Raw genomic sequence first — 218,527 nt, 5'->3', positions numbered from 1 at the left:
GCATCCCCTATCATTTTGAAAATGTAAACCGAAACAAAACAACATTGACATTATTGCCCAGGATTCGAACTGGGGACCTCCAATTCGAAAGTCAAGAAATCTACCGCTTAACCTATCCGATCCACAGAGACATCTAGGAAAAATCTCATTCATAAATACCCGAATCCCCTATCATTTTGAAAATGTCAACCGAAATAAAACAACATTGATATCAATGCCCAGGTTTCGAACTGGGGAACTCCGATTCTGAAGTCGAGAATTCTACCGCTAGACCAATTCGATCCACAGAAAAACATAGAAAAAACCTCATTGATAAATAGTCGCATCCCGTATCATTTTGAAAATGTCAACCGAAACAAAACAACATTGACATCATTGCCCAGGATTCGAACTGGGGACCTCCGATTCGAAAGTCGAGAAATCTACCGCTTGACCAATCCGATCCACAGAAAAACGTGGGAAAATATTACAGATATGCATTCTCTATCAATATTTAAATTGTCAGATGTAAAACAAAATTTGACATCATGTTCTAGGATTCGAACTGGGGACCTGCGATTCTTAAGTCGAGAAATCTACTACTTGACCAATACGATCCACAGAAAAACCTAGGAAAATTCTCATTCATAAATATCGGCATCCCCTTTCATGTTGAAAATGTCAAATGTAAACAAAACAGCATTGATATCATTGCCCAGGATTCGAACTGGGGACCTCCGATTCTGAAGTCGAGAAATCTACCACTTGACCAATCCGATCCACAGAAAAAGCTAGGAAAAATCTCATTCATAAATACCCGTATCCCCTATCATTTTGAAAATGTCAACCGAAATAAAACAACACTGATATCAATGTCCAGGATTCGAACTGAGGAGCTCCGATTCTGAAGTCGAGAATTCTACCGCTAGACCAATTCGATCCACAGAAAAACCTTGGAAAAATCTCATCGATAAAAAGTCGCATCCCCTATCATTTTGAAAATGTCAACCGAAACAAAACAACATTGACATCATTGCCCAGGATACGAACAGGGGACCTCCGATTCGAAAGTCGAGAAATCTACCGCTTGACAAATCCGATCCACAGAAAAACGTGGGAAAATATTACAGATATGCATTTTCTATCAATATTTAAATTGTCAGATGTATATAACATTTTGACATCATGTTCTAGGATACGATCGGGGGACCTCTGATTCTGAAGTCGAGAAATCTACCGCTTGACCAATCCGATCCACAGAAAACCTTGGAAAAATCTCAGTTATAAATATCCGCATCCCCTATCATTTTGAAAATGTCAAATGTAAAAAAACACAATTGATATCATTGCCCAGGATTCGGACTGGGGACCTCCGATTCTGAAGTCGAGAAATCTATCGCTAGACCAATCCTATCCACAGAAAACCTTGGAAAAATCTCAGTTATAAACATCCGCATCCCCTATCATTTTGAAAATGTCAAATGTAAAAAAAAAAACATTGATATCATTGCCTAGGATTCGGACTGGGGACCTCCGATTCTGAAGTCGAGAAATCTATCGCTAGACCAATCCTATCCACAGAAAACCTTGGAAAAATCTCAGTTATAAATATCCGCATCCCCTATCATTTTATAAATGTCAAATGTAAACAAAACAACATTGAAATCATTGCCCTGGATTCGAACTGGGGACCTCCGATTCTGATGTCATGAAATATAACGTTAGATTAATCCGATCCTTAGAGAAATCTAGGAAAAATCTCAGTCATAAATATCCGAATCCCCTATCATTTTGAAAATGTCAACCGAAATAAAACAACACTGATATCAATGCCCAGGATTCGAACGGGTGAACTCCGATTCTGAAGTCGAGAATTCTACCGCTAGACCAATCCGATCCACAGAAAAACCTGGGAAAAATCTCATTCATAAATAGTCGCATCCCCTATCATTTTGAAAATGTAAACCGAAACAAAACAACATTGACATTATTGCCCAGGATTCGAACTGGGGACCTCCGATTCGAAAGTCGAGAAATCTACCGCTTAACCTATCCGATCCACAGAGACATCTAGGAAAAATCTCATTCATAAATACCCGAATCCCCTATCATTTTGAAAATGTCAACCGAAATAAAACAACATTGATATCAATGCCCAGGTTTCGAACTGGGGAACTCCGATTCTGAAGTCGAGAATTCTACCGCTAGACCAATTCGATCCACAGAAAAACATAGAAAAAACCTCATTGATAAATAGTCGCATCCCGTATCATTTTGAAAATGTCAACCGAAACAAAACAACATTGACATCATTGCCCAGGATTCGAACTGGGGACCTCCGATTCGAAAGTCGAGAAATCTACCGCTTGACCAATCCGATCCACAGAAAAACGTGGGAAAATATTACAGATATGCATTCTCTATCAATATTTAAATTGTCAGATGTAAAACAAAATTTGACATCATGTTCTAGGATTCGAACTGGGGACCTGCGATTCTTAAGTCGAGAAATCTACTACTTGACCAATACGATCCACAGAAAAACCTAGGAAAATTCTCATTCATAAATATCGGCATCCCCTTTCATGTTGAAAATGTCAAATGTAAACAAAACAGCATTGATATCATTGCCCAGGATTCGAACTGGGGACCTCCGATTCTGAAGTCGAGAAATCTACCACTTGACCAATCCGATCCACAGAAAAAGCTAGGAAAAATCTCATTCATAAATACCCGTATCCCCTATCATTTTGAAAATGTCAACCGAAATAAAACAACACTGATATCAATGCCCAGGATTCGAACTGAGGAGCTCCGATTCTGAAGTCGAGAATTCTACCGCTAGACCAATTCGATCCACAGAAAAACCTTGGAAAAATCTCATCGATAAAAAGTCGCATCCCCTATCATTTTGAAAATGTCAACCGAAACAAAACAACATTGACATCATTGCCCAGGATTCGAACAGGGGACCTCCGATTCGAAAGTCGAGAAATCTACCGCTTGACAAATCCGATCCACAGAAAAACGTGGGAAAATATTACAGATATGCATTTTCTATCAATATTTAAATTGTCAGATGTATATAACATTTTGACATCATGTTCTAGGATACGATCGGGGGACCTCTGATTCTGAAGTCGAGAAATCTACCGCTTGACCAATCCGATCCACAGAAAACCTTGGAAAAATCTCAGTTATAAATATCCGCATCCCCTATCATTTTGAAAATGTCAAATGTAAAAAAACACAATTGATATCATTGCCCAGGATTCGGACTGGGGACCTCCGATTCTGAAGTCGAGAAATCTATCGCTAGACCAATCCTATCCACAGAAAACCTTGGAAAAATCTCAGTTATAAACATCCGCATCCCCTATCATTTTGAAAATGTCAAATGTAAAAAAAAAAACATTGATATCATTGCCTAGGATTCGGACTGGGGACCTCCGATTCTGAAGTCGAGAAATCTATCGCTAGACCAATCCTATCCACAGAAAACCTTGGAAAAATCTCAGTTATAAATATCCGCATCCCCTATCATTTTATAAATGTCAAATGTAAACAAAACAACATTGAAATCATTGCCCTGGATTCGAACTGGGGACCTCCGATTCTGATGTCATGAAATATAACGTTAGATTAATCCGATCCTTAGAGAAATCTAGGAAAAATCTCAGTCATAAATATCCGAATCCCCTATCATTTTGAAAATGACAACCGAAACAAAACAACATTGATATCAATGCCCAGGATTCGAACTGGGGACCCCCGATTCTGAATTCGAGAAATCTACCGCTAGACCTCTCCGATCCACAGAAAACCTTGGACAAATCTCAGTTATAAACATCCGCATCCCTTAACATTTTGAAAATGTCAAATGTAAACAAAACAACCTTGATATCATTGCCCAGGATTCGAACTGGGGACCTCCGATTCTGATGTCGAGAAATCTACCGCTTGACCAATCCGATCCACAGGAAAACCTAGGAAAAATCTCATTTATAAATACTCGCATCCCCTACCGTTTTGAAAAACAACATTGATATCATTGCCCAGGATTCGAACTGGGGACCTCCGATTCTGATGTCGAGAAATCTACCGCTTGACCAATCCGATCCACAGGAAAACCTAGGAAAAATCTCATTTATAAATACTCGCATCCCCTACCGTTTTGAAAAACAACATTGACATCATTGCCCAGGATTCGACCTCGGGACCTTCGATTCTGATGTCGAGAAATCTACCGCTAGACCAATCTGATCCACAGAAAAACTCAGGAAAAATCTCATTAATAATATCAAAATCCCCGATCATTTTGAAAATGTCAACAGAAACAAAACAACATTGACATCAGTGCTCAGGATTCGAACTGGGGACCTACGATTCTGAAGTCCATAAATCTACCGCAAGACCTATCCGATCTACAGAAAAACCTTGGAAAAATCTCATTGATAAATATCCGCAACTCCTATCATTTTGAAAATGTCAAATGTAAACAAAACAACATTGACATCAATGCCCAGGATTCGAACTGGGGACCTCCGATTCTGAAGTCGAGAAATCTACCATTTGACCGAATCGATCCACAGGAAAACCTAGGAAAAATTTCGTTAAGAAATATCCGAATCCCCGATCATTTTGAAAATGTCAAATGTAAACAAAACAACATGGACATCACTGCCGAGGATTCGAACTGGGGACCTCCGCTTCTAAAGTCGAGAAATCTACCGCTAGACCAATCCGATCCACAGAAAAATCTCATTTATAAATACCCGAATCCCCTATCATTTTGAAAATGTCAACCGAAATAAAACAACACTGATATCAATGCCCAGGATTCGAACGGGTGAACTCCGATTCTGAAGTCGAGAATTCTACCGCTAGACCAATCCGATCCACAGAAAAACCTGGGAAAAATCTCATTCATAAATAGTCGCATCCCCTATCATTTTGAAAATGTAAACCGAAACAAAACAACATTGACATTATTGCCCAGGATTCGAACTGGGGACCTCCGATTCGAAAGTCAAGAAATCTACCGCTTAACCTATCCGATCCACAGAGACATCTAGGAAAAATCTCATTCATAAATACCCGAATCCCCTATCATTTTGAAAATGTCAACCGAAATAAAACAACATTGATATCAATGCCCAGGTTTCGAACTGGGAAACTCCGATTCTGAAGTCGAGAATTCTACCGCTAGACCAATTCGATCCACAGAAAAACATAGAAAAAACCTCATTGATAAATAGTCGCATCCCGTATCATTTTGAAAATGTCAACCGAAACAAAACAACATTGACATCATTGCCCAGGATTCGAACTGGGGACCTCCGATTCGAAAGTCGAGAAATCTACCGCTTGACCAATCCGATCCACAGAAAAACGTGGGAAAATATTACAGATATGCATTCTCTATCAATATTTAAATTGTCAGATGTAAAACAAAATTTGACATCATGTTCTAGGATTCGAACTGGGGACCTGCGATTCTTAAGTCGAGAAATCTACCACTTGACCAATCCGATCCACAGAAAAACCTAGGAAAATTCTCATTCATAAATATCGGCATCCCCTTTCATGTTGAAAATGTCAAATGTAAACAAAACAACATGGACATCACTGCCGAGGATTCGAACTGGGGACCTCCGATTCTGAAGTCGAGAAATCTACGGCTAGACCAATCCGATCCACAGAAAAACATAGAAAAAATCTCATTCATAAATATCCGCAACTCCTATCATTTTGAAAATGTCAAATGTAAACAAAACAACATTGACATCAATGCCCAGGATTCGAACTGGGGACCTCCGATTCTGAAGTCGAGAAATCTACCACTTGACCGAATCGATCCACAGCAAAACCTAGGAAAAATTTCGTTAATAAATATCCGAATCCCCGATCATTTTGATAAATATCCGCATCTCCTATCACTTTAAAATTGTCAACCGAAACAAAACAACATTGATATCATTGCCCAGCATTCGAACTGGGGACCTCGGATTCTGAAGTCGAGAAATCTACCACTACACCAATCCGATCCACAGAAAAGCTTGGAATGATCTCGGTTATAAATATCTACATCCCCCTATCATTTTGAAAATGCCAAAACAACATTGATATCATTGCCCAGGTTCGAACTTTGGACCTCCGATTCTAAAGTCGAGAAATGTACCGCTAGACCAATCCGATCGACAGAAAAACCTAGGAAAAATCTCAGTTATAAATATCCACATCCCCCTTTCATTTTGAAAGTGTCAATATGTAAACAGACCTCCGATTCTTATGTCGAGAAATCTACCGCTTGACCAATCCGATCAACAAAAAAATCTAGGAAACAACTCATTTATAAATAGTCGCATCCCCTATCAATTTGAAAATGTCAACCGAAACAAAACAACATTGATATCAATGCCCAGGATTCGAACTGGGGACCTCCGATTCCGATGTCGAGAAATCTACCGCTTAACCTATCCGATCCACAGAAAAACCTAGGAAAAAATCTCATTCATAAATACCCGAATCCCCTATCATTTTGAAAATGTCAACCGAAATAAAACAACATTGATATCAATGCCCAGGTTTCGAACTGGGGAACTCCGATTCTGAAGTCGAGCATTCTACCGCTAGACAAATTCGATCCACAGAAAAACCTTAGAAAAATCTCATTAATGAATACTCGCATCCCCTATCGTTTTGAAAATGTCAACTGAAACAAAACAACATTGATATCATTCCTCAGGATTCGAACTGTGGACCTCCGATTCTGATGTCGAGAATTCTACCGCTTGACCAATCCAATCCATAGAAAAAGCTAGGAAAAATCTCATTCATAAATATCCGAATCCCCGATCATTTTGAAAATGTCAAATGTAAACAAAACAACATTGACATCACTGCCCAGGATTCGAACTTGGGACCTCCGATTCTGAAGTGGAGAAATCTACCGCTTGACCAATCCGATCCACAGAAAAACATAGGAAAAATCTTATTCATAAATATCCGCAACTCCTATCATTTTGAAAATGTCAAATGTAAACAAAACAACATTGACATCAATGCCCAGGATTCGAACTGGGGACCTCCGATTCTGAAGTCGAGAAATCTAACACTTGACCGAATCGATCCACAGCAAAACCTAGGAAAAATCTCGTTTATAAATATCCGAATCCCCGATCATTTTGGAAATGTCAAATGTAAACAAAACAACATGGACATCACTGCCGAGGATTCGAACTGGGGACCTCCGATTCTAAAGTCGAGAAATCTACCGCTTGACCAATCCGATCCACAGAAAAACCTAGGAAAAATCTCATTCATAAATATCCGAATCCCCGATCATTTTGAAAATGTCAAATGTAAACAAAACAACATTGACATCACTGCCCAGGATTCGAACTGGGGACCTCCGATTCTGAAGTCGAGAAATCTAACACTTGACCGAATCGATCCACAGCAAAACCTAGGAAAAATCTCGTTTAAATCACTCTCCAAATCGGAACAAGCACAATCTCAATTTGTCCGGTCCAAACCACAAACACAGCCGACACAGCAAAAGAGCTTTTGTCCGACTCCAACCGAGGCCCCACCATCAACTCTTACTTCTCAACAGGTAAAAACCAACACTGACGTCCTCCAAGACCTGGTACTGACTGTCGGGCAACTTGCAGAGAAAGTTGAAAAGATGACGACGAAACCATCACAACCTCTTCGTCAAAGAACAACCTACCCGACTGATGGAGTGCCGTTGGAGCCCGACAAAAAGAAGGCCCTCTAGTATCTTCTTCAAACACTGATTCAGAGAGAGAGCACCAGAAACTCATCGGCCCTAACAACGAGACAGTGGTAGAAGTCAACGGAGAAGGTTTTACTGCTTTAATTGATTCAGGCTCTCAGATAACTGCAATCTCAGAAAGTTTGTGGAAAGAGCATCCACAGCTACAATGCAAACAACTGACTCCAGTTTCTGTCATCATTCAAGGCGCCAGCGGACAGACTTTACCCTACCTAGGTGTCATTCCAATTTCACTGACGATTCTGGGTGTTGTTTACGATGAGGTTCCGGCCTTTGTGGTCCCATCTGACCCTTACAAGAGACGTGTTCCTGTGCTTGTTGGTACCAACGTCATTCGAGCAGCTAGAAGAGACCAGAACTTATCCAGAGGGAACTCGTTCATGGAATCCGTCAAGAAGGAAGACACGGCCTGGCATACTGCTTTCATCAAAACCACAGTTTCAGAACCAGGTAATCATCAGGGTAGCATTGGCTACGCCAAGTATGTTGGTCGTTCTCCAATTGTTGTACCATCAGGGACAGAAGTAGATGTCATTTGTCAAGCACCCGATGGTCCAGATAACTACACTGCCGTTGTTGAAGGTTTTCGTCAGAGTAAGTCCTCTCTTGAAGTCGGAAGTCTCGTTGCTGACGTTGATTCGAACCGCCAAGTGCCAGTTCGACTCTGTAATATTTCTGCAAGGCCGATTACCATCACCAGAAACTCACGACTTGCCAAACTCTCTTCAGTACTCAGAATTGATGAGCCCTCGAACACGCAATTCATGTCCGACAAAGATATAGGCGTAGCGGCACAGCTACAAAAGGTATAAGTAGAGGTTGCCAACAGTTCTCCGTCCATAGATTTGTCTGAAGCAGCCATTGATGACGACCTTCAGAGAAAACAGCTCTATGGTCTTCTTCAGGAGTACTCTGATGTTTTCTCAACGTCTTCACTCGATTTCGGCCGAACCTCTACTATCAAGCACACCATCCCACTAGTTGATAACCAGCCTTTCCGTCTTCCTTATAGACGAATACCACCATCCCAGTATCAGGCGGTCCGAGAACACATACAAGCGATGGAGGAAACAGGAGCAATTCGGCGAAGTTCTAGCCCCTACACATCTCCAATTGTCATCGTACACAAGAAAGATGGTTCACTTAGGATATGTATGGACTACAGGCAACTCAACGCTTAGATGATCCGTGACGCATTCCCTCTCCCTCGAATTGAAGAAGCATTAGATGCTCTCGGGAATGCGACTCTCTTCTCTACACTTGATCTCATTTCAGGAATCTAGGAAAAATCTCAGTCATAAATATCCGAATCCCCTATCATTTTGAAAATGTCAACCGAAACAAAACAACATTGATATCAATGCCCAGCATTCGAACTGGGGACCTCCGATTCTGAAGTCGAGAAATCTACCACTACACCAATCCGATCCACAGAAAACCTTGGTATGATCTCAGTTATAAATATCCACATCCCCCCTATCATTTTGAAAATTTCAAAACAATATTGATATCATTGCCCAGGTTCGAACTTTGGACCTCCGATTCTAAAATCGAGAAATGTACCGCTAGACCAATCCGATCGACAGAAAAACCTAGGAAAAATCTTAGTTATAAATATCCGCATCCCCTATCATTTTGAAATGTCAACCGAAACAAAACCACATTGTCATCATTGCCCAGGATTCGAACTGGGGACCTCCGATTCTGAAGTCGAGAAATCTACCGATAGACCAATCCGATCCACAGAAAAGCCTAAGAAAAATCTCAGTTATTAATATCCGCATCCCCGAAACAAAACAACATTGATATCATTGCCCAGGATTCGAACTGAGGACCTCCGATTCCGATGTCGAGAAATCTACCGCTTGACCAATCCGATCCACAGAAAAACCTAGGAAAAATCTCATTCATAAATAGTCGCACCCACTATTATTTTGAAAATGTCAACCGAAACAAAACAACATTGATATCAATGCCCGGGATTCGAACTGGGGACCTCCGCTTCTGAAGTTGAGAAATCTACCGCTAGACCAATCCGATCCACAGAAAACTTTTGAATAATCTCAGTTATAAATATCCACATCCCCCTTTCATTTTGAAAGTGTCAATATGTAAACAGACCTCCGATTCTTATATCGAGAAATCTACCGCTTGACCAATCCGATCAACAAAAAAATCTAGGAAACAACTCATTTATAAATAGTCGCATCCCCTATCAATTTGAAAATGTCAACCGAAACAAAACAACATTGATATCAATGCCCAGGATTCGAACTGGGGACCTCCGATTCTGAAGTCCAAAAAACTACCGCTAGACCAATCCGATCCACAGAAAACCTTGGAATGATCTCAGTTATAAATATCCACACCCCCTATCATTTTGAAAATGTCAAAACAATATTGACATCATTGCCCAGGATTCGAACTGGAGACCTCCGATTCTGAAGTCGAGAAATCTACCGCTAGACCAATCCGATTCATAAAAAAACCTTGGACAAATCTCATTTATAAATAGACGCATCCCCTATCTTTTTGAAAATGTCAACCGAAACAAAACAACATTGATATCATTGTCCAGGATTCGAACTGAGGACGTCCGATTCTGATGTCGAGAAATCTACAGCTTGACCAATCCGATCCACAGAAAAACCTTGGACAAATCTCAATTATAAATATCCGATCCCATATCATTTTGAAAATGTCAAATGTAAACAAAACAAGATTGATATCATTGCCCAGGATTCGAACTGGGGACCTCCGATTCTGATATCAAGAAATCTACCGCTTGACCCATCCGAACAAAATCTCATTTATAAATAGTCGCATCCCCTATCATTTTAAAAATGTCAACCGAAACAAAACAACATTGATATCAATGCCCAGGATTTGAACTGGGGACCTCCGATTCTGAAGTCGAGAAATATACCGCTAGACCAATCCGATCCACAGAAAACCTTGGAATGATATCAGTTATAAATATCCACATCCCCCTATCATTTTGAAAATGTCAAAACAACATTGACATCACTGCTCAGGATTCGAACTGGGGACCGTTGTCTGTGAGCAATATGTGAGGAATGCCATGAGTAGCGAACACAGGTTTTAGTTCATTGATTAGCGATGTGGAAGTCATATCGGCCAGGGTGCGCACGTCGATGTAGTCTGAGTAGAGGTCTACTAGTACGCAGTAGTTTTGTCCATTTACCTCAAAACAGTCACTCGCGACTAACTGCCAAGGTGTCTTGGATCTGCATCAGTGTTTGCAGGGTTTGGTCAGCGAGCGTTACCTTTTTTATTGTGAGTAGACGCTCATCTGTGACAAAGATGGTTGGGTCGATATTCTCCAACTCAATGTTAAGCTTCTGCTCCTGGGTGATGGAGAAGATCAGATAGTCTGGTATCTGATCTTTGACTTGACGCATTGGTAAGGCTGCTTGACAGTGTATCACTCAAGTACATCCGCGAACCCTGCTTGAACTCTACGTGTAGAGAGCACTTCTGTAGGTGCTGCAAGTTGCACCAGAGTCTAACTGAAAGCTGATAGTCTCGGTCCGATCCCTTGTTAGCGTCTCCACTAATAGCTCTACGAAGTATTGCTGTTTGGGCTTGGAATGTACTGTATAAATGCTTTCGTCGCTACCACTTTCGTCTCCTTCCATTTGATGGAGCTTCTGTGTATATTTCTGTGGTTGATGTTTGGTACTATCTTTACCCGACGACTGACAAGCTTGCGCATAGTGGTTACGCTTTTGGCATTTGGAGCAGGTTACTCCATAGGCAGGACACTTGCCCTTGCTGTGTGATTTGCCACAGTACTTGCAATTGTTATTTGGAGGCCTGTTTGGTTTTCCCGATTTAGACGACAAAAGTAAAACAACTAAAATTCACAAAGATCTGGCCAATGTGATTAGCTTCAAGACTTCACACACACAACAAGAGTTTAAAACTCTTACACTGGGAAATTTGCGCAAACTTCTTTCTGCTAATAAGAATACTCCCTGTCCTAAACCAGAACTTCCTAAATCCTTGTACTCCAATAGACCTAACTTGTCAGGGAAGTACAGAGATCTACATGTACTAAGTCTTTGCAAAGGGTCCTGCCCAGAAGTTGCCCAACAAGATCTTGTAGACTTCTACAAAAACTTGCCCCATGAGGAATGATCAAAATGGTAGACCATTGATCTCTGACTGATGTGTCATTCAACCTATCTCTTGTGGTAACCCAAATGATTTCCTATACAGGTCATCTCGAAGACTAGCAGTCTGTTTCCATCACTTGTCTTCACCGTTCAAGTCTTTGATGCATAAGTGGCTATTGATATGATGAGTACCCTGTCTATTTCCAGTTTGGTTAATGTTTCTATTTGATGAGAATTCCAAACCGTATTCACATTTTGTATCGCTCCCATAGCCAGTACAACCGATTTTTGATGTCGTTTTATTCCTACCAGAAACTGAGATGACTCCCCTAATAAATTGTTCACCTGATCCAGTTGTTTTCCCTTTATGGATACAGAAACTTTTGTTTATACCTTGATTGTGATTAGGACCTCACAGTTTTGCTGATGTTGATTGTTAGCCCAAACTTTCTACTCTCTCCATCAACTTTTAAAACCAAGCACTGAAGATCATTTTCTGAATCATGTTTGGTTTTTTTTCATTATAAAATAACTGTTTTCTTTGTTTTACTGTCAGGGGATTCCCATGTCCATTCCCGACTCTCTTTGCTCTCCTTAAATAGAGTCAGTTCAGTTGGTCTCAAAGATTCCCATTGCTTCCCAGTCAAAGTCTTCTTGACGGAGTGGATGAGGAAAATGAGATTGATCGTCTGTCTGGCTGATGGAGAGTCCGAACATTCCAGGTTCCAATTGCTAAGCTAAATTTAAGTATTATCTAAATATTGTCATTTTAATTTATATTGTGACATCACACCTTGCTTAGCGTTTAAAGGGTCTGTATACGTTTAGTAATAACTCTGAAAATTAATGGCAATACAAAATTACAGATGAAAGTACAGATGAAAGTATTATAATGCATTTTGAGAAACTTTTCACTCAAGGTACTACGGTTATGGAAAACCATATCACTTGTTATCCTCAAACATTTAAATCTGATAAGCGTTATGGTCTTAATGCTTCTCAGACTGTGTATTCCCTCGTGAAAAAATCCCTTCTGAAGTAGAAGTATTCACTCTTGTTTGTCGGTGATATTTCAAAAAACAACTACCTTTTTATTGTATAGGATTAACACAATAAACAAGCTCCAATTACCAAACGTATACACGGCACCTGTAAGAATAAAAGTTACATGCACACAAGTTGGAAGAGATTTTGTTTAGACAGTATTATTCTAAAAATACGTTTAAAAAAAAACATTAACTCATTCTTATGAATTTTGGGTTACACATAATCGAATGCATCAGGAGGTCAGTAACTAAATTAAATCTTAGCATTGTTGCCTAAAGAATGTTCAAACAAAGTTATCAGCTGTTTGATGATAACACCTGAAATGAATGTCTACTTTGGTGTTCAGGTATTACATGTATGTTTCAATGATTTTTTATTTAATGTTAACGATATTCTGTTTTAAAATTGATTGCATGAACAGAATAAGTGTTAACGCTTGTTTACAAAATAAAATAAACTGAATCTTAGTTGCAAGAAGAGAATAATTGAAAATGCTTTATATAAACTGCTCACAAAAAGCAAGGAAACTTTTTTCAATCCAGTATATATGTTATTATTTATTACTCTCTTTGAATATGGTATATATCAATGCAAAGCTGAACTGTTCCTCTTTAAAATTATACCACATTTGCAATAATTACATGTTGCTGAACTTGGCTACACGAATAACAATGAGGCAAAGTCACAAATCAAATGTGCCAAAATTACTGTTGTCTGTGCTAGATGGTCAATAGGTGAAGCTCAATAATCAAACCGATCAAGCTTTTCAGAACCATTAATGGTTTACACAAAGATTTGCACCAGTGAGCTCATCAGACACAATTAACCCTCATCTCTTGAAAAACATCTTGTTTGATGGGTATTTGCAAGACGATATTCTACAGCCGATTGCCGTCCAATACTTGCAGACTCTTGGACCAAAATGCCATCTTTCGAGATGACAACGCTCGCCCCTATCGAGCCCGACTGGTGACTGACTACCTGAACAATTTTGGGGTGCACCGGATGGATTGGCCCGCTAACAGTCCAGACCTGAATCCCATGGAACATCTATGGGACCAGATTGCCCTCGCTGTCCGCGCCAGAACCACCAACACATCAACTGTGGCTGACCTAACCAGGTTCCTTAATGAAGAATGGAACGTCATCCCTCATCATCAGCGCATCACAAGACTTTTGTGCAGCATGAGAAGAAGGTGCCAGGCTGTCATCAACGCCTTCGGATCATCCACTCGTTAATGAACTTCTTGTATCAATAAAGTGTATTAAGATCAGTAAGTTGTCTTGCTCTATACCAAACTTCTTGTCTCAATAAAGTGGATTAAGATCAGTAAGTTGTTTTGCTTGTTTGAATTACAGTGTCAATTGATTGTTCACACGGTAACACAAAATTGCAAATTTTGGCACATTTGATTTGTGACTTTGTCTCATTCTCATTAACGTGGTCAAGTTTTCACAAATCAATCTTATTGGAATGTACTTGTGTTATTTTCTTGTAAATCAAGTTACCCCATGTTGCTTTATATTGTGGTGCCATTTTGTTCCCTTTGCATTCATCAGTCTGTACACAGTGCATCTTCTTATTCTTAGCTTGATACATGTAATCACCCCATTGTACTTAATCAGTCTGCTTGTCCGTCGTCACCAATTTGAATTCATTTCACACAATGAGTGATAACGAAAGCGCAAGTAGTGACGACAGTAGCTCTGAGCCATTGAATGACACTCCTCTTCGTTTCAATGATTGTGGTTTTAACCCGACAATTCTGAATTCAGCGGATCCTAGTCAGCTTTTATTTAACACCTGTGGTGCTCAATACCTGTCAGAAAGACAACTCAGAGATAAAACAAAGGAATTAGAAATTGACTCCTTTTCAATCTTCCACGCCAATATCAGAAGTGTAAACAAAAATTTTGAAGATCTCACCTTTACTCTAAATGAAATACAACATAAGTTCCACATTATCGGTCTTACTGAAACATGGCTCAAAAGCACCCCGCATTCTATGTTATCCATTCCTGGATATAAATGTGAGCACAAAAATAGACCTATGCAAAATGGCGGTGGTGTCATGTTATATGTAAAAGACTCATTGCAATACACCATTCGGCCCGATATTGTTAGTGCTTCAGGATGTTTTGAATCAATTTTTTTAGAAATCGGTACAAATACAAAGAAAACTATTATCATAGGTTTAATTTACAGACCTCCCGGTCTTGCTGTTTCTAACTTTTCCGAAGAAATGGATGAAATTCTTAACAAACTAACGACTGAAAACAAAATCTGCTACATTTTAGGGGATCTCAATATAAACTTACTTAAAAATGATTCCCATAACCCAACTCGCGAGTTTTTGGATATCTTATATTCACACTCCTTTCGCCCCACTGTAGACAAACCAACAAGAATAACGTGCAATTCAGCTACTCTTATTGACAACATTTTCACCAACAGCGTAGACTCTCATCAGGCAGAAATTATTACTTCAGGTCTTAGTGATCATTTGCCAATTGTATTGTTTGGTCCCAGTTTTGTTAAAGTTAAAAACTCAAATATGTTTTATTGGAAACGGGATACCAGAGATCGAAATGTCTCCTTCATGAAACGTGAAATGGACACAATCCAATGGGATGAAATTGTTAATACTGAAGATGTAAATGAATGTTACTCCCGGTTTGTTACAAAATTAAATGAAGTGTTTGATAGATATGTTCCATATAAACGATTCAAATGTAAGAAATCCGTGTGCAATCCCTGGATGACCAAGGGTCTGTTGAAATCAATCAGAAGAAAACACAAGTTGTATAAATGTTATCTCCGAAACCCAAATGAATCTAACAAAAGAAAGTATGATAAATACAGAAACAAGTTAACAACTGTAATTAGAGAAGCGAAAAAGATTTATTTCACTGCTTCCTTTGATAAGGAAAAAGGTAATATTAAACAAACATGGAAAATGATCAATAATGTCTTGAACAAAAGAAGTAAGAAGCCGCCCGGTTCTGATTCATTCCTTGTCAATGGTACGACCGTAGACGACCCAAGACACATTGCTGAGCATTTTAACGATTTCTTTACTAATATTGGTCCTAACCTGGCATCAAAGATTCCGGATTCAAGACTAAACCCCACTGATTTTATCGAAGGCGATTATCCTAATTCTCTTTTTATTACCCCTATAACTAAAAGTGAACTTCTGAAGTGTATTGATGGTTTATCGTCTAACAAAAGTCCTGGCCATGATAAATTAGACAGCTATCTTATTAAAAAGACTGGCACCATTATTGCTGGGCCGTTGCTGAAAATATTTAACCTATCGCTGGAGTCAGGAATTGTGCCACATGATTTTAAGAAGGCTAAGGTTATTCCTTTGTATAAAAATGGTGACCCTAAATTAATATGCAACTACCGACCTATTTCTATATTACCATGTCTCTCCAAATTGCTTGAGCGCTTGGTTGCTAATCGTCTTAATACCTTTATAACTAAGTATAATATTCTGCATAACTCCCAGTATGGTTTCCGTGCTAACTTCTCAACCCAAACGGCACTAATAGACCTTGTTGACAAAATCAGTTCGTCTATTGATAAATGTAACCACACTATAGGGTTGTTCTTGGACCTTTCAAAGGCATTCGACACTATTGATCATGTTATCTTACTTTCAAAGCTTGAGAGGTATGGAATTAGGGGAAAGGCCTTGGACTGGTTCAAAAGCTATCTCTCTGATAGGAAACAATTCGTTCATTGGAAAGATTATGACTCTACATCTAAAACTATTAAATGTGGCGTACCTCAAGGTTCAATTCTAGGTCCAATACTCTTTCTCTTATATATAAACGATATCTGTAATTCTTAGAAATTGTTATCCTTTATTCTTTTTGCCGATGACACCAATGTTTTCTTTAGTCATAGTAACTTAAAGGAGGCAGTTTCAGTAATGAACTCAGAACTGCATAAGGTTTCATTGTGGTTTAAATGTAACAAACTATCAATTAATGAAAAGAAAACTTGCTTTATGTTATTTTCAAATATATGTAAAGATGACAACATCAATATTTATATAAACAACTCTAAAATAAGCCAAGTTAATTCTTTTAGATTTCTAGGTGTTATAATTGACAGCAACCTTACATGGAAGTCTCACTGCCAAAAGATTCACACATCAGTTTCCCAAGTTATGGGTGTTCTACGTAAACTTAAAAATATTCTGCCTAGAAATGTGCTTTTCTCTATTTATAATACGCTGGCGTTGCCCCACTTTCAATACGGGATTCTAGCCTGGGGAAATACTCATGCTTCTTACCTGAACAAGCTATTAATCGTACAGAAGAAATCCTTGAGAGTTATAGCCAATTCTAGCTTTAGAGAGCACACTGCACCCCTTTTCAAGCAATTTAAAACACTCGATATTTTTAAACTGTATAAATATCATCTTGGGGTCCTTATGTTTAAGTTTGAATTTAACTTGTTACCAGGTAACATAAGACTCCTCTTTACACGAAATATTGACATCCATCCACATAACACTAGATCAGCTACTAAAATTCATATTGGAAAGGCTCGGACCACTTTATTTATGAAAACAGTCAGACATCAAGGCCCCCTACTCTGGAATCAGCTCACCCCAATACCTTCATTTAGAACTGTGCACAGCTTCAAAAAATACATGAAAAACCTACTTATAACCAGTATCGTCTAAAATGACACCACCTGTAACTACACGCGTACCATGATTATCCATTCCAAATTATCAAGTTTTTTGTAATTTCCTAAACAATGTTCTGTTAATTTTCCTTTTTGTTATCAATCTCAATATGTATTTATGGCTGCATAGCAAACAAATTTTTTTTAAAACAGTTTAATTACAAACAATCATTGCTTTGTGTTTTTTTTTGCTGTATGCACTATACCTTTCACCGTACCTTAATTTCAATAATCAATATTGTTATTGCTATAAACTATAACCTATTAATTTATATTATAAAGGGTCCAGGCTCTGTACAAGCCTAGGCTTTTTCCTGGTGCCCTCCTCTTATCACTCGTTGTTCTTATTTCTTGTATGTTTCATAATTATTTATAGTGATATTTGGAAATAAAAAAACAAACAAACAAACAAACAAACAAAGTCCAGCAACATGTAATCATTGCAATTGTGGTATCATTTTAAAGAGGAACAGTTCAGCTTTGCAATGATATATACCATATACAAAAAGAGTATTAAATAATAACAAATATACTGGATTGAAAAAAGTTTCCTTACTTTTTGTGAGCAGTTTAGTTTGAAATGAATTTCCACTTTGGTGCTCGGGTATTATGTTTCAATGAATTTTATTTCTTATAATAACGATATTCTGTTAAAAAATTGATTGCATGCACAGAATAAGTGTTCATGATTGTTTACAAAATAAAATTAACTGAATTTTGGTTGCAAGAAGAGAATAATTGTAAATGCTTTATATAGTTTAAAATGAATTTCCACTTTGGTGCTCAGGTAATATATTTCAATGAATTTTAATTTAATGTTAATGATATTCTGTTTAAAAATTGATGGCATGAACAGAATAGGTGTTAATGCTTGTTTACAAAATAAAATAAACTGAATCTTGGATGCAGGAACAGAAACATTTATTGTAAATGCTTTATAACTGACTCTCATTATTCTAAATCTGTTTTAGTTTTTCATTTTGATTGCTATTTTCGTGTAATATGGCAGGGGAATCCATCTAGTATGGGGCAGTTTTGAAAACCAAACATTGATTTTGAGACAACATTTTCTCCAATAACTTTACTAAGTCCATATTCGGTACGCATTTCAAACAATTTTCTTTGTTGTTTAGGTTTATAGGTTTTTCAAATCACCTTTGTGATATTTGGGGACGTCAACAAAGCAGAGCTGCAAATAAAGTTCAACTGATTCATAAAATATTGGGACGAAACTACCGCTTCGTCAGTTCGTGAAACATTACCATGTGAATCATACTTTTCTTTACACTAGTTTTACGAAGTGACAAAATAGTACGTGCGCCAGTTCGTAAAACCTTCACGCAGTACATCAATAAGCGCGTGCACGGTAAACAATGCTTTTATGAACCGAAAAAGTTAATTACTTTGAATTATCTAAATTTAAACTACTGATCAAATATTCACATGTACTGTTGAAGGTAAACCCTCTGCAACTGTCCTAGAAATTTTTGCAAGAAATTGTGAGTACTAACCCCTAAAACTTATCATTTCAATACTCCCGATTCGTAAAACCCGATTTTCTCGTAATCCATATTGCATCTGAAGTGGCTATTTGTCGGTTCGTAAAAACAGCAACGAAATGAGCACCCTTGACCCAAGTTTTTTAGTTTAAATGTTGATGCTAGTGTTTTTTTTATTTTTTTATTTTTCTACTGTACAGTGCTTTGAAACAGTGTTAAGGTGCTTTACTAATGCAATTAAGTTAAGTTAAGTTAAATTAAAGGCAGTGGACACTATCGGTAATTACTCAAATAATTATTAGCCTAAAACCTTACTTGGTGAGTAATGGGGAGAGGTTGATAGTATAAAACATTTTGAGAAACGGCTCCCTCTAAAGTGACATAGTTTTCGAGAAAGAAGTAATTTTCCACGAATTTGATTTTGAGACCTCAGATTTAGAATTTGAGGTCTCGAAATCAGCCATCTAACTTTTTTTCCATTATTATCCCGCAACTTCGCAACAAAATTTTCACAGGTTTGTTATTTTATGCATATGTTGAGATACACCAAGTGAGAAGACTGGTCTTTAACAATTACCAATAGTGTCCACTGCCTACAAATTATTAAATACAACATTTTAAACTATTTTTCTGTATAAATAGAAAATTAGATTTCAGAAAAAATGTTGTGTTGAGATATTTTTTGTCATTTTCGATTTTTGCAAGACCAGGTTAATCTATATTTAATGAAAGTTCAACCATTTTCACAACACACATAAGGGCAATTAAACTGTACAAGAAAATTTGCATCATTTAAAATGCAAATACCTCGGTTTTGAATATGCCCAGTCCCCTCGTGTAAACAAAAATGAATTGCAGTATATTATTCTTTCAGTTTATTTTATAAACTGTTTGACAGGGTCCAAACTGCCCCTCTACCTTTGGCCTTTAACTCAACTTCAAAACCTGGTGTTTAAAGGCAGTGGACACTATTGGTAATTACTCAAAATAATTATTAGCATAAAACCTATCTTGGTGACAAGTAATGGGGAGAGGTTGATGGTATAAAACATTGTGAGAATAGACTCCCTCTGAAGTGCCATAGTTTTCGAGAAAGAAGTAATTTTCCACAATTTGATTTCGAGACCTCAGATTTAGAACTTACATTAAGGTCTCGAAATCAACCATCTAAACGCACACAACTTCGTGTGACAAGGGTGTTTTTTTCTTTCATTATTATCTCGCAACTTCGATGACCGATTGAGCACAAATTTTCACAGGTTAGTTATTTTATGCATATGTTGAGATACACCAACTGTGAAGGCTAGTCTTTGACAATTACCAATAGTGTCCACTGCCTTTAACACTCCATACCATCCCCTGTTTCCCCTTATTGTATATCCTACAATCTAACAGTTTAATGTGACAACGGATGCTGACACAATCTGGCACTCTTCTCAAAGCCATTCCAACAGGAAGTCATACTGTAAGGGAACATCTAGATTTCCAATGCTGAGATTCTGAAAATAAAAATCAATTAAACTTTTATTAGGGGCGAGTAAATGAAACCGTAAACCGGCCAGTATACACAAGAGAGTGTTTTATGTTCATAGGTTTTTATACAAGTAAAATTATATGGTTATTAGGTGTTCGGGCCAACAGCCCAGAACACCTCTTATTAGGTGTTCGAGCCACAGTCCTGAACACCTCTTATTTTTGTTCGTTTAAAAAAAAGTTCATTGACACTTTTCTTCTTCTTCTCTACGTCCCTTGTCTGCTAACAGAAACATCTTTCAAAAGATTGTATGAACTTGAAACTTCACACATAGTTAGATGTTCAAAAGGAGAGGAAAAATGGTAGTTGCGTCATGATGACGTCATCCATCTTGAGTTATGAAAATTCAAAGTTTATTATTTTGGTTGAGGAAATATGAACTTATGAAGTATTTTCGACTGAAGAGAAGACTAACTTACAGAATGGGAAATGTATGTTGAATGCCTCGAAACTACACCACGTGCTTTATGGGGCGCTCAAAGTGTATTATTTTAAAAAATCATTACTTTTGAGAGATTGTTACAATCAATACATCATCAGAAATCACCATTTTGACCTTGTCTTAGAAGTTGAAAACTTTAACATGCCTAAAGAACTATGTAAATTCCCCAGTGGTCGTGCAAAAACATTTAACATGTACACCACGTGTAGTGTAAGCGGTGCAGAGTCACGCTCCAGTGCTGATCCCTAGAGTGTGATCAAGCTTTATGTACAAGTCTTCGTACAAGGCGTTGCAAAATACATTTTCTTTCGATTTAGTTATAGTCTATCTTATACAGTCGTCAATATTTCATAAGTTCATATTTCCTCAACCATATAAGCTATTTTGACAATCTATACATCATAATATGAAAGGGCTTTACATACTTCACAAAAATAGATACATTGGTGAACTTTTCTTGACCTTTTGACCTGTCTATACCGGCAGTGACTGTTAAATACTTTGAAAAGGCGTTATTGAGTTGCTTTTATGTTGATAGTACACCTTATTGATGCTTTACAAAAAACAAATCTTGCAAAGGTCAGGAAAAGGTCTGGTATAAAAAAAATATTCCGATGACATCACCAACTTGCTATCCCACTGTCTTTGGTCAACGCTGGTATTGAGTACTCAGACCTGCAATTGCCCTCGGTTATGAGTGGAGTCCTCCAAAAGTACTTTCTTTCTACTTTTGCAGCCCCTGACCCACATATAGCCGCTACTTTTTGCACTTTGGTTCGTCTTCGGTTAGTTGTATTAAAGTTGTTTTAACTCATCCAAAAATATCATCCAGTTCGTAATCTCCGCTCTAAATCCAGGTCTCTCTTAGGTTGTTCCTCGACTTTTACTAAATTTTATGGGGCCAGAGCTTTTGCAGCAGCAGCAGCAGAATTATGGAATAGTCTTCCGGACACCATAAAACAAGCTCAAACAGTGACAAAGTTAAAAACACATTTATTTTTGCAAAATAAAATATCAACTAAATTTAGTATCAACTAAATTTTGCTTTTGTTTTTACTTCACATCCTTATTAACTTTTGCTTCTCTTTTGTTTTCATCATAGGGACTTCTCTGTGATTGTGATATGCGCTCTACAAAAATGGTTCATTATTATTATTAATGTTGTACTTTTAAGATGTTTATAGGTGTATTTCTTGTGATTGCTTTCCTGTTGTTGTACATATTTATTATGTTGTGCTTATATGTATATTTTGTGTTGTTTTGGTCCAATACATAAAAATAATAATAATATATCGTAACTCTCTCACAACAATAACACAACACAAAAACTACAAGCAGTTCCACGATTTGATAATATCTTATATTGATATTAAATCTCTCAACACAATTTTTGGGAGACGATCGTAGAAAGCTTATCAAAACACGTCCTACCCGACCTGCCGCTAAGACAAAAGAGGAAGATCGCGCGGTATGCCGCGGGGCGGCTAATAGAGGGTGCTAGTTCTTAGCGCTATTACCTGCCGGTATAGGGAAATATGCAAAAATAGTATTGTGCTCTACAGGTACCGTAGGTATGAGTGAAGTAGACTATAAGCTTTCATGGTTTTTGTTTTCAACTATAGTTACGGTGACTGCTCTCTATTCCGACATCTCTATGTTCCGACACCCCTATATTCCGTCACCCCTATGTTCCAACAACTCGACCTATATTCCGACATCCCTATGTTCCGACACCCCTATATTCCGACACTATGTTCCGACACCCTTATATTCCAATGACCCAAACACCCCTATGTTCCGACACCCCTATGTTCCAACAACCTGTACCAATATTTTGTGTTAGCTATTTTTTCTTTTAAGAAAAACGGTGCGACTTAAACTAAAGAAACTACACATGACCGCAAATTAGTCCATGAACGTACCGGTAACCTATCTTTATGTAGTCCCCCAAAGAAGTTTGAGCAACTTTGGTTTCTTTAGCAGAGGACTGAGTAATGGTGGGGGTGGTAGGACTTAATTATTTATTGTTATTAATTGTTAACGAATCATTATTATGATTATATTGTTTTTGTGGTGGGTGGGGGGGGGGGGGCAAAAGAAAGAAATTACACATCGGTGCAATAAACGCAGGAGGGGGTTGGAATTTTTGGTAATTTCAACATGGACACGCACCTAACAATAGCAAAGTACCAAGTATTTTATTGCCAGCTACCTCGGGGAGCCATACTCATGTGTATATAACAAAAAAAAAAAAAAAAATGCATGTGTGATTCCATCACTTTTTAAAACAGTACAATTTCATCTTATGAATGTTCAAACCTAATCCCGGCCGAAATTTACTGGGAAACCTGGCATAATACAAGTTGTGTTTTTGTTATTGATCAACTGAGTAATAATGTGCGGAAACAACTTGTCGGAATATAGGGGTGTCGGAATATAGGGGTGTCAGAACATAGGGGTGTCCTGTCAATGGGCCCTGTCATTCACGGCAGAAGATTTTTTAATCTCGGGGGGAAGGGAATCTTGAGGGATTCAAAAGTGCCTTGTCATGCTTGTGAGAATATATTTTTAATCGTAAGCGTAGCTTGCAAATCTTGAAACGTAAGCCTAGCTTGACTCGGGATTGAAAGCATACCTTTTGATTATAGCGTAACTGAAACTTATCCGTATATTGGATTGTATAAGCGTATGACAGGTTATAAGCCAAAGCCCAAACGGGTTAATGTTAAAAATGAATCTGTGTATGCCAATGATCTTAATGCGTTCTATTGTAGATTTGATCAAACTGACTTCAGCAGTGAACAGACACAGGTGAATGATCTGGCTTGGTCTTTTCCGACAAACGATCTTAACATTTCAGTTGGGGAAGTACGGAAATTGTTTTGCAAATTAAATTCTCACAAAGCAAAGGGTCCGTATGGCGTTAGTTGTAAAGTTTTGAAACTATGTGCTAATCAGTTAGTTTTCCCTTTTCAAGCTTTTCCATGCCTCTATCAGTACCGGGAAAGTCCCAGCCCTGTGGAAATGTTCAACCATTGTTTCTATTCCTAAGCGACTCCATGCCAGAGAGATGAACGATCTTCGACCAGTGGCTTTAACATCTGTGCCAATGAAATGTTTAGATAGGGTAATCATGAATAGGCTCATGCCATCAGTTAACCAATCTTTAGACCAGATGCAATTTGCATATCGTCCCAAAAGAAGCGTAGAAGACGCAGTGCTTACTCTATTAAATACTGCTTGCGAACATTTAGAAAAAGGTGGTACTTATGTTAGAGCCCTCTTTGTTGATTTTTCAAGTGCGTTCAATACAATTCAGCCTCACCTCATGATTAAAAAGCTCCTTGATCTTAGAGTAGATTCTACTATTGTTTTATGGATATAAAGTTTTCTTATAAACCGGACACAACAGGTTAAGCTAAACTCCACTATCTCACCATTTCTTTGTACAAGAATAGTGATATTGGTCATTTCAACTTGGTTTCAGGTGGTTCCTTTGATGTTTAATAACCCAGGGGAGGGGATGTGTCTGCCGGGCCCAATGCAGCAAAACTTTCGTCTGGCAGTTGATACTTCCCCTTGTACCTGTATTAAGAATATTGTTATTGGTCATTTCAACTTGGTTTCAGGTGGTTCCTCTGAAACCCGGGGGAGGGGAGGTGTCTGCCAGGCCCAATGCAGCAAAACTTTCGTCTGGTGATTGACACTGGTATTAAGAATAGTGTTATTGGTCATTTCAACTAGGTTCCAACTTGGTTCCTTTGATGTTAACCCGGGGAGGGTAGGTGTCTGTCGTGCCACGCCCAATGCAGCAAAACATTTGTCCGGCGGCTGATACTGTCTTGTGTTAAGAATAGTGCATTAGGCCTATTGGTAATTTCAACTTGGTTTTATGTGGGGGTGTCTGAAAGGCCCAATGCAGCCAAATTAGGAATCAAGGGCCACAACTTAAATAGCATACACCTTTCAGCCACACAGCTGGTATCCTTAATAAATTACGGGGTCTTAAAGGGACACACCGGCTGAATTGGGCTATTTGGGCTACAAAATAGACTAAAATATGTCTTCAGTGGTCTTCCAGGAATAACGAAGAACAGTCATCAAATTTAGTCATTTTTGAGCATTTTAAGACAAAAACAAAGGTCGCGTGATTGTTCTTACCAAAAAGTGGTACAAACAATCACGTGACCTTCCGGGCTAGTTTTATTTCCAGCCGTCTATAAGTAACTTACCAAACCAAATTTAAATCTTTTTTTTTACAAAATAATTAACGAGTAATTGACAAAAAAGCTGTATTCAAATTATCGCTACAAAATGTAAATAATGGTGAAAAATCTAACGTAAGATTCGCATTAAAAAAGTCTGTGTAACGAAAGCTTGTTATATGGCCCCCCGACGTGGAGCAATCGGAACATAAGCCTTGGGGCATCATGAGTCAAGTTACGCTTACGTTCCATATGCAGCTACGTTTACGTTTTAAGATACCCAGCTATGCTTACGTTCCAAGATATGCTTATGTTCCAAAAGATAAGGTGGCGTTCTAAGCTACACAGCTACTCAGCTACGCTTACATTCCAAGTTTTACTTACGTTCCTTCAAGTTTGCTATAATAACAAAAGGTACGCTTTCAATCCTGAGTCAAGTTACGCTTTCGTTCCATATGCAGCTAAGTTTACATTCCAAGATATGCTTACGTTCCCAAAAAATATGGTTACATTCTGAAAGATATGGTTCCGTTCCAAGCTACGCAGCTACGCTTATACAATCCAATATACGTATAAGTTTCAGTTACGCTATAGTCAAAAGGTACGCTTTCAATCCCGAGTCAAGCTAGGCTTACGTTTCAAGATTTGCAAGCTACGCTTACGATTCAAAATACATTCTCACAACAACGCTTTTGAATCCCTCAAGATTCCCTTCCCCCCGAGATTAAAAAATCTTCTACCGTGAATGACAGGGCCCATTGATCAGTTTCATCTGTTCAGCAGAAAATACTGCTTACAAAAATTTTAGTTGGGCACCAGCCACAAGTTTTCAAATTTAATTAAAATTTGGCTGGTGACGAGTTTCTGCTAAGCAATACTATTTTGTGCTAAGCAAATTGTTGTGCCACATGAAATTGGGCCCTGGCACGTCGGGAGCACGTAAAGCCCTGATCGCATTCCAAACTGCATCATGGCTATGCGGTAGTAGACCTAGTTTTTTGTTGCCAGGAATGCTTTATTTACTTGTCATTGTCCCATCATATTCTGGGTTAGTTTCTTTGTGTTCTTCGTGACGATCTTTGAATGTAGGTTGAAGCATGAAGGTCTACCTCCATTGCGAAGGATTTGCCTGATCCGTACAATTATGCTGGTTGTTTATAATACATGGATGGACTGGGTTCTTATGCTGCGTCGTACTAAAACGTTGCTGTAAACAAAGCACCAGTCTACTTACAACATTGTGCGACAATGTCACGAAGATTTGACAGTTGCAACGGCTGGAAACACGTATACGGTGGCATTTTACCGCTTTGGGGTTTTTAATCAATTTTTCGCTAATTACTTGACATTTTGATGATTTTTTTTTACAGCAACCATCTATTAAAACATTATTTATGAGTATACACCCCTAAATTGCGTAAATGGTGAGCTGGTGTGTCCCTTTAACGTTTGAAAAGAATACCACCACGACACGCGGTGTCTGCTGGGGCGGAGCTCCAAAAGGGGGAGATTTTAGCATATTTTAAGAGGCTGTATCTCGGAAACGATATGGATTTATTTTTTGGTGAATGTTTATTTCAGCCGGAGCGGAACAGTTAGACAAAGTTTCATGTAAATCTGAGCTAATTTGACAACTGGTTAATTTCAACCCATAGGTTTGTACACTAAATATTTGAAAAGGGGGTGTCTGGCAGGCCTAATGCAGCAGAAAATTTGTCTGGCGGTTGATAATTTTAACTTCATGTTTCATGTGGTACCTAGAATGTTTCATTCAGCCCATTATGTTGCCTCTTTGTTGGGGGTCCATGCGCCACACGCAGCGGGGGGTCCCCGGCAGACATCCATATCTGACTAATGTATGTCAGGTTATCCACTAAACGTTCCTGTACTCAAATATTGGTACCTTGTTCCTTTAACCAAAGTGCTCTGGGCTGCCGGTCTATTATTGAAATATCTAGAAGTTCAAAAGATTTAAACTGTGAAATCTCGTTCACAGACACCTTCAGTGCACTTTACGGTAGATGACACAAATTCCTCCGCCGCGGGTTTCTCGAGGCAAGTAAGTGAATCGGTAATCCGGCAAAGTACAGTTAAGGTCAGCAAATATGACGTCATCACGTAAATCACCGCGTAACCATGACTCTGTCACAACCAGGATGTCAAGATGGCCATCTGGATCCATATAATCAGATCACTAATTGACCATGTTTTGTTGTTCATGGAGCATGCATCCCAAACACCAGCTTGCAATTAGGGCGCTATTCTGGGCTGCTTTGGTTGAGGTGCCCAATGGATTGGGCGTAATAGCTCAACTTGTTTAACACTTGGTCTTATGATGCACAGGTATTTGCGCCAGGTTCATGTGATTCACACCATTATCCCGAGTCAATGGAGTCAATGATTGTTGAGTAATACAAACAGGAATCAATAACTTATGGCGTAACTTTCCTCCACGATATCCACACTTAGTTTGTTTAGCAATGTTTAAATCCTTAAGACATTCCCATTCGTTTTGCATGAAAGGGGACGATGATTAGTCTTTGTTACATGTTCTCCAATCTGAATCAAACGTTCCCGCGAGTAAGTGATGAGACACATTGCAAAAACGTAGCATAAGACCTGTACTGTGCACTGATGGTAGCGTAGTAGGCCTATGTAGTAGGTGATTTGCCTGAGCGCCTAACTGCGGCCACTCAAATCAGCTCTGTATTTGTTTGCTAATTTCTTAGTATATTGCTCATTTTGTGTTCTTATTTTTATACAACTGGATTTGTTACTACACCTGGAATCTACAGGACTTTTTCTGTGTATCCTGGAGTCATCTGAATTGTGAAAATAGTGTTTTTCTGTTGGAATTTTTGTTGAAAATTCTGGTGTACAAAAAGCTATCTCACTCTTTGGTGGCTGCCTGTGCAGTCATCCACCTAGTCCATGGACATTTTTCACCCATCTGGGGACAATGGAGGTAAGTATCCTTTTCATTCTCTCCCTGCTTGCTAGACCATTGTACTGTTCTGACTCATCTGTGGTCAGCTTTGTTCCATCATCATCAATTGTGCTTAGTGCTTGCGTTCTACCAGAGACCCAGCTAGGACTCATCCACCATCGAAGATATCTGAAATGCCCCGTTTCTTACTATGACAACTCCCCAGCCCATTTTTCATCTGGAAATTGTGATCTTTGGTGACATTGCTGTAAATCCCGGCCCTGAAGCTGAAAACAACTCAAACTCAGCAGAAGCTAGTCCAAACTCTGAAAATTCCTACTCACGAAACAGGCTTCTCAGTCTCCGTTGTGCTCCATCCACACGTGCTACAACTCTGCTGCCTTCCTGTATGTTCACATTGCAGAACCTTGGCCTTTTTGTAAATCCCAGCACTGTTCATCGACCTACAACATCGTGGTAAAAAAGCTGGTCACCGTAGAACTGTTCATAAACCCCCTATACCAGAAGTTTCACTCTCATCTGTTCCATCACCAGTGACGCCAGCCAAATTTCAACTAAGCCTTTGTGTTCTGAACACACAGTCCATCTGTAACAAGTATGACGATTTTGCTGATTTTGTTCTGGAAAAAGATATTTACCTTGTTGCCGTTTCAGAAACATGGCTGAGACCAGATGACAACTTAGACATGTACCCCTGCTGGCTACTACTTTCATCACATCCCAAGACCTCACAAGATCGGTGGAGGAGTTGCAATACTGTACAGATCTACTTTATCCGTCTCTGTGAAAAGTAATGACGTCCAATACAGAACTTTTGAATCTCTTCATGCTGAGGTTTCCGGAAACTCTAAATCTGTTTGACTTGTCATTGTGTACAGACCTGAAAGAGATTCAAACGGCCAACATGTGACTTTCTGATTTGGAATATCTCCTTCATCCATCAGAAATCATCATAACCGGTGACTTTAACATTCATGTTGATGACATCCACAACAACAATGCAAACCGGTTTAAGCATCTACTTCAGGCTTTCGGTCTTACCCAGCATCGGTCATTGCCTGGACCTTGTTGTAACTCGTGACATCACCCCACCTATTGTCTCAAACTTTGTTATTCTACCTGGATTATCAGACCATTATGCAGTCATGTGTAACTTGAGTCTGTGCAAGCCAAAAGTCCCAACCATTACTGTAAAGAGCCGACAGTGGAAACATTACATGTGAATTCTCCTGAAGTGTTCCGCGACATAGAAACTCATTTGGCAAAGCTAAAAGTCGATCACGACTGCTTGGATTCCTATGTCAGCCAATATGAGAGTACTGTCATTGACATCTTGGATAAGCACGCGCCTTCGAAAACAAGATCAGTCAAGGTCCGAACTGAAGTCTCCTGGTTTAATGATGACATTCGTACAGCAAGAAAGATCTGTCGTCAACTGGAGCGGAAATGGCGGAAAAATGGCAAACTGGAAATACAACGACAAGAATATCGCAACCAATGTAAAGTAGTCAGGAATTTGATCAACCAGGCAAAGATTACCCATTATATTCATCTCAAGTACAAGATTCCTCAGGAGATCAAAAGAAGCTCTTCATGATAATAGGTAAGTTGTTGCTCAAACCCAAAACCCCTGTCCTTTTATCCAGACTTGGCAAATGAATTCCAGAAATTCTTTGTCACCAAGATTTCAGACAACCGCTCATCATTTTCATCAGTCCCTTACAACGTGCCGCAGACATTGCCACAACTTCAACCAGAGTGTAGACTATCTGTGTTTGAGCCTGCCACTGTTGCTGAGATTCAAAGGGTTATTATGAAATCTCCTTCAAAATCCTGTGAGCTGGATCCAGTGTCAACATCCATGATGAAGCAAAACATTGATATATTTTTACCCTACATCACTAATCTTGTAAACGAATCCCTCAGTTCCGGTTGTTTCCCCGATAGCCTCAGTGTTTCCTACATTAGGCTGCTCATCAAAAAACCAAGCCTGGACAAGGAAGTATTCAAAAACTACAGACCAGTTGCAAACTTAAAATATCTTGGAAAAGTCATCGAAGGAGTAGTGTCATCACGTATTTCTGATCATTTCATACTTTCAACCTGTCCGACGTGTTCCAGTCAGCATACAAGCCTTTCCATGGGACAGAAGCTGCACTAGTCCGTGTGAGCAACGATATTCTTTCTGAAATGGACAATGGTAACCTTACAGCACTAGTCCTGCTAGACTTGAGTGCTGCTTTTGACACTGTTGATCACAACATCCTTCTCTCTCGGCTCCAGAATCACCTTGGCATAGAGGAAACGGCCCTAGCATGGTGCAAATTGTATCTCTACAATAGAACTCAGCATGTACGTATTGGCACCGCGATATCCGACCCTGTTGTTTTGAACTACTCTGTGCCACAGGGGTCGGTCCTGGGCCCGCAGTGGTTTACACTGTACACTTTACCGATTCGTGACATCATCCTGAATTTTAATCTGAATAACCATGTATATGCAGCAGACACTCAGCTATACATCACGTTTAAATCTTCTCAAGAAAACGCCAATGCATCTATTGCAAGACGTTGGACACAACAAAACTTCCTGAAGTTGAATGATGGACAGAGTTCCTTCTATTTGGGTCACGTCAACAGTTAACAAAGGTTTCAGTGCCATACATTTCCATCGGTGATGCTCAGATAGCTCCCTCGCTGCAAGCTCGGAACTTAGGGGTTATTTTTGATTCATCAATGACATTTCAACCACACATCAACAACATCGTTCGACTGTCATCATACCACATCAGGAATATTGGTAAGATTCGTAAGTACTTGGACAAAAGTGCCACTGAAAAGGTCATTCATGCATTTGTTACTTCTCGCCTTGACAATGGCAATGCTCTTCTCTACACTCTTCCTAACAACCAGATTTCCAGTCTTCAACCCCTCCAAAATACTGCTGCCCGCATTGTGACAATGTCCAAGAAATCCTGTTCCATCACCCCCATTACCCAACAACTACACTGGCTCCCTATCTCTCAACGAATCATCTTCAAGCTAAGCTCATTGTCCACAAAGCACTTAATGGCAAGGCTCCCCTCTATATTTCTGAACTTCTCCAAGTTTACACTCCATCAAGAAATCTTTGATCAAGTTTCATGCTTCTTCTCATTGAACCCAAGTCTCAACACTCATGGGGAGACAGGTCTTTTTCTTCAGCTGCGCCACGCATCTGGAACTCTCTACCACTTAATCTTAGAACTTGTCTTTGTACCACAACATTCAAATCTCTTCTCAAAACTTATCTTATTTCACAGGTTTTCAAGGACTAATTTTTGTTGTGTCTGTTTTTCTTTGTTTTGTTTTTGTTTTGTTTGTTGCTGGTTTTACTGCGCCTTGAAACCCAAGGTGGATACGTGTGCATTACAAGTCTTATTATTATTAGTAGTAGTAAACAGTTCTGTGTATTGAGCATACCCGATGATCAACGAGTTATAAAAATATACAGAACAACAAGATTTAAACTGTGCGAGTATACTCCAGAGGAAGATGAACAAGGAGTATCATAAAAGGGCATACTAGAATCAGAAAGTACTCACAATCATCCTATACTGTAACATCCATAGTAAAATAATAAGTTCACAAAACAGCGAAAATCTGAAGAATAGTCAGAGCTCAATTTGGTTACGTGCAGCCGTGTGTAGCATCACTTCCCAAACAAAACAACAGTTTTGCCAGACACGGCATACCACAGAAGGTACACGTAGTCACAGACAACGGCTCTCAGTTCATAGCCGCAGACTATGAGGAATTCAGTAAAGAGTGAGAGTTCGAGCACCAAACATCCTCACCATACCACAGTCAGAGCAATGGAAAGGCAGAATCAGCTGTCAAAATTGTTAAAAACATCATCAAGAAGGTGACCGAAGCAAAACAGGGTCTACATCTTGCAATTCTAGACTGGCGTAAAACACACCCGCTGCAAATGGTAGCAGTCCAGATCAGAAACCGATGTCTCAACAAACACGTTTCCTACTGCCGACAACAGAAGATTATCACAGGAGTACCAGAACCCATTAGACACCTGAAACAGAGAGCCAAACAACAGTATGACAAAACCGCTAAACCCCTACCTTAGTTGCAAATTGGACAGCCAATCAGATTGCAGCCAAACAACCACAACAACATCCAGTGGAAACAAGGCAGATGCGTTGACAATGATTGATCACACTCATACCTCATTGAACTAGATAATGGACAAGTCCCAAGACGTAACCGTAAACATCTACGCGCATCTCACTCTTCAGACAGAGGTGACCAACTTGAGTGGAGCAACCGTTTAACCGCCAGGAGTTTCTACTTCAAATGGTCAACAGGATGAACCAGTGAATGCTCAGATGGACGAACCAAAAAGTCCAACTAACCCAGCAGAGATTCCACCGAGCCCTGGCAAGAGTTCGGTGTAATCCATTCGTACTAGATCAAACATCAAACCACTGAATAAATAAAGGATTTTATCATTAAGTAGTTTGTCACATGACATTGGACACTACATACTGTCATGAACTCAAGAAACCATTTGTCAAACAATCCCGCGTCAATTATAAATTTTTACATTAATTCAACTTTTTAATTGAACTTCTGGACATGAACATTTCAACTGAACAATTGACTTAAAAAAGAAAGAAGATGTTGATAGTATACCACTCATCTTATATACCGCCCTCTATTGACAAGTTACAATGTATAATGCAACTCATGTTCTAAGCATTACTTGGACTTAACATGACCCAAAGAGTTCTTAAACAAGTCAAGTTGTCATTGCCTCTTTATTTCCTTTGAGTCTCAATCTAATGAGCCCATAACAGTTCTAACTACGTTCATCACTTTGTATTTTAACCAAGCAAGCTGAATTTATCCAGGAAAGTTTGAGGGTTCTGAAGTTTGGTGAAATTTAGGATAGTGTGTTATGGCTATATTTGAGAAATTTTTCAAACAAATTGTTATTAAAATTTGCTCTTGACAAAAACGATAAAATTACTAATATTAATAATAATAATAAGACTTGTAATGCGCACATATCCACCCTGCTGGGTGTTCAAGGCGCAGTAAAACCAAAAACAAAACAAAAACAAAACACAACACAAAGAAAAACAGACACAACAAATTAGTCATTGAAAACCTGTGACATAAGATAAGTTTTGCGGTACAAACACAAGATCGAAGATTAAGTGGTAGAGAGTTCCAGATGTGTGGCGCGGCTGAAGAAAAAGACCTGTCACCCCATGAGTGTCGAGACTTGGGCTCAATGAGGAGAAGCATGGAACTTGATCGAAGATTCCTTGATGGAGTGTAAACTTGAAGCAGTTCAGAAATATAGTGGGGAGCCTTGCCATTTAGAGCTTTGTGGACAATGAGCATCAGCTTGAAGATGATTCGTTGAGAGATAGGGAGCCAGTGTAGTTGTTTTAGAATGGGGGTGATAGAACAGGGTTTTCTAGACAGTGTCACAATGCGGGCAGCAGTATTTTGGGGCCGTTGAAGTCTGGAAATCTGGTTGTTAGGAAGACTGTAGAGAAGAGCATTGCCGTTGTCAAGACGAGAAGTAACAAATGCGTGAATGACCTTTTCAGTGGCACTTTTGTCCAAATACTTGCGAATCTTACCTATATTCCTGATGTGATATGATGATAAACGAACAATATTGTTGATGTGTGGCTGAAGTGTCATCGATGAATCAAAAATAACCCCCAAGTTCTGAGCTTTCAGCGAGGGAGCTATCCGAGCATCACCGATGGAGATGTATGGCACTGAAACCTTAGTTAACTGTTGACGTGACCCAAATAAAAGGAACTCTGTCTTATCATCATTTAACTTCAGGAAGTTTTGTTGTGTCCAACGTCGAATCTCTTGGATGCATTTCTCAAGTCTTGCAATAGATACATTGGCGTTTTCTTGAGAAGATTTAAACGTGATGTATAGCTGAGTGTCGTCTGCGTACACATGGTAATTCAGATTAAATTTGAGGATGATGTCACGAATCGGTAAAGTGTACAGCGTAAACCACTGCGGGCCGAGTACCGACCCCTGTGGCACAGAGTAGTTCAAAACAACAGGGTCGGATATCGCAGTGCCAATACATACATGCCGAGTTCTATTGTGGAGATACGATTTGCACCATGCTAGGGCTGTGTCCTCTATGCCAAGGTGATCCTGGAGCCGAGAGAGAAGGATGTTGTGATCAACAGTGTCAAAAGCAGCACTCAAGTCTAGCAGGACTAGTGCTGTAAGGTTACCATTGTCCATTTCAGAAAGAATATCGTTGCTCACACGGACTAGTGCAGCCTCGGTCCCATGGAAAGGCTTGTATGCTGACTGGAACACGTCGGACAGGTTGAAAGTATGAAATGATCAGAAATACGTGATGACACTACTCCTCCGATGACTTTTTCAAGATATTTTAAGTTTGCAACCGGTCTGTAATTTTTGAATATCTCCTTGTCCAGGTTTGGTTTCTTGATGAGCGGCCTGATGTAGGAAACTTTGAGGCTATCGGGGAAACAACCGGAACTGAGAGATTCGTTTACAAGCTTAGTGATGTAGGGTACAAATATATCAGTGTTTTGCTTTATCATGGATGTTGATACTGGATCCAGCTCACAGGATTTTGAAGGAGATTTCATAATAACCCTTTGAATCTCAGCAACAGTCGCAGGCTCAAACACAGATAGTCTACACTCTGGTTGAAGTTGTGGCAATGTCTGCGGCACGTTGTAAGGGACTGATGAAAATGATGAGCGGATGTCTGAAATCTTGGTGACAAAGAATTTCTGTAACTCATTTGCTAATCCTGGTTATTGTAGGTGGATGGAAGGACAGGGGTTTTGGGTTTGAGCAACAACTTACCAACTATCTTGAAGGGTTTCTTTTGATCTCCTGAGGATTCTTGTACTTGAGATGAATAATGGATGATCTTTGCCTGGTTGATCAAATTCCTAACTACTTTACATTGGCTGCGATATTCTTGTTGTTGTATTGCCAATTTGCCATTTTTCCGCCACTTCCGCTCCAGTTGACGACAGATCTTTCTCGCTGTACGAATATCATCATTGAACCAGGAGACTTCAGTTCGGACCTTGACTGATCTTGTTTTCCAAGGTGCGTATTTATCCAAGATGTCAATGACAGTACTCTCATATTGGCTGACATAGGAATCCAAGCAGTCATGATCAACTTCTAGATTTGCTAAATGAGTGCCTATGTCGTGGAACACTACGGGAGAATTCACATGTTTCCATTGTCGGCTCTTTATAGTGACGGTTGGGACTTTGGGTTTGCACAGACTCAAGTTACACATGACTGCATAATGGTCAGATAATCCAGGTAGAATAACAAAGTTTGAGACAATTGGTGGGGAGATTTCACGAGTTATGACAAGGTCCAGGCAATGACCGAGACGATGAGTCGGCTCCTTGATATGCTGGGTAAGTAGATGCTTAAACTGGTTTGCATTGGTGTTGTGGACGTCATCAACATGAATGTTAAAGTCGCCGGTGATGATGATTTCCGATGGATGAAGCAGATATTCCAAAATCAAATTCTCAAACTCCCTTAGAAAACTTGAGAAAGTCACATGTTGGCCGTTTGAATCCCTTTCAGGTCTGTATACAATGACAAGTCGAACAGATTTAGAGTTTCCGGAAACTTCAGCATGAAGAGATTCAAAAGTTGTGTACTGGACGTCATTACTTTTCACAGAGACAGATAAAGTAGATCTGTACAGTATTGCAACTCCTCCACCAGTCTTGTGAGGTCTTGGGATGTGATGAAAGTAGTAGCCAGCAGGGGTACACTGACGACATATTAAGTTGTCGTCTGGTCTCAGCCATGTTTCTGAAACGGCAACAAGGTCCAGATCTTTTTGCAGAACAAAATCAGCAAAATCGTCATACTTGTTACAGATGGACTGTGTGTTTAGAACACAAAGGCCGAGTTGAGATTTGGCTGTAGTCACTGGTACTGGAACAGAAGGGAGTGTAACTTTGAGTACAGGGGGTTTATGAACAGTTCTACGGCGACCAGATTTTTTACCACGATATGTAGGTCGGTAAACAGTGCTGGGATTTACAAAAGGGCCAAGGTTCTGTAGTGATAATATACAGGAAGGCAGCAGAGTTGTAGCACGTGTGGATGGGGCATAGCGGAGACTGAGAAGCTTGTTTCGTGAGTAAGAATTTGCAGAGTTTGGACTAGCTTCTGCTGAGTTTGAGTTATTAACACCTTCAGGGCCGGGATTTACAGCAATGTCACCAAAAATCACAATTTCCAAATGAAAAGTGGCTGGGGAGTTGTCATAGTAAGAAATAGGGCATTTCAGATATCTTCGATGGGGGATGAGGCCTAGATGTGTCTTTGGCAGGATGCAAGCACCAGACACAATTGATGCTGATGGAACAAAGCTGACCACAGATGAGTCAGTACAGTACAATGGTCTAGCAAGCAGGGAGAGAATGAAAAGGATACTTACCTCCATTGTCCCCAGATGGGCGAACAATGTCCATGGACTAGGTGGATGACTGCACAAGATGCAGCCAACTAAGTGTGTGTAAGCTTTATACACCAGAATTCTCAGCTGAGACAGTGAAAATTTCCAACAGAAAAACACTATTTTCACAATTCAGATGACTCCAGGATACACAGAAAAAGTCCTGTAGATTCCAGGTGTAGTAACAAATCCAGTTGTATAAGAATAAAAACACAAATTGAGCAATATACTAAGAAATTAGCCAACAAACACAGAGCTGATTTGAGTGGCCGCTGTCAGGCGCTCAGTCAAACATGAAAACTCACAGTGAAAGAGCCCTAAAAGTTTAGCGAATGCACTGAGGGGATAGTCATCTGCGACAGAATCATTATTTATGATGAGAAGCAGAAACAAGATGTTAGTTTCATTTATTAAATTGGCCCATCAACATGGGATAGGAAAAAAAACAAATAAATTGTGTACGATCCGAGTGACGAGCGGCGGAGGGGAAAGCTAGCACTGTAGCAGAATTTCATTACATTTTTTGAAAAACATTATGAAGGTAAAGGTATTTATGAATGGGAGTCAAAGTGTGTTGAATCGGTTTTAAACTAGTGGTTTAAACCCGCCGAGGCCTGATTCTTGATAGTTTACCCCCACTTGTGATTCGTCTCGGTAAAATTATCAAGAACCAGGCCTTGGCGAATTAAACCACTAGTTTAAAACCTCTTCACAACACATTGATTCCCTTATTCATAAATACCCCAGACAGTTTCGTTATTCCTATTGGTGGAGAGCAGGCCACGTGGGGTTGGGAGTGTCGTAACCAAGGGGTTAAGACCACTCTACGGTGTTTATGATCAGCAGAGTGTGTGTTCGAATCCCCAGCCATGACACTTGTGTTCTTAAGCAAGACACATAACCATTGCTTCGTCCTTCGGATCGGACGTAAAGCAGTTGGTCCCATGTGTTGTGTAAAACGCATGTAAAAGAACCCAGTGCACTTATCGAAAAGAGAAGGGGTTCGCCCCCGTGTTCCTGGCTGGATTGGCAGTATATTGTGCCACAGCACCTTGTAAACCATTACATGGTGCTTACGGATTAGGTCTTATATCTCAAAATTCGCCCCACTCCTTGCAGTAATAATACCTGGCGCTTTGTACCCTTTGGCAAAAGGCGCGTTATAAATATGGTTATTATTATTATTATTATTATTATTATTATTATTATTATTAATGGTTGATTATAAGACCATTTGGAGCTGTTTAAGTAGCAGTGCGTAACCTATTTCTAAACGCGCATACACACAACCCAACGCGTACCAAACAGATTTTTCACAAAGTTTTTGAAAAAATATGTACGAACCTTTAATTTTCGCTATGAACCAGATTAACAAAGTGTCTACCGGTAATTGTATTTTTTGTCTGATTTGAAAACAAAATGCCCCTTTTATAAAGGGAAAAAAGAGAAGTGACTAGTTCTTAAAAGTTTGTATTTACTCATTTTGCTCTGCAGATGTGAAAATACACAATTCACTCAATAAACGTCTAATATGCATTTTATGCAACACATTTCCTTCTTAAGATCCTTATTGACTTATCAGAAACATATTGTGGCGAAACAGTTGCATGGGGGCACAACCGATATAGTTTTTGCCAGCGGCGCCAGGCACATGATAGGTGTGTGCACAACGCGTGATCCCCGCGTGGGGATCACATGAACAGCATGTGGCTGACCACAAGCCAAGGCCGAAGGAAATATATAGGCCCTTCTTCTGATCACTCACAGGCCTGAGGGGGGATAGACGTACACTTGTTACCGAATTATGCAAGTCAATATGTGTTTTAAAACACACCTCGGTCTTAAATGTGAAATAAGAACAGAAATCTGGAAAAGAAAGGAAGTTTTGTAGCGTGCTGTTCATGGTTCAAGTCAAGAGAGAGGGCGCTGTAACCGGGCACTATTTTTAAAGACTAGTGCCCGTTCCAAACTATAGTTCCCAAAAAACACGCGCGCGCAATTAGTTCATCCCATGTGACCGTGTCTCAGCCAACCAGAATACAGAACAAGCAAGAGGTGTGTTATAATACTCATTAGCTGCAGCGAGGACTTTAGGCCGCTCAAATGGACGTTACAATACAAGATGTTTTTAAAAGAAAGTATACATTTACAAAAATGTATCCAAAATGGATTTTTTTATAAGTTTACAAAAATCTGGCACTAAGTATTGGTGGACCAAGGTCCTAGCTTTTTAATTTCTACCAAATCAATCCTTAGCTGTCCCACATGAGTGAACACTAGCTAATTACTATTATCCGATTTTAATTGGCCTGCGCACAAAAGTGAAAGGGCAATTTATTGTTAACGTGCCATTTTTTTCACCATTGCTTGTGGATCCCCAATAATATACGACTAGTGGGAGATGAGGCGGATTCTAGTATATACAAATATTGTGAAAGGTAATGTGATGGGGTAAGGGAGGTATTCTTACAGGAAGTAATCGTTTTGTAGGATTGGATTAGAAATTGTATTTATGATCGGTATGCAATGATTGTCGTTTGTTATTGGTGACTTTTGATAATGTTGAGCGTGCACAACATAGTTGTGAAACATCGCTCCCCCCTCCCCCCTCCCCCCCCTTCACCTTCTCTCTTGCGTTCTCCAACTAAATGAATTGGTGTTTGTTTCTGGAATAGAGCTTTAATTTTTGGGAAGGGTATACTTGGCAATGATGGTACTTGGCATGATATATAGGTTTTTTCGTGATATTTTAGTGTTGGTCGAGCGGGCCTACGCATTATCCGTATAAAAATGTTGATTTTTCGCCTCTTTTACTGCTTTTGTCATTGTATTAATTTTATTCACTGCACTGAGTATTTCCCCGATAAAAGATGACAGTAAGGATAATTACTTAGTCGACTAAAACATGTAGCACATACACTTTGCTATAATGACACACTTATTTTATTGTGTTGAGCACATTGAGTCAGGCGGTCTTTGTCAAAGAGCCAATCAGACAATTTACACGATGAATTTGGAATCAGCGGTGGTATTTGGTTCCCTACACAACAAATCCATAGTCACCGATAGCCGCGGATTTACTCGACTGAAGGCTCGCAAGACGGTCTCTGGTCTCCCCCTCAACAATAATCACCGTAGATAATGGGCTACGTGAGGAACAGGCAGGTTTCAGACCGAAACGCTCCAGTGCAGAACAAATCTTTACTCTCCGTCGCATCATTGAGAAGAGCCAGGAGTTTCAGGTGCCTCTTGCAGTCAGTTTTATTGATTTCAGTAAGGCTTTTGACAGTATTCACATGCCTTCCTTGTGGGGAATACTCCTTTCATATGGCATTCCGGAGAGGATAGTCAAATCGATCGGAAACATCTATGACAACTCCCGCTGCCGTGTTCGGACCGAAGACGGTCTCAGTGACTGGTTCCAGGTACTAACTGGTGTGCGCCAAGGCTGTATCCTGTCTCCTATTCTATTCGCTGTGGCCATTGATTGGGTTCTGAAGAAAGCTACGAAGGACCATGGAATCGTTTGGACTGGAGGAGCCAAACTGTTCGACCTTGATTTTGCTGATGATATCGCAGCATTATCCGACAGTACCCAGGGTCTCCAGCCTGTAATGGACCCCATCAGTGATGCCTCAGCTAGACTGGGTCTTATGATCAGCAGAAAGAAAACGAAAATCATGCTGACAGGTGATCACTAGACAACACCTGACATTCTCGTTGGGCAAGATAAAGTTGATGTAGTGGATGACTTTACCTGCCTGGGAAGTTCCATCAACAGCCAGGGATCAATGGATCATGAAATCAGCTGCAGAATAGGTAAAGCCTCCGCAGCCTTCAACCAGCTTAATAAGATCTGGACAAGCAAGAAGTTCTCTCTTCAAACTAAGCTTCGCTTCTACAATTCAAACTTGCTATCTACTTTACTCTATGGCTGCAAAACTTGGTACTTAAAATCAAGTCAAGAGAAGAAACTTGATGCATTCGACTCCAGATGCCTAAGGATCAAGATCTTGGGCATTAAGTGGAGTGACTTCGTCCGCAACGAGGAGGTCAGAGATCGATCACAACAAACTCCAGTGTCCAATACAATCTGTGGGCGGCGCATGAACTGGCTGGGCCATGTTTTGCGGCTCCCCCCTTTGAGACTCGCCAATCAAGTCCTGTGGTGGAACCCGCCGGGAGGGCGGAGGAGAGGCCGACCTAAAAACAAACTCATAATCACAGCAACTAATTAATAGCCGCGGAGTTTATGTGACTGAAAAGAAAGAAGTTCTGGTAAACAGATAACAAATTGAACGCGCCAGTTTGTAGGGCGGCTCAGTACACTTTAACAAAGTCAATTTTCTGCAAAATTTTATTGAAAATAAATACATTTAATGATTGGTTGCTATAACGAACAACACTCGCAAAGTTAATGTATTGCCGCTAGAGGTCGCAGAAAGTTAATAGACTCAATCAAAAGACAAGGGTCTCGACAGCAGCTTCATTTTGTAAGATGATATAGGGTCATTGTTGTTCTCATCATCTCAATATCTTTAAAGCTTCGTGAAAACTGTAAATAAGATTGACAAAACAGTGTTTGAATACAGCGAAATGCAAACCGAAATCTTATCGAATACAGTCAAAACATTAACGATATAACTTGTAATTATAGGGCTAATATACTTCAATCATATAAGTTTAAGTAATATCAAAGAGTAACATAATTATCCTGTAAACATACCTCCTTGCTTCCATAGACTTTCACAGCAGAAAAGAGCTAAAATCAGGACAGATCTTCACGATTGACACATGATTGATCTAGAGCTATAATAAGGCATGCATAAAAGATGGCAGCCACCAGTGGTTAAAACAATGTGCTTGTGTGTTTGAGTGTGTCTCTTTACTCCACTCAGTGGGTCAAGGTACAGTGCTGTGCATAAATCAATAAGTTGAATAGGACTGCACTTACAGTTGCAATAATAGGTTGAATGATTTGTTGCTTTGTTTCCAACAACGTTGACACGATTTTAGAATCTAAGGCCTCATTCATCGTGATTTATTGAGTGTACGTCCAACGACGCATACAAAGTTGTCAGAGCACCAAATAAAGCAAGTTTTTGGAATATGCTGTGCAACAGATATCTAATCTACTGTTTTTACCACTGCTTTTGGGGAGTAACTGAGCGTCGGCCTCATTAATTTTTAGTTTATTCTCATATCAATTAATTGTCATGTAAACTTTCTGGTCAACATCCGCCCAGCGTGACGAAGTTCCCTGATAAAACATCCAATTTTACATGTTATCATATATCTTGAACTCTATACAAACTACATGTAAATAGAAACGGTAATTTTAGTGGTCTTTAATAACTACTCCTACATCCTCTCACTTATTTCACTTTTAGAAAACATTTGCCTAGTTATTTTGAGGGTTTGTATGCCAGCTACCCCTACATCCTCTCACTTATTTCACTTTTAGAAAACATTTGCCTTGTTATTTTGAGGGGTTGAACGTCCAATTTGGTTAATTTTGTAAGGAGAAATTCCTAAAAATAAACCCGATTCAGCCGCACATGAGGGCTCTTTTGTTGACGGCCGATTGCTTTATAGTACAAACAGATTTGGCAAAATGTACATCCTGAGGCCTGACCAAACTGCTTTAAGTTCTAACAATTGTGTTGCTTCAGAACTTTCACCAATGGAATGTTCATTTACAGCAAAACAGCCGTTGATGTTTCACAAAGTTCGCAACTCTGAAAACATACTATGCTTAAATGGTAATTTCATGTGCTCTTTTAAAGGTTTAACTGGCAAAATTATATTCAAAGAATCAGTAATGTATTCACTTTCTTCTTGTGAACAATTTGTTCTAAGATAGTGTCACATAGTTTACAAAATTAGCAAGATACGTTTTGCATCATTGTTGAAAATGTTGCAATTTCTGCGTGTATACATCACATTCTGCAGTGTGTGTGGGGATGACATGTACATGTACTGTACCACCAATGGTACAGGGTTAAATGGAATAAACAACGTTACTAGCAACAGTGGGTTGATGTTTGATGCGTTTAAAAATTGTTGGAAAGTATACATTTGTAGGTAGGCCTACATGTACATGTACATGAGTGGCTGTATAGGTAGACCTACATGTACATGAGTGGCTGTATAGGTAGACCTACATGTACATGAGTGGCTGTATAGGTAGGCCTACATGTACATGTACATGAGTGGCTGTATAGGTAGACCTACATGTACATGAGTGGCTGTATAGGTAGACCTACATGTACATGAGTGGCTGTATAGGTAGACCTACATGTACATGAGTGGCTGTATAGGTAGGCCTACATGTACATGAGTGGCTGTATAGGTAGACCTACATGTACATGTACATGAGTGGCTGTATAGGTAGACCTACATGTACATGAGTGGCTGTATAGGTAGGCCTACATGTACATGAGTGGCTGTATAGGTAGACCTACATGTACATGAGTGGCTGTATAGGTAGACCTACATGTACATGAGTGGCTGTATAGGTAGGCCTACATGTACATGAGTGGCTGTATAGGTAGACCTACATGTACATGAGTGGCTGTATAGGTAGACCTACATGTACATGAGTGGCTGTATAGGTAGGCCTACATGTACATGAGTGGCTGTATAGGTAGGCCTACATGTACATGTACATGAGTGGCTGTATAGGTAGACCTACATGTACATGAGTGGCTGTATAGGTAGACCTACATGTACATGAGTGGCTGTATAGGTAGACCTACATGTACATGAGTGGCTGTATAGGTAGACCTACATGTACATGAGTGGCTGTATAGGTAGGCCTACATGTACATGTACATGAGTGGCTGTATAGGTAGACCTACATGTACATGAGTGGCTGTATAGGTAGGCCTACATGTACATGAGTGGCTGTATAGGTAGACCTACATGTACATGAGTGGCTGTATAGGTAGGCCTACATGTACATGAGTGGCTGTATAGGTAGACCTACATGTACATGAGTGGCTGTATAGGTAGGCCTACATGTACATGAGTGGCTGTATAGGTAGGCCTACATGTACATGTACATGAGTGGCTGTATAGGTAGGCCTACATGTACATGAGTGGCTGTATAGGTAGACCTACATGTACATGAGTGGCTGTATAGGTAGACCTACATGTACATGAGTGGCTGTATAGGTAGACCTACATGTACATGAGTGGCTGTATAGGTAGGCCTACATGTACATGTACATGAGTGGCTGTATAGGTAGACCTACATGTACATGAGTGGCTGTATAGGTAGACCTACATGTACATGAGTGGCTGTATAGGTAGGCCTACATGTACATGAGTGGCTGTATAGGTAGACCTACATGTACATGAGTGGCTGTATAGGTAGGCCTACATGTACATGTATATGAGTGGCTGTATAGGTAGACCTACATGTACATGAGTGGCTGTATAGGTAGGCCTACATGTACATGTACATGAGTGGCTGTATAGGTAGACCTACATGTACATGAGTGGCGGTATAGGTAGACCTACATGTACATGAGTGGCTGTATAGGTAGGCCTACATGTACATGAGTGGCTGTATAGGTAGACCTACATGTACATGAGTGGCTGTATAGGTAGGCCTACATGTACATGTACATGAGTGGCTGTATAGGTAGACCTACATGTACATGAGTGGCTGTATAGGTAGGCCTACATGTACATGTACATGAGTGGCTGTATAGGTAGGCCTACATGTACATGTACATGAGTGGCTGTATAGGTAGACCTACATGTACATGAGTGGCTGTATAGGTAGACCTACATGTACATGAGTGACTGTATAGGTAGACCTACATGTACATGAGTGGCTGTATAGGTAGACCTACATGTACATGAGTGGCTGTATAGGTAGACCTACATGTACATGAGTGGCTGTATAGGTAGGCCTACATGTACATGAGTGGCTTATTTTTTAACAAACACATCTGTCAGAGACGCATGTATTTTTATTTCTCATAAAAAGCCTTATTAATAATATTGTTTTTTGATTTGGGTACTTTTTATAACACAGTCGAACACAATGTCCACAGATTTACATTAAATTTACACCGTTTTGAAGATAATAATAGTTGAAAGCTTCCTTTGAAATATTAGTTGCTGAGGTGCTGTAGTTTTCGAGAAATGAGTAAACCAATGTAATAAAAATACGTTTTTACATGCTAAAATAATTTTCATTACATTTTTTTTTCCAAGCACTACCGTACCTCAGGCTCAGCAAGTAATATTTTCAGGGAAGGTTTCTACTATCATTATCTTCAAACTGTGTAAGTTTAATGTAAATCTGTGGACATTGTGTTTTTTAATGTAATAAGTTTGTGGACATTGTGTTTCTTGTCCTACAAAAAGTACCGTTTAGACCCTTTAACATGCGAAATTAAACCCCCTGTACAAAATGGTATATACACCATCTTATAGAGTAAGGACAGATGACCATCTGTACTATTTCGAGGTGAATGAGTCACTCTCTGGAATGTTAATGGAAATCCGAGGTCGCCACCCCCACTTCAAACCAAAAGAGATGGCTGTGTGTGCAGCCTAAATGGCTTTCCCATTCGACCAACAGGTGGCCCATATCAAAACCAGACAACCCGATATCGCTCGTGACCAGCCAATCAGACGACTAATAAGACGGAGTTCGGATCAGGGTTTTGTAGACTTGCAACCCGACGTCTGAAACGACACAGTCGTGTTGAATTCCACAACGATGCCATACCACTGGACCTTCTAATTTCAATCCAAGATGGCGCGGGTTACGGCTTTAATAGTATAGATTACAGAGAAGAGAAGAGGCTATAGAGAAATTCCAAATGTATACACTAAAAAACCTACCCCCTGAATTTTACATCAAATTCACACTGAAAATCGAACACACAAATTTGAAAGGAAAAAAAAACAAGAATTCTGGTTTAAACTGAATCATTCTCCTGCCTGCAAACTTTCATGGCAATCAGGCCCACTGGATGTTCGATCTTGCGGTGTCTGATCGCCCTTTACATTCCCACTAGACATTGATAGCCCTTTCAGGATCAGAGCCTGCTTTAATTCTACTCCCGAGGAGGATCAAATTGCGGGGTCTAATCCTGATCGCCCTTGCGTTCCACTGACGCTCGACTGCCTTTTCTCAAAATTGCAGGGTCTGATCGCCCTTTTACTCAAATTGCGAGGTCCTGTGGAAACGGGGTCATAGACATCACTTACTTCAGGATTAACCCTGAATGCCCAAGGTCTAACCTCATCAAATCAACGGACCCCAGTACCTATTTACAGATTGACACTAAATATTGCCACTCATTGACATCACATTTACACCAAGAGCCCATATGGTAAACACACTGTTTACAGCAGATACATGTACCGGTGTTGTGATGATTTTTGTGAGCACACTTATTAATAATAACCGTGTTTATAGAGCGCCTTTTCCAAAGGATACAAAGAGCTAGTGATAATGCAACCAAAAACCCAAAAGAGAAATAAGGAATAGTAAGCAAAAATACAAAAAGTGACAGAATCAAAACTACATTAGATGGAGCAATTAAATAGATGTGTTTTTAAAAGTCCTTTTGTACAGAACAAGCGTTCCGGATAATTGTTGTGAGTGAGTTCCAGTTGCGGGGACCAGCATTGGAGAATGCACGGTCTCCAAACTTCTTTGAGGATCGAGGTACCACAAGATTGGATTGAGATCAAAGACTTTCACGTTTGGGTTTGCTGAGATCTAGCGTGTCTGAACTGTAGGATGGGAAAGTATTGGATACAGTTTTGATTATGTTCAGTGCCGTCTTAAATTGATCCGCTGGTCGACTGGAAGCCAATGGAGATCCGTGAGCAAAGGTGTGGCATGGGAATACTTTGGCTTCTTATGGATCAGTCGAGCGGCCTTGTTTTTGAGTTTTTGTAAGCGGCTGAAATCATGTTGCTTCAATCCAGTGAGAAGGGAGTTGCAGTAGTCGAGGCTTGGGGGTACCCTGTGCACGACCAACAGAATGACAGGTGTCGTAGTCCAGGTATTTGCTGATCATTGTGATGTTGCGTTTGTGATAGTTAATGGACCTGCACAAACCAGTGACATGTTGACTCATTGACATTGAGATGTCAAAAGTTACTCCCAGGTTTTGAACAGATGAGACAGGATTTATGGTTGCGTTTCCTATGGTGAGGGTTAGTAGCTCAAGACGTTTGTAGTGATATGGGGACGATGCTATGAAAAACTCTGTTTTGTTTTCATTCAGCATCAGTTTGTTTGCAAGCATCCAGGTTTGGACATCCTGGACACAGTTAGATAGCCTGAACAAGCAGCACTCAGCATCACACGGGATGGCAGGATCAAAATCTAGGTAGCTTTGAATGTCATCAGCACACATGTGGTAGTTGACTGTATGCCGATGAAGGCGGCCTCTGTAGGAGTAACGTACATGGTGAATGCACAGGGACCGATAACAGATCCTCGAGGGACACCGAATTCAAGGTGATGGACATCGGAGTTGGCACCTGCAGCATGGACCCAATGTGTTCTTCTTGTGAAGTAGGACGAGAACCACTGATGAGCATATTTTGTGTATTGACTTTGCCCTGTGCAGATTATACATGTATATCTTTGGCTGATATTCATAATACATGTAGGTCTACATATAATGCAATGACCACAAAAAAGTATTTCAATCTAAATATATTTTTGAGTATCAGTTCAGTTCGGAGTATTTCTAACATTTAAGCTTGGTCCCTCCAACCCAGTCATAACCACACACTGACACCAACAAATTTGTCCTAACTCATGTCTTGAGCACAATATAACAAGTACACATATATGAAATTAATTGAATTAAAACTGTTTAAACAGTTTTAAATCATCAGTTTGTATGTAAAATACCATTTAAATTGATTTCAAATTGTTATTAAATGATTTGTATGTCAATGGGACAAATAAAATGCAATATAATAGTTACCTGTATGTTTGTATCATAATGGAACATGACAGAAGTGTCATTAAGTTTGACGCTTGATGGTTTGTTGAGAACACCCATGAGCAGAATACTACCAATGTTCATCTCATTTGATCCTGGATAATTGTTGTGCAGTATTTTGGAGTTCAATGAGCACTTGGATGATGTAAACACAACAGATAAATACCTTTCACTCTCATAAGTTTCTGTGGCAAAATGCATAGGAATATCAAAAAGAACACTCAACTTTATTCCATTAGCAATTGCTCTGTTAGTGGGCGATTGTGTCTTTGGACAGCAAAAAAAAAACAATGGACAGAAAAACTCATCCTGATTGTAGTTAAGAATTTGCCAATGTGAGTGCAGCTGCTACAGCACCTATCGATGATAAATGTTTTCCTGCCTGTTTTTTCTTTACTCCTGCGTCCCCTCCTACCAACGAACCTTGCAAATACCCAAGTTTGTACGGACTTTAAGCTCATCATGTATAGTACTTCTGTGTATAGATGAAACCGCAATTTTGTTTTTTTGTTCTATGCTCCGTGGTCATAATGGGTTGATGTGGCTGGCAGCCAAAGGCGCCCTTGCATGCCTGCTTCTCAAACACGTTGTAGCCGCATCCTTTCCAATTCAGCTCTTAGCTGCGAGTAAGGATGATTAGCCCCCCAAATTGATTATCCAACAAAAATGTAATCGAAAGACTAAAATTGGGGTCTATATTACACAATGGCCAGCAACACAATGCAACAATTCTATTTTCTGACAGTGAATTGTATCAAGTTTCTTGGTAATCCTGAAAGCTTAAAGGCAGTGGACACTATTAGTAATTACTCAAAATAATTATCAGCATAAAACCTAACTTGATAACAAGTAATGGGGAGAGGTTGTAAATAGATAGTATAAAACATTGTGAGAAATGGCTCCCTCTGAAGTGATGTAGTTTTCGAGAAAGAAGTAATTTTCCACGAATTTGATTTCGGGACCTCAAGTTTAGAATTTGAGGTCTCGAAATCAAGCATGTCAAGCATCTGAAAGCAAACAACTTCATGAAACAAGGGTGTTATTTTCTTTCATAGTTATCTTGCAACTCCAACGACCAATCGAGCTTGAGATACACCAAAGTGAGAAGACTAGTCTTTGACAATTACCAATAGTGTCCGGCGTCTTTAAGCTTGGAGGCTTTTACAAATATTTGAGACAACTTTTACAACCCCTTTGATTGAAATACTGAGGGGTGTCGTGGCCGAGCAGATAAGAGCATCGGACTCAAGTTCTGGTGGTTAAGTCATTGGGATGTGGGTTCAAATCCTGGTCATGACATTTAATGTGTCCTTGAGCAAGACACTTTACCATAAGCTTCTCTCCACCCGGGGGAAAAATGGGTACCTGTGAGGGCAGAGCGTGGTAACTCCCAGTACCGGCTGGGTACTCCCCAGGGAGCTGATATGGTTTAAGGAATGACAAATATGGCCAAGTGACCAGGGGTAGTAATGTCAGAAGCGCCTAAAGCACTATATAAAAATTGATATTATTATTATTATTATTATTATTATTGTGAATAACTTATCCGGCACATCATCAAAAAGTTCACTCCAAAAATTAAACATAAATGTGTGTTCAAATAATGTAATGCCACATACCCAGAGAATCACCATCATCCCAGTAAAGCTCGCCTTTACCATTGCCATCATCACTGACTCCAACAACAATTGTAAAGAGTGACTGGCGAAAAGCTGTAGTAGTTGTTTCTGTGCTGTTATACTGCATGGCTAGGATGAATCCCTCACGTAAGTGAACATTAATCTCACTAGGATCTGCCTTCAGTTCAACTATCTCAGTGTTGTTTACCCTAAAATAATTGCCCTGTTAAAAAATTAAAAAATTGTGAAGTGACTACAGTGCACAATGGATACATAAATTCCTGCTTCTGGTCAGTAACTACACATAACCTCTTTAGAGATGAGTGTCTTTTACAACTCTTGTAATTCAGTCAGAGTTTATTAGCCACTTGGTAGCGCAGCGCAGCGAAAAAGCTTTGTTGTTTTCAGCTGTTTTGTAGCGCAGCGCAGCGAAAAAGCTATTGTTTTTGTAACAGTTTTTTCTTCTTCTATTATTATTTATTTCTATAGGTGTTTTCTAAACCGGAAGTTCCCCGATAATTCAAAAGTGGCCAAAGTTATGAAGTTGGTTTCAAGGATGTAAGTGTCTAGCAAGGGTTGGCAGTTAAAAAAGAACATTGATGACGTCACAAAATGCAACAGCGCCCTCTAGCTGCAGGTTGAAAACTCTTTAAAATGGACTTTTGAAGATGCGTGTGGTGAAGTTTTGTGTAATCACTTCAAATTTACCTACGTTTACTGTCAGGCGGACATTATGTGTGAAGTTTCACATCAATAACGTCATGGGGGGTCACGTCATGACCTGTCACGTGACGTCATCTTAAAGGTAATTAACTGTAAATATTTGAAAATCTATATCAAATCACCCACAAGAGACCGTAGGTTTCTGTTTGTGGGATTGGGTAGGGATAATGACCTCACATGACCTCTATTTCCGGTCGAAACAGGAAGTGCCCTCTTATTCAAAAGTGGCAAAAAGTATGAAGTTGGTTTCAACGATGTTAGTGCCTGGAGTGGGAAGTTAAACAAATATATCGCTGACGTCACAAAACGCAACAGCGCCCTCTAGCGGCAGGTTGAAAATTCTCCCAAAAATGTACACACATGTTGATCGTCAGGCAGCCATTATATGTGTGTGAAGTTTCAGATCAATGACGTCATGGGGGGTCCCGTGACGCGGCTTTAGAGGTGAAGTTATAACGCGATCATGGTAGATCGTTCATCTGCATTTTTTCCCCAGCCATTTTTCAGCTTTCTTCTTCTGTCTCAAATTGAGACAGGTTTCTTTGTTTCAATTTGTCTTATGCATTCTCTAACCTGTATAGCCTGTATAACCCGATGATCAATTTGGCCGTGTACGAGGATGTAGGTGATTAGGGGGTACTATCAATTGGCTACAATAGAATTAGTATACCAGGATTTGGGGGACACGATAAATAATTTAAGCTCATCAGTCACCCAGTTATTTTAAAGCTTAATATTCATGATAGTTTACCTTAATAAATGGGAAAAAGAGCTATCTACATGAAAATCATAAGTACTTTCACGTCTCCATTTGATGAAAATTTGTCAGATTGTGATGGTCCAAGTATTGTTAATTTGGCTGCACCATGATAAAGGTCTGATGGACACTGGCTGAAGTACACCTTGCAAATGGCCAACCTGTGTAACTTTTGTAGGACAAAAAACACAATAACCACAGATTTACACTAAACTTATATATTTTGCGTGCTGAGGTGCTGTAGTTTTGGGGAAACGAGTAAAATAATGTCATGAAAATAATTTTCGTCTCATGAGACGAAAATTATTTTAATCATTTACAAATGTATTTCCATGACATTTTTACTCATTACTCAAAAACTACAGCACCTCAGTAGGTAATACTTGAAGGGAAGCTTTCCACTAATATTATCTTCAAACCCTGTAAGTTTAATGTAAATCTATGGACATTTTGAAAAAGTACCCAAATCCTTTAGGCAATTGTAAGCGTGCAGAAAACAATGTTTTTTTTGCTGGGCAAATTTGTTTTCCATGATCCATTTGTTATCCAGTAAAAGTGCATCTTACAGGTACGGTCATACATTGGTAAACGATGATAATAATGATGACACGAAAAAAAGTGTATTACTAAAACTTTCTATCCAAAATTATTATTGTTGTTTGATAAAATATTTAAAGACACTGGACACTATTGGTAAATGTCAAAGACTAGTCTTCACAGTGGGTGGATCTCAACATATGCATAAAATAAGCAGTTGTCTGTAAGCTGGAACCAGGTGTACCATATTGTGGTCCGAGTCACCAAGAGGAGCTTGCTTTAACGATTTATAAGGGCCTTTAATTTTTGTGTAACAATTGTCTAGAGTTCTATCTTGACGAGTTTTACAGTCCACGTGCTGGTAGTACTTCGGTAACCCCTTCTTTAGGTTACAATGATTGAAATCCCTGATTACAATGAAAACAGCATCTGAGTTCTCGTTATCATGCTTCGTAAAATTGGTGGAAAGTTGGTCAATAGCCGCAGATGCTTTTGCCTCGGGTGGTATGTACACTGCAGCCACTATGAATTCTCTCGGCAAATAAAATGGCCGACATTTCACGATAAGAGTATCCAATTCCTGTGTACATGAGTGTGAAATAATCCTGGCATCAGTGCACCACAAATTGTTCAGTAAGAAACATAAACCACCTCCAGAAGATTTACCCACTTCAGTAAAATTATGATCTGATTGAAAAAGGGTGAATCCCGAGGGTGTACATGGTGTAACTGCCGAGTCAGGGATAGTTTAATCCAACCAGGTTTCAGTGAAACAAAACACTGAACAGTCTTTCCCATTATGAATAGTGCAGAAAAGTTTACATTGACGCAATCTGGTTAACATGGTTAAGAGTCCACCACTCTTACCCTGCTTTCGTCCACTACCAGATTGTGTAGGAGTTGTGCTACACATTCGGGCGAAATTTATTATTGATTTTCGCGAAAAATCTGCAGCTATTGCTTACATGGTCATTAATGGTTCTGAAATGGAAGTAGTGAAATGTTTTTAATTTCTTGGTGTACATTTATCATCTGATTTGAAATGGGGATGTAATGCAGATTCCATTGTTAAGAAAGGTCAGCAAAGATTATTTTTCTTGAGACGACTGAGAAGCTTCCATGTCAGTCAGCCACTTCTGTTGAAGTTCTACCGAGCGGTGATTGAGAGTGTCTTGACACAGTCAATGATCGTTTGGTGGGGCAATGCAACAGCTGATGACCAGAAGCATATCAGACGGATTGTTCACAACACTAGTAAAATCTTAGGTTGCCAACTTCCATCACTTGATGAACTGTATCTTTCGAGTTAAAAAACGAGCCGTCTCTATAGTAGATGACAAGTTTCATCCAGCACATGATCTCTTTCAGCCCATGCAGTCAAAGAATCAAAGAATTAAATCTGGATCTACTCGTACTTTGCAGAGTTTTTACCCCACACTGTTTACCGACCTACACATCGTGGTAAAAAAGCTGGTCGCCGTAGAACTGTTCATAAACCCCCCGTACCCGAAGTTACACTCCCATCTGTTCCAGTACCAGTGACTCCAGCCAAATCTCAACTCAGCCTTTGTGTTCTAAACACACAGTCCATCTGTATCAAGTATGACGATTTTGCTGATTTTGTTCTGCAAAAAGATCTGGACCTTGTTGCCGTTTCAGAAACATGGCTGAGACCAGACGACAACTTAACATGTCGTCAGTGTACCCCTGCAGGCTACTACTTTCATCACATCCCAAGACCTCACAAGACTGGTGGAGGAGTTGCAATACTGTACAGATCTACTTTATCTGTCTCTGTGAAAAGTAATGACGTCCAGTACACAACTTTTGAATCTCTTCATGCTGAAGTTTCCGGAAACTCTAAATCTGTTTGCCTTGTCATTGTATACAGACCTGAAAGAGATTCAAACGGCCAACATGTGACTTTCTCAAGTTTTCTAAGGGAGTTTGAGAATTTGATTTTGGAATATCTGCTTCATCCATCGGAAATCATCATCACAGGCGACTTTAACATTCATGTTGATGACATCCACAACACCAATGCAAACCAGTTTAAGCATCTACTTCAGGCTTTTGGTCTTACCCAGCATACCCTTACCCGCGGAAGTGACGGAAAAATGGCAAATTGGCGATTCAACGACAAGAATATCGCAACCAATGTAAAGTAGTTAGGAATTTGATCAACCAGGCAAAGATCATCCATTATTCATCTCAAGTACAAGAATCTTCAGGAGATCAAAAGAAGCTTTTCAAGATAATTGGTAAGTTGTTGCTCAAACCCAAAACCCCTGTCCTTCCATTCACTTACAATGACCAGGACTTAGCAAATGAGTTCCAGAAATTCTTTGTCACCAAGATTTCAGACATCCGCTCATCATTTTCATCAGTCCCTTACAACGTGTCGCAGACATTGCCACAAATTCAACCAGAGTGTAGACTATCTGTGTTTGAGCCTGCGACTGTTGCTGAGATTCAAAGGGTTAATATGAAATCTCCTTCAAAATCCTGTGAGTTGGATCCAGTGTCAACATCCATGATAAAGCAAAACATCGATATTTTTGTACCCTACATCACTAAGCTTGTAAACGAATCCCTCAGTTCCGGTTGTTTCCCCGATAGCCTCAAAGTTTCCTACATCAGGCCGCTCATCAAGAAACCAAACCTGGACAAGGAGATATTCAAAAACTACAGACCGGTTGCAAACTTAAAATATCTTGGAAAAGTCATCGAACGAGTAGTTTCATCACGTATTTCTGATCACATTCATACTTTCAACCTGTCCGACGTGTTCCAGTCAGCATACAAGCCTTTCCATGGGACCGAGGCTGCACTAGTCCGTGTGAGCAACGATATTCTCTCTGCAATGGACAATGGTATCCTTACAGCACTAGTCCTGCTAGACTTGAGTGCTGCTTTTGACACTGTCGATCACAACATCCTTCTCTCTCGGCTCCAGAATCACCTTGGCATAGAGGACACAGCCCTAGCATGGTGCAAATCGTATCTCTACAATAGAACTCAGCATGTATGTATTGGCACCGCGATATCCGACCCTGTTGTTTTGAACTACTCTGTGCCACAGGGGTCGGTACTCGGCCCGCAGTGGTTTACGCTATACACTTTACCGATTCGTGACATCATCCTGAAATTTAATCTGAATTACCATGTGTACGCAGACGACACTCAGCTATACATCACGTTTAAATCTTCTCAAGAAAACGCCAATGCATCTATTGCAAGACTTGAGAAATGCATCCAAGAGATTCGACGTTGGACACAACAAAACTTCCTGAAGTTAAATGATGATAAGACAGAGTTCTTCTATTTGGGTCACGTCAACAGTTAACTAAGGTTTCAGTGCCATACATCTCCATCGGTGATGCTCGGATAGCTCCCTCGCTGAAAGCTCAGAACTTGGGGGTTATTTTTGATTCATCGATGACACTTCAGCCACACATCAACAATATTGTTCGTTTATCATCATATCACATCAGGAATATAGGTAAGATTCGCAAGTATTTGGACAAAAGTGCCACTGAAAAGGTCATTCACGCATTTGTTACTTCTCGTCTTGACAACGGCAATGCTCTTCTCTACAGTCTTCCTAACAACCAGATTTCCAGACTTCAACGGCTCCAAAATACTGCTGCCCGCATTGTGACACTGTCTAGAAAACCCTGTTCTATCACCCCCATTCTAAAACAACTACACTGGCTCCCTATCTCTCAACGAATCATCTTCAAGCTGATGCTCATTGTCCACAAAGCTCTAAATGGCAAGGCTCCCCACTATATTTCTGAACTGCTTCAAGTTTACACTCCATCAAGGAATCTTCGATCAAGTTCCATGCTTCTCCTCATTGAACCCAAGTCTCGACACTCATGGGGTGACAGGTCTTTTTCTTCAGCCGCGCCACACATCTGGAACTCTCTACCACTTAATCTTCGATCTTGTGTTTGTACCGCAAAATTCAAGTCTCTTCTCAAAACTTATCTTATGTCACAGGTTTTCAATGACTAATTTTGTTGTGTCTGTTTTTCTTTGTGTTGTGTTTTGTTTTTGTTTTGTTTTTGGTTTTACTGCGCCTTGAACACCCAGCAGGGTGGATATGTGCGCATCACAAGTCTTATTATTATTATTATTATTACAGCTGTTTGTGTTCTAAATGACAGATTTTAATCGTTAATGTCTATTTCTGACTTTAATTCAACTGTGCTGATTTTATCTTTTGTATTTCGCCTGTAATACTTTTCATCAATGTTTAGAATATATATTCGATGTATTTTTGTATAAATGGTAAATTTTTAGTGTGTATTTTTATATTTCATATATTGTTTTCTCTTCATATTCTTAAAATAAACACCCATATATATGCAAGGATTTTTTTAGTGGAAGGTCTACAACAGGGACTTAAACTAAAAGATCTTGCAGTGCACACAGCTTATATCAATCACTGCCAATGGCAAAACAATTTTTTTTTAAGCAGTAAAGCCCTGCTTGCATTTGTGTGAATCCATCTGTTCACTAACCAAACTGAATTGTAAATAAGAAAAACAATAGCCAGGAACTTTAACGGAAAAGTAACAAAGCAACCCAAAGTGTGTCAAACTGTAAATATACAGAAGGAAATAAATGACACTGCATGTGTAATTAACTTCTTTATCCAATACAGAACAAAATATTTCATGGCAATAAGTTTGGTTGAAGGACGAAGCTTTGTACCACATCATCTCACAGCGAATGCTAGAGATAAAGAGGAGATTGACTTATGTTCGCTACTATACATGTAGGTTGGGCAATGGACCTGTTGTGGAAATCAGAGTCTAGTATGGAAGCATAGGGCTTAAAGAAATGGAGATTTACATGTAACTGCAAAGAAAGTGCATGACTGCCACATTTGTTATCAGAAAGAAAGTTTTGTTTCAGAATAAACCAACTTACTTGGACAATATTGTACCATCTTCCTTTGGGAAATGTTCCATTCACTGCAGTGGCTCCTTGTTCTAAGACAGGAGTGATAACAACAGCTGGGCCTAGCATGAATTGTCTGTCCACATCATACAGCTTTGAATCATCAGGGAATCTAACATTGCACATACAAAATGAAACATATTGTTTTGGACACAGTGAAAAATATGCCGACTTAATTGTAAGAAATTCTTTTCCCAGTGATATTTGTACATCTGTGTACACTTACAAAAACTCAATGCTTTTATGAATTTTCTAGAACTGTTTGCTGACCATATTAAGTGCACAATATCTCTTACTACTGCTATGACATCAAGAACTATTTTTACACCTTGGTTGTTTTAAAACTGAATTCATAAATTCCTCTGACAGATTCGCTATTCCTATTGGTGGAGAGTGCGTCACGTGTGGGTGTTTAAACCTTTGATTATGACCAGTGTTTATAACCGGTTGTGAGGGAATACTCCGCACAAGTCTTAATGCAAGACACTTCTTGTTACGGGCGATGCCGACGCTGTTGGTGAGTTGGTCGCGCTGTTTTTGAAAGGAAAATGAGAACGTGTTGCACCAAGACTATAAGCGCACAAACGGAACCGGAAACTGTCGGAATTACGGGCCTCAGTCATAACAATGCACGCACGGACATCGTACATGTACACACAGAACTCAAGCACATCGGAAACAGATAAGTTATACAGACTTTCTTACTTTATTACGCATTTTAACAAAAAAATAGCACTTATGAATGGGAATAAAAGAGTAGTGACTCTCTTTAACGGCCGCTTAAAACCTTGCAGGGTCGTTGCTGTGTGATAAAGGCCCTCGCCTTCGGCTCAGGCCTTTATCACACGGCAAAACCATGCCTGTTTTAATCGGCCGTGAAAGAACTTGTCGCTACCCTTTTATTCCCAAACAGAACCAATAACTGACAGACAAACAAATAATTTGATCAACTGATGGTCAAAGGGGTAGGGACATTGACAAGTACGAATTAGTGGGCATTTACGGTTTCATCGGTGTAGCTCATTCAACTGGAACCAGTGATAAATTCTTTGAATATTATCTTTTTATATTATCCACATGTAAGCAGCCATATTTGATTCAAATTTCAAGTCAGTACATCATTGCAATAAGGAGTTATGACTTATAAGGTTTTAATTATTTTAGCTCATTCAACTGGAACCAGTGAAATGAATACAAAACTTTAAGATTTTAGTTCCAGAGGTCAATGTTGGAGCCTGAAAAAAATACTTTGTTTGTATTCCAAAACTTTAACAGTATTGGAAAACAAATTTGAAAATTACAAAAATGTATGCCAATAACATATAACAATTTCACCTGGGCTTGTACATACCAAAAACAACTCAACTCAAACACTGATACTAAAAACAAAAACATTAACATTTGGGCTGGACGGACAGCAGACAGACACCGGACGGAAATTGGTACTTCATAGGCTCACACTGCTCTGCAGCTCGCCAAACACAAAACAAATCCTGATGAGCTTTGTGCGGATTCATAATTGGATCTAGAACCGACACTTTTCCATGCTTTATAAAACTGACCTAAAGAAACTTAAATGTCTTTTTTATTTATTTGAAGGTTTAATTCCCCAGTGGGATATTTTCCATGTTATTATTAATGTTTCTCACCTTATTGTTTGAACTGACTGTTTTTCCTGTAGCATAATATTGTCTCTTTACATGTAGTGCATCATATTGATGTAGTCACTAACCAAATATTGATGAGTGGGGGCGCTCTTTGTTTTTGCTCACTCTTGTGTGAACTCCTGACCTTTTGACCTACTGGTGCCAAGATCACCACTCCTGCAAAATCTTTAGCAGGTAAGCTCCAACCAATTTTTAGTAGGATTTTAATCCCCAAGTATCATTAAAGGAACACGTTGCTTGGATTGGTCGAGTTGGTCTTTGAAAAGTCTTGTAACCGTTTGTTATAAAATGCATATGGGTAGAAAGATGTTATAAAAGTAGAATATAATCCCCCCCACAGTAGTGTGGGTAGGGTCTACGAACGAATACTTACCTGTAGAGCAAATTACTACAAATGCATATTCCCTATGCGCCGCTAGGTAACACTAAGACTTTTTTACAACAAGTGCAACAGCGCCCTCCATCGCCCAGTGCACACCGGCGCGAACGCCATGCGCAATCGCCCTCTTTCTCGGAAACTCATACGTACAAGTATACAAGAACCAAGTATAGTGTGGCAGGCGGGAGGGATGCTCTACAGGTAAGTATTCGTTCGTAGACCCTACCCACACTACTGTGGGGGGGGGGGGGGGGAGTCTACGTCACTCTACTTACCTGTAGAGCAAATTACTACAATTGCATAGACTAGCATCGTTTTGGAAGGCGGTGGGTATACGCAGGACTATTGCACATCTTTATACAATTATTATGGCATCATGGCAACGAGGCGCGACCGGAAGGAGGCACCAGCTGTTGCAAGAAATAAGAAACGCAAAATATGGGGGCCACATTGTCCGCACACGACCCAGGGGGTGTCGTCCCAATAGGACAAGGAAAAAACATTATCAATGTTAAACAGTGGCACAAATATATGGTATACAGACAAGAACTCACTGAGGGTGAAGACTTGATGCGAAGAGGACTAGCGGGAGGATGACCCACGGGTGGCCGACTGCAACACCGCACGGCCTGCCTGGCCATCAGTCTGGAGTACGTCCTTCAGGTAGCACTGTGAGAAGGTTGTAGCACTCTTCCAACAGGCTGCCTTGGTTATATCCTCTATTGGTATACCTTTAAAAAATGCCCAAGAGGACGACACCCCGCGTACGTCGTGGGCGTGAATATTGCCCTCGGCCTCCGGCCACCCGCCCGGAACGGAGCGGATGGCGGTAACAATCCAGCGAGCTATAGTATCGCGTGTTACCGGTTGATGAGGGGTTGTCGAGGCCAAGAATAGTTGGTGATGGCCAGAGCGGATAGGCTTGGTGCGGCTTATGTACCATTTAAGCGCCCGGACAGGGCACAAAAGCCTGTCAGCCGCGACCGCAGAGAAGGATTTTAAGTCCGGAACGAAAATGTCCGGAGGCTGAAAAGAATCAGACTGAACCTCGTCAGAAAACCTGCAGAAGGAACCAGCCGGACACCACCGGGTTCCCAACGAATGTGACCCGGTGCCAATGTCAGGGCGTGGAGCTCGCTACGTCTGCGCGACGTAGCAGCCGCCAGCAGAAAGGAAACCTTTATCGACAACTGCAGCAAAGGAGCGTTGCCGAGGGGTTCGAATGGGGGACCTGCTAGAGTGGATAGAACACTCTGGAGGTCCCAAGACGGGACAAGTTTGCGTGCCGGAGGCCGGGATACAAACATGCCCCTTGCCAGCTGACAGATCGCTCGATTGGTAGAAATCGAGGAGCCATCAGGAAAGCCCTCATGAATGGCTGCAATGGCCGACCGGTAATTTTTAACCGTGGCGGTCACTAGCCCACTCTCGTAAAGGTAAAGAAGAAAATCCCCTATGTCCTTCAGAGAAGCACTGGGGGGACGTATAGATCGCCGTCTACACCATTTAAAGAAATGGCGTAGTCGGTAATCGTAGATCTTACGAGTGGAGGCACGCCTCGACTGGGCGGCAAGCTCTGCAGCCCGGCGTGAAAGGCCTGCTGTGCGGAGCGACTGGGTGATAACACCCAGCACGTCAGGTGGAGTTCTCTCGGGGCCGGATGAATCATCCCGGAACTGGGTTGATAAAGGAGATCCGGACGTTGAGGCAGGACCACCGGGCGGTGGACCAGGAGCCTCACGAGTCGAGGGAACCACGGCTGACGCGGCCAGAACGGGGCTATGATGAGCACCCGGCAGTGGGCTGTCTCTATCTTGGTCAACACCTGGGGGATGAGCGAGAATGGCGGAAAGGCGTAAGCCAGGAGGCCCTCCCACGGAATCGACAGGGCGTCGATCTGCCATGCGTTGGGGGTCTGGAACCCTTGAGCAATACGTTGGCAGCTGATTGTTTGCCCGTGAGGCAAACAAGTCTAAGTGGGGCCGATCGATCAGCCGGAAGAGGGTCTGTGCCACCTGAGGGAGCAAGGACCACTCTCGTCGGGGCAATCCAGCCCATGGAGAGGGCATCGGCTGTCACATTCTCTTCCCCCGGGATGTGGACTGCCGACAGAGCAACGCCCTGGCGGATGCACCAGTGAAGGAGCTCCCAAGTCAGGGCGCACAACTGCGCCGACCGGGTACCTCCCTGGCGGTTGACATAAGCCACGACCGTGGTATTGTCGCACCGCACGAGCACCGCGCGTCCCGACACCGCAGTCTGAAAATGCCGAAGGGCATTGAAGACCGCCATCAACTCTAGGACATTGATGTGGGACGAGCGGTGCTCCGGGCCCCACTGTCCCGCGATCTGGCGCGGGTGGAGGGTCGCCCCCCAGCCCTGCTGTGACGCATCAATGGTCACCGAAGGCTGAGGGGGGGGGGCGGAACACGCGCCCCTGAGTGAGATGGGCCTCGTCCAGCCACCACCGCAAGTGCGGGATCAGCCAGGGCGTAGTGGGTACCGGCAGGTGGATAGGGTGGTGTCGAGGGTGGTAAAAAGACAGCAGATGGAGCTGAATTGGCCGCATCCGGAGTCGACAAAAATCCACCAAGTCCACCATGCTAGCCATAAGGCCAAGGAGCCTGAGCCAAGCCCTTGCCGGTGCCACAGACGCTGGGAGAAAGAGGGACACGCACTGAACAAGATTCAGTACGCGGTCCTCCGTAGGGCGGACTAGTCCCCTCGGTGGGCGGAGATCGAGAGCCGCTCCGAGGAAGGTAGGGGTCTGCGAGGGTATCGGGTGCGACTTTTTGGTGTTCACTAGAAACCCGAGATCAGAAGTGAGGCGCCAGGTGAGCCTGAGCGCCGCATCCGTCGCCGCCCGCGATGGCCCCACTACCAGCCAGTCGTCGAGGTACATGAATATCATGACCCCGCGCCTCCGTAGAGCAGCCCCGATTGTCTTCACTACCCGGGTGAACACTCGGGGCGAAGTGGACAACCCGAAGGGCAGGGTCGCAAACTCGTACATGACGCTGTTGTACATAAAGCGTAGGAATTTGCGATCCTCGGGCCTGATGGGCACGTGGAGGTACGCGTCCCTCAGGTCGAAGCTCACCCCCCAGGCGGGTGTGACGATAGATTCGTGAATGGTCCGCAGCGTCTCCATACGGAAGCGCTGCGGACGTATGAATCTGTTGAGGGGTTTCAGGTTTAAGATGGGCGCCACTCGCCCACCTCCTTCTTGGGAACCAGGAAGAAGGTGGACATGAAACCCGTCCGCGCCCCTTGCATGGGAGCGGCGTAAATTGGTCGTTTCTGGAGGAGGGAGGAAACCTCCCCCTCGAGAGCCAACCGCTTCCCCATGTCGGACGGAATCGGCGTGGGCCGAATTATCATGTCCGACGGGGGGGTCCCCGTGAACTCGAGCGCACAGCCGTACTCGAGTGTCTCGAGGACCCACCGGTCGGAGACAACCTGTCCCCAGGACCCCAGAAATTTTGGAAGGCGGCCCCCCACGGGTCCGTCGGTGGGAGGCCGCCTTGAGGCAAGCGAGTCACTTGCGCCATGCCCCCGGAAATCGGGAGTTTGGCGCGTGAAAACCCCGCCCCGATTGAGGGCGCTGGTGTCCCATCTGGGTCGGCGCGGCTCGGACACTAGATTGAGTGTCGGCCCTGCTGCGAAACCCACCACGGGTGGGCCGCTGAGGTTGACGCCGTGGGATGGTATAGGAGGCTTGCTTCTTCGCCTTGGCCTTGAGCGCAGCCGGTTTCTTTAAATTAATTTTATCTGCCGCCTTGATGCGCTTGGCCTCAGCTTCCATGGATTCTTGGAACTGGCCCGCAAAAAGGTCGGGACCTGTGAGCGGCAAGGCGTCAAGACGCTTGCGCGCTCCCACTGAAGGAAGGAACAGTGCGTCCAACACGTTCGCCCTACGGGAAGACGTAGCCAGGGCGGAAATACGTGAGAACTGGTCCAGGATGGTCCTCAAGCCATCATCAAGGCAGTGCAGGGCAGCGACCACGAGATCGGCGGGAACCGCCGAGTCGCCGTCAGCGCCCAAGGCCAAATACTCGGAAAGGAGTAACAAGAAAAAAGTGGACCGCATCCCAAAACGGGAGGCTGAGTCCAACTTCTTAGCCACTTCCTCCAATTTCCCACGGGCCTTATCGGCGAAGGGACGTTTGGAGGAAGTAGCCCCCCGGTCGGCAGTGAGTTTATCCGATGCCGAATCTGGGAGAACGGGCGTTGCAAAATACTTATCGAAATCCCCTTGGGGAAAACGATAGTAAGCTTCAGTGCGTGAAGCATGCGCCCGCCATTTCCCTGCCTGCATAACTGCATCAATACGATCTGTGCAAACACGATCCAGGGGCAGAGTCGGGAAAGTATTCTGGACCGATGAAGCTGGACCCGACCTCTTCTTGAAAGACTGGCGTTCAGAAGGAGGGGGGTCAGCCACGGCCGGCAGGTTCAGCGCTCGGATCATGTCCCGCTGAAGGAGCCACAACTCAGTCTCACAAATTGACAACCGCTGCATAGCGGACAACTCGTCCTCTTCCGGGGACGAGTCATCCCCAGGGGGGCGACTCGTCCCGGGCGAGTGCCCAGTACTCTTATCATGGCCCATAGATGAACCCGAATCAGAAAATTCTGACGCCGGGTGCAAACTGATCCCCGACAGGGATGTTACAGTCCTGGCGGTCACAGGTGGCTCCACAGGGGCCAGGGATACCGCTGGGACACGAGTCTGCGTCGGCACCGGTACCGAGCGGTGGCACGGCGGAGACGCCGGGGCCCTGCTCACGGTATGAGGGATACCGCTACCCGAGGCCACCCACTGGTGGTCGAACGGGACCGGTGCGTCGACCCGGGCCTGAAATCCCGGCGGGGCTGACACGCCATGAAGGGCCGACAAAACGGGCGGAGCCACTGGGCCATGGCCCTGCTCCAACCTGCCCGCCAGGGTGGCGGTCAACGCTTGAAAGGCCTCCATGAAGTCGGCCCGTGGAGCTCGAAGAGCGCCGTGACCTATTCCCCTGTTGGCCTTTTTCCCTCGACGGGAAGAGAGGGCTGGAGTAACCTCAGATGTCCCTTCGGACACGGGTTGTGTCAGGGGATCCGAGAACAACGGGTAAAACCCGAGGTTGAGGACGGACCCACCGAGCGCGGGATACCGGGGGAACCCCAGTTCGCCGGCTCGGCATGAGCAATCTGCCGACCGACCGCCAGCGCGCCCAGCCCGATGGCATGAGCGGCCGGGTTACGGTCGGCAAACTCAACCCCGTCCCCCACCACGGCCACCGAGGGAGATTCGGTGGGGCTGGATGGGGAATGGCGCACTGAGACACGCGGAGGGGGGACCCCCTCTGTCCGCAGTAGGCCAGTGGGTGGCTTAGCGGCAGGCGTGAAAGACCCCGGAACAGGGTTTCCTTTGCCTGCCTTATTCTTCTTGGTAACGGCCCGGGTAGCAGGATTTTTTCTTGCTTGCACCCGGGCGTTTACCCTTAGACAGGCTGGACCCTTGGACGCTGACCGACGAGGGGGAACGGGAAATGTTCCCCCCGAAGTCAACTGGGTCCACGACCGACGCAGCACGCAGGGGCTGCGAAGGTTGGGAGGACTGCGCCGACGACGGACCGTCAACGGCGTAGCCCCCCGAGGAGTCGAGCTGTCCCGGGGAAAGGGAAGTATCCCCGGTAGCGACAGTGCGACCCCTCCCTGCCTTTCTAGAACTCATTTTATCACTAAGAAAATAACAAAGACGACACACACACTCTACAAACACGTCTTTATCAAGTACAATAATAATAAACACAGCTTATCTCTCAAAAGAGACTCGGTTTACGGAAAAGTAACAATCTTTTAGGGAGCCTAAAAAATTAACGTGTCACCTGTTCGGAGCTAAGAGAGAAAGAGGGCGATTGCGCATGGCGTTCGCGCCGGTGTGCACTGGGCGATGGAGGGCGCTGTTGCACTTGTTGTAAAAAAGTCTTAGTGTTACCTAGCGGCGCATAGGGAATATGCAATTGTAGTAATTTGCTCTACAGGTAAATAGAGTGACGTAGACTTGCACAGTTGTCCTTTTACCGGTCGACTAACACGGTCGGCCATTTATGCCCATAAATGGCCGACCGTGTTGCACCAGGGGTTAGGTATCTCCTAATCTTGGCTATGTTACGCAGATGGAAGATTGTAGCCCGGGAGACTGAGTGATGTATTCCTCCATGGTCATGTGATTGCCAAAATGTACCCCAAGATTGCGGACTTTGGAAGACGGAGTGACTAGTGTATCGCCAATACACAGATTCTCAATCTCGACCTTCCGCAGCTGCTGGGCAGATCCAAAAATATTCACCTCAGTCTTTTCATCGTTTCATCGAAAATTTGAACACATCTAGACTCTGATCTCAGCAATACAGGATTCCATACAGGTAAGAGGTAGATTTGCAAGTCGTCAGCGTAGGAGTGATGACTCAGCCCATGATTGCGATTGATGTTGGAAACTGGAGCCGTGTAGATTGAGAATAGTTGCGGCCCCAGTACAGAGCCCTGTGGAACACCATGAGCCAGAAGACTCTCACCGATGAGCCCTCCTGGATATGGACAGATTGAGTTCTGTTGTGTAAGTATGAAGTGAACCATGCCAGTGCCTGATCTGTGATGCCAATGTCCTGTGACAGCCTTTGGAGAAGCACACCATGGTCTACAGTGTCAAACGCGGCTGAGAGATCTAGCATGACAAGGATGACAAGTTGTTGGTTATCCATCGAGAGCAGTATGTCATTCTGAACCTGCACAAATACTTTCTCAACGAATCCCGTCTCAACACTGTGATGGGCTTTGTATGCAGACTGATGGTAAGTGTTATGAAGGCTATGACTTGACATGTGCTCTGCAATTGCCGCAACAACCCACTCCATGAGCTTGGATAAGTATGACAAGTTCGACACTTGTATTTTTGTAATTCCTACGTGTCAAGGCCTTGCTTCTTCAATAGAGGTCGAACATGTGCTCTCTTCAGCTGAAATGGTACCGCTGCAGCATTGTGCAGAGTCGAGAGAGAGATTGACTATTTTTGCCAACACTGGAGACAACTTCACTGGAGATGATCTAATAAGCCTGTTAATCTCATCATCTGTAGCATGCTAAAATGTTGCTAATTGACAATCAACAGGTACTCTCAGCGTGTGGGTGCGGCTATGTGTAACTTGTTCGCCCAAACTCAAGCGGATCCTTTGAATTTTGTCACCAAAAAAAGTAAGAGAAACGAGTAGCTAGGTCTGAAATGTAGCCACTTGAGGGTAACGATGCGTTTGTGCCGCTAAACAACAATTTATTGACTATTTTGAACAATTTCTTTTGATCACCCGATGCTTCTCTTATTTCAGACGATTGATAATCAAGTTTAGCATTATGAACAGCCGAAGGAACAAGCTGACGTTGTTGCCGGTATGCTCGCCTGTCAGTTTCCAACCTAGTTTTTCGCCATCTCCGCTCGAATTGTCTCCTCCTGCATTTCAAGGCGCGCATCCCATCACTGTACCAAGGAGTCAAAGGTCGAATGGTCACAAGGCGTGTATTGACCAGTGCAAGTCTATCCAGAATGTTCTGCAGCGCAGCGTTGTACATATTGATGGCATCATCTACATCAGCTGGAAGCGATGAAGCAATATCTAACAAATGAAGCTCATCGCATACCACAGATGAGTTTATTTTCTTGAGGTTTCCACTAGAAACAGTTTTTCGAGTTGGTGGTGGTTTCAGAAGCTGTAGTTTAAAATGAATCGCTAAATGATCAGATATAAGAGGAATGTCAACGTGGAGCTGGTAATAACTAAATCAAGGATATGTCCAGCCTCGTGTGTTGGCTCTTGCACATGTTGAAGAAGGTCGGCGGCCCTTAGGAGATTTGAGAAACGCTTGACTTCTGGGTTTTCAGGTACATCCATGTGAAAATTAAAATCAATAACAATGAGCAGATTTGAAGAGTTGAGCAGGGGATGGTGTTAATCATGCTACTAAAATTCCAGGAAAAAATCGGAGGTGGTGAATTGGTGTCTCCAAGGACTCCTGACCATGACAGCAACGGCAACCCGCTCTGTCAACAAGAACTCAGGAATCGGATTTCCAAGGTAATATCCAATGATCCTTCCTTCCTTCAATCAATCATCGATCCTATTGCTTCTCTTTAATCTGACAAGATCATCAATACCAGCTGCAGTCAGATAATTGACAAGTTGGCAGAAAGTCTGTTGAAAAATAAGGCTTTCATAGCATCCGTTGCAGATTCAGTCAAGGGTGCTATTACTCAAGATGTGTATGAGGCCACTGCCATAGACACAGTCAAGCACAGTGAACAACTGTCCCTATTCTCAGATAAATAAAAGGAAACAGTAACGTCACGGACAATCTTGGCGATCTAACATGAAACCACCCAACATGAAACCACGCTTGGTCATCATTAAGTTATCGTTCCAGATCCGAAGTCTTCAAGAACAATTGCCTCCTCAAAGGTTCAGGGCTAGTCATCACAGATAACTTAACCCGCCAGCGAAATAAACTCCTAAAAGCTCCTAAAGTGACAGCACAACCAACCTACGTCCGTGACACAATGGACAAATTGCGCAAACTAGACGGAATAACTTTCCCGCCACAAGTTCTGATAACAAGCATTGATGTTGTCTCCATGTATACAAACGTTCGCCAAACAGAGGCAATCGATAGCGTTTGTAATGCCCTAAACCGAAACCAAAACCCGTGCTCAATCACAGAACCACCCTCCGATTATATCCGTAGACTCTTGGACCTGATTATAGGAAGAAATTGCCTCAAATTCGGTAATAATTACTACCTACAAGAAATCGGTTGTGCCATGGGCTCAACTGCCAGCTCAGAAATTTGTGATATCACACTACACGGTCTGGAAAAACAAATCCTTGAAAAAGCTGACCACATCCTCACTTGGTGGCGCTATAGAGATGACATACTTGTAGCACTCTTGAAAACATCAAGAGCCTTATTCACACTATGAATCAAATACACCCAACCCTCAAATTTACATTTGAGGCAAGGTACGAGATTCAATGAAACTGGTATTTTAGACACAAAGGTCTATACCAAACCCACTGAAACCTACCAATACCTACACAAAACATCATCACACCCCCCACATGTGTTCAAAGCATTGGTATACGGAGAAACACTTTGTTATGCTCCAAACACAAACAACAAAGATGATTTCTTACTCAAAGTCAACAATTTTTCCGAAAAATTAACCACAAGCGGATACAAAGCTTCGGAAATCGCCACAATTACTGGGAAAGTATCACACAATGAACGGTCAAACCTGATTCATAAACGACCAAATAAACAAAAAAGCAAAACCCCACTTGTCCTAAGTAAGACATACAACCCACACATCAACCATGGTGATCTAAACCAAGCAATCAACAAACACTGGTCTATGATACAACGCAACGAAATACTTTCGGGAATCTTTCCGGATCCCCCCTTCATTGCATACAGAAAAGACCAAAACATACAAGAAAAATTGATCAGAGCTAAACTAAACCAGAGTCTAACCGACTCAACTTCCCAACAGCTCAATCATACTTCACATGATTCAGGATTTATTGACGATCCCGATGACACGCTTGACATCCTAGTTTCACTCCTAGAGGAACAATTCACCAATGATCAGGAATTCACTCCCACAAATTCACAACCTTCACCCTGAACCTAACGGCAAACACAACCCACAACCCTCTCTTGAGAATGGAGACCTATAGATTCAATTTGAATCACCCACACCGCAACTGAAGAGTGCACAAAATTGAGGCACGAAAACATGTTATTGCTATAAAGGGGATCTGAAAAAATATCCCCGCGGTCTCACCCCAACGCACACAAACCAATGACGCAACCATCAGAATGGCTTCCTCGGTTACCCCAAATATATCCACCCACCACACACTCTACGGTCAACCCAACTGACAATGATATATTTAAACTGACATGGGCCCCACCCATACACCTTCCAAACATTTATGGTTTGCAAACCTATGGTATCAAGTCAACAGTCTCAAAATGTCACTGAATTGGACAGCGCCATCATTTATTTAGCATTACTTATGCTCTCCTGACCACCGCATTACTTATGCTCTCTTGACCACCGCATGACGTATGCTCCCTTGACCACTGCATTACTTATGCTCTCTTGACCACCGCATTACTTATGCTCTCTTGACCACCGCATTACTTATGCTCTCTTGACCACCGCATTACTTATGCTCTCTTGACCACCGCATTACTTAGGGTACGTTCAGACGTGGGGTTAAACTAGTCCTTAATCCAAAAGTGCTAAACTAACCCTGCGTGTGAACGCAATATTCTGGTCCGCGAGGGTTAATTTGACCCACTGAGCTGGGCTAAACTAAACCAAAAAAATTGGTGGACTAGCCTAACTTAGCCCAGGTTTTACGACCAACCCCCCGCTGTGAGGCCCAGTAAGCCATCGTTGGAACGCAACTGACCTGCTACTTACGGTCTATTTTAGCCCAAATGACCGCGGCAACAAAGGTGACGTCATTCCACATGTATGGATGGATCGGCAGCGAGTATTGGGTGGTGTCTGCATGAATCCATGGAGCTATACTATAATATCTCCTTGCGACTCTCCGCTGCCTTCCCTTTATGTTACCATTAAGTGTTGGGGCCCCGGTATTCCCCTTCGCCGAAAATGTTTGAAATGGACCTCGCACAACTACAAGTTCTCATTTTTAGTAGCACTATTTAGATTTTAAATTCACTTCTTATGTGCGAAACGCTACTTTATGATAACGAACGGGTTTTGCTTTGAAGAAAGTGGCATTTAATCACAGCTAAGCTACACACACGGGATCGACAATTAAGACCAAAGTTTGGGTTTGAAAACTAGGTTGTATCTCTATGCTCCCTTGACCACCGCATTACTTATGCTCTCTTGACCACCGCATTACTTATGCTCTCTTGACCACCGCATTACTTATGCTCTCTTGACCACCGCATTACTTATGCTCTCTTGACCACCGCATTACTTATGCTCTCTTGACCACCGCATTACTTATGCTCTCTTGACCACCGCATTACTTATGCTCTCTTGACCACCGCATTACTTATGCTCTCTTGACCACCGCATTACTTATGCTCTCTTGACCACCGCATTACTTATGCTCTCTTGACCACCGCATTACTTATGCTCTCTTGACCACTGCATTACTTATGCTCTCTTGACCACCGCATTACTTATGCTCTCTTGACCACCGCATTACTTATGCTCTCTTGACCACCGCATTACTTATGCTCTCTTGACCACCGCATTACTTATGCTCTCTTGACCACCGCATTACTTATGCTCTCTTGACCACCGCATTACTTATGCTCTCTTGACCACCGCATTACTTATGCTCTCTTGACCACCGCATTACTTATGCTCTCTTGACCACCGCATTACTTATGCTCTCTTGACCACCGCATTACTTATGCTCTCTTGACCACTGCATTACTTATGCTCTCTTGACCACCGCATTACTTATGCTCTCTTGACCACCGCATTACTTATGCTCTCTTGACCACCGCATTACTTATGCTCTCTTGACCACCGCATTACTTATGCTCTCTTGACCACCGCATTACTTATGCTCTCTTGACCACCGCATTACTTATGCTCTCTTGACCACCGCATTACTTATGCTCTCTTGACCACCGCATTACTTATGCTCTCTTGACCACCGCATTACTTATGCTCTCTTGACCACCGCATTACTTATGCTCTCTTGACCACCGCATTACTTATGCTCTCTTGACCACCGCATTACTTATGCTCTCTTGACCACCGCATTACTTATGCTCTCTTGACCACTGCATTACTTATGCTCTCTTGACCACCGCATTACTTATGCTCTCTTGACCACTGCATTACTTATTTCAAGCACTTCTGACAACTTATTGCCCTGTCACAGTCAGATCCTTGTTTAGAACACACCATGTATTCAGTGGTTTGTGCACTAGATGCACCTTTTGATGTTACGCCTGCCGCCGTGTTGTTTACAGCTGTGGGCTGGACGCCGCCATCTTTGGATTTTCCGCGGGTCCCATGTAACTTTTTTACACTCTCATTTTCAGATACAGACTTCTGTTTGGTATTTGTCTTCATAGTGAATGATAGGTATGGGGTCAAATACAAGCAAGGCCTTAATTACTCCCAACAAACTGTAATAGTTCCTCTTCTTTCAGCAATTTTCAACCAGCAAAATCGGCAGCTCAGAAAAACACCACCACCATCTTGAACAGCGCCCTCAATGACCACCGCATTACTTATGCTCTCTTGACCACCGCTTCTTGGTTTAAAGCTTTACTGAGACATGGTTCAAAGGCACCTCTCCTCCATACATCCACATGGAAAACTATAAACTGGTTCATTCTTCCGTTCCAACAAAATTGGCGGGACGGCAATGTTCATCCACGATACTCTGAAGTTTCGCACTAGATCTGATCTTTGATTATAAGTGTATCTTCATTGAGATTGACGTAGCCAAGCATGTAATGTTTTTGTTGGTAGTGTCTACAGGGCTCATGGGACTTCCTTGGAAACTCTCTCAGCTCTTTGACAGCTGCCTCGTTTTAATAACGGAAGAAAATAAGCTATGTAACATGATGGATGATTTCAACTTTAATCTGCTTGATTCTTCCAATCATCAGCCCATAGAGGATTTTGTTAGTATTGTTTATGCTCATTAATAAAAATAATGAACCATTTGTGTAGAGCGCATATCACAATTACAGAGAAGTCCCCATGCGCTTTGAGATTAAAACAAAAGAGAAGTAAAAGCTAATAGAGATGTGAAGTAAATACAAAAGCAAAATTAGTTGATACAGAAAGAAGTACTGAAGGCTATTGCAAAAATAAATTTGTTTTTACTTTTGTCTTAAAAAACTCTAGCCCCATAAAATTTGGTAAAAGTCGAGGGACAAACTAAGAGAGACCTGGATTTAGAGCAGAGATTACGAACTGGATGATATTTTTGGATGAGTTCCTGGAGATAAATTGGGCCTAAACCTTCCAAACATAAGAAAGTTAATGAAAGTATCTTATACTGAATACAGTGTTTTATCGGAAGCCAATGTAAATCATGCAAAATAGGAGAAATGTGTTCACGCTTTTGAGTAGGTGTCACCAATCTAGCAGCAGAGTTTTGGATTCTCTGAAGCTTGTTAATATGTACATCAGGAAGACCATACAAAATGCTGTTACAAAAATCAATGCGAAACATTACATGTGCATGGACGACTCTTTCTGTTGATTTCTTGTTTACCGTATTGTACCAATTTTATGAAGCGCAAATGAAGCAGCTCTACAGGTATCATTTACATAAGCATGCATTGTAAGATGGTTATCAAGTTTGACGCCAAGACTTCTGGCAGAATCTGCCACTGTATTGACAGCCGTGTCATCAAGGATGAAAAACTTAAGTTGATGACTCTGACTAAATTTACTGGTAAAGTGAAGAAACTCAGTTTTATCTACATTAAGTTTGAGAACATTCTGAACAGACCAATATTTTATATCTAAAACACAAGCCTGTACTTTTTGAACCGCATCACATTGTTAATCATCTTCAATGAATACATAAACTTGAGTTTCATATGCATACATCAAACATTTCAAATTGTGATGAGAAATAATGCCCTGCAGTGGTGCTGAATACAAAGTGAATGCCAAAGGGCCTATGGCAGAGCCCTGAGGGACACCATGGGTGGATGAATAAATATGAGATTTAGAGCATCCAATAACTACAGAGTGACTTTTGTTTTTAAGGTAAGAAAGTGAGTAGTTTCAGTGCATTTCCGCCTATCCCATATCTTTTGTCCAAGCGTGATAATATAACAAGGCTGCTGATAGTGTCAAAAGCACCTGAATAGTCAAGAAGCAGCAAAATGACTTCATTACCACTATCAAGAGCCATCATAATGTCATTAACGACTCTAATTCATTGACAAGCTTACTCGCATCACTCCTCATAGTTCCTCTCTAATTGATAATATTCTTACTAATCACAATGCCAATCTGAACTGGTATTCTCTATGCTGATATCTCTGACCACTTGCCTCTTTTTCAAATTACCGTCTACGTCTGAGAGTGCGAAAAAGCACAACTTCTCTGGCTCTTCACTGATCTCGATGACTATAAACCACTGTCCTTTTATTAAATGTACCTCTGCAATCCCACATCGACTTTCGTAACCGGCTGACCACCATTAATAGAGCTGCTAAAAAGAACATTTACGCCCACAGGCTTGATGTCAACAAGTACAGCATTCAACTACATGGCGGGGGATCGACAACATCTTTAGGTAAAAGTAAGAAAAACAGCATTCCAGAGGATGCTACTGATGGTCAAAGCATCTTTACAGATCCATCATTAATCACCAATACATTCAACAACCACTTTTCCAGCATTGGTTCTTCTCTTGTCGAAAAAATTCAGCCTGCTAACTTAGCCTGCTAATTCTCATTTCTCTGACTAAAATTTACACAATCTTGATAATCCTACTATCTTCTTGAAACCTACACATTTCTTAGAGATTTACCTGGTAGGTAAGCAACTTAAAACTAGCTAAAGCAGCAATTTTGATGGAATCGGAAGGTAAAAAGCCCATTTCACACAAGAGCTTTCTATTCATCATATTTTGCGAATTTTCGCAACCAGGAAAAAAATAGCAAGGGGCCAGCCCTGTGAAAACTATCCTAGTTATGAAATAGCAAACAATCCTGACTAAATACACGATCGCAGCCTACTTCAAATATCGCAACTGTGTTATAATCGCACCGATCGGACGCATGAAACTACTCAACCAAGGACCATAGTTATATTTTGTGGTTATAAACCATTCCCTCCATCTTTTATTCCTTTTCTTCAGTCCCCATGACATCGATCAGCTGATCATTTTTGATGATCGTGTCATGGTAAATCGAAGTCACTTTTTTGGGACATTTTCCATTGGTTTTCTTATTAGTTCTTGGGTTGCGATTAAACGGGCAGTGTGTTCGTCAAAATACTGGCAGAAAAATTCATGGTTAGTCAAAAACTATTTCAATTATGTACTCGCCAAAAACCAAAAGAAATCTACAGGTCCTTACTCGTCTGCAACGCCTGCAGAACAAAGCAGCGCGGTTAGTTTTTAGGGCTTGTGGCTGGGACATGCCCTCTATCGACTTACTAAGGGAATTTCATTGGCTCCCTGTCAGACAAAGAATTGCTTTTAAACTCATGCTGTATGTCTACAAGGCTATCAACAACCTTGCCCCTAGTTATCTTTCTGCCATGACTCAACTCCAGAACACTGGTTCCGCTGAACACAGACCAAGACTGCGTTCCTCCACTGATCGGACCCGGCTTATTGTCCAAAGATCGTACAAGAAAGCTGGTGACATGACTTTCACATCTACCGCGGCTCGTATTTGGAATGAACTTCTGATCTGTTTTCGTGAAGCGCTGTCTTTGTCTGTTGTCAAGCGGAAATTGAAAACTCATTTGTTTCCGTGATTCACTGTTTTTCTTTGTTCCTCTTCTTTGTTAAGCGCTCCGTTCTTCGTGGGGCGCTATAGAAATGCTTGTTTATTATTGTTATCTATAATATAAAAGCGCTTAAATCGCATGGGTGCCGCCATGTTGTTTTCACGTTAAGTGGTGCCCGAACCCTGCTAAAATGGTGCATCCTGGGGTCGATTTAGGGGTACCCGTGGGTTGAGGATACGTGTTGTTTGTGACGCCACAGTCAAAGCACGAGCGTTTATAACTTTGTAATTGAGTGCAGGCATCCTTTGTGATGTCACAGTCACAGCGCGACCGTCAGTAACTTTGCGCGTACATACAGTAAAGAACAATGCATGGGGGGAGCTAGGCACGACAACAGGACGAAGGCTGGTGTGGGGGTTATTATATTAGAGCACGTTGTGGGATGGGACAGGGAGAAGGAAGGGGCACGCAGTGTGGTACGTCTGTTGGAAGGGGCGGGGTAACTGCAAAAAATGAAGGGAACATAGTAAAAGGGCTGGGAAAATAATACGGAAAGGGGAAAAAGAAAAAGGGACACATGATGACATTGGACAGGGAAAAATACATGAAACGGAGAACCACCTGACTGGCGGGACCCGCGCGGAATGGGGAAAGTTATGGGCCGGAATGTAGGGAGGGAAGTACGGGTTAGATTTAGGATTAGTAGGGTCATATCTTTGGATTCCGTGACCATTTTTTTGCTACTTTTTTTTCTCGATGGATTTGACTTCAGGAACCATCTAAAAGGAAAATAAGCTCCTATGAACCTCTGAAATGTGATAGGAACTTTTTTTATTGCGCAATATTCAAAATGGCCGCCGACGCCATCTTGAAAAACACAACATGTAATAGCTTTGGCACCATATGACCTAGACGGAAAAAAGAGATGTCCTTTTCCACTATTTCTGGCATGCCAAATACACTGGAATGGTAAATGTAAGGTTTGGGGACTATCTTGACCTCTTAATCCAAGATGGCCGCCATCGCCATCTTCAAAATTATGAACTGTACATTGCTACATGTATATGGAACTAGATGACCTACATGTAGAGGGAAAAAAGAGGTGTAATTTTCCACTATTTCTGACTTTACAAAATCCACTGAATGGTAATTGTAGAGTTAGGGACCATCGTGGTCACAAAATATAAGATGGCCGCCGCCGCAATCTTGAAAATTATGAAGTGACAGCTCTGGCACCAGATAAACTGAGATAACAATCAGGGTTTCATTGTTAACATGTGAAAAATCAATTATGGTTTTTGTTTGGTTTATAGGAACATCCAACCTCTTTTAATTTAAATTGACTGCATGCAAGATTGATTAATCAGCTATTTTTTAATTAAGTGTGAGAAGCTAGGCGTAATTACTTGTTTTTTATGTACTATGTTTACTTTTTCTTTGATTGCTGGAAGTACCCCCTCTAGTTGCTAAACTGTACTAAGTTCTCATAGTTAATCATTTTAATTGGATCATTGACCATTGGTGGCGCTCTTTGTTTTGAGTTGCTCAAGTGCATTGAGAGTCAGAGGTCAACACTCTTGAAGACTGTCTTATCAGGTAAGATTTAATAGGATTATTATCTAAAAATATCACTGGCCATCCTGAGTGATGAGGACCTATTCATGCCTCTATTATATAATTTGATAGTTAAAGACTAATTCTATAACAAATTTTAATGTTATGCCTTTCTGAAAAAGAGGGATTAATGGAAAGAAAAAGTAATAGGTAATTTCTATAATTTGTCATAATTTGTATAACACACACTGAGTTAAGAGAAAATACTATGGAATACATGTATTCACCCACATTTGTTGTTTGGCCTGACTCATTATTGATGTGAAATCGCTTCTATATTGTACTGTTTTATTGATACCAAGTTATGGTTGTTAACATGATATTAAGTTAAGCAGAGAAAGTAATGCTTTTGGCATACATTGGCAAGATGTAACCTTTTTTTATTAAGTGTTGGATTGTAATAATTGAAATAAAGTATGAGCAGGTGTTGCCTTTATAGTCACATGTTACTGAAACTTGATGTTTCGTTTTTAAACAAACACAGTGACGAACAAAATGGATAGCAATAGTTGCAGTAAGGAGTTGCATGAAAGAGAAAATAAATATGAGTGCATTTTACTCTGTGGTAGGCCATGTACTGCAGATGACAGTTTAGATAACATTACAGCAGACAAGTGGGAATCCATCCAAAGCAAGTCTTTACAATGGGAAGGACTTGACAAGTTTCAGCATGTACATGGAAATGTGGATTGGAAGAAGGGACCTGACTATTGCTACATGCATAGCTCTTGCTACACAACAATGTCCAGTAAGCGCAGCCTCACACAAGCTAAGAAACGCAAAAGAAAAATTGAGGAAAGTCTTGAAAGAGATGAAACCCAAGATGAACCAGGACCTTCCTTCGAGTCTGGTGCAACTAAAAAGCTTCGCTCCAGTTTGGGTGTCCTTCACAATAAGGTGCTATGTGTCTGGTGCATGAGAGGGGTGTACAGGAGTAGTGATCGTGACAAACGGCTTTTACTCCTATCAACAGTAGATGCATGGACTAAATTCAAGATACACACTGTCCGTTTGGAAGATGACACCATAAGAAAGAGACTTGACACTCTAATTGCTTCCATCCCAGACAGTCAAACAGCATTTGGGCTGGAAATCCGCTATCATCGCTGTTGCTGGCGCAAGTATGTAAGCGTCCACAAGCCCCTGTCAGATGACAACACCCAACATCTGCAGCATGTAAATTTCCGAGAGGCACAAACTCTCTTCTCCCATCATGTTCGTGAAGTAATCTTCAAAACCATGAAATTCGAACACTGCAAGGTCTGCTGCAAGACTACAAGCGCATCATTTCAAATTATGGACATAACTCAAAAGTAAAGTCCAGCTACTTGAAGGAAATTCTCACTCAAGAGTTTGGGAAAGACATCGGATTCCATGAACATAACCAGAAGAATGTGAGTGAACTGGTGTATGACACAGCAGGAGCGGGTACTTACATTGAGGCAGCCATATCCTCATTGGGTGTAAGCAACGATCAGTTGTTGATGAATGTTGCAGCTCGACTTAAAGAGCAAGTCATTGGGACAAATACTATCCTCTGGCCACCATACATATATGACTTGGAAAGTGAAGAACGCCTGAATGAACTTCTGTTGAAGCTGATCTCATGGTTGAAACGCCCAAGCAGGTCTGCAATTGACGACAGCCCAGCCGTGCGGTCGATTGCATCTATCCTCACAAGTTACATCACAGGAAAACGCACTACATTTAAGACAAACCTCTCTGTACTGCTACATGGATTGACTAAGAGTAGGGAGATAGTGGACATTCTGCACAAGAATGGACTGGGGATTAGTTACAATGACGTACTTATGCTGCGTGACTTCTGGGTTGTCAAAGATCTCCAGCAGTCTACTGATTGCCCCTTCGAAATAGCTAACAGCAGGCCTGCCATAGCTATAGTAGACAACGACCACTTCAAGAGCGACACACTTACTGGTGCTGGCCAATCACATCGCACTAATGTCATGTTTGTGCAGCCAAAGTTATTTGATGGAGAACATCCTTCTAGGAATCATAGGGATCATCAAGATCATTGTGTGAAGTTAGCATCGAATTGCTCCACAACGCTCAAAGCACTCGGAGGTGAAATGCAGAAAGTTAACCCCTACAAGACGGTTAAGCGTGGGGAACCACCAGTTAGGAAGAAAGAAACTAATTTGAGCAATATCGATACATTCGCGCAAAGAACACGCGGTGTAATCCACGCATTGGCCAGGGCCAAAGATGACCGAGTGAGACCAAAACCAGAAGAACAGACTGTGCCAGGGTTTTCAGGGTTTCACGCCAACATGTCAAAACCAGACGAGGAAAGTCGAGCAATATATCATATGACATACTCCAACCCGCCAAGTAAGACGATTCTCTTTGATGTGATGTGTAAACTTGTAAAGTCAATTGAAGAGAAAAAGATGCCTTTCGCAATAATTGTTGGTGACCATCCTGTGTACGTGCTGTACCTAGAATTGAAAAGTGAGAATGCAAAACTGTTCCACAAAATCTTACCTTTCATGGGACCTTTCCACATCCAGATGTCTTTCATCTACGCTATATACAAGAGGTTTAAGGAATCTGGCATCTCCGACGTTTTGGTTGCAGCGGGTGTCATTGCAGATGGTTCTGTTGATCAGGCCCTTCGTGAGAAACATTTCAAGCGTGGGGTTCGATGCCTGCGACTCTTCTACGAGACTTTAGTCCATCATGCCATAAACACAAGACTTGAAGAGTATTCGCTATCTGAAGAGGCTCTACTTGCTAAACACCGAACTTCAAACAGTGCTCAAGAACTTTCAGATGCACATGATGAACTTAAGTACAATGCTAATCTGATTAAACTACTTGATTGTAGTTGACACTCTCTTCAAGGACTTTGAGGGTTCCCAACAAGCAGAATACTGGATTTCCGTCATAGAAATGGTGGAGATTCTGACCCAAAATATCCATGCCATCAGAACAAGCAACTGGACAGAGTTCAAGTCTTCACTCAACCTCATGCTTCCATGGAAGCGAATCTATGACAATGACAAGTATGGTCGGCATCTTCCCGATTTTACAGCAGTACTTGATACCCTTCCTGAAGACCAGGCTGCATTCATGGAAAGCGGCATGTTTGCGCAGTCAATGACTGGAAAACCTTATTCATGTGTCGCCCTGGACATTTGGATAGAGTCAACAATGAATAAGGGTTCTAAGCTGAAGTCTGGATGGCTGGCAATTTTCACTAATGAAAAGCAACTCCTTTCAAACACCCGGAATGTGAACAACATCAATCGTGTGAGAGCAAGTGTCCATTGACATTCTGAACACAAGAAACAAGGTCAAGCGAAGCATGCTGATTGCTCAACTAGTAAAATGAAGGACGAACAAGCTGTACATGATTTGAGCGCATGTCTCACTGAATTCAACTGTGATCCGTTCGACCATATGAACCAGCAACTTCGATCTCTACAATCAGGAATCCCGGCCTCTGACGCTCTTGTTGCTGACTTGTTATCGGCAAAGGAAGATGGCAGAAGCAAAGGACAGAGGAAATGGAGTGTAAAGCTTTGGCCTCTGTTCTTGGGCTGGTCGAAATGAGTGGTGCCCTAAATCTTGAAGACATCCTGCAGCATCGTGTTACATCTGAGTGCCTTGCAATCTTCAACGTCAATGGAACCATGCGTAAGACACAGAAAAGCAAGCTCCAGCAAAATCTTACTTCGACTGTCATTCCAGAGCCTGATGTATACACATCTATTATCGATATGGGCCTCATCTGGCGCTTGACCAACCCTACCACTGAAGACAGAGAGAAGGGAGACTGTACCAAGTTTACTTGGGCAGATTATGCAGAGAAGCTGGTGCGTTCTGTTCTAGCAAGACACAAGCATGCCGAGCGAATCATTTGCGTCAATGATTCATATGATCAGAAATTCTCTATCAAAGACAGCAAGCGCAGATTGCGCCAAAACAAACTGCCAATCAGCAATGTTTTCATGAAGTCACAGGATAAATTCCCTTCATGTAAAGACTTCCATGCTCTCCTGGGCAAACCCGAGAACAAGATCCGCCTCCAAGCTTTCCTTCAAGAAGCATTCCTGAGAACAGCAGAGTCAACCAGTATTGAGATCATCTACTGTAGTAGGCAGCACTGCTAAGAATCTCACCACAGACAGTCTGATGCCAGAGCTTAATTGTGCCCATGCAGAGGCAGACACGGCCATATTCACCATCTACAGTGTGCTCCGTTCTGAAGGCTACTCAGAAGCAGTCATTCTCGATACTGAGGACACTGACAACTATGTACAAGCGGCATATGTTTCTCAGAATACATCGGGGCTCATGTGTGTGAAACGCAAACATCAACTAATCAGTGCCCGGTGTTTGTGTGATGAGGCAATGGCCACTTCCATCATACCACTACATGTTCTTACTGGGTGTGACCATAACTCTGGGTTCTATGGAGCAAGTAAGAAGCTTATCGCAAATCGTGTGGAAAAGTCAAAAGAGACACAAGACCTGCTAGCAGTGTGTGGTGAACAGCTCCTAGTGCACAAGAGACTATCACCAATTTGGAGCAATTTGTCATCAGATACGTGTATGGCGATTGTAAAAGCAAGACCCTGGGAGAAGTCCGTGCTGCCAAGTGGAGAGCGCAGAAAAAAAGAGCACCATTCGGCTTGTGCCTGACTTGGACAGTCTCCGTCCACACTTGGAGCGGGCAAACTATCTTGCATATGTGCAACAACATTACCAGTTGAGAAGTCACCCCTCACCAATAGGCCATGGATGGCATCTAGCAAATGACCTGTGTCTGACAATCCGTTATACTAAGCCCCCCATTCCCAAATCCATACCTCTACCAACAAACCCGCAGACAGATGACAACAGTGATAGTGGCAGCGAAAGTGTTGAAAGTGAGTCTGAAAGCTACAGTTCATACAGTGATTCAGCTGGTGATAGTGAAGCTGATATGTGAATCTTGGATTAAGAGGTAAGGATGGTTCCATAACTATGAAAAACATTTTTAAATTAGTTTGTAATGCCAAAACAAGTGGAAAGCGACACCCTGATTGTTCTTATAACTCTTCTTAAGCCAGTTTAACATTTCATGTTTTCAAGATGGCGACACATCCATTTTAAAATTAGGAGGTCAGGATGATCCCAAACTTTTCAATTACCATTAATTAGTGGAATTGTAAGGCCATAAATTATGGAAATCGACACCCTATTTTTCCTTATAGTTCTTTTGGTGCGAGAGCTACTACAATTCATGACTTTCAAGATGGCGACGGCGGCCATCTTGGATCTGGAGGTTAGGATGATCCCCACACTCTACAATAATCATTCGAGTAGATTAGTAATGCAAAATTTAATGGAAATTTACATTTCTCTTGTCTGTCTAGGTCATCTGGTGCCAGAGCTAATATGGAAGTTATGTTTTTCAAGATGGCGACGGCGGCCATCTTGGATTTAGAGGTCAAGATGGTCCCCAAACTTTACAATTACCATTCCAGTGTATTTGGCATGTCAGAAATAGTGGAAAAGGACACCTCTTTTGTCCGTCTAGGTCATATGGTGCCAGAGCTATCACATTGTATGTTTTTCAAGATGGCGACGGCCGCCATCTTGGATTTAGAGGTCAAGATTTAGAGGTCAAGATGGTCCATTCCAGTGTATTTGGCATGCTAGAAATAGTGGAAAAGGACTTCTCATTTGTCCGTCTAGGTCATCTGGGGCCAGAGCTATTACACTTTATGTTTTTCAAGATGGCGTCGGCGGCCATTTTGAATATAAAAAAAGTTCCTATCACATTTCAGAGGTTCATAGGAGCTTATTTTCTTTTTAAATGGTTCCTGAAGTCAAATCCATCGAGAAAAAAAGGTAGCAAAAAAATGGTCACGGAATCCAAAGTTATGACCCTACTAGATGGGGACAGGAGGAAGGAACACAAAGTGGTATGTCTGTGTAATGGGGGACGGGCGGGAAACGGCAAAAATAAAATGACGGGGAAAATTAACAGGGCTGGGGTAGGGATTGAAAAAATGAAAAGGGACTATCATGATATGGGACATGGAACAGGAAAATATTAAGCTGATTGGGGGGATCAAGCCCATGAAACGGGAAAGAACCACAAACGTGACCCGCGCAAAACTGGAAAATATGAGTTATGGGCAAACAGTGGCAAGCAAAAAACTATGCCAATGCACGGGATCGCGGGGACGGCAGGCGCGGAGGCATGGGTTAGATATGGGACGGGATAGGGAAGGGGCACACGATGGGACAGGGAAGTGGGGAAAAATGGGGCTGGTGAGGGGAAAAAAGAAAGGGGATTTGAAAACGATACAGGACAGAAAAATAATAAACTGAACGGGAACAAAATAAACGAAACGGGATATAAACCGGACTGGGAAAGAACCACTATCGGGACCCGCTGGAAACTGGAAAACACTGGATGGGATTGACTAATAATGCCGAAACGGAAAGAAGACGGACAAGGGTTAGTGTACGATTTCACAAAGCACTAAGATTCGTCTTAACTTTGGATGGGTGGCTTGCAACAGTGATTTGTATTGTGACCCTGCCCAGCCACTTTAACCCTCCCCTGTACACAACACTACACTTGCAGCATTTTATACAAAGAGCTTTCTAGCGGGGTTGCCGCGCGAAGCGCGGCATCCCGCTAGTTATTATAATTACTTGTAGTGCGAGCTAAGAGATTCACGCAGCTTAACAGTGAAGTAACACATAACCTGCAACCAAATTAAACTAAATACATTCTTTTCACTAGATCCACTCAATCTCAAAATGTCAATGGCTCTCCTGTCCTCCTTTGAGGACAACCCGACAGTTTTTAGAAGACATCTCATGCCTCATTGAATCAACTAACTCGCTTCAGGTTAGCTGACTATATCCTGGAATGTCAACATCCACATGGATAACTTTGACTGTCAACAAACAAAAACAATGAATGATTTATTGTTTTCAGTGTGTTTAAAACAACATATCCTCGAGCCTCTGCACAAACATGGTCATTAATTGGTTCCACTTGCTGATCATGTGAGTTCCAGGATCCTGTTTCCAACATATCCGTTGTGCCTGATCTTTCATTATATCACTTTGCTATCATGTGTGAGGTCGAGTTGTCTTGCCCTCGTCCTACCAAGCATGTTATTAATTAATCCCGCAAGCTTGGCTCCATCGATCCTGAAGCCTTTCGCAAGGACATTGAAAACTCTCTTACCATGCTCCCAGTAGGCACTGGCTCCGCTTGTGAGATGGTTGATTCATTTAATACCTCTCTCACTACTCTCCTGGATCATCAAGCACCACTTAAGACTCGGTACAAATGATCAGGGCAGAGAAACAGAAAAGGCGCCTACAGCAAAGTGCTTAAAATCAAAGCTCACTGTGGATGAACAGGCCTTCAGTGATCAATGTCGACTGATTACGGAAGAACTTGACCACACAAAGACCGAGTATCACTGCGCTGAAATGTCTGCTTGTAACACTCAGCAGATGTATAAGCTTGTCAACAAACTGACTGTGTATAAACCTGCTCAGGCACTTCCTGCACATAGCTCAAAGAAAGATATGGCTAATCGCTTCAGCAAATTCTTCGACCAGAAGATTAAAAACATCCGTAATACATTGAACGATATGTCTGTTGAATGCAATCCCATGACAGATATTAACAAGGATAATGTGTGTCAGACTACCTTGGATCACTTTGAACCTATCAAGAAATCGGCTGTAAAATCCTGGTCCTTTGATCCCTTGCCAGCTTGTATGATATGATCAAGGAGTACTTACCTCAACTGCTTCCAGCAATTGTTGAGAATGTCAATGCATCTCTGCAATCAGGATTATTTCCGAACTGTCTAAAAAAAGCTCTTGTAATGCCAATGCATCAAAAGGCCAATCTTGATGTCGAGGACAAAAAGAGCTTCCACCCAACATCTAACCGTCCATGCCTTGGAAAGGTTATTAAACGAACTGTACAATAAATGTAAATTTGCCTATCGCAAGCTCCACAGTATTGCTTCGGGGAAACTAATGATCTGTTATGTGCCATGGACAATCAATATGAAGCCATCCTTGTTCTATTAGACTTATCCGCGGCATTTACTACGACAGATCATGACGTTTACAGCGTCTCAGGCTTGGCTCATGACAGGTTTGTCATCATATTTCAAGAACAGAGTGCAGTCCATTATTGTTAACGGTGATTGTGGTATTCCACAGGGTTCCGTTGTTGGCCTTCTAATGTTTATGCTTTATTCTGCGCCGAGCAAAGACATCATCAGAAAGCATGGCCTATTACATGTTTCTGACGCAGACGACACGCAGACGACACACAGCTTTACATGTATGTCGTTATTACGCCATCAAATCAAGACCAAAGTTGAGAAATGTATCGATGATATTCACAATTGGATGGCTTGTAACAGACTTAAGTTAAATGACTCAAAAACTGAGTTACTTCTCACGATTTGCCAAAAATGTAACCGATTTTAACATTGGCAATACCATCGTCACTTTATCAAAAAAAGCATCTTACCTTGAGCACCCAAGTCAATACTGTCATAATATTAATAATATACAGCATTTATAAGGCGCATTATGAATCAAAGATTCATCAATGCGCCTAACAATAAAACTACAAATGCAAAAAACAAGACCAATTAAAATAGTATAGGCTAAATACCATTTAACCGAAAACTACATTGTAACCGACATAAAAAAAACAAAAACAATGCAGACAAAAGTAGATACAAATAAAAAAATTACAAACAACAGACCAACAAGATAGAGGGCCTAAACCCATAAAATGGAAATATTAAAAATACAATGTACAAGAAATACTGTATGTAGGATTGCATCTTTTTCTATCAGGAGAATTGGCAAACTTGGCTGCTATCTGGATAAAGCAAATACTGAAAAGCTTGTCCATGCTTTTGTTTCATCCTGTTTGGATAATTTGAATGGCCTGCTCTATGGACTTCCTGATAAAGAGCTCAATAAGCTTCAACGCATTCACAATATGGACACAAGACCATTCACTTTAAGCAGGAAACGAGATCACATCACCCCAATTATACTCAAGCTTCACTGGTTATCAGTCCGTCACAGAATTGCCTACAAACTCCTTTTGACTTTCAAGGCTCTTACTGGTCAAGCTCCTGCATACATCTCAAAACTCATTTCATTGTATCAACCATGCCGTCCACTTCAGTCCCCTTCACTCCACCTTCTCCAAGAACAGTCTTCCAACATGGTCCCCTACCACGGTAGTTGAAGTTTCTCAACGGTTTCACCACAGCTCTGGAACTCTCTGCCACTTCAACTCCGCACTCTACACACCACAACTCAATTCATTTTCATGTTTGAAGACTTATCTTTTTCGAACCGCTTATAAACTGTTATTATTTATTCCCATTTCTCCGAGTCACTCATCGTTTTGGTTCTTTTTAACTTTTACTGTTCATCCATTGTTGTTTACATTTTAATGTGAGCTTATAATATTTTTAAATTGTCAAGAATTGCTAAAGATGGGTACGTGCAGGGGATTGTTTGCAATGTTTGTACGCAAGGTTTGTGGAAAAAAGAAACAATCTCAGAAACATCTCAAAAAAGAATGTGGTGATCGATAAATGGATCAGAGTTAATAACAGCCTTGGGTGCGGAGTTACCTGGATAAAAACATTATCAATATTGCTCGAACTAGCCATATAGAGGCCACAGAACAGCAATGACAGACAGAGACAGCGCGTCACCGTAAAGTAAACATCCAGTAACTACAAGAGAACTAAAAAGTATGGAGATGCCACCCCTGTACGTGCACCGCTGAGTTGAAAGCTGGAATGTTCCATTCAACTCGGCTCCGCCTCGTTGAATAGAACATTCCATCTTTCAACTCGTGAACATATTCTCACCATTGCACTCATAAACATTCATTATGTGTATAATATGCACACATAAATACAGCTATGCTTCCTATACAAGATTTAATAACACCAGGTTTCTTATTAAAGTGCCCCTGTTCAAGTTCCTTTTTAGTCATGGCGAGATATTATCAGGTCTTTTTTCCTTCATACTTTACTTCTCACAGTTAAATAATAAAGAACAATTAAACCCACCCCCCCCCCCCCTACAGAAGTGTGGATATGGGTCGAATACTTACCAGTAAAGTCATATTACTAATTTGCATATTCCCTATGCTGCGAGGCAATAATGCTAAGACTTTCACAAGTACACAATAGCGCCCTCCACCGTCCTACCCACAATGCCACGATGAGCCCTACCAAATGTAAGCACCCAATACAAAAGTGGCTCTTTGCCTAACGAATTTAATGCTCTTTTTACACTGTGTTCATCAATTCATACTTATTCAACTCATGCAGTTTCAAAAGGCAATTTGTATACAAGATTCAACCGAACCACGTTTTACAAACACAACATTGTATCTTGTGGCACCCTATTCTGGAACAACCTTAACTTTGATATTAAAAAGTCTCGTTCACTTAATTCATTCTCAAAGAAATTGAAACAGCACCTCTTAAATATGTATTTGTAACTGTAGTATATATACACTAATTGTACAAAGACTGTGGTGTCGATAATTATTTTACTGATTAGTCTAGTCTGTGTCACTGTTTGTTTTTTGTTTCTCTGTTCTGTTTTTGGTTGCTTTTGTTTTTTGTCCTTGTCGTCCTAGTCCTTGTCCGTCTCAGGGAAGTATACAAGAGCATTATGCTTAAACTTTCCCTGCACGTTGACTATTATGTTAATTTTTGTAGTTATTATCTTCAAATTCTATACATTGCATCCGTCCTTTATTATTATATTCATCGATAATTGTTTTCTAGTGTATGCTTAAATTGTTATTGTCGACATGAAAATAAATGTTCATTGAATTGGACCGAGTATGTGGGGAAGGAGGGAGGGATACTCTACTGGTAAGTATTCGTTTGTAGACCCCAACCACGGTTCTGTTGGGGGAGTCTTCTTCACTCTACTTACGGGCAGAGTCAAATAACTAATTTGCAAAGACTCACACCGAGGAAAGGCGTCGGGTATACGCATTGCTACTGCATGTCCTAAAGGGGGGGGGAAGACCCTGGCACGCTCAAAGTTCAGAGAACGCTTCGTGGCCGCTAGGCCCGATAGTGGTCCATGCCCAAACGGACAGGGGGTGTCGTCCCCACGGGTGAACAAAACATTAATAAGTATTGTTAGCACGGAATGTAATACCGTGGAAAACTCACATAAACACGTGACTGACGAGGTGGAGCTTGTTCTGGCTTCGCAGCTTTGCTGGCCGCCTGTAACACCGCTCTACCCGCTTTCCCATCCACCTGCAGAACGTCCTTCAGGTAGCAGTCGGAGAACGTGGAAGGGATCGTCCAGGAGGCCGCCCTTGTTATATCACTCATGGAGACACCTTTAAAGAAAGCCTATGAGGCCGACACTCCCGGTACTTCGTGGGCATGACTCAGACTGCCCGACACCGAGCAGATGGCCATAACTATCCACTGTGCAATCGTATCGCGGGCACTGGTCGGAATGGCGGAACCACGGACAGGAACAGCTGTTCGTGGCCGGTTCGGATTGACTTTGTGCGGTTGATGTACCACTTTAATGCCAATACCGGGCACCAAAGTTTGTTGGCCGCGACCGCGAAAAAAGGCTTTAAGGTCGGGAACAAAGATGTCTGGGGGTTCGAAAGAACTGAATTGGTTGTTGGCCAGAAACCCCGCCGTAGGAATCAGGCGGACTCCTCTGGGTTCCCACCAGATGTGTCCTGCTGCCACTTTAAGAGAGTGGATTTCACTACATCGATGAGACGTAGCGACCGCCACCAAAAAGGCCATCTTGATCGTTAAGTGCAGCAATGTGGCTCCACTCAGCGGTTCGAAAGGGGGTTTGGTTAGCGCTGACAGTACGCTAAAGAGGTCCCAGGATGGGACCAGTTAGCGCACAGGGGGACTGGTGACAAATATCCCCTTAGTCAGCTGCCCGATCACCTGGTCATCCGGAACTGTCGAACCGTGGTCGGGGCTGGGTATACGGCCCTGGAATATTGGTAAAGTCCTGGACCTCACGCCAGCCGGATATTAAGGCCGCTTAGGTCTGGAATCCTATGGGCTCAGGCGAAGACTCGTCAGATGACCGCAAATGACGGTCTTTTCTGGGCTTCTGTCTCTTGTTCGATACACTGTCAAAGGACGAATCCAAGGCCCTCCCAGAGGAAGCCTGAATGACAGGGACGCCCGAGCAACGGGTGAAACCCGAAGATGAAGGCAGGCCCTGTGAGTTGGGTATTCCGGGGGAATCCAAGGTACCCGACTCTGCACCATCAATCCTTTCCCCTATGGCTAGCGCCCCACAGCCTATGGCGTGGGCGGGTGCCGTCGTGGGGGAATCCTATGGTCGCTGCGGGCCAGGTACCCTTAGCCGTGTGGAGGGGCGATGCCCCTCCCCCCGGCTTCAGAGACCCAGAGGCGGTGCTGGGAGAGGGAGCGGTGCGCTCCGTAATGGAGCCACTCTTTGCCCTGCCTCTCTTGGTCGCTTCCTGGCACCGGTTTTCTTGGCTTTGCATGGGCGTTTGACCTTCGATTGGGTTGACCCACGCACGCTGATCGAAGAGGGGGAGCGGGCAGCATCCCCTCTTTGATCGGTGGGTCCATCGGCCGACGCAGCCGACTGTCGGGGGCCGGTTGAAGGGGTGCGAGCCAGGCGACGGAGTGTCGCCGGCGCAGCCCTCCGAGAGCTCCGACTGTCCCGGGGGAACGGACGTAACCCAAGTATTGACAGTCTAAGCCCTCCCCATTTTCCTAACACTATAATTTAATTCAAAGAAATCAAACTATTGTATTTGTCAAACTCTCTAAACCAACAACTATAACTCTACAACTTCTAGTCTTTATAAAAAGCTCTCAGCAAAGGATAAGGCATTTTTATTTTATCACAAAAAAACGATGAACTGATGGACACAGTTTTATCACGTCCTTACCCCTCCGCGGCTAAGAGAAAAGAGGACGACTCCGTGGCAGGCATGTCTCGGGGCATTGTGGGTAGGACGATGGAGTGTGCTATTGTGTGTGTGAAAGTTTTAGCATTATTGCCTCGCGGCATAGGAAATATGCAAATTTGTAATTCGACTCTACAGGTAAGTAGTGTTAAGTAGACCCTTATATATTTTGGTCATCAAATTTTAACCCCAATTCATGGCAATCATATGAATTACCAATTTTTTTACAAAAAACTTTGAAATTACTTGATTGTAATGTCTATTTTTTTACATTATGAATATGTAATGAGACCATGAAGTTCATGAATGTTCATCACTGTTCTTCATTTAACAAAAGTGCTTATGAACCTGTGGCGTTCAAGATCATTGTAAATCATGGACGTTCATCAAACATTCATGATTTCCTGTTGATCTGCACAATGATTATTCATTAGCCTTTTAGTTTATAAGATGCATAGAAGGTTGAGACGGACTTTCATGAAAACTCATCAAATGTTCATTAAATGTTCATTTATAAATACCTCAGGCAGTTTCGCTATTCCTATTGGTGGAGAGAGCGTGTCACGTGGGGGTGTTTAAACCGTTGATAATGACCATGTCTTGATGCAAGACGGGCAATGCAGGTGCTGTCAGTGAGTTAGCCGCGCTGTGTGTGAAAGGAAAACCAGCCAATATGCACCAAGACTAGACGCGCATGTGTACGAACGGAACCGCAAAACACGCGCGTACGGACACCAGACATGTACACACTGAACATACCATGATTGTGGAAACAGAGCTCAAGCACGTCGGAAACGGATAAGTTTTACAGAGTTTCTTACTTTGTTACGCCTTTTAACCAAAAAGGTATTTATGAATGGGAATAAAAGTGTGTTGAATCAGTTTTCAAATAGTGGTTTAAACCTGCCGAGGCCTGGTTCTTGATAATTTACCTCGACTTCGTCTCGGTAAAACTATCAAGAACCAGGCCTCGTTGGGATTAAACCACTAGTTGAAAACCTCTTCACCACACATTGATTCCCTTCTTAATTTGAATGGGTAAACAGTTCATAAGCTTGGTTCAAAAACTCCAGTGATGAACATTTTATGAACTGTTGGTGAATAATCATGGACTGATCATGAAGTTCATAAAAGGTTCATTAATTTAATGGTGAACCGTTCATGAACTTTCTGCTGTTATGACCATTTTTTGAACTGTTGATGAATGTTCCTGAACTGATCATGAAGGTTCTTGAAAGTTCATAAAGTCATGAAGTTCATCTCGCCTGAGCTGTCTCCAACAGACGACGCACACCAGGGAATTTGGGTGGCCGTGCACTGACTCTGGCACCATGGCATATCAAAGGACTCCATATAGCTGAGAGCGCTTGTAAGGTAACAGACCAAAAACTAAAATTGTGGACGTTCAAATTCTAATCAAAGATGGCGCAGGCTTCGGCTTTAATAGTATAGATGATGATGATGAAAAACACATTTCCCTAAAAAGACTAATACTTACTCAAAAAACAAAGGCCTTGCAACTGTGCTCCCCTTGACATGTGCAAAATGGAACAATGTGTAGATGTAAGGCAGAAGAGCATATCTTAAGTTTAATGCTTTTCTTGTAGATGACTGCATATCATCACTAAATGCTGTAGGGTCCTGATCCTGTAAGTGATCATACAAGTTCAGTTTTAGTGATACACACTGTACATTTACAAAATAAATAATTTTCATTCATGCATGTAAATACCTAAGACAGTTTCGCTATTCCTATTGGTGGAAAGCGCATCGTGGGCGTGTTTTAACCTTTGATAATGACCAGTGATATAATCAGTTGTAAGCGGATACTCCGACAGACAGTTTCGCTATTCCTATTGGTGGAGAGCGCATAGTGGGGGTGTTTAAACATTTGATAACGACCAGTGTTTATAATCGGTTGTGAGCGGATACTCTGCGCTAGTCTTGATGCAAGACTAATCTTGTTACGGGCGTAAAGGCGCTGTCGGTGAGTTGGCCACGTTTTGTGTGAAAGAAAACCCAGGACGTGTTGCACCCAGACTGTACGTACATGCACACGGACGGAACCAAAAACTGTTGGAAATAGGCATGCAACACACGGATGTCGTACATGTACTGTACATGTACATGTAACATGTACATACCATAGAGGACAGAGCACGTTGGAAACCATGCGGAAACGAATAAGTTTTACAGAGTTTCTTACTTTATTACGCCTTTTATTAACCAAAAGGGTATATGAATGGGAATAAAAGGGTAGCTACTCTTTCACGGTCGTTTAAAAACTTGCCGGATCAAATTGCCCTGTGATAAAAGCCCTCGCCTTCCGACTCGGGCCTCTATCACACGGCAATTCGACCCTGCTGGTTTTTAAATGGCCCTGAAGGAACTAGTAACTACCCTATTATTCCATGATTCAAAAAATATCACATTGAGGTGTATGAAACATACTTAGGCAATAAAAATGTGGCAACGAGGTCTTAAATAAGGGACCCAATGTGTGGTGAAGAGGTTTTCAACTAGTGGTTTAATCCCCACCTGGTTCTTGATAATTTTACCGAGACGAAGTCGAGGTAAATTATAAAGAACCAGGCCTAGACGGGTTTCAACTAGTTGAAAACTGATTCAACACACTTTGATTCCCATTCATAAATACCTTTTCGGTCAAAAACATCATCACTTTTTGGTCAAATTAAAGTAAAGTAAATGCAAAAATTATAATTGTTAAATGAATTCTTTAAACACAACACCCCTCCAGCTATGAAATAGTAAAGAACGAGTGCAAAGTCGTGTGTCACGCCAAAGAATTTACACTTTTTACTGGTCATAAACAAAGGTTTTGGGCCTTTATCACACGACAACAACCCTGCCTGTTTCAAACGGCCGTTTAAAACGGAACTCATCGCTACCCTTTTATTCCCCTATTTCAGACCGACTCACTACTTGCTTATTCACATTTAAATAATTGTCCTTTTTCTTAAAAAGTAAAATAATGTAAGAAAATCTGTTTACCTTTTCTTTTTATAAATTTTCAAGGTTCCATTTAGCGAAGAAACAGGTTTGACATGGAGTTTATAGTGACATAATAGACAGTGTTATGCAGAAATAAGCGACTTTGTTTTAAACAGCCGTTAAAGAACGGCCGTAAAAAGCTTGTGCACCAACAAACACATTTTTATCTCTATGTCTCCACACCCGTGATCTCCTCTCAATCCATCAGGATAGACAAAGACCGCGTTCCACAATTTATCCACAGTTGCGAGATTTGATTGGGAACGGAAGTGGATCAGAAGGTCATTTAAGTGTGCAGCTTGCATGTGCATGGCGCCCTTACCACAGCCGGCTCCTGCTCTGCATGATGCTAGCTCTGTTGGTAGCCACCATTTTGTTGTCTGTCGATGTCAGGTTTTCTTATAGTATAATAATTTCTTTGTTATATCATCGCCAAAAAATTTCGTAAAATACTTCATTTCAAAGTTTTTCTCACATGTAAAGTAAGGTAAGGATCATTTTATTAGCAACCGTAATTGGGTTGGATTCGTTATAACTACATGAAACTACATCAATAGTTACAAGATGAAGCAAAAAAAACCAGTGCCTAATATACCAAAGACTGACAGTATAATAGGTTGCTTAAACAACAATTTTAATAATAATAATAAAACAAATTTATATAGTGCCAAATCTATTTTTTAAAATGCTCCAATTAAGGCGCTTCACGTACGTTTTTTTCTAATGCAACACACCGTGATGCAATGTTCACCATGGCAGTCACTAAAACCCCGGTCACACATAGACGCCGCTTCTACTGCGATAAAAAAATGGCCGAGACCGTGGCCAATTGTGGGCCAAACGTAGGAGGATCATCATGAGCGGGAAGGGATTTCCTACATGTAGGTCGGGAGGCTGCAAGCTCTCCCAAAGCTTATTTTGAACAAGTTCACACATAGACGTTGGTTCTACTACAATGGAAAAGTGGCTGAGAGCATGACAGATCACGGACCAATCATGGGTCAAACGTCGGAGGATCTCTCTGACCATGGTTTGGTCGGGAAGCTACAAGCTCTCCCCACGCTTATTTTGAACATTTTGAACATGTTCAAAATAAGCGTAGCCGGTTCGTGGCCAACAATAAGCGGAGCAAAAACGTAGTGGAAACGCAATTATCGTACAAGCAGCATGGTATCATCGCGGTAAGATCTCTGTGGTTGTAATTAAAACGCAGCACTGCCGGCAACCATTTCGAAGAAGAAAACAGCTTGGTCGGCATTGGTCTTGGTGTTTTCGTCAGTAATCATAGTGGCAGCGTGTCAGAACACTTTTGCCGTTAAAACAGTAAGTTGGGCGAAGTCTGACATTTTCCAAATTGTTCGATTTTGACGGCGATCATACCCCGACTTGATTATTTTTTTGAGATTGGGTGATTTGCATGATCTTCTCAAGGTCATAGTGCTGTGCGAATGGGGTAATAGACATCGCCACAAGTCTAGAGGCGTACTTGAAGCTTAATATGGTCAGCACCAGTGTAGTGGTATCGTCTTACAGTCTTCTAGGTTTGTGTAACAGCATAGTATGATCCCGTACGTCACAGCGGCAACGAAGTAGAAAGTCCTACTTGGTCAGCATTGGTCTAAGTGTTACCGTAGTGGCATCGAGTCAGCAGCGCTTTTGACGCAGACGCATCGCAGTGCAGTCATGATTTAGTCTGTAATTTTCAAAACTGATGGATTTTGACGGCGATTGTGCCCCGATTTGATACTTTTTTTCAGATCGGGGTGATCGACACGATCTTCATAAGGTCGTATTGTTGTGGGAAGAGGTATAAAAGACCATCACCAACAAGTGTCAACCTTTCATGCCATTCTGGCCTAAACCGGATGTTCTCCCTCAAATTGCGTGGTTTGATCACCCTTTGCGTTCCCACTTGACGTCGATTGCCCTCAGATCCTGCTTTAATCCTACTCTCGAAGAGGATCACAGTTATAGGGTCTGATCCTGATAGTACTCGCGTTCCAACTTTCATTTGATTACCTTTTCCCGTAATTGTTGGGTTTGATCCCCCTTTCTCGAACTGCAAGATCAATGCAAGATCAAAGCGGGGCCCAGTGGTTTAAAGAGTCTGGGGCATTTATGCACATTAATAGCCAACACATTAACACAGCATGTGAATGATTACATAACAGTGTTGTCACCAAGTCATCTTCGCCCAAGTCCAGTCAAGTCACAAGTAAGATTTTTGCAAGTCAAGTCAAGTCACAAGTCACATGATGTCCCAAAAAAAGTTCACTCTCATAAACGTGTGACAAACTTAAGTAAAATCTACCTTTGTGTCCCCCCCCCATCAGTCAAGTCCAGTCACAAGCCATCTTTGTCCAAGTTAGGTCAAGTCAAGTCACAAGTCATTTTTGTCAAAGTCAAGTCAAGTCAAGTCGCATGTCATTTTTGTCCAAGTCAAGTCAAGTCAAGTCGCAAGTCATTTTTGTCCAAGTCAAGTCAAGTTGCAAGTCATTTTTGTCCAAGTCAAGTCAAATCACAGGTCAACAAAATTGGACACTCGTGTCAGACTCGAGTCCAAGCCACTGAATCGAGTCAACAACACTTAGGGAATAACAGTGCGAGGACCCAGTCTTCACCGCATGGTAATGACTGGGTTGGGTTGGTTGCTGGCACTGTTAACGGACCGAGCCGGAGGCAAGGTCCATTAACAGTGCCAGCCACCAACAAAGGTCATTATCACGCAGTGAAGACCGAGTCCGAACACTGTTATTCCCATTAATAAATACCTTCTTAATAAAATAACCAACTAAAAAATTTCCAAATTTAGTGACTTTTCTCTCGAGGATACTTCCAGACATGTTCAGGGGCTATTTTTAAGCGTTTCATGGTTCCCATCTCTTTCGTGCGTAAATCACATAACTGATACTTTGAGACCAGTGACTCTTTAAAAGAATCGTCTGTTAAGCGCCTTCACTGGGGTCAAAGGAGGCAAATGATTGGACGATCTGTTCTTTGTGTGTTAAAACGCACGCACGAGCTCAGAGTCCATGTACAGTTGTAGCATGTAGCTGTAAACAAGACCATGGACAAATGAGTTTATACGCTCGCGACTGTTACATAAAAATTGATATGTTTTCAGCGCGTCAGGCATGTGCGCGAAGTTGCATGAAAATATAAGATAAATAAGCATGTGATACAGTGCAAAGCGCAAACTAGTTGGACACAATGTATGCTGGTTAAGGGGCCCTTTATTTGCTATTTTCCAAAGTCGGTCCTTTATCATCCTGTAATACATCCCAAAGTGATCGGGTTTTGACCAATCAGAGACTGGAAACTGTCCAATACCAGCTTGATCAAGAAAGTTGCAATTATTTACTACATATACACAAACATACCTTAGAACCCAAAGTATTATGGTTGCGTGAAAAGGGGTAAAAAGCCCCCAGTTGCATCCACCGTTGACACAACTCCTCTGATGTGTTGAGATTAAAGCCACAAATATCAGCTCCAACAAGAGGTATACCAAACAAACTGAATGACATAATACCTAGCAAGAAACAAATTGTTGTATCATCAATTGCTAATATTGACTGTAAAAAAGTGAAATCGTAAAAGCTCATGGAACATCATTTTCATAGAAACTTTGTTCAATTATTTTAACTTTTTTAATAAAAAGGCTATTTCTTATCCAGACATTGAGATAAGTATGTGCAAAATTTAAATCTTGAACATGTTGAACTTGCTACAGGTTTTCAACAAAAGGGTTCATTTTAAACTTGTCATGACAGAGCGCTCTGTTGAAGACTGTAACATCACCAGTCGCCAACAGATGGCAGTAGTTCTTGCTTGATAGTCAGTTGAACCACGGAGGAAGGAAGAGAAGGAGCTTGAACGACCCGCAAAACTGCAGAGTAACAAAAGAATACCCTGACGATGCCCCTGTCTGACCAGCGGAAAAAGATAGGAGACCTCCAGCTGGACGGCCGATTAACGAGCGGGATTAGATCGCTTTGTACAGAACCTTTGGTACCGCCACTCTGCACCGTTGCCTTCGTGTAAAGTTTAATCATTAGAGACAAGAATTGTGAATATACACAATTTCATTGACCGTTTGTGGTGTTTACATGGAAATCTCATAGCTTATATTTACATTTTTTGCAACTTTCTGGTCACTAGCAGTGGATCAAAATTTGGGTATAAGCACACGAGAGTGGTTGGTATTCAATTGTGTTCATCGTTAAGGTGTCTGGTAGCGTCCAAAAACGTTATCGTGTCTCAAAAAAAGTAGTTTTTCCTTTATTATATCCATACGACATACGAGCCATAGTTTGGTGAAGAACCAAGCGCAAACTCACACACGGCAGGTCGCCCATTGTTTGTGTAATGTACATGTATATGGGTGATAACGAGGTGTCGTTAAACGACAGCGGTACCATGCGTGTTCGTCTTTTGAAGTCCCTTCGTTCGAACTCCTTCTCTTCCTTCCTCCATGGTTGAACTTAGATTCAAGCATGTGTCAAGTATCCTCATACATTCTCAATCCTTCATTAAAGACTGTGAACACTATTGGTAATTGTCAAAAACCAGTCTTCTCACTTGGTGTATCCCAACATATGCATAAAATAACAAACCTGTAAAAACTTGAGCTCAATTGGTCGTTGAAGTTGCAAGATAATAATGACAGAAAAAACCACCCTTGTCACACGAAGTAGTGTGCTTTCAGATGCTTGATTTCGAGGCCTCAAAACCTAATTCTGAGGTCTCAAAATCAAATTCGTGGAAAATTACTTCTTTCTCGAAAAACTATGTCACTTCAGAGGGAGCTGTTTCTCACAATGTTTTATACCATCAACCTCTCCCCATTACTCAATACCAAGTAAGGTTTTAGGCTCAAAGTTATTTTGAGTAATTACCAATAGTGTTTACTGCCTTTAAGGCCACATGCCAAAAAAGACGGTTAAAGAAATGGGATTTAGTTTAAATTAAACTTCAACCCTCCGGAAGTTAAGGTTCAATGAATATGAGGTAATAACCCCTTTTCAAAGATTTAGAACTGAACAGGGTTTCAGATATATTGTATTATTTATATACCACAAAGTTTTTAAATCCAGTGGACACTATTGGTAATTACTCAAAATAATTATTAGCATAAAACCTTACTTGGTAACAAGTAATGTGGAGAGGTTGATAGTATTAAACATTGTAAGAATTGGCTCCCTTCGAAGTACTGTAGTTTTTGAGAAAGAAGCGATTTTCCACGAATTTGATTTCAAGACCTCAGACTTAGAATTTGAGGTCTCAAAATCAAACATCAGTAGAAGCACATAACTTCGTGTGACAAGGATGTTTTTTGGTCGATATTATCTTGCAACTTTTACACCCAATTAAGTTTAAATTTTCACAGGTTTGTTATTTTATGCATGTTGAGATACACCAAGTGAGAAGACTAGTCTTTGACAATTACCAATAGTGTCCACTGCCTTTAAATATGAAAATTGACATAGAAATATGTAGAAATATGTACATAGAAGTACATGTACTATGTAGCTAATATTGTTGTCACAATATCATTACAATAATTATACCCTCTTGTGGTCACTAGGCAGTTGCAAAGGTGGCAGCCATATTAAAGTGCTCATAAACTGAAAGCTTTGAACATGATCGATGATCAAAAGCAACTAAGAAGTTTGCTTTATCTCCATTTTAAAACTATAAATAACATGTTGTCAGAAGTAGAGCTTTTCGCCTGATCAACTGGGATCGACTCACAAGCAAAACTTGGGCAGCATTCAAAGCCTTTTAACATGAACACACAAACAATGACTAAAGAAACCTACCTGCTTGCATTAATCCACCTGCCTGTGGGCAGCATTCAAAGCCTTTTAACATGAACACACAAACAATGACTAAAGAAACCTACCTGCTTGCATTAATCCACCTGCCCATGGGCAGCATTCAAAGCCTTTTAACATAAACACACAACCAATGACTAAAGAAACCTACCTGCTTGCATTAATCCACCTGCCCGTGGGCAGCATTCAAAGCCTTTTAACATAAACACACAACCAATGACTAAAGAAACCTACCTGCTTGCATTAATCCACCTGCCCGTGGGCAGCATTCAAAGCCTTTTAACATAAACACACAACCAATGACTAAAGAAACCTACCTGCTTGCATTAATCCACCTGCCCGTGGGCAGCATTCAAAGCCTTTTAACATAAACACACAAACAATGACTAAAGAAACCTACCTGCTTGCATTAATCCACCTGCCGGTGGGCAGCATTCAAAGCCTTTTAACATAAACACACAACCAATGACTAAAGAAACCTACCTGCTTGCATTAATCCACCTGCCCATGGGCAGTATTCAAAGCCTTTTAACATAAACACACAAACAATGACTAAAGAAACCTACCTGCTTGCATTAATCCACCTGCCCGTGGGCAGCATTCAAAGCCTTTTAACATAAACACACAAACAATGACTAAAGAAACCTACCTGCTTGCATTAATCCACCTGCCCGTGGGCAGCATTCAAAGCCTTTTAACATAAACACACAAACAATGACTAAAGAAACCTACCTGCTTGCATTAATCCACCTGCCCATGGGCAGTATTCAAAGCCTTTTAACATAAACACACAAACAATGACTAAAGAAACCTACCTGCTTGCATTAATCCACCTGCCTTTTGGTAATTGCCTTTTGCAATATTAGGGTCTTTTGTTCTCAACAACTCTCCGGAAACTCGTTATACTTACAGTAAAATTAATTGTGAAAGTTTTAGTCACTGACAACAAATTTTAGTGAGTGCACAAATTGTATCTACAATGTATGTTTATTACTAAGTTGTTAAAAGTTACATTTTGTAGTTTGTCTTTTGTGAAAGGAAGGAGTGTTACAATAATTATGACACCGTCTCTTGTGTTGGTCACTAGGCAGTTGCCAAGTCGACAGCCAATGAAGTGTGCTCTCAACTGGATGCTTTAAACATGACCGACGATTACAAACAACCAAGAAGTTTGTTTTATCCTCATTTTTTAACTATGACACTAGGTCTATAATAAGTACATTAAGTTTCAATGTATTTGACCTTCACTTTTTGAAGGTTCATCAATGAAAAAAAAAATCATGGAAAAAAACACACAAAAAGAACGAATGAAAGAAAGAAAGAAACAATCAAACAAACAAACATAAAAATAGAACAATACACAGAGGCTTTCGGCTGTTGGGCGCAAACCTTTTTGCTGTTTCTGGAATTCAACAACATCACATTTGGTAGATAATGTATGATGGCAGGATACAAACTTTCATATTTTAAACCAAACTAATTGTTCAGGCAAAAAGAGGCACAATAAACAATCTTCACCAGTTTGTGTTGTGACAAAGTGGCAGGTGAGGGCACTACAACTGGTGGAAGACCAAAAAAAACTAGTTTGAAAACGAAAAAATTTGGAAGGTTGTTTAATTCTTATAAACTTTTACAAAATTGTAGGGCAGACAATTTCAATTTATGACCAAATAATAACTAAACATAAAACAAACAAACATAAAGAGTCAAATGAGGTTTAGTGCTTTACCTGCAATAGAGTAAGCCATATCTGGCCACAGGCTGTAGTTATCACCAAGCCAATGGCCAGCATATTTGCCACTTCCAGGGTACGTTGATCGGGAGATGACAAAACTTCTTTTTTCTCGTACTTTCACCAATGCACTGAAAAAAAGTCAGACCTGAAGATTTAATCTGAATAAACTTTTTTAAAGAAAGTGTTTGGTGAAGCCTTAATTTGTGTTAGAGTCTGAAGGTAAATTTGTTATATATACATGTACGACCCCCCCCCCCCCAAAAAAAAAAAAAAATGGCATGGCACAGGGAGCAGGAAGCCAACAAAAATACAAACTCTACTCGCGACCTTAAGACGGGGATCGAACCAACCGTCGATTTCACCCAACTCTTCTGAACTATGGATTAATCTTAGGACTTAGGACGAGTCCCATCTGTTTGAATGGATGATATAACACCAGTAAAAAGTGTTGAAACATGGGCGTGACACGCGAGCTTGCACCTGTGCTTATAAGACAGTTTCTTCATTCCAATTGGTCGAGAGCAATGGCTGGAACAGTTGTGCCACATCACGCGATTCGCGCGACGCGCACAGCAATCTCCTCATAAGGAGTTGTTTACCCGGGGGCCTTACCATTTCATAGCTGGAGGGGTGTTGTGTTGAAAGAAATCATTGAACAATATTAAATTTTGCATTTTTTCAAAAGCACCGATAATTGGACAATGAAAAATAAAGCACCCGCACATTCCCATGCTTTATTAAACCTGAAGAAACTTAAAATGTCTGTTGTCTTAAAAGTGTGTTTTATTTTTCATTGTCCAATAGACTGAAAGTGTTTTTCATGCGTATGAGCGTAGAAAAGTACATTGTAGCATTAAACCTAAGTGTTTTACAGGAACACCAATGAGCTTACTAGCAGATCTAGTGATTCTGTGGATTTTATATCGATTACCCACAGACAGACCATTGGCCCATGCAATGCAAGAGAACACAATGACAGACTGAAATACACTTTGGTAAAACAACATGAAAGCTAAGCTTGGGCGATACCACGATATTATCGAATATCGCGATACTAATTTGGAAACGATATCGATATCGGATCGATTTTGTATTAATCAAAATATCGGTAAATCGCGATATCGACTAAGTATCGCGATGTATTTCCTAACCGAGACGTCTTGCGACAATAAATCTCATAGTGGAGATAATCTTACATCATCACTAAAGAGCTGCGAGTCACCTGCGGTCTGTGACAGTCACAGACGCAACCGCAAGATTCCTTTGTAGATTGGACCGACCGGGTTTCTTTGGGGAAAAAAAACAATCAAAGCGGAGATTAGGCGGTCTTACACAGACTACCGAAAACTACATTTAGTATCACTATTGTATCACATTACACTCCCTTTGAGTGTGCGGCTCAGGGCCGCTGTCTGCGCCCATCCGAGGTGTAAATCGGCTATTAAACTTGGTAGTTTATTTGGTTAGGCTCTATAGAGAAGAGTGATGGTCAACTCAGTTTGGAAATAATTAAAAGAGCCGATCTTTATTCATTCATTCTTCTTCGTAAAACTTGCTGATCCAAAATAACTGACTGCAAATATACTTACCCTAACAAATTATTTTTCAGTGGTTTCAAATTTAACTCGGAAAACTCTTACAAAACTGCTTACCTTAATTTTGTTATACCTCCATTTGATTAAACAAGAGAAAGTGAGAAGCTGTAATTATATACTTTTAAATTAATCGATATTCAATACTCCATGATTCAATTGTTGTTGTGTTAAAAAAAAAATTAACGGAGGTGCCTTGTTCCTTTCCTTCCATTTTGTTTATTCTTGATGTTATCTTCTTGTTGTCACTAATGCTGAAATAAACTTGACTTTATATAGCCTATAGTTTCATTCAACTATAATGGTGTAATGGTGCTTATTATTTTGTTATTTTGTTTTTAAGAGGCTGAGGCAAAGATCAGTCCGTTTAACGTTAGTTGTTTATTTTTTTCATTAAAAAGGTAATAATTTATGAGTACCAGAAAGTTTATCCGTTCAAAAAGAAAGTTTTATTTGAAAAAAGAAATCAACTGCTAATGGTGCGTCATTGAATTACCAAACATTACTAAATTATGTAAGCCTTTACTTTTACGACGGCAGCGCTAATCAATTGAATACATTTACCGATCTGTTGGTAAATGTATTCAATTGATAAGCGCTGCCACACTGCGCCATCAAATAAAAGTAAAGACCTACTGAATATTGGCCTCCCTCCTCACTCTCAGTCTGTGACGCAGCCGCAATATTCCTTTGTAGATTGGACCGGCCGGGTTGTTTCAGGGGGGGAAAAAACATCAAAGCGGGGATTAGGCGGTCTCACACAGACTACCGAAAACTACAGTGCGTCTGCAGAACGCCAGGGTCACTGCATGCTCACTGCACCACCACGTGTGTGCTGCACCACCACGTGTGTGCAAGTAGCGCTAGCGCGAACTTATTAGTCATGCAAACAATAGAGCAGTCTGTCATGCGCAGACGTTAACATCTTAAACGCATGTAAGTAATGGCCCCTAGTTTTACACCCCATTGGTTTGGAGTAAAACCGGAAGAATAGGTCATTACAACACCTCTCTTATGCTACAACTGTCTCTTCTACAACTTTCACTGGGAGTTTGTAGACTGATGATGTTAAATTTAAAAAATCGCGATTATATCGAATATCGCGATATATTGTTGACGATATATCGTGAATAAAATAAATCGATATCGCCCAAGCTTAATGAAAGCATCCCGGTCAATGTTAAAAATCTTTAAAGTCTTAAAAATCTTCAGCGCAAGGGATTGGCAAAGGGAACATAAAATAACTTAAACTTATAATGGTAACAACGCACCCTTAATGGTAATTTTACAAATTAAAATGTAAACACTTTTAACATTTTATGATATTCTCATTCAATGTAATTTTAAACAACTGATGTATCGAAAATCCAAATGCTAAAATTTGCAAAAGAAGAAGTGTATACCCAGCCCCATCTATCGATAGACAACACCAGCTTTCCAGAAGGAATATCAAAAGTCAGAGTCGCCTTGTAGGTCACACAGTCATAATTATATTTACTTTTTCAAAGTGAGGGACGGACATTCAGCAAAAACAGATAACACAAATCTTGTTGTCTATCTTGTTGCCTTCATCCAACTATTTTCCTGAAATAATTAAAATGATTAAGGACGAATTTACTTTCGTCCTCGGATGGGACGTAAAGCCACAGGGTCCCTCACCTATACATCTCAAATAAACCCCTTACCGCATTACTTTTGAAGAGTTTGCTCCCTTTTCTTGAGTGTAACAAGGTGGAGTTTTTGACAATTCATGAACTGTTGCTGTTCATTGTTAATAATTTAAGTTATATGAGAATAGTTAATACAAATTTTAATAAAATATTTGAAATTGTGTAGTGGTTGTCTATTCCGTCGCTCACGTATCAAAATGACCCAGCTCAAAGTCTGATTTTTTTCTAAATAATACATTGCTGAGATTGTGTTTTTGGTATCTACGTCTAGATTTTATGCGCACTATAAGCCTGTTGTCTGTAGTAAAATCGTGATACTGAATTAACAAAACAAAATGGATGTATTCACTCAAAATAATCAATAATGGAATCCAGTTGTGTGTATGTGTATAATACGTGCATGTACATGTATGCGGTATGTGCAGTAATAACAGCGTATCAAAACCAGTACATTAATCTGCCAGGTGTGTAATACCAAAGATTATAGAGCGCCGCAAGGCGCAAGATGCGGAACTCGGGCTGAAATGTGAAATCCCACTGGTTGCCATTTCGGCAAGTAACTCTTTTGATACAACAATAGATCAGTGCAGTTCAGTGCAGACAATGACCATTCATATCAATGGGAAACAAAACATTCACTTGCTGAAATGGCGCCCATGCGTATTTCACGTTCCAACAATAGATAAAGCTTCAGTTCTGCATCTTGCGCCTTGCGGCGCTCTATAATCTTTGGTAATACATTGTATCAGAGCGTCATGGCCAAGTGGTTAAGAGCATCAAATTAAAGACTGGTGCAGTCACCGGAGTGTGGGTTAGAATCCCAGTCCTTGAGCAAGATACTTTACTAAAATTGCTTCTGTTCACCCAGGGGTATATTCTTATTATTATTATTTATTCAGCCATTTCATTAAGAACAATAACCATACATGTAATTGCAAATAAGATTATGGTAAAAGGAAAACAAAAATTACAAAATATGTTGAACAGAGCTACATAAGGCATACATGATGGCAACTAAAGCACTGGTCCTGAATAATGAAGACTGACATAAGGTTTTGATACAACAAGAAACAAGTGAAGAATAGATGAGAGAGTAGGGTAGATTGGGAGAGGACAGGAAAACAGGGTGGGGGAGGGAAGAGCATGGAACTAGGGACAGAGACAACCTATTTTAAGCTGGCCAGGATTAACAAAAGGTTTAAAAACCCTGTGACCCTTAAGTCTGTCAATCCAAACTTAAGATGGGAACCGGCGAGGGTAGAGGTTGATATTGTGTATGAAAAGCCACAAGCGCCTTATAGGCAGGTCAGGGCTGTATACTCCACAGGGAGCTAAGAAACATTAAATAGATGTTATTGGCCCTATGACCAGGGCACTAACGTAAAGCGCATTGTTATGGTTATTGTGAAATGCGCTGCAGTTGTATGTAAGATTTTATTTTAATCAGAACGCCAGCGACTGAACTCTGGGCTCAATTTCATCAAGAAACTACTGCTTGACAAATTTCTTTGCTAAGCAATAATTTAGTGGGCACCAGTCACAACAATGTCAACTATGCAATTTAATTCTGGCTGGTAAATTTTTCTGTGAAGCAGTATTTTTCTGTGCTTAGCAGGCAACATGATAGATATGAGTATAGGCTTTATAGGCCCAATTTAGTTGCTGTAAGCAGAAAATATTACTTAGCAAATGTATTTACTAAGCAAACAAAAGTGGGGCTACAGTTGCAAGCAATGCAAAATTTACGGAACTTTGGCTGGTTACAAGTTTCTGTTATCTTGCAAGAATTTGATGCTAACAGGCTTCTTGAGTTTATTTCATACGCAGTATTTTCCGCTTTAAGGACTTGGGTCTTCCATGCCACATTTCATGGCTCTGCTTACCGCCAGCCAAATTCTGCCCTTGCATCACCATTCTCTGCCTTTGAGCGCCGCATTTCTGTTTAAACTCTGCTATTGCTCATTGCTATAACCGTCCAATCTGTGAAAATACGCTAGACGTAAGCACAGATTTACCCACTTCCGTATGCCCAGGTTCTTTGCTTATACAGTAAACAGAGCCATGAAACAAGGTCATGTATTGCAGCAAGCACTGTGTATCAATGCTTTTATTACAAGTCGCACGGCATGATTGAACATTTCGCATGAATGGCACAGAATATGTTACACATCCAAAGTTGCTTGTACAGCTCATACAATTAATTTTGTGTTTTCTTTAGTTCACAACGTTAAATGAAAACCGTGCAATTTTGAGTGATACTTGTGTGCATCATTATATTCTACTTTTATAACATCTATCTAGCCATATGCATTTCCTAACAAACGGTTTCAAATGCTTTTTATAGACCAACTCGTCCGATCGAAGGCAACGTGATCTTTTAAGTGTCCATCGGACTTTCTACAATATATTATTATATTTTGTTATTTTAAAAAGTGCCTTTTAAGAAACTTTTCTTTGTTATCTGGCATGTCTGGTCTGGTTTCCCCAAAGTAGACCCCAAGCTGTTTTTACCTACACTTGCATCCCTTAAAAACATCCCTGTCTATTTAAGTCCCGATGCTAGATTTTCCTGAAGTGATTGACACTTTGAACCACGTTTAAAGGGGGGGGGGGGGGTAACGAGGTTCATCGTCAAAGAAATATGATTCCTCGGTGATGTAGTTCCGGGTTTCTTTATTGTAAAGCCTTCAGATTCAGGTTTCGGTGTACTATTTTTGTCTTCTTATAATAATGTTTTTATCAATATTGTGTAATTTTTAGTGTTATATATTGTTTTATATAACGCCCAAGCAGATCCTTGCCATTTGATTGGAGGATTGTCCGTCACGTGATAGCAAATAAAAGTACCATTGCACGCTGTCATTGTCACCATTGTCACTCACCGTCACCATTGTCACTCACTCACGCTGCCAGCGTGCAATGGTACTTTTTCGGATGGAACAAAAAAGCTGAGTAAAAACATCACTGCGTGCACGTGTCTTTGGTAACGCAGCAGTGTTACTGCAAGGCATATTAGTAAAACTACTAGCATTCGGCTTCTACAATTAAAAATCGTAGGCCTACGCTTTGTTTGTTTTGAAAGTTGTATCTTTCAATCAAAATGACAAAGATCTACTTGGATGTTATATAAAACAAATAATGAATGTTTTTCATTCGTGCAATGGTGCGAATATGTTCATTCGTTGAAAGCTGGAATGTTCCATTCAACTCGCCTCCGCCTCGTTGAACAGAACATTCCATCTTTCAACTCATGAACATATTCGCACCATTGCACTCATAAACATTCATTATGTGTATACCATCTTTCAACTCATGAACATATTCGCACCATTGCACTCATAAACATTCATTAAATGTGTATACCATCTTTCAACTCATGAACATATTCGCACCATTGCACTCATAAACATTCATTGTGTGTATACCATCTTTCAACTCATGAACATATTCGCACCATTGCACTCATAAACGTTTTTCAGATTTTCTGATAAAAAACATCTGGACTGGTGAATTCAAGAGGACTACACACACCAAACCGTTTGTTTGTCAAAGAACTTTGAAACTAAAGGACACTTTAAGTCTTCTTTTTTAATACATTTAATCTTTTTTGAAATTTGATGAGAAATTCATACTGTTGTGATTATCATGTTAGCAACTTGAAGCAATGGACATTTCGCAAGGCATTCAAGTAAAGACATTTAAAGAATGCATCTAATCAACCATTTTTGTTTGTGCTCAAAGAGACTTTTGAGAAATTCTTTTTTGAACATCTCAGCAAAGAGAAAAAATTCATTTTTTTTCTTTATCTAAAAAAGGGGGTAATGTAGAGTTATACCGCCCTCTATTGACTGTAGTTGTTAAGTCTATAAGTTGCAATCCAAGATGTCTGACCAATAATAAACGTCATCATGAATCAGTCTAATCTAACATGTCTAAGAGTCTCAGTGGTTAAAGGCAGTGGACACTATTGGTAATTACTCAAAATAATTATTGGGAAAAACCTTACTTTGTAACGAGTAATGGGGAGAGGTTGGTGGTATAAAACATTGTGAGAAACAGCTCCCTCTGAAGTGACCTAGTTTTGGAGAAATGAGTAATTTTCCACGAATTTGATTTCGAGACCTCATGTTTAGAACTTGAGGTCTCAAAATCAACCATCTTAACGCACACGTGTGACAACAGTGTTTTTTCTTTCATTAATATCTCGCAATTTCGACGACCAATTGAGCTCAAATTTTCACAGGTTTGTTATGTTATGCATATGTTGAAATACACCAACTGTGAAGGCTAGTCTTTGACAATTACCAATAGTGTCCACTGCCTTTAAAGCCTAAACACCACAGTACTGAAGGCGCTAAGTATTCCCCCCCCCCCCCCCACAGTAGTGTGGGTAGGGTCTACGAACGAATACTTACCTGTAGAGCAAATTACTACAATTACATATTCCCTATGCGCCGCTAGGTAACACTAAGACTTTTTTACAAGTGCAACAGCCCTCCATCGCCCAGTGCACCACGGCGCGAACGCCATGCGCAATTGCCATCTTTCTCGGAAACTCATACATACAAGTATACAAGAACCAAGTATAGTGGGGCAGGCGGGAGGGATGCTCTACAGGTAAGTACTCGTTCGTAGACCCTACCCACACTACTGTGGGGGGGGGGGGGGGGAGTCTACGTCACTCTACTTACCTGTAGAGCAAATTACTACAATTGCATAGACTAGCACCGTTTAGGAAGGCGGTGGGTATACGCGGGACTATTGCACATCATACAATTATTATGGCTTCATGGCAACGAGGCGCGACCGGAAGGAGGCACCAGCTGTTGCAAGAAATAAGAAATGTATGGTATACAGACAAGAACTCAACGAGGGTGAAGACTTGATGCGAAGAGGACTAGCGGGAGGATGACCCACGGGAGGCCGACTGCAACACCGCACGGCCTGCCTGGCCATCAGTCTGGAGTACGTCCTTCAGGTAGCACTGTGAGAAGGTTGTAGCACTCTTCCAACAGGCTGCCTTGGTTATATCCTCTATTGGTATACCTTTAAAAAATGCCCAAGAGGACGACACCCCGCGGACGTCGTGGGCGTGAATATTGCCCTCGGCCGCCGGCCACCCGCCCGGAACGGAGCGGATGGCTGTAACGATCCAGCGAGCGATAGTATCGCGCGTTACCGGTTGATGAGGGGTTGTCGAGGCCAAGAATAGTTGGTGATGGCTGGAGCGGATAGGCTTGGTGCGGCTTATGTACCATTTAAGCGCCCGGACAGGGCACCAAAGTCTGTCAGCCGCGACCGCAGAGAAGGACTTTAAGTCCCGAACGAAAATGTTCGGGGGCTGAAAAGAATCAGACCGATTCTTCGTCAGAAACCCGGCGGAAGGAACCAGGCGGACACCACCGGGTTCCCAACGAATGTGACCCGGTGCCAATGTCACGGCGTGGAGCTCGCTATGTCTGCGCGACGTAGCGGCCGCCAGCAGAAAGGAAACCTTTATCGACAACTGCAGCAAAGGAGCGTTGCTGAGGGGTTCGAATTGGGGACCTGCTAGAGTGGATAGAACACTCTGGAGGTCCCAAGTTGGGACAAGTTTGCGTACCGGAGGCCGGGATACAAACATGCCCCTTGCCAGCTGACAGATCGCTCGATTGGTAGAAACTGAGGAGCCATCAGGAATGCCCTCATGAATGGCTGCAATGGCCGACCGGTAGTTTTTAACCGTGGCGGTCGCTAGCCCACTCTCGTAAAGGTAAAGAAGAAAATCCCCTATGTCCTTCAGAGAAGCACTGGGGGGACATATAGATCGCCGTCTACACCATTTAAAGAAATGACGTAGTCGGCAATCGTAGATCTTACGAGTGGAGGCACGCCTCGACTGGGCGGCAAGCTCTGCAGCCCAGCGTGAAAGGCCTGCTATGCGGAGCGACTGGGTGATAACACCCAGCACGTCAGGTGGAGTTCCCTCGGGGCCGGATGAATCATCCCGGAACTGGGTTGATAAAGGAGATCCGGACGTTGAGGCAGGACCACCGGGCGGTGGACCAGGAGCCTCACGAGTCGAGGGAACCACGGCTGACGCGGCCAGAACACGGCAGTGGCGGTCTCTATCTTGGTCAACACCCGGGGGATGAGCAAGAATGGTGGAAAGGCGTAAGCCAGGAGGCCCTCCCACGGAATCGACAGGGCGTCGATCTGCCATGCGTTGGGGTCTGGAACCCTTGAGCAATACGTTGGCAGCTGATTGTTTGCCCGTGAGGCCGGTCGATCAGCCGGAAGAGGGTCTGTGCCACCTGAGGGAGCAAGGACCACTCTGTCGGGGCAATCCAGCCCCTGGAGAGGGCATCGGCTGTCACATTCTCTTCCCCCGGGATGTGGACTGCCGACAGAGCAACGCCCTGGCGGATGCACCAGTGAAGGAGCTCCCAAGTCAGGGCGCACAACTGCCCCGACCGGGTACCTCCGGCGGTTGACATAAGCCACGACCGAGGTATTGTCGCACTGCACGAGCACCGCGCGTCCCGACCCGCAGTCTGAAAATGCCGAACGGCATTGAAGACCGCCATCAACTCTAGGACATTGATGTGGGACGAGCGGTGCTCCGGGCCCCACTGTCCCGCGATCTGGCGCGAGTGGAGGGTCGCCCCCCAGCCCTGCTGTGACGCATCGGTGACAATGGTCACCGAAGGCTGAGGGGGGCGGAACACGCGCCCCTGAGTGAGATGGACCTCGTCCAGCCACCACCGCAAGTGCGGGATCAACCAGGGCGTAGTGGGTACCGGCAGGTGGATAGGGTGGTGTCGAGGGCGGTAAAAAGACAGCAGATGGAGCTGAATTGGCCGCATCCGGAGTCAACAAAAATCCACCAAGTCCACCATGCTGGCCATAAGGCCAAGGAGCCTGAGCCAAGCCCTTGCCGGTGCCACAGCCGCTGGGAGAAGAAGGACACGCACTGAAAAAGATTCAGTACGCGGTCCTCCGTAGGGCGGGCTAGTCCCCTCGGTGGGCGGAGATCGAGAGCCGCTCCGACGAAGGTAGGGGTCTGCGAGAGTATCGGATGCGACTTTTCGGTGTTCACTAGAAACTCGAGATCGGAAGTGAGGCGCCAGGTGAGCCTGAGCGCTGCATCCGTCGCCGCCCGCGATGGCCCCACTACCAGCCAGTCGTCGAGGTACATGAAGACCATGACCCCGCGCCTCCGTAGAGCAGCCCCGATTGTCTTCACTACCCGGGTAAACACCCTGGGCTAAGTGGACAACCCGAAGGGCAGGGTCGCAAACTCGTACATGACGCCCTTAGATGAACCCGAGTCAGAGAATACTGACAACGGGTGCAAACTGATCCACGACGGGGATGTTACAGTCCTGGCGGTCACAGGTGGCCCCACAGGGGCCAGGTACCGGTACTGTGTGGTGGCACGGCGGAGACGCCGGGGCCCTGCTCACGGTATGAGGGATACCGCTACCCGAGGCCACCCACTGGTGGTCGAACGGGACCGATGCGTCGACCCGGGCCGGGAAACCCGGCAGGGCTGACACGCCATGAAGGGCCGACAAAACGGGCGGAGCCACTGGGCCATGGCCCTGCTCCAACCTGCCCGTCAGGGAGGCGGCCAACGCCTGAAAGGCCTCCATGAAGTCGGCCCGTGAAAGCGAGTCACCGCGGTGACGCTTGTCCCTGCGGGATCCCCGGGAGGAATCACTGGAGCTCGAAGAGCACCGTGACCTATTCCCCTTTTTGGCCCTTTTCCCTCGACGGGAAGAAAGGGCTGGGGTAACCTCAGATTTCCCTTCGGACAAGGGTTGTGTCACGGAGACCCCAGAACAACGGGTAAAACCCGAGGATGAGAACGGACCCACCGAGCGCGGGATACCAGGGGAACCCCAGTTCGCCGGCTCGGCATGGGCAATCTGCCGACCAACCACCAGCGCGCCCAGCCCGATGGCATGAGCGGCCGGGTTACGGTCGGCAAACTCAACCCCGTCCCCCACCACGGCCACCGAGGGAGATTCGGTGGGGCTGGATGGGGAATGGCGCACTGAGACACGCGGAGGGGGGACCCCCTCCGTCCGCAGTAGGCCAGTGGGTGGCTTAGCGGCAGGCGTGAAAGACCCCGGAACAGGGTTTCCTTTGCCTGCCTTATTCTTCTTGGTAACGGCCCGGGTAGCAGGATTTTTTCTTGCTTGCACCCGGGCGTTTACCCTTAGACAGGCTGGACCCTTGGACGCTGACCGACGAGGGGGAACGGGAAATGTTCCCCCCGAAGTCAACTGGGTCCACGACCGACGCAGCACGCAGGGGCTGCGAAGGTTGGGAGGACTGCGCCGACGACGGACCGTCAACGGCGTAGCCCCCCGAGGAGTCGAGCTGTCCCGGGGAAAGGGAAGTATCCCCGGTAGCGACAGTGCGACCCCTCCCTGCCTTTATAGAACTCATTTTATCAAACTAAGAAATTAACAAAGACGACACACACACTCTACAAACACGTCTTTATTAAAGTAACAATAATAATAAACACAAAAGAGTCTCGGTTTAACGAAAAAGTAACAATTTTTAGGGAGCCTAAAAAATTAACGTGTCACCTGTTCGGAGCTAAGAGAGAAAGAGGGCGTTCGCGCCGTCGTGCACTGGGCGATGGAGGGCGCTGTTGCACTTGTTGTAAAAAAGTCTTAGTGTTACCTAGCGGCGCATAGGGAATATGTAATTGTAGTAATTTGCTCTACAGGTAAGTAGAGTGACGTAGACACCAGGGTTTGAATTCGGTGTTCTAATCGCTCTGCCACGACACTTCCACTCAGTCATTGTATTACTTCACGTGTGACAATAAATGTGAGAAACATTGAACACTAGAGGGCTTTTCAAATAATTTGATAGCGTGAGAATAAACGCCCTCTATTGGTGAAATTACACAATAGCATACTAAAATAGTATCAACCGCCTTGACAAAAGATCACACAGCAAAACGAACACATTCTGTCAACAGCGTTCAACAGCGTGGTGGTCAACGGAGCAGATTTCCGTGGGAGAATAAAGTTTAGCGTGTTTTACGAAGAACTTAAGAGGGTATACTTGTAGGCTTCAATGGCTTCATTCAACAAAAATTACCAATTTAGAATAACTGGATGAGCATAAAAGAGTATTTTATGCTTATTCAATTATCCTAAATTGTGTATGTAAGATTCTTCCGTCCTGTAACTATGTTTTATTTTGTTGTAATTCAGGGCAATTGCGCGAATGAAGACGCCAACCTCTGGGATCACAAAAATGTATTCTGAAACCCCAAAACCTGTATTTTTGCAAACAATTAAAAACTCACATGAAGTACACAGGAGATGTTGATGGTTAATGTGGAGATACGATTGTTTCAGATTATTTTCTTCCAAAATAAAAAAAAATAGACTAAAAATGATGTCAAAAATTCTCCGCTCACTTCTTCTGCATGTTGTGTCTTCGCTAGTGTTGCTAAACGAATCGGGAAAAACTTGTGCGCAATTAAAACGTTTTGCTCTTTTCCGAATTTTAGCTGAACCTGCTGGGAGAGCAATAGCGTGCGCAATCTGCAAATTTGCGCTCTGTTTGTACGGCAGCTCAAGTTGATGATTCTGATAAACTGCATGCAATCTGAAGATTGTGCAAACATTGTAGATTGTGTTTTTTGTACACACGAGCGCGATTTGGCAATGCATTGTCGTTAATTTTTATTTTTATCCCGGTCTGGCCCCAATGCGTGAGAAAATGGTTGCTGTGCGTGTGAGCGTGAGACAGAGCCCAAATGCGTGAGTCTCACGACTAATGCGTGAGACTTGGTAGGTCTGATAATATCTATATTATTAAAGCGCTTAAATCGCATGGGCGCCGCCGTGTTGTTTTCACGTTAAGTGGTGCTCGCACCCTGCTAAAATGATGCGTCCTGGGGTCAATTCAGGGTATCGTGGGTTGGGGATATGTGTTGTTTGTGACTTCACAGTCAAAGCTTGAGCGTATATAACTTTGGGATTGAGGGCAGGCTTCCTTTGTGATGTCACAGTCACAGCGCGACCGTACAGTAACTTCACGCGTACAGTAAAGAACAGTGCATGGGATCGAGGCACGATGACAGGACGAAGGCTGGTGGTGGTGGGGGTTATTTTTTGTTGGCACTAATGGGCCTTCGTAGTTCTCTACAATAAAAACCCTCAAAGTTTACCACACAATAGCGGTTGGGTGAATGACGTTTGTATGAAGTTATTGACTGTCAATCGTTTTCAGAACGAATACCCGACCACACAGAAAAACGTTTGTACACCGCCAACGTCTATTAGACCGAAAGCTAGACGCATTGCGGCATTGGTGGAATGAAAGCTAGACGCATTGCGGCATTGGTGGAATGAAAGCTAGACGCATTGCGGCATTGGTGGAATGAAAGCTAGACGCATTGCGGCAATGGTGGAATGAAAGCTAGACGCATTGCGGCATTGGTGGAATGAAAGCTAGACGCATTGCGGCATTGGTGGAATGAAAGCTAGACGCATTGCGGCATTGGTGGAATGAAAGCTAGACGCATTGCGGCATTGGTGGAATGAAAGCTAGACGCATTGCGTCATTGGTGGAATGAAAGCTAGACGCATTGCGGCATTGGTGGAATGAAAGCTAGACGCATTGCGGCATTGGTGGAATGAAAGCTAGACGCATTGCGGCATTGGTGGAATGAAAGCTAGACGCATTGCGGCATTGGTGGAATGAAAGCTAGACGCATTGCGGCATTGGTGGAATGAAAGCTAGACGCATTGCGGCATTGGTGGAATGAAAGCTAGACGCATTGCGGCATTGGTGGAATGAAAGCTAGACGCATTGCGGCATTGGTGGAATGAAAGCTAGACGCATTGCGGCATTGGTGGAATGAAAGCTAGACGCATTGCGGCATTGGTGGAATGAAAGCGCGGTCACGGGGAATAAACACGAATAATTGGACCGTCTGGGGGATTGCGGCATTGTTCGAACAAAAATACGGTCTCAGTGTCTGAATAGCCTTGTTTGACTGCATTATTGAATAAGGATTCTTCACACAAAGATCGTTGATTTGAACTGGACATGAAGGTATTTATTATTTCACGCCGTGATCATCAAAAAAAAATCAATCGTCAGCAGACAAGGCGCACCGAAAGATAAGACGCATCAATGTTTTTGGGGTCTAAAAAGTCAGATAAGACACGTCTTATCCGCAGGAAAATATGGTATTGATGACATTGGACAGGGAAAAATAAACTGGACAGAGGAAAATACACGAAACGGAGAACCACCTGAATGTGTTCGACTGGTCCCTGTGAAATCTGGACGTCAGATAAACTGTCGTGTAGGTTATGCAATGCAGGTTTGTGCTAGCGTGCGTGCAATGACTATGGATCATCGCTGTTCAGAGCTCTACATGTACATCGAGTGCCAAATAGTTTTGCGCATGCGCAAGATTTTCAGAAAGTTCAACATGAGATGAATTATTCATAGCAGTGACCCCGTCGCTGTTTTGTGCATGTTTCTATAACTTAAAACCGAGACCAAAAGGACGTCAACTGTGAGTTTTGTTGGCGTTTGTTAGTAAAATTGAATTTCCCTGATATTCAAACAATGTTTGTTGTAGAGGAAAGTTATAATTCTATCAAATTATTCCGTTTATATAGCAGCAAACCCTTTGGATTAATCAAAATCAGTGGGACTCCCGTGACGTTTTTCTGACGCGGCCGACTATTTCGCTTCCACAGTGCCCACATGTTTCACATACAAACAAAACGCATACTTGAATGCACAATGTTTGTTACAATGCACACGTCACAAAAATCGACAACTGCCCATTGTTTATGATTTCGACACAAGAGGGCGCTCATCATCAGTTTCGCACATGCGCAAAACTAACTGTCAGCGAGTAAACAGCGGTGGGATGCGAGGGAATCTCTGTTGCGCTTGATTTATGTGTGTGGGTGAACATTGAAGGAATACCATGAATAGAGTTCGCTGGATAATCATTGTCGGCCGTAAAGTAGTCGGCCAAAAACTTATTTGTGTCAATAAATATTGGGAGTAATTGCAGAATGCCCCGCCACTCGGAATTACATCGCCACTATAGGAGTAGTAGTTGGATGTCTAAACATACACGATCAAAATAGAACTAATTTTCATGAGAAACTACGGCTTTTAATACTGCCAACAGGTCAGGAATAATCGGTAACTTATACAGAGAAGTCATAACATGAAGTGAACCAAGAGCGACCTCAAGAGGGCGCTAGACTGAACTGGCATGACTCCTTCTATTTACCATTTGTCCATTGTTCAAAAGAGGAGTGAGGAGAGCCATCTAACAAACTAAATGTAAGAGTTAGTAATGACCGCGTTATAGTAAAACAGTCTGGAGCGTCTGGGTTGAGTGTGAGACACGTCGGGCAAATCCAGTGAAGCACTTGTGCTGTTGTCAGGCTTGCCTGCCAAAGAGTCATTAGCCAAGTGTAAGTCGGGACCAAAATCTGTAGCTGGATGGGCACTGCCGGGAACAGCATTGGACGCGCTATCGGCTGGCGTGGAAAGTTCGTGAGGAATGTCCGGCGGAACGGGGGCTGAGGCACGGGTTCAAAGTCAGCATCATCATCGTTGGCGTTATCAGGGTTTTCGTCGGGCGTTTGAGGAATGAACGAACACCGGACTTGGCAGAATTGTTCCTGTCGTCGTAGCACGCGGGGCTCAGAATTGAGATTTGTGATGCTTGTGTCGGTGCTTGTGAGGGATAGTTTGGTCTCGCCGATGACATTCAGGGGGGAATGAGCCGTCTGCCTGGTGTGCCCACTGGGAACTCTTTGAGATCTTTACCCCAAGTTTTATGGCTGTGGAGTTGCGAATCAGATTTCCGGTCGCTCCGCTGTCAATTATGATGCGTGACGCGTGATGGCCATGAAATGCGTCCAAGTATGGAGATTGATGAATTTGGACACGGAGTGCGGAAGGTTCATTGGACTCAGTGACTGGTGTGCATGCTAGCTCAAAGGTTTCAGCACTGGAGTCATCCTCCTCGAAAATGCTGGCAACTTGGCGAGCTCTCGCGATGTATTTGTGGTCTCCCTCAGGTAAGTGTGGGCACTCGCTCAGGAAGTGGAGAGAGTCTGATCGGCCAACTTGCTTACACAGCGGACATGACTTGAATGGTTTGTTGCTTTGGGGTCGAGGTGTCGTCTGTCGAGGTTTCGGCTTTGTGAACGAGGTTGGCCGAAAGGTGGAAGTGCGCATTGATCAGGCGTCTTCAGAAGTGTGGAGTTCATCCAGGAGGGAGTCGAGGGCCTGTGAGAATTCGGGTTTGATTGATGCCAATGTCCGTGAGCGGAGTTCGGTGCCTTAGCGTTGTTTGATTAGCCTAGGTAGGGTAGGATGGTTGAGCCGAAGCCATGAGAGGACAATAACGTTTTCAAGTGTGGAGGTGAGCTCCACGTCTTTCTGGATAGGTATGCCGTGGTGACATATGCCGGAGTCGCGAAGAAGGAGGCTGTCCTCAACGAACGCAACGAGGCGCTGATACAGACCCTCTGGGCGCTCATCTGGTTTGAGTTGAATTGAGGCAAAGTCAATGAAATGACCCCCTGTTGACTGAAACCCAAAATGTAGGCGTACTGCCTGCCAAACGTTCAAAATTGAGGATGAGTTTCGAAAAATGGTGTTACAGGATATGACAGGGCAGTAATTTGCGATTTGGCCAAGCATGAGTTCCAACATGGTGACCTATTGTTGAGTGGTGCTGCGATTTGCGGCCTCAATGTCTGGACCATTGTCAGTAAATCCACGTAGTGGGGAAGACTTTGACTTTTTCTCCCACTTGAAGTTTTCAGTAAGAAATTGGGCGAAATTTGGATCGAGGGAGAGAGTGTACTGGAGATTGTGCTTCCAATTCTCAAAAGAATTAACTGTCTCATTCTTGCTGAGGGTCCATTGTTTCGGAGCCCTATGTGTAGATGCCATAATGAGATTGGTTGTGAATAGACCGTAGGGAAATACGAGTAGTATAAAAACAGCTATGCTCAGCTGGCTGATCGCTCACCTTTATTCGCGTACGTACGTAGAGACTGGAGTCCGTTGACGGCCACAAAAATGGAGCTATCCGTTGTAGGATTGTTTCAAAACGCTGCCACCACGCCACTATAGGAGTAGTAGATGGAGAGTCATCAGCCCCCACTTGTGTTACATCCGCAGTACCACAAGGCATAGTGATGGGTCCTCTCTTATTCATCTTATACTTAAATGATCTTCCTAAGAATTTAACTTCCCGGGTTAGAATGCTCGCAGATGACTGTGTCGTCTACTGAGAGATGACTTCACTAACTGAAAGTACAGAGCTACAGAAAGACATACACAGATTACAGAACTGGGCATCTAAATGGCAAATGGAATTCAATGTCTCCAAATGCTACTGTATGCACATAACGCATAAAAAAAGACACCACTAATAACAAGCTACTCTCTCAACGGTCATGACTTGGACAACGTTATATCCCATACCTATTTAGAGGTACATATAAACAGTAACCTGACTTGGTCACAGCACATCGGCAAGGTAGCTACAAAGGGAAACCAAATTTTAGGCCTCATAACGTAGAAATCTCCACAGCTGTTCCCCATGAGTAAAGGAAGCAACGTACAAGACCTTAGTCCTCCCACACCTGGAGTGTTGTGCTAGTATCTGTGATCCATTTTACACAAAAAACATAATCCAACTTGAGGCAGTCCAACACAGAGCCGCAAGATGCATTTCAAACAGATACACTAAGACCGATAGTGTCTCTGCAATCATCTCAACTCTGGGCTGGAAACCTCTCGGGGAGCGCAGAATGGCTGCATGGCTTTATGGCTTCTAGCAACTGAATTTGGATTGCATGGGTTGCCTAAAGTCTTTATGGCTTCTAGCAACTGAATTTGGATTGCTCAGCTTGTTCATTTACAGAAGTTTCCTCATGTGTGTTTGAATGAGTCACTGGGGTCCAAAACTCTTCCTAGGATTTAGGACAATTCCTAGCCTTAAAACCGATCCTCTAAGACCAATCCTAGGATCGATTTCACAAAACCCGTCTTAAGCAGGACTAGTCCCAAGTAATATAAACCCGGGAAAAAAATTACTCGGACGAGGCTAAAAAATGCCATTTCAACAGCTATTTAATTCCTGTATCACCGTGTTAATGAAATGGTCAGATGATTTGCATATCACCCGCCTCTCTTCTTCGTGGTAAGCCAGCTAAAAGTAGCAGCACCATACGTAAAACACAAACTCATACACTTTAGAAGACCCTTTTACTGGTCCTGAACTGTTGCCATGGAAGTTAGAAGGCGTTAAACCCTTCTTTTTTTTGACGGAAATGCTATTTTAACTTGTTTATAATGCGTTTGGCACCATATAAATGTAATTTTGATAAGTGTACACTTCTGAATTTTTCGTAATTATCAATTAAAAAAATCAGGCCCCAATCTCAAGGTTTAATAAAACTAAAAGCACTTTTGCTGTTGCCGGCTGAAAACAACATGACGTCATGTCTGGGAGTTTAATTTGTTATACCTCAGCGCTGCAACAAAGCGGCTATACAAATTGAAGCTCCCAATTATGACGTAACATGAATGATTACGTAACAGAGCTATTTGCAAATTTTTCAGAAAAGCGCTAGATAAAGGGTATGCAAAGTTACTGACTTGACATTTTCGTTCAAGCAGGTCTTTAACTAATAGTTGTGAAAAATGTCAAGATGTAAATTACAGTTGAGCTTACCTGTTGGTTGCAACAGCTTCTGAATATCCATAAAGATTATGTAGATCATAATGTCTACCAATGCAGTGAGTGGCCGAAGCACAAATTGTCTTTGCAGAAAGTTTTCCATCAAGTATTGCTGCAATTTAATGTTTTTCAAACAAATTAAAAAGTTATTATTCAGACAAATGTTAAATCCCCCCCCTCACAGAAGTGTAATTTGGGTCTACGAGGGAATACTTACCCGTAGAGCACAATACCAGCAGGTAAATGTAATATCGCTAAGATTCAATAGTGCCTCTATTTGCCGACCCATAGCGCCCTGCGGTGTATTGCGCGATCTTCCTCTTTTCTCGAGAAGCCCCAAGACATTGAGGCCAGTGGGGACGAAGGGAGGGATGCTCTACAGGTAAGTATTCCCTTGTCCCCAACCACACTTATGTGGGGGGGGGGAAGGAGTCTACTTTACTCATACTTACCTGTAGAGCACAATACTATTTTTGCATAGACTCGCACCGAGTACTGGTGTTGGGTATGCAAGATTTCAGGGTTATATGTGACCCGCTACGTGAAAATGAGTCAGATGTCGCACAATGCATTATTAAGTTATGGACAGTTTTAAGTGAAAAAAAAAGAAGTTTTTTTTTTTTTACTTTTTAAGATCTTTAGTTGCATGGTTAACCTTAAGAACACTTACATTTAGGCAATAAAGCTATGAATACAACAATTTTGTGATCATACATGTCTAATTTGTATCCTTTTGCGCGAAATGGTAGTTTAAAACATCACTTTACTTGAAATTCGTTTTTCAGAAAAAATGATGTATTGACTAATTTCAAACGGGAGTAACTCAGCAACGCAACACACCCCAAAGCTTAGACATATACCAAATTACTGCTGCTGGTGTGTTCTTTCCAGCTACGGATACAACTCAATTATTGAAATTGTCAACATGTGACTCATTTTCACGTAGGGGGTCACATATGGTCTCCCTGGACGCCCAACTTCGAAATCAAACCCGGAGGCGCGTAGGTGCCAACGCTTGGAGAGTGACATCTAAAATGTATTATACGTGTATATAGATGATATAAATGTTGTTCACATTAAAAACAAAGAGTCAATAAGGGAACAATAAAAAAGTGGGAACTGACTTATTGCTGTAAGGTCCCTAGCTGGGTCAAAGTCACTTATTGCTGTAAGGTCCCTGGCTGGGTCAAAGTCACTTATTGCTGTAAAGTCCCTGGCTGGGTCAAAGTCACTTATTGCTGTAAGGTCCCTGGCTGTGTCAAAGTCACTTATTGCTGTAAAGTCCCTGGCTGGGTCAAAGTCACTTATTGCTGTAAGGTCCCTGGCTGGGTCAAAGTCACTTATTGCTGTAAAGTCCCTGGCTGGGTCAAAGTCACTTATTGCTGTAAGGTCCCTGGCTGGGTCAAAGTCACTTATTGCTGTAAAGTCCCTGGCTGGGTCAAAGTCACTTATTGCTGTAAGGTCCCTGGCTGGGTCAAAGCGTCACTGGCTGCAGCTCTGCCCTCTGTCTGGAAAACATCCCTCAATAACAAAATGTGTTTGGGGTCTTCCAGCAGGCTGCCGGTGTGACATCACTTAAAGAAACACCTTTAAAATATGCCCATCATGTCATTGCGCTAGCCATTTGTCATATATCCACCTGCCAATACAGGGTGGTAGTCTTTTCCATCATGGCTGACTAAACAGTTGAGCCAAAGCTCAGAAGTCTCCTCGTTCTCAATCCTCTTAAGGCCAAATGCCAACATGGTGGCAGCGGTAAATTACAGTACTTTTATATACATAAACTAATACAGTATAGACAGTACTTTCAGACACTTTCTGGCAAAATAATCCGTCAATTTTTTCATTGTGGCCGACTACTACTCAAAGTTTCCATTCATCCAGAAGCTACCAGTGCCATGAACATAAGCCAAGTAGTTGTAAACGAACGCCACCAAACGAAAGACTCGATCCAGTGGTAGTTGTGTGATTATGGCACTCCTGTGTATTCGAACAACCCCTGTTGACCACAGTAGTCCAAGCCTCGATCAACTCCTCTACAACAGGAAAGTCAGAGGAAACTTACCTGCCAAAATCCACAACTCCCTAAGAGCTCCTGACGAGATGCAAAAACGTCTATATAAGTGTCAGAGTACACAAAAACAATATCATGACTGACAAGCAAAACATTTGCTACCTCCTCTACATCAAGGGGATGTATAGCCCGTTGCTTGCACCATGGATAACTACATGCTGCTAACTCTGCAGCTCATTGCGAAAGGCCTGATGCGCAGAGTGACTGCTGGGGGGCTTGGTGCTTGAGTTCCTAGCTGGGTTAGAACATGATGTCTACCCTTTGGGGAGAACTGCGGGGCGATGAACCAGCAGCTTGATCAGTCATGTGAATCACGGCTGGCGGGGCCAAAAAGGGACTATAATGAGGGTTTTGTAGTCGATCCTGCTACAGTTTGGTGATGACCCGGGCGAGAAGCGAGATTGGGGGAAAAGTGTAAGCTAAGAGCCTGTCCCACTGAAAAGTCACAGTGTCCCTCGGTCATGCATTGGGGTCATCAGGACCCCTCGTGCAGTACGTTGGGAATTGATGGTTGTTGCCTGAGTGAACAGATCGACGTGTGAAGGATCAATCAGTCAGAACAACAACTGCAGATTTATGTGGGCCGAGCTGTTATCGGGACCTCAGCAACCAGCCACCTAGCGCTGGCCCAGGGTTGCCCCCTAGTCCGACAGTGACTCGTCCGTCGAGACAGTTAACGATGGTCGGGGTCTGCGGAAGGTCCGACCCCCACCAGGGGTCTGGGTCCAGCCACACTGAAGTAGACACCAGATGGCTGATGTCGTGACGACTGGACTAGTGGCTAGGTTGCAAAAGGCACTGTGTGCTGGCTTAACAGGCTTTTAATGAGGGATGACAAAATGTGTTTTAACCTTGGTTTGAGGCAACTTGACGGAGGGACCCTGGGGTTTCATAAGGTTGATCTTCTTTGTTGCCTTAAGACATTTGGCCCCTGCCAGCATGAATTCTTCAAACTTCCCCGCAAAAAAGTCTGCTGGTCAAAGGAAGGGCCTCGAACCTCTTGCTGGCGCCCGGAGAAGGAAGGAAAAGTGCATTGAGGACATTACATCGACTAGCAGAGGTAGCCAGAGATGTAATCTGCAAGAATTGGTCCAAAGCAGTAGCAGGACTGGTAGCAGGTGCGTTTGCCCCCGGTTTCGACAGACTGAGCCCTCCCAAAATGCTTCATATACAGTACTGCCGAGAATTATTTGGCCCACAAACACGATGACCATGTCCGTGTTATTATAGTGTTTTGTGCACAAGGTGATCAAAGATTAGAAAACACCACACGGTAGTCAAAACAAAAAAACACGAAACGGTTTCAGTATCATGTTTAATTATAACACAACACAATTGAAACTGCCCTCTGTGTTTCATACAAACCAACAAAGGAACACCCGCTTATCTTTCATTGTTGTGGTTAAGTCATGAGGCATCCAGGCCCTCTGGGAGTTGGGGGATTAAGATTGTTATCAGTGCTAATCCTAGTACCGTTTGACAAAGGTGTGAAAGCCATCCTGCCTGAAGGAATCCCTGTGGATTTATTTAAATGGAACACTAGGATATTGAGCGTCATTATATTTAAAATTATATTTTAATGGTAAAATGTCGTATTTCGTCCGCAACACAAGATATAGAAATGGCAGAATGTCAGTAACAGTTTTTTACAAGTTAGTTAACAATGTCCAAACTCCCCTCTTTGTTATATTTTTGCCGTTTTGGAACAAATGCATTTAAACAATGTTTTTTAAAGTGGTAGAATGTCCGTATTCCGTCATTTATTATTGCCAGCATTTGAGTATTGGGAAACCTTTAAAAGTTAAGAATGTCGGATCTCCTTCCCCTTTTTTTCTTCAGTTTCGGGACAAACCTTTGTTTAATGGTAGAATGTCAGTATTCCGTCTTTTAAAATTGCTGGCATTCGATTATTTGGGAACATATTTTTTTACAAATTAAGAATGTCGGACCTCCCCTCTCCTCTTTTTTTTCAGTTTCGGGACAACCCTTCTTTTTTTTAATGCTAGAATGTCCGTAATCCGTCTTTCAATATTGCCGTCATTCGAGTATTGGGGAACATTTTATTATTTTTATTTTCCACATTAAGAATGTTGGATCTCCCTCCCCTTTTTTCTTCAGTTTTGTGTTTATTTTAGGAGTGCTTCTCATAAGTGCTTCCAAAAGAGCGAAGTTTTTATAAAATATACAAATATTGTATAAAAAGTACAAATTAAAAACAATAATCCCATGAACTATAGGCAAAGTATTAGTTAACATATTTAAGTTTTATATTAAGTTTTTCCTTTTTAAATTTGCTTCCTTCTTTAGGTCCGATTTACAGTGAATACAACGAAGCATAACTAAACCCTGTAATGTTTGTGTTATTCAAAAATGTCTTTGTAAAATGTTTTCCACATTGTCATGTTTACCCGCCATTTAAAAACAAAAGTCAAAATGGACGTTACATGGACATGATAACCACAGCCCGGTAACCCGACCTCCAACCAGAGTTTTTGGACCAATTATTTTCCGACAAACTGTACCTCTTTTTTTTTTTTTGCAGTTCTTCTTGTCTTTTTTTTTAATGGACCGAATTTAATAACGCCTTCAGATAAAAATATAATAGTGGAAGGTTTTAAGGAGATTTTTAACATCTTTGTGGAAAGGGAATATCTGATGTGGATAGGGAGTTTATCATAAATGTAAAATCCTCTTAAGTTATGGATCACTCACACAACATAACATACATATTTTACAACCACAGTTCCAAAATGCAAAATGCTAGAAATCCTGCTCCCTACAAAGCAAACATAACATAGATCCACTGGCGGCAAACAACTGGACACTTTTTTTATAAAAAAAAAAAAACGTATTTGAGCAAGGCCCACAACACATTGCTCCACAAACGACTATTACAAGACCATCTACCAATAGAAAAACCAGAATGCCCCCAAGGCCAGTACAGTCACTCCTGGCCTCACAGCCAGTGGCAAAATTCCCTTAGATGTGCCTAGCTACAATCACAAAAGATACAAAATTGTTATACTATATTGTAACTTGATACAAAGTATAACAATTCTTCTACATTTTTGTTTTGTAAGCCACTGCTGACCCTGTTGACCTAGTTCTGAGTTCCCACCATAGTGCTATGCTTCCTACCCAGCCCACAGATGGGAACAACTTGGGCAAATAAGATATACTGAATCATGACCACAAAAACGTGGAGATACCAGTGAAAACACAAGGGAAAATAACATGCAAAATTGCCCTGTTCAAATAGGGAAACGATTGTGCCATTTTAGTTGCCAGTAGAGGATGAATCAACGAGGACTCGACCAAAACGGCACTTGGGGACGTTCGACGGCAATAGTAAAAATTATCAGTGTTGAAACCAAAGGCAAAAACATATGTTAATTGTGTAACTGGTCGGACGTTCTTCCTCTTTAAAAAGTTCCCAAATGCTGGAAAGTCTCAAAACGGCATATTATTAAAAAGATGAGCACGAACATTTTCAACTAATTGTTTTTGTGTGTAATACTGTCCAACGGCAAATTATTAAAAAGGTCACGTCTTCAACATCAGTGCGAGACCTGGGTGTCATCATTGACAAGAATCTGAACATGCGTCGTCACATCAACATAGTCTGCCGAAACGCCTCTCTGGCTCTGAGAAGGATTGGAAAGATTCGCTCCTTCTCAAACAAAACTACTGTACTACTGAAACCTTGATTCACGCCTTTGTCTCATCTCTTCTAGATAACTGCAACAGTCTCCTGTATGGCATTCCTGATAAGGACCTCTCTAAACTCCAAAGAATTCAGAATTCAGCAGCACGGCTCATCGCTAGATCAAAGAAGCAGAACCACATCACCCCCATTCTACAAGAACTCCATTGGCTTCCTGTCAATGCTCGCATACAGTACAAAGTCCTGCTCCTCACGTTCAATGCTGTCCATGGTCTCTCCCCTCATTACATTTCTGAACTGATAACGCCATACACCCCGACAAGGTCACTTAGATCCTCTTCACAGCTTCTCCTTCAAGTTCCCCCATACAGAACAAAAACGTACGGTAAAAGAGCCTTTGCTTTCAGCGCACCCACCCTTTGGAACTCTCTTCCTGCTACCCTCCGTTCCCAGATAAACCCGGACCTCTTCAAATCCCATCTCAAAACTCACTTGTTCACTCAATATTGTATTGTTTGGTTTATTTGTTGCTTTCTATTGTATAAATGTGTTTATTTGTTTTGTAAAGCGCATTGTGAGTACTTGCAGTACTGAAATGCGCTATATAAGCATTTCTTCTTCTTCTTATTATTATTAAGGAATCCAAAATCAAAGGCATAACTTATAGGTAAACGTTGGGAACTCCCAGGCTGAGCAACATTTGGAGAAACACGTGCACGAGGCCAGATGCCACGGACCCTCAAGAAGAATGCCAGCAAAATTAAAAGGAGGGATACGGACATTCTTAGCATAAACACAAAAATTGTTTAACTGCATTTGTTCCGAAACAGCAACAAAATAACAAAGAGTGGAGGTCGGTCAGTGTTCCCTTGTAAAAAAAATGTTTCCCATTACTCAAATGCGGCAATATTAAAAGACTGAATATGGACATTCTAACATTTAAAATTATGGTTTGTCCCAAAACTGCAAAAAATACAAGAGGTCCGACATTCTTAACTAAAAAAAAACAAAAAAAACAAAATTGCCGGCAATATTTAAAGACAGAATACGGACATTCTACCATTTAAAAGAAAACTCTTTAATGCATTTGTTGCAAAACACCAAAAACATAACAAAGAGGGGAGGTCCGAAATTCTTAACTAAAATTGTAAAAGAACTCCCCTATACTCGATTGCCGGCAATATTGAAAGACGGGATACGGACATTCTATGATCTAAATTTGTTTTGTCCCAAACTGCACAAATGTAATGGGGAGGGGACGTCCGACATTCTTGATTTGTAAAAAAAATGTTCCCAAATACTTGAACTCGGGCATTATTAAAAGATGGAATAGGCCTACGGACATTCTACCACTAAAAGAAAATATAACAAAACGGCGGGAACAAATAACGGGAGGTCGGCAATCGGGAGTGCCGACAATATTAAAAGACGGAACCCGAACATTCTACCATTTAAAAAAACTAGACAGTTGTCCTGGAGCTGAAGAAAAAAGGAGGGGAGGTCCGACAGTGTTAACTTGTAAAAAAAAATTCCAAATACTCGAATGCCGACAATATTAAAAGACGGAATACTAACATTCTACCATTTAAAAATATTGTTTGTCCCAAAACTGCAAAAATATAAGAGGGGAGGTCTGACATTCTTCACTAAAATTAATTAAAACTGTAAAAGAACTTCCCCAATACTCGATTGCCGGCAATATTAAAAGACGGAATACAGACATTCTACCATTTAAAAACAAATCTTTAGTGCATTTGTTACAAAACAGCAAAAACATAACAAAGAGGGGAGGTCCGACATTCTTAACTAAAACTGTAAAAGAACTTCCCCTACTCGATTGCCAGCAATACATGTATTAAAAGACGGAATACGGACATTCCATGATCTAAATTTGTTTTGTCACAAACTGCACAAATGTAACAAAGAGGGGATACGGACATTCTACCATTTAAAAAAAGTTTGTCCCGAAACTGAAGAAAAAAAGAGGGGCGGGTAAAATTGTAAAAAAAATCTTCCCAAATACTCCATTGCCGGCAATAAGACGGAATACGGACACCATTTAAAAATATTGTTTTAAAAAAAATCTTCCAGAATACTTGATTGCCGGCATTATTAAAAAAAACGGACATTCTACATTCTGCATTTGTTCCAAAACAGCAAAAACGTAAGAGGGGAGGTCGGACATTGTTAACTTGTAAAAAAATTTTACCCAATGCTCGAATGCCGACAATATTAAAAGACTGAATATGGACATTCTACCATTACAAAAAATTGTTTTAATGCATTTGTTCCAGAACGGCAAAAATATAGAAAGAGGGGAGGTCGGACTTTCGTAGTAAAAAAACAGTTCCCCAATACTCAAATGCTGGCAATAATAAAAGAATGCTGGCAATAATAAAAGAATGATGGCAATACTAAAAAACGAAATGGGCATTTTTACACTTGACATTTTATTAACTGCATCTGTCCTACAACGATGTTCATGATAAGCCTTGCAAGGTCGTGTAAATTTCCTGTAATCGCCGCATTACGCAATATTATGCATAATAACGACACTCAAAAGTATTATAATTGTCCAGTATACAATCATTGCACGCTGTAACGGGGCCCATGGTGTTTTGTACACCTGAGGGTGTACAAAACCCATTGATCGCAAATCACAGAGTGCAACAATTGTTTTGTTATACCTTGGTAACATGATTACACCTCTTCTTAAATCTATGGTGTCATCTTCAGACATTATAACGACGGAGTATGCATAGTTTAACAAGCAGACGAACAGTTGTTCAAAAATAAACCATTCTTCACTGTTTCCTCAAACCCATGACAGTTTCGTACTAAGCGCTGGAAATCGACCAACGGTTGGAACGATCATGTTGATGTACACCGGTTAACATCACTCATGTTACCCGCCGAGCTGTTAAGCCATGGTACACGTGACGTGTATTTGTTGCACCGCACGTGATTGGTTCTTGACCAATCAAACTTCACAATTTGTTACCGAGGTATAAAAATCATACTTGTGGGCTGACTAATACAATTGAGTTTGTACTGTACAACTGTCATACATACATGGTGTGTAGGGTGGATTGTCAAATAAGGTGTCAGCACATCCATCCACAGAGCCATCTACAAAACTGGAGGGTTCATTCATGTCCTGTTAATAAAATATTACAATTTTTAAAAAATCTTCATTCATAAATACCTCAGACAAGTAGGATTTGAAACTTTGCATGGTGGAAATACGATATAGTAAGGATTGCGGCAACACCATGTAATGTCTAGTACTAGTAGCCATAATGCCAGTAGGACAAAAATGTAATTAAATTTGTTAAGTAGTAATTGAATAATATTTTTGATTTATTTTACACGCCATACTAGCTTCTGAATATTCAATAAAATACCAACCAATGAAAGGTGTGAAAACATATGACGTTGCTCCAATGACGTGCATGCATAAGCACTGTTAATGGCGGACTGTCTCTCGCAACATAAAACCAAAACTTTAAAAATTTCAACACACAATGAAGTGTAAGTGTTATTGTAAAAAAATTGGATAGATGATTTGAAAAAAAAACATTCAGTTTTTGATTGTGAACAATTTTCCTGTTATCTAATACTGAAAACACATGACACCAGGATACTATAAAAAGGCGTTATGTAATGGCTTTTGGGTTGATACGTACACCTTTTGATGCTTTACCATTACAGAATACAACTCTGGTAAAGGTCTCGTTTAAAAAACCAACACCGATTATGTCACCAAATGTAAGAACGCCCTCTAGCGGCAGATTAAAAACATCTCAAAATACACTTTTACTATAGGTTTTCTCGGTCAATTTCGGAAAATGAGCAGCCAATTTAACCACCAGCCTATTCTATTTCGCATGAAATCGAATGCTATTGAAAAAGGGTCATGCGATTTTGTTTTATGATTAGTCAAATGTAATGTTGCGTTATTCGATTTAACAAAATAATCATTCAATTTAACAATTCATCAAAGCAGCTTTCAAATTCGCAGACGCTTCTTGGGGCGTATGTGTCACGTAAAAGAATGACGGTATGCTAAATTGAACAGAGTGCTAAAGGAATTTGACTCGACTCAAAACGAAATTGAATGGCCGAATTCTGAATTTGAAACGCAGTAAAAACCGGAGAGGCAAACTAGTTTTAATACGAACGCATGAAAATGAAATTGGCTGTCCATTTGTTGAATTTGACCAAGAAAACCTATATAATATGTGACCCGCTCTGTCGTAATGAGGAATATCGAGTAAATTTCAATTTTGAGTTTATCATCCTGATCAAAACAAGCAAATCTTAACATTTTAAATGAAATCAAAATCAAGATCATTAGACCTTCCTGTCCGAAATAGTTTGGGATTTTCAATGACCTTGACGCTTAATTTTACAACCCGTTTTGAAAAACATAAACACCAGAAAAATTAATTTTTAAGAACGCGACGTCTCACACACACTAATTAAAATAATATTTTTTACGAAATGAAAACATTGTTTTTTAACCCTGGCGTAGTCGGACCAACAGTAGGACCAAAATGTAAAAACAACCCAATGATAAGTTTAATAATAATGTGTAGACTATTTCAACAATAAATTTGACAATTTTTACCTGAAATATTAGAGCGATTTGCGTTGTTATTTCCAACTTGAAATGCAAGTTTGTTCTGTCATGGCAGGGTGAAACGCATCACGTATTCCCCGGGGCTATACAGTTACATCACCCTCGTCACGTGCGGCCGTACATTGGCTCTGCTTCAAGACCATGACCAGGGAATAGATTTCATTCGCAATTTTTCCTTGCATGTTTCTCATGATTTTAGTGAAAGATTATTCCTTTAGCATTCAGAATTATTTGGGTTTGGAGTCATTAAACCTCGAAAACCCCCGAAATATTGATGAAAATCAGACACTGTTTTGTAGAACGACGATAAACATTCCACTGGATAAAACATGGTGGAGTGGCAACGAGCATTATAGCTTGGCTCTCTACGCGTGCCGTGTAAAACCTGTATGTATACGTGTGTATGCTTGGGGCTCCCGTATGGTGGCGCGCACATAGTGGAACCAAGCTATAGCTATGACATCACGTAGGAACAGCAATGGGTCGGGTAACAGCCTCGCTGCATAGATAAACAGACGCCTCACTCGGTATGTAGGTAAAGCCATACTAATCTCGCGACGCGAATTTTTATGAATGAAATAGGTCAGGTGACAAAAACGGGTTTCCTTGAACCCCTGTAACAAGCAATGCAGTCGCCAAACGTGTTGACGTAATGTATATTTAGAAAGATGAGGTCACTCGCTTCAAAAAAAGATCTCTTGGTGGCGCTTTTGCGATGTGCTTTGAGCAGCTTTCGCGGATTGAAAAGGGGTGATTTTGTCTATCTGGAGTTTATTTCCAAACATTTTTTTATAATTAGGACAAAAACATGGCTCAGAAATCATCTGCTTTTTGCATCTTTATTAATCTTTTGACGAAAAGATACATGTACATTGACATTCAAATTTACAAGGTGACATGCTACATACTCCATCAAGTCATTTACAAGGTGACATGCTACATACTCCATCAAGTCATTTACAAGGTGACATGCTACATACTCCATCAAGTTCATCTCACAAACTCGGGGCCCATCCCCATAATATTACAAGGTGACATGGTACATACTCCATCAAGTTCATCTCACAAACTCGGGGCCCATCCCCATAATATTACAAGGTGACATGCTACATACTCCATCAAGTTCATCTCACAAACTCGGGGCCCATCCCCATAATATTACAAGGTGACATGCTACATACTCCATCAAGTTCATCTCACAAACTCGGGGCCCATCCCCATAATATTTCATTCGTGAGGCCAATTATATATATACAAATTGACTATTATTAATACTATAAATTTCATTATTATCATTTGAACTTTCTTTGAGGCCAGATCATCTCAACACCTCGGGGACCATCCCCATAAAAGTACTTCTCTGAGGCAAACTTCATCTCACCATCTCGGGGTCCAACCCCGTATTACTTCATCTGTGAGGCCAAATCATCTCACCACCTTGGGGCCCATCCCCATACAACTAACCATGATAAATGTGGTTTTATTAAGGTGGATAACTTATATTCAAAGCACTCCGCGCCCCGCAAAGTTTATCACGTGATAGGGTGCGGCATATTCAAATCAGCTCACTGAAGCGTGATCCTATAAATAGTACATTTGCTAAAGTATGAACTAGTTCAGGCCGCGCTGATGTGTTGAGTGTGTTTCTATGTTTTACTATAGCTTTTATGCTTGCTTGGTTAAGATTTTAAGATGTCATCCAAAAATGAGCAGCCGCGGTACAACCCTGAAATGCTATTCGACAAGTTCACAGGTTATTTCAATCAAAAGTAAAAGTTTGACAGTATAGCCAATAGCAACAAACAGGGCGAGGACAACAGGTTTAAGATATAAAGAATAAGATCTAGCATCGGCACATACACATGCTTGATCAAACCTAAAGAAACTTAAAATGCCTGTTGTCGTAAAAGTGTGTTGTATTATTCGTTGTCGAATAGACTGAAACTGTTTTACGTGCGAATGAGCGCAGCGAAGTAGCATGAAATTATATTATTATAAAAACTATAATCGTATGATACTTTTTCTGAGGCCAAACCATCTCACCATTTTGGGGCCCAACCCCATAGTACTACATCTGTGAGGTAAGATTATCTCACAATCTTTCGGCCCATCCCCGTAAAACTTTGTATGTGAGGCCGACTTATATATATAGTCCTACAAAACTGACTATTGTCATTAGTTTTACAAATATTGTAGTTGTTATCGTAATAATACTTTCTGTGAGGCCAGATCATCTCACAATCTCGGGGCCCATCCCCATAATACTGCATCTATGAGGCAAAGTTTTCATCTCACAATCTCGGGGCCCATCCCCATAATACTGCATCTATGAGGCAAAGTTTTCATCTCACAATCTCGGGGCCCATCCCCATAATACTGCATCTATGAGGCAAAGTTTTCATCTCACAATCTCGGGGCCCATCCCCATAATACTGCATCTATGAGGCAAAGTTTTCATCTCACAATCTCGGGGCCCATCCCCATAATACTGCATCTATGAGGCAAAGTTTTCATCTCACAAACTCGGGGCCCATCCCCATAATACTGCATCTATGAGGCAAAGTTTTCATCTCACAATCTCGGGGCCCATCCCCATAATACTGCATCTATGAGGCAAAGTTTTCATCTCACTATCTCGGGGCCCATCCCCATAATACTGCATCTATGAGGCAAAGTTTTCATCTCACAATCTCGGGGCCCATCCCCATAATACTGCATCTATGAGGCAAAGTTTTCATCTCACAATCTCGGGGCCCATCCCCATAATACTGCATCTATGAGGCAAAGTTTTCATCTCACAATCTCGGGGCCCATCCCCATAATACTGCATCTATGAGGCAAAGTTTTCATCTCACAATCTCGGGGCCCATCCCCATAATACTGCATCTATGAGGCAAAGTTTTCATCTCACAATCTCGGGGCCCATCCCCATAATACTGCATCTATGAGGCAAAGTTTTCATCTCACAATCTCGGGGCCCATCCCCATAATACTGCATCTATGAGGCAAAGTTTTCATCTCACAATCTCGGGGCCCATCCCCATAATACTGCATCTATGAGGCAAAGTTTTCATCTCACAATCTCGGGGCCCATCCCCATAATACTGCATCTATGAGGCAAAGTTTTCATCTCACAATCTCGGGGCCCATCCCCATAATACTGCATCTATGAGGCAAAGTTTTCATCTCACAATCTCGGGGCCCATCCCCATAATACTGCATCTATGAGGCAAAGTTTTCATCTCACAATCTCGGGGCCCATCCCCATAATACTGCATCTATGAGGCAAAGTTTTCATCTCACAATCTCGGGGCCCATCCCCATAATACTGCATCTATGAGGCAAAGTTTTCATCTCACAATCTCGGGGCCCATCCCCATAATACTGCATCTATGAGGCAAAGTTTTCATCTCACAATCTCGGGGCCCATCCCCATAATACTGCATCTATGAGGCAAAGTTTTCATCTCACAATCTCGGGGCCCATCCCCATAATACTGCATCTATGAGGCAAAGTTTTCATCTCACAATCTCGGGGCCCATCCCCATAATACTGCATCTATGAGGCAAAGTTTTCATCTCACAATCTCGGGGCCCATCCCCATAATACTGCATCTATGAGGCAAAGTTTTCATCTCACAATCTCGGGGCCCATCCCCATAATACTGCATCTATGAGGCAAAGTTTTCATCTCACAATCTCGGGGCCCATCCCCATAATACTGCATCTATGAGGCAAAGTTTTCATCTCACAATCTCGGGGCCCATCCCCATAATACTGCATCTATGAGGCAAAGTTTTCATCTCACAATCTCGGGGCCCATCCCCATAATACTGCATCTATGAGGCAAAGTTTTCATCTCACAATCTCGGGGCCCATCCCCATAATACTGCATCTATGAGGCAAAGTTTTCATCTCACAATCTCGGGGCCCATCCCCATAATACTGCATCTATGAGGCAAAGTTTTCATCTCACAATCTCGGGGCCCATCCCCATAATACTGCATCTATGAGGCAAAGTTTTCATCTCACTATCTCGGGGCCCATCCCCATAATACTGCATCTATGAGGCAAAGTTTTCATCTCACTATCTCGGGGCCCATCCCCATAATACTGCATCTATGAGGCAAAGTTTTCATCTCACAATCTCGGGGCCCATCCCCATAATACTGCATCTATGAGGCAAAGTTTTCATCTCACTATCTCGGGGCCCATCCCCATAATACTGCATCTATGAGGCAAAGTTTTCATCTCACTATCTCGGGGCCCATCCCCATAATACTGCATCTATGAGGCAAAGTTTTCATCTCACAATCTCGGGGCCCATCCCCATAATACTGCATCTATGAGGCAAAGTTTTCATCTCACAATCTCGGGGCCCATCCCCATAATACTGCATCTATGAGGCAAAGTTTTCATCTCACTATCTCGGGGCCCATCCCCATAATACTGCATCTATGAGGCAAAGTTTTCATCTCACAATCTCGGGGCCCATCCCCATAATACTGCATCTATGAGGCAAAGTTTTCATCTCACTATCTCGGGGCCCATCCCCATAATACTGCATCTATGAGGCAAAGTTTTCATCTCACAATCTCGGGGCCCATCCCCATAATACTGCATCTATGAGGCAAAGTTTTCATCTCACAATCTCGGGGCCCATCCCCATAATACTGCATCTATGAGGCAAAGTTTTCATCTCACTATCTCGGGGCCCATCCCCATTATACTGCATCTATGAGGCAAAGTTTTCATCTCACTATCTCGGGGCCCATCCCCATAATACTGCATCTATGAGGCAAAGTTTTCATCTCACAATCTCGGGGCCCATCCCCATAATACTGCATCTATGAGGCAAAGTTTTCATCTCACTATCTCGGGGCCCATCCCCATAATACTGCATCTATGAGGCAAAGTTTTCATCTCACTATCTCGGGGCCCATCCCCATAATACTGCATCTTTGAGGCAAAGTTTTCATCTCACCATCTCTGGGTCCAACATAACAGAAAATTATTGAAAAATATTGGATTTTTTATTTCTGCACATTTAGGTTGCCTAAATCTTGGTAACACTTGCTGTGGTCTTACATTATGCCTTGTGCACTAAAGCAAATTTTTGGTCCTTGGTCCACCTGTTTTATTTAGAGTGGTCAAGAAATATTCAAAAAACCTATGGGGGTGAGCCCCCGAGACGGTGAGATGAATTTGCCGAACAGGATGGATTATGTATTAAATGTAGCGAGACAATTAAAAGAAAAAAAATGAAAAAAAAGAGGAAAAAATGAATTTAAACATGTAGGGCCTCTAATGCCCTAGTGCATTAAAACAAGTTTCGGTCCTTGGGCCACCAGTCTTATTGTAGTGTGTTCAAATAAATATACCAGAAATGTATGGGGATGGGCCCCAAGACGGTGAGATGCGGTAGATTTGCCGCACAGATGGACTGTGTATGGGGTGCAGCCCCAAGACCCCAAAATGTTTTGCTCCACAGATGGAATATGTACATACAGTACATTACAATTGCAGAAGATTATGAAATTATATTGCCTCAAATTAAAAGCAGGTCTTGGGTTATACTCCCGATATGGCTAGAGATGAATTATATATTGTATTTAATTGAGTCCAAAAAATAAAGATTCTTAGTCAAAAAAAGTTCAATGATTTGCTTTGGGTTCATATAGATGTGGTGACGGAACCAAGTATTGTTTACCGTATAAAGTGTGCTGGCGGAAATGGGCCGAGGTGGTGAGATAAGATGCAGTTAATTTTTCTGCGATCGTGGGAGTAATTGGACTTGCGACAAAATGTGTTATTTATTTATAGTCGGTTCTGAAATCGTGGGATCAGTTGGCCTTGCTGCAAAGAACAATCATCGGTCATGGCATTTAAACCTTGGCGCCAGCACGGGCGCAGTCCCTCTGTAGTCTAGTACACGAGTGCAAAACGGCAGCACTTGTATTGTCAGAATTTCAGTAAGTGTCGAATTGTATTATGGAAATTTGTAATTTAAATAAGTTATATAAAAAGATACTCATTGAACATAAGTTTTGGTTCAGCAGAATTGTTTGTATCTTATGTGGATTTTAATCCGTGCCACGTCAGCTCTAAAGTCCACAACCCGATGCTATGGATGGCTTGAATTCCCAAAGCCTGTTCAGAGACGTACGTGGTGCATCTCTGCATGCGGGCGGCATGTCAGAATTTTGAAATTTGTATTATCAGCACAGGACGTAAATGCGTCGCGCAGTTGGAAAATCTATCGGCATTTAGGAAACACCGAGGGTTTACAAATCAGTTGCAAAAAACAAAAACAAAAAAATACAGTTAATGGCCCCTACTAATTTATATAATTTATAATAGCAAAAAAAAAGAAGATTTTTGGCAGTTAAATCAAATGAGGCTTATATTTACAGGCAAAGGAAAATATTGAGTGAAAGCGGCAGATATAAAAATACGTCCTTTTGCATTGTTTCCCTCTTCCCCCTTGAAGAGGGCAACATTAAAAAGCCTGGTGTTTGCAACAGTTGTGGTTTAGGCACAAACGAAACGCAAACATTTTCACTACAGCATGACAATGGTGTGGTATTTTTACGTGTTTGCAGTACCTCAACGGTCAACAGGACATGTTTTCGTTTTGTTTTTAGGAGTATGGCAGGTACCTACAAAATACTAAAAACGCACACTTTGGGGAGTATTTTTCACCACTTCACAAAATCAATTCAGAGGAAACGAGAGAGATGGCTAACGAAGGGTGTACCCTTCGGTGGGTATGTCATGGACACCGGCTTAAAAGAAGAAAAAAATGGCATGCGTGTAGATAGATTAAAGAGTTTCCATCTGACAATGTCTAGTGTGAAGGAAAGATCTGTGGCTTGCACCTACACAGATTGTGGTCTTCTAAAATGGAGGCAGACTTCTAGTACTGTTGGAGTTTCGGAGTACAATCGGACGCAAACTCACCCAAGGGAGTTGTCGAGAAAAGTCACATTGTTCTAAGGGAAATTGGACAGACCGGTTGGCTTTGCTAATCTAAGGCCAAATCTAATGTTGTTAGATAGAAGCTGAATGTTTTGTTTTTTGATACTTTCCAGTATATACATGTATAGACAAGGCTTTCCTTGGGTTTCGGGCATTAGCACATTTTTCGTAACAAGTGCATGTATATGAGATGGGCAGAACATCATGCAATGCATGCAAAAGTTGTCTTCTTGATCCTATTCCCACATGGTATCTCAAACAGAACAGTTATGTTTTTGTTCCTGTAATTACTCGCTTAATTAACATGTCTCTGACCACAGGAGTTTTCCCTGATTCACTCAAACAGACTGTGATCAACCCAATCATTAAGAAGCAATCTTTGAATCCAAACGATTCGAAAAATTATCGTACCGTTGCTAATATTCCTTTCCTCTCCAAGTTGATCGAGAAACATGTTTTCACCTGTATAAACGAACACATGACAAATCACAACCTTGGCGCAGATCTACAGTCTGCATACCGCACTGCACACAGTACCGAGAGCGCCCTACTTATCGTGAAGGATGATATAATGAAGTGTCTCCACAATCAGCAAGCCGTGTTCCTTGTCTTACTAGACCTCTCAGCCGCGTTCGATACAGTGGACCACAAGATTCTGACAAAGAAGACTGCCAATGAGATCGGCCTGGCAGGAAATGCTCTTAAGTGGTACGAATCTTATTTCACCAGGAGAACCACTAAAGTATGCATCAACGGCATTGTTTCTGAGCCTCAGAGGATGGATTTCGGACTCCCACAAGGCTCCATCGTTGGTCCTCGTTCCTTTAAGATCTACATCCTCCCCATAGGTCGCATCATCCGTAAACATGGAATCTGCTACCACATGTTCGCAGACGACATCCAACTCTATCTCAAATTTGACCCTTCTGATCACGCTTCGATCCAATCTGCATTATCTTGACTCGGAACATGTATAACTGAAGTTAAACAGTGGATGACAAACAACCTGCTCAAATTAAACGACAATAAGACTGAATTCTTTGTAGCCATCTCTGCTCACAACAAACGCAACATGCCCTCTGATGTCCATCTGCAAATCGGTACTGAAATTGTCCATCCTTCTGAAACTGTCCGCAATCTAGGTGTTATCTTTGACAGCCAAATGTCTATGTCCCAACAGATCACAAGCTTGTGCAGCAGCGTAACCTTTCATCTTCGTAACATCACCCGTATACATCGGTTTCTTGACAAAGACACATGTCACCACATAGTAAGATCTCTGGTGTTATCACGACTGGACTACGGAAATGCACTGCTTCGGGGATCAACTACATCTGACACACTTAAACTTCAGCGTCTTCGAAACTGGGCTTCTAAACTCATTCACTGCGCTAACAAATACGACCATGCAACGCCATTTCTGAAGCAACTCCACTGGCTGCCTGTCAAGCAACGTATCAAATATAAAACCCTGTGCTTCGTCTACAAATGCCTTAATGATCTGGGCCCAGCATATTTAAAATCGTGCTTGGTTTTGTACACACCTGGAAGAGTGGGCTTGCGGTCATCAAACGACACTACCCGTCTTGTCGAACACAAAATAAACCACAGATCTCTTGCTTCAGCTGCTGACAAATCCTTCTCTTTTGCTGTTCCTAAACTTTGGAATAGTCTCCCCCATCTCTGCGCTCTGCTGATTCACTTCATATTTTCAAGAAGCATCTGAAATCACACCTGTTCCCACAATGATTATTTTGCTGTTTGGTGTAACTTGCATTTTGTCTCATCGTATTTTGTTTCTCTGTTTCATCACAAACCGCTGGGGTCTTGATGGAATGGCGGTATATAAAACATTTTTGTATGTATGTATGTATGGTAGTGTCGGATTTTTTGGCCAAAGAATGACGGGCTTTGGTTGGCTAGCCTCACAGGATGTTCAATTAGGGAATAACAGTGTTCGTACCCGGTCTTCACTGCATGGTAATGACTGGGTTGGTGGCTGGCGCTGTTAACGGACCGAGCTGGAGGCGAGGTCCGTTAACAGTGCCAGCCACCAACCAAGGTCATTACCGCGCAGTGAAGACCGGGTACGAACACTGTTATTCCCATTAATAAATACCTTTTTTAACGAATTAAACGGATAAAATTGTCCAAATTTTGTGACTTTTCTCTCGGCGGTACTTCCAGACATATTCAGGGGCCATATTTGAGCTTTTGATGGTTCCCATCTCTTTCAAGCGTTAATCACATTACTGATCTTTGAGACCAGTGACTCTTTTAAATATTGACCTGTTCAGCGCCTTCACTAGGGTCAAAGAGGCAAGTGATTGGATGCTAGCTGTTCTTTGTGCATTAAAACGCGCGCATGAGCTCAGCGTCAGTTTATACGCGCGCACTAAAAATTGATACATTTTCAGCGCGAAGTGCGCGAAGTGCGCGAAGTTGCAATGAAACTAACATGGATATAATTCATGCGATACAGCAACGCGCAAGGTTTACACAATGTATGCTGATTCAGTGGCCACTTATTCGCTATTTTCCTAAGCCGGTCTTTATACCACCGTTAACACTCCCACACGTGACCGGGTTTGACCAATTAGAGACTTGAAACCGTCCAAGGTATTTATTAATGGAGCGGGAAGGAAGGCGAAGATGGGTGCATTGGACTGATTGATACCATCTTGTTGTCAAGTAGCCTAACGCGGAGGTTTCGCGTGGTGGATATATAACAAACTAAAAAATAAAAATAAAATAACATGTCTGTGGAAATATTTTCATCATGGGCTGCGGAACTTAGTCTGTCTATTTGGTTTCGTGGTATGCAGTCTGTCCTACACGGTGCTGTTGAAATACCAGTGCGTTGGTCATCGCCAAATTGAGGAAGTTGTGTCAGGACAGAATCTAACTATGATGATTTTGAAGCGTTATGGCAATTTATGCTTTCCTGTTCCGTAGCTCTCACGAAACAGTCAGGCTGAGATTAACGGCAGACTTGACGTTTTCGTACAACTTCCAGCGTTAAAGAGCCCAGAAGAACCTATCTCACAGGGGCTGTAAAAGGAAACAGCAAAGGTCTGCCTTCAGATTTCTCAACAAAGCCTTCCAGCCTGAACCGTTTGAAGTTGAAGCGCCTACAAAAAGCTCCGAGGGGTACCTTCTACACCAGACAGAATGGCCAGTTGACAGCCGTCGCTTGGAAAGACAGCCGAGTGATGACCCTCCTCTCATCAGCGCACCAAGGCTGGAGGGATCCTGTAACCCACACCCCTCAGACGTAGGTGTCCAGACCCGTCTACTGGCCGCCGCAAGATGAAGACAGTTGCAGCTCCTCCTCAGGCGGTGGACTACACCAAGTGTATGGGAGGAGTGGATCATGGTGACCAGCTAAGATCCTACCATACTTGCGCCCGGAAATCGCAGTTCTGGTGGCGTAACATCCTGTACTTCTTGGTTGATGTTGCCAGAGTCAACGCGTGGCTTTGCTACAAGCACCACCATCCAGCCGGAGCCCTCAGTGATGGCAGTGATAGCAGTGATAGTGACAACATCAGGGAGGAGGTGGAGAACAAGATGACTCACTCCCAGTTCACTCTGGCCATCGCTACCAGTCTCGTTGACGGACACGCTAGAGGGGTGACTGCAAGACAATCATCAAGTGCACAAACGGTCCTGGCACACAACATCAGGGGGCACTTCTCAGACAAGATGCCAGGAAGACACGCCCGCTACTGCAAGTACTGTCGTCAAAAAAACAACGTGACGAAGTCCGGTAAGCCGAAGACGGCAAGACGAGGCTGCCCAGTGTGTGGAGTAAACCTGTGCCGAGGGCAGTGCTTCAAAAAAAAAAAAGGGGGGCAGTGATGTTCAATTGTTATGTGAAACAGCAACTGTTTTAGTCGCTGAATCTCAGAACATGTGCGACACCGTAAACACATACTTGGTCTGAGGCCCCCCCCCCCAAAAAAAAAAAAAAAAATAACCTAATCAAATACTGCTCAGAGTTGTTAGATTTTGATGGGCTGTGTAAACACCAAACCTCCCTCTATATTCTTTGCACAGTACCAAGGATACCCACTCCACCAATATCCAACAGTTGGACTTTGATGGATTAGGTACTGCTATTGCAAATGTACTGTTGGAGTTTGATGGGTGAAGTCCAGTGAATTAGCAATAGCACTATACATGTTGGAAATTGATGGATTGGGGAAGGTTAAAAAAAAAGGCTGGTTGGGAGTTAGGGTTAATCAAACTGACTGTCTGAAAATTTTAGGCGTACATGTTCAAAGTAACCTTAAATGGGACACCCAAATTGATCAGATGTGCAAGTCTTTTAACCGCAAGCTTTTTTTCCTTGGTCAACTGAAGCGGTGTTGTACTCCTATAAAAAACCTTTTGTTGATATATACCAAGTATGTTAGGCCTACAATTGAATACGCCTGCCCAGTTTGGTTTTCCAGTCTTAGTAAAACACAATTGGATTGTCTAGAGAAATTACAGAGAAAGGCCCTTCGCATTATTCTAACAAAGGTTTTTTTATAGTGACAAGTCTTTCAGTGAAATTTCACCCTCGTTGGCTTGTCACCCGTCTCTGTCAGACTCCAACAACTGTTTTCTAAATTTGGTAAATCACTTTTAAGTTCTAACAACTATAGACATTTTGCTCCCACCCAACAAAAAAACAATAATCTTAGAAATACTAACTTTGCCCAATCAGGTGTAGAACTAACTGGTACAAAAACAGCCCAATTCCTTCCCTAACCACCCTTCTCAACAGTTGAATTTTTAACTTCTTGGTGGTGTTTTTTTTGGAGCTGGAATCAAAGTCGTAGTATTTTGTCAACTGTACATAATCTTTTATATTGTTTTTCTGTAAACACTTCCCTTTTTAATGTTTTTATAATGTTTATTCTTGTTGTGTACATGTATCTTTTAAACTCAACGGGCTGCGATGTTTGAATTTTTAATAAACCAGTAATTAACAATAATAATAATAGACTGTTACCGGTCTTGTTGAACATTAAAATCAACTTCATATTTAGTGGGGAGGAAATGTGATATATTTGCTTTAGCCCACATGGCTACACCCAGCTCATAAATATTCAGTATTGCATAATAATTGGCATACAGCTCCTGTCAAACATCACGACCTCCATTCCAAGCGATAGCAAATAAAACGTTTTCTAGTAGGGCAGCTCCTTTGCACAGTGTGTGTGATTATTGTCTACAAACCCATGCGAAATACACCACACTCCATGTAAGTGTGTGTGTTGTATTGTCATTTTGCCTTCTAGAACAGCAAGATGTCAGGCCATAAACCATTTTGGGCATTTATATCATAATCTAGGTTCTTTTGGTTGGTAAACAGTTTGTAACTGCTAATTCTATTTTCTCAATAGTATACAATTCATGTACTTACTATCCATATTCCATCAAAATGTATTTGAGCATGAAAATCCTTGATTTGGTCGAACCACCAGCTCTTTGTTTTCTCATTGAAGAAATCTGGAAACACAGTCTCACCTGGCCAAACCTAATGTACATCAAGAACAAAACCATTAGATACTGATTGGGTACACAAAGTATCACTTCACCTACTGTTGAAATAAATTCAAATAAAACAAAAAGAAGGGAAATTATCAATGTCATGGCCTTTTACAGGCAGTGGACACTATTGGTAATTACTCAAAATAATTATTAGCATAAAACCTTAAAACCCTCTGAAGTGACGTAGTTTTCAAGAAAGAAGTAATTTTTCACGAATTTGATTTCGAGCCCTCAAGTTTGAGGTGTCAAAATCAAGCATCTGATAGCACACAACTTCAGTAACCAGGGTGTTTTTTCTTTCAGTGTTATCTCGCAACTTCCATGACCAATTGAGCTCAAATTTTCACAGGTTTTTTATTTTATGCATACATGTTGAGATACACCAAGTGAGAAGACTGGTCTTTGACAATTACCAATAGTGTCCATTGTCTTTAAGTATTGCGAATGCCCATAAAAATAGACATAAAAAATAAACTTGCAAAGACAAGAGTAACTATAAATATAAATATTAATAGTAAACTTGAGGGTACAACCATGAGTAAATCTCTTTTGAAGGAGTGGTGGCTCTGAAAAGACCGAACATCAGCAAACACGAAAATGCCGCCATCCGAGCTCTACACAAAGACAAATCGATCCACATCATGTCAGCAGACAAGGGCAACGCTTCTGTGGTCATTTCCACTGCTGATTACAACCAGAAGGTGACAGATATTCTGTCGACTGACAGGTACAGACACCTGCCAAGAAACCCAACCGCTGCCATCGAACGTCACATCAACAACCAGCTCCGTGCTCTCCATCAACATCAAGTCATCGACACCCACGTACCGTCACCTCAAGTCCTCTGCACCCACCTGCCCACGCTTCTTTGATTAACCAAAAATACACAAGCCTGATGTTCCACTCTGCCCAATCATGGCATCCACCTACATACAACACAGCCAGATAATCACCAAGATCCTGCAACCACTAGTTGGCCGCACCCAACACCACATCACCAATTTAAGCCAGTTCGTCAACATCATCAAAGACAGCCACCTCAACCAATCTGACATTCTTGTCAGTTTTGACATAGTTTCACTCTTGACAAACGTACCAACTATAGATGCATGCCACTCCAAACGTACCAACTATAGATGCATGCCACTCCAAACGTACCAACTATAGATGCATGCCACTCCAAACGTACCAACTATAAATGCATGTCACTCCAAACGTACCAACTATAGATGCATGCCACTCCAAACGTACCAACTATAGATGCATGCCACTCCAAACATACCAACTATAGATGCATGCCACTCCAAACGTACCAACTATAGATGCATGTCACTCCAAACGTACCAACTATAGATGCATGCCACTCCAAACGTACCAACTATAGATGCATGCCACTCCAAACGTACCAACTATAGATGCATGCCACTCCAAACATACGAACTATAGATGCATGCCACTCCAAACGTACCAACTATAGATGCATGCCACTCCAAACGTACCAACTATAGATGCATGCCACTCCAAACGTACCAACTATAGATGCATGCCACTCCAAACGTACCAACTATAGATGCATGTCACTCCAAACGTACCAACTATAGATGCATGCCACTCCAAACGTACCAACTATAGATGCATGCCACTCCAAACGTACCAACTATAGATGCATGCCACTCCAAACGTACCAACTATAAATGCATGTCACTCCAAACGTACCAACTATAGATGCATGCCACTCCAAACGTACCAACTATAGATGCATGCCACTCCAAACGTACCAACTATAGATGCATGCCACTCCAAACGTACCAACTATAGATGCATGCCACTCCAAACGTACCAACTATAGATGCATGCCACTCCAAACGTACCAACTATAGATGCATGCCACTCCAAACGTACCAACTATAGATGCATGCCACTCCAAACGTACCAACTATAGATGCATGCCACTCCAAACGTACCAACTATAGATGCATGCCACTCCAAACGTACCAACTATAGATGCATGCCACTCCAAACGTACCAACTATAGATGCATGCCACTCCAAACGTACCAACTATAGATGCATGCCACTCCAAACGTACCAACTATAGATGCATGCCACTCCAAACGTACCAACTATAGATGCATGCCACTCCAAACGTACCAACTATAGATGCATGCCACTCCAAACGTACCAACTATAGATGCATGCCACTCCAAACGTACCAACTATAGATGCATGCCACTCCAAACGTACCAACTATAGATGCATGCCACTCCAAACGTACCAACTATAGATGCATGCCACTCCAAACGTACCAACTATAGATGCATGCCACTCCAAACGTACCAACTATAGATGCATGCCACTCCAAACGTACCAATTATAGATGCATGCCACTCCAAACGTACCAACTATAGATGCATGCCACTCCAAACGTACCAACTATAGATGCATGCCACTCCAGACGTACCAACTATAGATGCATGCCACTCCAGACGTACCAACTATAGATGCATGTCACTCCAAACGTACCACTTATAGATGCATGCCACTCCAAACGTACCAACTATAGATGCATGCCACTCCAAACGTACCAACTATAGATGCATGCCACATCCCCAAAGAATGACTAGCAGCAGATCCATCCTTGACCGACCGTACAAGCCTGACTTCTGAACAAATACAAGAACTGCTCGTCACCTGCGTCTCTTTATCCAGTTTCTGGTGGAGGGACCAGTTCTATGAACAAGCCTCTGGGGCTGCCATGGGATCTCCTCTATCCCCGGTCCTTGCTGATTTGTTAATGGAAGAGTTTGAACTGGGCACCATCGAGAATGCTGATATCCGCCCCAACCTCTGGCTCTGCTATGTTGATGACACCTTCGTGGTTTGGCCCCACCGCATGACAGCACTTCACCAGTTCCTGCAACGCCTCAACTCTCAGCATCCACTCATCAAATTCACCATGGAGCATATTCGTATTCATAGTTACTCTTATTCTCCACACAATGCAAAGTTTCAAACACCATTTGCAAAGACAACTTTAACAGCTTGCACTGGAAGATTGTAAGTATCTTTACCCCTTCCCTAAATGAAACACTTCAGCATTCCATGGCTTATTATTAACCACAGTGGCTTCAAAAACTGATGGATCACCCTTTGTGTTCCAATGTAGATCATGCAGCTGTTCAACCACAATTAAACTAGGAATATCACCCAACTCTATTTTTCGGAATGTGAATACGCTTTGGCATTATTTGGCTACTAGGGAATATTTCACATTTCAGCCAGTATCCCAATAGCGGCCTTTCGTGCGACTGTCTTGTATGCAAACCAGCATAATAATGTAGGTTAGTCCACTCAATCCACTCACAACAACTCTGCACAATATAGGATTTCAGGCATTGCATGGTGAGGTATCAATGTATATTTGGTTTGCGGTAACACCATAGTAGTAGTACAGTCTATTTTCTATACCATCCGCCCTGGTAATAGTTAAAAAGCAGGACAGTTCTTTTCAGAACTGAGAAGTCTCCCGAACCTCCGATTATCTACTCCGCGGCAGTAGAATAAAGAAAGACAGTTCTCTAAGAACAAACTCTACCTGGCAAGTAGATACACACATGGTGTTATCGCAAACCAAATCTGTACAAGTTGACATGTCATTGCACAGACAAGTAAAGAACTGAAATGAGAATCTATGATTGTTTTATGTTTGTTCCCCAGATTATTCTTAAATTTGGCTAACTACACTATTAGCCAACATTGCAAAAGATTACCTTATATGGTGGTGTACGCATCAGGAAAATAAGCCACGGAGGACAGTGGAGGCTTGAAAATCATTTCAAAAAGCCACAGTTAATGGTCCAAAAATTAAAGAAATAAAAAAATTGAGCCATATATTTCAATAAAAAAAATCGAAATATTTATTTTTAATATAATTTTTGTTTACCACTAATTCATTACCTTTCCAACCAAAGGATTTCCAGAAGAATTTTTAACAAAGACGTCCCCTACTATACCAGCATCATAGGGTGAATAGGTACCAGGAGCCTGGGTGCTGCTTATAGCTGGATCCTAGGACAAGAAAGTTTTGTAAACAACAGCTTTGGATTCACAAGTAACAACAATTTGGGGTGTGCATTAGATATGCGAGCATGTGACAAACTTTACATAGACATGAGGGACTTGGAATGTGATTCAAACTCGGATGTGGACTTGGATGTGGACTTGGATGTGGACTTGGATGTGGACTTGGATGTGGACTTGGATGTGGACTTGGATGTGGACTTGGATGTGGACTTGGATGTGGACTTGGATGTGGACTTGGATGTGGACTTGGATGTGGACTTGGATGTGGACTTGGATGTGGACTTTGACAACAGGGACTTGACTACAGCATTGACCATGTAGTATTGGAGTACATTACAGGACCTACGTGTAGTAGTATAATGCAGGATTCAAACCAATTACCTCCAGATTAATTGTACCAGCGGTCTACCAAACTGATATATCTAGCCCCATGTGGACACTACCATTGAATGGTTCTATGCCAGATACTATTATTATTATCACACCCAATTTTACGATATAACCTGGGAAGCAGCAGCCATGCAGGGGATCGCCTTAAGGGGATGCAACTTTCCTAATATTATATAAACCAACAAGAAACAGAATCCACTAGAAAATTAGAGTTTTATGTTTGAAATTGATTATGGTATTCATCCAGTTTGGCTTTGGTAAGCACGAGGATTGAACAAAAGAATTTTACAATTGGCCAAGCCCACTGTCTGGGATATCTTGCTTTGATGTAAACGCCAACCCTTCCCATCATCAGATAGTTTGGGGTTGATTTGCAACAGAAATCCTCCAACAAACGACATGGAAAAAAGGAGAACACCTGTGTTCAGTGGTCGCAAATGTGTACATCTGTTCTTAAAGATCAACTTGAACAAAATTACTTTAACAAATATGACTTTTTAAATTTGTTTTTAATGTGTTTAGTTTTTTTTTTTCATGAGTTTGAAGTTATCTGCCCTACATTTCTGGTGAAAATCAATTGAAAAAATGAGTCTCCTATTGTGCACAGTTGCTGTCTATTAACATGCACCATGACCTACATGTAACACTGCTCATATAGGTTATCATCTGATGTCTATTAACATGCACCATGACCTACATGTAACACTGCTCATATAGGTTATCATCTGATGTCTATTAACATGCACCATGACCTACATGTAACACTGCTCATATAGGTTATCGTCTGATGTCTATTAACATGCACCATGACCTACATGTAACACTGCTCATATAGGTTATCATCTGATGTCTATTAACATGCACCATGACCTACATGTAACACTGCTCATATACATGTAGGTTATCGTCTGATGTCTATTAACATGCACCATGACCTACATGTAACACTGCTCATATAGGTTATCGTCTGATGTCTATTAACATGCACCATGACCTACATGTAACACTGCTCATATAGGTTATCGTCTGATGTCTATTAACATGCACCATGACCTACATGTAACACTGCTCATATAGGTTATCGTCTGATGTCTATTAACATGCACCATGACCTACATGTAACACTGCTCATACATGTATACACTGTAGGTTATCATCTGATGTCTATTAACATGCACCATGACCTACATGTAACACTGCTCATATACATGTAGGTTATCATCTGATGTCTATTAACATGCACCATGACCTACATGTAACACTGCTCATATAGGTTATCGTCTGATGTCTATTAACATGCACCATGACCTACATGTACATGTAACACTGCTCATATAGGTTATCGTCTGATGTCTATTAACATGCACCATGACCTACATGTAACACTGCTCATATAGGTTATCGTCTGATGTCTATTAACATGCACCATGACCTACATGTAACACTGCTCATATAGGTTATCATCTGATGTCTATTAACATGCACCATGACCTACATGTAACACTGCTCATATAGGTTATCGTCTGATGTCTATTAACATGCACCATGACCTACATGTAACACTGCTCATATAGGTTATCGTCTGATGTCTATTAACATGCACCATGACCTAAATGTAACACTGCTCATATAGGTTATCGTCTGATGTCTATTAACATGCACCATGACCTACATGTAACACTGCTCATATAGGTTATCGTCTGATGTCTATTAACATGCACCATGACCTACATGTAACACTGCTCATATACACTGTAGGTTATCATCTGATGTCTATTAACATGCACCATGACCTACATGTAACACTGCTCATATACATGTAGGTTATCATCTGATGTCTATTAACATGCACCATGACCTACATGTAACACTGCTCATATAGGTTATCATCTGATGTCTATTAACATGCACCATGACCTACATGTAACACTGCTCATATAGGTTATCGTCTGATGTCTATTAACATGCACCATGACCTACATGTAACACTGCTCATATAGGTTATCGTCTGATGTCTATTAACATGCACCATGACCTACATGTAACACTGCTCATATAGGTTATCGTCTGATGTCTATTAACATGCACCATGACCTACATGTAACACTGCTCATATACACTGTAGGTTATCATCTGATGTCTATTAACATGCACCATGACCTACATGTAACACTGCTCATATACATGTAGGTTATCATCTGATGTCTATTAACATGCACCATGACCTACATGTAACACTGCTCATGTTGGTTATCGTCTGATGTCTATTAACATGCACCATGACCTACATGTAACACTGCTCATATAGGTTATCGTCTGATGTCTATTAACATGCACCATGACCTACATGTAACACTGCTCATATGTAGGTTATCGTCTGATGTCTATTAACATGCACCATGACCTACATGTAACACTGCTCATATAGGTTATCGTCTGATGTCTATTAACATGCACCATGACCTACATGTAACACTGCTCATGTTGGTTATCGTCTGATGTCTATTAACATGCACCATGACCTACATGTAACACTGCTCATATAGGTTATCATCTGATGTCTATTAACATGCACCATGACCTACATGTAACACTGCTCATATAGGTTATCGTCTGATGTCTATTAACATGCACCATGACCTACATGTAACACTGCTCATATACACTGTAGGTTATCATCTGATGTCTATTAACATGCACCATGACCTACATGTAACACTGCTCATATACATGTAGGTTATCATCTGATGTCTATTAACATGCACCATGACCTACATGTAACACTGCTCATGTTGGTTATCGTCTGATGTCTATTAACATGCACCATGACCTACATGTAACACTGCTCATATAGGTTATCGTCTGATGTCTATTAACATGCACCATGACCTACATGTAACACTGCTCATATGTAGGTTATCGTCTGATGTCTATTAACATGCACCATGACCTACATGTAACACTGCTCATATAGGTTATCGTCTGATGTCTATTAACATGCACCATGACCTACATGTAACACTGCTCATGTTGGTTATCGTCTGATGTCTATTAACATGCACCATGACCTACATGTAACACTGCTCATATAGGTTATCATCTGATGTCTATTAACATGCACCATGACCTACATGTAACACTGCTCATGTTGGTTATCGTCTGATGTCTATTAACATGCACCATGACCTACATGTAACACTGCTCATATAGGTTATCGTCTGATGTCTATTAACATGCACCATGACCTACATGTAACACTGCTCATACATGTATACACTGTAGGTTATCATCTGATGTCTATTAACATGCACCATGACCTACATGTAACACTGCTCATATACATGTAGGTTATCATCTGATGTCTATTAACATGCACCATGACCTACATGTAACACTGCTCATATAGGTTATCGTCTGATGTCTATTAACATGCACCATGACCTACATGTACATGTAACACTGCTCATATAGGTTATCGTCTGATGTCTATTAACATGCACCATGACCTACATGTAACACTGCTCATATAGGTTATCGTCTGATGTCTATTAACATGCACCATGACCTACATGTAACACTGCTCATATAGGTTATCATCTGATGTCTATTAACATGCACCATGACCTACATGTAACACTGCTCATATAGGTTATCGTCTGATGTCTATTAACATGCACCATGACCTACATGTAACACTGCTCATATAGGTTATCGTCTGATGTCTATTAACATGCACCATGACCTAAATGTAACACTGCTCATATAGGTTATCGTCTGATGTCTATTAACATGCACCATGACCTACATGTAACACTGCTCATATAGGTTATCGTCTGATGTCTATTAACATGCACCATGACCTACATGTAACACTGCTCATATAGGTTATCATCTGATGTCTATTAACATGCACCATGACCTACATGTAACACTGCTCATATAGGTTATCGTCTGATATCATACTTCGGTTTGAGCATCGAGCATCTGACTGGAGGATTAGTGCGACTGGAAGATAATACCTATCATGAGTATGGTAAAGAAAATCCGCAGTACATGTATGGCTCTTTTTACTCCTTTTTGCCTAGTGTAACACTAATGTATATTTTTGTTTTAACAAAATTAAATTGAATTTTTAATGAGTCCCTGTAAAGAACAGTAATCATTTCCTGCTTTAAAAAAAAATGATAATGTTAATTTTGTTCAAGTTGATTTTAATTACATGTAATCCATGGTTCCTAGTAACTTTGAGAGCAAAAACATTGGGTAAGAACATATATATTCCGAATACTCAAAACAAGAAGATTAAGATTTGTTAGCCTAAAAAAAAAAAAATTGAAGTGAAGTTGAACGTACAACAATAGGAATGAAGTGCATGCTGTTTGCATGGCAATACCGGATTAAATCTGGCAATTCTGCATAGGTGTTGTTGTTGAAAGTAAAATCTTTTCGGCCAACTGCATACTCAATGTCACTCCACTGTGTGTCCTATTTAAGAAAAAAACAGCAGATAAGCATTTTAAAATAAAGATACAGACAAAGTTTTCCCTTCAAATACGTACAATAATCATGACGTAGTGTTGATCGTTACTGTGTAGATACTTGACAACCTCTGGTAAACCTTGAAAGGAAGTCCGATCTAATGTGAAATCCCGGTGACCTTCCATATAATCTATGTCATTCCATTGTGTATCCTGTGAAATAAAGAATCATTTCTCATGTATTCAACAAACCTCAGTTAACATTTGTCATTTTTAAAAAAATTTTAAAATTTGAATAATTCTATTTCTATTTAAAATTGAACTAATGCTGCGATTATATGGGTAATTATGTTTTGGAAGGCAATTTGTTAACATCGCTTTGTTTCATAGTTCTCTATGCAAAAATGTTGTAAAAACGTTCAGTAAGTTGTGTTAGCACTCTGAGGTACAGGGGCTAATTCCCACCCTATGTGACAGATGGAGTTTCACTACTTAATTGATTGATGGGTGGGTTCATTTTCAGGTATGACTAAAGTTTCAATAGTTGTTTTTTTGTATTTATAAGTCTGCCTGTGTGTCCACAATGTTGAGTTAAGGTGTGTACACAGATAAATCACTCGCATCAGAATCATGGTTTGGCATTTGTTTGCTATTTGTTTGTCTATTTTTCAAACTTAAATCTATACAAAAAAAATGGAAATTATGTTATGATTTCTTTCTTAATGAGAAATGTAAAACTTTTGATTTTGAATGACCAGATACCTGCGGAATGCCTGCTGCTTTCATTTTTTTAACTACAGCCAAGGTTTTATTTGCAGATCCATAACCCCAACGACACAGATGAAAACCAAGACCCCAATATGGTGGCATAAAAGGATGACCTATCACTTCTGTGTACTGCTGGATCACTTCATCAGGTCCAGGCCCCAAGAAAATGTAGAAGTCCAGTATTCCACCAATGGAACGGTATGTAAGAGCAGGAGCTGGTTGGATGGCAACTTCTAGAAAATACAAATGTTAAAAGTAATTATAAACTAGAAAACGAGTGTTTATAAAAATGGACACAGAGAGATTGGGTTGGTGAAACACAAAATATCATCATTTCATACTGAAAATTACATATCTTATCAAATTCTAAGTTTGGTCATAAACCCTTTGAACTTGCTTGTGTAGATTATAAGTGTTTGACACGAGATCACAGAATTTCTCGTTGAACTGGAAATTAAGATGAAAGTGGGTCATGTTTTTAAAATAATATTAGTGTCATAAAGTCTTTGTTCTTGTAGATCACAATCTACAAAAGCAACAACTTTGTGAGATCAGGTAATGTGAATTTTTAACTTGAACTCCTGTTTGAACCAGGAACAAATTATTGAATATATGTCAAATGAGTCATGAGCTACAAGACGGCACAAATAAATACTGGCTAAATAAAGAAGTTCGTCATCTCATAAAACAAAAGCACCGAGCACATTCCAATAATGAGGATCAAGTGAAACGTGTGTTGCTTTCGGAAATCAAAGAAAAAATCGTTCTCTGCAAGAAACAGTATGGCAAGAAACTTGAAAGAAAGTTTAATCACAGGTTATGGAACAATTGGGCTGGTCCTCAAGGAGATCCAAAAGAATACCTGAACGACTTGAACCAATTCTACCAGTGGTTTGATAACAAAAGCCCTCTCCATGACCTAGCTAAAGATCAACTGTGTGCTACGTTTGCTTCAAACTCCCCCCTCCCCCCCCCCCCACCCCCACCCCCAACAGAAGTGTGGATGGGGTCTATGAACGAATACTTACCAGTAGAGTCGAATTACTAATTTGCATATTCCCTATGCCACGAGGCAATAATGCTAAGACTTTCACACACACACAATAGCGCCCTCCACCGTCCTACCCACAATGCTCCGCAACATGCCTGCCACGGAGTCATCCTCTTTTCGATGAGCCCTACCAAATGTAAGCACCCAAGGACCGAGTATGTGGGGAAGGAGGGAGGGATACTCTACCGGTAAGTATTCGTTCGTAGACCCCATCCACACTTCTGTGGGGGGGGGGGGGGGGGGAGTCTACTTCACTCTACTTATGCACCTTGTCAAAACTATCCCCGGGAAAACACAGGGGTATTCTAACCCGGGGACGTTTTTCCTCGCGGTCGAATTTGTATAGCTTTTAAATTCATAACGGGATTATTCCGGGACACTTCACTGACAGCTGAGCTGTATGTTTACATTCTTTAAGATTAGACCCCAAGTAATAGATCGTTATCTACTGGAAGCCTTGTTTGCGGTCACCACTGAGCGAGGTCACCTGCTTGTTATGTGGTTTTCTCAACACTGGGGTATGAACTGGGATCTACACAACAAGTACACTAGTTTTTATGCAAGATCCTGGTTGACAATTCTCATGAAAACAATTCTCTCAAAATATTGTAAAAGAACTATAATATGCGTGATGAACACACTTCAATAATTTGCAGAGTTGGTTTGTTTTATACTTTGTTGTTACTGATTTGTTACGTGTAAAAATTGATCAGATCTACTATGCTGGCCATAAGGCCCAGTAATCTGAGCCAAGCCACTGCCGGCGCCACCGTAGCCCAAAGGAAAAGGGCCACGCACTGACGCAGGTTCTGAACCCATCCACCGAAGGACGGGCCAGCCCCCTTTGAAGGTCGAGAGCCGCACTGAGAAAGGTGGGCACCTGAGAGGGGATCGGGTGCGATTTCTTGGTGTTTACCAGGAACCCCAGGCTGGACGTGAGGCGTCAAGTAATCCCCAGCGCCGTGTCTGTTGCCTCCCGTGATTGGCCCACGATTAGCCAATTGCGAGGTATTGGAAAATCAGCAGTGCTGCCCCGATCGCCCACACCACGCGGGTGAAATCCCGAGGGGAGGTGGACAGAACAAAGGGGAGCACCACGAATTTGTAAAGCCTTCCAGTGTAAAGGAAGCGCAGAAGTTTGCGGTGTTCGGCCCTGATGGGAACGTGTAGGTAAGCGTCCCAAAGGTCCAAGCTCGCCCCCCACGCAGGTGTATCGATTGATTCGAGGATTGCCCCAAGTGTTTCCATACGGAAGCGCTTTGGGCGGATAAATCGGTTTAGGGGCTTTAAATTTAGGATCAGCCGCCAAGTGTCCGCTAGGCACTAAGAAGATAGTGGACATGAACCCCGTCCGTGTCCCCTGGTCTGGGACAACGCGCACCGCCCGCTTAAGGAGAAGGGAACTGATCTCCCCTGCGAGGGCATGGCGCTTGAGGGGGTTGAACGGGATGGGCGTTGGCTGAGTCAGCATGTCCAACGGGGGGTCCTCATGAAGTCGAGTGCGTAGCCGCACTCGATTGTCTCGAGGACCCACCTGTTGGACATGATCTGAGCCCAGGACCCAAAAAATTCGCCTGGAGACAGGGAAGTCACTTCCGCCACGCCCCGGGATACCGGGGGGCAGACGCACGAAAGCCACGGGTGGGTCTCTGTGGACGTCGGCGGGGAATAACAAACAAGGCTTGTTTGTGTTTCTTCGCCGCTGGAGCGGAGGACTGTGGTTTCTTGAGGTTGATCTTGTCAGTGGCCTTAAGGCATCTGGCCTCGGCCTCCATAGATTCTTGGAACTGCCCCGGAAAAAGGTCCCGTCCCGTTAGGGGGAGCGCATCAAGCCGCTTGCGTGCCCCTATGGACGGAAGGAACAATGCCTCTAGGATATTCGCCCTACGGGCCGAAGTCGCTAGGGTGGAGACTCTGGTAAATTGATCCCGGACGGAGCGCAGCCTGTTAGGGAGCACGTATCTATTTAACCGCCCGAGAGCTAGGCCGAACCGGGCCGAATCTGGCGGTTTGCCGATCCACAAAAGAAATGACTGCTGTCATGAATAATCCGCATATCGGGGGTTAAAGTTGCTCACCTTTGCTTATTAAACCTTCACAACCTCAACACAATGGAGTTGGGTCTGGGGCACCAACAATAGGCTCCACGGATCCTTTGTCAAGTGGCTGACAATTAAGGGATTATAGGATTACTGCCCGCAACTACAGACTGAATAAGCTGGAACGACTTCGCTCCCGAGGTTTAGCTACAGCAACCAGGTGCACTGACGCGTTAATACATTTCCGTGCGTACATACTAGAAGGTGGGAGGGGGGGGGGGGGTGGACGCTAAGGTGCGCCCTCAATTTGCTAATCCCTTTTTAAAATGATTCAGTCGTGTCTGACTTATAGTATATTTCTGTACTAATTCACAACACTGACTTTCACTGAATTGTATTTTTGACCTGACTTGTTATTCATAGTGTTTTACTTGTTCTTTTTCAGACTAATAAAATTCTGAAGTTTTTTTTTTATACACACTATTTTTAACAATTAACCGTGACAGTGTGTCTACGTTCTGTATAGGGAACAATTTATTTCTGCAAAGTTGCATAGCAACCATTTAGGCTGCATTGTGTGTACGTTGAACAACAATTGATGTTTTTTTAGTAACAACTGCTACATTTGATTTGATGGGCTTTTAACAACCTTGGAGCCATAAAGCTTTTTAATTAATCTTATCTCAAAATAATCCATCTTATATTTGATGGATCGATCAATCTCTGTTTCCTGAAGAAAGTTAAAATCAATAATTAGAAACGTAAACATGTGTTAATTTTTTTACTATCAATGACATTTTATTTGACCGGAAGAAGTACAATTACATTCTTTGGTGTTATACAAAAACAATCTTAAATTAAATGGCAGAAACACAACTTGAAAACGGAAAAATTCCCCATGATAAATAGTTTACCCTTGGATGAGTGATGAGCACAAAACCTTCACTAAGTTAAATTTTAGTGTGCCGACATTTGTCATTAATGACTCCTCTAATCTTGCTGTACTCTTTTTTTCCAAACACTTGCCCAGGGAATTCTAATTGAGCTTGATCAAGCAAAGACATTACTAAACGGCGATTGAGTTTGTCCTTCTGAACGGGTCCTTGTTTGGTTAAGACAAGATTTCCCTCAAAGTTCGATCTCTTCAAAACTTCTGGTGCAAAAACATATGGCAGCAACGCCCGTACGAATGAGTAGGCCGTGTTGTTTCTGCGCCGTAGATCATCGTACTCGGTCTGGGCGATATCGATAGGGTCATGCACCTCGTCCGGGCCAATGTCGTCGTGACGTACTGGAATCAGCACGTGGCCGTCAACTACCTCCATCAGTAGCCGGTCAGCGGGCTGGGCCATGTCAGCGGGCTGGGCCATGTCAGCTGGCTGAGCGATCCGAGGTTGTCCATCATGGCGGTTTACGGCTTGGGCTTCTTCCTCTCTTTGCAGGTTGTGGGCTTCGTTCAGCCGGTCCTTACGCTGGATACGGCCTTTTACAAGGCCATATGTGTTTGAAGATACAGCCTTGACGTTTTTCAGTTCATGCATAATACTTGTGCAGTATTGAGCCTGGTATTCTTGCTGATGGCAAATGTCCTCGATTTGAAGAGCTTGTCTTTGCTGCTCTTCCTTTTGCTGGCGCTGCTCTTCCTTGACTTCCAACAGAAGCTGTCGCACGCTGTCAATACTGGCTTGAATGCCTGCCAAACTCGGGGCAGGGTCACGTCTTCTTGCAATGGAAGCAAGTGGTGTTTCGTCCTCATCACTGTCAGATGACGGACAATACGTCTTCTGCCTTTTTGCTAAAGTAAAAATAGAAAGAAAATCGTTTTAAAAATTTGACATGATTTTTTATTGTAAAGTTGATCGCGCCTTAAAACTTTGATGGTGTTGTCATCGCTCCCCTTATTTTAAACTCTTAAACATCGAGTTTCTGACAGCAGTTTTAGTATTAAAGATTATTGCATGAAAACTAAAATGGTTGTTCAATCTTCAAAAGATACGCAATGCATTAAATATTTAGACCAATTATTGTCCTGTTCAGTGTTTTCCTTTTTAATAACTATAAAAAAAATTTTTAAAAAAAAACACAACAACGCATATTAATGATTAGTTATCAAAATAATACTTGTTGATCTACTTACATTGTGATGGATTCATGGTACTGCCGGAGGGGTGAACCTAAATAGAAGCCTGGAAAAACTTTTGAAGGCCAATCTTTCGAAAATTCTGATGAAGTGAATGGATGTATGTGTTGTTCGAAAGAGGTTGCGCCAACAAGTAGATAGGTTGCAATTTTCAAATCGGGGACGCTTCGATGCTTTGGGTGAGAATTGGGAAGCTTTAATACTTCCAGCAACCCATAAATCAAACGTCCCGCTTTCAAAGAGGGTGAGATGCTTTTGATGGGATGCGAACTCTAGGGGACCAAGACGGGCATTGAGGCGGTGGGATCTCACCGCATCAAATATCCCGCTTCGCTGCTTGGGAGGACTTTTCCTCTGCTGGAGAAGAATGGGGGAAACCATTGGAAACAGACCGGGGAAACAAAAAACGAAAATGCATTTGGGCTTGCATGATGTCATTTTGGAAGCTGACATCAAACTCATCAGACGTTTTGCTACAAAAACTCAACTTCATTTGTAATTGAGTACCCCTTTTAGTATATAAATATGGATGGTTTCAGCGACGACTCTGTAGATTCTTGGTTGGATCCTTCACTCGATAGTGACTCCAATGATTCATGGCTTTTCGGTGAGAAGGAGAATGAGGACTCAAAGTCGAGTTATCTAAGCGGTCGAGTTGTCCGAAATGTCGAGTTGTCTTAAAGTTGGAGTTATCCGAACGGTCGAATGGTCAGACGGACGCGTGTTTTGACAAATCGTCCGTCAGACAACTCGACGGTGCAGACAACTAGTAGAATTATCTCACAGTCGAGTTGTCTAAGCGGTCGAGTTGTCTCAACCTTCGAGTTCGCTCGCTATTTATACCTCCATGACAAAATCTGGAGTTAATTTTGAAATGCAAATTCTTTTTATAAATTTCGGACATTTATTTTTCACACTGGTTTCATGTGCTAGGCTTTGTGTTTCAATTTGTGTGTGTGCTTACACCATCATGCACTTTATAAATTTATATTTTATATAAAAAATAATTAAATTTTAACTTTCTGTCTTTCTTCCTCTTTACTTGTATAGGCCCCGTCACCAATTCGAAAAGGTCGTGACTACAGGCGAAAGAGTACCTGCCCCAAGAAAGGAGCTGGACGTCCTGCCCTTCACGAGATTTTTCCCCAACTTGTGGAGACTGCCACTGGTTTCGTAGCCCAGCAAAGCTATGCAGCAGATGCAAGACGGCGTTGCAGTGTTGGCAGAGCCTGTGGTACTTCCATTCCTTCGTTGAAGAGACACCTTGAGGATGGAATACCTGAACTGTCCATAAGTAAGTCAGCTTGCGCCAAGTTAATGGTTCCTCCAAATAAAACCCGACGAGCGAGCAGTGCCTACAAAGGACTGATTGAGGCCAAGGTCCCGGCCAAGAGGAATGATGAGCGGGCGTTTCATGTAGACTCCCACTTTTGCAGCTGCAGAGTAAAGTACAGAATGGAGTTTGAGGCAGAATTTCACCATGAAGTCGCAATTTATTCATGCGACTGCATGAACAAGATTCATGTAGGTGGTATGGCTGTGAGCCGATATCACCAGGTCGGCAAATTCCACATGCTCAACGACTCGCCTAATTATCCCGATCATGACTTCCCTCAAGGCTCGGGCTATCTGATCACCCCGTGTGGGTACATGGAACTCACCAGGAAGGCTGACTCACCAAGGACTGTTAAAGATGAACTTGGTCGTCCCCATCTCTTCACCCCCAGAACTGGACCCGTCCACATGGTCAACAGGTCACAGAAATTTCATAAGATGACCATTCAAGGACACGTGAATGACCTTCTTCCGGTTTTAGGAGAGTCGACAAGAAAGGGGCAAACTGGAGCAGTACTGATTGTCGATGGGGGCCCAGATTGGAATGACTCATCATGGACAGTTCTAATATATCTCTCCAGACTTTTTCGGCAAATCAACCTAGATTTTCTGTGCCTGACGAAGTACGCCCCCAAAAATTCCGCCCTTAACCCGATTGAGCATGGTTGGTCTCCACTCAGCAAGATGCTTTCTTCAGTGCGTCTTCCAAGTACGTTGCCTGGGGAAAATCGGCCACCATCTACTCAGTCCAAACTGACACCAGCAGAAAGACTGGAAAAAGAAGCGCAGGTATTCGACAATGCCATGAAGAGCATCAACGCGTTCTGGAATGGCCAGGAGTTCGACGGCTTTCCAATTTCATCAAAACATCAAGCCTGCACCCAACAGTCATCTCCCTTCAACGACTACGACACTGTACATGACATTATATCATCAGGATCCAAGGCAAGGATCACCGGTAATCCTGACTTACATCGAGAACTGAAATTTGCCGTAAACCACGCCTTCAAAAATCCAAGAGAACTTTGCATCGTGAAATGTGAGCAAAAGACTTGTTTGCATTGTTCAACTCATCCAGTACGGGCAATTGAATCAACCCGGATCATCCGCAATAACCAGGGTTTACTACTCACACCAGCAACTTCGCCCACTCATCCCGGCCACTTTATGACGTACACGGAGAGGTCCAAGAATGAGGGGGATGACTGTACCATGCCTTCCTTTTTGACCAAGGAATTGGGCAGATGCACATTCTGTCGATGCTATGTTTTCTCTTCAAAGGAAGACAGAAAGAGACATTACAATATTATTCATCCAGATCAGCATGTACATGAGAACTAATTCTGTATTATCATAGTTCATTAATTTAATCAATTATTAATGGAGCCAAACAAATAATAATAATAATTGTCCCAGTACATGCCATTAAAATAGGGTCATTATTTTTTATTTTTTATTATTACACTTAAAACTCAGAAGGTACGCTGGAGATAATTGCTGGATTAAAGAGGTTTAATAGTCATCATTTAAAAAAAACTTGAACATTTTTTTGCAAAAGGCAATATTTTTTCAAGGAAGGCCGGTGATGATACTTTGTAGTGATACAATTTTGTTTTAAATTAACTTTTCATTTTGGTGTGGGAGGAGCTAACAAACATTCAGACCACACAATTAGCCTAAAATTGCCAAAAACAGCTGCTATCATGTTGTGTAGTATTAAAACAAAAAATTATGCCGAAGTGAACTTTTAGGGTTCCGGTGTAAAGTAATGGTCGATTTGAATATCCGGAAACCTCTTTTGATGTGGCCTGATAAGGAATTCATTCCCAAATGTTAATGTGTAGTTTGTTCGTGAAAATTTATTTATTTGTTCGTTATTTTTCTCAACAATAGTTTTCTGGTGACCAATGAACATGTACAAATTTATCAGAAGAAAATATGTCGCGTTTGAATAAAACTGTGTAATTAATTTATTCATTGTTAACCAATTCATGTAAATTAATGTACATATTTAAATTTATAAATATTAAATAAAAATATTTTGTTTGAATCACAACTATCTGTGGAAGTTTTACGTTTACTTTGTTGTGGAGTTCTACTACTGTAATAATAATAATAATAATAATACCAAAACTTATCTAGCGCCCTATTTGTAGACATGCTCAAGGCCGCTGAACATGGAAATTATGGATAAAATTAAAAACATAAGAAAATACGGAATTATAGCAACGGGAGTGGAAATTCTTAAAAACATTCAACCAGTTAGTAAACAAACCTGTCGCGTATTGCAAATTAGGAACTCTTTAATTTTATAGATGTTAAGTTTGCATCGGGGATAAAGCAAATTAATTTCGTTTTTTACCCATACACCGATGTGTGTTAGCACTGTAAGATAATTTGTTTAATAGTCAAACAAACAACTATTGAACCAACAGCGCAATTATTAAGGTATTGTGCCCTGACGTGTTCCGATACATTGGCGTGCGTACTATAATAAGGGGCCACCCTGAAAAGCGCCCTCTTTGCGTACTATTTATAACACAATTAGAACGGGGACTAATTTTTCACCAACAGCCGTATCTACCTCATTTTCAAGTTGACATATGTAGTCAGCATCTGATATCAATGCTTAATATAATTGTTTAGTTTGAACATACTCATTAAAACAACTGATTAAAACAAATTCGGATAAATACTTACAAGTAAATCTTCACTAGAATCTGTCGTCAGTTTGCTCACAACGATGTCTCCACAGGTCGTGTGCCAGACGTGTTGGTACGTCTGCGTGCGTGATACAATATAAGGAACCATGCGAAAGTGCGCCCTCTTGTTTGAATAATTCTTTTTTTCTTAGTCAAGGAGAAATGTGTACCATGCAGCCTAAGCCAAGTGTTCGTTTATTTCAAAGACATATATCTAGAAATAATTATACGTTTGTAAATTTGTGTCAGTACACAATATAGATAGTGCGATAAAAGTATTTATAAGTGACTAAATTTATCGTGTAAGCTGAATAAAATATTGAGTAATACATTAAGGTTTTTGTAAGTTTTTTCCCCGTTGGACTTGTTTTTGAGGTCGTCAATGAAGTAGGCCTGATGCGCAAAAAAAAAGAAAAGAAGAACAACCGAATAAACACATCACATTTAAATCGTGCAACACCATAATTAAAAGAAAAAATTTGTCAGTTGTGGAATGTAAACATGGCTGAATCCACAATTTATTTTGGGATTATAAATGGAGATTATATGTTATAGGGAGAAATATTTGTATTCTTCTTTGGTCCTGTGCCGTTAAACTGTAAGTCCATCCTTAAATTCGTGTTCATCTCTGCACCACCAAAGATGTCCAATCAAGGGTTAGTAGCATTTTAACAACAGCATTGAGCTGAGATCATGCCTATTTTGTTTACTTATTTTTGCAAAATAAATGCAGTCATTGCTCAAAAAAACCCGCAATAGAACTCATGGATTCCAGAACACCTTTCCATATCATGGATTATAGTTGGAAGTTTATGGTCTCGGACCCTTCTCTAATCCGGGCACAAAGGGCCTTTGTCCAAGTCATCAGGGATTAACAGTCGCCCATCTATTCCTTTGTGTACCAAAAGCTGGGTAGCAGGGGCAAGGAGATCATGAATATGCAGGGTAGGAAACCGAGCGGTGTGCATTCACCTGTTGATAATGATGCTCATTACAGCGCCGGGCGATTCGGCCAGTTTCGGCCTAGCTCTCGGGCCGTTAAATAGATACGTGCTCCCTTATCCAGACAATGGAGGGCTGCCACCATCATATCAGCCGGGATCGCCGAGTCGTCATCGCCAGCCAGCGTGAGGTATTCGGACAAGAGAAGCAAGAAGAACGATGTGCGCATGCTAAAGCGAGACGCTGGGTAAATTTTCCTGATTACCTCCTCCATTTCCCCCCGCACTTTGTCGGCAAAGAGAAGTTTGGAGGAGGTTGACCCCCTGTCCGCGACCAGTTTGTCTGACGCGGAGTCCGGCAGGACCGGGGTCAAAAAATATTTATCAAAGTCCCCGGCAGGCCGGGTACTCTGAGCCGTGTAGAGGGGGGATGCCCTCGAGGCGGTGCTGGGAGAGTGGGCGGTGCGCTCCGGAATGGAGCCACCCTTGGCCCTGTCTCTCTTGGTCGTTGCCCCGGCACCGGTTTTCTTGGCCTTGCCGGGGCGTTTGACCTTCGACTGGGTTGACCCAAGCACACTGACCAAAGAGGGGGAGTGGGAAGCATCCCCTCTTAGATCGGTGGGTCTACCTGCACTTTGTCGGCAAAGAGAAGTTTGGAGGAGGTTGACCCCCTGTCCGCGACCAGTTTGTCTGACGCGGAGTCCGGCAGGACCGGGGTCAAAAAATATTTATCAAAGTCCCCGGCAGGCCGGGTACTCTGAGCCGTGTAGAGGGGGGATGCCCTCGAGGCGGTGCTGGGCCCTGTCTCTCTTGGTCGTTGCCCCGGCACCGGTTTTCTTGGCCTTGCCGGGGCGTTTGACCTTCGACTGGGTTGACCCAAGCACACTGACCAAAGAGGGGGAGTGGGAAGCATCCCCTCTTAGATCGGTGGGTCTACCGGCCGACGCAGCTGACTGAGGCTGCGGGGGCGGGTTGAAGGACTGCGAGCCAGGCAACGGAGTTTCGCCGGTGCAGCCCTCCAAGAGCTCCGACTGTCCTAGGGGAATGGACGCACCAGTGGGCCAGAATTGAATCAAAGTGCGCCAAAATTATATCTCAACATAATTTTGATGGAAAGTTGGTTGTAAGGGGTTTTCTGATACGTAGAGTTTGATGGTCATGGTTTTAAAGGTCTATGACGTCATCATAGTCTTGAATTGTGATTGGTCGGCAAGACTATAATAACTACTAATATGCGTTTTGTTCATTTCTTTTTCTTCAATTAAACCTAGGCATATCAAAGAAACATTTTGTGAACAAATTTTTGCGATGCAAAGTGTGTTTTCATAAGGGTTTCTAAAAGCGGTACTCATAAATGGTGGTGTTTCTGTGATGGTGGTTGAGTCAAAACAGGCGTTTCTCATAGGGGTACACAACTTAAAAATTGAATAATTTCCAAAGTCACAAAAAGTCGCAACCAAATTTGGTTTTAGACTGTTAGAATTAAAGCGGAAATCGGCGGCATTTTATATTTCCCAAGTCTCTGATTGAAATGAATGAAAATTAGGAGGCATTTTATGGGATTTATCAGACCTTTTCAAACAGTAAACAGAAATTAAACTGATATTAATTTAATTTTCATGAAATATAGACTATAAACAACCATCGACACGGTTTTCATGGCATTATCTTTTATGAGTCGTTCAGGGCAGCAAGTTAAAATACCCATTAATTTTGGCGCAGTTTGACCTTGACCTGGCCCACTGTGGGACGTAACCCCAATACTGACAGACGAAGCCGTCCCCAATGTCTTTACACTACTCATTTGAACTCAAGAAATCAAACTATTTTATTTCACAGCAACAACAATCTAAAACTACACAACTTTTGCTAGTCTTTATAAAAACTCTCAGCAAGGATAAGGGTTTTATTTTACACAAAAAAACGGTGAACTGTTGGACACAGATTTACCACGTCCTTACCCACTCGCGGCTAAGAGAAAAGAGAACGACTCCGTGACAGGCATGTTACGGGTAGGACAATGGAGGGCGCTATTGTGTACTTGTGAAAGTCTTTGCATTATTGCCTCGCGGCATAGGGAATATGCAAATTAGTAATTTGACTCTACCGGTAAGTAGAGTGAAGTACACATTAATGATAACAATAGAACTGTGCTGACAACTGCCCAACTGAAAAGTCTTTCAAGAATATCTAACCCAATAAAGCTGCAGGACCAGACGGGATCTCTGGAAGGATCCTTAAAACTTGCTGTAAAGAACGGACTGAAATTTTCAGACCACTTTTCCAATGGTCCCTTGACTGCCACACCGTCCCAATGTTTCATACTATCCACCTCTCCCCATTACTCGTTACCAAGTGAGGTTTTATGCTAATAGTTATTTTGAGTAATTACCAATAGTGTCCACTGCCTTTAAGACCAAACTGAGCATAATTATTGAGTTTAACAATAAACACATGTCAGGGTGCGCCATTGAGGAAAGGCTTCATTTGAAGGATATTATACACAATAACATAAAAATAAACAAAATGTTCAAGTTGTACTTGAAAGGAACCTTTTTTAATGTATTTCTTACCCATTGCATTACTGTTAAGCAGGAATACTCCATGAGATCTACCAGAGCTGCCCTCTAGGTTCAGGTAAAATGGATGACTTCCATACAAATTGGCACCAACCTGTAAGAAGGAAAATAAAACTAGTTTTTAAAAAAGTCTTGAATTAATAACAGCTCAATCAAATAAGATTCAAACATTGGGACTCACATAGAAAGACGTTAATTTTGATCTGATTTTCAATTTTAACAACAATGTGGGTTAGAAACAAAGGCAATACAGCGTGTGCAAAATTGAGGAATACAAGAGTTTGGCTTATACACTAACAAAAAGAACTCGACATAATTTTTTGTACGAAACAAAAAAGTGGTGTATTTTGTTTTTTTTAACCATACACCGATGTGTGCTAGCACTGTATACTCAGTTCTTTCCAGAATCCTTTAAAAAAAACAAGAGTGGTGTGTTGACAACACAAATGCCCCACTGAGATAGGAGTTGCTACACCAAGTCCTTTTTGAGTTATTGTTTTAGCCAAAATCAGCTTAATATTTATCTGAGGGGGTCCAAAAACACTAGGCGTCTAGGGGATCCCATGACCAAGTTTGGAGTTGATACGCCAAGTCATTCTTGAGATATCGCTCAGAAAACGTTTCTTTTGTTTTAGCCAAAATGAGCTTAATATTTATCTGAGGGCATCCCAAAACAATAGGCTTCTGGGATATCCCATGACCAATCCACAAACCAAGTTTGGAGTTGATATGCCAAGTCATTCTTGAGATATCGCTCAGAAAACATTTCTTTTTGTTTTAGCCAAAATGAGCTTAATATTTATCCGAGGGCATCCCAAAACAATAGGCTTCTGGGATATCCCATGACCAATCCACAAACCAAGTTTGGAGTTGATACGCCAAGTCGTTCTTGAGATATCACTCAGACAAGGATGATGATGTGCACACACGCCCACACAGCTGTGTTTATGGTGTAAACTGAGGACTTCTCTTTGTTCTCCCATTGTTTATTTTCCAGACGTCCACATTGGTTTTGTACACAAAATTGAATCGAGGATGTCCTCGGAGTGACTTTTTCCCGGATCCCTTTTGTAATAACCTTTTCCAAGTCCTTGGTTTGAATGCGTAGACATGCACACACACACACGCACGGAAGGACAAGGCAAACACTATATGCCCCTTCGGCTGGCTTCGCCAGCGGGGCATAAAAACACGCGCATAATTACTCGGGTGGGATTCGAACCCTTGCAATTCTAGAGCAGTGTCTTACCAAGCAGACTACTGAGGTTGCCCAGTGCTTTATCCGATGCAAATTTAACATCTCTTTATAAAAAAGTGGTGTTCGATGGAGATGTTTTTCATTTGCCGCTAGAGAGCACACTTGAATTTTTTGATGTAATTGGTATTATTTTTTTAAACCAGTCATTCGCCAGACTTGTATTATGTTATGGTAAAGCATCAAAAGGTGTACATTTCACCCTAAAAGCAATTAAATAGCGCCTTTACAGTTGCTTCCGGTAAAAACAGGTCAAAAGGTCCAAAGAAGGACACCAACATATCAATTTTTGGAAAGTACGTAAAGCCCTTTCATATTATGTATAGATTGTCAAAATAGCTTATGTGGTTGAGGAAATATGAACTTATGAAATATTGTCGACTCACTAACCGAAAGGGAAATGTACGTTGAAAACGCCTCAAACACAGACTATACACGAAACTTAACGCGCGTGCGCTCGAGGGATTAGTACTGGACCGTGACTCTCTGCATAGACTTGATTTAAGTTCTGTTCATGTGTGAGAGGTCCCTAGGCATATCACGCCAACAAGCAAACAATTCGTACGGCGCGCGCTCGCCGTCAAAATGTGGTCCCGAGAATGGGACTTGACACGGTCATTTGTTACGAAACCCCAAAACTCCAAGAGTAAATGAGAATTTCTAAGATTAGAGAGAACTGGGAGGGAGAGGTGGGCACGTAATCTCTCGCTCGCCCTTTCTCATAAAATCAGGATTAAACATCAAACAGGTAAGTTCTCATTTAATCCTTACATTTTATTTCAAAATCTCGCGAGAGATTCCGTGAGACTTGAAAGACATCTGACCTCAATCGAAATCAATGTGTCCACCAAGGTAAAATACATAAAAAGGAAAACCCACAAAGAGGTCAATTAAGTTCAGGAGTATAACTTTACTCTTCATGTAACATTTATTTAATGTATAACATTATAACAGTATAACATTGAACCAGGGGTAAAAACCAAACAGTCAACAAACTTTTTTTAATTTTTTTTTTCCTTTAGTAACTTCAGTTGAACTTCTCCTCATATTTTGAGGGAAGAATACTTTGATTAAAACAAATTTGGCAAGGCAAAGTACTATCATACTGCAGAGCCCCACATGTTAGCAACTTGTTTATCAACAAAAAACACAGATAGTGGCAAGTAAACTCTTACAAAGTTTTATAGCTTTGTGAGTGTTGGGACACAATCCACACTTTTTTGAAATCCAGTGCTTGAAAATAGACAATATTAAAGTTGAATTACAAAGGTCAACAGTTCACTGTTTAACGCTTGAGGCAGTAATTAGAGTGCATCCACTCCGGCCTGGCACATGACAACACTGATCCATCCAGCAATTAGAGTGCATCCACTCTGGCCTGGCACATGACAACACTGATCCATCCAGCAATTAGAGTGCATCCACTCCGGCCTGGCACATGACAACACTGATCCATCCAGCAATTAGAGTGCATCCACTCCGGCCTGGCACATGACAACACTGATCCATCCAGCAATTAGAGTGCATCCACTCCGGCCTGGCACATGACAACACTGATCCATCCAGCAATTAGAGTGCATCCACTCCGGCCTGGCACATGACAACACTGATCCATCCAGCAATTAGAGTGCATCCACTCCGGCCTGGCACATGACAACACTGATCCATCCAGCAATTAGAGTGCATCCACTCCGGCCTGGCACATGACAACACTGATCCATCCAGCAATTAGAGTGCATCCACTCCGGCCTGGCACATGACAACACTGATCCATCCAGCAATTAGAGTGCATCCACTCTGGCCTGGCACATGACAACACTGATCCATCCAGTAATTAGAGTGCATCCACTCTGGCCTGGCACATGACAACACTGATCCATCCAGTAATTAGAGTGCATCCACTCTGGCCTGGCACATGACAACACTGATCCATCCAGCAATTAGAGTGCATCCACTCCGGCCTGGCACATGACAACACTGATCCATCCAGCAATTAGAGTGCATCCACTCCGGCCTGGCACATGACAACACTGATCCATCCAGCAATTAGAGTGCATCCACTCCGGCCTGGCACATGACAACACTGATCCATCCAGCAATTAGAGTGCATCCACTCCGGCCTGGCACATGACAACACTGATCCATCCAGCAATTAGAGTGCATCCACTCCGGCCTGGCACATGACAACACTGATCCATCCAGCAATTAGAGTGCATCCACTCTGGCCTGGCACATGACAACACTGATCCATCCAGCAATTAGAGTGCATCCACTCTGGCCTGGCACATGACAACACTGATCCATCCAGCAATTAGAGTGCATCCACTCTGGCCTGGCACATGACAACACTGATCCATCCAGCAATTAGAGTGCATCCACTCCGGCCTGGCACATGACAACACTGATCCATCCAGCAATTAGAGTGCATCCACTCCGGCCTGGCACATGACAACACTGATCCATCCAGCAATTAGAGTGCATCCACTCCGGCCTGGCACATGACAACACTGATCCATCCAGCAATTAGAGTGCATCCACTCCGGCCTGGCACATGACAACACTGATCCATCCAGCAATTGTGTCCTTACTGACCGCAGAATGTGGCAGTTTGTAACTGATCAAAAGCTGATGTTCCTTTGAAGTCCCATATTTTCTGAAGATTTCAGTCCTGGTTATGTAGTGTTTTAAGTATGTGTACACACAGAGTCTTCTATCCGCTGGATAAGCTTTAAGCTGAACAGTCAGTCCTGTGTTGCCTGGGCGACTTTGCTTCACATGGTCCATGATAATAAAAATTGCTGTGCTGACTTTAAGCTGTAAACTGTCCAAGCGAAGTTCATGTAGGGTTTGTGTTCGTTGTGCTGTTACCAGTGCGAGTAGCATCACCAATTTTAATGTTAAATCTTTCAATGAAAGTGTAAAAGCTAGAGACAATTTGCGTAAGTAGTCAAAGTCCCATACCAAGCTGTATCTGGGAGCTGGTGGTCGTAGAGTATAAACACCTTCAAGCTGTATCTGGGAGCTGGTGGTCGTAGAGTATAAACACCTTCAAGCTGTATCTGGGAGCTGGTGGTCATAGAGTATAAACACCTTCAAGCTGTATCTGGGAGCTGGTGGTCGTAGAGTATAAACACCTTCAAGTTGTATCTGGGAGCTGGTGGTCGTAGAGTATAAACACCTTCAAGCTGTATCTGGGAGCTGGTGGTCGTAGAGTATAAACACCTTCAAGTTGTATCTGGGAGCTGGTGGTCGTAGAGTATAAACACCTTCAAGTTGTATCTGGGAGCTGGTGGTCATAAAGTATAAACACCTTTCGGAAATCGTGTGATTAAGGGATGTGTTCCCACGGTTGCACCCCCCTCCAGCACAACAAACGAAGATAACGCACTTCGTGCAACATTAAGTGAACTGTAGCTCAGTCCATGCTCATAAAGTTCAGTTAAAAAGGTTACGATCTGAACTGCATTTGCTTGCAATGTATTACATTGCCTGCTACTGCAAAAGTTGAACCATCGTTCGATGTACCCATTATACTGTTTTCTAGTTGAAGGCCGCCATGATGATAGGATGATGCCTGTAGCTTTCTGTGTAACTCCGATATTCCCAATGGATCTCCTGACAGCCTGCAACAAATAAGTTCCAATTTGCATATTTAGCAGTTTTGGAAACCAAGACTGTGTTGGCCACTTAGGAACTACTAGGATTCCTTCTGCTTTGTCTACCGTTTGTTTCTGTAAGCATCTTCCAATCATACAAAATGGAGGGAAAGCATAAAAATTTAATGATTCCCAGTTCATGGACAAAGCATCAACAGCCTCTGCATCGGGGTCTGGTTTCCATGATACATATCGGGGGAGCTGGTTATTTAATCGTGATGCAAAGAGATCAATCTCTGGTCTATCAAAATCTTTCCATAACTTGCTAAAGATTTCTTGATTTAGCATCCACTCTGTTTCGTCCTGGAAATTTCTGGGTTTGTTATCAGCCACCGTGTTTTGGACACCAGGTAGGTGAGCAGCTGAGACCCAAATGGATCTCTCTATACACTAACTCCACAGCTGCATTGCTAGTGAATTGCAATCTTTAGATTTAATACCATCCATGTGTGATAAGTAAAGCTACTGCGGTGGTATTGTCCATGTTTAATTTGACATAAACATTCTTCATGTTCCCGCAGAAAGATTTCAGAGCAAAGAAAGCTGCTAAGAGTTCTAGATAATTGATCTGGTTTTCCCTTGCTCTTTCATTTTCACTGGAATTCCAGCGCCCTCCAATGTGGGTGGTGCCATTGGTTGCCCCCATCCTTTTCCTGATGCATCTGACTCGAGAACAACATCAGGTTTTCCATGACAAATGCAAGAGAACAATATGCAAACATTATCAATCCACCAACGAAGCTCTATTTGGGCAATGACAGACAATTGCATATGTCTGTCAAAGTGGCCGCAATTAGCACTCCAAGCCATTGTTTTGTCTTTTTGCAACTGCCTGTAATGTAATGGTCCATACTGGTCAGCTGGGAAAGAGGCAACGTGTTTGCCTATCACCATTGCCACATGCTTGATTGTAGGCTTGTTTGTGTCCAACAAGGACTGGCACGCCCCTTTAAGATCCATCTTTTTAGCCTCTGGCAGATAAATTTTCATTTGTACCGAATCAATAATTAATCCCAAGTACTCAATGCTTTGTCGTGGTATATGTATAACCACTGACTTGGTGGGATGGATGATAAACCCCAATTGTGCTAAGGTTTGAGCTGTAAGTTGAACAGAGCGTTCAGCTTGTTCTTTAGAGGGTGCCACAATTAATGTGTCGTCAATATATCCTGTTATGGCATGTCCCATGCTACGTAGGCATGAAAAAGGTGGCTTCAAAATCTTCGTAAAAATACGTGGTCCTGAACTCAACCCATTTGGTAGAGCCTTGTATTAGTATAGCACATTATTCCATTTAAACTTGAGTAGTTTCCTACATTCTACTGCAATAGGAACAGAATAGTAGGCATCTTTGAGGTCAAGTGAGGTCATGTAACAATTGTTCTGCACTTAATTCTTTGCAGTTTCAAAAGTGTCCATTTTGAAGTGTTTGTAATCAATAAATTGATTAAGCAATGAGAGATCCAAGATCATTCTCAAACCTCCATCTTTCTTCCGATGAGTAAATATATTTGAGATAAATTGACCATTCTCATAATGTGAAAGTTCAATGACCTGTTTCTTAATGAGTTTTCCAATTTCCTCAGTGACGCATATACATTCATCCTGCGTAAGTTTATAAGGAAAAGGAGCAAAGAACTGATGTGGAGGTCGACCCAGTTCCCCAAATTCTAGTTTGTCTCCTGAAATGGCCTGTACATGTAATATCAACTTATCTGATGTAAGTTTTTCCCATTCATTGTGAAATAGCCTCAATCGACCACCTACATTACTATTGTATTCAATGTTTACAAACAAATCTGAAAGACCTACCTCACCTGCGGTTGAGTTGGTCGTTGTACTGGCAGTACTTAGGTATGTTTCTGAAACTTGGACGCGTGTGCAGTCGTGTTTGTCACACCGAACGGTTTCCGTTGCATTGGCCTGGTGTTGTGGTTGCGAAAGCATTGTTTGTTTTTCATGTACTGTCCTCCGCCTAAAAAAGCATTTCCACCCATACCAGCACTTGCACTAGTTTTCCAGCCAGCAGCTTGAAAACAGTTGTTGAAGTTCATGTTATTGTATCCACCATGAGCTTGATGAGGATGATAATTTCCTCTCTGTGGTTGTGCAAAACGCATCACTCCAACAGTTGCTTTCTGCTCCTCCTGCAGCTCTTTAACTTGTTTACCAAGATCATCGCCAAAAAGCATTTACGTAACTTTGGTCAATGGTTTGCACAAGTGTGAATATTTCTGGTTCAGGTCTGGCTTTATGAGTTCCTTTCGGAGAAAATTCATTTCAAAATTAGCCGACGCTAACAGTGCAAGGCCATCCTCCTGCTCAGTTGTCAAACCGACTGATCCACGTGCTTGTGCTAAAGCTGTGATGCCTTTAACAAGGGGCTTTTGAATTCTCTGTAACTTCAAGTCCCTTAACCGTTATATTGTCCCAGATTTGTGGGTTGACTTTAGGTATCACCAGAACCTCACAGTTGCTTGGGCACTGGTACTTGTCGGCAGTGTTGGAGATTTGCTTATCTTCAAGTTTCTCCTTCATTAGAAAGGCCAAACTGTTTGGAATATCGTCATTGATTGGGCTTCCAACGCCTGACGGGACGGTGAATCTTGAAGCAAATCCTTGCTCTTTTTCCCCGGTGGTCGGTGCACCACCGTCTGGGGTTTCGGTATTGGTCACAAGGGATTGTGAGCCAAAATGATCACCCCCGGAGGTATCGGTGTCCTGCTGGGACTCCACGCTAGTATGAGCGTAGTTCTACGTAAAACTACCGTCACCATTCGGGCCGCCAATGCCAGAGCTTATACAATAGTTCCCATTATCATTTCCTGGAATTGCAAGGCGTTTGACGCCTGTTGATGCATAAACTGCTCCAATTTGTCAATTTTTGAAGCAAGGCCTTTGTCATCTTTGCCTTTAGATGGAGGTTTTTTCGTAGGGGTAGCGGAGGATGATTTCTTCGAAATCCCCTGATGAGTTTCAATGAATTCATCATTGCCCACGGCCATGGTGGTTTCGTCTGACACTGCATTGGGCTTAGTACATGCAAGAATGGATGATGCGTTTTCGATCTTGTATTTTTACTACTTTTTGACTTATTTTCAACACCGTCGACTGTTACAGCCGTATCCATGGTTTTCAAGTAATCGTTCGTAGACAATTAAACAAATTTATGGGTGAAATTCACCTCGTTGTCGGTTGATGTAAAAACTGTAAAAATGTGCTAAGCGGTTACCACTTTATATGCTGTAGCGAATATGAATGCACAAAATTTATTTTGCTTTGCTTGGATGACTGGATTACAAGGTGTGGCCCTTTACGTAACGCCTTTTTTTTTTTTTTTTTTTTTAAGGAGTGCCCCCTGAAAAGACAAGCATAATATCCCATAGGGATAGCTAAGAGCTTGTTTCAACAGACCATTCCACGTTAAAAAAATAAAAGAAAAAGAAAAAGAAAAAAACCAAGAAGAAAAGAAAGGAGATAATGGTTTTTGGACTATGCCTCACTCACTAGAAAGTGATGAGAGACACAACAACTAGCATCACCTGCAATCATAATTGCCGTAAAACAGGACGTTACTTAAGGTATTTATTTACTCTACATTTGAATGACTGCATGCCCTGGGTAGTAATGTCTGAGATAACCGATGATGGTAGGCTTTTCCAGATCTTCACAGCTGCAGGAAGAAAAGCCCTGTCAAAACTTCTAAGAGTTCTTGCTGCAGTCATACCCTGATTGTAGAGAATATCTGTTGAGTAGCAAAGATTGCCTGGTCAGTCGAGCTGCAGGTTGCCTTACAGGTGGGACTAGCGATTTCAGCAAGGTGGGGCACTTGATGCACTGCATCCTATATAAACAGGAGGCTGCTGCAACATTTCTTCGATGGGATAAACTGCTAAGATTATGCCTCAGTTGCTCTTCCGTGCTTAATCCTATCAGGCGACATGCTCTCCTTTGGATTTTATCAAGAGCCGAAAGGTGGACTGTGCTAGCTCCCATCCAGGCTAGAGGTGTGTACTCCATCTTGCTTCTGATGTACGTCTTGTAGATGGTAACAAGACCAGCCTTATCGAAGACTGGACCCAATCTGCGCAGCATTGAAGTACGCTGACCAGCAGTGCGAGTGATGTTCTTCAGATGTGTCTTCCATTCCAGTTTACGAGAGAAAGTAACTCCAAGAAGTTTCATCTTCGGCTTGTCACTGACAACCTGGCCTTGGAACATGAATATTGTGAATATTGTAGTGTCATCAGCATAGGCAAGAAGTTCTGAATGGCGGATCACATCATGTAGATCTTCGATGTAGATCAGGAACAGAGTAGGGCCAAGAATACTGCCCTGGGGAACACCGGCATTGATCTCATAGCAGGCTGACTTCTGCCCAGCAACCACTACCTCAAGATGTCTGTTAGATAAATAACTCTTCATCCAAGTAAGCAGTTGGCCAGTGATTCCAAATGAATTAAGTTTTTGAAAAAGCCCATGATGTCATACTCTGTCAAAGGCTCCTTTTATGTCCAGGGCGACCACTCGAGCTTCACCTCTCTCGTTTAAGGTGCTGGACAATCGATGAGACATAAAGGTGAGGAGATCAGGGGCAGAGTGGAGGCTTCTGGAGGCAAATTGGTTGTCTGATATGAGGTTGTTATGAAAGAGATGTTTCCATAGTTGATCATTTATAATGGTCTCCATCACCTTGCTAATGATAGTTAGGAGAGAGATTGGCCGGTAGTTTGATGGGCAAGATCGACTATTCTTCTTGTGCACAGGAACAACTGATGCAACTTTCCACTGGGAGGGGAAATAGCCTCTGCTGAAACTGAATCGGAAAAGTTTGGCAAGGGGAGCTGCAAGTTCTACAGCGCAGTTTTTCAGAACCTTGGCAGAGATACCATCTGGGCCTGATGCTTTGTTCGTGTCCAGCTTGTGCAACTTTCTTTTAATGTCCCGTGGCCTGAAATTCACATGGCTGAGGTGTTTGGCAGTACGGTCCTGGATATCAGGTGATGGATCATCTGCACAGTTGAGATTGCATTTCATCGAAAAAGCTTGAGCTAGTACCTCTGCTTTTTCTTGAGCAGTTGAGAAGAAGATTCCATTTTGTTGCAGGGATGGAATTTCTGTATGACCTCCAGTCCCAGAGAGTTGCCGAACTGTCCACCACCAATGATCAATACCATTGAATTCTTCAGTGCAGAATCACTGAGCTGAGTCGTGTCAATTTATAGAGTGTATGTTCCGATCCATCAAATCAGTTCAGGCCAATGCATTACTGCTGTGTGCTCATACGTTTTCAGATAGGCTTACCCCCATCCCCCCCCCCCCACCCCGAAATTCACTTTTCCCGGGAGGGGGACTGTTTTCTGTTAGAGAATTGTCACTTGTACTTTTAGAATTCTTATATGTACAATGTATGTAACCTTGATCAGCCTTGGCTACAGCCAGCCGCGACCTGCAAAATCCCAGTCCCCATCACTGAATTCTGCCAGCACACCCCTCATACATTGCAATTCCATGGTTAGTTTCGTTACACTCTTAGCTGCTTAGCACAGCTCTGTGGTCTCCAATATTAACATGAAAGCCTATCAAGTCTCCATTTTCGTACCATGGCTACATCTTGCCTAGACCTAATATACAACAAAATTACAAACTTCTAGACACATTTATTTGGTTGTTAGGATCAGTTTAATTTTGGTTAGTTACGTTACAAAAAAGGGACATGGAAAAAAATTGCATGTCTTTGAGCAAAAAGTTTCCTCAAACAGGGTACAGCTGAAACAAATTTTACTATTTCTATAACTACAAGGGTACTAGCAAGTGTTTTGGTAGGGACAAAAATAAAATAACTCTTATCAGTTCCAGGCATTGCCCCAAAATCATTGTTAGTTACGTTACAGTTAGTTACGTTACACTTTGTCCGTGACTAATATTATTTGTTATACACCCTTTGTACTTCACTCACAGCTCTAATCTGGTCTATATTAGTAACTAGTATGCAATACTACACTACAAATCAATTAAGCAAAAAACATCGGTGATGATGAGACAGAGTTCCTTTTATTTGGGTCACGTCAACAGTTAACTAAGGTTTCAGTGCCATACATCTCCATCGGTGATGCTCGGATAGCTCCCTCGCTGAAAGCTCGGAACTTGGGGGTTATTTTTGATTCATCGATGACACTTCAGCCACACATCAACAATATTGTTCATTTATCATCATATCACATCAGGAATATAGGTAAGATTCGCAAGTACTTGGACAAAAGTGCCACTGAAAAGGTCATTCACGCATTTGTTACTTCTCGTCTTGACAACGGCAATGCTCTTCTCTACAGTCTTCCTAACAACCAGATTTCCCGACTTCAACGGCTCCAAAATACTGCTGCCCGCATTGTGACACTGTCTAGAAAATCCTGTTCTATCACCCCCATTCTGAAACAACTACACTGGCTCCCTATCTCTCAACGAATCATCTTCAAGCTCATTGTCCACAAAGCTCTTAATGGCAAGGCTCCCCACTATATTTCTGAACTGCTTCAAGTTTACACTCCATCAAGGAATCTTCGATCAAGTTCTATGCTTCTCCTCATTGAACCCAAGTCTCGACACACATGGGGTGACAGGTCTTTTTCTTAAGCCGCGCCACGCATCTGGAACTCTCTACTAAGCTTGGGCGATATCGATTTATTTTATTCACGATATATCGCCGACAATATATCGCGATATTCGATATAATCGCGATTAATTAATTTTGACATCATCAGTCTTCTAATGACCTGTTCTTCTGGTTTAACTCCAAACCTATGGGGTGCAAGATGTCTCAGCTAAGAAATACATCGCGATATTGCGATACTTAATCGATATTGCGATTTATCGCGATATATCAATATTTCGATTAAAACCAAATCGATCCGATATCGAAATCGTTTCCAAATTAGTATCGCGATATTCGATAATATCGTGTTGATGTTATACAATGGATGGGATCCCATTCACTCAAGTTAAACAATGACAAGTCTGAAATGATTTTACTTGGTTCTGTAGCTCATCTGGCTAAGGTCAAAGTCTCTCAATCAACATTGATAATTGTTAAATTAAGCCTTCTGTAGTCTGTAAAGTCTAGGTGTTAAATTTGACTCTGCTATGTCTATGTCTAACCAGGTTTCTAACATACGTAAATCAGTTTGGTATCAATTAAGAAATCTTGGCTTCGTCCGTAAATATTTCACTCGTTCTACCACAGAAAAGATTGTTCATGCTCTGATTTCTTCTCGGTTTGATTATTGTAATTCTCTCTTCTGTCTTCTACAACAGAATCAAATCTCTCATTTGCAACGACTGCAAAACACTGCAGCTCGGCTGGTCACTTTGTCATCCAGGAGAACCCATATCACTCCGGTTTTGAATGCTCTTCACTGGCTCCCTGTTCAATATTGCATTCAATACAAATTACTTCTGCTTGTTTTTTATTCTTTACATGGTTCTGCTCCTCAGTATAATTGTCAATTAATTACCCGTTACAATCCTTCCAGATGTCTTAGATAATCCACTTCTTCGTTACTGGTTGTTCCCTAAACCCACAACAATTGGGGTGACAGGGCTTTTTCTCATGCTGGTCCTTTACTTTGGAATAATCTGCTATTCATAAGTTCAAAGAGGCCCTCAAAACCCAGGTGCTTTTCATTAATTTTATGTTTCTTCCTTGCGCCATGAGCATCACTTGTGGTGGATACCGGCGCACTCTAAGTGTTCTTACTATTATTATTATTAATTCAACTTCCGACTTTCAGGATGTTGCCCTGATTCGTAGGTCAAATAATCTCTCTCCCCGTTATATAACTAGACTAATGACCAGGTAGTGCCAGATTAGAACTGCTGAATCAGTCGATGAAGAAGATGCAACAGAACTAGATGATCAATGTAAATCTGAATTAATATTTTGCTAAGATAACTCTAGTTTCTTAAATATGCGTCACGCTCTTGCCACCCTAATGTCAAAATCATGTGTTGCGATGCAAGCGCAACTGGGTTTAAGGGGCAGTTGTATGAAATTTTATTTGCACTAAATTCCTTTCCGTCTTTATTAAGACTCTGAGGTCAAGGTATTTACCAACAGCCATCCTGCACAGTAAAAGTTGGTAGAGGGCAAGCAACACCTAACAAATCCTCTTGCATACACAATTTTGTTCGATTGGATGTCCAATGGATCCCGAGTAATGACAATGAGCAGGCTGATTTTATCAGTAGACTACACTGACGACTGGAAGATTTCACAAAAGGTTTTCAGTACAATAAGTGACACTTGGGGTCCCTAACACAGCATTGTTTGTTTTTCTTGTTTCCATGTCCCCTGACTGGCACCCCCGAACAAAGATATTGACAAAATAGGGACACCGCCAATATAGGGCTAGATAGCTCAGTTGGTAGAGCGCCGGCACGTTAATCCGGAGGTCGTTGGTTCGAATCCCACTCTAGTCAATTCTTTGTTCAACCCCAAAAAGCAGTCGTTAATTTGTTAAGAATTTCATCCATTTCTTCGGAAAAGTTAAAAACAGCATGACCAGGAGGTCTGTAAATTAAACCTATGATGATATTTTTCTTTGTATTTGTACCGATTTCTAAAAAAAATGGATTCAACATGTTCAAAACATCCTGAAGCACTCATAATGTCGGGCCATATGGTGTGCACTGCAATGAGTCTTTTACATGACACCACCGCCATTTTGCATAGGTCTATTTTTGTACTCACATTTATATCCAGGAATGGATAACATAGAATGCGGGGTGCTTTTGAGCCATGTTTCAGTAAGACCGATAATGTGGAACTTATGTTGTATTTCGTTTAGAGTAACAGTGAGATCTTCAAAATTTTTGTTTACACTTCTGATATTGGCGTTGAAGATTGAAAATGAGTCATTTTCTAATTCCTTTGATTTGTCTCGGAGTTGTCTTTCTGAAAGGTATTGAGCACCACAAGAATTAAATAAAAGCTGACTAGGATCCGTTGAATTCAGAATTGTCGGGTTAAAAACACAATCATTGAAACGAAGAGTAGTGTCATTCAATGGTTCAGAGCTACTGTCGTCAATAGTGCTATCGTTATCACTCATTGTGTGAAATGAATTCAAATTGGTGACGATGGACAAGCAGACTGATTAAGTACAATGGGGTGATTACATGTATCAAGCTAAGAATAAGAAAATGCACTGTGTACAGACTGATGAATGCAAAGGGAACAAAATGGCACCACAATATAAAGCAACATGTGGTAACTTGATTTACAAGAAAATAACACAACTACATTCCAATAAGATTGATTTGTGAAATATACAACTAAATTTAAAGAAATCTTATGATAGGCCTAACACTCAGAAGAAAAAAACACTCAGCTGACGCTAGTAGCAATATGTAGATAACAAGCTAGGAGATTGGGGTTGCTTCCCCAAGCCGAAAGATCTTGAATGGACTGCTTTTCAGTTTGTATGAGATTACCGCTGGAACGGACATGGGGATGTAGGCAAACTGGACCCTTGAGTCATCACGAATGGATTTGAGATTCTGCCTGCCCGGATCCTTGAGGTGACGTCATCGGTGATGTAAATGTTAGCTCCTCTGTAGGGATTGTTCTTCAGGGTTCGGGCGACGTTTTTGGGAATGAACTTTCTGTCCGTATATCTGAGTAGCTTGACGTGAATGAGACGTGGGTGAGTCTGACCACCGGACCCGGGGCGAGGTGGTTGGTTTCCCGGAGTGTGGTGGGCCCGTGCGATTTCAACATCTTCACCTCCCTCCAGCTTCATGTGGAAAGCTAGAACGCCCGCCACAAACTCCTCACAGGACTTTTGATCTTTCTCAGAGCCTTCTGGGACACCATGGATGACAATGTTATTTCTCCTGTTCCGGTTTTGGAGATCATCTAGCTGGTTACTTAGCTTGTGCATATCACTATGGTGACCGTCGAACCTGCTGTTAGCGGCTGCTATATGATTCATATGTTGCTTCTCAAGCATTTCCAGAGATGTTTTCAGGTCGTTAATGTCCTTGATGTTGGTACTAACACGATGATCCGTATCCTGGAGGTTGATTTCAAGGGTGGACAGTCTATAGCTCCCATGGTTTCCAGAGTAGCGAGAATTTTGTCCAGCTTGGTGTTCACAATGGCCAATGAACCATGACAAGACTGGCAGCCATCTTGCACCCCAATAGGCTCCTTGGGGGATTTGGTCGGAGACGGGTCCCGTTTCCCTCGTTTTTTGCTACCTCTTGAAGTTTTACTCTTATCAGGTGAATCGGCCATGGTCAGCAAGGTTGTCAGGTTAGAAGTTGGCAAACAACTAGTGAAATTTTTACGGTAATAGGCTTAATAATGATGACTTTTGGAGAGCGCAGAAGGGCCCGTGCGTCACTGTTGAATGCACATGTATGTAATGTACAGCAAAAAAAAAAAAAAATATGAAGGTCTTGTCTGAATGCCTTGACCAAACTGTTTCATTAAAGGAACACGTTGCCTTGGATCGGACGAGTTGGTCTTTGAAAAGCGTTTGTAACCGTTTGTTATAAAATGCATGGGTAGAAAGATGTTTTAAAAGTAGAATACAATGATCCACACACATTTGCCTCGAAATTGCGTGGTTTTCCTTTTACTTTGCGAACTAACAAGGTCGGCCATTTATGGGAGTCAAAAATCTGACTCCCATAAATGGCTGACCGTGTTTGTCGACGAGGTAAAAGGAAAACCACTCATTTTCGAGTGATACTTGTGTGGATCATTATATTATACTTTTAAAATATATTTCTAATCATATGCATTATATAACAAACGGTTACAAATGCTTTTCAAAGACCAACTCGACCGATCCAAGGCAACGTGTTCCTTTAATGTTTTGTGTATTTCAGCACCCAAAAAATAAATGGATATTTGACATTCATGGCGGCCATCTTGAGAAACCCAAACACTAAAGATGTTACTTTTTTTGTAACAAGTGAAAGCCATCTTAAAAAAAAAAATACAGGATTAAAATTGTGGGTGTTTAATAATCATATTTTAGTTATGAAACGGATATTTAAAATAGGCCTACCTCTCAATTGCATCGCTTGCTTCAAAGGAGAAGAAATGGTCTCAGCAACATTTTTCGCTGGCCATTTTGCTGTAGTAAATTTCTCTGTAGTGCATCTGACCATGGAGGTAGTCCATGATCTGACTAAGGCGCCTTGTCAAAACCTCCAAGCCCTTCCATTCCGCGTGCATTCTGCGGGAGTCCGCGGATGTTTGTAACAAAAGAACCCGTAGCAACCGGGCATGTCCACGGCCACGACGGCTCATTTACATGTCAATAAACATGAATATACCAGGGGCTCCGCGGAGCGACCGGTCGGCCATTGTAAGGTCCAGCTTATGAGCTGACCGGCGGAACCGCGCAGGAACGTAGGTGGTTAACAATGGTTTTACCTTTGCAGATTAAAAAGCAAAGTAAGGGTGGATGTGTAACTAAAAGCCATTTCCTCCAATGTGTGACTTTTAAGACTTGGTTGGGCCTACATAACCAAAACATGAATTTTAAAAATGGTTGTCTTTATTCCCGGCTTCGACTGACAAAAGTTCCAGGCTACGTGCAAACTCCGTTCCAAGTGGGTCAGAGTATCCAGGGGACAATTTTAACTGTTCGTTCTTACTTTCCAAGCGGAAAACATTAGTTTCTTATTTATAAAATCCCTAGTCACCGTCACCAATAAACAAATATACACACCTGTGCGAGTGTGTCGCCATGTCAAAACAACCAGATAGTCTGGTTTGTCCAATGTCTGAGGGGGAGGAAGCCACAGTTTCAGAGACCGGTGTTTTTATTGGCTGTTGAATTTCCATATAGCGCGTAACGAATGTTTTCATTGTTCGATTTTGCCCTACTGCCAGAGCAGCATATTGTATTCAACATCATGGAAGAAAACGTTTAGTAGTCGCAGCGGCGGTGATTTCTTATTAATTTAGCATTGTTTTTCTTGCGGGAAAATTGATTAAATGTGAATGGTTTCAAGTTAAAAATCGATATTTTTGTATTAAGCATAAATGTTGCAAATTATGCTTCGCAAATTGGATCGCAACATTTGCGATGCACTTTTTACAATTGCATAGCAAATCATCAAAATTGCATCACAAATTGCGATGTGATACAGGCGAAATCGTTCCCTGATTATCGCATGCGCTGGATGGTGTAATTGTCTTGTCGGTGCGGCCTGGCCGCTTCCAGGAGGATGGTATTCGTGAGTAGAAAATGTATTGTTCTGGAAGAGCACGGCCGGTCCGCGTCCAAGCCGCTGATATTCATGACCTGAAAATACAACTTGTTTATTCATGAGACTTATTGTTATACTAACAATAGCGCCCGGCAAGGATAGCTCATTAACTTCGCCGCGCTTCAACGCACATGGCCGTTCTTCAGCGGACTGTCCGAGGTCCTTAGCAACAGCGGTATTTGCTGTCCAGTCCGCAGACTGTCAGCGGAGGAACGCCCGGGAGGTTTTGACAAGGCGCCTAAGTTGTGTTAACAGAGCTAATGGTCTGCGTTCAGACCACCAAGTATTTAACAGAACTTTGTCACATCCTGCGCTCTCTGTAACCGCAAAACCACAACAAACATTTACCGCCAATACGATCGCGCACGCGTTTCCATGCATTTTTCATGTTATAGTCCACATACTGATATGAATAAAAGTTTTCCTTTTTACGGCAGCATTTTATGCAGCCTTAAACGATTTATATATTAGGCCTATAAGAATATACTTTTCTCTGATTTCATATGGGGGGGCAAGGGTTCTGAGTGGGGGGGGGGCGCCCCCCCCCCCCCCTCTAGTTACGCCACTGTGGTGACGTCATCCATTTTTGAGTTATGAACATTCAAAGTTTATTATTTCAACCTGAGAAATTCTCAGTGGTTGAATCTTTTCCAAACCCTGTCAGCAGTGACCACCATGCAGTTCACTTTTCATTCAGTGCACTCAGAGCTCCCCCTCAACCAGCTGTTGTACGCTCATTTCTACAGTACAGAAAAGCTGACATGTCACATCTGGAGACGTTGTTGCACCTTGCACCATGGACAGCATTCATGGATACTAACAATCCTGATGCATCTTGGGAAGGCTTTATGGACATTTTTGAAGCAGCCATCCATGATAGCATTCCGCGGAAACAATGCCGTCGAAATAAAATCTCTCCCTGGATTTCCCCTGAACTAAAAAAGCTCATCCTTCTCAAACGTAAGCTGTTCATTAAAGCAAAACGCTCTGGCAACAGCTCTGATTGGACTTCCTACAAACGTGTTAGAAACAAAGTGAAAAGTCTAACTAAAACATTGTACATGAAGTATATCAACGGTCTGTTCTCTTCGCCTGATAACAAACGCAGTTTTTGGTGTTTCGTTAGAGACCAGAGAAAATCCAAGTGTCCTCCAGCTTTCCACGATTCAGACAACTTGCTAAACAAACCCCTCGACATTGCTGAAGCGTTCAACACGTTTTTCTCATCGGTTCATTCACCTGCTGTATGTGGTTCAGAGACTCCTCCACCCTGCTCCCTTCCAATCCCCGAGTTGTCATCAGTCAGTGTTAACCTGAATTGGCTAACAAAATCCCTTAAGAATCTCAATGCCCACAAGGCACCTGGCCCGGATGGTATTTCTCCAACTATTCTCCGAGCTACAGCTTCTTACATTGCTCCACCCCTAATGCTTCTCATGAATTCTTCCCTCTCCAATGGTGTTCTCCCAATGGCCTGGAAATTGTTCAACATCGCTCCAGTATTCAAATCGGGCTCTCGCACAGATGTTAAGAATTATCGTCCAATTGCACTTACATCAGTCATTTGCAAGGTGATGGAACGAGCTGTCGCAGATAACATTAACGACCACATTTCGTTATTTGGATTAGTGGATGATCAATAACATGGCTTTACTGCACGCCGATCTTGTGTTACCCAATTAACAAATGCAATCCAAGACTGGTCTTCCATAATGGACAAGCCTCGCCCACCACGCATTGATGCTGTATTCCTTGACTTCAGCAAGGCCTTCGACACTATGCCACATCATCTTCTACTTAAAAAACTTTCGCGCAATTTCAACATTCAAGGACAAACTTGGGCATGGCTGAAATCATTCCTTATTGGCCGTCAAAATCGCGTGATGTACCGGGGTGCTTTGTCATCTTGGGCACCTGTCACCTCTGGTGTTCCTCAAGGAAGTGTCCTTGGCCCATTACTCTTCAACCTCTTTATCAGTGACATCTCCTGTAATGTTTCAACTAACTGCCTCTTATTTGCTGACGATACATTGTTGTACCATCCCATCTTCTCCACCCACGATGAAATCACGCTTCAATCTGATATCAACGCCATTGGTCGATGGAGCGAATCTAATGGCATGAAAATCAACATTGTCAAAGGTCATGCACATGACACGATCCAAAAAAACACTTACTCTACCTCACTACACACTGCATGGTTCAGAGCTTGCAGTCACATCAACCTACAAATATCTTGGAGTGATCATCAACAACACCCTCACCTGGAACGACCACATTGATGCTGTTGTCAAAAAAGCAAACAAAACTCTTGGTTTTATATGGCATGTCGCAGGGGGATCATCCACAAAGGCACTACTATCACTTTACCGTTCCTTAGTTCTTCCAGTGCTAGAATATGGTCTGCCTGCCTGGTCCCCTTACACAGCAACTATGTCGTCCCAATTGGAAAGAGTGCAAAGGAGAGCTACCAGGATGTGTCTCAAGCAACAAAGAGGTGTCATGTCATATGATAATAGACTCAAATCACTGAACCTGCTAAGCTTAGATGCCCGGAGAAACAGACTAACTGTTCTATTTACCATGAAATGTTTATTTGGACAAGTCAAATGCTCCGCAGTTACTTCCCTCACCCAAATCAATACCCGTCACTTGGACACTCTGACCTTCAACCATCACTTTGCCAGAACTCATTGCCTGAAGAATTCTCTAATTCATTCTTTCCCTCATATCTGGAGTAGCTTGCCAACCGCCGTTAAGAACTCGGTCATTCTTGACTCTTGGAGGGGTTTTAACAACCAACTGTCTAGTTATTTCAATAATGATGTTTAATGCTAATCCTTTTTATTGTATTGGATTGTATTTGATTTGATCTGTTTTGACTTGATTTGATCTGTATTGATTTTTTTTCCCACTTAATGGTTATTTATTTATCTATTTTTTAAATTATCTTTTGTTTATTTATTTATTTAACTATTCCTTTATTTATTTATTGATTTACTCAATTACTTTTTCATTTATTTATTTATTTATTTACTTATTTCATTCTATTTTTAATTAATTAATTCTTTCTTTCTCTCCCCCTCTCCCTCCCTCCCTCCTTCCTCCCTTCCTTCCTCCCTTCCTTTATTTCTTTATCTACCTATCTATCTATCTATCTATTCATTCATTCATGTATTAATGTAAGTATTTATTATTTATCTATTCTGTTTTTCTTTTTAAATAACTTGTTTAAATAGCTTCAATTGTTGTCAAGTTTGTTAGCAGCTCTTAATCTATCAAATATCTATCTAGTGCTTCAAATTTTTTATTAGTTTTACTCAAAGTATATATTTATATTTGTTTATTTTATAGTATCTAAGTGTTTATCATAGTGATTTTTTTTATTTATACTCTATTCGAGGATTGGATAAGCAGGCTTTTGAGTCATAGTGTAGTAGTACGCTTTTGTTTATCCTGGCCGTCTTAGAATGGATTGTTGTCCCTTCCTCTTCCTTCCTCCACATCACGTACCTGTCCTGTACCCTTTTGTCTAATCCCGCTCCTCTAGTTACCCTGTATTTAAGTTACCTTTTTTGAAGTCTTATTATCCTTTGTTTTACTTGTATGTATTTGTTTTTGACACTGGCCGAATAAATAATAATAATAATAATAATAATAATTTCAAAAAATCATTACTTTTGATCTACATGAGGGATTCTTACAATCAATACATCATCGGAATTGTCATTCAAAAACTCCCTCAACGTCTCACATACATGACCCCATTTTGACCTTTTTTTTTGGTTCAAAAGAGAGGTTGAAAATTTCAAAATTCATGTGTATAAATCCCCCATGGTATGCATGAGTCATGCTTCAGTGATCATCCAAAGAGCGCGAAAAAGTTTTGTGTACAATAGTCTTCGTTCAAGGCATTTTCAACATACCCTTTTGGTTAGTCTCTTCTACAGTCATCAATCTTTCATAAGTTAGTGTTTCCTCAACCACACAAGCTATTTTGACAATCTATACATCATATGAAAGGGCTTTACGCACTTGTTTTATATCATCAACCTCTCCCCATTACTCGTACCAAGAAAGGTTTTATGCTAATAATTGTTTTGAGTAATTACCATTAGTGCCACTGCCTTTAAAACATCTAAAAAATATACTTTTAGTAGATGTCTGTGTCAGAGTTTATGATAAATGTTTCATTATGGTATACATAGTTTCCTTCTTACTTAGCAACATATCTGTGGACGCTTAGATTGATGAAGTCATCAAGTGTCACTAGGTATGCTTTAAAGGTGTACTTTTCAAAGTTGTGTGTCTGCCAAACCGAAAGCTTGACCGAGGTGAAACTTGGTGCATTGTTAGTCAAGTACAATACCTGCTTGAGATTGTAGTGACGTCATAATGACGTCATCATGTTGTTTTGTTGACAATTTTTGTAAATTTGGCCATATCTTGAGAACATAATAATAATAACAATAATAATAACCGTTTTTATAACGCGCCTTTTGCCAAAGGATACACAGCTCCAGGTATTATTACTTTAAGGAGTGGGGCGAATTTTGAGATATAAGACCTAATCCTTAAAGGAACACGCTGCCTGGGATCGGTCCAGTTGGTCTATAAAAAAGCATTTGTAACCGTATGTTATAAAATGCATTGATAAGAAAGATGTTTTAAAAGTAGAAAACAATAATCCACACAAATTTGCCTCGAAATGGCGTGGTTTTCCTTTTACTTTGCGAACTAACACGGTCGGCCATTTATGGCCATAAATGGCCGATCGTACCAGTCGACGAGGTAAAAGGAAAACCGTGCAATTTCAAGGCATGTTTATGTGAATCATTGTATCCTACTTTTACAACGTCTTTCTAACCATATGAATTTTATAACAAATGGTTACAAACGCTTTTCAAAGACCAACTCGACCGATCCAAGGCAACATGTTCTTTTAAGCACCATGTAATGGTTTACAAGGTGCTGTGGCGCAAGATGCTGCCAATCCAGCCAGGAACACCGGGGCGAACCCCTTCTCTTTTCGTTAAGTGCACTGGGTTCTTTTACGCGTTTACACAACACATGGGACCAACGGCTTTACGTCCCATCCGAAGGACGAAGCAATGGTTATGTGTCTTGCTTAAGGACACAAGTGTCACGGCTGGGGATTCGAACCGACACTCTGCTGATCAGAAACACCAGAGTTTGAATTCGGTGCTCTTAACCGCTCGGCCACGACACTCCCAAAGCAACTACAACACATACAATTGTTACTTTTTCACCATGCTTGTACTCCCGGAAGCCGAACACCTGGTTTTTGTAGTTGACAAAAACTCAATGTCTAGTTATGCTCTACTCTTAAACGAGATGTAGAGAAATCTTTCTGAACGCACTAAAAAAATGGCCAACCTTGCCAAAAATGGCGTTCCAGAAAATTTGATCATGAAACATTGAAGATGGAAGACCACAGCCGCAAAAAAATAGATTAAAATGTGAAATATGATCTAGAGCAAAGACTTTCAGTATCCAAAACAATGCTGTCCTAATTTAGAAATGACTTGGACAATGTATACTGTTTACCTAAAGTGTATATTGGCTTTAAACGCTGAGAAAAACATCCTTTCAAAAGTCACACGTAAACACACAAACGATCTCAACAAATTTAAGGTTTCAAGTTTGATTATAATTGAGTTACTGAACATAAAGTCAAAACATGCCCAGCACCATTCAGAGACATGCAAGTATTTACAATTTAAATTAAATGGTTCTCTATGCAATTTATATGGCTCACCTTTGGAGGTTGGTCCCTGGCCCACATTGAATATGTTTTCCAATCGGATGACAATCTAAAACGACCTCTGTGTTCTCCAAGACCATAGATGAATTGTGTTGAAAGGCTGGTTGATATCTGGAGGAACTGATCCGAAAAGATGAGTGTACTTACAGAACTGTTAAATCTGTGAGGTTAAAGCAAACATTGCAATCATGAATCTTTCAAAAGTTTTCTCTATAACTTGATATTGATTCATTTTAGTAAAATGTGTTCATTTTAAAATGCAATGAAAGTTGCATAATAGACACAATTAATCTATAACAAGAGAGTGGGTTGTAATAATAATAATAATAATAACAATAATAATAACGAGGTCTTATAGAGCGTCAAATCCACAAAAGTATTCAGGGCGCTATTACAGAGAAAATTCTAACAAAAATAACAAAGAACAGATTAAATACAAAAGAATGGATCTATTGACATGAGGTGTGTTTTGAGTGAATGGAGAGTATTTTGTTGTTAAGGTGACCACACAAGCAGCAGTGTTTTGTATGCGTTGAAGGCGGGATAGCTGAAAATCTGGAAGCCCAAACAAAAGAGAATTTCCCATATCAAGACGAGATGTAACAAAGGAGTGGACAATCTTTTCTGTGGAAGCACAATCAAGATGTTTTCGAAACCTTCCTATGTTGCGGATGTGAAATGAAGCAGAACGAACTGTGTTAGAAATGTGGTTCTTGAACGTCATCGATGAATCAAAGATGACACCCAGATTGCGAACTTGGCTGACTGGCTTTATGTGAGAATCCCCAACAGTAATAAAGGGAATAGAGATCTTCGAAAGTTGCTGTGGAGAACCAATCAACATGAACTCGGACTTACTGTCATTAATTTTCAGGAAGTTGACGTTCATCCACTGACGAATTTCATGAACACAAGCTTCGATGCGATTGATGCAGGACTGGGTATGTTGTTGTGAGGGATTAAAAGACACCTTTGTGTGTCATCAGCGTAAGTGTGATATTGAAGGTTGTGACGCTGAATGATTTCTTGAAGAGGGAATGTCATCAGCGTAAGTGTGATATTGAAGGTTGTGACGCTGAATGATTTCTTGAAGAGGGAATGTCATCAGCGTAAGTGTGATATTGAAGGTTGTGACGCTGAATGATTTCTTGAAGAGGGAATGTCATCAGCGTAAGTGTGATATTGAAGGTTGTGACGCTGAATGATTTCTTGAAGAGGGAATGTCATCAGCGTAAGTGTGATATTGAAGGTTGTGACGCTGAATGATTTCTTGAAGAGGGAATGTCATCAGCGTAAGTGTGATATTGAAGGTTGTGACGCTGAATGATTTCTTGAAGAGGGAATGTCATCAGCGTAAGTGTGATATTGAAGGTTGTGACGCTGAATGATTTCTTGAAGAGGGAATGTCATCAGCGTAAGTGTGATATTGAAGGTTGTGACGCTGAATGATTTCTTGAAGAGGGAATGTCATCAGCGTAAGTGTGATATTGAAGGTTGTGACGCTGAATGATTTCTTGAAGAGGGAATGTCATCAGCGTAAGTGTGATATTGAAGGTTGTGACGCTGAATGATTTCTTGAAGAGGGAATGTGTACATTAGAGAACAACTGCGGGCCGAGAACAGAACCCTGAGGAACAAAGAAATCAAGTTGGACAGATTCTGAGGCAGACAAGAGCAAAGGATAGAGTGGTCCACGGTGTCAAAAGCTGAGCTCAAATCAAGGAAAATGAGAGCTGTAATTTTTTATTGATCAAGCCCAGAAAGAATGTCTTTGTGTTCGGTGCTGTAATTTGGTCTGTAGGCAGATTGAAATGAATCAGTGAGATTATTGACCCGCATAAATACCTGTAATCTAGATGACACTATTCGTTCAATACTTTTACCTAGAAAACTCATATTGGAAATGGATCTGTAATTGCTGAAAACTTCCTTATCCAAGCTACTTTTCTCAAAGAGAGGGCGAATGTAAGAGGTTTTAAGGCAAGTGGGGAAAACACCGGTGTTGAGAAATTTGTTGACAAAATGAGTAATTAAAGGAACTAGAACATCACAGCAATCCTTAATAAGAAAGTGGGAACTGGGTCAAGCTCACAGGATTTGGATGGAGATTTGGCAAGCAATTTCTTGATTTCTGTCAGTTGATTGTCTTGCAGGAACTCAACTGCTGTTCTTTGCCTTGGACCATGTGAACTACTCACGGAGGTTGCCTGCTGTGCGCATCAGAGATGAAGTCCTTGCTCTATCAATGATGAGTTTGAGAAGTTTTTCACTTGGTCCTTTCCAAGACCACTAACAATTATTTCTCTGTGATCCCTTTGATCAAGCTCATGAGCAGGAGAACAAGATTGTGAAAGATTCAGGTGGAGCGTTTGGGCTCACAGAAAACCTGTTGTTTTTATGAGTGATAGATGCTTTCATGACAAGACACTTGCTGCTGAAGCAACTTCAAAAAAATGTTGTGCCTTCTCGAAAATGTGAGAGATATCCCAGTGATAGAAAGTTGAATATCTAAGAAATTACATTTTCAAAAACAAAATCACGTTTGGTACTATTAATATGTCCAACTACTTTTAAGTCACATATGGCAACCACCCTGAGCTTTTAATGACTCCCATGAAATTTTTTCATATTTGGCAGCCATTCTAAAATTTTCTGATTTACATTAAAAAAATTAAAAATTACGGAGGGCACCTCAGCTAATATTAATTGATAGACCCTCAGAAAGCCCTGTGCCGAAATGGTGCTTTTGTCCGCCATGTAACGGTAATTTCGCTACCACACCTGACTATTTACAGACAACCAAGCACACAAACAAACAAACAAACAAACACAAACAAACAAGTGACAAAAAAACAAAAACAAAAACACAAACAAACTAGACAATATTACAAACACGAAGCTGTTCCGTGTTGTTTCGCTTGGATTATGTGCTTAATTGCCCAAGGAATCTGTAACTGAAAAAAGGTTTCAAAAAAGTTGTGTAGCTCCTGATATAAGGTCACACTTCCCGGTTGACCCGTAAGTAAATGTCAACATGGGCCCACAGCTACCAAAGACTAATCTGCAATGCCAAGGAGTCTATAACTGAACAAGTAAAAAAATCGGTTGTGTAGATCTTGATATATAGTCCCACTTCCGGTTGGCGTATTTTTTTTTCCTAGGACGAACGTGGGCAATTAACATAAAATGGGCGTGTTTTTGCCCGAAAAACACTTTAGCGCACGCAGGAAGTAGGGGTCAACTTGAGGTCACAGTTTGTTCAAATTAATCTCCAACCCCCAAGGAGTCTTTAACAACAAACAGTTGAAAAATCGGCCGTGAAGTTCTTGAGATATGGTGCTGCAATGATTTTCTAATTTAATATGCTAATGAGGGTCACGTGGTTAGTTAATTGCGAATTAAATCATTTTTTTTTAAACAATGAGAAAGACACGACATCGTCTTAGAATCTCCTCAATAAAGTCCTTAGTCCAAACATGTACACAATGTATCGCAATAACCACAGAGAAGATTTAACATTGTAATGAAAGTGACTGCACCTAGTTTATGAAGTACTACGTTGTACCCATGACGTCAAGCAAGATTTTAATTTATTAATTAATTTTAGACGTACATGTACCTTGATTGTTTTTATGGACTGAAACAAATCTTATTAGAATCAGTATATTTTTCAACACATATTATGATATTTAGGAAACTAACAGACAAATTATATTGAAGTTATTATGTTTTTGACCAGTTAAAAGCTTATATATTTGAAGAGCCATTGTGTTTGTACAAAGACACAAAACGTGCAATACATGACGTCATGGTGACTTTTATGTCCAGAATTTTATGTCAGAAATCACATTAACAGGACCTGACTAGATAGCTGAAACAATTTTCAAGATCGGCGGTGTACTTTTTGAGTTATGGTGTTGGCATAGATACTTACAGTGATGAAAAAAGTGAATGTTGTGCCAATTTAGGCCAAAATGTGTGGAATGACAATACTTTAGAAAATTTTCAAAAAATCTTTTGACATGCAAGTTGCAGAGATCCCAAGATTCTTTTTTCATTTGTCATTAGATGAAAACTGTTCCAATACCCAGTTGCCATAAAAAAAAATTTTGTTGTTGGCGCGCGAAGTTACGTAGGTGCGAAAATGCAATATATTGGTAAAATTTGAACTTTGACCTCTATTATCTCTCTGCACCAACGAAATCCCATGCACTTTGCACTTAGGGATGTTTTAGGGATGCAAGCTCTTTCATTTGAACTTGTTCAATTCATGGGATCTTATAGGCGCGCTGAGTTATGAGGCGTTGAAAATGGCACGAGGGCACTGTTCGTCAAAGGTTCAGGTGCGCGTAACATGATGCGCCAACGAGATCCCAATTTTTTTTTTTTACTTTTGTTATGAGCCCAACTGGAGGTTTCAAAAAGTGTTTTACTTTTGTTGGGATGACCTTGGTGCACATTTTTGTGTTTACAGGGAATGTACTATTCGTTTCTCGAGGGCTTTTAGGCCGAAACTTTGATAACTGGTAACTCCAAAACCAAAAGCGTCAGCAACCTAAAATTTTGGATTTATTCGTTTGGTATGATGATGTATCACTCTAATTTTTTAGAAGAAGATCTGAGAACCCATGAATCACCACTTGGTACACTCTCTTAATAACCCAAACAAAATTGAAAATCGGTTGTGTAGTTCTTAAAATAAGGTCCCACTTCCGATTGACCCGTAAGAAGAGGTCAAAATGGGGTCACGGTTTTTCCCCAACAAAATTTAATGCCTAAGAGGTCCATAACTGAAGAAAATTTTTAAATCGGTTGTGTAACTCTTGAGATATGGTCCAACTTCTGATTGACCCGGAAGTAGAGGTCAAATCGGGGTCACGGTTACCCAATGCAAATCTATCATGCCTAAGGAGTCTAGGAGTAATTTTCCAATAAAATTTTTAAATTTAATTTAAAGGCAGTGGACACTATTGGTAATTAATCAAAATAATTATTAGCAAAAAATCTCACTTGGTAACGAGTAATGGAGAGAGGTTGATTGTATAAAACATTGTCAGTAACAGCTCCCTCTGAAGTGGCGTAGTTTTTGAGAAAGAAGTAATTTTCCACGAATTTGATTTCGAGACTTTAGGTTTAGAACTTGAGGTCTCAAAATCAAGCATCTGAAAGCACACAACTTCTTGTGACAAGGGTGTTTTTTCTTCTATTATTACCTAGCAACTTCGATGACTAATTGAGCTCAAATCTTCACAGTTTTTTGTTATTTTGTGCAAATGATGAGACACCAAGTTTGAAGATTGGTCTTGGATAGTTATCAAAAGGTGTCAAGTGTCTTTAAAGGAAGAGAAAGGGAGTTGTCCAGGAAGCAATTAAAGAGTTCTTACACATTGAGCTGTGTCGGAGATGTTCTCCCAACCCAAGTAGAAAGATACCCTGCCATGCTCTGCCCCAAAAGTGCAACAGACAAATCAGTTACCAATCAGGCGGTAGCTCTCCACCCAAACGAGCCTGCATCTTTGGCCTGGGACTGCTCGTACATTGTAGTATTCCTCGGGTCGGAGGTACAACTTGGGTTCGGGATAAGGGAAACCTTCACCCCAGTGGTTGGACTTCTCCTTGGACTTCCAAACTTGAACGAGTCTCGCATGAAACCAACCACACTATCAACAGCTCTCTATCGCTCGTTACCAAGTACATTTTTTTGCAATTATTTTGAGTAATTATCAATAGTGTCCAGTGCCTTTTAGTTAGTTTATAGTAGGAATAGCTTCATCTTCATCATCCGTGGAATTCTTTGTTGAATTTAGGAACATTACAACTTAATCTAGAAAGTCTTGACAACTAATTTTACTCACAAAACTGTGCTATCTTTTGCACGTGTAACCAGTATTCCCAGGGGAGACTTGGAGAACTGCACATTATACTCTGTCAAAGGAGCTCTCTTTGCAACTTTAGGTGTAGTGATTGGCACCTCATACCGCTTGACCTTGGGATCATAAATCTGAAAAGATTAAAAAATTGTATGTTACTATAGTTACAATCGCAAACATGTCACCTTCTGCAGCCTTTCGGGAGGCTGTTAGGTGAATGATCGAAGTTATCGGTTGATTGATTCATAAAATTAAATTCATAAATACATCTGACAGTTTCGCTATTCCTATTGGTGGAGAGCGCGTCACGTGGGTGTGTATAAACCTTTATTTATGACCAGTAAAAAGTGTTCAAACATGGGCGTGACATGCGAGCTTGCACCTGTGCTTATAAGACAGCTTTTTCATTCCTATTGGTCGAGATCAACAGTTGTGCCACCTCCCGTGGTACGCACGAAGCGCACAGCATTCCCTTATATGGAGTTGTTTACCCGAGGGCGGCGGGGGGCTTTACCATTTCATAACTGGAGGGGTGTTGTGTTGAAAGAAATCATTTAACAATTACAACTTGTGCATTTATTTTGCTTTTTTACAAAAAAGTGTTTATTTTTGTTTTGACCGAAAAGGTATTTATGAATGGGAATCAAAGTGTGTTGAATCGGTTTTCAACTAGTGGTTTAAACCCGCCGAGGCCTGGTTCTTGATAATTTACCTCACATTGATTCCCTTAATAATAATGGAAGTGTTGTATTTTCTATAGGACAAAAAGAAACACACCAAGACATGTTGGCAGGAAATAATGTTGATCATAAAGTTAGTTATGTATATTTTTTTAGCTGTGAGAAATCTGTTGTAATCTTTGGTAGACATTTTCACAATCACTGTCAATTTCCTGAAAACAAAACATTTAAGGCAAAAAATGTGGAATATTGCTGAAGGGCGACATAACGTGGTACCCTACCACTGATCTATTGTGCCATTTAATATTGACGTTAAATCCATAATGAATGGGCCATGTGCGAATTTGACCCCAAGTGGGAGTTTCTCCAACACGAACAGTACTTACATGTAGGATATACATTCATAAACCTGTATTGCAAGCCGATATTTTTGTATTTGTTGTATTTGCACACATTTATTTCATTGCTGGCCTACATGTACACTTACACACTTTACAAAGTTTGATAATTAGATTCAAATTATGAGTAGTTTACAGTATTACTTAGTATCTTAGGATATCAAAGTTTACAATGATTTTTAGGAAGCTTAAAGCATGCTTAAACGCAGTGGACACTATTGGTAATGTCAAAGACTAGCTTTCACACTTGGTGTATCTCAACATATGTATAAAATAACAAACGTGTGAAAATTTGAGCTCAATCGGTCATCAAAGTTGCGAGATAATAATGAAAGAAGAAAACACCCTTGTCACACGAAGTTGTGTGCATTTAGACAGTATGTTAGATGGTTGATTTCGAGACCTCAAGTTCTAAACTTGAGGTCTCGAAATCAAATTCGTGGAAAATTATTTCTTTCTCCAAAACTATGGCACTTCAGAGGGAGCCGTTTCTCACAATGTTTTATACCACCAACCTCTCCCCATTACTTGTCACCAAGAAAGGTTGTATGCTAATAATTATTTTGAGTAATTACCAATAGTGTCCACTGCCTTTAAAGTAGGGCAACAATTAGGTTAGGGTGAAGCAGAGGCTTTTATGCCTTAACCTATGGACAGACAAACAACATAAAATACTATACAGAAGAAAGAAAACACAAGACAGACTAGACAAACAGAATACACGACAGAGGCTAATATACGATGGTGAGTAAGTTAACAATTATATACTTCAAATCTACGAATAAGCATCAAGAAGTTTTTTTTCCTTTTTTTTCTTGTGAAGGCAGGAAGAGTGATTGAACATTTAATTGAGTAACTCAAATTATTCCACAACATAATGCCACATTGAACAAGACTATTTTTGTATAATGTTGTTCTCTGGCGGGAAAGGAACAGGTTTTTCTTAGCAGTGCTACGAGTATAGTGAGAATGGATGTTTGAAGTTAGTGTGAAAAGTGAATTAATGCAACTTGGCACTGCGTTATTCATAGCTTTATACATACCCCAAAGTAGTTGATAAAGGTCAATAATTTGTAGTAATCTAATATTATAAAATAATGGAGCCGTACAATGTACATGTTCTGTACTGTACCTTTTAGTACAGTAAGCAGGGGAACAGAAGCTACGTTTTGTATCATGTAGAACTTTGGTACAAAGTTTTAAAACATCACTTGATTATCGTGTCAGACCCTGTTGCAGTCGTCCTCCGTGCGCGTTACGTCCGGCGCTCACACAGTATGCAGGGTTCGAATTTAGCAGAAACCCGGACGACAAATGCAAAACCAAAGTCAAGACAAGCACTGACGATACAACATTTCCAGATCAACTGAATTACTTGTCTACACGCTTTAATCGTCCAACATGTCCAAAGGATCATTTACAAGATATGAGTGAAACGCGCCTCCCCATTTGAAAAAACACTCAAAGCCACTCGTCTTTTGCTACATGTACGTCAGCTAAAAATAAATAAGGCACCTGGACCAGACGTGCCACCCCACGACTTCTCAGATCTTGAAATGACTTTTATGCAAAATTTGATGTAAATTATTCATTGGTCATTGAAAACTTGCCATGTGAGACCCTTTCCAGTTTGCTAATACAAGGCAGTTGACGATGCAGTATCATGGTCTTTATTCAAAGCATCTCAGATCCTTGATAAGGACGTCCCTAATTATTGCAGGGTTTTATATATGGATTATACATACATTATACATGTAGTTCAGCGTTAAACAACATATCTCCTTTTAAGTTGCATAACAAACTTATAACTTTGAATTTTAATCAATCTTTGTATCGTTAGATTTTAGATGTTTTATTGGATCGCTCACAGAGGAATAGATTTGGAAATTTTTTTAAAGTCCTAAGAACAGGAGGGCCACAAGGATGTATTTTATCACCGATGCTGTACTCATTGCTTACACATGATTGTGAAGTAAATTCTGTTTATAATTTTATGGTAAAATATGCTGACGACACTACATTAGGTATAATAATTTCATGCATCGTGATGAAATAATAATTTAGTTCAATGGTGACAAGACAACAACTTAGAATTAAATGTTCAAAAGACTAATATTGTAGACTTTAGAAGAAATGCAGACAAAGTTGAGCCGTTGAATATTAATGGATTTGAAGTGGAAATTGTTGATTCTGTTAAATATCTAGGAGTGAACATATCAAATGTGACCCGCTCTGTCGTAATGAGGAATATTTAGTAAAGTCTGATTTCGTGTAATCTAGCTGACACTCAACATAATCATAACAGCAAAATTATTGAAAATTATTGATTTCTTTTATTCTTTATTTCTGCAATTTTAGGTTGCCTAAATCTTGATTAAACTTGCTGTGGTCTTACCTTTTCCTCAAAAGATTAATAGGGCCTAACGATGCAAAAACAGACGATTTCTGAGCCATGTTTTTGTCCTAATTATCAAAATATGTTTGGAAATAAACTCCAAAATAGACAAACATCACCCCTTTTCAATACGCGAAAGCTGCCCAAAGCACATCGCAAAAGCGCCACCAAGAGATACTTTTTTGAAGCGAATGACCTCATCTATCTAATTATACACGTCAACACGTACATGGGTGACTGCATTGCTAGACTGAGCCCCTGTCTGTACATGGGTGACTGCATTGCTAGACTGGGCCCCTGTCTGTACAAGGGTGACTGCATTGCTAGACTGAGCCCCTGTCTGTACATGGGTGACTGCATTGCTAGACTGGGCCCCTGTCTGTACATGGGTGACTGCATTGCTAGACTGGGCCCCTGTCTGTACATGGGTGACTGCATTGCTAGACTGAGCCCCTGTCTGTACATGGGTGACTGCATTGCTAGACTGGGCCCCTGTCTGTACATGGGTGACTGCATTGCTAGACTGAGCCCCTGTCTGTACATGGGTGACTGCATTGCTAGACTGGGCCCCTGTCTGTACATGGGTGACTGCATTGCTAGACTGAGCCCCTGTCTGTACATGGGTGACTGCATTGCTAGACTGAGCCCCTGTCTGTACATGGGTGACTGCATTGCTAGACTGAGCCCCTGTCTGTACATGGGTGACTGCATTGCTAGACTGGGCCCCTGTCTGTACATGGGTGACTGCATTGCTAGACTGGGCCCCTGTCTGTACATGGGTGACTGCATTGCTAGACTGGGCCCCTGTCTGTTCATGGGTGACTGCATTGCTAGACTGAGCCCCTGTCTGTACATGGGTGACTGCATTGCTAGACTGAGCCCCTGTCTGTGTACATGGGTGACTGCATTGCTAGACTGGGCCCCTGTCTGTACATGGGTGACTGCATTGCTAGACTGGGCCCCTGTCTGTACATGGGTGACTGCATTGATAGACTGGGCCCCTGTCTGTACATGGGTGACTGCATTGCTTGACTGGGCCCCTGTTTGTACATGGGTGACTGCATTGCTAGACTGGGCCCCTGTCTGTACATGGGTGACTGCATTGCTAGACTGGGCCCCTGTCTGTACATGGGTGACTGCATTGCTAGACTGGGCCCCTGTCTGTACATGGGTGACTGCATTGCTAGACTGAGCCCCTGTCTGTACATGGGTGACTGCATTGCTAGACTGGGCCCCTGTCTTTATCCGCAAGGATAAAGACAGGTCGCTGCCGCTAGATCCAGTGATTCCCATTGGATACAATGCAGGTGCAGCGACATAGATGCCCAAATTTTTTTAGCCCGGTCTCTGGCATTATTCACAAGCCTCGAAGAATGACGTCAGACGTTCAGGCTACTACGTAGCTTGTTACAGGAGTTCAAGGAAACCCGTTTTCGTCACCTGACCTATTTCATTCATAAAAATTTACGTCGCAAGATTAGTATGGCTTTACCTACATACCGAGCGAGGCGTCTGTTTATCTATGCAGCGAGGCCGTTACCCGACCCATTGCTGTTGCTACGTGATGTCATAGCTAGCTTGGTTCCACTATGTGCGCGCCACCATACGGGAGCCCCAAGCATACACACATACATACAGGTTTTACACGGCACGCGTAGAGAGCCAAGCTATAATGCTCGTTGCCACTCCACCATGTTTTATCCAGTGGAATGTTTATCGTCGTTCGACAAAACAGTGTCTGATTTTCATTTCGGGTTTTTTCAAGGTTGAATTACTCCAAACCCAAATAATTCTGAATGCTAAAGGAACAATCTTTCAGTTTAACTTGGTGTTGGGTGAGAAGTATCGCTAAAATCATGAGAAACAGACACAGAAAAATTGCGAATGAAATCTGTTCCCTGGTCTTGAAGCAGAGTCAATGTACGACCAGATGCGACGAGGGTGATGTAACTGTATAGCCCCGGGAACACGTGATGCTTTGCACCCTGCCATTGCGGAACAAACTCGCATTCAAGTTGGAAATAACAACGCAAATCGCTCTGATAGTTCAGGTAACAATTTTCACAATTATTGTTGAACTTGTCTACACATTATAATTAAACTTGTCATTGGGTTGTTTGTACATTTTGGTCCTACTGTTGGTCCCGACTACGCCGGGGTTAACAATAATTTTTTCATTTCGTAATCAAATATTATTTTTATGAGTGTGTGAAATTAATTTTTCTGGCGTTTATGTTTTCCACATTATTTCAGACAGATATCGTATGAATTAAAATGATAATATTTGCCTGTTTGGATTAGGAATAGGATGATAAACGCAAAAATCAAATTTACTTGATATTCCTCATTACGACAGAGCGGGTCACAAATGATATTAAGTGGGCGACTCATGTTGATTCCGTTGTTAGGAAGGCCTAGCAACGGTTGTTCTTTCTCAGAAGATTGAGGCATTTTCGTGTCAGCTAAGACTTCAGGCAGTTGTAGAGAGTGTTTTGACACTCTCCATCACTGTCTGGTTTGGCAACACCACGACAGATGACCAAAAACGCCTCAATCGTGTAGTCAGCACTGCTAGTTTTATTATTGGTCGTTAGCTTCCTGCTTTGGATTTAAGTGTTTTGCCGTACAGGTTCGAGATCTATTATTTCGGATGAATTTCACCCTGTGAATAGTTTGTAAGCGATAAAGAGCGATCAGAGCCAAATCCAACCGTACTCGCAATAGTTTTTATCCCAGTGCAATAAAATTACTTAATTATTAATAATTTTTATTGTTTACCAGGTTTTCAATTTGTTACTGTTGTCTTTTTGAATAATGTCATATATCGTTAATTTGTTATTGTATGCCTTTGTGGTTTAAGGCTTTTCTGTATTTTTTAGGTAACTAAAAATATTTTTTGACTCGCAAGCCTAAATTTCACTGTGCATGTGTGACAATAAAACAACTGAATTTAATTGAATGTAGTCTTCTTTGCAGTACACGTTCACGAACGGAGTAAATAATTGCTGCACATTAAGCATTACACCTGCAGATTCTGTACAACACACAGCCTTGGAGAAAATCTATTAACATGGACAACTTTTGCCGACAGAGGGCATTACGTGGCAAAGCTCATTGAGTTATTCCTTATTGTAAGGAGTTCAAAACATGTTCTCAAACCACAAATTCATTAAAATGGTGGTACATGGAAAGGGGAAATTTAGGGCAGAAATTAAAAGATAAAATCATTAAAAATGCAAAAAAAAGTGTCACATACATGTAGTTTTTGGGGGGTTTATTTACATTTTGAAAATGTTACGTATCAATACATGCAGGCTAGTGAGTATCCAAAGGATAGAGAAGCTCTGCTTGACATTATAGAGAAGCTCTGCTTGACATTATAGAGAAGCTCTGCTTCCGGCTCGGTCCATTAACAGCGCCAGCCACCAACCCGGTCATTACCACGCAGTGAAGACCGGGTCCTCGCACTGTTATTCCCTAATTTCATGGGTATGAAGTGGTACATTCACACATTCCCGGTCAATCCTGGTGCTGGTGTTACCACAAACGAAATATATAATGATATCTAGTTATCATCATTAATGCGGGTAGCATCATGGCAGTGACTTAGTTCTTCGGTCGGTACACAAGTATGTACATTATGCAAGTTTGTTCCTATTTTTACATTGGGTCAATGTTAATTAAGTACATTAACTAAAAACATTTTGGAAAAACATTGTGGTTATCTTGTTTTAAGAGCAAGGGTCCCAAGGGGCAAGCATATCATAAAACTCCCATCCCGATACATGTAAATGTCTATCTGTCTAGTGGTTGCTTACCTTGAAGTGTAACCTTTGTGCAGTTTCATAATATACATCCATCTGGAGCTGCATCACATCCTTCTCATAGTAGCTTTTCGTTGTGCGCGTTAGATTTAAACTGTAACCGAAGTCTGTCTGCTTAAGAGAATCCATTTGATAAGAAGGGAAGTCTCTTGGATAAAAACAAGATGGCACACCTTCAAGAACTCTGTCATTTCTGGGGGATGGTAACCAGCAGCAGCCACGTTTGTTGCAATTCTGTTGATTACTTCCCGTTTCTGGGTAACAATCAAAGCGGAAAGATGGTCTGATTCCAGAACACTGCATCCCAAGAGTCATCACAAGATTTGACAAGAATATGTAAAGGAGACATATTCTCCTACTGCTGGTGCTCATAGTGTTCACAAGTACCTGAAATGTATACAAAGTATTTTAATTTATAATGAGTAGAGTAGATGGCCTTCAGAGGCATAAAACAAGTACAAACAAACACATACTCCATTTATAGAAATTATAGAAAAAGAGAGGGGAAACGGATTAAGGGAGGGATCCAGAGAGAAGTGGGAAAATTATAGCAAATCAAAGTTTCTATTTTAGAAACAATGGGTGGCTATGAACCAATTATACGCCTCTCTTAATATTTATGCAAGATGTCATAATTCTTACCCCAAATTAGGCTATGGGCGTTCGTTCCCCATCACCTGCAGTGGCTGCACCCATCGCCTCGTTTTGGGTTAGCACTGTGACGTACCTCATGCATAGAGGCATATATATAGGAGTAAAGTGGTGAGGACAATGGATTTACAGTATGAAAGGATATAGGCTCCTGGACAATAAAAGTTGTAAATGTATTGTTCAAAAACAATGCATGCAGGGAAACAAGGGTATGATAAGAGAGTAAGTTGCATCATGATGCAACTAACAATGATCAATTAGAGAAAAACAAGATCAAAGATAGGATGTTGTTAAAAAAAGGTGAGAGGGACCTGTGGAAAAATATAGGTTACTACAATGTACACGAGATAGTTATAGTAAAAATATATAATAACAAAAACTTATTGACAAAAAAAGAGAGTTTATTTACACTTTAGTTACACAATATAGGCCTACATGTAGATACAACACATAAATTCTTAGGCAGAAGTGAAGTGGAGGGTAATGGGAAGTTATTGAACACTAGTGTTCAGTCCAAAGGGTTGGACTGTCTTTAGTTGGTGAATCCAGTGTGATTCTCTTTGCTTGAGGTGTGTGTCATCACCTTTGCTAGCTGTTTAGATTGTACCTGGGGAAACTTGGCCCTGAATAAGATGTCACCCAGGCTCTTAGGGCGGCGGAATGAAACCATGGGGACCTCAAGTATTGCTGAGTGTAACCTGTTGGAGGAGTGAAAGATGGTCATGTTTGGGGTGTAAGGTTGTGACCAACGCAACTCTATTGGTAGGAGCCTTTTTAGCTCCTGTGGTCAATAGAGTAATGTATGACGAGGTACCCTGAGAACCCTGTTGATTGCAAGTTGGACCCTGCGTTCGCTGTGATCCCTAGATACAAGGTGTTTCCTTAGCTCTGATGAGCGCCTCTTATACAGGGTATCTGTGGAACAGATAAGTCTAATACGTAAGCCTGACTGTAAGCAATTGCCTTCTTACAGTGACTAGGGTGACAACTGTTGGAGAGTACATGTAGGTACTGATGGGTGTCGGTGGGTTTACTGTAAACATCCGTGAAAATGTCATTAGGGGATTTGGTTATGGTAACATCTCAGATAATATTTTACTTTACAATACATGCAATATGATAACTGGATTTGGGTAATAGGCTGTCATTTTGGTTTTACCCATACATCGATGTGTGATCGGTTACACACCTATATTCCGACTCCCCTATGTTCCAACACCCCTATGTTCCGTCACCCCTATGTTCCGACAACTCAGCCTATATTCAGACATCCCTATGTTCCGACACCCCTATATTCCGACACCCCTATGTTCCGACAGCTGAACCTATATTCCGACACCCCTATGTTCTGACACCCCTACATGTATGTTCTGACATCCCTATGTTCCAACATGTTATTTTCGCACATTGCTACTCTGTTGACCTAGACAAAAACACAACTTGTATGTAACAGGTTTCCCTGCTAATTTCAACCGGCATAAGTTGAAACATTCACAAGTTGAATTTAGACTATTTATTAAAAGTTAAGTAGACTGAAGAGGTAAGAGAAGAGTGGGCTTATTTATACCTGGGTTCAGTGGATCCACTGCAGGTCAATCAATGCTCTGATTGGGTGTGTGGTTGGCGGGCTCAGGGCTATTGTTAGGGTTGGCCATTGTGTGAGAAACCCCTCGGGTGTAGTGAGGCGTGTCAGTAGGTTGGGGGTTGTTAGAGGAGGAGGGTGGTAGGATAGTATGCCAAATGCTGCTGATGAAATAACCGATATCTTGTTATTTGTTAGTTGCGTGTCCGTGCCGACAACATTTCATGAGCCTTCAATTTATAACAATTCCACCCCTCCCCTGCGTATATTGCGCCGATGTTTAATTTCTTTCATTAAGTCCTACCACCCACCCCTCCCCCTATTACTCAGCCTTCTTCTTAACAACCCAAAGTTGCTAATAAAAGAATAACACTTTTCATGTCAATTGAACTCCTCTGGGGAACTACATAAAGAAAGGTTACCAGTACGTCTATGGATGAAGTTGCTGCCATGTGTCATTCGCACACTTTTTCTTGAAAAATGGCTAACACAAAATGTTTGTGGAGTTTCTCGCGAGCATAAGGGTGTCCAGAATAAAGGGGTGTCAGAATATAGGGGTGTCAGAATATAGGTTGATTTGTCGGAACATATATAGGGGTGTCGGAACATCTATGGGATGTCAGAATATAGAGCAGTCACCATGTGATCAGCATGTGACATACTATTTTTTTATAAGGACCATTTGTAAATCTGATATCGGACCCTTAGCTGGGCTGTATATTTTGATAAGTGAAAGCTATTTTGTTTATGAAGGCCTACATTCTAATAAGAGGTACCTGGCATGATATCATACACAACTTTGACGACCCATGCCTTTCAACTATAAAATCAAGGTAGAAGATTTTGAGTATCGATGTCAGCATCCTTGATGGACCTTGCACAACCACAATTAGAAAAATGTCAAATACGATGAAAACGAGTTTAAAAGATTATTTCCGTTGTTTATCACCTCAGATACATTTGGTTTTCCACCTGGAGCCGTCCGATGGACTCTCCAACGTCAGTAAATAGCCGATGTCATTTACTTGACGTTTATTTTGCACAGTATAACTTCACGCGGACAGACAAAAATGGCGATCCCAAAGTCGCAATTTTTTCTTTTTCTCAATGTCGAATTTTGATTTTCTTCGCTGTTAAAGCATTTGTCAACATTCCCCACTACCTGCGCATTCAACAGGGATAAATAAATACTCCTGCAAATATGAAAACTTGATCATTAAAATACCTCTATTGGTTGTTGAGGTCCCTTAACAATACTGACGTTTGATACTCCAAATCTGAAACAACCTCGACTTAGGCCAAATAAAAAAAATACGAGTTGATCGTACTCGCCCGCATCCTATTTTGGGGCCGCATCCTTTTTATTACTATTTGTTATTATTATTATTTTTGTTTAATCCATCTGCAAATTTTTTTAGTGTTATCCAACCCCGTTAGTGTTAGCACAAGTGCTCATGCAACTAATAAAATAAGTTTGCGGTTGATTCAAACTGAAGAATTGGTGGCCTGTTTGATTTGAAATACTAAGCGGCCATCTCGAAAAAAAATAGTAAATAATAAATAATAAGGCCCTCATCCTCCTTTTTTTGTTTTAATCGGGACGATCAACTGGTGTGTTTTATTTGTGTTTTTGGCTCTTGGTTGAAAGGCCGGGCATCGGCTGTCAAAATTGTGTAAAATCATGCAAATAGGCCTACCTCTTGGTTTTTAACAATAGGTTTAAAAACAAAATAGCTTTCATTTTGAAAATTTCAGGGTCCGAATTGCAGACGTTCACATGGTCCATATAGAAAAGTTGAGTTTCTTAGGGGCCTATATGGAATTTTTAGTAGACCCACATCGGTAATTTGAGGCTTGCTTGATTGAGGCCTACATGGAATTCCATAGCGCCTACAAATAAGATCTTTGCTATCACACACACATTATCTAGCTATTATGGCGAAACAGTCGCATTGGGACGCAATTACTGACAGTTCACGCCAGGTAGTGGGCATTTTTAGGCTGCGTTTTTAAAAGTGATTTGGCGGGCTTGGAGTAAGGAGCGTATCCAAAGAACAGGTCAGTAATTACAAACCCAAGGCTTGATTTAAGTTTAATGGAATTGTTTAATGTTAATAAAAGGAAAGAATCTCAGACATAATCATCAAAGGCAGTGGACACTATTGGTAATTACTCAAAATAATTATTAGCATAAAACCTTTCTTTGTGATGAGTAATAGGGAAAGGTTGATAGTAGAAACGGCTCCCTCTGAAGTGATGTAGTTTTCGAGAAAGAAGTAATTTTCCACGAACTTGATTTCCAGACCTCAGATTTAGAATTTGAGGTCTTGAAATCAGCATCTGAAAGCACACAACTTTGTGTGACAAGGGTGTTTTTTCTTTCATTACTATCTTGCAACTTCAACGACCAATTGAGCTCAAATTTTCACAGGTTGGTTATTTTTTGAATATGTTCAGATACACCAAGTGAGAAGACTGGTCTTTGACAATTACCGTTAGTATCATTTGTCTTTAAAAGGAGCTGAATCTGCAAACGAGAGTAATAATCAAAATGGAAAAGTTTCCGTATGGCATCACCACTTTTTTATTCTAAATGAAATAATTAGTATCTAATTTACCTCAATTGATATATCCATTTTTGCAAAAATAAGTCAAAAAGTGGTGGCGCCATGCCATACAGAGAGTTATCCATCAAAATAAACCATTATCCTTAAATGAGACATATTGCTTCAAAACAATTATTTTCTTTATTGTGTCAGTTCCTAATTTAATTTAGCTGCATTGAAGACTTAGGCCGCTCGAGTTGACATTACATTCCATGGTCTATACTTTATACATTAAAAAAAAAGAATTTATCTTGACCTTGATATAATTATTGAACAGCTACTTTTACTAGGAGTGTTACTCCTAGATCCATGCGGTTTCGTTCCACTATCGTCTTTACGGGAGACAATATCGGAACGAAACCCCATAGTTCAAGAAGGAGTCGTCAGAAGGGACACTCCAAGTCGATTTTATGCACACCTCTGCATGGAAATATTGTCCTTTAAATTCTTTCTTTTTTTCTTCTTTTTCTTGCATCTGTAAAAAGTGCACCTTTAATCTTTTTCTTTTGGCACCTTATCCACCTGGCTGATGACGTCACTTTCCCACCATCCAAATGGGGCTGTAAAGGGATTAACTAACCACTAGAAAGCTCTACGTACAAAATGCTGCAAGTGTAGCGCTGTGTACAGGGGAGGGTTAAAGTGGCTGGGCAGGGTAAGCTTGGGCGATATCACGATATTATCGAATATCGCGATATTAATTTGGAAACGATTTCGATATCGGATGGATTTGGTTTTAATCGAAATATCGATAATCGCGATATATCGCAATATCGATTAAATATTGCGATGTATTTGCTAGCTGAGACATCTTGCACCCCATAGGTTTGGAGTAAAAGCAGAAGAATAGGTCATTAGAACACCTCTCTTAAGCTATGACTGTCTCTTCTACAACTTTCACTTGGAGTTTGAAGATTGATGATGTCAAATTTCATTAATCGCGATTATATCGAATATCGCGAAATATTGTCGGCGATATATCGTGAATAAAATAAATCGATATCGCCCAAGCTTAGGGCAGGGTCACAATACAAATCACTGTGGCAAACCACCCATCCTAAGTTAAGATGAATCTTAGTGCTTTGTGAAATCGTACACTTGTCCGTCTGTTTTTCCGTTTCGGCATTATTTGGCGATGCCATCCATATTTTCCAGTTTCCAGCGGGTCCTCGATATAATAGTGGTTCTTTCCCAGTCCCGTTTATATTCCGTTTCGTTTATTTTGTTCCCGTTCAGTTTATATTTTCCTGTCCTGTATTGTTTTCAAAGCCCTTTTCTTTTCCCCCTCTCCACCAGCTCTTTCATTTTTTTCCCCAACTCCCTGTCCCACCATGAGCCCCTTCCCTATCCCGTCTTATATCTAACCCACGCCTCCGTGCCTCCCGTCGCCGCGATCCTGTGCATTGGCATTGTTCTTTGCTTAATTTCCAGTTTTGCACAGGTCCCGTTTGTGGTCCTTTCCCGTTTCATGGGCTTGATTTTCCCCCATTCAATTTAATATTTTTATGTCCCATGTCCCATATCATGATAGTCCCTTTTATGTTTGTTCAATCCCTACCCCAGCCCTGTTCATTTTCCCCGTCATTTCTATTTTTGCCGTTCCTCGTCCCCCGTCCCACAGACATACCACTTTGTGCTCCTACCTCCTATCCCCGTCCCAAGTCTAACCCGTGCCTCCTTCCCGTCATCCCGCCCGTGAATTGTTCTTTGCACTTTTTGTCGTCCCATAACTTTCCCCGTTTGGCGTGGTTCCCGCCAGTCAGGTTGTTCTCCATTTCGTGTATTTTTCTCTGTCCAGTTTATTTTTTCCCTGTCCAATGTCATCATTAGTCCCTTTTTCTTTTTCCCCTTTCATTGCCCTTTTACTATGTTCCCTTCATTTTTTGCCGTTACCTGCCCTCTTCCAACAGACATACCACACTGCATGCCCCTTCCTTCTCCCTTAACCCCCACCAGTCTTCGTCCTGTCCTCGTGCCTCCCCACCCCCCACCCCCACCCCCCACCCCCACCCCCCATGCATTGTTCTTTACTGTATGTACACGCGAAGTTACTGGACGCTCGCGCTGTGACTGTGACATCACAAAGGACGCCTGCCCTTAATCTCAAAGTTACTACACGCTTGACTGTGACGTCACTAAACAACACATGCCCCCAACCCTCGGGTACCCCGAAATTTACCCCAGGACGCATCATTTTAGCATGGTGCGGGCACCACTTGACATGAAAACAACTTGGCGGCGCCCAAACAACAAAGGCGGCGCCCACGCGATTTAAGCGCTATTATAGTATAGAAGTACCAAGTACCTATATAATATGAGTGTACGCCGAAACTTGGTGGGGCTATGCTGTTTCTTACGTGTAAGTAGGGTACCCTGGACACTTCGTACCTTCGGGACACTTCGTACCGTACCCAAATTGGTCACTTCGTACCGTGGGCGGGGTGCGAAGTGACCATCAGATAAGTCACTTCGTACCGTCAGCCGAGTCACTTCGTACCTTCAGTAAAATTATAAAAGTATATAACAGAATACCTCATGAATTGTTTTTAATATCTAAAATGTGAAAGTCCTTGTCAGTGTGAAGTTTAAAATATCATAATTTAATATTATCAATATAAACCACAAGGGAAACTGACTGGGTAAATTTGTAAATGATTTTGGGGGTTGAACAAAGAATTGACTAGAGTGGGATTCGAACCAACGACCTCCGGATTAACGTGCCGGCGCTCTACCAACTGAGCTATCTTAGTTCTAGCCCTATATTGGCTCTACCAACTGAGCCAATATAGGGCTAGATAGCTCAGTTGGTAGAGCGCCGGCACGTTAATCCGGAGGTCGTTGGTTCGAATCCCACTCTAGTCAATTCTTTGTTCAACCCCAAAAATCATAATTTAATATTGTAACATTATGATTTATTTATTTGATATGGACTGTAAAGTGAAGTTCATTATAAATAATGATTACTGTTAAAAATATTTGTGGAATATCCTTGGGGTTGTGAAGTGTTTGGGTGTTTCTTGTAAGTGTTTTTAAGTTGTTCTTAAGTTACATGCTTTCAGTCGGTATTATGATTTATTTATTTGAAATATTGATTTATTAATTTTATATTAGAAATAATTTTTGTTTCCTTGAAGGTACGAAGTGTCTCACGGGAAGGTACGAAGTGTCTCACGGGAAGGTACGAAGTGTCTCAAGGGAAGGTACGAAGTGTCCAAGGTACGAAGTGTCCAAAGACACTTCGTACCTTCAAAAGGTACGAAGTGTCCAGGGTACGAAGTGGCAAAGGTACGAAGTGTCCTGACACCAGGTAAATAAAATAGGGACACACAAAGTCGAAAACAGGACCTCCTACTATATGTTTTTTATGCGGTTTCGCTCCGCTATCGTTACCCGTAACTTACGGGAGACGAAAGCGGAACGAAACCGCATAGTTCTAGTTCTGTAGGTAGGAGTAGTTTTTTTCATATTAAATAAAATCCGCTCACTCACCTGATCATTAAAACTTGCCAAAATGGAATTTCAACCAACGCACAGACTAAAGCGAACACCATTCACATTGGTTGGTGCTTCCTTCCCCTCTTGGAGGTAGTAAGTTACTATACTTGTACGTGTGTGAATGGTACTCTGTGTGTTGATGAGCATCAAAATTACCAATTTAGAATCAAGTCAAAGACCGTCACTGTCTAGCCGGGCGAACAGCACTGCGACAGGGAACGTCAGACAACTCGTCCGTCGGACAACTCGACGGTTCAGACAACTCGTCCGTTCGGACAACTCGACGGTTCAGACAACTCGACGGTTCAGACAACTCGACGGTTCAGACCTCGACGGTTCAGACAAGTCGACGGTTCAGACAACTCGACGGTTCAGACAACTCGACGGATGGCCTAGACAAGGCGACGGTTTTGAGCGACCCGAAACAGGTCAACTCGTACCCAAGTCAACTCGTACCTCCGTTACTGTCATGTTTACACGAACTTTCCTGTATAATTTCTGCGATTCTATAATTATTTATCAATTATCATTTATCACCAGAAAGTGTTGTGCCCCAGTGAAGCCATACTTGCATAAACATATATATTTTAGTGACTATCTCGAGACTTTGTCTCTTGTGAAAAAAAAATATTATGATCTCTAGTGTACATGTATAGCCAGCTAGAAGTTGTCTGTTTAGTTTATTCAAAATAACAGGTTAAAACAAAAAAAATTAAACATTAAATAGTTAAAACATTATACAGCTCTATTTAGAAGATTTACTCTAATTTACTTAACAATAACAACTCGACCATGTATTGTTTGGTACAAAAATAATAAAAATGTGGGGTCACTGGTAAAAAAAAGAGTATCAATTATCCGTTTGCCCAGATATTAAACATAATTATTATTCTATTATGTGATAAGGGTGTTTTTTCTTTTATCTTTATCTCGCAACTTTGACGACCAATTGAGCTCAAATTTTCAAAGGTTTGTTATTGTTTACATATGTTGGGATACACCAAGTGAGAAGACTGGTCTTTGACAATTACCAATAGTGTCCACTGTCTTTAAGACCGGCTTCGGCTAGTGGCTTAAAGATTTCACCCAATCGTGTACGTGTAGCGTGTTCTTCTGTAAAACTGTAACGACACCCACACTCCAAAAATTGGGGCTACAGCCAGTTACGAAATGCCAGTAAACAATTATAGTTGTCTTAAAAATAATGCACACAGAGAGTTTATAGCCTTTCCTGATAATTTAAATGAATTTAATAGTATGTTTGCACATCATTGTGTTCGCCCGGGTGAGGCAAATAACTTTGAATTCTCTACAAATAGACGATACGATGAAATAAAATACAATGCAATTAGCGGAACCAGCAAGCGCTAAAATATAATAAGTGGGGGTTGCATTGGTTCATTGGTGCTTCAGCACCAAAGTAACAGAAAACTCAGGAGCCGTGAGCACTACATTCACATGATAGTCAAATATTACTAACGAAAGTAGGGGATGAGCATTAATTGTGAAATGGCACAAGGTAGATTAGAAAATAAATTTTAATTACCGCACAGTACAGGTATATGGAGGTTACAGCAACAATTCAAAGAAAATGAGGCAAAACTCCACTAAATAAATGATAAAAATGGGCCACTGGGCCTGTGGCAAACTTCAGCCGTTTTACTAATGAAAAGATGTATCCACAACCGCTCTCAATCAGAAAGTCTGGGCCATGCTGCCAGTAGTTTTTAAATCTGACAAAAATCCGAGTGGAAATTTCCACTTTGGGGACTAAAAATCTCAGGCCATGCTAACTTACAAAAGGACTTAAAGTCACCTGGAACTGATATTTTTTTCAAAATAAAGCTGTTGTCACCAAGATATGTGTTTTGATGAGTGGAATGTGAATAAACAGTAAAACTAAGGTTCTAAAAAATTAGTTTTAATTTTATTAACAAATTAAAGAGTAGGCCCGACCCGAGAGGGCGCTGTTTGTGACGTCAATCAAGGCGAGATATTTTAAGAGAAAAAATGTGACGTCTGGCCCCGTACACTAGGTCTGGGTACTTAATCGGTATGATGCCCCCATACAGAACTACGGTCCTGGAGCAGACTGCACACACGTCACTATGGCTGCTGTGCGGATGGTCTACTCGGATTACCCTGCACGGTGAATCGCATGCAGTGCCCCCAAAAATCATGACGCTTGGCGCAAGCTAAAAACATGCCCTCAAAGTTGAAATTTACCCCAAAAAATTCACGTTAGGCAAATGATCCTCTAGGTTTGTCAGGTCTTTCAGGTACCTTCTTCGACTTCCCACTAGCTGGCAAAATTGTTGGGCTGGCGTCATGTTTAAGAAAAATTTTCTCTTCGTGTCAAATGTGTGGTGTATTCTGGTTTCAAAGCACAACGGCTTAAAGTGTTTGCTGCACAGCGCTCAAAAGACGTCGGACCGCACCACTTTGCAAACTGACCCCCATCTTTAGTTGTTTTTCAAAACGTACAAACTCACGACTTGGACTTGCATGTACTTGCACGTGTGTTTACTCTACGCATTGCAGGCAAATCTGAGGGGGGGTCGATGTTCGATCGAGGCAAAGTCTGCCTCGATTGCATCACAAAATGGGATAGGCGGAGACACCCCTAAACAACTTAATCTATTATTCATAAATACCTCAGACAGTTTGGCTATTCCTATTGATGGAGAGTGCGTCACGTGGGTGTGTATAAACCTTTGTTTATGACCAGTAAAAAGTGTTGAAACATTGCACCTGTTCTTATATGACAGTTTCTTCATTCCTTTTCAACTATAGTGGTTTAAACCCGCCAAGACTTGGTTCTTGATAATTTACTACGTCTCAGTAAAATTATCAAGAACCAGGCCTCGTTGGGATTAAACCACTAGTTTAAAACCTCTTCACCACACATTGATTCCCTTATTTAAACATATAAATCGTGACAAACAATTAAATAGAAAGGTTTGCAGTAACCCCATGTAATGACTATGTCTAAAGAGTTGGAGTGGTTCTGAAATAAACCGTTGGTTTCAACTCGACGTTTTGATCAGTATGCTCTGATCGTCTTCTGGAGAAAGAGCTTTCTTCCTCCATTCTTACGTCAGAAAGTCTATTTCTATTCTATTTCTACCTCAAGTGGACAAATAAAAAACAAACACAATAATCACAAATTCAAACATTTGGTTTTGGTGAACTTTTGGTGAAGTTGCTAGTCAACCTTGCTAACGAGGACGGCAAAGAAAGGGTAAAGTAATGTGACGGTGCGTTGCAAAATGAACGAAAACAGCATACATCAAATAGCACACTGATTAGTCAATAATATACTTGGCCGGCGACAAATTGCCGGTTGAGTGGCAAATAGCCGTTCACAAGCCTCAAATCGGCCATATCCTTTGTTAAAAAACGTTCCAAATTGTGCATATTAATTATATGCACTTCTGGCAATAGCCGAGTTCTGAGCAGCAAAAACCTTTCAAGACTTGTCTGGGGTTACGGCTATGATCAATGCGCAGAGCTAAGCACAGGAATGTTGGGGTGTTGTACGCGTCAAGATTGGTTAGCCAAAATTGTAGCTCTGCGGCTACGGGGTATGAAATGTGGACGCAATCTGACCAGGAATATCTGCCCTCTATAGTGCGATACATGGCGCGTGTCATAAGGTGGGTAACTGGGCCTAGGGCGAAGCTCATGGAAATTAGTTTGCCTGTGACGTGTGCTAGCGATCTGGATTGAATGGGTTTGCATGGTGATGAGCTAATAATGTGTCGTGAAGAATCGCTTGAAGCTTTGCAATTTTAGCGGCTGGAACCGAAAATGCGAGTGCGCTGGAATCTATGATGAGGCCGAGGTAAGTGATTGAAGTTTGTGGTTGCCGTATGCACTTTGTTTTGCTGAGGACAAAGCTGCTGAGGATAACTGATTCTTTGACAATTACTAAATTACGCAATGCTGAAAGCAGATTGGGGGAAACAATTAAACCATCGTCGATGCACATGGATGAACAAATCCCTTGCGCCCGCCAATGGTAGACTAATGGTCTTGTGAGCCTAGTGAACAAGCAGCATGCGCTTGACAGGCCGAAAGGTAAAACGCAGAATTCAAAATATCTCATAGGGCCATGCTCAAATTGCCAAGTGAAACCTAAATAAGTTTGTTGTGGCGGGAAAATATCTACATGATGATAACCGGACTTATAAATCAAAACTGAAATAGTATTGATCATAATCCAGTACATGTGATATGTGCCTGAGGTCTTCGTACTTGAACTTTGTTTTGAATATGAATTGGTTTGGGTGGCGGAGATCGAGGACCAGTCTAAGTTTCTTTCCTTTTGCAACGGTAAGGGGGTTACAACAATGGGGTAATGTATCCACTTCTGTAATGCATTGTTTTCGAAAGAGTTCTGAAATAGCAGCTTTTACAAATGCAGGGTGATCAAGACTTGATCTGTTGATTTTTTGCATAAAATGGGGGAGGATTCACAACAAATTGGATCTTATAGCCTGATTCAATCACACCAACGACAAATTCGCTGGCTTTTAGAACGTTTTTCCAAAAAGGAAGACATGGTTTGAGTTTTACTTTAACTCCTTTGGGAGCCCCGGAATGGCCCTGGCTGTGTTCGCACTCTCTAGACGTTCCTGGTATCGGTTGGTCTTGATCCTTGTTGTCCGTGTTGACGCTGGAGAGCTTGTAGGGAGGGGCAAGATGATCTAACGTGGCCGTGAAAGCCGCATTGGAAGCAGGAACGGTTGTCGAGGAGGCTTCGGTATTGACGAAAAAATGGTCGTCGTTGGGCAGGAAAAGCGGCAGGAGCCCTGGTAGGAAAAGCAGACATATAAGTGGTGCATATTTGCCAGTGGTTGGTTTCTTTTTGGGCGCCGGTCTCTTAGCTGCGGCTGCCCACTGCCTTTTTGGTCCGCTTTTCGACGCTTGATGCGCCAGGTCGTCCGCAATGTACTCTTTCACCACACCCCAACCTAGCTCCGATCGGTCGGCGATGCGAATCAGCTTCTGCCGTTCTTTTACGAGTTTTTTGATGTCGGTTAGGCAGGCTTTGGCAATGTCGATGGAGTCGATGCTCTGTGCGGCCTGTTCGACTAGTGAGAGAACCTTCTCACAGTGGTTGTACTGCTGCTTATTACCTTCTCTCTTAAAGGTGGGTACGTCTGCTGAGAGCTGCTGCTTCTTGCAGGCGCTTTCAACTCTTACGTCAAGGGAGTTGGTTAGTGCCTGGATAGCCTGGAGGATTTCCTGGTTGCCTTGGTTTGGCCGATTACCATCTACGGACATCATAGTGTTACGTCAACTAAGGTGTGGCAGATGGAATGCGAGTGTGTAATGGTTGGAATTGGACGTGTGTATAGGCTGACTGTTGAACCGAGAGTGAGCTTAATAGTGAGCTAAATAGACTATAGTCAGCACTGTTACGTAATACAAAATACCGCGCATTCGCACTTGTCGTGCGAAAACGATTAGAAATTCTACATACTGATCGAAACTTTGAGTTGAAACCAACGGTTCTTTTCAGAACCACCCCAACTCATTAGAGATAGTCATTACATGGTGTATAGAGTTAGGACAGAGAGCGTTACTGCAAACATTTCTATAGAGATTTCCACCATGCAAGGTTTCAAAACAATTACTAAAAAAAATTGTTTTATTGTTCATAAACAAAAAAATTATATTTCCATAATAGCTCCAAAGTGGCCAGTTTGTACGGCTGGCTGGCTGGGTAATCATTAGCCTAAACATCTGACGGCCTCCAGCCAGCTTTTATCGTCACCTTTGACCTACATTCATTTCACATAGAGATACATAGTCAAATTATCTGCCAACATAACATGCAAGTACATGAACTTGTACATATAATGTACATCATGCACATGCATGTGCTGTAAACATAGTACACACTTGGACACGGCATGCAGACAACTGAAAGTAAGCTGTCCATATCCGTGTTTTGATTGGTTTTCCGAGTTGACCTCAGACCAATCAAAACAAGCACAGGTACAATAGCTTTCAGTCACTGCAATTATCCAATGGAATAACTGGATCTGAGAAGTAGGGGCCGTATTCTCGAAGCCTTCATAAATCGTTCACTTACGTGGCTCTTAGTAACACTTAGTAAGACTTTAGTAAGCCCTTACGCATTACTCACGATGAATTCTTATCGCTTTACTAACTGCATTACTTACTAAATCTCTCGTAACGCCTTATTAAGCCGGAACGCGCTTGAGCTGAACAGTCATGGATTTGTTATGTAATCCACTAGAGCGTGACCTCATTGTCAAAAACGAGTGTTTATACAGTGACTGGACTGGCTATCGTCATTTTGGAGATATTTGTCATCCTGCAAACATGGAGCGCCAGACTAAAATAAGGAGAAAGACCGTTGTCCCGCAACCAAAGGATGAGGCGAAGACCGGAAGGCCAAGTTCTCGCCAACTCAGATAATGAAGTTAGTTAACCTTGTTGCATTTAATTGGTTGATGCTTAACAACAAATTTTCGGATGTTGACACCTTGGCAGAAATGTCACTGAGAAACTGTGTTGGAAAAGTCCTCAGAACTACCAAAGCGATTCACCTCAATTGGGATGACATTCAGAGATTTCGCAAGCTTTCACACGACACCAACATGCAATGAGAGTACAAATGTGGTTGGTTACCTCTGAACTATCGGGTTGTTTTTGTTACTAATCACTGCTACCACTACAATTTTATTGAAACACAAATCAAGGCAAGTAACAAAACTGTACAGACAGAAACTACCCTAAAATAATTTTAAACCCCTCATAGCCAAACAAGAGCAGAAACACCAACCGGACGAACTAAATTAAAACCAAAATAATAATACACAATACACAACTAAATTAAAATAAGAAGTAATAATAATTAGGAAATAACAGTGGGAGCCCGGTCTTCACTGCGTGGTAATGACCAGGTTGGTGGCTGGCGCTGTTAACAGACCGAGCCGGAGGCGACGTCCGTTAACAGTACCCAACCGGGTACTCGCACTGTTATTCCCATATTCCCTGTTATTCCCATAAATACCTTTTTTAGCGAATTAAACGACTAAAATTGTCCAAATTTTGTGACTTTTCTCTCGGCGGAACTTCCAGACATGTTCAGTGGCCATATTAGAGCTTTTGATGGTTCCCATCTCTTTCGTACATTAATCACATTACTGATCTTTGAGACCAGTGACTTTTTTAAATAATGATCTGTTCAGCGCCTTCACTGGAAGCAAATGATTGGACGATAGCTGTTCTTTGTGCATTAAAACGCGCCCATGAGCTCAGCGTCAGTTTATACGCGTGCACCTGTTAACACGCATATACAAATTTATACATGTTCAGCGCGCGTACGCGCAAGTGCGCGAAGTTGCAATGAAACTAACATGGATATAAATAAGCATGCGATACAGTGCAACGCGCAAGGTTTACACAATGTATGCTGATTTAGGGGCCACTTATTCGCTATTTTCCAAAGCCGGTCTTTATACCACCGTTAACACTCCCACACATGACTGGGTTTTGACCAATCAGAGACTTGAAACCGTCCAAGGTATTTATTAATTGTAGTTACAAATAACCATAACAACAAAGAGTCATAATATATTTTAAAAAACAATTAAAAAAAACAATAAAGAAACAAATAAGTAAAGAAACAAATAAATAAAAAATAATTATCTAATGATGAAATAAAATAACACAAATCAAAAATAATTCATTAAAAATAGAAAAAGATAGGTTGTGTGAGAAAATTTCTCAAGGATTGTATTGTATATTAAAAGCTGTTGTCCTTCACATAAAGCTCAATTCGCCAGGAAATGTTGGCAAGGAATAATGAAAAAGGGCTTAAGAAAATGCTACGAAGCCGAAAACACCCCACGTACATTAGCACTGGTAAGGACATACGAACTCGATTTAAGTTACGAGTGCTCCGTGAATATGACACAACTCACTAAGAACGAACTAGTAACACATAAATGCTTACTAAGGCCTAAGAAGGCTTCATGAATAAGGCCCCAGGTACCTGTCTTTATCCTTGCGAGCACATGAATAAAACTAATGTGAGCATGTTAACCAACAGAGGGCTCTCTGTCAATATATGAAAGCTTGAAGGCATTGGGCACTATTGGTAATTACTCAAAATAATGATTAGCATAAAACCTGACATGGTAACGAGTAATGGGGAGAGGTTGATAGTATAAAACATTGTGAGAAACAGCTCCCTCTGAAGTAATTTTCCACGAATTTGATTTTGAGACCTCAGATTTAGAATTTAAGGTCTCGAAATCTGAAGCACACAACTTCGTGTTACCAGGGTGTTTTTTTCTTTCATTATTATATCGACGACCAATTGAGCTGAAGTTTTCACAGGTTTGTTATTTTATGCATATGTTGAGATACACCAAGTGAGAAGACTGGTCTTTGACAATTACCAATAGTGCCAAGTGTCTTTAAAGGACAACATCATAATTTTGTTGAATAGTCTTAACTCAACCTAGGCTTTTTTTGAAAAATTGAGCACCTCCGATTTCGCAGAGATTCAACCAGTAGCTTCAAAACACCCATGTTTCTTAGCACAGAATTAATCTCAGCTCAATCTAGGAAGTTTGGAAAATATTCTCCTCCATTTTTGCTAAGATTCAACCAGTCACTTCAGAACACCCATTTTTCTTATTGCAGAATTAATCTTAGGTCTATTTGAATAGTTTGAATTTATTTTGATTGCGATTTCTCTGAGATTCAAACAGTCGCTTCAGAACACACATGTTGCTTAGTACAGAATTAAACTATGGTCACTCTCAATACTCAATTTGATTTCCCAACTGCTGTTAAATACCTAAATTTAACATTAAAACACTACATACAAAATTAACAACAACTTGATTAAGATCTTTATAAATTTACAAACAAATCTCATGATTGTTGTGTCCTCTGTCTCTTGAATAGCAGGATATGTGGTTCTGGTGAAGAAAAAACACAAAAATATTTTGAACAAGAATTAGAAAGATTTTAAACTGAGAAAACAAACTACAAAGCTTGAAATTGCAAGCACCGTTTGACATTTTCAATAATGTTGATGATTGCTTTGGAGTGAAAGGTATATAAAGCTAAATGGTTTCTCTAGACCGTAAATGGGTCATTCCATGTAAAATCAGCCCCAAATATGGAAATTTAATCTTCTCTTCAAAGTTGCTAGAATTTTGTTTATTTTTGGCTCATACTTTCATGGCTTTACCCTTGGTACTACTGGAGCCCTTAACTGTGCTCTTTACCAATGCAAATAATCAGACGTTGAGCTCTGTGATGTAAAGCAGTAAATCGCGCACTTTATTAATTCACCATGGTGGCAGACCAGGAAATTTATTGAATGGTCATACTGGCTTGAATTCCTGGTAGGTCAGGGACCGGCAGCAGAACGAAAGCAGGCAGGGCAAGGCAGGGCCAAACTGGCTTGAATTCCTGGTAGGTCAGGGACCGGCAGCAGAACGAAAGCAGGCAGGGCAAGGCAGGGCCAAACTGGCTTGAATTCCTGGTAGCTCAGGGACCGGCAGCAGAACGAAAGCAGGCAGGGCAAGGCAGGGCCAAACTGGCTTGAATTCCTGGTAGGTCAGGGACCGGCAGCAGAACGAAAGCAGGCAGGGCAAGGCAGGGCCAAACTGGCTTGAATTCCTGGTAGCTCAGGGACCGGCAGCAGAACGAAAGCAGGCAGGGCAAGGCAGGGCCAAACTGGCTTGAATTCCTGGTAGGTCAGGGACCGGCAGCAGAACGAAAGCAGGCAGGGCAAGGCAGGGCCAAACTGGCTTGAATTCCTGGTAGGTCAGGGACCGGCAGCAGAACGAAAGCAGGCAGGGCAAGGCAGGGCCAAACTGGCTTGAATTCCTGGTAGGTCAGGGACCGGCAGCAGAACGAAAGCAGGCAGGGCAAGGCAGGGCCAAACTGGCTTGAATTCTTGGTAGGTCAGGGACCGGCAGCAGAACGAAAGCAGGCAGGGCAAGGCAGGGCCAAACTGGCTTGAATTCCTGGTAGGTCAGGGACCGGCAGCAGAACGAAAGCAGGCAGGGCAAGGCAGGGCCAAACTGGCTTGAATTCCTGGTAGCTCAGGGACCGGCAGCAGAACGAAAGCAGGCAGGGCAAGGCAGGGCCAAACTGGCTTGAATTCCTGGTAGGTCAGGGACCGGCAGCAGAACGAAAGCAGGCAGGGCAAGGCAGGGCCAAACTGGCTTGAATTCCTGGTAGGTCAGGGACCGGCAGCAGAACGAAAGCAGGCAGGGCAAGGCAGGGCCAAACTGGCTTGAATTCCTGGTAGGTCAGGGACCGGCAGCAGAACGAAAGCAGGCAGGGCAAGGCAGGGCCAAACTGGCTTGA

The 218,527-nt window shown here is 41.6% G+C and overlaps 3 protein-coding genes and 2 non-coding genes across 6 annotated transcripts; 2 read left to right on the top strand and 3 right to left on the bottom strand.

The window, feature by feature from the left end:
* Nucleotides 1-20,444: 20,444 nt before the first annotated feature.
* LOC117301428 (lysosomal alpha-glucosidase-like) lies at nucleotides 20,445-59,077 on the bottom strand. Its single transcript, XM_033785411.1, has 5 exons — nucleotides 59,035-59,077; nucleotides 56,405-56,546; nucleotides 49,447-49,669; nucleotides 47,810-48,012; nucleotides 20,445-20,672 (listed from the first exon to the last, which is right to left on the bottom strand). The coding sequence occupies exons 2-5, from the start codon at nucleotides 56,501-56,503 to the stop codon at nucleotides 20,610-20,612; spliced, it is 588 nt and encodes a 195-aa protein (XP_033641302.1). The 5' UTR covers nucleotides 56,504-56,546; nucleotides 59,035-59,077; the 3' UTR covers nucleotides 20,445-20,609.
* A 31,047-nt stretch (nucleotides 59,078-90,124) lies between these two features.
* Nucleotides 90,125-208,339, bottom strand: LOC117301426 (lysosomal alpha-glucosidase-like). 2 transcript variants are annotated; one of them, XM_033785410.1, is made up of 14 exons: nucleotides 208,145-208,339; nucleotides 199,811-200,203; nucleotides 192,505-192,650; nucleotides 186,644-186,809; nucleotides 163,660-163,759; nucleotides 150,873-151,111; nucleotides 149,986-150,117; nucleotides 145,117-145,227; nucleotides 141,033-141,146; nucleotides 127,070-127,154; nucleotides 118,254-118,371; nucleotides 99,226-99,359; nucleotides 95,040-95,191; nucleotides 90,125-90,294 (listed from the first exon to the last, which is right to left on the bottom strand). In XM_033785410.1, exons 2-14 carry the CDS (start codon nucleotides 200,186-200,188, stop codon nucleotides 90,142-90,144), a joined length of 2,028 nt encoding a protein of 675 aa, XP_033641301.1. In that variant the 5' UTR covers nucleotides 200,189-200,203; nucleotides 208,145-208,339; the 3' UTR covers nucleotides 90,125-90,141. The 2 variants fall into 2 exon arrangements, with proteins under 2 accessions (XP_033641301.1, XP_033641300.1); XM_033785409.1 differs by lacking the exon at nucleotides 149,986-150,117 and adding an exon at nucleotides 150,192-150,323 and having other exon boundaries at nucleotides 208,145-208,332.
* Nucleotides 176,979-177,051, top strand: Trnan-guu. The gene has a single exon. It is a non-coding gene; the product is annotated as a tRNA-Asn (tRNA).
* Nucleotides 207,445-207,517, top strand: Trnan-guu. Its single transcript has one exon. It is a non-coding gene; the product is annotated as a tRNA-Asn (tRNA).
* A 2,710-nt stretch (nucleotides 208,340-211,049) lies between the features above and the next one.
* Nucleotides 211,050-215,057, bottom strand: LOC117301616. Its single transcript, XM_033785637.1, has one exon. It carries the CDS (start codon nucleotides 213,440-213,442, stop codon nucleotides 212,582-212,584), a length of 861 nt encoding a protein of 286 aa, XP_033641528.1. The 5' UTR covers nucleotides 213,443-215,057; the 3' UTR covers nucleotides 211,050-212,581.
* Between the last annotated feature and the right edge of the window lie 3,470 nt (nucleotides 215,058-218,527).

This window comes from Asterias rubens, chromosome 17 (assembly GCF_902459465.1).
Source record: "Asterias rubens chromosome 17, eAstRub1.3, whole genome shotgun sequence".
NCBI lineage: Eukaryota > Metazoa > Echinodermata > Asteroidea > Forcipulatida > Asteriidae > Asterias > Asterias rubens.
The sequence above is the reverse complement of the archived record's forward strand: the minus strand, read 5'-3'. Positions and strand labels throughout refer to the sequence as shown.

Bases quoted from the DNA above. Each gene is read 5' to 3' on its own strand.
- LOC117301616 (XM_033785637.1), bottom strand. From the start codon at position 213,442: ATGATGTCCGTAGATGGTAATCGGCCAAACCAAGGCAACCAGGAAATC.
- LOC117301428 (XM_033785411.1), bottom strand. From the start codon at position 56,503: ATGCTAGGCCCAGCTGTTGTTATCACTCCTGTCTTAGAACAAGGAGCC. The intron at 48,013-49,446 runs GTATGTGGCATT...ATTTTGCCACAG, and splicing joins GGATGATGGTGATTCTCTGG to AAACTTATGAGAGTGAAAGG. The intron at 20,673-47,809 runs GTAACTATTATA...TTTTATTTTCAG, and splicing joins ATTATGATACAAACATACAG to AATCTCAGCATTGGAAATCT.
- LOC117301426 (XM_033785410.1), bottom strand. From the start codon at position 200,188: ATGAGCACCAGCAGTAGGAGAATATGTCTCCTTTACATATTCTTGTCA. The intron at 163,760-186,643 runs GTGAGCCATATA...TCCTTCTTACAG, and splicing joins CCAGGGACCAACCTCCAAAG to GTTGGTGCCAATTTGTATGG. The intron at 118,372-127,069 runs GTATGTATGACA...ATTAAATTGCAG, and splicing joins CAATCCACCCTACACACCAT to CAATACTTGATGGAAAACTT.